Genomic DNA, 257,264 nt, shown 5'->3' on the forward strand with positions numbered 1-257,264 from the left:
GACAGACCAAGGCAAAAACAAGAATCTTTTTTATTTATGTCTTAATATAAAAAAACAGGGATATTGTCCGAACCATAAAGAGACCAAATGAGATGAGGACCATTGCCTTTTTAATAATTATACCTTTAGCTGTGTTCCACTCTCCCTAGTGACTAGAGAATCGTAATTAAGTTGCCCAGTCAAAGAATTATCCTCACTTTCTGACAGAAGCAGTCATCCAGAGCAAAAGCCCTGCTTCCTTGAACTTTCCCCCAAATTACCGAATATATGTCCAAGTCCTCTTAAGTCCTTTTTTGTACTCTCTTCTACTCTGATGCCCTGATGGGTTCCCACTGTAGATGGACTCCCTCATTGCGTGAGTCAGTAAAAGCAAGGGTGTTCTACTATGCGAGTATTCCTTGTTCCTGGAGATCTTTGGCTTGAGAGACTTCACAGTGTAGGGCATGAGCATTTGGGGAATCCAAGGGAAAGCATGAAAAGTGACCAGAAAAGACAGACATTGTGAAGGACAGATAGGTGAATTAGATTCCAGTAATTAAAAATCTCTCAAGCACACAAAGAAAGAGGGATATGAAAAGAGGATGAGAGAAACATTGTCAGAAACAATTTACAAAGAGAGGACTTAGAAAAAACAAGTCACCCGGGTCACAATGGGATGCTGGGGGCTAGTGGTGGTGGGAGCAGGGATAATCACCCATGTATGAGAATCACTCATTCTGAGTTTCAACAAGATTTTAGAGTGCCAACTTTATGCGGAGTCCTGGGTCCTAGGGATGCAATAATAAACAAAGGGAAAATACTGTTCCTTCTTTCATGGAGCTACAGTTTAATGGTAGCAGGTAGAGGGAACGAACCTTAATGAAATAATTGCAGAGTTAACAAACAAAGTAACTAAGAAAATGCCAGGAGGGCTATGTCAACTAATGTGATGAAAATGTGTCAAATGGTCTATGAACCAAGTGTATGGTGCCCCATGATCATATTGATGTACACAGCTATGATTTAATAAAAAAAAGAAATATATATATATATAAAGAATAAATATAAAGAATTTCCACTGTGACTGATGCTCTGCAGGAAATGTCCATGAGGGTATGCGGTAATGTACTAAGGAAGTAATGAGATGAAGGAGGAGCATTCCAGGTAGAGAGGATACTTGTGAGAGCGTATGAAGAGAAAGAATGAGTGGAAAAGCACGGAGTAGGAAGGAGTTACAGCAATGGCAGTGGAAGCAGCAGTGGGGATACTCTATATAAGAGCAGAGAGAGGTAAGTAAGCCTATGATGTGCAATAAGGTAGGACAGAGGTCAAGAAACTATAGCCCATAAGTCAAATATTTCCCATCACATGTATTTATATGTAAAATTTTATTTGAACAAGCCACCTGTTTAATATTCCCTCTGGCTGCCTTTTTATGGTCAGAGATCTGTTGAACATTTACAACAGAGACTATATGACTCTTAAAGCCTAATATATTTAGCATCTTCAGAGAATATGTGTGTTAACATAGGCTGTCTTAGGAAGTTTGTCTTTATTGGAATAGTTATGGCATGCCATCCATGGTGTGAAAAACAAACATGGTGAACTCATTGAACAGAGTCCAGAAAATATGTGAGTAGACTAATGAGTCAATAAAGCAGTAGTTCAGGTGAGAGATGAATACATTTCAGATGGGATCTCATTGTGGCTTTGATCAGCATTTGTATAATGATTAATGTCAAACATTTTTTCACATGCTTATTGGGCATTTATATATATCTATGTTTTCTTTTGTATTCTGAGATTTTGGGTCCCTACACAAGAAATCATTGCCAAACCTACTCTAATGAAGTTTTCTCCCTGTATTTCCTTCTAAGAATTATATTGTTTTAGTTCTTTGATCCATTCTGAGTGTTTTTCTTTTTTTTTTTTCATATGGTATAAGGTAGGAGCCAACTTAATTCTTTTGCATGTGGATCTCCAGTTTTCCCAGCATTGTTTGTTGAAAAGACTGTTCCTTCTCCATTGAATGGTCTTGTACTGGGAAGAATCTCATGCAAATTTTTGTTTTCTTTTGAGACAGTCTTACTTTGTTGCCCAAGTTAGATTGCCATGGCATCAGACTAATACACAGTAACCACAAATTTTTGGGTTCAATTGATCTTCCTGCTTCAGCCTCTTAAGTAGCTAGAACTACAGGGATCCAACACAATGCCTGGTTAATTTTTCTATTTCTAGTAGAGAAGGGGTCTTGCTCTTGGTCTGGCTGGTCCTGAACTCCTGATCTCAAGGGATCCTCCCACCTTGCCCTCCCAGAGTCCTAGGATTACAAGTGTGAGCCACTGAGTCTGGTCCTCATGAAAATTTTTTGTTTACTCCCCCCAAACAGGTCTATTCTTTGTTAGCCATTATTTGGTACAGAACTCCTCTTAGAACTGAATTTTGAGATTTTATTACTATGCTGGTTAATCATAGATTGACTGCATTTTCAGTGGAAAAATAATGGATGTCTTTGCTGTGAGAAAGTTCCATATACTTTCAGAAAAGTAATATTTCCCCCCATATTAGTGCTAATGGAGGATTTCCTTTTATCATTTTTTTCTTTCTTTCTTTTTTTTTTTTTATTAAATCACAGCTGTGTAGATTAATGCAATCATGGGGCACCATACACTGGTTTTATAGACCGTTTGACACATTTTCATCATACTGGTTAACATAGCCTTCCTGGAATTTTCTTAGTTATTGTGTTAAGACATTTATATTCTACATTTACTAAGTTTCACATGTACCCATGTAAGATGCACCGCAGGTGTGATCCCACCAATCACCCTCCCTCCGCCCATCGTCCCCACTTCTTCCCCTCCCTCTCCCCTTCCCCATATTCTTAGGTTATAACTGGGTTATAGCTTTCATGGAAAAGCCATAAATTAGTTTCATAGTAGGGCTGAGTACATTGGATACTTTTTCTTCCATTCTTGAGATACTTTACTAAGAAGAATATGTTACGTTGAGATATCATCTAACTCCAGTAAGACTAGCCCATATCACAAAATCCCAAGACTGGAGATGTTGGCGTGGAAGTGGAGAAAAGGGAACACTCCTTTTATAATTTTTTTTTTGCCTTTTCATTCTTCGTGTACTTAAAAGTTATGTATATTTGTTGTTTACACTCAAACATTACGGGAGTAGACAGAGCATGAGGTGAAACCACTTTACCTGGGTTCTCCCTCTCTCCCCAGAGTATTATGATTAACTATTCCCACCGAATATCTTTACAGAATTTTTCTATGCATTTTTACATATTACTTTTGTTTTACATAAAAGGAAATCATTCTAAATAGTATTAATATTGTTATTATTTTTCTGCTGCTATTTTTATTTATCTTGCTTTCCTCCCTTAAACTGGGACTCCAAACCAGTACAGATTGCTCTAACTGATTAACTACTGTAGGAAGATTTAGTACTATGTGTGGACATAAGATATTTTGTAATGTTCAGAACCTAATGCACCATTGTTGTATTAATCCTGGGCATAAGATTGGCAGATTTGTCAAAGAACTATTTTAGCGATAGTCTTAAACTACTGGCTACTTTTTATATTAAGATCATGTGAGAGACAATATAGCCTAATAGCAAGCCTTTGAGACTTTGAACTAACTCAGCTGGTCATTTGACCTCTCTGATTTAGTGTCTTGTAAACTGGAAGATACTGGTCCCAATTATTCTACAATCTTCCTAGTTCTCAAATTATATCTGCGCATAGCATTGGAGGTCCCGCTTTTGATTAAGAACATTTACTACTTGGCAAGTGCTGAATACCCCTGTGCACTTAACACTGAAGGACAAAAACATACATTACCTGCTGTGCCTGTCAGATACCATTGAAAAATCAACCTTTTGGTTTCCTTTTTAATTATTATTTTGAATAATAAGTATTTTTTAAAAAGTACTGGTGCCTCTTGAGATATCCACTTCAAAACAACAACAACAACAATAACAAAGGAGATTAAGAATCTGAGCAGAAATTAAACTTTCAGTGTAGAGGATGAAATCTACGATTTTATTTTTAAAGTAAAGAAGGAATGTACCTTTAGTTGTGGTACAGAAGAAAAGATAAAAATAGAAAAAAATCTTGGAAACAAATATGGGAGAGAACAGAACAATGGGATAGCAACTGTAGAAGAAAACTATGGAGTCAGTCTGGTTCGTGGAAAAGAGCTGCTGCTCCCCCTTGTGGCAAGTGTGGAAAGCTGACATTCTATTAAAGGAAAGCATGTTATCCTAACCCAAAATGATTCAAGACCTGTTCAGGTTATGGTGACACACTGTTTTCAAGGGGGAAATATAAGGCACATGGGGACAATTCCACTGATGGTCGGTGCTAGGCATAGGCTTAATGTTACCAAGAGAAAGGGCAGATGATGTTAGTTTGTGGCTAGTCAGAGCTGCAGAGGCTGACCGTGGTTAATCCCCGAAATTGCTCAATTATTTTGTCAGGTTGAGCAGAATGAGCACTGAGAACGATAACAAGTGATATAAGACAGACATCTCTCAAAAGCGTCCCATTCAGCTGGAAAGAAATGTACCTATGGGAGAGGGTTAATTGCAAGGTAGTTGGTTCTGTGCAGTCCTGGATGACCTAGAGCAGGGGAGTGTTGTGGTTAGAGGAGAAGCCCCAAAGGACAGGGGCTCTGGCACTGACACCTGAATGGTGGGGCTGTTTCAGATAAATGAAGAATCAATCACTCAAATAGAAAAGCATAAGAACAAGAAGACATTCAATATTGCTGGAGTTCTATGTTTATAAACTAAAGGCAAGGAAAGAATCCTTGGGGCCAGATTAAACAACCCTAAGCTGAATACTTTGGATTTTATTCCATTTATTTATAGGTGACTAAATTGTTGAATGTGTTTGCAGAAGTGGCATGCAGTCAAATATTTCAGGAAGTACAACCTGGGAAATGATATGCTTAAGTGCATGTAAATTTAGATGTTAAAAGAGGTACAATTATGTAAAAATAAAAAAACCCTATACCTCTCTAATCCATCCTTCCCTTTTCGGTTACTCTGCTTTTTAGATATAATTTATTATTACCTGACATTACATTATTATATATGTGTGTGCTCATTAGCTTGTGCCACACGTTTGCTATCAATTCCATGAGGGTAGGGATATTGTTGCTTTTGTTACTGCTGTATCCTTAACTCCTAAGATAGAATATTTGATAAATAAATGATGAACACTTTGTAAATATTTTTTTTTTTTTTTTTTTTGTAGAGACAGAGTCTCACTTTATGGCCCTCAGTAGAGTGCTGTGGCCTCACACAGCTCACAGCAACCTCCAACTCCTGGGCTTAAGCAATTCTCTTGCCTCAGCCTCCCGAGTAGCTGGGACTACAGGCGCCCGCCACAATGCCTGGCTATTTTTTGGTTGCAGTTTGGCCGGGGCCGGGTTTGAACCCACCACCCTCGGTATATGGGGTCAGCACCTTACCAACTGGGCCACAGGTGCCGCCCCAATATTTTTTAATGTTATAAACAAATCTATGCTGAAAGATACGGAAGTTGAGGCAAGGAGAGCGATTTAATGTTTATCAAAATGATAGAACTTGACCTTACACAGTGGAAGGAGAAGAGAATCCAAAAAAAGGCATTCACTATGTTGAAAAATGAACTAACTTTTGTAGACTTGATAACTCCCTGAATGTGCCTAGTGAAAGAGAAAGAGGAATATAAAATTGCTGAGGCTTCAAGATTATGTGCATGGGAGGATGGTGGCAGCATTAAAAAAAATTGGGCAGTCAGTTGGAAAGTATGTTTTGGTTAGATAACAGATTAGGCTTTTGAAACAAAGAGTCAGAGTTGAGAGACAGTTAGAGATATCTGATTAGAATCTACGACACAGGGCAGAGTTGGATATTTTGCTTTATGATAGAGAAAATAGCTAAAGCCATGAGCTTAGATAGGATTTCTGTGCAACAAATTCTAGCTGCACACAGGAAGAGGGCAGAGACCTGAACACTATAGCTATTCAAGCCGTCTTCAAAACTGCCCACAGGACTCTGGCCCATTCATAATTTCTTTATTCATCCCACACTATGCTGAGTCCTGAATATAAAGCATATGGATATGTGGATTCTGGGGGAACTTGCAACCTAATAGGGGCAACAAGTAAAAAGAGAAGATTTACTCATATGACCCATCTCAATAAATGAGCCACTCTACCTCCAGCCAACTGTGGATCTGGTATTGCCAGATTTTATGATCGTTCATGACTGTTTCTGAAAGATTTCTAAATATAACACATTGCCTAAAATGTGTAGGCTGAACAAAACATATTTTCTAGGCAGATTTAATGGACAGCCAGGCCTATTATTTCAGTCAAGAAAAGATTCTTCTATCCCTCTTAACCCTTAAATTGTTACATCTCGGGGTGGGGGTGGGACACGCTTTTAGTTCTATAAAAATCATATTAAACCATGTGTTAGCAAGGGATGTTTTGGGAAAGTCATGGATACTGATAGATAGGATCACTCTTGGTAGTGGGTCCTCCTTACTTGCTTATTTATTTAACTAATAATTATAGAGGTTATGTGTACACACTATGGGGTGGGAACTCTGTATATAATGGTGAGCGAATTAGCAACATTTTGTTTTGGGAAATTTCACCAGGTAAGAAAGACTTAGGATCATTATCAATGGAAGGAAGAATTCTAAGAGCTAAAATAAATCACTAGCATATATTATTTTCTTTAGAAAACATAACTTTAAGTGCTATAGAATAAAATTGATATTTTCATGTTACATGGCGTATTTTTAGGGCAAAATAGAAGACAGAAGAGATAGAAGCAGGTAAAGTGAGGAAGTGAAGAAGCAGCAATTGAGAATTCAAAATACACAAAATAGATTGTCATAGAGTTTCTCCTTAATCCAAAAATTTTAATTTCATTTCCCGCATATAGACAATCTGTGTGCACTTTCTATAACGTACATATGGAAGAATGGCATTTTGAGCCAATGGATTTTTGAGCTCTCACATTCTATTATGTAGTAGAGGTTAGAAAGAATCTTCAGTGATATAGAAATTATCAACCTTTGTGAAGGATAATTTAGGAGAGATTTGTAATTGTTCTTGATGTTATAAATGGAGGTTGAAAATGTAGTCTTTGACTTTGTTAGGGTTACGTCACACTAACTTTGGACTTCCTTGACAAAATTGCATAACCTGATCCTAATCATAAAGAAACATCAGTCCAACCCACATTTCATGGCCGTCTAACAAAGAACTGGCCCCTACACACCTGAAGTGTGAAAGTTTTGAAAGACAAGGGTAAACTGCAGAACCCTTCCTGGGTGAAGGAACTTCCAGAACGTGCACCAAGTGCAAAGTGCTTTTCTCCTGGTGCAAGGATGTGATCAGGGAATCTGAAGAAAACAGCATTGTCTTGCTGAAGTTACTTTTCTGATTTAATGACTATATTATAATTTTATAAGAGAGTGTATTTTTTTTAGGAGATATACTCTGACATATTTAGAGGTAACAGAGTGACATGTCTGCAGCTTACTCAGAAAAGCTTAGAAAAGAGAATGATAAAGGTGAAGAGAATGAATTGTTACCTTTTAGAGAAACTGAAGAGTATTGGGGAGTTCTTTGTACTACTCTTATAAAATTACCCTCAGACCACAGTCAACTCTTCTAAAAATTGGGCATAATCATACTGAACTCAAAAATCTTTAACTAGGGATGAAAAGAAATAATTTTTGTAAGGCTGAGAATCCTCTCCAAAAACTCGTAGATGCTAGATGTTTCTACTATAACACAATATATCTGTTCTGTAAATACCTAAATTTCTGCCCAAAGACGTGCCAACAGGGCTTATTGGGGAGAAAAAACAGGACTAGAGGCAGACCACTAAAAACATACTCTTTTGTAAGCAGATCACTGATAAATATTAAAATAACAATAAAAAGTTCGGGCGGCGCCTGTGGCTCAGTCAGTAAGGCGCCGGCCCCATATACCGAGGGTGGCGGGTTCAAACCCGGCCCCGGCCAAACTGCAACCAAAAAATAGCCGGGCGTTGTGGCGGGTGCCTGTAGTCCCAGCTGCTTGGGAGGCTGAGGCAAGAGAATCGCTTAAGCCCAGGAGTTGGAGGTTGCTGTGAGCTGTGTGAGGCCACGGCACTCTACCAAGGGCCAGAAAGTGAGACTCTGTCTCTACAAAAAAAAAAAATAAAAAAATAAATAAATAACAATAAAAAGTTCAACTCAGTGAGCTCTCCAGTGGCAGTTCCACCTTGGCAGCCTTGTACCCTGGGTTCATGATTTCTCCTCCAAAGAGGCCCTTCATTTTTAATACAGACGATTTCACCAAAATAAGAACTGATGAAGGGCATAGTTATTGCCACATTTAATTTTTTTCACATTAAAAATTTGTAAACCACAAGAATAAATGTTTGGGAATATTCTCATGTGCCCTCTTGAAGCACAGCCACTCAGCCAGCCCCCAAGGATGTCTCTCAGGATTTAAGCTTTTCTTTCCCTTAAGTTTGCAAATATTGGCAATGAGTCTCTTTGAGAAAAAGTTTACTTCTGTTTACTTCAAAAATTTAATATATTAGTGGAAAACACAAATAGAAAGAAACTGACTTCTTCCTTTAAAATAGATGATTCTCCTCACATATATGTGAGCAAATATCTTGTATGAAAAAATGCTTTATAGGAACAAAACTATATTATTTCCCAAGTAGGAAGGATAGAGGACATAGATTTTATAAGAGCAAATGGGTAAGCAGGGGCAATTTGAGCCAGGAATAGTATTATTAAAATACAGAACAGACTCTTTCTAAAGAGAGTCTTAGTAAGGTGAATAAAATCATAAAGAGCCTCTCCTTGGAATAAGTGAGTCCTTCTTAGAACAGATGAATTAGCTATCTCTCTGAGTTTGTTTCTAGTCTTCTACACAGATTCACGGTATTTTCAGATCAAATCGAGACCAATTAGTACCGTCACAGTAGTTACCCCTGAGGTCAGGTATTCTTTAAAACTATTTTTACATCAGAGTGGTTTTCAAATATTCCATCAGTGGAACTTTAAATAAAGGTTACAAAAGAGTCCCAGTTTAATCAGGTCTAAAATTTTTAGCAGAAATACATGAATAAAGAATTAAACTAAATAGAAAATTTTTTTTTGCAATAAACAAGAGGAAAAAGATGCGTGGAAGATGCAACTTTGACCAAATGTTCATTTTTTCTAGCTACTCCATAGCATCACCTCCATGAGGAATATATAATAAGTAAATTGAAACTGTATTATGATGTTATGAATCAAAAACAAGCTCAGTATATTAAGAATTATAGTATTTTTAGTTGATAATTTCAGCCATGTTTTTATTGAGATTATGTACACGTAACATAAGATGCACCATTTTAACCATTTTTAAGTTACAGGTTAAATTCATAGTGTGTAACTATCATTACCAGCTATTTCCACAACTATTTTCATCTTCTCAAACTGAAACTGTGCATCCATTAAACAATAACTTCCCATTCTGCCTGGCAACCATCATTTTCACTTTTGTCTCTATCAATTTAACTACTCTAGGTACCTCATATAACAATCATACAATTGTCCTTTTGTAATAGGATTTTCACTTAGCTTAATGTTTACAATGTTCGTTCAGCTTATAGTGTACATCAGAATTTCCTTCCTTTGAAAGCTGAATGCTATGTTACTATATGTAAATGCCATGTGTGGCTTATGCTTCATCCTTCAGGAGATATTCTGGTTGCTTTCACTTTTTGGCTGTTGTGGCTAATGCTTCTATGCACATCAGTGTCTTTGTCTCTGTTTAAGGCACAACTGCAGTTCTTTGGGCTGATATCTAGAGGTTGAATCACTGAATCATTTCAAAGAAAAAAATACTCTGACACTTGTTGAAATGGTAAGGGAGAGTTTATTCAAGGTTTAAAGATTACAGAGAGAGAAAAGAAAGAATACACCAAATAAAGCTGGGGATTTATAGCCCCGACTGAATCAGCAGCTGTAACATCCAACATAACTAAAACCAGACACCAAGGCCACGGGGGTTCTTGCAAAACTGACTTCAGGATTCTTGCTCAAGGCAGACCAGGGTGATCAGGTATCAAGGGTGGAGGATGAAGAGCTTGATCAGATACCAAAAGTGATCAGATATAGGGTAAGAGATTCTCTCTCATCTACTTAGCAAGATTCGTGCTGCAACTGGGGCAGGCCAGCTTAAACAGGGCCACGGATGAGGTTTCATTATAAAGAGAGTAGAGTGACTAAAATTTGCTCAGAGGGAAAGTCCATCAATTATATGGTAGTTCAAGGTTTAATATTTTGAGAAATCACTATTGTTTTCCACGGCACTTGTACCATTTCACAAGCATCATAGTAATGCTTGCAGGTTCCAATTTCTCCATATCCATGCCGACATCTTTTACTTCAGTTTTTCTTTTTGGTTTGGCTTTGATTTCTTATAGTCATCCTAATAGGTATAAAGTAGTATTCATTGTTTCAATTTTGACTTGCGTTTCCCTGATGATTAATGATGCTGGGCATCTTTTCATGTGTTTATTGGCCATTTTGTGTATCTATTTTGGAGAAATGTCAATTCATGTACTTTGTCCATTTTTATGACCAAGTTTTTGCTGTTGTTGTTGTGTTATAAGAGTTATTTATGTGTAAATTCTAGGTATTCATTTCTTACAAGATAAGTAGTTTTCAAATATTTTCTCCTGTTATGTGAATTGCCTTTCACTCTGTAAAGAATGTCCTTTAACATACATTTTTAAAAAAAAATGTTGATGGAGTCCAGTTGGTCTATTTTGTTCTTTTCTTCCCTGTCCTTGGTGTAATATTCAAAATTCATTATGAAACCCAATGTTATGAAGGTTTTCCCTTATGTATCTTATGAAAGTTTTATACTTTTACCTATTACTTTTAAGTCTTTGATCCATTTTCAGTTTATTTTCGTATATGGTATAAGGTAAGGATGTGAAATAATTCTTTCGCCTATGGATATCTAGATTTCCCAGCACCATTTATTAAATAGATTCTCCTTTCTCCATTGAATGGTCTTGGCATCTTATTAAAAAAATCACTTGACCATATAAGTGAAGGTTTACTTCTGGACTCTATTCTGTTGGTTTTGATTAGTGTAAATTTGGGTAAGCTTTTTCAGCAGAAGGTATGAGACTTCCAACTTTGTCCTTCAGTTTCTAGATTGTTTGGCTCTTTGGGGACCCTTGGGATTCCATATCTTTGTGCACCTATTTTAATTCCCATTTTAATGAACAGAATAAGGTTCTCCTCAGGCTTTGTGGTCTTTTTTTGTTGTTGACATGCTATTGTTCAACACAGGTACCAACTATAACTGCCATAATTACAGAACAATTGTTGTTCTCAGAGTTTCCCGATAGGAATCATAGTAATGGACCAACACACTATAAATACCATACGTGCTCAATTCAGACATTTCAGATACTAATAGAATGCCAGGGCAAAAACATGATTCACAGACTCAGTTCCTGATCCCAGAGGTAGACAGCCAGATGAAAAGGCCTTCCAAAAAAGGTCTGCATTGATTGATGACTTTGGCACATCCCTCCAAGAAGACATCATCCCAAGGGGTCTGACCTGAGCATCAAAAGAGTAGCATAAAACTCATATTTTACTAATTTTCTTTTTCATGAATCTTGAAAGTATGATGTTTTATTAAAAAAGAATGCTCCTTTTGTATGGAACCAGGAAAAAATCCATATACCCAGGCAATTCTTAGTAATAGAAACAAAGCTAGGCGCATCAGCCTACCAGACTTTAGGCTATACTACAAGTCCATTATGATCAAAACAGCATAGTACTGGCACAAAAACAGAGACATAGACACTTGGAATCAAATAGAAAACTATAATGTGAAAGTAACATCCTATAGCCACCTGATCTTGGATAAACCAGATAAGAACATACACTGGGGAAAAGAATCTCCATTCAATAAATGGTGCTGGGAGAACTGGATATCCACGTTTAAAAGACTGAAACTGGATCCACCCCTTCCACTGCTCACAAAAATTGACTCAAGATGGATAAAAGATTTAAATCTAAGGCATGAAACAACAAAAATCCAAAAAGAAAGTGTTGGAAAAACACTTCAAGATATCAGCCTGGGGAAAGATTTGATGAAGACTTCCGTGGCAGTTGCAACAACAACAAAAATAAATAAACAAATGAGACTTAATTAAACTGAAATGCTTCTGTACAGCTATGGAGACAACAACCAAAGCAAATAGACAACCTTCAGAATGGGAAAAGACATTTACATATTACGAATTGGACTAAGGCTGGCTTAATAACGAGAATCTACAGAGAACTCAAGTTTCTCTTTCCACCCCTCTGGAAGCTCCTTTCTTAGTGTCCCTTCTTGAAAAATAGAGAAAAATATAGCAATCCCTTCAAAGTTTGGCTATGAGAAATAACTGAAATATAGTGTAAACCTTTTTCTCTGAATTGGTAATCACAAGATTGAATAAAGTAAAAATATATGTGTCCATTCATATTAGAGATCAAATATAAATTTTCTTAGACCTGATGATAGCAAGAGTAGTATAAGATTTATATAAAAGGTAATTTACAAACTCTAAAGGAAGTACATAAATAACCTTAATGATAAGAACAATTAATAGAAATGTTAGCACTTCCAAAATTAATACATAAATGTTATGCAACTCAAATTATAATCGTAATGTATTTAACTATGTAAAATGATTTTAGAATGTATATGGGAGACTAAATCTGTAAGTGAACTCAAGAAACTTATCAATACTGAATAACAGAGCAAGGTGGAAGACTCCCAGATACTAAGATACTCATAAAGTCACTGTAATAAAAGGTTTATGATATTAGCACAGGAATATATGTTAGCTATATTTGGTTGAACATCAAGGAAAGAACCAATATTTATTGGATTTTTATCTAATTCAGTAAGAGTAGATAATTTAACAGATAGTGCTTATATCACTGATTATCCAAGTAGAAGAAAAAGGAATTGGATCCTCACTTTTTTAAAAAGAACATTATTGGAAGAAAATCTAGGATTTTTTTTTATAAATTTGAGAAGATTTTCCTAAGTATGACAAAAATCATGGAAACCATAAAGAAGAAGTTACATATATTTTGCTATTTAAAAATTACATAGCATGCATTGCATGGCAGAGGATACCATAAACAAAATTAAGTGAATCGAAAGCTATATCTATAAATTAAGTGTCAAGGTTTCATTTTTCTTAGATACTAATTATCGAAGGATCATTACATGCAAAATTCAAAGGATACACTAACTGTATAACAAAAGAAAGAGAAATTTCAGACTATATTGATCAAACTATTAGAGGCATTTCAAAATTAAAATTTAAGCTTATATTACCCAGAAATATCTTTCTAAAATGATACTTTTAGAAAAACCCAAGAAATAACTCTGATTCTTTATTTTAAAAATAAGTGAATAGAAGCAGAATGGTATTAGTTGAAAAGGTAAAGAGTTTAATAAAGCAAAGAAAACACAAAGGTAATACAAAATAATGAAATCTCAAAGTGTCCCTTTCTGGAATTATTTTCTTGTTACAAAGACAAAAATTTGTAAGGATCAACAGAGTAGCACTATTGACCAAGAAGGAATTTTTAAAATGTGACTCAATAGAGAAAGCATCCTGGTTTTCAGTTTCAGCCATAGCAACAAAAAATAAAATTCTGAAAAATGTGATACAGGCATGCCACAAGATAAACACATATAAATAGACAAACAGACTCTTTTAGATTACTCCTACGTTATAAACAAAATGTAGACATGGTAATAACTGAAATGTATTTTAAAAGTAGAGTTTGTTCTGATTAATGGGGAAAATACTGTAGCATCACGACCAAAGAAAATGAAAGAAAGGAAGTCTTGGCAAATGGCTTTCTCCTGAGGCCTTGGTAACTGTGAGCTGAGATCATTTGTATTCAATCGGAGGTGGAGGAGAATAGTAGATCATTCACATTTGAAGGAATTAAGTGGATGAATGAATGCCCTCCATCTGTCCCAGATGCACTTCATTAAGAGAGAATGAACTAGCTAACATCGCCCCCAATCAAGTTCACCTAAGGTAACAGTTTCTCATGCTCTGTCTTACCCTTATAATAAGGGTATGTTTGCCACTAAAGTAGCTAAAATGTAAACAGACAGAAAATGCCAAATGTTAAGGAAGATGTGAAACCACCAGAGATCCCTTTTCTGTTGCTGATGCTGGTGGGAGTATAAATTAGTCCAACCATGCTGAAAATCTAGCTAGCAGCTCAGAAGTTGGACAAATAAATGTTTGCAATTCAGCAATTCCACCCCTAGGTTTATGTGGTCAACAGAAATGTGTACATATGTTCCCCAAAGAATGCACACAGGAATGCTCACAGCAGCACTATTCACAATAGATGCAAACTAGAACCCGCTCAAGTGGCTTCAAGTGCAGAATAAGTTCATAAAATGTGGGGCATTCACCACACGGGACACTCTAAGGCAATGAGAATGAAATACAACTACATACAACATGGGAAGAATCTCAGAGACACAACAACATGGATAAATTTTGCAAACATGGCATGGTACAGAAGAGGTCAGGCGCTAAAAGCATGTGCTGTTCGATTGCTTTTTTGTACAATTGAAAAACAGACAAACTGAGATGTGGCATTGGAGGTCAGGTGAATGATTATCTTTCGGGCACAAAAAGCAGAGCCTGGAAGGGGCGTGAGATGGCAGAGGATTCTGGGATGCTGGTGGTTCTCAGCTTGTAAAAATTCATCGAGCTTTAAATTCACATTTTGTTCATTTTTTTTTCTATTGAATGTTATATTTTAATAAGAAGATCCCCACCAAAGTTGTGTTTGTCATACAGAGCAGGGAGCAAGGGGGGAGGAGAAGCAAGTTAACTTTCTTTAAGTGAAGGGGATCATTTATTAAAAATTTCTACCTAAAAAGCAACTTTTCATTTATGGGATAATGGGATTTGTATCTCGTCCAATGGCCTGGGAAAACAACATCTATGATTCTTATCTCAAAACTAAAGCCTTATATCCCCCCTGCTCCAGAGAACAGTTTTCATACATTTGACTCCATTTTCCAACTTTCTGAAATAGGTAGAGTAAGAACATTGTTAAATCACGAGACGTCATCTTGCAAATCACTTCATTGCCCACAGCAATTTTAACTTTGTAAAACCTTTCCATATCATATGATTCTATATACCACAATGGCCACTAATTGTGAAGTAGACTGCTAATACTTACTTTAAGTGGGAATTAATTATCTGAGTTCATGCTGAATAAACTTTAACTTTAGCTTACACTTAGCTAAGCACTGTTGAAGCAATAGGTGACATTTTGCCTTTAACATCTAGGTGTTAAACCTCCCGGATGTCTAAGCTACTCTGTTGGATTTCTGAATGATCCTGTTCTCATCTACTCTGAGAAAGCAAAAACCCTTGACCATGCTAAACAGATGAAGGTCAAAATGGCAGGCAGACCCGTGAGAGGGACACTCAGGCCAGGGAGGACCACCACTATCATAGAACGCTAGGAAACACTCTAAAACAAAGTTAGTGCAGTGGCTAAGTTGGCACAGTGGAATCAAAGAATAAAGACTCTTTAGAAGAATGACAAGCTGTGTAAAGAGGTAAGTTGGTAAAATTAAATAAAAATGGTTGACCAACACAGGCCATTCACCTTGTCAAGATCCTTTTTTTTAACAAAAAGAAAACATTGCCAAGGAATTTTCTGTGCATATCTACTCACATGTGTGAAGAGGGTAGGAGGAAGCTTGAATTTTTATGACCAGTCTCAGAAAGAACACTTAAAATATTCCATAACCATATACATACATGTTGTGTATATGTATATATCTGTATATGCATACACATGTACATGGTATATATGTTTATAGAGAATTATCATTATTTGCCTGTATCTTTTTTTTTTTTTTTTTTTTGAGACAAGAGTCTCACTTTGTCACCCTTGGTAGAGTGCTGAGGTGTCATATCTCACAGCAACCTCAAACTCCTGAGTTCAAGTGATTCTCCTCAAGTGATCCTGCCTCAGTCTCTCAAGTAACTGGGACTACAGGTGCCTACCACAATGCCTGGCTATTTTTTAGAAATGGGGTCTTGCTCTTGCTCAGGCTGGACTCTGAACTCTGAGCTCAAGCGATCCTCTCCTGTGGGCCTTGCAGAGTGCTAGGATTACAGGTGTGAGCCACTGCACCCAGCCTATTTGCCTGTATCTTATACAGCGTCTGAAGTTAAGCATCATACTTTTTTTATGTTGGCATCTAAAGTGCCTAAAAATACTTATTAATACTAGATAAAGTGTTTTGTAGTGATACAGAGTTTCTCTGCCGATCAATGAGTAATCCCACACAGCTAAGGTTTTATATTCACTTTTCCCTTTTTTTGGTCTTGCTTTATTTTCAGTTGCCAGATTTTGTTTTAATTAATGCAAAACTTCTATAACCTGGAGTTTAAATTCACGATTCAGTTGTTTAGTCTGAGAGTCTGAGGATTCATCTTTTCTCTGGGCCAAACGTATACATTTTATGACAGTTACTTGCCATCCTTAAACTTCTCTTCACCCTTTATGTGCGGTCACAGATGTGAAAGGAATTTATAAACTCAAAACACAATACTATATTTAGAGTGTAAATTTAAACTGAATTAGAAAAATTCATAGTTTTGCCAGCATTCTATTTACAATACATTACCACATTTTACTCTTTCTTTTAAACAAAATCAATATATGTACGTGCCATATTTCACACTTGCTATTTTGAATATAGCTTCCCTTCTTGCCAATAAATGTATTATCTGCAAAACAAATAAACAGAAACATTAACTAGTTGCCTGCATGTATCACACTTCAATTTTTCATCTTAGTTTGAAGTATTTCAAACATACAGAAAACTAGAGTGAATGACATGATAAACACCCTTCAACTCATCAGGTTCTGTGAAATAAAATAGTATACTATTGAACCCCCATGATATTTTTCCCTTTTCGAATCCTTACAGTATAAACACTTACATATATCCAAACACAATTTACCACATAATTTTTCAGGTATTAAAAATATTTATGTCATGTTGTGTACTTCTCCAATTTGCTATTTTTCTGAGTGTTTTAGAGATGTATCAATGTTGATTATGTAACACTAGTACCTTTTTTCCACCACTGCATTCTACTACGTATTAGATGACTAATATAACGTAATGATGTATATCTAGTACCTAATTTATGAGCCTCAGGTTGTTCTCAGTTTTCCACCATTACAAGAAAAAAAAAAGCTTTAATGGGTAATGCATGCCTTCTTTTGAATGTGTGAGAGACTTTCTTTAATGGCATTGCTACGTCACAAGCAAGGGCATCTTCAAGTTTATTAAAATTTCCAAATTGCCCTTCCTATTGGCTGTACCATTTACACCCCCCAGCAAAAGCGAATGCAAGTTCTCATTCTTACCAATACTCACCGCTTTTTGTATTGCCCTACTTATATATTGTTGCTACCGTGCTAAGTATAAAATGGTATTTTTAGGTTGTTTTAATATGTATGTGATTATTATCGAGTTGGGTACCTTTTCATTTGTGTTAGCCCTTGATATCTCTGCCTATTCATACATTTTCTCCATTTATTGCTAGAAGAGTGCTTGGAAACTTACCCTGTGTTATTAATGTGAATCCATTCTTTTTAATTCTGGATGGTACTCTTGCGCTATGAGAGTTGCAAATACCTTTTCTCACTCTGTGGCTTGTTTTTGCTTTTGTTTATGTCTTTTCTTGAGCAGCAATTTAAAATTTCAATGTAGCAATTTATCATTTCATTATGGGTTGTATTTTCTGTATCTAGAGGAATTTTTCTTTGCTCCTTTAAACATAGACTCTTCTAAACATTTAAAGTTTGCCTTTTCTTCTTAAGGTTTGTAAACTACCTGAAATTGACTGAATGGCATAACTTTGGTACATATTGCAATTATAGGCTCTTCATTTTTATGTCAACTAGAAAAGCAATTATATATATATATATAAAGATGCTGCCAAATCTTCTTTTGAATTAAGACGTAGAGTCTTGAAACCATTGCTGTTATGGAAACTATGTAAGAATAGAATTTGATAACATTAATTTTGTGTTAATCCTTTATCAGAAGAATGATTTTGAATATTACTTAATCTTTGTGAGTCTGTTCTTCTGTAAAAGTTACTATTAATAACTATTCCATGACTTGTATCAAAATTAAAATTTAGAAACATCTTCTGTGTTGCTTGACATACAGAGTATGCTCAAAAACTGTTACAGACGCTATCTTTGGTAATGAAAGCAAATAGCAATAGCTTGAGAGAATGAGAACAAATCAAGATGAATACTTATTTTTCTAATTTTAGTACAGGAAGGTAATGACAAATCAGAATAAATTAAGATTTGTTTAGATTTAGTAGGGTTTGCTTTATAAATTTGGGTGCATAAATGTTTAGAATTTTTATGTCATCTTGATGAACTGTTCCCTTTACCATTATACAATGGCTATCTTTGTCTTTGTTTACTTATTTTTGTTGTTTTGAACTCTGTAATTATTTGCTGTGAGAATGGCTACTCCAGTTTTGTTTTTTTTTTTCTTTGTAGCTTGCGTTTGGATGAAATATTGTTTTCCACTCCTATACCTTGAATCTGAAGGAATCGTTATGGGTTGGTGTATTTCCTTGGGACATCAGATTCTCCCCTTGTATTTTTCATCCATTCAGCCAGCCTGTGTCTTCTGAGAGGGAAGGTCAACCCACTCACATCTGTTGAAATAATTGATGAGTGGTGTGCATTTCTTTTCACTGTTGAGTAGAACTTCGCTGCTCTATTTTACCTCTGCAGCAATTGTGGTATCTGGGCTCTAAATTGATAAACCAGTGTTTTCATTGTCTTTTTTAAGTTCATTTATGTGCCTTCGTTCATTCACAAATTCAATTAAAGAAGCACATACTTAGTGCTGGGTACTACATTTAAAAATAGTTTTAAATAATCAGAACCTATTTTTTGTTTTCCTCAGAACATGTTCTATGGACTGAATTTTTTCTTCCTTCATCTCAAATTTATATGGTGACACCCCAGCTGCTGGTATTTCAGAATGTGACTTACTTGGGGACAGACCTTTTAAGAGATGATCAAGTTCATATGAAGTCCTCGGGGGGGGGGACCTTAATGCAATGTCACTGGTGTCCTTATAAGAAGAGGGAGGGACAGGGATGTGTGTGAACAGAGAAAAGGCCACCTGCAAGCCAAGGACAGAGGCTTCGGGAGAAACCCAGCTTACTAGCGCCCGATCTTGGAATTCCAGCCTCCAGAACTGCAAGGAAATAAATGTCTGTTGTTTAAGCCACCTCGCCTCTGCTACTTTGTTACTACGGCAGTCCTAAAAAATAATACACATGCCAAAGCAAAGAGACAACCTACACAATGGGAAAGGATATTTGCATATTTTCAATCAGACAAAAGCTTGATAACTAGGATCTATAGAGAACTCAAATTAATCCACATGAAAAAAGCCAACAATCCCTTATATCAATGGGCAAGAGACATGAATAGAACTTTCTCTAAAGACGACAGACGAATGGCTAACAAACACATGAAAAAATGTTCATCATCTCTATATATTAGAGAAATGCAAATCAAAACAACCCTGAGATATCATCTAACCCCAGTGAGAATGGCCCACATCACAAAATCTCAAAACTGCAGATGCTGGCGTGGATGTGGAGAGAAGGGAACACTTTTACACTGCTGGTGGGACTGCAAACTAGTACAACCTTTCTGGAAGGAAGTATGGAGAATCCTCAAAGCACTCAATCTAGACCTCCCATTTGATCCTGCAATCCCATTACTGGGCATCTACCCAGAAGGAAAGAAATCCTTTTATCATAAGGACACTTGTACTAGACTGTCTATTGCAGCTCAATTTACAGTCGCCAAAATGTGGAAACAGCCTAAATGCCCACCAACCCAGGAATGGATTAACAAGCTGTGGTATATGTATACCATGGAATACTATTCAGCCATTAAAAAAAATGGAGACTTTACATCCTTCGTATTAACCTGGATGGACGTGGAAGATATTATTCTTAGTAAAGCATCACAAGAATGGAGAAGCATGAATCCTATGTACTCAATTTTGATATGAGGACAATTAATGACAATTATGGTTATGGGGGGGGAAACAGAAAGAGGGAAGGAGGGAGGTGGGTGGGGCCTTGGTGTATGTCACACTTTATGGGGGCAAGACATGATTGCAAGAGGGACTTTACCTAACAATTGCAATCAGTGTAACCTGGCTTATTGTACCCTCAATGAATCCCCAACAATAAAAAAAATAAATAAAAAAAAAAAAAAATAATACACATGCATTTAGTTAGTATCAAAGGAAATTGGCAATATTGTAAACATGCTAATTTGACCTGAATTAAATTATTAACACAGAAAATTTCAGAGCCTATACCCAAAGGGACTTTGAAGAAATGCCCCCTCGTGGCCTCTTTTCCCCTTAATTTAGCTCAGCACGTCCATTGCCACCATGTGATGCCTCTGCTACTCTAGTCACTCTGACCCCCTTCTCTGGCCTTCTATATGGCTGAAAATAATATATTTAACATCAGAATCTCATTCTTATGCTGAGCCCTATATTTAAAACAAAAAATGGATACACCTACCTATTTGAAGCTGCTACAAGGGAAGGCAGACTCACCTCGCTGGCTCACTCAATCCACCTCTCCTTTGGCCTTTCCACTCACACCCACATTGACACCACTTCTCGAGTTTCTTTTTAATACACTAAAAACCATTCAGCTTTATTTATTAAAACAAATTAATTTCACACACAGTCTGAATAAAGATTTTCAAAACCCACCATATGTACACTGGTGAAAATACAGATTATAAACACTCAACTCTGATTAGTCTGATACCGTGGTCTATTGAGAGATTAGGATTTAACCCCAATTTACATCACACTTAATTATCATCATAAGATATTTCCATGAGACAGTCTCATAGCAGAATTGAGTTTGAATGAAATAAGAAACCTCCCCTCTCACTATTATCTAACTAGACAGACTACCTATGGAGTGAAGTTCTGCCTGGAGTTGGTATGGTTTGGGCTTCATAGTTAACCCATACATAGGTGTCAGGTCAAGCTCAGCTCCGGGGCACTTTTTCAGCTTGAGCTGTTGCAGGACAGTGGTGATAAAAATGAATATCTCGTTTCGTGCAACATCTTCTCCCAGACACTTCCGGATTCCCATTCCAAATATCAAAACTTTCTCAACAAGATTTTTATTCAGTTCTCTCTTTTCATTTAGAAATCTCTCAGGTCGAAATAAGCTTGGAGTATCCCAAATTGTTCTGCATAAAATAAACAAAAGTAACATTTTAAAAAGGAATTAATTTTTATCATTTTTACTCTTGTTGCCAACTTTTTGATAATAATTTGGACTTGCATAAAATATTTCAAGTTTGAAATAGCCTTTATAAAGGCTTTTTTATATATACTTTATATATACATGGTAGATGTATATATAATTGTGGTGACATATGATTTTGTATATATAATTATTATGGATATATACATGTCACTTTTCCTTTAACATTTGGCAAACTTACCTATCGTAACAATCTAATACAATTATACTTAATTTTCACTAGAATGGGTTGGGATTCATTAAATAGTAAAACACTTGCAAATTTATCTATTTTTAATTATTTTAAATGAAGAGCTTCACAGCATTCTCATAAGAATATTCTGAAGTTGTGAGATAAATAAAAACTAATAAATATTTGACCTGTCTTTCTTTAAAGCAAAATAAACTGGGAATGATGAGACGAGCCCCATCTCTCACTCTGGTACAAATATGTACAGGAGATGGTCTGTGTACGGCATCACAGGCAGGAGTCAGGTCTCCGAGAGCTGCTGTGATGGAGGGGCTGCCCACAGTTCCCGAATCATGGAGCTTCTGCTTCTCTCTTCTAGCTTCATCTTTTTTTGACAGCCACCATATTTGTTTTGTCTGTGACTACTAATGCCAGCACGTTTCCTTATACACCTTAAACCACACATGAGGGACCCACTTACCTTCACCATAACTGGGTCACTTTATGTGTAGACATCGCCCTCTTTAGACAGGTGAAACTTTGGTTTTTGTCTCCACCAGAAGTCACAGACCTCAAGGGCTATGTCCTCTACACAGTCCTCCAATACATTTTGCTTGGCTCCTATCATCTTTTAAATATCAGTCATTGTTGTAACCTCTAAAAATCAGATGTCATGTGAAAATATGAATTTCCAAGTTCTGTTTTATAACTGTAAGGGCCAACAACCTTGGGATAATGTCCGGGTTGCCAACACTTCACGGGGCTGTTAGACGTTTAGATGTAGTATATGACCCCCTGATAAATGCTTCAGAGTGCGATTCACTCCTTTTTAATATTCTTCTTCACTTAGTAGGTGCTTGAGTTTGTGACCTCTGCTTTAGATTAACCATGAATAATTCCTTATAATATAAAGTCTCGAGTTACATACTCATTTAGTTTAAACACGTATCTCCATATCAATAGTATTTGTTTAGCAGCACCTGTGTTAACTTAGTTTGTTTGAACATTACCCAATATTCCATATGATCACAGGGTCTTAGGAGACCAGAATACTTAAGACTATATTAAATGAGAATAATTGCCATTGAATTTACACTGATTGTATTTCTTTATATAGTGGCTTTAAAGATGCTTAGTTTTAGTCAGTACAATCAGTAGGTGTTGGACCTAGGTGAGACTTTCCCTTCACCATCACCACTATCAATATCTTCACTTTCTTTGCACAAGCTACCTTCTTCTCAGCACTTCCTTTTGTAGCTGATCTGGGTGAGCTTATAACTTCATTTTATGCAACAAATATTTGTTGAGGGCCAATTATGTGCCTGGCCACGATTTAGGTGCTGGAGTAGAGGAAAAAAACAAACAGACAAAAAGAACAATGAGAGGAGAGAGAGGGGAGGGGAAAAGGGATATGGGAGGCGGGAGTGTATTTGGGTGACCTCACCTCAAAACTATTAAGAAATGAGTATAATTGTGATGGGTGTGTTATTTAGCTCAATGTAACATTTCACGTCATATATCGAAGCAGTACCCTGCACCCCATAAATGCATCAATGTACAAAGTTATGATTTAATAAAAAATAAAGAAAACAACAACAATAATAAATCTTTGCTTGGTGGCTTACATTTCAGTGGGGACTTCCAGACTGCATTTCAAATATCAACCGCTCATCGCCATGCAAAGGATAAGCCCACAAAGTCTTGAGACACATCTCCCCTAATGAGCCATTTATGACATTGGATTTGCTTTGAATTAGATTTTTCCCGAATTTGTATTAAGATATCACCCTTCCCAATATAGACAAGGAACAAAAATGGAATTTCTATCTAACTTTTTTCAAGAGAAAGAGGAGTGAGTTTGGTTAAGAAGAATATAAATCTTTCCCAGATTAATAAATAAACAACTGAGCAAGCAAATTTTATCTCAAGATGAATTTTAGTGACTTACTCATCATGGTTTACTTGATACATGTTGATAAAGATGCAGGTTTTCCTGGGAATGAAATAGCCATTTAGAGTGGTGTCTGCTGTAGTGCTGGGAAAGCAAAATATAGCATAAAATACAGCATTACAGGACATCTGTGTTTGTGAGTTCAAATAACCCATCCCTAAACTGCCTCCCACACTTCACAGACTACATTTATTTAGGTCCTTTTTACTATATCTTTGTAAATCCTTATTCTTTCAATAATTAGAACAGTTTTCACTTCTTGTCAAATTAATAATTTAAAGTATGTGTTAAACAGATTGTACAATTAATACATTCAAGGCCTTTCTATGAACTAAAACTCTTACTAGAAAATTATCTCGATATCTTTAGGACAGAGTGAATAGGCAGACCAGATTACATCGGAAAACTATTCAAGGAATTCTGAAGTATTTTCTGCAGACTCAACAAGTCTATGTCTATTTTCAATAGATTAGGAAAACAAATGTCATGTCTTTTAGTAATTGATAAAAAGAAAATGAAATTGAAACAAGAAAATCTGAACTCTGAAGGCTGTTTTTAGTGAGACATTAGGCAAATCTTTTATCTCCTCTCTGACTGTTTTCTTTTTTTTTTTAGAGACAGAGTCTCACTTTGTCACCCTCGGTACAGTGCTGTGGCATCACAGCTCACAGCAACCTCCAGCTCCTGGGCTTAGGCGATTCTCTTGCCTCAGCCTGCCGAGTAGCTGGGACTACTGGTGCCCGTCACAACACCCGGCTATTTTTTTGTTGCAGTTTGGCCGGGGCTGGGTTTGAACCCGCCACCTTCGATATATGGAGCCAGAGCCCTACTCACTGAGCCACAGGCACTGCCCTCTATGACTGTTTTCTCGCTGTGAAATGATGGTGTTGGTCATGTTGGGTGAACTCTAACTTAGCTCTAGAGCTAATGTTTTATCTTTCTAGTTTCATATTCAAACTCCTTTCTGAAAACTGTTTGCCTTTCCCCTTTCTATCTCTCTTATTGTGCGTGGGTTAGAATAAATCACATTATGTTTCCATGTAACACTGCCTTTCTCACTAGAGTGCCCTCCCACACTTCTGAATCACAGGAGAAGCGGAGCATTTCCATTTGATAAGTTTGAGACAAGGCCCTGGACACATTTGTCTTAGCTACTTCAGGTTGCTCTCTTCACGTTAGCCAGTCTGTAATAAAGATATATCCCGTCTGTAATCAGGAGCAGATTTTATCCTTCAAGGAGAGTCTGAAAATGTTCAACCTATCCAGAAACTAGGTGGAGAAGTATGGTTAATTCAAGTGAGAATTATTATTAACGCAACTCAATCTAGATCTAAACCATATCATGTAAACTAGCTTTGATCATTTATAAAACAAATATTCCAATCTCTATCTGATCTACGTCAGTTTTGTAGATGTCAATTTGGATGAATATTCCAATCTCTATCTGATCTACATCCATTTTGGCAATTAATATCCATTGTACCTTTGGCAAATAATATCAATATTATTCATGGGTATCCTCAAAACTCCTGGGTACTGACCTTTGGCAAATAATATGGATATTATTATTCGAGTGTCCTCAAAACCCAACAAGGGGGAAGGCCACAAAAGCAATAGGCCTATTTTCTGGAAGGATTGTGTCCTGTCATGCAGAGCCACTTGCCTTCTCAACACATTCCTGTCCACACCCTTCTGTACATTTGGCTGCTCAGATTCTACTCAGATAGGAAGTGACATGCTGCTATTTCATAGAAGCATCGAATGGAGAACTTTATTTTTCAGGTATTGAAATAAAAACATAAATAGGAAGGATTCTTTACCTATTTATATGTTCCTAAAACTTTGTGTAGAAAAGTGGATTTCTACACAATTATTAAGCAACCTGTATGCAATAAATATTTATTAGGATATAATTTGGTCTTTCCTCTGTGTGTGTGTACACATGTCATATGAAATATCAAACTTTTGCTGCTTTTATCTAAGATTATTTCATTTATTTTATTTTATTTTAACATATTTTATGCATTTTGATCTATTTTCTTTTTAAATGGTGAATAATAAACTTGTAGGTATAGTAGAAAAGATCAGTGCCAAACAATGCAAAAAAGCTTTCTTGTGTGCACAAAATTTCTTGGCTTATATCACACTTATATCACACTGCTCTCATTGGTCGCTGCATTTGCTCTTTTAGTTTGACATATTAATTTATTTTTTTACCTTTAATAATGTAACAAATATCTCTGTCCTAATAGAATATATATTTCTCACTATCAATTGGACCCTCAGATGATTGTCCCGGGCCATAATTTCCATATGTGCTTTTATTCCAAATGAAGACCATAAACTTGGCAGAGCTCCCCTGTGTCTGAGTACTTGGCAGAGGTGTAGAAAATATTCTTTTATGAAGCACCTAAAGCCACCTTATAAAAGTCATTAGGACAGAAGAGTTGCTGCTTTAAATGTAGGACTTCTTTTAAAAAACTTAAGTTGAAGATGAAATTTGCTTTAACTGAAGGAAGATCTGACACAGCAGGGAGAAAGAGGATCACGAGGAAAAGACAGGCATCCTGTGTTAAAAAAGAGAACTAGCTAATGGGAAGGAAATACAGAGAACTGCGTCACTGGCTGTCTGGCCTTTCTCTGCTCAGTCAGTGACCTGGTTTGGGGAAACACTCCAGCTGAGGGCACAGCGCTGTTGCCTTAATTACTAGATGATAATGTCAATTTCCCCAAGGCTGGCGGGAAGAGACATTTCCACTCCTCCGTCATTTAAAGGGAGGAGAGAGAAAAAAACACTTGAGAATTCATTTTTTAAAAAGTTTTAATTGTAGGAAATAAAAACAGATCAAAGCACCAGAACTTTGGTTCTCCTTATGCATGTTAATAAAGCCTACTTCTTAATCTCTCTGCTGGCATGCACCTGTGTGCTGGAGATTATGACATAAACTTCAGTAAACTTTCAAAGGTCTATAATGAATGTTCTGTTTCATCTATGTGTAACAAAACTATCTTCCTTAGTTTATTTCCCAGCAAAATTCTAGGCTACTGAAAATGAAGCCACAACATCAGGAAGCTAAGTTGCTCATCAGATGATGCTAAGTGAGTTTTTACAACATGTTAACTCCTGAAAGATTACAAAATCCCAAAACTACAGATGTTGACATGAATACAGAGAGAAGGGAACACTTCTACACTGTTGGTGTGAATGCAAGCTTATACGGCCTTTTTGAAATGAAGTTTGGAGAATGCTCAAGGAACTGAAAGTAGACCTCTGTTCAATCCTACAATTCCTCTATTAGGTATATACCTCGATCATCAAAAATCATTCTGTAACAAAGACATTCACACCAGAATGTTTATTGCAGTCCAATTCATTATTGCCAAGTTATGGAAGCAGCCCAAGTGATCATCGACCCATGAATGGATTAATAAGTCATGGTATATGTATACTATGGAATACTAGGCAGCCATAAAAAGATGGAGACGTCTCATCTTTTATGTTTACCTGGATGGAGCTGGAACTTATTCTTCTTAGTAAAGTATCTCAAAAATGGAAAAAAAGTATCCAATGTACTCAATACTACTGTGAAATCAATATATAATCATCTACACATTCATACAAATGGTAAAACCTAACTATAGTCCAGAAACAAGAAAGGAAGAGGAGGGAGAGGCGAGGGGAAGGGGGGAGGAGAGAGGGCATTTGGTGGGACCTCACCTAAGGTGCATAATGCAAAAGAACATTTCAGAACTATTAAGAATAGAGTATTAATGTCTTACCACAACAAATAAGTAAGTGAGGAGATGGTTATGTTAATCAGTTTAGATGTAAGCATTCCACATTGTATATCAAATCAACACACTGTACCCCATAAACGCATTAATGTACACAATTATGATTTAATAAAGGAAAAAAAATGTCAGCGAAATTACACTACATTGGGTTATCTATTTTTTTGGAATGTCCATAGCTTCCACTCTCTTGATTAGTACACATGGGGTAAAAGTCACTGGTATCATAGTTTAGCAATGAAAAAGACTCACAAAATATGCTTTCTCCAGGCACAAAAATTTATTAGATGGTTTTGAAATAAAAAATAACATTAAAAAATCAGTGCATAATAGATTTTAAAGCACTTTAAGTATTCCAATGTCTAAGATACTTCCCTGCCCCCAAACCCCCCTGGGTTGCCTTTTCAAAAGAGAATCATATGCTTACCAATGTGGAATAGTAAAAGGCATGAAGGAGGCGTGTCTGAATATTTCATTTATGAAAGCTTCTGTGTATGGTAAAATTTTCCTGTCTTCAAATCTGGGGGATTTCAGCCCAATGTTTCTGCCTTAAGGAAAAGTATTTTTTAATTAATAAGAATAATGATAGTTATACAAAATTACATTTTTCATTTGAAAGCATGTTACCAATTTCTTCCTGAATCTTGGCTTGAATATCTGGGTAGCGTATCAAATACAGAAAGCTCCAATACAGACATGTTGATACCGTTTCAAACCCTGAAAAGAAACAAGAGAGCAAATGCCATAGGAAAAATGTATAAGCAATATTGGTATGCTCAATTTATTTCATATCTGAGTGCTAAGATTCAGGAAAAGCCATCTAAATATGTAGTAAAACCAAAAATTAATAGAATCACAATTGAAATCATAATTATTTATTAGGGTTGATTTCAAAATATAGTTGCAACCTCTCACTCTTTAGGAGATCACTATTCAAAGAATGAAAAACTAGAAATGTTGATAAGGTTGAGAAATTGGAAGTGTTGGTGGAAATGTAAGATGGTGGTGCTACTATACAAAACAGTATGGAGCTTCCTCAAAACTTAAAAATAGCATGTTTATATTATACAGCAATCTTATACCTGGGTATATTTCAAAAAAGATTCAAAACATGATCTTGAAAAGGTATTTGCATATCTATGGTCATTGCAACTTTATTTATGATCGCCAAGAGGTAAAAGCAACCCAACCCAAATATTAATTGATGGATGCATGGATAAAGAAATTGTGATACATATATATTATTGAATATTAAAATAGAAAAATAGATCCTGTCATGTGGTACAACATGGATAAGCCTTGAGGATATTAGGCTAAGTGAAATAAGGTAGTCACTAAAGGACAAATACTATATGATTCCACTCATGGGAGGTTTCTAAAGTAGTCAGACTCATAGAAACAGAAAGTATAGGATATCCCAAAAGTTGCCCCTAAAGTCACCATACATAGGGAAAATGGGAAATTACAGTTAAATGTACCTTTATTTACAAAATATCCATTATACGATTTTACAAAAAGGGGGATAACACATAGAGAATATTTTGCAAATATTTTGTAAAATTGGGGCAACTTTTGGGACACGATGTATTAGAGAAAGGAGGTTTCCAAAGGCTGAGAGGGATGGGGGAAATCAATGTTGAAGGGACATATCATTTTAGTTTTGCAAGATGAAAAACCATCTAGAGATGTTTTCCAAACAAGGTGAATATACTCAATAGTACTGAACAGTATACTTAAACATGCTTTAAACTGTAAATTTAATGTTACAAATTTGTAAACACAATTGAAAATAAAATTTAAAAAATACATAGGTGCACTTTTTAAGACAAATGAAAACATTGTAAACATTGCACTGCATCATAAACAGTATTATGAGATAATAATACTAGCTATGATTTGTAATAATGATTTTAATAAGCTATTGAGAACTTACTCTGTTCCTGGTGTTCTCTCTCTCTGTGTATATAACACACATACACACATATACATAAATGTTTTATAAATCATAATATAGATATGCAATGCATAAATGTGTAAATACACTCTTTTTACTGAGCTTCAAGCACATTATGGGCCTTGCTCAAGATGAATGAACTTCATAAAGGCAGAGCCAAGACTTAAATTGAACATCTGACCTTGAGTTTGTGTGAGCACATGTTAGAGGGCTGATCACATCCCATTTTTTCTACATTATAAGTTTTGATGTACATCTTATGGTTTAAAATGCACTTTTTAAACAGGATATCTTCCTTTTTTAGATTATCTATACATTGGATAGTGGTTCCCCATTATTGAAAATAAAAGCAAGGGGTCTACTTTTAAAACAAAACCTCTGAGGCCGGGCAAGGAGGCTCACTCCCATAATCCCAGCAGTTGGGAGGCCAAGGGGGCGGAGCAAGATGGGAGCCGAGTAACAGCTTCCTTGCATCTGGGCACCATGAGTCTGGGGATATAGGACTCCAGGCATCTCTGGCTGGTGGGATCTGCCTATCATCACCCCTGAGAGGATACAGGGAGTCAGTGAGAGACTTCTGGACCCCAAGAGGAGGACTAAAACAGTGGAAAACCGGCAAGTGGTCGCATGTGTTCAATCCGTCTAAACCCGCCCACAACTTCCACAGGCACGAGAACTTAAAGAGCAAGAGGAAGTGAAAGGAAAATTAGGGCAAGGAAACAGATAAAAGAAATCACCCATAAGGAAGAATCAGCAGAAAACTCCAGGCAACATGAAGAACCGGTCCACAACAACCCCGCCAAGGGACCATGAGGTAGCTACTGCAGAGGATTCCACCTATACAGAAATGTTAGGAATGACAGAAAGGGAATTTAGAATACACATGTTGAAAACAATGAAAGAAATGATGGAAACAATGAAGGAAACTGCTCATAAAGTGGAAAATAACCAAAAGGAAATCCAAAAACAGAATCAAATCAGAGATGAACGATATGAAGAATATAAAAAGGATATAGCAGAGCTGAAGGAAATGAAACAGTCAATCAGGGAACTTAAAGATGCAATGGAAAGTATCAGCAACAGGTTAGACCACGCAGAAGAAAGAATTTCAGAGGTAGAAGACAAAGTTTTTGAGATAACTCAGATAGTAAAAGAGGCAGAAAAGAAGAGAGAGAAAGCAGAACGTTCACTGTCAGAATTATTGGACTTTATGAAGCATTCCAACATACGAGTTATAGGAATTCCAGAAGGGGAAGAAGAATGCCCCAGAGGAATGGAAGTCATACTAGAGAATATCATAAAAGAAAATTTCCCAAATATCACCAAAGATTCTGACACACTGCTTTCAGAGGGCTATCGGACCCCAGGTAGCCTCAACTCTAACCGAGCTTCTCCAAGACACATTGTGATGAACCTGTCCAAAGTCAAGACAAAAGAAAAGATTCTGCAAGCTGCCAGGAGTAAGCGCCAGTTGACCTACAGGGGCAAATCCATCAGAGTGACCGCAGACTTCTCTAATGAAACTTTCCAAGCAAGAAGACAATGGTCATCTACCTTTAATCTACTTAAACAGAACAATTTCCAACCCAGAATTCTGTACCCTGCTAAGCTAAGCTTCAAAATTGACGGAGAAATCAAATCATTTACGGATATACAAACATTGAGGAAATTCGCCACAACAAGACCAGCTCTACAGGAAATACTTCAACCTGTTCTGCACACTGACCACCACAATGAATCAGCAGCAAAGTAAGAACTCAGAAATTAAAGGACAGAACCAAACCTTCACACTGATGCAAAAGATAAAACTAAGCAATGGACTCTCACAAAATAAGACGAATAGAATACTACCACACATATCAATTATCTCAATAAATGTTAATGGCTTGAATTCCCCACTGAAGAGACATAGATTGGCTGACTGGATTAAAAAACACAAGCCATCCATTTGCTATCTGCAAGAAACACACCTGGCTTCAAAAGACAAATTAAAGCTCCAAGTCAAGGGTTGGAAGACAATTTTTCAGGCAAATGGAATTCAGAAGAAAAGAGGAGTTGCAATCTTATTGTCAGATACATGTGGATTTAAAGCAACTAAAGTCAAAAAAGACAAAGATGGTCACTTTATATTGGTCAAGGGAAAAATACAACAAGAAGACATTTCAATTCTAAATATCTATGCACCCAATTTAAATGCTCCCAGATTCTTGAAACAGACCTTACTCAGTCTGAGCAATATGATATCTGATAATACCATAACAACAGGGGACCTTAACACTGCTCTTACAGAGCTGGACAGATCCTCTAAACAGAAATTAAACAAGGATATAAGAGACTTAAATGAGACCCTAAAACAACTGTGCTTGATAGACGCATATAGAACACTCCATCCCAAAGATAAAGAATATACATTCTTCTCATCACCCCATGGAACATTCTCCAAAATTGATCATATCCTGGGACACAAAACAAATATCAACAGAATCAAAAGAATTGAAATTTTACCTTGTATCTCTTCAGACCATAAGGCACTAAAGGTGGAACTCAACTCTAACAAAAATGCTCGACCCCACCCAAAGGCATGGAAACTAAACAATCTTCTGTTGAATAACAGATGGGTGAAGGAAGAAATAAAACAGGAAATCATTAACTTCCTTGAGCATAACAACAATGAAGACACAAGCTACCAAAACCTGTGGGATACTGCAAAAGCAGTTTTCAGAGGAAAATTCATCGCTTTAGATGCCTACATTCGAGAAACAGAAAGAGAGCACATCAACAATCTCACAAGAGATCTTATGGAATTGGAAAAAGAAGAACAATCTAAGCCTAAACTCAGTAGAAGAAAATAAATATCCAAAATCAAATCAGAGATCAATGAAATTGAAAACAAAAGAATCATTCAGAAAATTAATGAAACAAGGAGTTGGTTTTTTGAAAAAATAAATAAAATAGATAAACCATTGGCCAGACTAATGAGGAATAGAAAAGTAAAATCTCTAGTAACCTCAATCAGAAATGATAAAGGAGAAATAACAACTGATCCCACAGAGATACAAGAGATCATCTCTGACTACTACCAGAAACTCTATGCCCAGAAATTTGACAATGTGAAAGAAATGGATCAATATTTGGAATCACACCGTCTCCCTAGACTCAGCCAGGAGGAAATAGAGCTCCTGAACAGACCAATTTCAAGCACTGAGATCAAAGAAACAATAAAAAATCTTCCAACTAAAAAATGCCCTGGTCCAGATGGCTTCACACCAGAATTCTATCAAACCTTCAAGGAAGAGCTTATTCCTGTACTGCAGAAATTATTCCAAAAAATTGAGGAAGAAGGAATCTTCCCCAACACACTCTATGAAGCAAACATCACCCTGATACCAAAACCAGGAAAAGACCCAAACAAAAAGGAGAATTTCAGACCAATCTCACTCATGAACATAGACGCAAAAATTCTCAACAAAATCCTAGCCAATAGATTACAGCTTATCATCAAAAAAGTCATTCATCATGATCAAGTAGGCTTCATCCCAGGGATGCAAGGCTGGTTTAACATACGCAAATCTATAAACGTTATCCACCATATTAACAGAGGCAAAAATAAAGATCACATGATCCTCTCAATAGATGCAGAGAAAGCATTTGATAAAATCCAGCATCCTTTTCTAATTAGAACACTGAAGAGTATAGGCATAGGTGGCACATTTCTAAAACTGATCGAAGCTATCTATGACAAACCCACAGCCAATATTTTACTGAATGGAGTAAAACTGAAAGCTTTTCCTCTTAGAACTGGAACCAGACAAGGTTGTCCTCTGTCACCTTTACTATTCAACGTAGTGCTGGAAGTTCTAGCCAATACAATTAGGCAAGACAAGGAAATAAAGGGAATCCAAATGGGAGCAGAGGAGGTCAAACTCTCCCTCTTTGCTGACGACATGATCTTATACTTAGAGAACCCCAAAGACTCAACCACAAGACTCCTAGAAGTCATCAAAAAATACAGTAATGTTTCAGGATACAAAGTCAATGTCCACAAGTCAGTAGTCTTTGTGTACACCAATAACAGTCAAGATGAGAAGCTAATTAAGGACACAACTCCCTTCACCATAGTCTCAAAGAAAATGAAATACCTAGGAATATACCTAACGAAGGAAGTGAAGGACCTCTATAAAGAAAACTATGAAATCCTCAGAAAGGAAATAGCAGAGGATATTAACAAATGGAAGAACATACCATGCTCATGGATGGGAAGAATCAACATTGTTAAAATGTCTATACTTCCCAAAGCAATTTACCTATTCAATGCCATTCCTATCAAAATACCAACATCGTACTTTCAAGATTTGGAAAAAATGATTCTGCGTTTTGTGTGGAACCGGAAAAAAACCCGTATAGCTAAGGCAGTTCTCTGTAACAAAAATAAAGCTGGGGGCATCAGCATACCAGATTTTAGTCTGTACTACAAAGCCATAGTGCTCAAGACAGCATGGTACTGGCACAAAAACAGAGACATAGACACTTGGAATCGAATTGAAAACCAAGAAATGAAACTAACATTTTACAACCACCTAATCTTTGATAAACCAAACAAGAACATACCTTGGGGAAAAGACTCCCTATTCAATAAATGGTGTTGGGAGAGCTGGATGTCTACATGTAAAAGACTGAAACTGGACCCACACCTTTCCCCACTCACAAAAATTGATTCAAGATGGATAAAGGACTTAAACTTAAGGCATGAAACAATAAAAATCCTCCAAGAAAGCATAGGAAAAACACTGGAAGATATTGGCCTGGGGAAAGACTTCATGAAGAAGACTGCCATGGCAATTGCAACAACAACAAAAATAAACAAATGGGACTTCATTAAACTGAAAAGCTTCTGTACAGCTAAGGAGACAATAACCAAAGCAAAGAGACAACCTACACAATGGGAAAGGATATTTGCATATTTTCAATCAGACAAAAGCTTGATAACTAGGATCTATAGAGAACTCAAATTAATCCACATGAAAAAAACCAACAATCCCATATATCAATGGGCAAGAGACATGAATAGAACTTTCTCTAAAGACAACAGACGAATGGCTAACAAACACATGAAAAAATGTTCATCATCTCTATATATTAGAGAAATGCAAATCAAAACAACCCTGAGATATCATCTAACCCCAGTGAGAATGGCCCACATCACAAAATCTCAAAACTGCAGATGCCGGTGTGGATGTGGAGAGAAGGGAACACTTTTACACTGCTGGTGGGACTGCAAACTAGTACAACCTTTCTGGAAGGTAGTATGGAGAAACCTCAAAGCACTCAAGCTAGACCTCCCATTTGATCCTGCAATCCCATTACTGGGCATCTACCCAGAAGGAAAGAAATCCTTTTATCATAAGGACACTTGTACTAGACTGTTTATTGCAGCTCAATTTACAATCGCCAAAATGTGGAAACAGCCTAAATGCCCACCAACCCAGGAATGGATTAACAAGCTGTGGTATATGTATACCACGGAATACTATTCAGCCATAAAAAAAATGGAGACTTTACATCCTTCGTATTAACCTGGATGGACGTGGAAGACATTATTCTTAGTAAAGCATCACAAGAATGGAGAAGCATGAATCCTATGTACTCAATTTTGATATGAGGACAATTAATGACAATTATGATTATGGGGGGGAAACAGAAAGAGGGAAGGAGGGAGGTGGGTGGGGCCTTGGTGTGTGTCACACTTTATGGGGGCAAGACATGATTGCAAGAGGGACTTTACCTAACAATTGCAATCAGTGTTACCTGGCTTATTGTACCCTCAATGAATCCCCAACAATAAAAAAAAAAAAAAAGAAAAAAAAGAAAGGATCTTTGTATGTCAAACATAATCTTTTTTTCCAGGGCTACTTTAAGATTCCGAAATCAAAGAATTTGATCAATTCTTGAAAACCTAAAACTCAGAAATGCCCCACTAAACGCTCTTCTAGACTGTTTTAATTATAAATTCACTTTTATGGTGACCTATTGCCAAAATTGATGTTATCTGTGTTTTCTACTAAGTAAAAATTAGTTCTGAAAACAAGTATTTAATTTCCATATTTTCACGTGATGGTAGCATAGACAATGATGAATGTATTTACCACTTAATTGCATAGGCATCTGAAAGGGGGGCTGCAGTGAGACTAACTTTATAGATGAGAAACTTGCATCATGAAAATGCTAAACAATTTCACCAGGATCACATAGAGGACAAAAGTAGTACCTGAACTTGAGTTATGGTTCCACAGCAGAGAAACTTAACTACTTGTATTTATTCATCTCTAAAAAACTCATATCACAAAATGTGTAAGAGATACAACCTGGTATAATTGTAGAATAAACTCCTTTCCAAACATCTCTGCTCAAACCCAGTTTTCACATCTTTTGACGATGGCAATCTCTCATAGTGAGCCAGTGTGGCTTCAGTTTGTTCAAAACTCACAACATTTCCAATATGACTTGAGACCTCAAGAAATTATCCTGAAAGTAAGCCATCGTGATGAAGTTGCTGATTGGAGCGTCTACAGCAGAATGCTATGTGAAAATGTGGACTTGTATGCAGAACCTATCAACTGTATACACTCACAAAAGTACAAAGAACAGATTCTGAATATTGCATGCCAAACACTGATTTTACACATTGCAGAGCCATGGACCTTTTATCCAAGATCTATCTGGAGAAATATCAGGATTCATATTTCTTTCGATCATTATAAATTTTGTTTTTTATATTAATACATAAGTAACCTGCTGTTATACATCTTGGTGGGTTATTTAAACATTGAGTTTACACATAAAAGATTCTGAGACAAGTTGACCCTATCCAAAGGAAAAACTAAACTGTCTCTATAGCCAATAACAAAAGTCAAATATAAAAATACAAATCTTAATAGCATAGGAGAACTGATGAAACAGAGTGCTTTGCTTAAAGATTTTATCCACTAAAATATGTGGATTTTGCCTTCTGACTAGTGGTGAATGAAAAGAAAAATGTGGTTTGTAGCTTATGAATATATTCTATTACAGCTCGTTAATGTGATGGTAGGTACATGTAGAAATTTAGGGTTTTATTAATTTTCATTATTACCTCCATTAGATGAAAATACAAATTCTATCAGATACGTTGCTTAGTAAATAAATACATTATGCAGTAATGCATTTTATTGAATACAATTTGTTTTACACACCTTTCAAACAATGTCATACATGTCTGTATGGCTCTGTTCTGTATCTTAGTCATTTTTGCGTTCTGCCATAATTTTATAAGTGTTGATGACTTAAGTATTTTGGTAGTATTACATAGTTCTGAAATATACTTAGCTATTATCTCATGACAGTAAAGTATAGTCAGGAAGAATAATTTCATGGGTTATAAAAATTGCATAGCATGGCAACTGTAGTTAAAATGATCTACTGCATTCTTCAAAAATGCTAAGAGAGTAGATGTTAAATGTTCTAACCACAAAAATGATGATGACATGGTAATTAGCTAGATTTAGATTTCCCCGATTTATACACATTTCAGAACACTGTGTTGCATAACGTATTTGATAAATATATACAACTTCACGTCAATTAAAAAATAAATAAGAAAATAAAACTCACTTGATGTTTTAATCATTCCCTCACACACCCATCTTTAGTGTTCAATGATGTTTAGGCTTTTAAAAAGTGTCCTCACCAATTATAACATTAGTACTGAACATCACATAGCTGGCAACAAAAATGCTACGTACAGAAAGATCACATTTTGAGATAAATAACCTGATGAGATAATAATATTTCATGGTCAAAATCATACATATATTTATACACACAGCCTCATATCCATATACATGGGGGATATGTACGGGCACTTATAAAAGGCATGGGTGGGAATGCATTTACATTAGGAAAATTAACACCAATCAAAATGAATGCTTCTGTTTGCAAAGAAAATTTAGGAATACAAATGCATAGATCCTAGGAACACATGAACCCAATTACTAATAAAGAGAGCTTAAAGGAGAAAGAGAAAAAAATGAACTTGAAGAATATTTTACCTAAAATGAAACTGCTGAAAACAAGTTTGCTATTTGATTGCATGTTACAGTAAGAGAATTTGTTTCCTGCAGTCTAGCATCTTATTGGACCACTAAGACACTTGATGGGTAAAAAGAATTTTAAAAAACACCCCTCAAAATTGAGGAATTAAAGTAATATGGTAGCAGTATACAGTGCTCCAGTCTTTCTGAAAGTGAATTCAGCAATGCATATCAAAACTCCAGAATACTTTTATTAGTTGACCCAGAAATTCTGCTTCTTAGCAAAAAGTTGTAATTCAAAAGGAGGCAAAACTCTTGTGCAAAGATGGTCATCTTAGCATTAGCACAATATTCAATATCTGCATTTTCTGTACAAGGTTGGAGTTGCAAACAATCATTTACATTTAGATGTTTATATAAACTTAGGCCCTTGATGATACAAAAATATATGGTACTATATGACTATAAAAATCCACTATATAAGAATACACAAAAACAACATTTTTAACAGATTAAGGATAGTGGCAATGGGTTGGGTGAAGGGCCTGCGAGTGGGGATAAAATGTAATAAACACACCAGGCCAGTTGTGTTGGTGATGATGGTGATGCATCCTGAATTGGGGGTACTCTTAAGTCTCTGCTCCTGAGGTCAAAATAAAGTTTTCCAAATATCATGGGAAGATGGCAAAATAGCAAATTATTTGTGTTCAGTGTGAGATCAACTACACAATGTGGCTGTGAAGGAAAGAGGGAAATACTCTGAACTGTAAATAGTGCGTAACAACAACAACAAAAAAATCCCAACTGATCTTTGTTAGCTTTACATGTTGACAAACACACTCACATACCAGCTCCAAAGAGGTCACTCACAGTGCTTATAATTTCATTGTCATTTAAGGTGGCAGTTTTGGTAGCAGCATATTTGTTGTGGCACGTATTAATCAGAGCATCGGTAATGTCTCGGATATGGTCCTGAGGAAACAAACCTTAGCGTGATTATTTATTCCTGCGTAAATCCTGCATCACATATAAATCCTGTGCAGGCAGAGCCATAGCCCTGTGTAACTTGAAATGAGCCCCATGAATTTAGCAATATAAAGAATATAAATAGATCACTTTAAGCCTCGCAGCCATTTCTGCTTGACAATGGTAAATTTAATCATAAGAGTGTAGCATAAAAAAACCAAGTTAGCAAACTCAATTTTTTCCTTAGAACTTGTTTCGATCAATCAGTAAAGAGTACCTATGTCTATAAGCACACTTTGAAAACATCAGAACTAAAGATTAACTTATTATAAAGAGATTATCAGGTGAATATATAATTTTCCAAAGCTATTGGAAAAATTTACTTTTACTGCGATCACCATGGGAAAAGAGATAGGCTGTTGTGTTTCAGGGAGTGGGAAGAAAAGCTTACGAACTTTCATAACGAATTCTAATACTTACTGTGCCTGATCTAGAGTCCCGTCTGGTACCATTCAACAGCTTATCTTCTATTTCTTATTTATCACTGGAGGGACTTAACTCCTCACACTTCTTCATTGCTCAATTATCCACCTTTTCGTGTTTTATTTATTTTTTTCCTGTTGCTCTTATCTCAGCAAATGCCCCCCACTCCATGAACTAAGATTCTTAATAGTGCACATATATCTCAAGAGAGACGTTTACTACCCTTTGTAGACCATCAAAGGGAGCCCAAAACAATTCAATGGATGGACAAGAAAGGTGGAAAAACTTAATGCATGTTATGATCTCAAAGTTCACTTCTATATAGCAAAGGGATTAAAGTAGGAAATGAGGAAACATTGGACACTTCCTATTGACTATTCTTTATAATTAATCAAAACACTTTCTGATAAAAGTATGCTGATATTTTTGATACATTAAGTCTGAGACTTTGGAGTATCGGATGTATAATGGAAAAGACAAAATAATTTGTTCATTTCTTCAAGTAACTCACATATGTATTGATCATTTTTTCACCAAGCAATTACAGTTCATCATTCAAGTCTGTGCCTATCCACACACTGAGGAAGTTTGTTCGTCTGGGGGAATGTTTGGAGACTCAAAGATCTTTGTAGGGTTTTTACATGAGAACTGAGTATTCAATGCATCTCATCATTATTTTTTGCTTCTCTCCAAAACCCTCGTCCTGGTATAAATTCTTACCTTATCATACGTAGTAAGATGATCTTGTACCTGCAGGGCAATAAACCGATTCAGGGCTTGATAAAACTCCCGGGGAGCATTTATAATTGACAGAGGCAGGTAGCGGAAGCATGGAATGAAATCAGCAGGGTTAGCAGCACTGGACGCCTTGAGCAAGTCATCATTTGTTTTAACTATCCTAAGAAACTCCTCATCACCATGGTCATATCGCTTGCCAAAGCAAAGGGCACAGACCACGTTGGCCACCGCACAGGTAATAGCACTTCTGGGGTTAAAGCTGCCATCCTTGGAAGTCAACTCCACAAATACTTTCACCAGCTCAGACGCTTCCTCTGTGACATGTTCCTCAAGTAAGCAAGAGCAAGCGGAGGATTTTGCTTCTGCTTTACAAAAAGTTCGTAAAGCATTCGAGGCGATTTTTTTATGCAGCTTCCAACCCTCTCCATAGTTCACTGAAAATGTTAGACTCTTTCCTTCTGCCAGGAAAGAAAATGTGTGCATGTTAGGTCTGCCTGCAAAACATTCTCCATCCTTGAGTAGCACTTGCTTGACCATTTCCACTCCATTCACCACCACAACAGGCACTGTGTGCCAAGTCTGAGGAGAAAGACGTCGCCGTATTTCCTCCTCATCTCCATGAATGTCAGGTAAGGCCGTTCTCCAAGCTGGAGAAGATTTCCTATGATGGGGAAGGACAGCGGGCCAGGAGGAGACACCTGCTTTCTACCCTTATTCCCCAGCACTCTTAAGAACACAAAAACTATCACCAAAATTACAAGAGAAATGGTCACCTCTCTGGGAGTAATTGCCAGGTTGGATATCATTTTCAGGAATAAAGTACCTAAAACAGAAAAATTAAATGTAAACTTTATGTTTGTAGTTCCCAGCATCAACTAGATGCTCTTTCTCCCTGTAAACATTTAGAAGAAAAATAGAGACTATAGTTAGTTGAAAGCTATTCTTAACTGATGCATTAAGAGGGGGGGAAAAATCAAATTTTTATAAAATGAATGGCATCTTTTTCCTAATTCTGTTCTTTTTATCGTTCTCATCACTAGGCCTAAACCCTGCTATCTAAGTCACTGACCATGGGGAGAGGGCGAGGACGCCTGGACGTAGACAGCAGTGATTTTGAAGGGGGGTGAGGCCGCGAGGGCTGACCTCACACTCACCAGCCAGATGACCTCAGCACTTCTCCTTCAACTCAGTGCACCCTCGTTTTCTCATCTAAGTATGGACCTCACAGAATTAGTCACACTCTCTTCCAACAAAAATTTATTGACCCCTCAAAGCTAACCACTAAAAATACAAAACAAAAATTCATAGACTAAGGAAGAAACTAGGTACCCGGAAATAAGATAACAAAGTGGAATGTGCCACAAGAGAATTGGGCGCAGAGCTGTCTGCCATTGCGTGAGGACCCAATTAGACCATTATTTAAAAAGAGTACTTGGTGAATGACAAGCCTACTCTCTCTGTCTTGCACTTCCTGGGCTGTTTATTAGGGTGACTTGCTAAGCTATCTTTCCTTTTTCTTTTTTTGAGACAGAGTCTCACTATGTCACCCTCTATAGAGTGCAGTGGCATCACAGTTCACAGCAACCTCCAACTGTTGGGCTTAAGCGATCTCTTGCCTCAGCCTCCCAAGTAGCTGGAACTACAGGCGCCTGCCACAACACCTGGCTATTTTCTTGTTGCAGTTGTCATTGTTGTTTAGCTGGCCCTGACTGGGTTCGAACCCTCCAGCCTCAGTGTATATGGCTGGTGCCGTAACCACTGTGTTATGGGTGCCGAGCCTAAGCTATCTTTCTGCTTAGCTTAGAAAGTCACTCAAGAACGAGCAACTAGACAAAGATGAATCCGTCTTAGAAGTAGGAAATGAAATTGTGAAAGGTCATCCTCTCTTTGGTTCGCTAGATCCATAAAACTGAATTTCTAAAGATATGATTTAGAGGAATGTCACTTATCAGGTGGACCCGAGGAAGTCTTCAAGATATATGAAGTAGAAAGGAAAAAGAAAAAAAACGACACAGGGAAACTTTATGCTCTTATATTCCCTACCTTAGTACCTTCAGGAGAACCAGGTACACTAGTGTTCTGAGGCTGAATTCTTTTTTGCTTAAACTCGCTAAAATTTCTGTTACTTACAACCAAGAGGGTTCTAAGTAAAAAAAAAAAAAAAAAAAAAAATTAAAAATAAGAAATGCTTATATATAAACAATATTTTGTTAGCTTTTGCACATAATGGCAACTATTAAGGGAAACTAAAAATTCCTCTTTTAAAAGAAAACACAGTTAAACTATTCACCTTTCTCAAATTATAGAGACAAGTAACACTGATGACAATATACTCAGTATACTACTGGCTAGAATAAATTTTCCTTTTTGAAAAGACAACACACAATTTCTTCTAAGCTTTAAAAATAATGTATCTTAATAAACTGTAAATCATTCTCACAAAAGGCAGTGAGTTAGTTTTCCAGTTCAAAGGAGACTGACAGAGTGGTAAAAGCCATTACACTTTGTTTTCACATAAAAACACCCAAAGTGAAAGGACTGTTTCTCTTAAATCTCTTACTCAGCATAACAGTTTTCACTGTGAGTAGCAAACACCTTGGCACCAGCCTTATCTGACTGTTTCTAAAGTTCACAGATAACTACACTAACTTGGTTGGCACTGTGTTCTAAGGAATAAACTTTGGAGTTGAAATGAGAGATAACTTTGGGGAGATGGGAGAACCCTAATAAACATTTAAACTAAAAAGAAAAAAAATGAACACCACATTAATGCAGAAACTACAATTTGCAAAACTTTCCATTTCTCTCTGTTGAGTAAAGAAACACAGTGAGGACTTCCATGGGTTTCATATTTTGCAGAGTGCTGAGTTTATAAAATCCCTCTAAAATAATAATTACTACCGCGTGCCAGATACAGCACTAAGCAAAATCTGCTCTGTCTTGGAAAACTCACATCATTCTGCTATGGAGAGGCTTAGAGAGCTAAAGTCATTTTTTTGCCCCTCTTGTTTCCCATATAGTTTAACTTTATAAATGAATCATCAGTTAGTTACCTCTAGTGCTTTGGTTTTTTATTTTTATGAAATGCACTGTCTCTCAGGTAAACACTAAAAATTGCCAGCTTGCACACTGACAATCATCAGTTGCATTTCCAAAGCAAAGTGGTGAGTAGGTAAGAGGTGCAGGTGGCTAAAACGAAGACTCGGGAAGGTGACTCCTTCTTCCCTCCTCCACTGAGCAGTGAGACGTCTGTTAACGTACACTCTCCCTAGTCCTCAGTTTCCTCATCTGTAAAATGGTCATGTCAGAGTGATTTCTAAGGCCAGCTCTAGCCTTCAATAATCAAAGCTGGAAGAAAATAACAGAGCAGAGGCCCCGTGTGAGGTACGTGCCGAATTGCCCAAAAGTACCATTTTGCCAGTCGCCGGAAGAGTTAATACTTCATCAACAAATGTAAGTGTGTGATTCACCCTGGATTGTTTTTCAGCCTGGGCCCTTCTAGTTTCTGTTTATTAAATTCTCATTGGCAGTTTGCCAGGCTCAGATACATGGCCAACTTTCTCAGCAACTTTCTTGGAAAGCTCTGGAGGCACATTCTGTTCCTTGTGTTTTGGAGGTGAACTCAGGCTGAGGACAGAGGAGGTGATCTTTCCTAAGGGAGGGATGCTACACCACTAACCAACTGAGAAAAAGCTCCATCAGAAAAGTGGATATAGGTTGAAGGATTTGTACTGATTAGAAAAGCGTATATAGGTTGAAGGTTTTGTACTGATTCTAAAGCCTACACACATTGGACCTCCCTCAGGAACTGTAAGCAGGAGCAGTGTCCACATTGATCAATTAAATCTCTAAAGGTGGATGCATTTTTTTTTTTTTAAGCTTCTCAGTATGACAAAGGAGCATTTCAGTTTGAGGACCTTTTTTAGGGGAAAATAACTTGCCAGGGTGATCATACACCATAGTTCCAACAAATCCACTCTACCCAATTACAGTGAAACATGGAAGGCTTACCTGTGCCCAGAAATTTTACGGATCAGTGCGAGGAATCTGGCAGAGGAATCAGAAAACAGACAAGATCCTTGGCAAAGCTGGGTGTGTCTCAGAAACAGGCACAGTCTCTGCCACAGCAGCGGCAAGTCTGGGAACCTCACCTGCAGAAAAAGGCCTGGAGGGAACATCCTGCCCTGGAAAACAGGGGCGGGGTAGACCTTGAACCTTGTGGGGAGGAGTTTGGAGGGAGGGATGGAAAGGTTTCTGTGTCCGGGATTGGGTCTGGGAAGCTGGGAAATTCCACTGTGAGAGGAGCCAGAGGGATGACGTCTGAAGCAAGACGTTCTGGAAGTGGGACTTGGCTGGAAATTGATCCTTGAAGAAAGCGGGGCAGAAAGTAGGTGGAAAGACAGAGTTGTTTATACATCGTCTGCTATAGACAAAGGTAAGGTCAAAAAGTATATATCAAGGAGCAGGGAAAGAACACAGGGGAGAAGCCATTACAGAAATGCTGCCTTTCTGTGAGTTTCAAATTCCCTCTCACCCAAATGCTGTGGAACTTTGGCACCAGGAGCACATGCGCTGTTCCCGGGCTCTCAGCAAGTGCAGGGGTGGGAAGGTGGATGGAACAAAAAATAAAGGGCTCCACTTTCTCAGATGGGTTTGGTAAATTTTTCAGGGAGTCTTTATCAACCCGGCAGATTTTCACATCCAGAACAGCTGATTTCTGAGTCTAACATAGACACCTTTGGTTTGAGAAAATATTCCTATCTGCACCAAAGCCCTTTTGCCAATCTGAATGCCCATTTTGCTACCTAACACGAGTGTTTCTATGTAACTAGGTAAATGGCTTGTGGATTTTAGCCATCTTCCTGGCAGAGTGTCTGCAATTTGTTACATAATAGTTTTGTTTTTAAAAAGCTTTAAAGTTTTTGGCTCGGTAGATATTTAAGGTTTCAAAGTCAGATTTAGCAAGATTGCCCAAGAATGACCATTTGGAGCCAGTTCTTCTCACATAGGGAAGAAATGAAATTCCCAAAGTGTATGCTAAACCTAATATATCCCCTATATAGGCCATGAGCTATTATGTCGTGTTCAAAAATATCATAGATTTCTAAACATCTAAATTTTAGAAGGCATACATCTAAAATATTTAAGAAAGACTTTACATTGTAGGAATGGCTGGCCCACTGGTAGAAGTCTTGCTAATTGGCATTTAATCTTTTCATACCTATCTAATGAAAAAAATGTTTTATTCCTTAAGTTTTTCCATGAAGTATCATCTCCTCTAATATAACTAATCACATGTTGGATTAATATGTTGAGGTTAAGTAGCCATATCCAATTATTTTTGCAAGTATCTATATTACAAACAATTGACTGGAAATGTGTTATTTGAATGGTTTGTTAGGAGGGAGTAATAATAATTGTCTTGCATTCCCACTGGTTAAGAGGAAAATTAATTCCATAATCATAATTGTGATGGTGGCTAACATTGCGTATTTACTAGGACTAGGCATTTTAACATCCTTTATATTTCAGTTATTTCTTGAAGCCAAACTTTGAATTTCTATATGTTTCTTTGTTTTATGTATGATGAATTCTTAGGCCCATAGAAGTTATAAAATTTCCTCCAGCTGACAGCATGTCAATGGTAGAAAAATATTTAAAACCCAAGTAGTTTAGTGCCTGTGTTCTTAGACTCTGATTATACTACCTTCTAGCAGAAAATTCTTCAGCAGAGATCTGAAACTTCTACTAACAATGATCATCCTTCCTGATGAGACTTTGTGACATAAGACATGATCATATAAGATACGTGGGACCACTCCTCCAAATTAGGTTTCAGATCGTGGGCTCTAAATGACCACAGTTGTAGCTTTTTAGGGATTCTGTAACAATTACCACAAATCTGGTGACTTATAACAAAAAATGTATTAACTTATTCTATGGAGGCCAGAAGTCTGAAATCAAGGAGTTATTAACCAGGGCCCACTTCCTCCACAGACAGTGAGAATGCATTTTACCTTGCTTCTTTCAGCTTACAGTGGCTCCAGGTGATTTGGGCTTGCAGCTGCATCACTCCAGTATCTGTCTCAGTTTTCATGTGGCCTTTCTCTCTTCTCTCAGTCTCTCCTCTGTCTGTCTCTTATAAGTACTTTTCTCACTAGATTAGGGCCCACCCTGATAATCCAGTATGATCTCATTTCAAGATCCTTGACTTAACGACATCTGCAAAAACCCTTTTGTTTAAATAAGGCGGCATTCACTGGGACTAGGGTATGGTCCTATCTTTCTGGAGGCCACCATTCAACCCACTACAGGTGGGATCGCACAATTGCAACCATGGCCCTATAGCAGAGAGGAGCATTTGAAAATGTAGAGAGGTTTTAAAAATCTGAGAGTGAAGAAGTAAAGTGAGATAAAAGTTGGCAGGAGTGAGACTGAAAATTCATTCATGTTATTGCTTATTTTTCCTTTTGTTTCTCCTGTGGGAAGCAGTTTAGCAAATTTTCTGAAGCCATATTTTCTGTATTCAAGTGAGAGCTCTGTTATTTTGTGGGTTAGTACTCAAGGTAAATAAATATTTCTCTATCTCAGTACTCCTTATAAGTAACATGAGGACTTTTGGCAGTACCTACTTCAGAGATTGGTAAAATAATAAAAGTTACTTAATATTTGTAAAATACATAATATCTGGAACATTATAAATTAAAAACTAGTAGTTTTTGTCTATAGAAGAGGACTATTCTACTCTTAGGCATCAAGGAGGGTGCTAAGAATGTAATATTTGAAATAAATTTAAAGTATATGAGGTCAGACAAGTTCACAAACTCATCCTAGAAAAAGTGCTACATACTTCATTGCTGAATATCATTATGGCCACCTTTGAAGTACTCTCCTAGGGAAGCTCTGTACTGATGCCAGTGCCTAGTCCACTCTTCAAAGGATTTTTTCTAGGATGAGTTTGCAAACTTAATTGTTAGACCTTGTAGGTAAGTCAAGAGTTCTGATGGACATTCCAGAAAAAGAGTTCCAAGATTGCTTTGAAGTGTGAACTGGATGCTGGCCACCATGCATAACTTCCCGAGGGGAGTACTTTGAAGGTGACTGTAATGATATTCAACATTGTGGTACGTAGCACTTTTTCTAGGACAGGCTTATGAACTTAATGGCCAGACCTTGTAAATAGGAGCTTATTAGATGGAGTAGGAATGAACAGATGCTAAGCAGAGACAAGCATTTGAAAATGTAAAGAGGTTTTTAGTAAAGCATCACAAGAATGGAGAAGCATGAATCCTATGTACTCAGTTTTGATATGAGGACAATTAATGACAATTAAGGTTATTGGGGGGGGAAGCAGAAAGAGGGACGGAGGGAGGGGGGTGGGGCCTTGGTGTGTGTCACACTTTATGGGGGCAAGACATGATTGCAAGAGGGACTTTACCTAACAATTGCAATCAGTGTAACCTGGCTTATTATACCCTCAATGAATCCCCAACAATAAAAAAAAAAAAAAGAAAATGTAGAGGTTTTAAAGAGCTGGGACTGGTTAAAAAATAAAGATGCAAGTTGGCAGGAGTGAGCCCGAAAAAAATCTTTCTAAACCAGAACCTCTGGATGATTGCTGAATTGTCAACCTCCCTTATAACACACAGCTTAGAGGCATGGTCCTGCGTATTCACCCATTTACATATACGTGACTGTTCTGACCTCTCTATTCCCAATTGTCATTACTTAGATTAGTTCTCCATCAATTTTCTCCAGGACTTTTTTTTTTAATTAAATCATAGCTGTGTACATTAATGTGATCATGGGGCACCATACACTAGTTTCATAGACCGTTTGACACATTTTCATCACACTGGTTAACATAGCCTTCCTGGCATTTTCTTACTTATTGTGCTAAGATGTTTACATTCCAAATTTACTAAGTTTCATAGCTTTCTGTATGTAGTAAAGATTGTACCTAAGAGCTGGTATGAACAGCAAAATTAAAATGCCTTAAATAAATAAAATTTGCATTGCTTATGAAACAAAATGCCTAGATTAGGTGACTGCTTCCTTTGGTTCAGCAGCTTCATTATGACTATGGTGAGTCTGTGTTGGTCTTAGGCTTTTCCTTTGGGTTACTACATATGGCTGCTGCAGCTTCAGCTGTCAGATTCATGTCCCAAACAAAGAGGGGAAAGACCATACCTGTGCCATTCTATAATTTAAAAAATTTTAAATTTCCTAAAAGCCAACAATAGGCTTCTGATTAATGATAAAACATTTGACTCCCAATGCTGCCACTGTAAAGAAATGAAGGTGTGGTTAGTAAGAAAGGGAAAAAAACTGGATACAGGGAGTAATTAACTAGACTTCTATGCTCCAGATCTATCAGGCTTGTCTCTAGCCTATTGGTATTTGTGATAAAGTGAATATAATCTTTCTTCCAGTACTGGCCATTAGGGTTCACATCTTTATACACTGACTGCCTCCTGCTGTCAGCTCTGCTATGCGGGTCTAGACTTCCACAACACCAGGAGGATTTGATTCATCTTGTACACAAATTTTAAAATAAGAGAAAAATTTTAAAATAGAGAAAGTTTTAGTAGGAAACCTTACTTCTCTTCCCTTACCCCAAATAGAACCTGTATTTATGTTTCTCTTTGTGTCTTATCAAAGTGACAATCATAAAAGGCACAACTCTGCGATCACAAATGTCTACATCTAGAGAAGACTTACACTGCTTATTAACGTTGCCCCTCCCCCCGATCTCAGGCACACACATCCAAGCCCACCTCTCTGCCACCACGCACATAGCACATAATTACCTCCCATTGAGACACAAAGCAGTGTTCCTGACAATGAGTAAGCCACACTAATAACATCTCAATCATAGAACGCTCACAATCGCCCGTTAATAGAAAAGCAGCTCGAATCTCTTTTGCTAGGTATGCGCAAAGAGTAAAACCAATTTGCTGCCCATTTTGATAAATGAAATAAGAGTTTAGAGCTTCAAGGTAAAAATATACGAATAAAATATGACATATGTTGGCCTATACTAGAACCAACATATATTTCACTGATAAAAATTAGCACATGAAATAGGAAAGATTAATTAGATGGTAACTATCTGGGGGTTAGCAGTTATAAGAAAAGTCATAAAAGGTGAGTTTTATGCTACTCTTTTGATGCTCAGGCCAGATTTCTTGGGATGACATCTTCTTAGAGGGATGTGCCAAGGTCATCAGTCACTGCAGACCTCTTCTGGAAGGCGTTCCCATCTGGCTGTCTACCTCTGGGATCAGGAACTAATAAGTCTCTGAATCATGTTTTTGCCCTGCCATTCTGTTAGTGTCTAAGGTGTCTGAGTTGAACAAGTATGGAATTTACAGTATGTTGGTCCATTACTATGAATCTTATCAGGACACTCTGAGAACAGTTAGTAATTGTGGCAGTTATAGTTGGTGCCTGTGTTAGATAATAGCAACAAGAAGTGACCAAAAAGCCTTGGGAGAACCTTATTCTGTTCATCCAAACTCAACACTTATTTAATAACATGTGATAGAAAGTAAATATAGATTTGTAAATTCCATGCTAGAGGCATTTATGGATAAACTGCAAATATGGGCTAACAATCATGTGTTTCACTTTTATCACAGAGTAGCTTACGATTTTATACCGCAACATCATGCTTCTAACTTTGGAGCCAAACAGCCAGCATCTTGGAGTTGATCTTAAAGACATAATCAACCAAGGAAATTAAAATAGATGCACAAAGACACTAACCATAGCACTGTTAATGACAGTGAAATTTGAAACAACCTGATATTTTTTAGTATAGCATTTTATATAAGGAACACTTTGCATCCGTAAAAATGATAGCAGTAACTCAATATTTATAATCAGGATGATACCCCTGCCATATTGCTGAGTAAAAAGTAGACACCACATGCCACAGGAAAAAATCATCTATATAAAATTGTACATGTACCAAACACTTACACATACATAGATTCTTAAGGAGATAATATCTGGAAGCATGTTTTCATCTCTTTATGAAGGGATTTCTTCATACTTTTAACTTTTTTACAATGGGCATATATATGTTTCCATGAACAAAACAAGTTAATCTACTTTGCTTCTTATTTATTTTATTTTTTTTTATATTGTTGGGGATTCATTGAGGGTACAATAAGCCAGTTTACACTGATTGCAATTGTTAGGTAAAGTCCCTCTTGCAATCATGTCTTGCCCCCATAAAGTGTGACACACACCAAGGCCCCACCCACCTCCCTCCTTCCATCTTTCTGTTTCCCCCCCATAACCATAATTGTCATTAATTGTCCTCATATCAAAATTGAGTACATAGAATTCATGCTTCTCCATTCTTGTGATGCTTTACTAAGAATAATGTCTTCCACGTCCATCCAGGTTAATACGAAGGATGTAAAGTCTCCATTTTTTTTAATGGCTGAATAGTATTCCATGGTATACATATACCACAGCTTGTTAATCCATTCCTGGGTTGGTGGACATTTAGGCTGTTTCCACATTTTGGCGATTGTAAATTGAGCTGCAATAAACAGTCTAGTACAAGTGTCCTTATGATAAAAGGATTTCTTTCCTTCTGGGTAGATGCCCAGTAATGGGATTGCAGGATCAAATGGGGAGGTCTAGCTTGAGTGCTTTGAGGTTTCTCCATACTTCCTTCCAGAAAGGTTGTACTAGTTTGCAGTCCCACCAGCAGTGTAAAAGTGTTCCCTTCTCTCCACATCCACGCCAGCATCTGCAGTTTTGAGATTTTGTGATGTGGGCCATTCTCACTGGGGTTAGATGATATCTCAGGGTTGTTTTGATTTGCATTTCTCTAATATATAGAGATGATGAACATTTTTTCATGTGTTTGTTAGCCATTCGTCTGTCGTCTTTAGAGAAAGTTCTATTCATGTCTCTTGCCCATTGATATAAGGGATTGTTGGCTTTTTTCATGTGGATTAATTTGAGTTCTCTATAGATCCTAGTTATCAAGCTTTTGTCTGATTGAAAATATGCAAATATCCTTTCCCATTGTGTAGGTTGTCTCTTTGCTTTGGTTATTGTCTCCTTAGCTGTACAGAAGCTTTTCAGTTTAATGAAGTCCCATTTGTTTATTTTTGTTGTTGTTGCAATTGCCATGGCAGTCTTCTTCATGAAGTCTTTCCCCAAGCCAATATCTTCCAGTGTTTTTCCTATGCTTTCTTGGAGGATTTTTATTGTTTCATGCCTTAAGTTTAAGTCCTTTATCCATCTTGAATTAATTTTTGTGAGTGGAGAAAGGTGTGGGTCGAGTTTCAGTCTTTTACATGTAGACATCCAGTTCTCCCAACACCATTTATTGAATAGGGAGTCTTTCCCCCAAGGTATGTTCTTGTTTGGTTTATCAAAGATTAGGTGGTTGTAAGATGTTAGTTTCATTTCTTGGTTTTCAATTTGATTCCAAGTGTCTATGTCTCTGTTTTTGTGCCAGTACCATGCTGTCTTGAGCACTATGGCTTTGTAGTACAGACTAAAATCTGGTATGCTGATGCCCCCAGCTTTATTTTTGTTACAGAGAACTGCCTTAGCTATACGGGTTTTTTTCCGGTTCAATACAAAATGCAGAATCATTTTTTCCAAATCTTGAAAGTACGATGTTGGTATTTTGATAGGAATGGCATTGAATAGGTAGATTGCTTTGGGAAGTATAGACATTTTAACAATGTTGATTCTTCCCATCCATGAGCATGGTATGTTCTTCCATTTGTTAATATCCTCTGCTATTTCCTTTCTGAGGATTTCATAGTTTTCTTTATAGAGGTCCTTCACCTCCTTCGTTAGGTATATTCCTAGGTATTTCATTTTCTTTGAGACTATGGTGAAGGGAGTTGTGTCCTTAATTAGCTTCTCATCTTGACTGTTATTGGTGTACACAAAGGCTACTGACTTGTGGACATTGATTTTATATCCTGAAACATTACTGTATTTTTTGATGACGTCTAGGAGTCTTGTGGTTGAGTCTTTGGGGTTCTCTAAGTATAAGATCATGTCATCAGCAAAGAGGGAGAGTTTGACCTCCTCTGCTCCCATTTGGATTCCCTTTATTTCCTTGTCTTGCCTAATTGTATTGGCTAGAACTTCCAGCACTACGTTGAATAGTAAAGGTGACAGAGGACAACCTTGTCTGGTTCCAGTTCTAAGAGGAAAAGCTTTGAGTTTTACTCCATTCAGTAAAATGTTGGCTATGGGTTTGTCATAGATAGCTTCAATCAGTTTTAGAAATGTGCCACCTATGCCTATACTCTTCAGTGTTCTAATTAGAAAAGGATGCTGGATTTTATCAAATGCTTTTTCTGCATCTATTGAGAGGATCATGTGATCTTTATTTTTGCCTCTGTTAATATGGTGGATAATGTTTATAGACTTGCGTATGTTAAACCAGCCTTGCATCCCTGGGATGAAGCCTACTTGATCATGATGAATGACTTTTTTGATGCTAAGCTGTAATCTATTGGCTAGGATTTTGTTGAGAATTTTTGCGTCTATGTTCATGAGTGAGATTGGTCTGAAATTCTCCTTTTTGTTTGGGTCTTTTCCTGGTTTTGGTATCTGGGTGATGTTTGCTTCATAGAATGTGTTGGGGAAGATTCCTTCTTCCTCAATGTTTTGGAATAAATTCTGCAATACAGGAATAAGCTCTTCCTTGAAGGTTTGATAGAATTCTGGAGTGAAGCCATCTGGACCAGGGCATTTTTTGGTTGGAAGCTTTTTTATTGTTTCTTTGATCTCAGTGCTTGAAATTGGTCTGTTCAGGAGCTCTATTTCTTCCTGGCTGAGTCTAGGGAGAGGGTGTGATTCCAAATATTGATCCATTTCTTTCACATTGTCAAATTTCTGGGCATAGAGTTTCTGGTAGTATTCAGAGATGATCTCTTGTATCTCTGTGGGATCAGTTGTTATTTCCCCTTTATCATTTCTGATTGAGGTTACTAGAGATTTTACTTTTCTATTCCTCGTTAATCTGGCCAATGGTTTATCTATTTTATTTATTTTTTCAAAAAACCAACTCCTTGTTTCATTAACGTTCTGAATGATTCTTTTGTTTTCAATTTCATTGATCTCTGATTTGATTTTGGATATTTATTTTCTTCTACTGAGTTTAGGCTTAGATTGTTCTTCTTTTTCCAATTCCATAAGATCTCTTGTGAGATTGTTGATGTGCTCTTTTTCTGTTTTTCGAATGTAGGCATCTAAAGCGATGAATTTTCCTCTGAAAACTGCTTTTGCAGTATCCCACAGGTTTTGGTAGCTTGTGTCTTCATTGTTGTTATGCTCAAGGAAGTTAATGATTTCCTGTTTTATTTCTTCCTTCACCCATCTGTTATTCAACAGAAGATTGTTTAGTTTCCATGCCTTTGGGTGGGGTCGAGCATTTTTGTTAGAGTTGAGTTCCACCTTTAGTGCCTTATGGTCTGAGAAGATACAAGGTAAAATTTCAATTCTTTTGATTCTGTTGATAATTGTTTTGTGTCCCAGGATATGATCAATTTTGGAGAATGTTCCATGGGGTGATGAGAAGAATGTATATTCTTTATCTTTGGGATGGAGTGTTCTATATGCGTCTATCAAGCACAGTTGTTCTAGGGTCTCATTTAAGTCTCTTATATCCTTGTTTAATTTCTGTTTAGAGGATCTGTCCAGCTGTGTAAGAGGAGTGTTAAGGTCCCCTGTTATTATGGTATTATCAGATATCATATTGTTCAGACTGAGTAAGGTCTGTTTCAAGAATCTGGGAGCATTTAATTGGGTGCATAGATATTTAGAATTGAAATGTCTTCTTGTTGTATTTTTCCCTTGACCAATATAAAGTGACCATCTTTGTCTTTTTTGACTTTAGTTGCTTTAAATCCACATGTATCTGAAAATAAGATTGCAACTCCTCTTTTCTTTTGAATTCCATTTGCCTGAAAAATTGTCTTCCAACCCTTGACTCGGAGCTTTAATTTGTCTTTTGAAGCCAGGTGTGTTTCTTGCAGACAGCAAATGGATGGCTTGTGTTTTTTAATCCAGTCAACCAATCTATGTCTCTTCAGTGGGGAATTCAAGCCATTAACATTTATTGAGATAATTGGTAAGTGTGGTAGTATTCTATTCGTCTTATTTGGTGAGAGTCCATTGCTTAGTTTTATCTTTTACATCAGTGTGGAGGTTTGGTTCTGTCCTTTAATTTCTGAGTTCTTACTTTGCTGCTGAACCATTGTGGTGGTCAGTGTGCAGAACAGGTTGAAGTATTTCCTGTAGAGCTGGTCTTGTTGTGGCGAATTTCCTCAGTGTTTGTATATCCGTAAATGATTTGTTTTCTCCGTCAATTTTTAAGCTTAGCTTAGCAGGGTACAGAATTCTGGGCTGGAAATTGTTCTGTTTAAGTAGATTAAAGGTAGATGACCATTGTCTTCTTGCTTGAAAAGTTTCATTAGAGAAGTGTGTGGTCACTCTGATGGATTTGCCCCTGTAGATCAACTGGCACTTACTCCTGGCAGCTTGCAGAATCTTTTCTTTTGTCTTGACTTTGGACAGGTTCATCACAATGTGTCTTGGAGAAGCTTGGTTAGAGTTGAGGCGACCTGGGGTGATAGCCTTCTGAAAGCAGTGTGTCAGAATCTTTGGTGATATATGGGAAATTTTCCTTTATAATATTCTCTAGTATGGCTTCCATTCCTCTGGGGCATTCTTCTTCCCCTTCTGGAATTCCTATAACTCGTAGGTTGGAACGCTTCTTAAAGTCCCATAATTCTGACAGTGAACGTTCTGCTTTCTCTCTCTTCTTTTCTGCCTCTTTTACTATCTGAGTTATCTCAAGAACTTTGTCTTCTACCTCTGAAATTCTTTCTTCTGCATGGTCTAACATGTTGCTGATACTTTCCATTGCATCTTTAAGTTCCCTGATTGATTGTTTCAATTCCTTCAGGTCTGCTATATCCTTTTTATATTCTTCATATCGTTCATCTCTGATTTGATTCTGTTTTTGGATTTCCTTTTGGTTATTTTCCACTTTATTAGCAGTTTCCTTCATTGTTTCCATCATTTCTTTCATTGTTTTCAACATGTGTTATTCTAAATTCCCTTTCTGTCATTCCTAACATTTCTGTATAGGTGGAATCCTCTGCAGTAGCTACCTCATGGTCCCTTGGCGGGGTTGTTCTGGACTGGTTCTTCATGTTGCCTGGAGTTTTCTGCTGATTCTTCCTCATGGGTGATTTCTTTTGTCTGTTTCCTTGGCCTAATTTTCCTTTCACTTCCTCTTGCTCTTTAAGTTCTTGTGCATGTGGACTAAGGGTTACAGGACCAGAAGTGTGAGAAGGTTTAAGAGCAAAAAAGGGATGAAAGAAAGGAGGACCGAGTGATAAGGAAAAAAAAAAAGAAAAATAGAGAAAGGAGAGGGGGTGGGTAAAAGGAATATTGACAAAAAGAGGAGAGGCACAGAAAGAGGGAGACAGAGCAATATAGGTGTACAGTAGGGTACTTTGATACAACCTTAAAAAAAAAACCACCTTCTGGGAGTGCCCAGTTGGGTGGTTCCCTTGAGGTCAGCAGCTCTTTGCTAACCTGATCAGACACAGTACCCCACCTCCACCAAGTAGAGAGGAAAGACAAAAATGCTATAAATCAAACCAAAACGAGCAAACAGAAAACTTTATGGGATAAAATTGGCTGGAAAAACCAAATAATAGCGGTAGAAACACTAACAAAAATGAAGTTCTAATTATTGAAATAGGCAGCAATGGGAAATTATAATTAAACTAGAAAAATTGAGAAAGAAAAAGGATCTGTATGGAAAAGGTTGAACTTAAAAAACAAAACAACAATCCACAACATCAAAATAAACAAAAAAAACAACCAAACCAAAAAAAAAAAAAAAAACACAGCCAAAACAAAGCAGTATGTATATGTTATTGAATATTGTCTGGGCAACACGTGGTCTTCTGGGGTATGAGATGTTAATCACAGTTCTGATACGACTGGAGGCTGCTAGTTTCTCAAACCCCAGCAGGTAGACACCCTAAATCTCTCTTCAGCCCACTTAAAAGGCACTTTGAACTTGTTCACTTACTGAGCAGAATCTTTCTCAGGGATGTGCTTGTCGCTGGAATCACTGCTGAAGTGGCTATCCACTTACCCTGTGTGTCAAAACCGGTCTCACTCTGCTCCTGAGGGTTAGGGCTGCAAGGCGGCTCAGACCCCACCCTTAGGCTACTTAGTCGCTGGGTTACCAGCTCCCACCCAATTCCAGCTCTGCGACCCTGAGGGCGGAGCTTGCCGGGGCAGATCGCTCACAATGGCTGCCTGTGACCCAGAGCCTAACACTATTAGCTCCGTCTGGCTCAGCGGCTCAGACTGGGGCCCTAGACAAAGGCCAAAGTTCTCCGCACTCCCGCTCAGGCTCTCCCCAAGGCAGTTCAGCTGAGTGCCAAGTCCAAAGACACCAAAACAGTTCACAGGTAAGGCCTTTCTGGTTTGCAGTCTCGCTGCTACTGAACTTACAGTTGCGGGTGGGTTTAGACGGATTGAACACACGTGACCACTTGCCAGTTTTCCACTGTTTTAGTCCTCCTCTTGGGGTCCAGAAGTCTCTCGCTGACTCCCTGTATCCTCTCAGGGGTGATGATAGGCAGATCCCACCAGCCAGAGATGCCTGGAGTCCTATATCCCCAGACTCACGGTGCCCAGATGCAAGGAAGCTGTTACTCGGCTGCCATCTTGCTCCACCTCCCTACTTTGCTTTTTAAATCATGCTTTCATAAGTCAAAGTTTACTGGTATGTTCATTTATATACTTACTATATTTATTTAAGAATTTTCCTTATTATAATATTACTTGTGTTGTTCTGTTAGTTAATGATACGACTTTCAACATTATTTGAAAATACAAAGTTAGTGAGATGCAAGCCTCGTGAAATTGGACGAATGTACATATGATAGATGTTGACATGACCAGCCTCTACGGCAAGGACGAAAGTTGGGTCCCTGAACTCCAGCTTTCAAACAGAGAAAACACAAATGTGACCAGCAAAGCTGTCTGGTTGTGATTATGTGATAGACATCCTGGTAACCAGAGGAAGTATGGAATTTCTAAAGCCAAAGGATAAAGAAGAGAAATATAACATGGTCCTTTCTGAGTGGCTCAGGGAAATTACCTGTCCTTTTCTGAACTTCTGTTTGTTTTCTTATTTACAATATACTGTGATGACTAGAAGAATATATAGGAAATGCTGACCTAGAGTAGTTTCTTAATTACTGATAATTGTGATTGCAATTATCATTAATATTATTTTTCCATTGTCATATCAAGAAATATAATATTGAAAATCATATGGTAAATTTTATCAGTGTATTATTCAAAATATATTATTAATGTAAGGAAAAACTATTCTTTTTTTTTTTTTTTGGAAGTTTTTGGCTGGGTCTGGGTTTGAACCCACCAACTCCGGCATATGGGGCCGGCGCCCTACTTCTTTGAGCCACAGGTGCCACCCAGGAAAAAAGTATTCTTATTTCATATCACAAGATATTTCTTAATTTTCTTAAAAATATAAGGTATTACCAAAGCTTATATGTTTACTTACAAGGATTCAGATTGAAAGTAAAACATTTTCCTTTTATAAATCACATAAATTCAATGCAATATAAATTTTAATTTGTCACCATCAACTTACCTCATTCCTAGAGAATCCAGTTTTCTGTTGCAGAAATCACACAAATGATATTGTCTTCACATGAACAAAATTTGGTCTGTGGCATATTCTGCACTATGCTAAACTTTCTACTATGTCTACAAAGTACAAACATTTTCTTTCAAATATTTTATGGTATTCATTCTGATAAGCTTCAAATTAGTACTGTGAAAAATTTAAAACAGTGAGTTCAACTAAATGTACATTTACATTTTAAATAATGAACAACATACATGAGATGGGAGTAAGTGAAGCCAGGGTTAATGAATTTCTCTTTAATTTCTCATGGATATGTGTTCAGATTAGTCAAATAAGTTATAATATCATGTGTTGACCTGTGATACTATTTATTACAGTAACATGCCTTATATCTAATCCATGGATTCATAGCAAAGAAAGCAACAATTCTATTTACCGTAGTATTAAAAAGAATAAAATGCTTAGGGGGTGGCACCTGTGGCTCAGTGAGTAGGGCACCAGCCCCGGTGGCTCAGTGAGTAGGGCACCAGCCCCATACATGGAGAGTGGCAGGTTAAAACCCGGCCCTGGTCAAACTGCAATAAAAAACCAGCCAGGCATTGTGGTGGGTGCCTATAGTCCCAGCTACTCTGGAGGCTGAGACAAGAGAATCACCTAAGCCCAAGAGCTAGAGATTGCTGTGAGCTGTGACGCCACAGCACTCTACTGAGGGTGACAAAGTGAGACTCTGTCTCTTAAAAAAAAGAATAAAATGCTTAGGAATAAAGTTAAGCAAGGAGGTGAAATACTTGTACATTGACTATAAAACATAATTAAAAGAAATTAAATAAGAAACAAATAGATGGAAAGATATCTCATGTTCATGGAAGAAAATCCCAATGGTGTCTTAAAAGTCTGTCTTAAATGGACTTTGGAATTCTCAGATGGATTCACTGGGGACTCTGAAGACTCTGAATAATCTTGCAATAGAAGGGCAGGGTTGGAAGTCTCGTACTTGCTGTTTTCAAAACTTTCACAAAGTTATCCTTACCAAAATAGTGAATGCTGGCATTAAAACACTGAGGGTGCTGAGATTGTTCAATAGAGAAAGGAGAATCTGCTTAACAAATAGTAGTGGAAAAACTGGATGTTCACATGCAAAAGAATGAATTTGGACTCTTGCCTTACACCATATACAAAACCTAACTCAGAGTGGATCAAAGACTTAAACCATAACAGTTTAAAGTATAAAACTTTCTGAAGATGTATAGGGGAAAACCTTCATAAAGTGAGCTTGTATAGGGAATTTTTGGATATGACACCAAAACTGCAGAGAACAAAAGGAAGAAGAAAAGATCAATTGGACTTCATCAACATTCAAAAAAACCCTTTTGTACATCAAGGGACATTTTCTATAAAGTGAAAAGGCAATTCACGTAATAGTAGAAAATATTTGCAAATTACATATCTTACAAGAAATGAATATTCAGAATATATAAATAACTTCTACAAGTCAACAACAAAAACTTGGTTAAAGGGCACACTTTTACACTGCTGGTGGGAATACACACTAATACGTTCCTTCTGCAAGGATGTTTGGAGAATACTTAGAGACCTAAAAATAGACCTGCCATTTGATCCTATAATTCCTTTATTAGATATATACCCAGAAGAACAAAAATCACAATATAACAAAGACATCTGCACCAGAATGTTTATTGCAGCCCAATTCATAATTGCCAAGTCATGGAGGAAACCCAAGTGCCCATCGACCCATGAATGGACTAGCAAATTGTGGTACATGTATACCATGGAATATTATGCAGCCTTAAATAAAGATGAAGACTTTACCTCTTTCATGTTTACGTGGACGGAGCTGGAACATATTCTTCTTAGCAAAGTATCTCAGGAATGGAAGAAAAAGTATCCAATGTACGCAGCCCAACTATGAAGCTAAATTACAGCTTTCACATGAAGGCTATAACCCAACTATAGAACAAGACTATGAGGAAAGGGCCAAGGAAGGGGAAGGGAGGGGGGAGGTTAGGGTGGAGGGAGGGTAGTGGGTGGGGCCACACCTACGGTGCATCTTAGAATGGATACAGGCTAAACTTACTAAATGCAGAATACAAATGTCTACATACGATAACTAAGAAAATGCCATGAAGTCTATGTTGAACAGTTTGATGAGAATATTTCAGATTGTAAATGAAACCAGCACATTGTACTCCTTGATTGCACTAATGTTCACAGCTATGATTTAACAATAAAAAAAAAAGAAAATCCAATAGCAATGCTCTGTTATAATCAAAAAAAAAAAAAAATACGGACAAAGTGGTGGCACCTGTGGCTCAACAGAGTAGGGTGCCAGCCCCATATGCCAGAGGTGGCAGGTTCAAACCCAGCCCCAGCCAAAATGTGCAAAAAAAAAAAAAAAATGTGGATAAAGGACATGAATTGACATTTTTCCAAAGAAGATACACTAATGGCCAATACAAATAGCAATAAGCAATGAAAAGATACTCGACATCACTAATCTCAGAGAAATGCAAATCAAAACAACAACAGGCATTTATAGTTATATCCATTAGGATGACTGTAAATCAAAACAAAAACAAAAAACTGAAATAAAAGATGTTGGCAAGGATATGGAGAAACTGGGACCTGTAGGCTTAGTAGTGGGGATGTAACATGGCCCAGCTGTGGAAAACTGTGTTGTGGTGTCTCAAAAAATTTCATCTGGGATTACCATATGACTGACAGACCAAATTTATGTCACTCTACTCTCAGTCCTCTTTATAACTGGACATCATCTGTGGGCCCTGTCTTAGGCTTGCCTGTCCCAGTTGTGGCAAGAATCCTGCTAAATAGCTTAGAGGGAATCCCTCACCCTAGATATCTGATCCCTTTTGATATCTGATCAAGTTCCTCATCTTCTGCCCTTGGTACCTGATCACCCTGGTCTGCCTTCATCATGAATCCTGTCGGTCAGTTTAGCAAGAAGCTTCCAGCCTTGAAGTCCCCTCTTAGTCATGTTACATCTATTATTAACTCAGTCACTGGGCAGATGAGCTATAAATACCCACCTTTTTTTGGTGTATTCTCTCTCTTCTACTATGATCATTTTGATGCCCTGAATAAACTTTCCCTAACCATTTTAACAAATGTCAGAATATTTTTTTCTTTGAAATGGTTCAGCAATTTCTCTTCTGGGTATCAGTTCAAGGAACGCAAGGTGCAACTTAAACAGAGATGAGCACACGGATATGCATAGAAGAATTAGCCACAATTGTCAAAAAGTAGAAACAACCAGAATGTCCCCGGAAGGATGAACCACAAGCAAAACATCGTATTTATGTATAATAACACAGCATTCAGCTTTCCAAAGGAAGGAAATTATGACACATACTCCAGGCTGAATGAACCTGGAAAACATTACAAGCCAGTCACAAAAGGACAAATACTTTAGGATTCTGCTTATATGAGGTACCTAGATTAGGTAAATTGATAAAGACAAGGATGGAGCTGATAGTTGCCAGGGTCTGGGCGCAGAGGAAGATGGGAAGCTATTTTTTAAGGGGTTTAAAGTTTCAGTTTGAAATGAAAGATGAAAATGGTTCTGGAAATGGGTGGTGGTGATAGTTGTGCAATATAGAAAAATGGTTACAATGGAGACCTTCTATTTGATCCTGCAATCCCATTATTACATATCTATCCAGAAGATTTATTTTATTTTTCACTAGAATGTTTGCTGCAGCTCAATTCACAATTGCCAAGATGTGGAAGCAGCCCAAGTGCCCATCAACATGTGAACGGGTTAATAAACTGTGGTATATTTACACCATGGAATACTATTTGGCCATTAAAAAGATGGAGACTTTACTTCTTTTGTATTTTCCTGGATGGAGTTGAAGCACATTCTTCTCAGTAAAGTATCACAAGAATGGAAAAGCAAGTATCCAGTGTACTTAATACTAATATGAAACCAATAGAAAAACAACTATATACCCATAAAAGGGAAAAACACAAGCATTAAGAGGTGGGAGAAAAGGGGAAGAGTGGGAGGATGGGATGATCTCTCACTTAACGTGCACAATGTAAGGGTGTGAGGAAATCCCTGGATGAAGGGCTCGACTACAACTTGAACTTTGCCTAAGGAATGCAAACAATGTATCTTAACCATTTGCACCCTCACATTAATATGAAATAAAAAAAAATACAAACTGAAAAGAAATATGGTTAAAATGGTAAATTTTTTCTCTTTTTGAGACAGAGTCTTCCTCTGTCATCCTGAGCAGAGTGCCATAGAGTCGGCCTAGTTCACAGCAACTTCACTCTCTTGGGCTCAAGCAGTTCTTTTGCCTCAGTCTCCTGAGTAGCTGGAACTACAATGCCTGGATAAATTAGTTAATTTTATGTTATATAAACATTACCACAATAAAAACGTGGCTGAAATGGTCAACTAGAAAACATAATTCTCAACACATTGAGCATCTTTTTCAATTCATGACATCATAATACTGTTCCAACTTATTTATGATGTGTTCCTCATTCAGGTGATGCTGGGGGGTAACTAGAAAAAATGAACATTTGGTCAAAGTTCTCTTCCAGGCATCTCTTGCCTTTCATTGACCACAAAAAGATTTCTTTTAAGTTTAATCCTTTATTCATGTATTACTGATAAACATTGTAGAGCTCAATGGAACTCCAACTGGAACTCTTTTGTATTGCAATGTTTGAATCTTTGAAATTTTCTTAAAAGAGTATAAAAGCCACTCTGTAAAAACAATTTTAAAGAACATTTGAATTGCAGTGTTTGAATATTTGAAATTTTCTTAAAAGAGTATAAAAGCCACTCTGTTTGTAAAAACAATTTTAAAGAACATTTGACTCCAGGAATAATTACTGTGACTGTACAAAAAAGGCTGTATTTGACCTGAACATACAGTGAATCTGTTTAGAGAAACAAATTCAAGAAGATAGCTAATTCATCTGTTCTAAGAAGGACTCACTTATTCTAGGGAGAGGCTCTTTAAGATTTTATTCACTTTACTAAGACTCTCATTAGAAAGAATCTGTTCTGTATCTTAATAATACTATTCCTGGCTGAAAGTGCCCCTGCTTAACCATTTGCTTTTTATAAAATCTATGCCTTCTTATCTTTCCTACTTGCAAAATAATACAGTCTGTTCCTATAAAGCATGTTTTTGTAAAAGACATTTGCTCGTATCCGTCAGAGGAATCGTGCTTTTTAAAAGAAGTCAAGTTCTTTCTATTTGTGATTTCCACTAACATATTACATTTTTGAAGTAAGCAGAGGTAAACTTTCTCTCAAAGAGAATCGTTGCCAAAATTTGAAAAGTTAGAGGCAAAGAAAAGCTTGAATCCTAAAAGAGCCTTGGTGGGGGATGGCCGGGTGGCTGTGCTTCCCACATAGTAGTTCCTTGGTCAACGAAGACAGCACATAGAGAATGTTCCCAAACATTTATTCTTGTGGTTTAAAATTTAAAACATGGCAATAAAGACATCTATACCCTGTATCAGATTCTTATTTTGGTGAAATCCTTATGTGTTAAAAATGAAAGCCCTCTTTGGAGAAATCATGAACCTAAGGTAAAAGGCTTGCAAGGTGGGACTGCCACTGGAGAGTTCACTGTGTTGAAATTTTTATTGTGATTTTAATGGTTGTTAGTGCTCTGCTTACAAAGAAGAATATGAGTTTTTCGTGGTCTGCCTTTAGCCCAGTCTTTTTTTCTTTTTCAATAAGCCCTGTTGGTACCTCTTTTTGCAGAAATTTAGGGCGTTCTGGAACAGATACATTGTGTTATGGCAAAAATATCCAGCACCTACCAGTTTTTGGAGAGAATTCTCAACATTACATAAATTATCTATTTTCATCTCTGGTTAAAGCTTTTTAAGTTCAGTATGATTATGTTCATTTTTTAGAACAGTTGTAAGAAGAGTACAAAGAACTCCCAGATATTCTTCAATCTCCCCCAAAGGTAACAATTCATTCTCTTCACCTTTATCATTCTCTCTAAGTTTTTCTGAGTAAGTTGCAGACATACCACTCTGTTACCTCTCAATATGTCACAGTATATCTCCTAAAAACAAGGACACTCTCTTATAAAATTACAGCATAGTTATTAAATCAGAAAATTAACTTCAGCAAGATAATACTGTTTCCTTCAGAGTCCCTGAAAATATTCTATGCATCAGGAGAATAGCACTTAGAAAAGCACTTAGTGATCATGTTTCTGTAACTTCCTTCACCCAGAAAGGGTTGAGCTCAAGCAATCCTCTTCCACCTCAGCCTTCCAGAGAGCTAGGGTTATAGCTGTGAATCACTGTGCTCGGCCAAGTCCACTATTTTGAAGATAAAGTTTTGGCTCATTTGTGAACTGATTCATTTACAAGATGAGAAAAATCGAATACAGTAGTGAATAATAATAATAATAAAGAAATCCCTAAGTTTATATTTTATTTGGGAGATACTGGCAACCAATAAATAAACAATTATACAATTAAAAAAATAAAATAAAAAAGTAAAAGGAAACATAATGAACAATGTCTCCAGGTGCATATGTAATAAATGTAAATATCAGTGAGAAACGTGGGTGTGTGCACGTGTATGTACACATAAATGAATGTCTATGTTTATAGCATACCGTATAATAAGGAAACATAGTTTATTTACTATCAAATAATTAAGAAAGCTTGAAAGCCACCGGTTCAACCAGTTTTATTTTTAATCTTATTCTTCGCTGTTATTTCCTACAGGAAACGGACATGAAATATTTCATTCATTCTTTGTTTTTTTTCCTGCCCAGACATACTACATACTTCTAGGATTATTTTCATCACCTCTATTCCCTCTTCCCCACGGATAAATGCTTCATTCAAGATAGTCTCCCCTACTTCCAAGATTTTTTTTTTTTTTATTGTTGGGGATTCATTGAGGGTACAATAAGCCAGTTACACTGATTGCAATTGTTAGGTAAAGTCCCTCTTGCAATCATGTCTTGCCCCCATAAAGTGTGACACACACCAAGGCCCCGCCCACCTCCCTCCTTCCCTCTTTCTGTTTCCCCCCCATAACCATAATTGTCATTAATTGTCCTCATATCAAAATTGAGTACATAGGATTCATGCTTCTTCATTCTTGTGATGCTTTACTAAGAATAATGTCTTCCACGTCCATCCAGGTTAATACGAAGGATGTAAAGTCTCCATTTTTTTTAATGGCTGAATAGTATTCCATGGTATACATATACCACAGCTTGTTAATCCATTCCTGGGTTGGTGGGCATTTAGGCTATTTCCACATTTTGGCGATTGTAAACTGAGCTGCAATAAACAGTCTAGTACAAGTGTCCTTATGATAAAAGGATTTCTTTCCTTCTGGATAGATGCCCAGTAATGGGATTGCAGGATCGAATGGGAGGTCTAGCTTGAGCGCTTTGAGGTTTCTCCATACTTCCTTCCAGAAAGGCTGTACAAGTTTGCAGTCCCACCAGCAGTGTAAAGGTGTTCCCTTCTCTCCACATCCACGCCAGCATCTGCAGTTTTGAGATTTTGTGATGTGGGCCATTCTCACTGGGGGTAGATGATATCTCAGGGTTGTTTTGATTTGCATTTCTCTAATATATAGAGATGATGAACATTTTTTCATGTGTTTGTTAGCCATTCATCTATCGTCTTTAGAGAAAGTTCTATTCATGTCTCTTGCCCATTGATATAAGGGATTGTTGGCTTTTTTCATGTGGATTAATTTGAGTTCTCTATAGATCCTAGTTATCAAGCTTTTGTCTGATTGAAAATATGCAAATATCCTTTCCCTTTGTGTAGGTTGTCTCTTTGCTTTGGTTATTGTCTCCTTAGCTGTACAGAAGCTTTTCAGTTTAATGAAGTCCCATTTGTTTATTTTTGTTGTTGTTGCAATTGCCATGGCAGTCTTCTTCATGAAGACTTTCCCCAGGCCAATATCTTCCAGTGTTTTTCCTATGCTTTCTTGGAGGATTTTTATTGTTTCATGCCTTAAGTTTAAGTCCTTTATCCACCTTGAATCAATTTTTGTGAGTGGGGAAAGGTGTGGGTCCAGTTTCAGTCTTTTACATGTAGACATCCAGTTCTCCCAACACCATTTATTGAATAGGGAGTCTTTCCCCCAAGGTATGTTCTTGTTTGGTTTATCAAAGATTAGGTGGTTGTAAAATGTTAGTTTCATTTCTTGGTTTTCAATTCGTTTCCAAGTGTCTATGTCTCTGTTTTTGTGCCAGTACCATGCTGTCTTGAGCACTATGGCTTTGTAGTACAGACTAAAATCTGGTATGCTGATGCCCCCAGCTTTATTTTTGTTACAGAGAACTGCCTTAGCTATATGGGGTTTTTTCCGGTTCCATACAAAACACAGAATCATTTTTTCCAAATCTTGAAAGTACGATGTTGGTATTTTGATAGGAATGGCATTGAATAGGTAGATTGCTTTGGGAAGTATAGACATTTTAACAATGTTGATTCTTCCCATCCATGAGCATGGTATGTTCTTCCATTTGTTAATATCCTCTGCTATTTCCTTTCTGAAGATTTCATAGTTTTCTTTATAGAGGTCCTTCACCTCCTTCGTTAGGTATATTCCTAGGTATTTCATTTTCTTTGAGACTATGGTGAGGGAGTTGTGTCCTTAATTAGCTTCTCATCTTGACTGTTATTGGTGTATACAAAGGCTACTGACTTGTGGACATTGATTTTATATCCTGAAACATTACTGTATTTTTTGATGACTTCTAGGAGTCTTGTGGTTGAGTCTTTGGGGTTCTCTAAGTATAAGATCATGTCGTCAGCAAAGAGGGAGAGTTTGACCTCCTCTGCTCCCATTTGGAGTCCCTTTATTTCCTTGTCTTGCCTAATTGTATTGGCTAGAACTTCCAGCACTACGTTGAATAGTAAAGGTGACAGAGGACAACCTTGTCTGGTTCCAGTTCTAAGAGGAAAAGCTTTCAGTTTTACTCCATTCAGTAAAATATTGGCTGTGGATTTGTCATAGATAGCTTCAATCAGTTTTAGAAATGTGCCACCTATGCCTATACTCTTCAGTGTTCTAATTAGAAAAGGATGCTGGATTTTATCAAATGCTTTTTCTGCATCTATTGAGAGGATCATGTGATCTTTATTTTTGCCTCTGTTAATATGGTGGATAATGTTTATAGGCTTGCGTATGTTAAACCAGACTTGCATGTCTGGGATGAAGCCTACTTGATCATGATGAATGACTTTTTTGATGATAAGCTGTAATCTATTGGCTAGGATTTTGTTGAGAATTTTTCCATCTATATTCATGAGTGAGATTGGTCTGAAATTCTCCTTTTAGTTTGGGTCTTTTCCTGGTTTTGGTATCAGGGTGATGTTTGCTTCATAGAATGTGTTGGGGAAGATTCCTTCTTCCTCAATTTTTTGGAATAATTTCTGCTGTACAGGAATAAGCTCTTCCTTGAAGGTTTGATAGAATTCTGGAGTGAAGCCATCTGGACCAGGGCATTTTTTGGTTGGAAGCTTTTTTATTGTTTCTTTGATCTCAGTGCTTGAAATTGGTCTGTTCAGGAGCTCTATTTCCTCCTGGCTGAGTCTAGGGAGAGGGTATGATTCCAAATATTGATCCATTTCTTTCACATTGTCAAATTTCTGGGCATAGAGTTTCTGGTAGTATTCCGAGATGATCTCTTGTATCTCTGTGGGATCAGTTGTTATTTCCCCTTTATCGTTTCTGATTGACGTTACTAGAGATTTTACTTTTCTATTCCTCATTAGTCTGGCCAATGGTTTATCTATTTTATTTATTTTTTCAAAAAACCAACTTCTTGTTTCATTAATTTTCTGAATGATTCTTTTCTTTTCAATTTCATTGATCTCTGATTTGATTTTGGATATTTCTTTTCTTCTACTGAGTTTAGGCTTAGATTGTTCTTCTTTTTCCAATTCCATAAGATCTCTTGTGAGATTGTTGATGTGCTCTCTTTCTATTTTTCGAATGTAGGCATCTAAAGTGATGAATTTTCCTCTCAAAACTGCTTTTGCAGTATCCCACAGGTTTTGGTAGCTTGTGTCTTCATTGTTGTTATGCTCAAGGAAGTTAATGATTTCCTGTTTTATTTCTTCCTTCACCCATCTGTTATTCAACAGAAGATTGTTTAGTTTCCATGCCTTTTGGTGGGGTCGAGCATTTTTGTTAGAGTTGAGTTCCACCTTTAGTGCCTTATGGTCTGAGAAGATACAAGGTAAAATTTCAATTCTTTTGATTCTGTTGATAATTGTTTTGTGTCCCAGGATATGATCAATTTTGGAGAATGTTCCATGGGGTGATGAGAAGAATGTATATTCTTTATCTTTGGGATGGAGTGTTCTATATGCGTCTATCAAGCACAGTTGTTCTAGGGTCTCATTTAAGTCTCTTATATCCTTGTTTAATTTCTGTTTAGAGGATCTGTCCAGTTCTGTAAGAGGAGTGTTAAGGTCCCCTGTTAGTATGGTATTATCAGATATCATATTGCTCAGACTGAGTAAGGTCTGTTTCAAGAATCTGGGAGCATTTAAATTGGGTGCATAAATATTTAGAATTGAAATGTCTTCTTGTTGTATTTTTCCCTTGACCAATATAAAGCGACCATCTTTGTCTTTTTTGACTTTAGTTGCTTTAAATCCACATGTATCTGAAAATAAGATTGCAACTCCTCTTTTCTTCTGAATTCCATTTGCCTGAAAAATTGTCTTCCAACCCTTGACTCGGAGCTTTAATTTGTCTTTTGAAGCCAGGTGTGTTTCTTGCAGACAGCAAATGGATGGCTTGTGTTTTTTAATCCAGTCAACCAATCTATGTCTCTTCAGTGGGGAATTCAAGCCATTAACATTTATTGAGATAATTGAGAAGTGTGGTAGTATTCTATTCGTCTTATTTTGTGAGAGTCCATTACTTAGTTTTATCTTTTGCATCAGTGTGGAGGTTTGGTTCTGTCCTTTAATTTCTGAGTTCTTACTTTGCTGCTGATCCATTGTGGTGGTCAGTGTGCAGAACAGGTTGAAGTATTTCCTGTAGAGCTGGTCTTGTTGTGGCGAATTTCCTCAATGTTTTTATATCCGTAAATGATTTGATTTCTCCATCAATTTTGAAGCTTAGCTTAGCAGGGTACAGAATTCTGGCCTGGAAATTGTTCTGTTTAAGTAGATTAAAGGTAGATGACCATTGTCTTCTTGCTTGAAAAGTTTCATTAGAGAAGTGTGTGGTCACTCTGATGGATTTGCCCCTGTAGGTCAACTGGCGCTTACTCCTGGCAGCTTGCAGAATCTTTTCTTTTGTCTTGACTTTGGACAGGTTCATCACAATGTGTCTTGGAGAAGCTCGGTTAGAGTTGAGGTGACCTGGGGTCCGATAGCCCTCTGAAAGCAGTGTGTCAGAATCTTTGGTGATATTTGGGAAATTTTCTGTTATAATATTCTCTAGTATGGCTTCCATTCCTCTGGGCCATTCTTCTTCCCCTTCTGGAATTCCTATAACTCGTATGTTGGAACGCTTCATAAAGTCCCATAATTCTGACAGTGAACGTTCTGCTTTCTCTCTCTTCTTTTCTGCCTCTTTTACTATCTGAGTTATCTCAAGAACTTTGTCTTCTACCTCTGAAATTCTTTCTTCTGCATGGTCTAAGCTGTTGCTGATACTTTCCATTGCATCTTTAAGTTTCCTGATTGACTGTTTCATTTCCTTCAGCTCTGCTATATCCTTTTTATATTCTTCATATCGTTCATCTCTGATTTGATTCTGTTTTTGGATTTCCTTTTGGTTATTTTCCACTTTATTAGCAGTTTCCTTCATTGTTTCCATCATTTCTTTCATTGTTTTCAACATGTGTATTCTAAATTCCCTTTCTGTCATTCCTAACATTTCTGTATAGGTGGAATCCTCTGCAGTAGCTACCTCATGGTCCCTTGGTGGGGTTGTTCTGGACTGGTTCTTCATGTTGCCTGGAGTTTTCTGCTGATTCTTCCTCATGGGTGATTTCTTTTATCTGTTTCCTTGCCCTAATTTTCCTTTCACTTCCTCTTGCTCTTTAAGTTCTCGTGCCTGTGGACTAAGGGTTACAGTACCAGAAGGGTGAGAGGGTTTAAGAGCAAAAAAGTGATGAAAGAAAGGAGGACCGAGTGATAAGGAAAAAAAAAGAAAAATAGAGAAAGGAGAGGGGGTGGGTAAAAGGAATATTGACAAAAAGAAGAGAGGCACAGAAAGAGGGAGACAGAGCAATATAGGTGTACAGTAGGGTAGTTTGATACAACCTTAAAAAAAAAACCACCTTCTGGGCGTGCCCAGTTGGGTGGTTCCCTTGAGGTCAGCAGCTCTTTGCTAACCTGATCAGACACAGTACCCCACCTCCACCAAGTAGAGAGGAAAGACAAAAATGCTATAAATCAAACCAAAACAAGCAAACAGAAAACTTTACGGGATAAAATTGGCTGGAAAAACCAAATAATAGCGGTAGAAACACTAACAGAAATGAAGTTCTAATTATTGAAATAGGCAGCAATGGGAAACTATAATTAAACTAGTAAAATTGAGAAAGAAAAAGGATCTGTATGGAAAAGGTTGAACTTAAAAAACAAAACAACAATTCACAACATCAAAATAAACAAAAAAAAACAACCAAACCAAAAAAAAAAAAAAAAAAACCAACCGAAAACAAAGCAGTATGTATATGTTATTGAATATTGTCTGGGCAACACGTGGTCTTCTGGGGTATGAGATGTTAATCACAGTTCTGATACGACTGGAGGCTGCTAGTTTCTCAAACCCCAGCAGGTAGACACCCTAAATCTCTCTTCAGCCCACTTAAAAGGCACTTTGAACTTGTAAACTTGCTGAGCAGAAGCTTTCTCAGGGAAGTGCTTGTCACTGGAATCACTGCTGAAGTGGCTATCCACTTACCCTGTGTGCCAAAACCGGTCTCACTCTGCCCCTGAGGGTTAGGGCTGCAAGGCGGCTCAGACCCCACCCTTAGGCTACTTGGTCGCTGGGTTACCAGCTCCCACCCAATTCCAGCTCTGCGACCCTGAGGGCGGAGCTTGCCGGGGCAGATCGCTCACAGTGTCTGCCTGTGACCCAGAGCCAAACACTATTAGCTCTGTCTGGCTCAGCGGCTCAGACTGGGGCCCTAGACAAAGGCCAAAGTTCTCCGCACTCCCGCTCAGGCTCTCCCCAAGGCAGTTCAGCTGAGTGCCAAGTCCAAAGACACCAAAACAGTTCACAGGTAAGGCCTTTCTGGTTTGCAGTCTCGCTGCTACTGAACTTACAGTTGCGGGCGGGTTTAAACGGATTGAACACACGCGACCACTTGCTGGTTTTCCACTGTTTTAGTCCTCCTCTTGGGGTCCAGAAGTCTCTCGCTGACTCCCTGTATCCTCTCAGGTGTGATGATAGGCAGATCCCACCAGCCAGAGATGCCTGGAGTCCTATCTCCCCAGACTCACGGTGCCCAGATGCAAGGAAGCTGTTACTCGGCTGCCATCTTGCTCCCTACTTCCAAGATTTTTAATATTGAAACAATTTCAGCCAATATGCCAGTTGTTTATTTTTGCTGTTGGAATTCTTCCTTCCATTGATAATGATCCTAAGTCCTTTCTTACCTGATAAAAATTCCTAGTTTTTGTTGATGAATTAATAAATGTGAAACAAAATCTCAGCTTGTCTTAGTTGCTCACCATTATATTCTGGGTTCCTACCCTATAGAACCTCTCTATTATTATTTGTTGAATAAAAGAACAATAAGGAGGACTTACTACTAAGACTGATCCTATCTACCAGTATAAAATGAATTCCCTAAAACATCCCTTGCCAACACATTGATTAATATGATTCTCACAAGACTAAAAGCATCCACCCTACCTCTGAGATGGTACAATTTAAGGGATAAGAGGATAGAAGAATCTCTTCTTGATTGAACTTACAATAGGCTTGGCTGCCCATTAAATCTACCCAGCAAATATGTTTTGTTTGGCCCACACATTTTTGTCAGTGTGTTGTGTTTATAAATCTTATCATAAACACTCAGTCATGAGTAAGCAAAAGCAATACCAAGTCCTAACTTGGCTGGAGGTAGAATGGCTCATTTATTGAAATGGGTCATGTGCGTAAATCTTCTCTTTTTATTTGTCTCCCCTGTTAGGTTGTGAATTACTCATAATCTGCCTTTCTATTAAGGACTCAACATATATTGTGGGATGAATACAGAAATTATAAAGGGACCAGAGGGCCTGTGGTCAGTTTTGAAGGTTTAAGTAACTATAGTGTTCTAGTTTCTGTCTTCTTCCTGTGTGTAGCTAGATTTTGTCACACAGAAATCTCATCTAAGCTCACCTTCTCTATCATAAAGCAAAATATCCAAACTTGCCATGTATCTTAGATTCTAATCAGGTATCTCCAACTGTCCCTCCCCTGTTGGTGCCAAAAGCCTAATCTCTTGTCTAGCAAAACATACTTTCCAACTCACTGCCCAATTTTTTTTAATGCTGCCACCATCCTCCCATGCATATAATTTTGAAGCCTCAGCAATTTTATATTCCTCTTTCTCTTTCACTAGACATGTTCAGTGAGTTTTCAAGTTTAGTTTATTCTTTTTTTAACTATTGAAAGTCTATTTTCTTACCCTCTTATTCCTCTGCAAAAGGTCAATTGCTATCATTTTGATAAACACTAAATTGCTTTTCTTGCCCCAAGTTCCTTGTCTGTCAATATAGTTTTACTTATAACATCAAAAAATACTTACAAAATATCCATCATTTATTTATCAAATATCCTATCTTAGGAGTAGGGATCCAGCAGTAACTGCAGTGGATTGAGTACTGTACTCAATCTTTCAAAATGATTGACACACAAACATGGATGTTAAGTTGGGTTGATTGACCCATTTTGAGGGTTACCACAGTCAGCTTTTGTGGCTCTGACTAGCCACAAACCAACATCTTCTGCCCTTTTCTCCTCCTGACGTTTAGTCCATGCCTGGCACAGAATCATCACTAGAATAGTCCACATATGACTTTTCTTTCCCCCTGGAAAGTAATGTGCCTCCATAATCCAAAGAAGTCTTGTGTCATTTTGGGTTAGGATGAAATGCTTTTCTTTAACAGGATGTCAGCTTTCCACACTTGCCACAAGGGGGAGCAGCAGCTCTATTCCAGGAACCAGACTGACGCCATAGTTTTCTTCTACAACTGCTACCCCGATTGTTCTGTTCTCGCCCATATTTGTTTCCAAGATGTTTTCTGTTTTTATCTTTTCCTCTGAATGTATTCACACAACTAAAGAAACATTCCTTCTTCACTTTAAAAATAAAATTATATTTTAGTTTGCTTGCTTTCATCTTCTGACTACCAAGAGTTCAGTTTCTACTCAGATTCTTGATTTACTATTTTTTTAAAAATTAAATATATAGAATAGCACTTGTATTTTTTGGAAAATATTTATTATTAGAAATAGTAATTAAAAGGTAAAAATGACTATTCAATGAATAGCTGACAGGCATAGGAGGTAACTATGATTTTGTCCTTCAGTTTATCTATAGTGTGAGTACACATAAATATGCAGTACTTGCCAGATAGGAAACATTCTTATAAAAAATAGGAGTTCCAATGCTGTGTGTGGATCAAATCCTAGAGTTAGCAGGAATATAGAAAGAATCTAAGCCAATATCTTCCATTTACAAATAACGACACTCAATCAGAGAGGTCATATGACCAGCTGAGTTAGTTCAGGGCTCAATCTGGCCCAGTGGTCTTTGTATTAGGCTGTATTGTCTCTCTTAATATTTTAATATAAAAACTAGCTCGTAGTTCAAGTATGCAGCTAAAAATAGTTCTTTCACAAGTCTGCGTACATTATGCTAAAGATTAATACAAAAATGGTGCTTTGGGCTCTGTATACTACAAGATACCTTATGTGAACAAATAGTACTAAATGTTACGGTGCAGTTGTTCATCAAGCAGATCTCCCTGTGCTGATTTAGAGCATCAGTTTGAGGGGGGAGAGCAAGTTATATAATAGTAGCAATAAAAATAATAACAATCATAACACTATATAGCATGACTTCCTTTTATGTAAGACAAAAGCTATATGCATAAATGCATGGAAAAAGTTCTGTAAGTTATTTGGTGGGAATTGTTAACAGGGATACTCTGCGAGGCTAAAAAGAACAACAAAAGAGTGCTTTCTAGAGGGCTTTTTCTTGATGCTACATGTACATCCATGTTTGAGTTTGGACAACAAAGATGCATAACTTTTAAGTTTATAATCAAGTAGTAGGCAAAAAATTAAAATTATAAAAAAGAAATTCTTCATTAACATTTATATGGGATTTGAACTTAGCAACCTCAAACTCCTGGATTCAAGCTATCTTCCTGCTTCAGACTCCTGAGTAGCTGGGACTAGAGCAGTGGTTCTCAATCTGTGGGTTGCGACCCCTTTTTAACAAGGAAAATACATTGCAGTATTAGGAAGATTGAGAACCACAGGACTAGAGGTACCCACCACAACTCCTGGCTAATTTTTCCATTTTTTTTCTATATGTAGTAAAGATGAGGTCTTGCTCTTGCTCTGGTTGGTTTCGAACTCCTGAGCTCAAGGGATCCTCCCACCCTTGCCTTTCAGAGTGCTAGGATTACAGATGTGAGACACCATGTCCAGCCAGGCTATTGAACTTTCTAACAAAAAAGACATCCATTATTTTTCCACCGAAAATCGGTCAGTGATTAACTGGCATAATAATAAAGGCTCAATTTTTTTCCTAATAGTAGTTTTGTGCCAAATAATGGCTAAAAGAAGATGATTTATTTTACAGGAATAAATAAAAAATTCCTATGACGTACTTCCGAGGACATCAATTACACTAAATCTTCTATTCACCACACTGAGTATCATGAAGAGATAAAGACATTCAGTTTTTACTGTTCTTCAGAAAGTTCAAGTTCAGAAGTTTTTCCATTTCCACTAACAGCAGGAATGAGAATGGCCACACCCTGGGAAGCTATTCTAGGCATCTTCTATAAACTTCTTTTATGTACACTAATTCCTCCTAAGCTTTGCTTATTCAAATGTAATTGCACTAATTTCTTTTATTTAAAGAATAAAATTGCTCTTTTCTAAAATTAGAATAGAACAAAATAATTTTGAACACAAATATCTGTTCTTTGTTCTTTACATGATTTTGGTGTATTTTATTAAAGGAGAACATTGATCCACTCTGCTCCACCTTACTCCCATGTTTCACATTGCCATGGGAAATTGTGTGTCAATGTCTACTCCCCAACACAGAGAATTACTAGAAAAACACCTCATTTCTCCCTTGGATGAGAAAATGGCTTACTGATTAGTAAGTTCTGTCATATTCTGGCATTCATCTGTGCTGTGTTTCTCTATTGAGTCAGAAAAATGGTATTGAAGTTCTTGTCCTGGAATGACCCAGCATTTCATCAATTTATTTTCCTCTTAGAGCGGTCTGTCCTCAAATGGAACACACGTTCCTCCTCCAGTTCTTCTGTGTCCATGTGGCATCTGCCTGTAGAGGACATTTGCCGTACCCCAGTCTGTCCATCTTGGGCTGGGACCGTCAAATCCTGGGGAGAGGAGGCAGTGCTAGAAACTCAAATCCAACATTTTCAGAACATTACTGATTATGGATTTTGATCTTTCTTTATTTTCTAGGATTGGTTCTATTTTTCATAACCCACAGAGGATGTATATATAATCGGAATTCTTCTTTAAGCTCCAGACCTGTACATCCAAGTGTCCAATTTCAGTCTTCACTTAGGCAATTTAAAGTGACCTCAAAACTGACACACCCAAACTTTATCTCATAATCTTCTCCCATGGGTAAAAATCAATTAGCAAAGTTTTAGTTGTCCTTCAAACATCCTCCACCTCAGGGAATGACACTACCTTCTTGATAGTTGTAAAAGCCAGAAACCACAAATTTTCTGACCTTTTTTTCTTGTTCATTTCACATACCCAATTCATCAATTAATAATGTTACTCCTAAACACACCTCATATTGCCACTTCTCTCCACCTCTACCACCAAAACACAATGTTCTAAAATATTTTTATGACAGTGGCCACAGTAGCTCCAATGGTGAGATTGTTGGTGTGGCTGCGGTAGATTCCGTGAGGCTAGGTATCATGGGCACTAGCCTGCCCATGATACACAATAAGAAACTGGACAAAAAACTTCAGAATTTCAAAAACAAAAGTCACAATTTGGAAGGAAAATTTTCTGCAAAAGAATATATTTGGTTTGTATGCCAAAAATTTATATAATCTACTTAAAATGGATAAATTCCCCAAAACATAAAACCTATGAAGACTGGATCATGAAGAAAGAGAAAATCTGAATAGGCCTATAACTATTAAGAGTAGGGAAAATCTCCGAACAAAGAAAAGCCCAGGAATAGATAGCTTAACAGGTGCATTCTACCAAAAAATTAGAGAAGAGTGAACACCAATCCTCTTCAAACTCTTCTAAAAACTTTGGAGGAGGAACCTCTTCTAACCCTTTGCTGAGACCAGCATTATTCTGATAACAAAGCCAGACAAAGACACTACAAGAAAACTACAGACCAATATTTTTAATGAAAACTGCTGCAGGAATCCTCAACAAAATTTTTAGCAAACTGAATTCAATGGCACATTAAAAGGATTATACACAATGGGCGGCACCTGTGGCTCAAAGGAGTAGGGCACGGGCCCCATATGCTTGGAGGTGGCAGGTTCAAACCCAGCCCCGGACAAAAACTGCAAAAAAAAAAAAAAAAAAAAGGATTATACATTATGATCAATTAGGTTTTATACTAGGAATGATTCAACACATAAAAAGATGAAAATTAATCAATGTGATCCACAATATTAATGGAATGAAGGACAAAAATCACATTATTATCTCAATTGATATAGACAGTGCATTTGACAAGTTTCAACACCCTTCATTTCTAACACACTCAAAAATCTAGAAGTAGAAGGAAATTTCCTCAAGTTAATTGTGTTCATCTATAAAAGCTCACGGCTGATATCATCCTCACTGTTAAAAGGACTGAAGGCTTTTCCTCCAAGATCAAGAACAAGGCAAGAATTCCCACATGTGACACTTCTACTTAGCACAGTACTGGGGAGTTCTAGCCAGAGCAATTAGGCAAGAAAAAGAAATAAAAGGAAAAAATACAAATGAGAAGGGGAGAAGTAAAATTATTTCTATTTACAAATGATGGGACATTGTATCAAACACTAGAGATTCCACACTTAAAAAAAAAAATCCATAGAAACAAACAAAAACTATTAGAACTTATAAATGAAATAAGCAAAATCAGTTGTATTCCTATACACTAACAAGGAACAACCTGACAAAAATTTTGTTTTAAATTCTATTTAAAATAGCACAAAAAATAATGTAATACTAAGGAAAAAACCTATCCAATGAAGTGAGTAACTTGTATGTTTTACCCATAAAAAAACTGCCAAGGGCAGTGCCTGTGGCTCAAGGGAGTAGGGTGCCAGCCCCATATGCTGGAGGTGGTAGGTTCAAACCCAGCTCTGGCCAAAAATATAAAACAAACAAACAAAATAAAAAAAACTGCTGAAAGAAATTAAAGAGGACACAAATAAATGGAAAGTCAGCCTATATTCATGAATTAGAAGATTTAATGCAATCTGTCAAAATCCAAAAGGTATTATCTACAGAAATAAAAAAAATCCATCCTGAAATTTATTTGAGATTTGAAGGGACCTAAACTGATAAAGCAATCTTGAAAAAAGGCAATAAAGTGCTTTCAAACTCTATTACAAAACTAATTGTAATCAATACAATGTAGTATTGGCATAAGACAGACTTATAGTTCAATGGAGTAGAATAGAGATTCCAGAAATAAATCCTTGCATATATATATATATATTTATAGATAAGTGTGCCAAGATTATTCAATGAGGAAGGGACAGTCATTTCAACAAATGGTGCTGGGAAAATTGGATATCCACATACAAAAGAATAAAGTTGGACCATTATCTAACACCACATAGAAAAAAATTACTCAAAATGGACCAATAAACATAAGAGCTAAAACTATAAAGTTTTTAGAAAAAAACATAGAGGGAAAACTTCCTGAGACTAGATTTGACAAAGATTGCTTGCATATGACACCAAAATCTCAGAATAATAAGGAAAACCACAGATAAATTGAACTACATCAATCTTTTTTTTTTTTTGCAGTTTTTGGCCGGGGCTGGGTTTGAACCCACCACCTCCGGCATATGGGGCCAGCACCCTACTCCTTTGAGCGACAGGTGCCGCCCGAACTATATCAATCTTAACAACTACTATGCATCCAAGGACATTATTAACAGAGTAAAATGCAACCTATGACATAGGAGAAAGTATTTGACAATCATATATTTGATAAAGGGTTAATATCCAGAATACATAAAAAGCTCCTACAAATAAAAAAAAGAGACCAAACAACCCAATTAAAAAATGAGCAGAAGACTTGAATATACATTTCTCCAAAGAAGATATACAAGTGGCCTACAAGCAAATGGAAAATGCTCAACATCACTAATCATTATGGAAATGCAGATCAAAAGCACAAGGAGATGCTCCCTAAAACATCTCTCAACTACCTTCCTGACTTAGCTTCTTGATTCTATTCACTGAGTTCATATTATAGCCAAAAGCATCTTTTCCACAGCATGGATGGCATTCCATTACTTTTGTCTTTCAATAAAGACAAAATTCCTAATATGGCCTAAAACAGATGTCAGCACACATATTTTCTGAAGATGGTAAATATATTGGGCTTTGTGAGCCACATGGTCTCTGATGCAACTGTTCAACAGAGCTATAGTATAGCCAGAGGCAATATGTAAACAAACAGGTGACTCCGTTCAAATAAAACATTATAAGTAAGTACATGTGATAGGCCAGCTTTGACTCAGGGGCTAACATTTAGTTTGCTGACCTCTATCCTGTATTTTTCTACATATCGTAGCCTTATTTACTTTTCATGCTCTTGTACAGAATATCCCCATTGCTACTGCCACTGTCATTCCTATGACTCCTACTTCATGCTTTTCTCGCCATAAGGTCTCACAAATGTCCTTCTCGCTACCTGGGATGCTCTTCCTTTGTCTCATTGCTTCCATAATACTTTCCCTCATAGCCTCATGAACATTTCCTTCACAGCATCAGTCACAGTAGAAATTCTTAACTCTGCAATTGTTTGATTAAAGTTCATTCCCTCCACCTGCTACCATGAATCTGTACCTCCATGAAGGAAGGAACAGTATTTGTCTTTTGTTTATCATTGTATCTGCAAGATCCAGGCCTCAGTACGTAACTGGCATTCCAAAGTCTTGCTGAAGGAAAAGTATGTATGCAATTTGGCTGGGTTTGGTGGTTCATGCCCATAATCTTAGCACTTAGGGAGGCTGAGGATTGCTTGAGCTCAGGAGTTGGAGACTAGCTTGAGCAAGAGCAAGACCCCATCTCTATGAAAAATAGAAAAATTGCCAGGGTTATGGTGGAGAACTGTAGTCCCAGCTACTGGGGAGGCTGAGGCAGGAGGATTGCTTGGGCCCAGGAGTTTGAGCTTGATGTGAGTAAGGCTGATGCCACGAACTCTAGCCTGGACAACAGAGTGAGATTCTGTCACAAAACAAACAAAAAAATAATGTGTAAATCTTACTGACATATTGAATAAGTGAATACATGAGTAATTATCCCTGCTCCCACCTCCACTAGCCTCCAATATCCCATTGTGACCTGTGTGACCAACAACTGTTTTCCCAAGTCCTCTCTTTATAAATTTTTTCTGACAATGTTTCTCTCTTCCTCTTTTCATATCCCTTTTTCTTTGTGTGCTTGAAAGAATTTTTATTACTGGTATCTAACTCACCTATCTGTCCTTCACAATGTCTGTCTTTTCTGGTGCGTTTTCATGCTTTCCCTTGGATTCCAAATGCTCATGCCCTACATTGTGAAGTCTCTCAAGCCAAAGATCTACAGGAACAAGGAATACTCACGTAGTAGAACACTGTTGCTTTTACTGACTCCCTGCAATGAGGGAGTCCATCTACAGTGGGAACCCATCAGGGCATCAGAGTAGAAGAGAGTACAAAAAAGGACTTAGAGGACTTGGACAAATATTTGGTAATTTATTTATTTATTTATTTTTTATCCTTTTGGTTTTTTTTTTTTTTTGGCCGGGGCTGGGTTTGAACCCGCCACCTCTGGCATATGGGACCGGAGCCCTACTCCTTGAGCCACAGGCGCCGCCCTATTTGGTAATTTTGAAGAAAGCTCAAGGAAGCACGGCTTTTGCTCTGGATGACTGCTTCTGTCAGAAAGTGAGGATAATTCTTTGGGCAACTTAATTATGATTCTCTAATCAGTAGGGAGAGTGGAACACAGCTGAAGGTGTAATTACTAAAAAGGCAATGGTCCTCATCTCATTTGATCTCTTCTGTGGTTTGGACAATATCCCTGTTTTTGTACATTAAGACATAAATTAAAAAGAGTATTGTTTTGCCTTGGTTATCAAAGTCTTTTGTTTCAGGACTCTCTGAACTTGGTTGTGCTCCCTGGGTGAATACCCTGGCCACACTGTGAATGCAGGCCAGCTTCTAGCAGTACCAAGGCTTTCCAGGGGCTAAATGCCTTCTGACTTTCAGAACCTGCTTTCCTGTTTCTCAGACTTAGTCTTAGTGAATGTAAAGGGGGTCCACACAAAGGATCTCTGCCTATTTCTGTGCCTAGTAGTCTCTGTCTGGGCTGGAAAATTTTGGCCAACATGTAATAGAATTCCAAGAATGATTGCTTTGTTCATCATTTTTTGTTGTTGTTGTTGTTCTAGTTAAAGTCACATTAAGTTACAAAGTCAGATAAATAAAATTCTTCACTTATTGAAAAGAATGCATGGCATCTTTGGACTGTGCTCACCATTATAATCGCAGATAAGAAATGAAAGCGTCTTTACCCTCAAAAATCTCCCTCAAATGCATAATATTTAAAAAAAAATCACTTAAATTGCTTCTTGGCCTTTTGGCTAACATCAAGTGTAGTAAAAAAAAAAAAAAAATCACTGAAGTAATTTTGCCAAGATTGCTTATATCTTAACCAGTAAGAGAATAAAACAACCGAATTTTAGAAAAGCCAATCCATAAGCATCAATTATCGGCTGTAGCCTCAGGTGAGAAATACTTATGAGAGTTAGGGAAGTACGAGCTGCAGCCTGAGGACTGTGATAAGGAAAAATCTGTATCAGATGCGTGGTTGGCGGTTTCATACTAACATTAGATGGGGTCAGTGATTCAAGAGTTGCAGAAGCTTGCATTTGCTATTAGAAGCGGAAAGCAACTGATTCACCAAAATCCTTCTGGGATCAGTGAGGCACAAATTATGAAGGTTTCTGGAAGACTCTGTTCAGTGCATATTTCTGGGAGAAGGGTTTTGATCCTATCGGAGGCTGTGCATGTGGAGTGATTGGTATCCAGGTCAGGGCTGAGCAGAGGCAAAACTCTGAGCCTTTTGGCTGCAGAAGGTGGCCTTGAATTTGAAGTAGCCTTAAATTTCAAGTACCACACACTTATAATGAGTTTGTATTAACAGAACAATTATTTATAGCTTATTTACAGGTGTGCAAATATTAGCACATGTGTCATTATTTGGAAGAGAGAACATCTGAAATGTAGATCCTACGGGAAAAGCATTCAGACATAAAAGCATCTCAGGAATAGGGGGGCTTTCTAACTTTCAGGACTGCTTTTAATCCTTTTCCTTGTCTCTGGCAAATTCTATATTCCATGCCCCTAAATATTTCTAGGGGGAATTGGAAAAGGCAATTGTAGCATTTATGCCTTTGCCTAAAAATTTTATACTGAATTTCTTGATTTACACCATAAATTTGCAGCTCTATTTACAGACTGGAGACATTTTGTTATTTTATGGGTGCATAGGGGGATTTTAAGAAATCAAATAATGCCTCCATATATCCTAAACAAAAAAGGGTCACTGGGCATGCAATGTAGCCTCTGATAAAAAGAAAATCTGGAAGAAGAAGAGGATTGAGAAGGAGGAAGCAAAGAACTTTCTAGATGCTTCCAGGGTCAGTCCACTACACAAGAAAAGGAAAATTATTGCAAGGATGATATTAAAGAGTATATACCACAGTCTCCCCTCTTTGACTGCAGATTCAGTTACCCATGGTCCACCACGGTCTGAAAATATTCTATAGAAAATTCCAGAAATAAAAAAATTTTCAAGTTTTCAATTGCATGCCATTTTGAGTATCTTGAAATTTTGTACCATCCCACTGTGCCCCACCCAGAATGTGAATCACCCCTTTGTCCAGGATGGACACACTATAGTGGATCCTGTAGATACAGCACTGTATCACAGCCATCCACTGGCTGCTCATCACTTAGTAGCCCTCTCTGTTACCAGACGGACTGTGGCAGTATCACAATTTTGGTGCTTAAGTCACTCTTATTTTATTTAACAATGGGCTCAAAGCGAAAGATTAGTGATTCTATCCATTTAGATATGGCAAAAGAGAAGACGTAAAGTATTTTTTTTAAGTGAAAATGCCAAAGTTCTTAATAAGGAAAAAATAAAAAAAAATTGTATAATGAGGTTGCTAAGTAAGAATGAATCTATCCATGTCATTGTGAAGAAGAAAAAGAAATGTGTGCACAAGACCATGTACCTATGGTAATATGGAAATGTTTATCCTTCCTTTCAGGCATCCACAAGAGGTGGGAACCCCTCTGCCTTGGGTAAGAGAGTGGGGCTACCACATAAAAAAAAATCACATTGGTACATTTAAACCCAATGATATGGACCAGAGGTTGTAGTAATTTTCATTAGGTCGAGAGTCTGTACAGAAGAGCATAAATGGAGAGACATATGACAAAGTTTCAAGATAATTTAAACAATTAAAATGAAGCAAATAAGGAAAAATTTATTAACTTTTAGAATATTGGTAGGTGACAATCCATAGCCCAAAAATATTTGGTTTTTCTCCTTTCCTTCCTCTCTCTACACTCCCATCCACCACACTCCTCGTGACTCCAAATTCAGCTGGATTGGAGACAGAGAAACACTGATTTACGTGGAGTCTAGAGAAGCACTTCAAACTTTCCGGGTTAGCCATAAACTTTTTTTTTTTTTTTTTTTTGCAGTTTTTGGCCAGGGCTGGGTTTGAACCCTCCGGCATATGGGGCCGGTGCCCTACTCCTTTGAGCCACAGGCGCCGCCCTAAACATTTGTAAATGGATGAATGAGCACTGAAGATTGGAGTGATTGTTCCCATGGAACAAGGATAAACAAGGAGCAAGGATAAAGGTCACAGTCATTTTGTGTTTCCTTTTAAGCATCCAAAGCTCACTCTGTCAGACCTAACTCCCTATCTAGAATGGATGGCCAGACTCTAGACATTTACCCTTACCTGTATCTGCAAGATAAAGAGCATTCATGAATATTGTAACTTAATATTTTCAACTTATTTCAGTATAAAAGTCAAAAGATTCTCTGAGTTTAGGAGGAAAAAGATAACTTTAATTTAGCATTTATATAATACGTTAGAAACGGCAACACCTGCAGTGAAATAGCTTGGTGGTAGAGGGCAGGAGTTCCAGCTTCTCAGCTGTGCTTGCCACAAAATAGTCAGTGTGAATGTTAAATCATTCAGCTTAGCGATACTTTGCTTTCTTAAATGATATAAATATTTCCAAGTAAAAACACAAAACAAAACATGAGTTTATTGGGCTAAAGACATGATGCGCTGAAATCTAAGAAGTCAGTTGATTAACACAGTGCCTGGGTGACTTGAAATTTAAGATGGTTAAAAAAATTAGAGCATGTTTTCTAGTTATACTAGTTCTTCCAGAGATAAGACCTATTGCCGTGTTTAATTATGGAGAATTATTGAGTAGTTAAAATGTTATCTTACTAGACATGACAGATACATATGTCAACAACTTAGATAAGGCCTGATTTCTTTTAAAGATGAGGAATTCTAAAAACAGAACACAGGATGGAAGATTAATCGACCATGTGCATGAAGCTAACATTTTCATTCTGGGTTTTCTTGGCAAAGAACAATTTTATAATTCAAGGAAATAGTGTTGACATATTTAATTAAAAAAAAACAGACTGCCTTAAATATCAAAAATCTCTTACAAAACATTTTAGATACTAAAGTCTAAATTGACCAGACACCCTAATACAGGATTTCTGTTTTGAAAATATATAAACTGTGTGAAAAATGAAGACCTGAACTCAACAGGTAAAAGATAAAAGATGCGCTGCAGAAGGGCGCAGGGTTGCATTGTCGTTTATTCTGCCCAGTGCTTTCCAGCCTCCTCTGTTCCTCTGAAGAACACTGTCACCAGGTTCCACCAGGACACTGGCTTGAGGGGTCTCCTCTCAGGCTCCCTGCGCTGCTTGTGGGGGCAGCTGGATCTCCCTTGAGCCTCCCTTCAGTCTGGCCTGTGCACGCACAGCCAGGGATCAGGGACCGGCCGGGGACCGCTGCTGAGTTTATTCAGAATTTGGGGCTCTCCTCCTCCGGCCCTTTCTCTCTCTGGCAGCCCTGGTTAACCTGGTCCCCTTGTTGCTCTGGGAGGGAAATGGCAGCTTCTTACGGGTGTGGGAGCTGTTCCCGCACCCACTGCTGCAACGGAAGCCGTATAAAACTTGGGGAGCTGCCCAAGCCGACTGCACCTCCACATTTCAACTCCCCTGCAAAGCCTTCTGGGCTCTGTTCATTCCCTAGCGCCCGCTGTCTGGGAGCTGTGTTTGTACGTGGTCCACGTTTGCAGCTGTGGTGTGACAGAGGTTACTCACCTGGCTGGAAGCAGCACGCCACTCTCCTTTGCTCCCTTTGTGTGTGGAGAGAGGAGAGAGGAGCCGGGACGTGAGGTGACATCGCTTGTACATTTCTGCTGTCCTATCTCAGGTAGACTCATGTGAGGAAATCCCTGAACCTGTCTGAGGCTGCAGGCGTAGGGCACATAATTTCCTTTTCAGCTCCAAAGTCCGAAATCCATTCCTGAGTCTGCAATGACAAAGCCTCTGGTCTCTTCTTTCCTAAAACATGATGAGAAGTCCGGGCAGGGCTGGGAAGGGCTCCAGTGGGGCAGAGCCAACTGGCCCAGCTGTGTGAACATTTCCTCCCAGTGAAAGTACATTAGAGGTTCTGGAATCTTTTTATTCTTTTGTTTTCTTTCCTGATTTCTGTATACTTAAACATTTAAAGTAAATTGGATAACATAAAATACCAAGCATAGTATTTCAGTATTCACTTTAAGTAATCAATTCCTACACACATTTTTGTCCCCAACTAAGCAAGTTAATAACAAACACATCCTTAATATTATCTAATGCCAAGGGCATACTCACATTTCCTCGATCATCTTTAAAAGCCCTTTACCATTTTATTGCTCACACCAGGATCCTAGCGAGGGCCACACATCGCTTTTCTTGGAATCTAAATAATTTCCTTTGGGACAGATGCCTGTGGAGGGAACCAGGGGACCTTTCCTGTAAGAAGTCCCAATTCCAGATTAGTCTGTCACTTCCTGTGACTCTGTTTAACTTGTTGCTTTTTATCCCTCTATTTCTGGTGTATTTGCCCACTCAGGCCACCATGACACAATGCCACAGACCAAGCAGCTTGAAGAACAGAAATTAGTTTCCTCTCCGTTCAGGAGGCTGCATGTCCAAGACCACAGCGCAGCAGGGCTGGTTTCTGGTCAGGCCTCTCTCCTGACACAGCCTTCTTGCTGTGTCCTTGCATTGCCTATTTTCCATGTGCGCTCACTCTTCGTGACTTTTCCTCATCTAGAAGGACACCAGTCTTTTTGAATTAGAATTTTCCACCCTTAGGACATCATTTAACCTTAATGAACTCCCCAAAGGCCCCATCTTTAAATGTGGTCACACTGGGGATTAAGCCTTCAACTTATGACTTTGGGGGGGCACAATTCAGTGCCTAACATCTTGTGAACAAGAAGCTAGAGCTAAGGGCTTGGTGGATCTCAAGTTAATCATTTGGATACAAAAAATAATATAGGCAATATTATCCTGACTTTGGTATGCTGTCTAACGCATATGTATGTGTAGGCATATTACTGAGGGTCTCTAATTAGTCAGGAAGGGGTGTTTAACTTTCTCCAATGCCCTTAGAGATGACTACATGATTACTCTCCTTAGATTTATTAATATTTATACTAATATTAAAGCACTCTTCCATTCCAATAATAAACCTCACCTGATGCATTATTATTTGTATAGAATTCTATTTGTTAGTATTGTATTTAAAGTGTATAGTGATATTTATGTGTTATTATCCTGTCATTTTCTTTTTTGGTCAATCATTAATTTTGGAAAATCATTGTTATTCTTATTGCATAACAAAATTGGTAATTTTTATTTTTTCTATTCTCTGAAGGTATTTAAATGCCATTGGTATTATCTTTTGTGGGGTTTTTTTGTTGTTGTTTGTTTGTTTGTTTGTTTTTGAGACGGAACCTCATTCTATCACCCTGTAGAGTACTGTGGCATCATAGCTCACAGCCATCTCAAACTCTTAGGCCGAAATGATCCTCTTGCCTCAGCCTTGAGAGTAGCTGGGACTACAGGCATCACCACAATGTACAGCTAGTTTTTCTATTTTTAGTAGAGATGGGGTTTTACTCTTGCTCAGGCTGGTCTCCAACTTCTGAGCTCAGGTAATCTACCAGCCTTGGCCTTCCAGAGAGCTAGGATTACAGGCCCGTGATTCTCTGCATCCAGCTGATATTATCTTTTCTTTAAAGTTAGTGAGATTTTCCTATAAGCACATTTTTCTCTGTATTACATAGATTCTAATATATAATGTCATAATTATTATTGTTTTTTCCAAAGCTGCAATTTTCCTTTAAATCAATAATTATTTAATGGATAGTCATATTTCAAATTGTATTCAGGAAATACTGCTTCTATATACATCTACTTTTTGGAATGTAATCAGGTTTCTCTACATGTCCTATTAGAAAGACCAATTTATGCTATTATTTTCATAAACACTTGAAAATCAAACATATTCCTTATTATTACCCCCTTCATCTCCAGGGTGAATTACAGCCTTGTACATGCCAATGTTTGCTTCTTAATCCTGTTGAATGCTTTTTGGACTGAATATACCTTGTGTATATCAGTATTACATATTAACAATATGACTTTTTCCTATATTTTCTAATAATATATTGTCATTCTTTCATTGAAGCATTTTTCAATTACCTTTTTAAAAAGCTACATCTCACATGTACAATGTGGATTTTATTTTTTGCTTTGTGGAATAATATAAACATTTGCCTTTAGTGGCTTAAAAAAGCTCAGTTATATATTGTTATAATTGATATGGGTTATATCATTTTATATTATGGGTTATATCATTTTATATTATGTTGAGTGTATACATATATGTGATCTGTTTATTTTGCTCATCTTTGGTGGTTCCTCTGATAGTTTGAAAGCTTTTTATTTTCTTTAGTCTTCAAGTCTGAATTCATATGTTATCTCCTCAGAAGTGACTTGTCCAACCTAGCTAGGGCCTTCTCTGCCTTTGCTCTCAATCGTTTATTTCTTTTATGTTTCTCTATATCACAATAAACTTCTGAATTTACCTTATTTGCTGTCAGTTTAATAATTTGTTGCTTTTTCTCCACTAGAACATATTTTCTTTATACCAGAACCTCCTGCCTGCTTTCTCCTCAGTCTATCCATGATATGATTAGAGCCTGCAACAGTGACATTAAGCCATTCAAGGTGCTTAATAAATATCATAACTGTTGTTTGAAGCTGCTTTTCTTTTTCATTGTAACTTATACTTTTCCTCGAAGGGTCTCACTTATTTTAAGTACTCAGAAAGTACTCGTTTCCACTGACTTGAAACTGTGAATATTATAACATTATATAAAAGTAAAACATAGTTGATGATGATAATGATAGCTAATACTCATGGAGAATTGACTGTATGCCAGTAAATTTACTATATGCTCCAAGCTCTACATATTTATTAACTCATGTAATCTTCACAATAATCTTATACTAAGTACTATTAATATTTGTCCTATTTTACAGTCACAGAGAAGTTATGCAACTTTGCCAAAGCCATGAAGGTAGCAAATATTAATAATAGAGGTAGTAATATTAAATTAGTAGCTACTGAGGCTATAATCATATTTAAGGTGGGAAATATATAAAATGAAATCATCTTAAAAGTAGAAGATTAATGCTACCGTAATGCCTTGTTATTTTATCACTATCATTTCTAGTTTGTAATTCTTACCTTCTGTTTGATATTTTAAGCTCTTATGAAAGGAGGCATTTTCAAAGACCTCATAGTGCATGGAAAGGTGCTAAATTAATAGTAATCGGATGAGTAGCTTATGTTTAAAAAGCTCTTACTGAGTGCCACACACTGTTCTTAGTGCTTTCAATATGTTAATTAATTCAATTTTTTACAAGCTGTTATTATTCTCATTTTTTACATGGGAAATTAAAGCACAAAGAAATACAATAATTTCCCTAAAGTTATACAGCTTGTAAATGGCAAAAGCAGGATTTGAAGTGAATCAATCTGGTATGACGTGTTTTTAACCATGATGCTCTGCCACTTACTGAGCACTTGTGATTGAATAGACTCACATTTATACATATACTACAGACGCATACACATGCATACAAATTTCATTCTAGTATAATATTATTTTTGCTATGACTTCAAGTCTAGGTATTAGTGAATTGTACTTAATGCATCAGGAAATTCATTTCTGAAAACAATTCTCAGAGATATAATTTGTCCATGGATAACATGGATCATTTAACTAAGGTCCAATTTTAAGTGATTTTTTAGAATCACAGCAATGTTTTATACTTATTCAATACTGTTCTTTAGCTATTCCCCTCTAAATGGATATTAGATATTAGTAAACATATCAATGAATTTAGAAGCATTCATATCTTTAAAGCATACCAGCCAAAAATAAATGTCCCAAATAATGAATGCAAATTTTATCAAAACCTATGATTCTTCAGATGTTATTTTTAAATACATTTCAAAATTTTTATTTCCTATGGAATATCAGTTCTGTATTTTAATAGCATAGAAAATAGGAGATGCTTAAGTGCAAATTTCATAAAGAAAAACCTTGGGATTTTACCCTCATTCTTGGCTGCAACTACATAATGAAACAGACATATTTTTCAATGAAAAAGAAACCAGAGTTTTAGAGCAATAACTACACTCATAAGCTACTGTTGAACTAAGTGTGTGTGCTCATCCCCAGAGGATGTCATTAGATCCCTTTTTAGATGAACCCATTCATAAAGAGGCAAAAATACATAATTACCATCAAAACACATATGTCACTGTTTGGGATTAAGTGTATCGTTACAAACAGTTCTATTAATAAGGCATTGGAATCACATGAACAGATGAAACACTACCTTTTTAAATTAAGTTAAAATATTAATTTTATCCATATGCAATATCATAGTATTATATATAGTATTTATATACATATATAATAAATGTATTTTATATATAGTTACTGCATAGAAATATACAATAATCATAGACTAGGAGAAAATAAAAATAATATTGTTAGTAGACTAAAAAGGAGACTATTTTGTAATGATAAAAAAGTAAAAGAGTTAAAATCTGGAAGAAAATTAACCATTTGTATCTGTAACTGCAAGAACGCAGAAGGGCTTTATTTTTCTCTTGAGTATTTCTGATGTTTCCCTATTTTCTAGAATCAGTTAACATTACTGTTAAATCATGAAAAGTGTTAAATATTTGGGTGATGGGTACACTTAAAGCCCTGACTTTATCACTATACAACTCATCCATGTATCACAAAACCACTTGTACCTCCTAACTCTACTTTAAAAAGTACTACTATTAATAAAATATGGGGAATAATTATTTATTTGAGAAGATTAGCAATTTGAAATAGTAAACAAATCTTCTAAATAATCTGAAAATCATAACCATATAATTTCAAGTTTAGTATCCAGTTTAGCATTAAATAATTTTCAGTTCCTTAGTAACATAAATAATAAATTCATAATATCTCTGCTGAGACAGTTGTATAAAATTTAGAAAACTGTATCAAATATTCTCCAATAGTACACTAAAGAATTACTAAAGTATTGAATCATTTCTCTATCAACATAATAAAAACTAAGAGTAACAAATTAACAAAATTGCCCTAACACACATATTTATAACAACACACCTAAGTGACATAACTTATCTACCTTGAAAACAATTAAAAATGTCCTAACAGGAGAAGGAAAATAATAATTAGAGGATCTTACCTTTTTAAAGCCTCAAATCCTAAAGTATTTTTCACATTTAATTTAATTTTCCCTACTTGGTCTATATCGAATCACAACTTTCCAGGCCAACAATTAAGGGGTTCTGTAACTTCGTTCAAAAACAGGTAGAAAAAGTTTATGCATTCCAAAAAATAAAACAGAGGTATGACTCAATATGTAGATATAAATTTCAGTATTCATTCTTGTCGTGTCCTACGTCAGAGAAAAGAGGGACATTTTCCTGAGTCATTTGTTTCTACCAAAGCTTAAAAGTTGGCTTTTACATAAACACGTCTTCACATGTAAGGAAGGGGGCCAACTAACAATTTAGAGTCATTTTCTTAAACTTCCCAGAAGTTTTACTTTGTTTCAACTAATTAAATATAATGATACCGTCTCATATGCTATACATTTCAAAGGAATTATTCGAGGAGAGAGGGGGAAGAAAAATAAAAATAAAAAAGACTATCAGTGGAATGAACATTTAGATAAGAAGGAAAAGAGATATTTGGATTTAAATGGAACATTTCCAGGAACAGGAGCACAGACACACTTTCTCATCCTCTTCTCGCTCTTCGGCCTGGCCTGGTGATCCAGATGGGACACCTGCTTCCCAGTTAGTGGCCTCCAGCCATGGGCTCCTGTCCTCTGAATAAGGGCGTGGCCTCCTGGTCTCTGCATATGGAGGTGATCTTCTCATTTCACTGTGAGAACCTTCATAGGATGGAGCTGGATGCATTTTATCTACTTGACTTTCCGATTTGGTGACCAGTGAGTTGAGGTGCCAGAGTTTGTACTGCAAAAGAAAGGCAAAATAAACTGCAGATAAGTCCATCTCACTGGGGACTTTTTTGGGCTTCCTACAAACTCTTCCCAAAATAAATAGCTGATGCTGACTACTTACTTGCTCTGGGGACATATTTACTCTGGTCAATTCTCTTTTATGGCACTTCATTGTGAGATCTGAGATTAGCAATGTTGCCTGGCAACACAGCAGCATCCCTAGACTTTTTTATTCTGACTTACTAAATTCAAATAAAACTCTCAGAAAGAGCACAGATGGTTTCAAGGTTTAGTATTTTGTATTTGTAAGAAAAAATATTTTTGATTCAAATATATTCTCCTAGCACAAGAAATTCTAAGTTTTTGTGCTAAGTAAATTCCACTTATATCTATGTTAAATGTCCTTGCCATTTCCTTCAGTCTCCATCCCAGCTGTTCTGATCACTACCCACATTCAAAGACTCTTTTCCCATATGCACTTTTAGTCTTAATTTCTGTTCCAGAAAGAAATGTGCGATAATCTAAGTAATGCCTGAGCTTACCACCATAACCTGATGAATAAAAGAAAGAAAAATAAAAAAAGAAGAGGGAAGAAAAACAAAAAAGAAAGGAAGGGGGAGGGAAAGAGGAAGCGAGGAAGGGAAAAGAGAAAGAAAGAGAGAGAAAGAAAAAAAGAAAATGAGGGAAGAAGCTTGCATCTAAACTGCAATTCCAGGAGTCGCTTTCCTTTATGTGGCAAATAATATTTCCTAAAGGATTTATATAAAAATTCCAATACAATGTAATAAGAGTAGAGTGAAAATAGGCTTCCCATGGGAAGCTATGCACAGAGGCCAGTTCCTAGTCATGCTTTCAAAGCAATTTTGGAGCTCTTTTTTTGGAATTGTCATCGTATAAGCTATCATCCCCACAGTCACCAGTTGGCCAAGGGAAATACTTTGAAGGTGATCAGAGTGATGTTCAGCAATGAAGTATATAGCACTTTTTAAAGAATGAGTTCACACACTTAATTGTCAGACCTTTGTACAATGACAGCTGCAACAGCCATTTCAGAAAGAGTTCTGAAATTGCTTTAAAGAGTGAACTAGGCATTGGCCTTGCTGCATAGCTTTTCAAAGGGAATACTTTGAAGGTGACCATAGTGATACTCAGCAATGAGGTATGTAGGCCTTTTTCTAGGATAAGTTCATTAACTTAATTGTCTGATCTCATATGATGCAAATCCTGACAGAATTCATTGAGAAATAGATGGATCCATTAATATAATTGGACACTGTGACACCTCTCTGTCAGAAATGGACAGATTCAGCAGGCAGAAAATCAGTAAGGACATAGCTGAACTTAATGGGGCTGTCAGCCAACTGGGTTTAATTGACAGCTAAAGACTACTTCATCCAACAACAACCACAGAATACATGTTCTTCTGAAGCTAACATGTAACATTCACCAAAATAGATCACATTTTGACCACAAAACACACCTAAGCAAAGTTAAAAGAATAGAAGTCATACAATGTCTGTTCTCAGATCAAAAGAAAATTAAACCAGAAATCAATAACAGAAAAAAAACCAGCTAGAAAATCTTAAAATGCTTAAAGATTATACAACATATTTCTGTATAATACATGGGTTCCCAAAAAAATCTCAATGTAAGTTTTAAAATACTTTGACTTCCGTGGCTCAGTGCCTGTAGCACAGTGGTGATAGTGCTGGTCACCTGCATCGAGGCTGGCGAGTTCAAACCCAGCCTGGGCCTGATAAACAACAATGACAACTGCAAAAACACCACCAACAACAAAATAGTTGGGTGTTGTGGTGGGTTCCTGTAGTCCCAGCTAATTGGGAGGCTGGGGCAAGAGAATCGCTTAAGCCCAAGAGTTGGAGGTTTCGGGCGGCACCTGTGGCTCAGTCGGTAGGGCGCCGGCCCCATATACTGAGGGTGGCAGGTTCAAACCCGGCCCCGGCCAAACTGCAACAACAACAACAACAAAATAGCCAGGCGTTGTGGCGGGCGCCTGTAGTCCCAGCTACTTGGGAGGCTGAGGCAAGAGAATCACTTAAGCCCAGGAGTTGGAGGTTGCTGTGAGCTGTGTGAGACCACGGCACTCTACTGAGGGCCATAAAGTGAGACTCTGTCTCTACGAAAAAAAAAAAAAAAAAAAGAGTTGGAGGTTTCTGTGATCTGTGATGCCATGGCACTGTACCGAGGGTGATATATAGTGAGACTGTCTCAAAAAAAAAATTTGACCTATATTGAAAATTTAACTTATCAAATTGTATGAAATGTATTAAAATTAGTGCTTAGAGGGAGATATATAAAATGAATGTATAAAAAAAAATCGAAAATAAATAATCCAAGCTTTTACCCTAGAAAACTAGAAATAAAAGAGGAAATTATGTCCAAAATAGATGAAGAAAATAAATGGTACAGTTAGAGCAGAAATCAATACTGAAAACAAGACATCAATAAAGAAAATCAACAAAACCAAAAACTGTTTCTTTGAAAAGATAAAGAAAAGTAATATGCCTCTCTCATTAGGATAACTGAGGAAAAAAAAGAAAAAAGATACAAATTTTTAACATAAAAAAGTAAAGATGAGCCATCACTATAGATCACATGAACATTAGAAGGATAATAAGGGAATATTAAGAACTGCTCTATACCTACATTTTACCAATTCCTTGCAAGAAACAATCTGGTAAAACTTACACAAGACAGACAGACAACAGGAATAGGCTTATAACTATTAATGAAATTGAATCAACAATTAATAACCTTCCAAAATACAAAACACCAGACCTAGGTGGGTTCATTGGTGATTTCTACCAAACACTTAAGAAAGAAATTATACCATTTCTCCTAGAAGACAGAAGCAAAGGGAATACTTTATAACTCACTTTATGAGGCCAACATATGCCAAAACCAAAACCAAGCAAAAACATCATAAAAGCTGATAATCAAAACCCTTGGAACTAATAAGTAATCATAGACAGCAAGGTGGCAGGGCCCAAGGTTAATATAGAAAAATGAATTGCTTTCTTATATGCTAGCAATGAGCAAGTGGAATCTGAGATTAAAAACATATTAGTATTTATATTAGCACCCAAAAATACTTAGGTATCTCATAAAAAGGTACAAGGTCTGTATGAAGAAAACTACAAAACTCTTTTAAAAGGTATCAAAGATGAACTAAACCAATAGATACCCCATGGTCATAGATAGGAAGATTAAATATTGTCAATATGTAAGATCTTCCTTAATAGATTTATCTATTGAATGTAATCCCAATCAAAATTATAGCAAGTTTGTGGATATTCAAACACTGAATTCAAAAATTAATATGTAAAGGCAAAAGACCCCAAAGAGCTCCTTATTGAAGGAGAGGAACGAAAGAGGAGGACTGATACTACCAACTTCCAGACTCACTAAAACGCTGCAGTAATCCAGACAGGGTGGTACTGGCCAAAGAATAGGCAAATACATTAATGGAACAGAATAGAGAGCCAAGGCCTAGGCCCACATAAATAGAGCGAACCAATCTTTACCAAAAGAGCAAAGATAGTGTTTTTAAGCACTAGACGGAACAACTAGACGTCCACATGCAAACACATGAATCTAGATGTAGAAATTACAGCCATCATAAAAAGTAACTTGACATGAGTCATCAATCTAAATATACAAATGTAAAACTATGAAACTCCTGGAATGTAGCAGAGGAGAAAATCTAGATCAGGGGTTCTCAAACTGTGGCCCGCGGGCCACCTGAGGCGGTGTGATTGTATTTGTTCCTATTTTGCTTTTTTTACTTCAAAATAAGATACGTGCAGTGTGCATAGAAATTTTTTCATAGTTTTTTTTTTTTTTTTAACTATAGTCCGGCCCTCCAACGGTCTGAGGGACAGTGAACTGGCCCCCTGTTTAAAAAGTTTGAGGATGCCTGGTCTAGATCATCCTGGGTATAGCAAGGACTTTTAGATACAACACCAAAGGCAGAATGTTTGAATAAATTATTAATAAGCTGAACTACATTAAAAAATGGAAAATTTCTGTTCTGTGAAAGAGACATGTCACAGGAATAAAAAGATTAGCTATAAATTGGGAAAAAATATTTGCAAAAGAGACATCTGATAAAGGATTATTAATAAAAATATACAAAGAACTCCTAAACCTCAACAATAAGACAATCAGCAAATTAGATAAAATATGGGAAGAAAAAATAGAACAGACATCAAAGAAAATACACAGTTGATAATTAGCATGGGAAACTATGTTCAACATCCTATGTCGGTAGAGAATCGTGAATGAAAACAATAAAATACTATTGCGTACACACCAAAACCACTACATACAGATGAGAGTAACAGGGATTCTCATTCATCGGTAGTGGGACTGCAAAACAGTACATCCTCTTTGCAAGATAATAGGGCAGTATGTCGAAAAACTAAACATACTTTTACCACACAATTTTAAGTACCAATAGCTGTATAGTACCCAAATAAATTGAAAATATGTCCTTGTAAAAACCTGCATCATGATGTTTATAGCCATTTACTCATGTTTGCCAACACTCGGAACACCCAAGATGTCTTTCAGTGGATGAATAGATAAAGGTGGTACATTCAGACAACGGAACACTATTCAGAGCTAAAGAGGAATGAGTTAGAAAGCCATAAAAAGACATGGAGGAAGCTGAAATGCATACATATTACGAGGTGAAACAAGTCAAAACAAAAAGGCTACATTCTGTATGATGCCAACTAAGGGGTATTCTGGGAAAGGCAAAATCATGAAGATAATAAAATGATGCTTGGTTTCCAGGGACTAGGGTGAAGGAAGAGAAGTATAATCAGAACATAGATATTTAGGATTTTTTTAGGGCAGTGAAACTACTCTATATGATACAACATGTCTTTATACATTAGTCCAAACCCACAGACTGTCCTAAACTGAGAGCTAACCCTGATGTGGAGTACAGACTTTGTGTGATCATGATGATCGGGGCAAGTTCATTGACGGTTTCACATGTACCACTCTGGTGTGAGACCTTAGGAACTCATGCCTTTGTGGAGAAACAGGGTACAAGTGAATTCTCTGCACTTTCCACTTGATTTTGCTATAACTCTATAATTGATTTTTGAAAATAAAGTTTATTTCTTCTTAAACAACATTCTTTTCATGTATTTTATACTCCTGTCAGAAGTTTCAGTGTGTGAAAAATGTGAGGTGTGTAGTGTATTAAAAACTAATTACTATTCTCCTGAAAGTAAACTACTTAAGTGATATAAGTATATTGTTAAGCAGTGTGGCATATAGGGTTTTCATTTTATTAACTTATAAAATTCTTTATACATCGTTAATCAGGAACCTATTATTCCCCAAACATTTTGCTAGGTGTGAGAATCCAAGGGTGAACAGCATAGCAGGCCTATTTGCCTAGATCTTGGATTCAGTTGGAACAAGGGTTCTATGCACTGAGAACTGTGATAAAATGTGATGAGATGGCCACATCAAAGGCATTCACACCTCTCCATTTCTTCAATCCTCCTTAACATAATCAGCTACAGTGAAGTATTTAAGTGTTTATATGCATTCAGTCACCAAAAAATGGAATTTAATGTTCTACTAATATTGTTTTTTATTTTAAGAAATGGGAGGTTAGGGCGGCGCCTGTGGCTCAGTCGGTAAGGCGCCGGCCCCATATACCGAGGGTGGCGGGTTCAAACCCGGCCCCAACCAAACTGCAACCAAAAAATAGCTGGGCGTTGTGGCGGGCGCCTGTAGTCCCAGCTACTCGGGAGGCTGAGGCAAGAGAATTGCTTAGGCCAGGGAGTTGGAGGTTGCTGTGAGCTGGATGAGGCCACGGCACTCTACCGAGGGCCATAAAGTGAGACTCTGTCTCTACTAAAAAAAAAAGAAATGGGAGGTTATAATAATGATATAAATTAAATATGAATTTCTGGTTCATTCCTAAATGTTGATATTTTAAAATGAAGAATAATATGTAGAATATTTCCATTATGTGTAATTGTATAATTAAAAATTACCTAAATATTACATTATACTTAATATACTCAATATATTATATTATACTTATTATATTAAACTTAAAATATTGAAGAGTATAATTATAAATGTTTAATTACACATTTTTATATTAGAAAATATTTTTAAACCTGCCCTGTGGAATTTTCTTCTCTCATCATTCTTCTTTTATTTCTCCCTCTCCTCAGTGCCAAAGCGTCAAAGCAAGTGAGGTATTCAAAAAGGTTTTAAAAGAAATAATAACAATAACAAAAAAGGAAAGGAAGTCAGAAACACATTAGCAAACTGCGTGTTTAACCAAGTCTGGGAGATCAAGCCGACGGCCCTGGGTAAACAGTCTTTGGAGACTGTAATGCTCACAGGCTGTGTTTGCTGTTGTGCTTGACGTTTGCTTTGCGTGTGATCTAAGACACCAGATGACCAGTAATCTCACTTGCCCTTTCTTCTTCTACTCTCGTGGGCTTCGCATACACCTCCTTCCCCTGCAACCTTGCCTGCCCCTGGCCATCATCGCCCAGCTCCCTGTGCCTCCAAAGATGTCCAGGACTGTTAGGATTCAGCAGGTCACACCTTAGCCTGTCAGGACCTGGCGCCTCCTGTGCCCAGTTCAGTCCATCGCTTCATTTCACCTCCAAAGAGCCCAGCGACAAGTCTGCCTTATTAGACCCAGATCTCAGGGAGCCCAAGGCAGCCAGCAGCTTCCCGTTTGGTTTCCTGTCATATCTCCTTAGGTTTTGGCAGCCTGAGACATCCCCGTTCTTATTAACCTCAGCAAGGGCCCCGCCAGGAGGACTCAGTGCTGGGGTAGATGACTCACTCAGGGGCCGTTAGATTTAGTCTGCTCAAACTCGGAATTTACAAACTACATGTGGTTGAGCCCAATTTTGCCATAATATTTGAAGTTTTGGTTTAATTCAAATCCCCAAGGTTTTACCAAAACTTGGCAAGTGGAGGGAAACCCCACACGGCCCTTAAGTTTAAAAATTTCAAGTGAACTTACCATGTAACACTAGTTTTGATCTCTACAACGTATTTGCAAGATAGGCAGGTAAATATTTCTCCCACTAACTTGAATTCCATTCATTGGTTTAACAAACTTTTTTAGAAACTATTCTGTATCTTGCACTGCACTTGGAGTGGAGCCACAAAGGCTAATAATATGCATTATTCTCACTCTTGGCGGACTTCCAGTCTAATGGGAGAAGCACAGACTTGGGCTAATACAGAAATGCAATGACAGAGATATGCAAAGAACAGAGAAGAGTGTACCCAGGAAGGTGCGACAAGAGGGTGCTTGGACGGGACGGGTGCTCAGGGAGGTGATGCCTCAGTTGGAACCTGAAGAATCAAAACTTGGCTGCAAAAACAAAAGACAAAAGACCCTTACCATTTTGCCCCCCGTTAGTACTGCCCTATACCCCGGGAAATTCTCATGCACATTATTGCCCCTTTTTAGATGTTGCAATCCAAGTATAATGCACTTATAAGAATGAGGCAGTCAGTTCAGAAATAACTGGCAGAATAGAAAAAAGCAAACTCATTCTATTTGACTCTTAGGTTGTGTTGTTTCATTAGTCAATATTATTTCCTAGGGAGGAACTAATTACGCTTTAAAGAAAGACATGGAAGATGGAGAAGAAGTGAAGTATAAATCAAGATAAATTTAACTATCCTTCAGATAAAAGAAATAGACAAGATTTTCCTTCTGTATTTTGAATTAGGCCTGTGATGTCATGAAAGTTTTGCAACTTTTGTGAAGCACAGGCTACCACTTGAATTTACTAACAATGCTTAATTTACAGTTGAGTTCCATACAGAAGAACATTTTCTCATGATTTATTAGAGAACACTTAAAGCATCCTCCTATCCAGCCAAAGAACATGTTTTAAAATAAATCTATTAAATAATTATAGTAATTAACCAAGTGAAATAATTTGAATGCATTCCTCTTGTAGATTTTCCTGCAAAAACTGTAGAAGGATCACTAACAAGGATTACTGATTCCTCATTAGAAAATCAGGAGATCAAGATGCCAGCTCTTACAAGATTTGCTATGTGACTCTGGACACACATTTCACTTTAGCAGAGTGAATCCTTCTGTCTTCCTTTGTGCTATGCAACAGAGGTCACTACTGTATCTAATTTGCAAGGTCATAGTGGATACATTAAATTATGTATAAGTAATTTGAAATATAAAATACTATGTATAAAATGTGTAATAATATTATTATATTAAACTACACATTATTCTTAGTAAAGCATCACAAGCATGGAGAAGCATGAATCCTATGTATTCAATCTTGATTTGAGGACAATTAATGACACAGTGGGGGTGGGGAAAGGGGAGAGCAGAGAGAGTAAGGAGAGAGGGAGTGGGGTCTCAGTGTGTGACACATCTTGTGCCCTCAATGAATCCTCAATTAAAAAATTGCTATATTATTATATATTAATATAATACTATACATAATAATATTCTAAGAAAGAGGCTCAGCACCTGTGGCTCAAGCAGCTGGGTTCAGCCACATACACTGGAGCTGGCGAGTTTGAATCCAGCCCAGGCCCGCCAAACAACAATGGCAACTATAACCAAAAAATAGCCGGGCATTGTGGCGGGCGCCTGTAGTCCCAGCTACTTGGGAGTCTGAAGTAAGAGAATCGCTTAAGCCTAAGAGTTGGAGGTTGCTGTGAGCTGTGACACCATAGCACTCTACTCAGGACAACAGCTTGAGACTCTGTCTCAAGAAAAAAAAAAAGGGGCGGCACCTGTGGCTCAGTCGGTAAGGTGCTGGCCCCATATACCGAGGGTGGCGGGTTCAAACCCGGCCCTGGCCAAACTGCAACCAAAAAATAGCCGGGCGTTGTGGCGGGCGCCTGTAGTCCCAGCTACTCGGGAGTCTGAGGCAAGAGAATCGCTTAAGCCCAGGAGTTGGAGGTTGCTGTGAGCTGTGTGAGGCCACGGCACTCTACTGAGGGCCATAAAGTGAGACTCTGTCTCTACAAAAAAAAAAAAAAAACTAAGAAAGAATGCTGCATTCATTATTGTAGATTAAATTATTTTAGATTAAATTAATAAAGAACAGTTTTATTGGCAGATATTTGAGGGAACCAAACGATGTAGACATCTCAGGAAAATCTCAAGTTTTCTTTCAGATAGATTATCTTTTAATAGCTATGTTAAGTTTTTTGCAATGTATCTTAAATACTTCAGTAAAGATGGTATGATATAGGGACACAGGCATACCTCTCAGCGATATTCCAAGTTTGGTTCCTGACCACTGCAAGAAAGTGGATATTGCAATAAAATGAATTAAATTTTGTGTAGCTTCTCAATGCACATAAAATTATTTTTATAACATATTGTAGTCTATTAAATGTGAAATAGCATTTCAATATACCTTTAAAATACTTGATTGCTAATAAATGTTAAGTATAATCTGAACGTTCAGTGGGTCATAAACATTTTGCTGGTGGAGGGTCTTGCCTAGATGTTGATGGATAATAACTGATCGGGGTGGTGGTTGATGGAGGTTGAGAGGGGGCTATGGCAATTTCTCTAAATAAGACAGTAATGCACTTTGCCACATTGATTGACTCTCCTTTTAACAACAGATTTTTCAGTAGTGTGCTACGCTGTTTGATAGCATTTCACCCACAGAAGAACTGCCTTCAAAATGAAAGTCAATCTTCTTAAGCCCTGCTGCTGCTATATCATCTAAGTTTCTGTAACATTCTAAGTCCTTTGTTGCATCTGAACAATGTTCACAGCATCTTCACCAGGAATAGATTCCACCTCATGAAACCATTTTCTTTAATCACATATAGGAAATAACACCTAACATGAGTTTGAAGTTCACTCACATCTGCGGGCTTCACTTTTAATTCTGATTTTCTTGCTATTTCCATGGCATTTGCTATTAATTCCTCCCCTGAAGGTTTGGACCCCCTAAAGTCATCCAGGAGTGTGGACTTCTTTCAAACTCTTGTTACTGTTGCTATTTTGATCTCCTCCCACAAATCACAAATGTTCTTAACGACATCCAGAATGGTGAATCCTTTGTAGAGGATTTTCAATTTCCTTCCCAAATCCATCAGAGGAATCTATTGCAGCTACAATTTTTCAAAATGTATTCTTAAATAATAAGACATGGGTGGCACCTGTGGCTCAGTCGGTAAGGTGCTGGCCCCATATACCAAGGGTGGCGGGTTCAAACCTGGCCCCGGCCAAAGTGCAACCAAAACAAAAGAAAATAGCTGGGGGTTGTGGCGGGCGCCTGTAGTCCCAGCTACTCCTACTCCGAGGCTGAGGCGGGGAGAATCGCTTGGGCCCAGGAGTTGGAGGTTGCTGTGAGCTGTGCGAGGCCACGGCACTCTACCGAGGGCCATAAAGTGAGACTCTGTCTCTACAAAATAATAATAATAATAAGAATAAGAAGAAGAAGAAGAAGAAGAAGAAGACATGAAAGCTGAAATTACTCCTTGATGTATGGCCTACAGAGCTGATGTATTTGGGGCAGAAAGGCAACACCAAGCTCTTTGCACATCTCCATCACAGCTCGTGGGTCACAGCTGGTGACTAGGAGTGTTGCCAGTGAGCACTAGTATTTTGAAAGGAATCTTTTTTTTTTCTTCTGAGTATAGTTTTCAACAGCGGGTGTAGGTATAAATATTCAGTAAGCCTTCCTGTAAACAAACGTGCTGTGATCCAGACTGTTGTTCCGTTTCCACAGCACAGGCAGAATCTATTTAGCATCATTCTTAAGTGCCCTATGATTTTTAGAATGCCAAATGAACAAATCAACTTAAAGTCACCAGCTACATTGGCCCGTGACAAAAAAAGTCGGCCTTTACTTTGAAAATTTGAAGACAGGCATTGACTTCTCCATAGCTTTGGAAGTCCTAGATGGCATCCTTTCCCAATAAAGAGCAGTTTTATCTGCAGCAAAAATATGCTGTTTAGAGTAGTAACATTCACTTTGATCTTAGCTTGCTGTTTTACAAACCAGCCTCCCTTAGGTTCCAAATTTCCTCTTGCACTTTCTTACTTCTCTCAGCCTTCATAGGAGAATTGAAGAGAAGTAGGGCTTTGCTCTGGATTAGCTTTTGGTGTAAGGGAATTTTGTGGCTGGTTTGATCTATCCAGACCAATAAAAGTTTCTCCACATCAGCAAAAAGGCTATTTTTCTTCTTATACTTCATGTGCTCCCTGGAGTAGAACTTTGAATTTTCTGAAGTTTTTCCTTTGCATTAACAACTTGGAAAACACACATGAGGCCTAGCTTTCTGCCCACCTTGGCTTTTGAAGGGCCTTTCTCACTAACTTTAGTTATTTCCAGCTTATGATTTGAAATGAGAAATGTATGATTCTTCCTTTCCCTCAACATTCGCTGGCCGTTGCAGGGTTATTAATTGGTCTAATTTCAGTATTTCTGTGTCTTATGGAATAGGGAGGCCCGGGGAGAAGCAGGGAGATGTAGGAAAAGCTGGTCAGTGGAGCAGTCAGAGCGCACATGTTTATTACATTTGCCATCATCTGTAGTCTTTATTGGCACAGTTTGATATCTACCAAAACAGTTACACCGTACCACTGAAGATCACTGATTATAGCCCACTATAACACATACAATAATAATAAAAATTTGAAACAGTTTGAGAATTACCAAAATGTGGCACAGAGACACAAAGGGAGAACGTGCTGGTGGAAACGCCGCATCTACACCCTTCCTCAGTGCAGGATCGCCACAGCCCTTCAATTTGTAAAAAATGCTCGGAAGCACAATAAGGAGCAGTGTGAGAAACAGCAGATTATTAGCAGTTAATATATTTCACTTGGGAATTCACTCCAATTGGGGAATGCAGATTATTAGCAGTTAATATATTTCACTTGGGAATTCACTCCCAATAATTAGGGAATGCATCACTTCAAGCACTTATCATTTCTTTGTGATGGGAATATTCCAATTCCATTCTTTTAGTTATTTTAAAATATACAATAGAGTATTATCAACAATAGTAGGAGGGAAGGATAAGGTGGAGATGCTTAGTAAGGTGGATACAAAAATAGAGTTAGACAGAGTAAGGTCTAGTACAAGTATTCTGTAACACAATAGGGTCACAACTTTTAATGACTTATAAATTACAGGAAAATGGAAAGTGTAACATTTTTAGTAAGGAATTTTATTAATGCATATTTATAAAGGGGTGGTTAGAGCATGTGCAAGATCTAATTAGTATTGCATAAGTTAAAATAGTAATTCCAAGTTAAACAACCCCACATAATGACGACTTCTAATATCACTACCACCGCCAGCTATAGAACACAGAAGATGTCTGGCACGCATTTTTCCCATCATAAAGGTATTAGGAGAACCTGATGAGCCAGTGCCCTAATCCTCCTAAGGCTCTGCCAAATCCTAGGACTTCTCTTCCTGCACATAGCTCAAGGGCATAATAAAGGACTCTCTTTATTATGAGAAGATAACCTGACCTTGCTCAAGGCTACTGTCAAGGCTATTCCACCTCCAGAGAACATTTTGTGCACGTCCTGGTCAGTTTCTGAAGGATCGAGAGCTACAATCTCGCCTAGTTGAAAGAACAGTTGTTATATTTTTGTATCTACTTGGTAATAAATCTATGTACACTGGATTGTATTTGAGACTTGCTCTCACATTACATCCCACTTGCTGTGTTGAAGAGGGAACCTAGAATTTCCCGGAGACAGTGAGAGAAGTGTGCGTACTAGAAATCAACCAGAAAAGCCTAGTTATTGTGGTGGACATATTGCCTAAAGTCACTTCGCTAAAATTCTTTTTATTATTTTTTGAAATATCAGTCCAATTTTTCCTTGTCAATGTACCAAATACCTACTATGAACTGCAGACATTGGAGAGATTATTACTTAGTATGCCACACATGAGTTGCTATTCGAAAGACTTCAAAGAGTGCATTTCTTGAAAACACTGCCTTCTTTGAGGAACTAATGGAATTATAAATTTTTTAATCATAAGGATGATGAAGTCTACTTTATCTTCCTTTTTGCTTTGACTTTCAGAAAACCTGGAATTAAGTATTATGTTCAATTGTATTTTCCTGGGATGATCCAAACAGCTTTCTGTTTTCTTCCTTCGTATGGTTTTGATATTTTTAATTTTAGTGACATCACTCTATATTTTATGAGAGTCATAAATTTATATTTTGTAACCACAAGGATTAGAAACACAAACACATACTCACAGATCAACTTTCCGTGTAATGTGGAGCCAAACAAGGAGAATTTTACAGCAATAAAGAAGTTTGCTCTTTCTCTACCAGCTTATTTTCATAGTAAATAATTGAGAGATGAGACAAATCAGTGAACATTAGAAACAGCAGTTAAAAGTTGAAGTTCATTTTCGCAGGAAGAACTTAAAAATTTTTTTATTTTTAAATATTATGGGTACATAATAATTGCATGTATTTGTGGGGTACATGTGATATTTTGATACAGCTATCCAGTGTGTAAGTATCAAATCAGGGTAATTAGGGAATGCATCACTTCAAGCACTTATCATTTCTTTGTGATAGGAATATTCCAATTCCATTCTTTTAGTTATTTTAAAATATACAATAGAGTATTATCAACAATAGTAGGAGGGAAGGATAAGGTAGAGATGCTTAGTGCATACAAAAATAGAGTTAGACAGAGTAAGGTCTAGTACAAGTATTCTGTAACACAATAGGGTCACAACTTTTAATGACTTATAAATTACAGGAAAGTGGAAAGTGTAACATTTTTAGTAAGGAATTTTATTAATGCATATTTCTAAAGTGTCCTTAAACAATAAAATCAAAATAAAATTTCTCATTATAAAACTTTTATATATAAAATCTTTAATAATATGTTTAGTAATATGTTACAATAATTTAGCTTTTCTAAATTTTCTATAGTTTAGAAAAAACTTGCAGAGCATTGATCTTTAATTCAATAAACATTGGTAGGTGATGCTCTCAAATATACATGATGATAATTGGCCAAGGATTTTAATTTTTTTATGCCACTCCTACTCTTCCTATTGCAAAGGTAATGATAAATACAGATTCAAGTGCAAGAAAAGGCTTAATGCTATTATGAAACTTGAACTGTTCTCTTTTAGGTACTAAAATTCTTCCTTGCGGGAAGTCGGGAACATTCTTTTAAATGAGCTGAAGCCATTGATTGATTAGCCTTGCTGTCATCATGAAACAATGGCCCAGTGTCTCCTTTTAAATGTATTTCCCTGCTATCCAGTATCTTAGAGGTCTAAACTTAGTTGTAGTACTTCTCATCGCTCTGATTAGTCTAATTTGAAGTAATTAGTTTCTGCAGTTAGTTCTGAACCTGAGTTATAATAGAACAATTCAAAGAGAGGCATGGGGGCGGTGCCTGTGGCTCAAAGGGGTAGGGCGTCGGCCCCATATGCTGGAGGTGGCAGGTTCAAACCAAGCCCCAGCCAAAAACTGCAAAAAAAAAAAAAAAAAAAAGATAAAGAAAGAGAGGCACGGACACAATTATGCCATTTCATTGTCTGGAGGAGACAGAAAGGCAGTGAGCCTTCTCTTACTAGGTTAACATCTACCAGACTTCAACATGCTCCAGTAAAACAAATAGCAGTGGGAGCCAATGGGAATCTCAAGTTCTATCTTTCCCTTAGCTCTCTTAACAATCTGATTAATTGAAAGGTGGTGGAAGAAGAAAAATGTTCTATATGTCAAAATGAAAATATGCATTATATGAATCTTATATTCCGTCTTTTTTGTCACTTAGAGAATAAAGCTTCTTATTGTGGAAAAAAGGCAGGCTCTTGCCGGGGCCAGGGCTTGAAGATATGGTACAAGCTGGGTCTTTTAGTGAGGAGCCATTGTGCGATAAAACAACCTTTACCATTGTACACAGTAGTCCTGCAAAGATGCTGGATATTATAAAGGCAGGTTCGCTAAAAATATTAACTGAATATGAGCTCTGATCACTTTACTAACAATTGAAATGGTCTCATAAGTAAAGAGAAACTTATGCCCTATGTAGTGAGATTAGTTATGGCTGTAACAGTCTTGCTTTTTGGTAAGTTTTAATGAATATGCTGAAAAATACATATCATGATAATTGGTCAAGGATTTTATAAATTGCCAAGATTGATGAGTGTTAATTGCTATTTACTATGTAGAGTAGTATCATCCAATTGAAAACATAATGCAAGGCCGGGCAAGACAGCTCACACCTGCTTAACACCTGTGATCTTAGCACCTTGGGAGGCCAAGGTCAGAAGGTCAATACCAACCTGAGTGACATAGCAAGACCTTCATCTCCATAAAAAATAGAAAAGTTAGCCGGGTGTTGTAACATGTGCCTGCAGTTTGGGAACCTGGGGCAGGAAGATTGCTTGAGCCAAGGAGTTTGAAATTGCAGTGAGCTACAATTAAGCCACTGCACTCTAACCTGGGCAACAGAGGGAGACGCTACCTCAAAAAAAGAAAAGAAAAAGAAAGGAAGGAAGAAAGAAAGGAAGGAAAGAAAGAAGGAAAGGAGGAAGGGAGGAAGGGAGGAGAAAATGCAATGCCATGTATATAATTTTGAATTTTCTAGCAGCCATTAAAAAAATTAAAACTGGCAAATATTTAAAATTTCAGTAACATATTTTATTTAGTCCCACATATCCAAAATATTATTATTTTTTTAATTTTAATTTTTTTTTTTTTGTAGAGACAGAGTCTCACTGTACCACCCTCAGGTAGAGTGCCATGACGTCACACGGCTCACAGCAACCTCCAACTCTTGGGCTTATGTGATTCTCCTGTCTCAGCCTCCCAAGCAGCTGGGACTACAGGCGCCCGCCACAACCCCCGGCTATTTTTTTGTTGCAGTTTGGCCGAGGCTGGGTTTGAAGCCACCACCCTCGGTATATGGGGCCGGCACCCTACTCACTGAGCCACAGGCGCCACCCCCAAAATATTATTGATCTAATATGTAAAGCCAATATTTTTCCCTTTGCTTTTCATAACTAAGTTTTTAAATGCAGTATATAACTTACACACAAAACAAATCTCAATCCAAGGACTAAATTTTATCAGAAATATTTTATCTGTGTTTAATCTTAGAAAATTCACAGTTCTAAAAGTTGTTCCAAGTATATTTAATATTTTTTAAAGTAAAATTTAAAAATCAAGTATTCAGTCACATTTTCTATATTTCACGTGCCCAGTAGCCACTCCATGGGACAGCATGGTTAGACAACAGAGCTACCATAAAAAATGATCAGTATTTATTTATTCATCATCAGAGGTGCTTTTGGATTTTTTAAAGGTTTGGTACCCCACACTATAATAAATATTTAGAAATGATATTCAGATAAAGAAGTTATTAACACAATACAAAAAGTAATATCTCAACAAAATATATATGGGTTTATATAAAAGATTGTGTAGAATACTGAATGACCACTTCGTTATATTACCTTTCTATATTTATTAACTTACTCTACCAATTGTCATCTTTTTGTTATAAAATGACTTTGATAGCTATCATAGTCAAATTAAAAATTTTCTGTTTAAAACATTAATATCTCAAATGTTGCCTCCGTAAAATAAGCAAGTACCTCCTACACATATCTAACTTGAACTTTGTATACTTATACTTTCAAAGAAGGAAGAGGAATACTTAGTTTATTTCCGTAATGATAAGAGTGGCTTTTTTATGTAGAGGAAATATTTGGAGAAGACAAGTTTTATCCTTTATGTATGTAGACTTTTTACTTGTAGGTTGTGAAGTAAAGTGATGGATACACTTCTAAATATTTATACCACCACCCACTCTCCTAGCCCCAGAATAATAGAAAAGTCACAAAGATATACTAAGCATTAAAAAAAAAAAAAATCAATGTTTATTACAAGTTATATTGCACTATTTTCTCTACTTTTATATCTTGCTCATATGTTCTGAAGAAAGTTCTCCCTTTTTAGAGACAAGCTGTTATTTTGATGGAAGAAAAAGCATTGGAGATTTATTCTGTTATGATTTTATACAACTTTAGTCACATTAAGTAACAGAAAAATGGAATATAATAAACTTTCCTCTCCAAGTGGATACATATCATTCAAATTCTTGAAGTGCTTTTGCTTAGCTGAACTTAAAAGTTTGCAGTAATTTTGCATGTCAAATATATGTTAAATCTGTGCACCTATTTCAGAAATTGAATATTTTCATCATTCATGATTTTATTCATTGAAATGATTCACACTTAAAACATTTTCTAAAAATATATCAAAGTTTGACACTCTGAAGAGATTAAAAACACTAAATTTTTTTAGCAGAAAATCATGTAAAATTGTTTTCCTTAAAAATTATATTGTTTTGAATGTGTGTACTTAAAAATTCAGATTACAAACCATTGTTGTCTGGATGCTTTACATACATTTTCGCACCCAGTAGCAGTCAGTGATAAAGTGTCTAACATACGAAGAGCCAATTAATCATTAACATTGAATGTCTTTCTTTACCATATCTTTTCAGTTTGCAAAATCTGTACAGGAGCCTATACACATGCAACATAACCTGTTGGACTTGACTTAGTATGAACTTGATGATTTTTATGGGTAAATGACACAAACTGATTCTAGGTTAACAAATTATTCTCTTTCCCATTGACAATTCCCACAGAGTGCTCCTGCACGTTCCCTCAGAGAAAGCAGGTGTCTTGTTATATTTCTCTACTTGATGTCCACTGAATAGGGAGGTGCTTTAACATTGATTACAGCAATATAATTTATTAAATGTCATTCACTATAAATACGCTGAATTGTCTGGTAACTCCATGAAGAGGCAGTGAATTGCAGTAACAAAGGAGTCTCCTTCACAGAAGATGATGTGCAAATAGAAAAAACATGCAACCTAAAAAATTTAAAAGAAAATCACTTTCACAAGACAAATCCCATTGTAGCAAGTCCGTTAAAGCTGACAAGTTTTATAAGGGCTGCTTGTAATAAGCGATACCTCAGTTAAGTTGTAGAAAAAAATTCTTTTTACATAATTTTATGTAATGGCAATAGTTACAGTGGAATTTGGACTCCGGAAAATAAAAAGGGAGTTCATCATGATATTTCTTACAAGTTTATGAGCTTATGAATGAATATTTTTCAGTTTGGTGTCCCTACAAGAAAATTTATTTTTCATAAATGTTTCATGTCACATATAACTATATACATGCGAATATTTCTTTATATGTACCTGAAAGTTTATGCTTAATTTCTGTTAAAATTTAAATACACACAACAATTCTTCACCCTTCATTTAAAAAACACATTCAACCTTGTTGTTTTTCTTTGAACACAAAACTAATGAGAATTGTCACTTTCTTTGGAAGGAAAGACCCTCCCATTTCTACCAGCAGGATAACTGTCAGTCACTTTTGCTCCTTTACATTCATGCGTACTTTTAGATTTTTGAGCTTCAGGATATAGTAAGGGCAAAGACAAGAGTCTCGAATTTTCTGGCAAGTTCTTCACTTTTCTCTGGAGTTACTTTGCTGTTACCTAGGTTGCGATTCATTTCTCATCTTTACTGTGACTGAAATAACCTGAGAATATCAGGAGTGAGATCCAAATAGGTGCTTCTCTCCAGACTTCATTCCCGTAAAAGCACACTGCTCCCCAATTATCATCTAAAGACCATGACACATTCTGGCATCCTAGTACATCCCACTATAACCTTTCTGTTTGCCCCGTCAGGTAGGAGGTCAGTTTGGGAAATGTGTGATTACCTTGTTCTCAAAATACGTCCCATAGCATCGCACTATTTGGAGACTCCATTAGGAAATCTGAATTTGGTGACCCTGCTCCAAATCTACTAACTTAGAAACTCTGAGGATGAGAGGCAGCAATTTGTATTTTCACAAGTTTTCGGGTGATTCTGAGTTTAAAAATCCTTAGCACAGTGGAAGACGATGTAGAGCTGCTTAAAGTCACATGGAGGTGGAAGCAGCCGGGAACATGTGCACCCAACTCTCAGCTCAGAGTCAATTGCCCAAGACCCAACATTTGTGTGAACTTCAGGCTCCTCTCACACCTGTATTGCAGGCATATTTGGGTAATACTTGACTTTTCCTTCACTTGAAGAAATAAATGACAGCATAGATAGAGTTTAATAATGCAAACAACTAAGGAGAAGATAAGTAATAAATAACTTTCATTAAGTAAATCTTGGCTTTGAAGATCATATTGGAGTCAATGAGTTATGCTTAGTGACATTAAGTAATACTTAGGGAGCTTTTTAAAGGATAACTTTTATCTTATCTTTCTATGAACTTTAGCATAAAACTTAACTCCAGCAGTGTAACCATGACTTAGCATTTGGGGCATGGCCTTTTTCAGTGATATACAGGAGAATTATTTGTTATTTGGGCTAATGGGTTAAACATAGTAATTTCAATTTCCAGAAATGGGCTTCTAAGAAGGGGAACATCTAAATGTCTAAAAGCATACAACAAAATCTTTGTAAAATCAGTTTCAGCACTTCTGTTTAAGAAGTAAAAAGTCTCGGGCGGCGCCTGTGGCTCAGTGAGTAGGGTGCCGGCCCCATATGCCGAGGGTGGCGGGTTCAAACCCAGCCCCGGCCAAACTGCAACAAAAAAATAGCCAGGCGTTGTGGCGGGCGCCTGTAGTCCCAGCTACTAGGGAGGCTGAGGCAGGAGAATCGCGTAAGCCCAAGAGAGGTTGCTGTGAGCCGTGTAACGGCACGGCACTCTACTGAGGGCGGTACAGTGAAACTCTGTCTCTACAAAAAAAAAAAAGAAGTGAAAAGTCTCTTTTGAGATAACATCGAAAGAGACTTTTCTTTTTTGTCATCCTGGTATCGAAAATTCATCTAAAGCACACCAGTACCATGATAGTCGCTTCTCTGGGCTCTTTCAGACGTTTTACTGTACTCCGTTTTTTATTAGCCTATAATTTTGTGCAAATACAAATTTACACTGTATCTCTCTACTGAGCGCAGTAACTTCTTTCTCGATGTAATTTCCAAGTATTTTCATTTTATACATTTTTAAAAAGTCAACATGGTGGCCTATCTGATCCTTAAAAATCTTAGAGAACAGGGCGGTGCCTTGGCTCAAGGAGTAGGGCACTGGCTCCATATACTGGGGGTGGTGGATTCAAGCCCGGCCCTGGCCAAAACTGCGAAAAAGAAAAAAAAAATCTTAGCAAACAAACAAGCTCTATAATTTTGATTAAAAAAAAAAAGAATCATCTTTTAAAGTAAATATTTCACAAGGGATCACAGGGATAGTTTGGCAAGATTTCAAATGGGGCCGCCACTGGAACTACAGTATTACAGTAGGTGAGTGTTAAATATATGAGAATAAGTTGCTGAAAGAAGATAAGATATCAAGAGTGATTATGCTTAACAGGTTGGATGCCCCCACAGTTTAGGTCTATCCTTCCACCCTCCCACTAGCTCTAAGGAAATTTTGTGTTACAATGAAATCATCAATTTGGGGCTCACACTGCCAGACATAATCCAGGTGATACCTATTTGTGTGATGCAGCCAAGTAGATGACTTAGTGTACTCATGATGGGATTCCTTTTGGTCTGTGAATTGATAGGCAGGGATTATGTAAATAACCAGGGGAATGTTATGCAAGGCAGAGGGTGTAACTCTATCCCAGGCTGCAAAGCAACCATGTACCTGGCCCCAGGCCGGAGTGAAGTGAGGTGCCTAAAAATAGAAACACAGTAGTTTCTTTATGTCTTTTTTCTGCTCCTGGGGACTTACTTTACATAGTTACATTAAACAATCTCCTCACAATTCCAATGCTTGAGAGTTTTTAAATCATTCTATGTTTCATCGCTCATAGCCCCGGAACAAACTTTAGGTTTCTGAATCATGGCGACTGACCACCTACGATGCTCTGTTTTCATAACTTTTAAATGGAAAGATGCTTTCTCCCTCTTTTTAGCCCTACAGAGTAAAAAATAAACAAATAAATAAAAGAAGCAGCTGTGGTGAATCTAATACATCAAGGATTTGTTGTGGTTGTTGTTGTTGCATAACTTCCTAGGACCATGATATGTGTTATATATAATTAATAATTCTCTATTGAATACACCCACTTTAAGCCATGTGCTACATTAATTTCTGAGGATAGCTAGCAAGGCACCACCTTGTGACAGCTGAGCAGATATGACCGATTCACGAGCGCCTTAGTGGGGGAACTTCCACGGCCGGAAGTCTTGAGACGCTGTAAGAGGCTGAAGGAAGCAGGCTGAACCCAGCTGTAAGGGGTCTGGGAAGGTTTCCTATAATAAAATTGTATCGAGGTTAAAACCTGAAGTAGCAATTAACCAAGTGAGAAGAGAGAAAGAAGATGGACACAGAGAGATAGACAAGAGAAATGAAAAGCTTTACAGATAGGGAAAATGGTATATGCTGATTTCCAGGAGCAAGAGGAGTTCTGTTCAGGGTGGTAAAGTAACATGATGGAACTCAACATTTGTGGGCAGGGAAGTAAAGAGGCGAGGCAGGGAAGTTAGCAAGGCCTACAGCATGAAGCAGATTGAGGCACAGAGGAGCTGATGTTTTCTCATCCAAACAACAATAGGGAGCCACTGACCAGGCTTCAGCAGGAGCAGCGAGGAGACAGCTAGATTTGTGTTCCATGAGGATTGGTCTGACTCTGGAGAAACGAGCAGGAGGGCCAAGACTGGCAGGACACTGAGTGATCTAGCCCAGCATTCTTTTGCCCTTCTAAGTAATTCTAAAGCACACTGCCTACAACATGTAGATGCTTAAGAAATACCTGATGGGCCAGGCACAGTGGCTCTCCCCTGTAATCCTAGCACTCTGGGAAGCTGAGGCAGGAGGATCCCTTGAGCTCAGGAGTTTGACACCAGTCTGAGCAAGAGCGAGACCCAGTTTCTACAAAATATAGAAAAATTAGCCGTGTGTTGTGGAGGGCACCTGTAGTCCCAGTTACTTTGGGGGCTGAGAGAGAAGGATCCCTTGAGCCCAGGAGTTTGAGGTTGCTGTGAGCTATGACAACCATGGTACTCTACCCAGGGCACAGAGTGAGACACTGTCTCAAAACAAAACAAAACAAAACCTGATGAGGTATTATTTAAAATGATTTCTTCTTATACCATATGGTTTAGTATGAATATAAAAAATAATTGAATCCTCCTGGTAAAAAAAAAATTCTATACATATTAATTTTCTCTTAAAGCTAAAAGGCTTAAGTTAGGTACCTTAATCATATCAATGATGTTCTATCAAGAAGCAGTCAGGTAAGGTGAACAGGGAGTGTTTTAAAGAATAACCTTTAATCAGCAAACCTTAGCATAAAACTATTTTAACCCCAATGATCAAACAATGACTTAGCACTCTTGGCATGGCGTTTCTCATTGATATATAGGAGAAAGTTTTTCCCATTCAGCAGTTATTTCTTATCTCACCTCACTACATTTATGGAACCAGTCCTCCTCACCTCTCGCAAAGTGCAGTGTCCTCAATGTGATGTCAAATTGCAAAAAGATGTATCTACAGATACACTGACCATGTAGCCAACAGGTAAAAACCAAAGGACTATTTGATCTTGACTTTGAAAAGGATTAGTGCCAGGGAAGCTGAAAGCTGCTTAATCCTGATTGCTTTTACAATGCAAACAGCTGATTAGTGACTTTATCTGCAACTGGTGTGGGGATAAGGGTCTGTTTGTCTGTTTCTATTATATTCAATAAAGAAAACTGAAGTCATTTACTCTTTAAAGATTCACATGCAAAATAATTTAATTTTTATGGTAGGAAAACCATATGTTAATGTTTAATCTGCTCTCTCTGCATAATTTGGGTCAGATTATTATCACCCATGGCCTGAGAGTATAAAGTGCACACTGCAGGGGAAAGCTTGAAAGGCAGCCCATCTAAAGCACTGTTTCCAAGTCGGGAACACAGAGGACTTGAGAGTCAGTCACAGTCGCTGGCTTTTGTGGGGCTGAAACTGATACCCTGACTCCTGTCTCAAATCAGGTCAAGCTCCACTTGATCCAACACCTTAACTTTATGTTAATGTTTTCCAAACTGGAGCTGTAAATAGACATAACATACCACTTGTAAGGATGTCTTTACAGTCTGCACTGACATGCATACCTCTTGTAGTCATTGATCTCTGTGAAGGGTAATTCAGTTTATCATCCCCCTCTTTGCTTCTCACTGCCAGTATTTAGCTTGAATTTCACCAATGCTTATGAATTGTATACATAATTTTTCTTCCTTACAAGGAACATGAACTTATATTAACTCTTTTGGAACAGTTTTGAGGGTAATTCTTAGTCCTTGACTACCTTTCAAAGTCTCATGATTATTTGATTAGTTAGTAATTCCTGTGATATATTAACCAACGTTTTCAATTAAGCAATTTCCTAACCCACAGAGATATCTAAATTATGCATGGCATTTTTTTTTCTCTCAAAGCCTTTTTTTAAATGGAATGATTTATGCATGAAAGGCTCAGGAATAGTTTGTTTTAGTCTACTAAAATGTAGAGCCAAATGTAGATTATTTGACCTCATGGAAGCATCTGGAAGAAAGGTACTTAAAGGTGTCGCTAGGACATCATGATGGAGGTTTTTGTGCAACATCATGTAGCAGGTGGAGTGAAGACTTGAAAAGGGTTTGTGGTTCTGAACTTAGGACTCTTCCTAAGTAATCCCCGTACTGACAAGAATTCTCATCGGGTGCTTTCACTGACTGGATTCTTACCCAACCATGGCCTTGACAGCAAGATTTGAGACGATACTTGTGTTGGGTGTCTGGCTGTCATAGAGGCCTGTCCTTTCTCCTCAGGAGTCTGTTCTTTTGAATGGGTCATCCTGCTTCTGTTTTAGAAATGTGCTTATGATGATTGTCTGCATCGCAGTTGTTTCTAGGGATAATAATTTCCCACGACTTTCATAATTTCCAACAAATGCTTATTGAGCTAATGTATGCTATGCTATAATATTTACGATAGCATATACTTACAATGTTATATATCTTATCATAGTGTAAGCATAATTGAAGGAAAGTCCAAGACATGGTACTGACGTTTACTACATGCATTCTATGCTGAATATATTATATTCTGCAGCATTTTGGTGTTTAGAAAGCTGGTCTCAACCCACTAAACTGATTTTACACTTTAGTTTGACAGTTATACTGATTACTGTTTGTTAATTAAAAAATATTGTGCTAAGCCCTATTAAAAGTACTTTTTTTAAAAAAGCTGCCATTAAAAAATGTGTAAGCAAGGCCTAGTGCAGTGGCTCACACCTATAATCCTAGCACTCTGGAGGGCTGAGGAAGGTGAATTACCTGAGCTCAGGAGTTTGAGACCAGCTGGAGCAAGAGAGAGACCCTGTCTCTAAAATAGCTAAAAATAGCCAGGTGTTATGGTGGGTACCTGTAGTCCCAGCTACTTGGGAGGCTGAAGCAAGAGGATCACTTCAACTCATGATTCATGTTGCTGTGAGCTAGGACACCAGGGCACTCTACCAAGGGGATAAAGTAAGACTATGTCTCAAAAAAAAAAAAAATTGAAAGAAAATTATTGTTAAGGATTTGGATCTTTTTCCTATAAGTACCGTGAAGTTATTGAAGAGTTGTAAACAAAATTTGGAGAGATCCTTTTGATATTTTGAAAGATTGTTCTGTCTGGCCCCAGAGCATGGCTTGGAAGACGGGGAGGCGTCCTAAGAGGCAACCACTGTCCCAGACCTTGGGATCTCCAGAGCAGCCGGGTGGGATCTGTCTCTCTTTATCATGACTTGCCTGCATGTCCAGGAGACAATTGAAGCCTGAGGGTTTTAAGATGACGATCTCCACTTCAGCAGAGGTCAGACCTAGGAAACAAGAAAGTAAAGCAAGGAGGTAATGAGATTAGTCCTGTCTTTTGGGGGCTGCAGTTTAGAAAATTAAAAATAAAGAGCCTGCTGTCACCGTGTCCAATGACTTAGGTATTTTAGTCAATTGAATATTTATTTCTTCAAGATATGTAAAACAATTACTATGTGTGAAAATTGTGCTAAGTGTCTGGGATTTAAAGAAATAAGGCTAATTCGTGTTCATGTCTTTGAAGAAAATCCACATATCTTTCCTGGAAAGAAAACACATGATGTGTTTCCCTTTTGCCTTTCACAGTGAAAGTCTCCAAAAGTCAAGCCTGCTGTGGTAGTACTAGATGTGTGTGTTGGCGGGTGGGGGAAGAGTCTCTCTTACCACCAGCACCCTGGGAAAAGGGTAAACCTGGGGAACAAGCCTGGAGTCACTCTGTTCAACATAGATTTCTCCGTTGAGGCTCTGCTTCCAATAATAAATCATTTAAGGATCTAGGTTTTGTTTAGATAGTTGGCATTTTCTAATTCTTCATTACATTTTTTAACACATCTTTTCAAAACATGTCAGGTTAACTATTAAGAAAATCGGTTATTTATTAAAATGAAGACCCTAAAGATGAATGAAAGACACTCTTCATTATTCATAAACACATCGCCTTAATGTATTTAAGCTTCAGTGAGCAAGGCTGGCACCAGCTGAAACAGGTTTACAAAATACTAAGGGACATAAGATCAAGATCTAAGCAGTAACATAGAACAGAAGTAGGGTTATTCAAAGCACACTTTCCCCCAAACCCAGCATACACAATAACTCCCTCTGTGAATAGCAGGCTTCGGTAGAAGATCAAAGAACTAACACTTGAGACTGTATCAAGGAATCTAGTCGTTAAAGAGCCAAAAATGTAGATTAGAATCTTCTATCAGATTAACTCAGGATATGAAGCAGAAAGAAATGGACAAAACATCTTTCCAGTGAAATGAAGAAGAAAAAATAAGAAGAAAGCGGTAATCTATAGTTCAAAGTGGAACCCTGAAAGGTGGGGCCCTAAAATATTGTGTCTGTTTGGACACCCATAGACTTTTTCATCACTCCCCCTTCTATTAAATTACTAATTATTTCCCCACATTTCTGAAAATTATAAAACTACTATTGAAGAGTTTTAAATGAGAAACAAAGAATTTCTGGTGAATGTCCAATAATTCTGATAAATTCTCCTTACCGGGGGACTGAGTTAAATGACTAAAGACTAATGGGTTCCCAATTGGCCCAAATAATTGGTGTGCAGCACTTTTCTAGGTAGCTTGTAATAACTAATGAATGTTTTACTAGTCTTTTAACTTGCAAAGTGGAACAACAAAATTAAAATCATCTGTAAGGTACTTCTCAGCTTCTTGACAACTATATGCCCATTGTTTAGAAGAGATAATTAAGAAAATTGCAGTTTTCCCTGGGTTGAACTTACATGTGAGGATTAGACCTTCAGTTTCTTGGACAGTCAGCCTTATTTGCTGATAAAGAATATACACTAATTTCCATACTCACTTTTATATAATCCATAAAAATAAAATCTACAGCTTTATCTTTTCCTATGACATTCTCATACCTTTGTACTTTATTACAACACAAAAAAGCCCTTATGTGTGGTCTTCTGCAAGAGGGCCCACACTGTGTAGAGATGCCTAAACTCTTGTTTACATTTGGTGTTACCCACCAAGAGGATTTTTGTAGTAGGTGTTGCTGTTTACACCAAAACTCTAATTCAGTCTTCCCTTGTAGACACAGAACCTGGAAAACACAAGTGAACTCCATGTGATGACACTATGTTGTATGTGACTAGTGTCTCCTAGAATTCTGTGTCTCTTGTGCCCTGGTCTTGGTGAAAATAATCCTCACTTTAGTAATGACTTGGGGGGCTTGCTCTGAGAAAGAGACCACATACTAATATGTAAAAAATTTCTGGATGTGTTTGACCATAACTGATGAAGTCTTACTAAAATAGTTGTCTTATGTTCTCTAATAACCATTCTGTGGTTATTTGTAAGTGAGAAACATCATGAAAGAGATTAGCGTGTTATTTCAAGCATATTATTTCATCAGTATATAATGTACCTTAGTTAATCTAAAATATGTGAGTCTTAAAGGAACTATTCACCTATAAGTAGGTACAAACGTAGAATACCGCATAGGAGTCAGGGATCCAAGTCCCAGAAGGAAATACTTTTAATATATTGCATTATTCAGGTCTCTAATTCTTTGGATTGTTATATAACTTTCACTCCACTATGTGGAAATGCTTTCAAACCACAGAATGTCTTCAGCATTGCAAATAAATTACTGTGCCAACATGTTTCTGCCACCCTGTCGAGCTACATTATTAAATGAGGTCCCTCAGCACAATATTTTTTTTTTTGAGAAACTAGATTCATTTGGTTGGAAACATCATACTTCCAATAACTTCTTAATACAAAAATATGAGGCCTTACTTCATTCCTGCATTCAGTCAGTCCACACGTATTTATCAGGCATTAGCTAGGAGCTTCAGCACAGGGTGTTGTGGAGAAAGGAAAGACAATTAAATGATTTCTGTCCTCAAGTTTCTCAATGTCTGGGATGAAAACTGATACAAAATCACAATTGTAAAATAGTATGATTAAGATTATAAGCAAGATTGCCAGGCCCATGCTGAAGAAAGCAGAGCTACGGGTGAAGATAGAGACAGAACCTTGATGGTATAATTTGAACCCCTGTTTCCAGGTGTGTTCAAAGCCAACTCTCTTATTACAACTTTTTGATTAGTAAATTCTCTCTGCTTAACTTGATTTGCTAACATATTTTAAGTTGAGTTTCTGTAATTGCAATGGAAAATGTTCTCACTAATATGGAGAATCGAAGTGAGATAAGAATGGAAGAAAAGAGCTGTGCTAAGAGGAATGAAATTACTCTGAATGAGTGACAGTCATGGTGCTAAAGAAGAGGACACGTCCAAATGTATGAACGTATGCATGCTCACTGAGCAGGGCTCTTAGATGTGTGAGGTAGGGGAAGAGGGAGAATGGAGAGATACAAATATCACCTATAAAATATTCCCCACCGTAACACCTGGACAAGTGGAAGAGTCACGTTCCTAACTAACATCAGGGAATGGAGAAGCAGGACACTCTTTAGTTCTCCTTGGGGTACAGGACAAGGAATACTTCATGCACCCTAGTGAATAGGCAATGGGAAGAAGCAGAGGCTGTGTGCGCATTGCCTCCCGAGTATTACAGAGTCGGTTCCAAGCTTGCTGTGATTAACTAAGGTAGCACTTGATGTCCCTTCATCTCAGAGCTGAGCACTGTCAGATGTGCAGTGCCAGCTACGCTGGGTGCCCACAAAAGGATGAGGATGACTCACCGTCCTCTGCATCCTTGCCTGCCACTGCTGTGAATGGGATAAACCCTAAACCCTCATCTTTGAAGCCAGCCTTTGTGGGTAACTCCAAGCAGAGCAGTAATTCAAGCTCCAAGTCCCCGAGGTGTAAGTGATAGTAGTTTCAGAGAGATGATGCCACATCTGTGCCAAAATGCAGCTAGAAAACAGCTCCATCATCTGTATGCAAAAGCTCAGGATTAATCTTGAGTGATTTGTCCCTTATGATCAAATGAAAGACATAGCGTAGACAGAGTCTTAAAATAAATATTAGTGCTTAAAAAATGAAATTATATATTATCTTGTATAAATTTGCAACCTACAGGGAGCTCATTCAAATCTGCACATAAACAACAAGACCTTAATATAAAGGCAAAGTAGAGGAAGTCCTCTCACGAAGATGCATGAATTCTAAACAGACTCAAGGAAACTTGTTTAGCCACACAGGCAATCAAAGAAATTTAAATTAAAACTAAGCTAACGTATCATTTCATTACTAACCTAGAGGCAGGAAATTATAATGTTAAAGTAAATTTGCCATTTGGGAATGAAGTATAGCAATTTTAAATTTATGATATTTTAAGCCACAAAGTATCCTTATTCTTATTCAATATTTCAATTCCTAAGATTATATCCTGAATATTACTCAGCAGAAAAGTATGCATACAAAATAATCATTTGTAGCATTCTCCTTAACATCAAATATGTTAGTAAAAATTAGCTGACCAAAAATAGACTGTTGGAGAACAAAAAATTTGTAAAAATGTTTATATGCATAAATATCATAGTTATAAAGCAATGTGGAAATATGGGGGTAGTTATAAGCTTTTAAATAAAAACAACTGTGTGTACACGATGTGAATACATACATATTTGGACAAAAACTAACATGAACCAAATAAAACAGATACAAAGTAATGCATGTATTGAAAATTAATTTATCACCGAGAACAAAAGAGGGACAGAGAAGGAACTAGTAAATAAACAGTGTTAGGGCAACAAAAATAAAAATCAATTACAGGTAAATAAAATCTTACACGTGAAAGGTAAAACTGTTAATTATTTCGAATAACCTCTGAGTAAGTTTTTCTAGTTTCAGGGCAAGAAACAACTCTTTAAGAGTATATGAAAAGCATTTATCATAAAAGACCAGTGATATAATAGACATCATAAAAAATGAGAAACTGCTGTTCATCAAAATATACCCTAAGAAGACAAAAAACACAAGCTACAAATTTAAAGTAGACATTTGTGACATATAAAACTGACAAAAGATTAGTCTGAAAACTATACAAAGATTTAAAAATTGGGAAAAAGTCATGAACATATACATTATAATTTAAGAAATACAAATAGCCATCAGTAATTGAAAAGATTCTTAAACTCATTAATCAAGCAGTTTTAAATTACACTGAACTACACTGAGAAATATTTTACAATAGGGGGCTCTCCTAGCTGCGTTGGCTCTACACTGCTCAACTCCAGGGAGCAGCATTCGTGCGCATTTAGTGTACTGGCAGCTTCCTGAATGCAACGTGCAATGCATTGGCCCTGTTTCACCACCACAAAACTGGCAGACATTCAAAAAGTCTGCAACATGGGGGCGGTGCCTGTGGCTCAGTGAGTGGGGCGCCGGCCCCATATGCCGAGGGTGGCGGGTTCAAACCCAGCCCCGGCCAAACTGCAACAACAACAAAAAAATAGCCGGGCGTTGTGGCGGGCGCCTGTAGTCCCAGCTGCTCGGGAGGCTGAGGCAAGAGAATCGCGTAAGCTCAAGAGCTGGAGGTTGCTGTGAGCCGTGTGACGTCATGGCACTCTACCTGAGGGCGGTACAGTGAGACTCTGTCTCTACAAAAAAAAAAAAAAAAGTCTGCAACATGGATTATGGGCAAGGATTAGGAACAATGAGAATCTCAGACACCACGTACCGAACTATATATTGGATCAGCCACTTTGGAGTACATTTTGCCATTTTCTATTATGATTAAATAGCAGGCTTAGAAAAGGAAGGTGAAAGTATGTTGACTGCTGATGAATATACAAAATGACCTGTGTTATTAAAAATAAAAATGTGAAATAGTACCCACCATGATTTTCTCCAGATGTACTTCAAAAGCTGGCAATAGAAATGAACTAAGCAAATTAATACAGGATTAAAAAAAAAAAAAACTTGTCCAGGTGGATAGGGTTAAAGTTCAGGAGGGCTAGAATATTGAGGGTACAAGTAGAAGTGAGGTTGAAATAATTATCCGTAGTATCTGGGTAGTTCATTGACTAAGGCATGGGTCAGCAAACTACAAACTATGACTGTGGACCAAATCTAGCTTACTATCTGCTTTTTTTTTTTTTTTTCAATCAAACAGTACAGAGAGTACAAATGGTTAGATTACATTGTTTGCATTTGCCAGGCAAAGTCCAAGTTGTAGTTAAGCTAGCTCTTCAACCAGGGTGTGCACTATATACTTACACTGTGCCCATTAGATGAGAACACACCAGTTAAGTTTGACTGGAACACAACCACCTCTATTCATCTGCCTATGACCCCTATGGCTGCTTTTGCTCTAAACAACAAAGTCAAACTATTATAACAGAAACTGTATGGCCCACAAACTCTAAAATATTTACATTACCCTTATGGAAACAGTTTGTCAAAAGACTAGGACAGTAGAAAAATCAGAAGTCTTGGTGATGTTAAAAAATATAGAGAGAGTGCCAAAAAAACATATATACATTTAAAGAATGAAAAAAACCTATTAAAATTGCAATACTCAACATATACTAATAGCAAAAGATGAATACAAATCCTGTTGAGCACCTCTTGTAATTTTAGAAGTCAAATGTGACATGAGTATTACAAATTTAATACTGTTTTTTGCTTTCTTAAAAGGTGTACATATTTTTGGGGGGTACCCTCTGCATATTTTAATGAAACAATGAGAAGATTCTTATCACTATCATGAAAAGGAATTACAGAATTCATTTATGCTTAATCAGAGCTAAACTGGAAAATAATATGGTACAGAGTGTGATGATGTGAGTGGAATGCCAAACAAATAACAAAATGCGACTAAACATATTAGACTTTTTGATACCTAGTAAATATGGTAGAAAAGTTAGAAGGAAAAGGAGAAGAGAGGAGAGGAGAGGAGGAAGGAAGGGAGGGAGGGAGGGACTGAGGGAGGGAGAGAGAAAGAGAGAAAGAAAGACAAAATAGAATTTCTTATGAATTGACAAAACCCTACATTATGTAGACATAGATATAATTGGCTCAATTAAAAAGAATAAAACATAAACTATAGGAGGTTGAGTATTGATACTAGATTCCCTGGGTCACTTTAGTCTACAACAGGGATATTAACTCACAGACCAGGTACATTTTTCAGGATAAGGTTAAGCTACTGTGGATGATGCCCTCAAATCTAGCAGCCTAATGAGAACAGCAATTCATGCCTTTGTCCTATAAAGGTCCTCATGAGTTCAGTTCAGATTTGCAGGGAATCCCCATTCATTGAGATATTCCTAGACCAGACTCTTGCATCCTTGAACTGCCATCCCTTAGTCACTGTCTCCATGTGTATATTCAGAATTGAATTTCCACCTCCTCTAGCTTACTGCTGGTGGGAAAAAGAAGGAGAATAGAGAGGAAGTGTACTTAATGTCTGGAGTCCTGGAGCAAAAAGTGGCAGACTAAACTTGTAGAAACACGCCCTGAGTAGTCACATGCAGCCTTAATATTATTGCTGTGGGAAAGTAGCAGTCTCTCCCTCACGGTGAGGGACAGTTTTCTATCTAGCAGAGGCAAGCCAACCCACTCCACACAAAACAGACGTGTAAAGAACACGACTCCCAATGACAAACATGATAAAGTCACATTTTAATGATATTTGCTTGAGAGAAAAGTTCGTAAAAATTCTTCAGGGATTTCTACTCTTAGACTGAATTATAAAAACTATTTTTATGATTTCTCTGCTTTTTTGCTAGGGTATGATAGGAGAAAACTTAGTGGTTTTCTAGTCACTGAAACAACCTCTTTCTGGTTAGTCGCTTGAAATATGTAGTATGGAGAACCAAGTTGGCAGAATGAAAATGTGGTCACAAAATAAATTCAACCTAAGAAACAAACCCACAAACAAAACAACTAGTGGTGCAAAACTGTCTCAAATTATGAATATGGCAAGGTGATACAGACAGGGCAAATAAACATAAAGTTTCTTTTCTTTCTTTCTTTCTTTATTTTATTTTTCGAGACAGAGTCTCACTGTTACCCTTGGTAGAGTGCTGTGGCATCACAGCTCACAGCAACCTCAAAATCTTGGACTTAAGCGATTCTCTAGCCTCAGCCTCCCAACTAGCTAAGACTACAGGTCCCTGCCACAACACCTGCCTATTTTTCTGTTGCAGTTGTCATTGTTGCTTAGCTGGCCCAGGCTGTGTTCGAACCCACCAGCCTTGGTATATGTGACTGGTGTCATAACTACGATGCTACAGGTGCTGAACCTAAACATAAAATTCATGGGAAATGCTCTTGCACAAAGTTGTTTATGAAGCAGTTTAAGCAGTTTCATGAATGGGAATCTATGGTGCTAATGACTTTCTTAAAAATTCTTTGGACCAGGTGTGCTGGCTGGGGTCCTGGTTCTTAATAGTAAGTGACTATTCTATCAGTGCCAACTCAGGTTGAACCATTGTTCAGGTACCTGTAAATGATAAACCATTAGCTATTCATTGAATAGATACTGGGTGGTCTATACCCAAATCTAGGTACCTCTTTCATGTGAATATCAATAATTTTCAAAGTTTAAAACATCTCTGGAGATATCTATTGTATGGAAATCATTTCCTTCCACAATTTGGCGATTTTAAATTGAGCTTCAATGAACAGTCTAGTGGAAATATCTTTATGATAAAATGATTTTTTTTTTCCTTCTGGATAGAGGCCCAGTAATGGGATTGTAGGATCAAATGAGAGGTCTAGTTTGAGCTCTTTGGGGATTCTCCATACTTCCTTCCAAAAAGGTTCGCACCAGCAGTGTAAAAGTGTTCCCTTCTCTCCACATCCACGCCAGCATCTGCAGCTTTGAGACCTTGTGATGTGGGCCATTCTCACTGGGGTTAGGAGGTATTTCAAGGTAGTTTTGATTTGCATTTCTCTGAAAATTAGGGATGATGAGTATTTTTTCATATGTTTGTTAGCCATTTGTCTGTCTTCCTTAGAGAAGGTTCTATTCATCTCATTTGCCCATTGATATAAGAGATGGTTGGTTCTTTTTTTGTTGCTTAATTTGAGTTCTCTATAGATTCTAGTTATCAAGCTTTTGTCTGATTCATAATATGCAAATATCTTTTTCCATTCTTATGGTGGTCTGTTTGCTTTGGTTTCTGTCTCCTTAGCTGTACAAAAGCCGTTCAGTTTAATTGAGTCCCATTTGTTTATTTTTGTTGCTGTTGTAATTGCCACTGAAGTCTTCTTCATAAAGTCTTTCCCTAGGCTGATACCTTCAAGTGTTTTCCCCTCACTTTCTTCGCGGATTTTTATTGATTTGTGCCTTAGATTTAGATCTTTTATCTATCTTGAATCAATTTTAGTGAGTGAAGAAAGATGCGGATCCAGTTTCAGTCTTTTACACGTGGTTATCCAGTTCTCCAAGCACCATTTATTGAATATGAATTCTTTTCCCCAGTGTATATTCTTGTATGGTTTATCAAAGATCAGGTGGCTATAAAATGTTAGTCTCATCTCATGGTTTTCTATTCGGTTTCAGATGCCTATGTCTCTATTTTTGTGCCAATACCATGCTGTTTTGGTCACTATGGCCTTGTCGTACAGCCTAAAGACTGATAGGCTGATGCCCCTGTTTGTTTTTATTACTAAGAATTGCTTTAGCGATATGGGTTCTTTTCTGGTTCCATATAAAATGAAGAATTATTTCTTCTGAATCTTAAAAGTATGATGTTGGTATTTTTATGAGGATTGCATTTAATCTGTAGATTGCTCTGGGAAGTATAGACATTTTAATGATGTTGATTCTTCCCAGCCATGAGAATGGTATGTTCTTCCATTTATTAATATCCTCTGCTATTTCTTTTCTTAGGGTTTCATAATTTTCTTTGTAGAGGTCCTTCACCTCTTTTGTTAGGTATATTCCTAGGTATTTATTTTCTCTGAAGCTGCTGTGAAGGGGATTGTGTCCTTAATTAGCTTCTCATCTTGGCTGTTATTGGTGTATACAAAAGCTACTGATTTGTGGACATTGATTTTATATCCTGAGACATTAATGTATTTTTTTTATCAATTCCAGGAGTCTTGTGATGAGTCTTTGGGGTTCTATAAGTATAAGAGCATATCATTAGCAAAGATGGAGAGTTTAACTTCCTCTTCCCCCATTTGGATGCCCTTTATTAGCTTCTCTTGCCTGATTATATTGGCAAGAACTTCCAGCACTATATGAAAAGTAGTGCAATAGAGGACAACCTTGTCTGGTTCCAGTTCTAAGTGGAAAAGCTTTCAGTTTTACTCCATTCAGTATAATATTAGCTGTGGGTTTGTCATAGATGGCTTAGATCAGTTTGAGAAATGTGCCACTTATGCCTATACTCTTCACTGTTCTAATTAGAAAAAGACTCTGAATTTTATCAAATACTTTTTCTGCATCTATTGAGAGGATCATATAGTCTTTGTTTTTGCTTCTGTTGATATGGTGAATTATGTTTAAGGACTTGTGTATGTTAAACCAGCCTTGCATCCCTGGGATGAAACCTACTTGATCATGATATATGACTTTTTTGATGATAAGCTGTAGTCTATTTGCATCTATATTAATTAATGAAATTGGTCTAAGGTTCTTCTTTTTAGCTGGGTCTTTTCCCGGCTTTTGTATCAGGGTGATTTTTGCTTCATAGAATATGTTGGGGAAGATTCCTTCCTCCTTAATATTTTGGAATAATTTCTGCAGAATGGAAATAAGCTCTTCTTCAAAGGTTTGATAGAATTCTGGTGTTAAGCCATCTGGGCCTGGGCATTTGTTGTTGTTGTTGTTGTTGGGAGGTTTTTTTTTTTTTTATTGTTTCTTTGATCTCAGTACTTGAAATTGGTCTGATCAGGAGATCTGTTTCTTTTTGATTAAGTCTAGGAAGAGGGTGTGATTCCAAGTATTGATCCATTTTCTCTACATTGCCCAATTTCTTGTAGTACTCAGAGATAATCTCTTGAATCTCTGTGGCATTTGTTGTTATTTCCCCTTTATCATTTTTGATTGAGGTTACTACAGACTTTATTTTTCTGTTTCTCATTAGTCTGGCCAAAGGTTTATCTATTTTATTTACTGTTTCAAAAAACTAACTTTTTGATTTGTTAATTTTCTGAATGATTTTTTTTTGTTTGCTTTCAATTTTATTAATCTCTGTCTTAATTTTGGTTATTTCTTTTCTTCTGCTAGGTTTAGGATTAAATTGTTCTTCTTTTTCTAGTTCTGTAAGATGGTTTGTGAATATGTTGATGTGCTCACTTTCTGATTTTCAATTTTAGGCATCTAGTGCAATAAATTTTCCTCTCAGAACTGCTTTTGCTGTATCCCACACATTTTGGTAACTTGTGTCTTCATTGTTGTTATGTTTGAGGAACTTAAAAGTTTCTCTTTTATCTCTTCCTGAACCCAACTATCATTCAGCATAAGGTTCTTTAATTTCTATGCCTTTGTGTGGAGATGAACATTTTTGTTGGAGTGGAGTACCACCTTTATAGCCTTGTGATCTGAGAAGATACAGAGTATAATTACTATTCCTTTACTTTTGCTAAAGTTTGATTTGTATACTAATATTTTATCTATTTTTGGAGTATGTGCCATGGGCTGATAAGAAAAAAGTATATTCTTTTGCTTTGAGATGGTGTATTCTGTACATGTCTATTAATCCCATTTGTTCTAGGGACACATTAAAGTCCATTGTTTCCTTGCTTAGTTTCTGTTTAGAGAATCTGTCCAATTCTGTCAGAGGGGTATTAAAGTCCCTGGCTATTATGGTCTTATGGGATATCATGTTGCTCATACCCCTCAAGATCTGTTTCATAAATCTGGGAGCCTTTTAGTTAGGTGCATAAATATTTAAAATTGAGATGTCTTCTCAATTTTGAAGTATCCATCTTTGTCTTTCTTATCTATAGTTGCTTTGAATCTGCTTGTATCTGAGAATAAGATTGCAACCCCTCCTTTCTTCTGATTTCCATTTGCTTAAAATACTGTTTTCCATCCTTTAACCCTGAGTCTTGATTTGTCATTCAGGGCTAGATGTTTCTGCTAGAGACAGCATACAGATGGCTTGTGCTTTCTTTATCCAATCAGCCACCCTCTACCTCTTCAGTGGAGAATTCAATCCATTGACATTTACTGAGAGTATCGATAAGTGTGATAGAATTTTATTCATTGTGTTATGTGAAAGTCTGTCATGTAGTTTTCTTTTGCACCAGTTGTGGAATCTAAGTTTTGGCCTTTGACTTCTAGGTGTTTACTTTGGTGGTGGTCCACTGTGGTGTTCAGTGTTGAGTATAGGTCTAAGTATTTCCTCTAGAGCTGATCTTGTGGCAAATTTCCTCAGTGCTTGTATATCCGCAAAAGATTTGATTTCTCCATCAATTTTGAAGGTTAGTTTAGCAGGATACAGAATTCTGGGATGAAAATTATTTTGTTTAAAGATATTGAATGTGGATGACCATGCTCTCTGACTTGGAAAGTTTCAGTTGAAAAGTCTGCTGTCATCCTAATGGCTCTGCCCCAGTAGGTCAGTTGGCACTTACTCCTGGCTGCCTGCAGAATTTCCTCCTTCATCTTGACTTTGGACATTTTCATTATAATGTGTCTTGGAAAGAAGCTCTGTTAGAGTTGAGATGACCCAGGGTTTGATAACCATGTGAAAGCAGTGTGTTGGGCTCTTTAGTAAAACTTGGGAAGTTTTTATTTATGATAGTCTCTAGTAGGGCTTCCATACGTTTAGGATAATCTTCTTCCCCTTCAGGGATTCCCATTATTCAAAAGTTTGAATACTTCATGGAGTCTCGTAGTTTTCTAAATGCCTGGTCTGCTTTCTCTCTCCTCTTTTCTGCCTCTGTAACTACCTGGGTTAATTCAAACACTTTATTCTCTATCTCAGATGTTCTTTCTTCTCCATGGTCTAATCTATTTTTGATACTTTCTACTCTATCTTTATATTCCCTGGGTCTCCTTCATTTCCTTAAGCTCCGCCATATCCCTTCTATATTCTACATATCTCTTATCTGACTTTTGGTTCTGTCTTTCCTATTTTTTCATCCACTCCCTTTATTGTCTTAATCATTCATATTTTAAATTCCCTTTCTGTCAAATCCATTAATTATTTATAGGAGGAGTCTTTTTGTAAAAGCTGCCTCATGGTCCCTTGGAGGAGTTGCTCTATTTGGTTTTTCATGTTGTGTAAATTTTTCTGTTGGTTCCTCCTCATATGTGCTTTCTTCTTGTTCACCTCCTTGTGCCCCCTTTTCCTTCTCACTTCCTCCTTTGTCTCAAATTACCTTGTCTCAGAGTTTAAATGATGAAGAGCCTGCTTGGTATGAGGCCAAAAGGAGGAGAAAAGTATACAGTGAGCAGGGACAAACAAGAAAAAAATAAAGATTAGAAAAGAAGGAAAGAGTAAAAGAAAAGAAAGAAAAAAGGGAAAGGAGAATAATAGAAAAAAATAACTTGAAGGATAGAGAGAAGGAGGTCAGGAAGAGAGGATGAGAAGGATGGAAGACAGAATGAGAATGATGGAAGAAATGGTATTGATTAGCATCTTGCTAAGGCCATGCCTGTAACTCAAGGATTTTTAGGGGCTGGGCTGGGTGGGTTCCTTGAAATCAGGCACTCCTTACCAGCCTGAACAGAGCCAGAATTTTCCCCTGTCAAAAATGGGAAGAGAAGAAAAAGAGCAAAAACAAAAAACAAGAAGGAAAAATTAGGCATGAAAATGAAATAGAAAAATTCTTCAGTATGAAATTGCCACTACTTTCTTCCTAGAGCCAAAGGTAGAAAGGTCTCTTAGCCTCCTTGAGCAGTAGTCTGATCCAGACAATGGCTGTGTCACCCCAGCTCTCAGCAAAAAAAGCAAAAAAGAAAGAATAATAAGATAAGAATAGATAAAGGAAATTAAAAAGATGGCTGTATCAAATAAAGGAGAGAAAAGGAAGTGGAATAAAGAAAGAAAGGAGAAAGACAAAAAAGGGAGGCGATATCTTAGCTGTTGCAGAAGCAATGTATGTGGGAGAGATGAGAAGGGTAGAAGAGTCTCTATCCAAAGAGAGAATGTAGAGGAGTCAAACAAGGAGAGAGAATAAATGAGGCTAAAATACTGTAACCAAAATATGAAAGTAAAAATGGAGTTAAGTAAAGAAACAACCAAATTAGTGAGAAAAAAAACACATCAATACAAAACAACAAAAAGCTCTAATAACCAAAAATAAGCAACCTCAGCAACAAAAGAACAAAGAAGAAAGAAGAAAAATATACTAACTAACAATAATAACAAGAAAAAAAGAAAAAGGAGTAAAAGAAAAAATAAATACAAAAATATTATATATACATATCTAAAGGCATATATATATATGAAGGGCCTGATTTTAGTAGTAATATATTAGTGTTGCAATATATTGCCAAGACACCAGGTAGTACTGTAGTTTTAGGGGATGGACAACACCCCTTAGTAACCTTTCTCTTTTTCCCAGGCATAGACCTGTTTCCTAACTTGATTCTTTTCATAGAATTCAAGCCATGGGGGTTGGGATCTCAAAGCTCTCCAGAATCCTTCAGAGGCAGGTCTCACTTAGCCTCCAGACAATAGTTCCCATGGGGTGCAGGAGTCCCTGAGCCTGTCACGATTGGAGGTCTGATCCCAGCAGGTGGAATTAAGGAAGCTGTGTCCTTGTAGGAGGTCTGCCCTCACGACCTTCTCCCAATCTTCCCACAATAGTCGCCCTTTGGCTGCCAAGACCTTCGCAGTATGGCATGGCCATCTCTGCCACCTCCAAACTGGTGGTTAATCCACTCAACCAGCCCTCAAATCTGGTTATTGTACATTGTTTGGGTGTGCCCACTCTTCCAGGCTTTCCACAAAATGCTCAGCTTCCCCCCAGTGAAAAACTGCAAAAAGGCTTCCTCCTATCCCAGACCTCTGTGGAGGAGTAGGTAACTCCCTCCACTCATGCAAACTTGTATAGTGTCCAATTCCACTGTTCTACTTTATGCATGGTATACAGCACCTTGCCACCTCACTGCACACCCAAACCACAAGTCCAGGCAAGGTCTCCATGCCAAGCACTGCCTGGCTATCTCCTGTTCCTCAGTTGTACTAGGAGAGTTCAGCTGAACAATCTCTCTGGTCCACTATCTTGCTCTATCGCCCCTCCCCCATCTTTGGATCTTCTGATGGTGCTTGAGTAGATAACTGTTGAATTTGGTGTTCATGTGGAAGGATGATCACTGGAGGCTTCTATTTGTTCCATCCAGCTTGTTCCATCCCTTCCTCCAGACACAACTCAGTTTTCTTTGCTGATTTCTCCTTTCTCCTTAGCCTCTTAATCTTGGCCAGCCTTCAGGCTCTGTCCTGAAACTTCTTGCCTTCTCTGTCCATACTTGTTCCCTTGCTGGTTTAGTGATGTAACCCTGCCTTAAAGGTCTTAGAGTCACTCCACCCAAAAAAGTCCTGTGACTCAGCAGAAAAGTCCAAGCCTGGAGGTTATATGAGACTGGACCACTGGTTCTATATCCAAGGAGGAACACAGGAATGAAAAAAACAAAAAACCTATTTTTGGCATTAGCTGGGTGCTCCTTAGAATTTTGCGGTTTGAAGGGATTAAATTGGAGACCTAATTTTGTATTTGAAAAAAGTACTCACGGAAAATCAACTAGTTAATGCTAAATGAAATTTCTCAGAACCCTTCCAGGACTTTGAACTATTGAAGTCCATTTCTTGGACAAATAGTTTAGATTGCCTGTACATAGTTTTAGGAGATTATATGTGTTTATGGAGTTTATGACCCATCTATTTAAGAAATCAGGCTCACTATAAGAATATAAGGGAAAGAACCAGGCCATTTATCTTTTGGCTAGGAAATTTATATCCTACGAGAATTATCTCCCAATGGTGTCAGGGTTGTCCACCCCATGGGCCGTGGGCCACATGTAGATTATCTGAGAACAGTTTTGCTTACTCATGATGACAGATATCATGAAAATTATGCATGGACATTTCCCCCCCCATCTCCTTTTGTTGGTGTTCGTGCATTAAATGTGTGGCCCAAGACAGCTCTTCTTCCAATGTCATATAGTGAGTCTAAAAAGTTGGACACCCTTGGATGGAGGCTTTGACCTATGTGTCCAGGACAAACCATGATATGATTGTCTGAGGGAAGTAATTTGTTTTAAAAATGTTTAAACTCCACATTGTAAATTGTTGTTCTTTCTTCTAAAGCTATAGTAACTTAATGTTAGAGAGAAATGAATTCCTAATTCTTAGGATTCTGTTCAGACCCTTTCCCAAACCAATCAGGATTACTAACAAAGATTAGATATTAAAATCTGTATTTGTTAGTTTTTGAAGAAGGCAGAACATGAGAGAAATCTTTCATCATTCAGAAAATAATCAGTAATAAAAAGGAAAATATTCAAAAGTTATGCTTTTAGACTATTCTAGAAATGCTATCCAACACATGCTAATCATTGTGTTGTCACATTATGTTTATGTTGTCACAATATCTAAGAATTGCAGTTGAAACAATAGGACATGGGAGAAAACTATTTAAAATGGTGTGATATTTCCCCAGCGCATCTGTTCCTGGGTCAGTTTAAAAGTAATGGAAACTGTTTCTCAGGCTGCAAATATCTATGGTATTATAAGGTCTGGTCTCGGGCCCTTATCAACAAATCATCCATTATTTGGGGTAGAGTTATATGTGGTTATGAGTGAGCATCTCTCAGCTTCCCTTTTATAGTTTTAAAATAATTTATTGAGATGAAATTCACGAGACATAAAATTAACCATTTTGAAGTAAGCTGTTCAGTGGCATTTACAACATTCACAATATGGTGTAATCACCACTCTCACCCGGTTTCAAAATGTAATAGTAAAGACAGTATATAATGTTCAAGCTAATGGAATAATGAATTAACATCAGAATGATGTGACATAATGCATGTGTTATTATAATTAGTTTGATTGTACTAGTAATCATTTTATAATATATAAACATATCAACATATAAGGTTGTACATCTTAAATATATAATTTTGTTTATGTATACAGTTTTGGTTTGTCACGTATAGCCCAGTAAGTCTGGAAAACAAGAAAATTCCAAATCCAGTGTATTACTTATACTAAATATGAAAAATATAAATAATTTTATTGAGAAAAATTAAAGAAATTTGATCTATATATGCTACATTAATGTATATACATTAAGTCTAAATTTGCAAGCTCACTAAAAGAGCCTTACTACTCTAAGCTACAAATATTTTGAAGCTGTTTATTGCTGATTAATACAGAAATTTAAATTTAACCAAAATAACCCATGAATCAGAAAAGAAATCAAATCAAAATCAGAAAGTATTTTGAATTGAGTGAAAAAAAATACCATATCCAGACTTGTAGATTCTGTTGAATACATGCTTAGAAAGAAATTTAGAGATGTGTATGAAAAAAAGTTGAAAATCAAATGATTTAAGTATAGAAAAATAGAGAAAGAACAGCAAAACAATGCATAGAAAATAGAATAAAGGAAATAATAAGAATAGAAATTAATGGAAAACAAAGGAACATGTAGTACACAGGATCAATAAAGCTTAAAGTTCTTCAAAAAATTAACAAAATTAACAATCTCTTGATAGGAGTGGTAAAGAATGTGAACCACTCAAAGAAGGAAATTAAGCCCAGAAGGAATGATTGGCATTAAACAACAAATAATAGGCAAAGAATTTTTTTTTTTTTTTTGAGTTAGACTCTCTCTTTGTTGCCCAGGCTAGAGTGCTATGGCAGAATAGCTCACAGCAACCTCAAATTCCTGGGTTCAAGCAATCCTCCTGCCTCAGCCTGTTGCGTAACTGGGACTACAGGCACTGTCTACGATGGCCAACTAGTTTTTCTACTTTTAGTAGAGACTAGGTCAACTAGTTTTTTTACTTTTAGTAGAGACTGGGTCTTGGTCAGGCTGGTTTTAAACTCCTGAGTTCAAGGCATCCTACCTCCTCAGACTGTCAGAATACTAAGATTATAGGCATGAGCCACTGAGACTGGCCAGAATTTTTTTAAAATAAATAAAGTAAAATAGGAAATGATTGAATAAAATATTAATGATACAATCATAATGAATTTGAGAGATATAAATCAAAGTAGAACAAAAATTTATAACAGACAACTATATATATAAACTCTGAAGTTTTCTATAAACAGTTCTAATTTGTATAACATTGCACAGTCCTGGGATCAGGACTAGAAAATTGATGGCAAAGAGTTCAAGAAGTTCTTAAATTCTTTGTAAGAAAGAGAGATGGTGATTAAATTTACACATATTCACAGGTATGTTAAAAAGTTTAGGTTAATAAGTAAGAATATAAAGTATTTCTCCCAAGTAAGAACAGAAATGAAAAGGAAGAATTTAAAAAATGACAATGGACACAACAGAAGATAGACAAGAAGAAGTATGTGGGGAGAACTTCTTGCCACCTGTGCCACAGTCATTCTTCCCACCCTCGTTAATAGCACAACCAGTTATTTTTCATTATGAGCCTGGCTGCCTACAAATAACTTACAAGCTACATATTCCTTTAGTTAGGTGTAAACATGTGACTAAGCTCTAATAAATGAGTAAACTTCCCCAAACCCTCCTGAACAATCCTAGACCTTTGTCCCATTTCTTCCTCTTTCCCCATTCTGAATCCTGAAATTTGAATGTAATGGTTGGAGCTCTAGCAGCCTTTTCTTGTCAGGAGGCTGAGAGTCGTGTTTTAGGGATGCTGGAGCAGTGAGCTGGATGGCATTCTGTGTCTTTCCACTCTGACACCAAGGCTGCCTTGGACGACCTACTTACACTCTATATTTAAAATCTAGATACAAAATGTCAGCACACTGAAAGACAAAAAGTATTGTTTCATTAAAAAAATTAATGATTTGATAGGAAAGAGGCAAGGAATCACCAATGCCTAAAGTTTGGTTGGTTTTGTTTTGCCATCATCAGAAACAAGAAATTCACAAAGTAAATGAGATTTGGGGAAATGTTGATGAATGGGTTTAGGAGTCTTAAAAAAGAAAACCAAAGGACCAGGTGGGTAACTTCAGTGGAAGCAGGCTAGAATAAATAACAGTCATGGGTGCAGATCTATGATGTATGTAGCCCCGTAGTTCTCAAACTTGGACATGAATCAGAATACCTGGTGGGGGGAAAGGGTTGCTACACCACAGGTTGCTGTGCCCCACCCCAGAATTTCTGAATCTCTAAGTCTAAGGTAGGGCCTGAAACTCTGTTGTTCTAAAAGCTTTCCAGGTCCTGGGGATGTTGCTCAAACTTTGAGAACCTCTGCTTTCCAGAGGGAGCACCAGAAGGAAATGGAGCCCAGAGCTGCTTCAGTGGTTTTGACAGCTGACTACACATTGGAATTGTCTGTGGCACTTTAAAAGCACCTGGTCTCAAGCCACTCCTAATGAATCAGAATGTCAGATTCGGTTTGGTTTTAATTCCCCAGGTGATTTCAATGGGTAGCCGATAGCCTCAGGTTGCCTAATGCTTAAGAAGTTAAAATCTGAAGTTTTCTATATATGGCTCTAATTTGTATAACATTGCACAGTCCACATACGACACATATGCAGGCTCTAAAATTTGCAAAACCAGCTACATGACTAGGTGTGACATGTAGCTTCCTGTCGAACAAACAGATGAAATGTAAAGCCTGGAAGACAAATATGAATTATGGTTATTGATCTGGATGTGTCTGTGTAACATAAAAATGTGAGAACAAATGCAAGCAAGTAAATGTAAACCAGTTTGGTATTGTTCAAATAAATGATTACGTTAGAAAATTACTAGCTTTCACAAACATTATTTATCACATTTTACTTCTGTAATATACTAAATACTACTTACCTTTACTTGATAATAACAATAAGCCTGAATGACAGGCAAAATGACGGGCACGATCAAAGACAGCATGTACTTTTTGGCATCTCTGAACACCTCTTTTAATTGATCTCTTTTAATTGATTCGTTTGCCACAGCTGCTGTAACAACTGCTAATAAACCTGGCAGTTTAAAACAACACACCTTTATTCTCTGATAATTTTAAAGACCAAAGATCTAAAATCAGTTGTACTGGTCACCAGTAAGAGGGCAACAAGCCTGAGCCCTAAAGAGGTTATCAGGGAGAAGAGCCTGGCTTTTCCAGTTTCCAGAGCTTCACTCCTTGGTTTCCTTGGCTTCTGGTCCCTTCTACCAGCTTTAAAGGCAGCCGCACAGTACTCACATTGCCTTATACAAATCTCCTTTTCCTTCCTCTTAGAAAAGCACTGTGAATGTGTACATAGACCAGCCTGATAATACAGGCTACTCTCAAGGTTCTCAATCACATCTACAAATTTTCTTTTGCCATCTATTGATAAACAAACATTCAGATGTTCCTACAATATCTTTTATGGCCATTATTCATCCATGAACATTTGTATAGTGTAGAATAAAAACAATCACACAGTTTTTGATTATGCATGAATTTAGGATGCCAGAAATGACAATGAAGTAGAAATTCAGCCATTTAGCTTTCCAAATGCTGAGCTGGTGTGAGAGGCAAGTTGCAGATTTTGGCCAAATGCAGAGGAACACAATTTCTTGGCATCCCCTATACCCAATTAAGTAACTATATATGACCAAAGTTTATCAGGGCCTTTCTTCAGTATTTTTCTACTTTGTTGTTGTTATTGCTAAACCATGATTTATCTAATCATTTGGTATTTTTCTATTTTATAAACTAAATCCACAATACTTGTTTATAATTTACACACATTGGATTGCTCCCTAAAGTAAATTTCTAGGTGTAGAATAACTGTATCAAGGGCTTGGATATTTTTAATATTTTGGAACAATCTTCCAAGTGCTATTTATTACCATACAAACAACGGTGCAAGAAAATGGCCACTTCTCTGCACTGCTACCTGAACTGTAATGGGGATAAAAAGATGACTCTCCTTGATAAAAAATGCTAACTTATTAAATACTAACTTATTATATTATGACTTCTTATTTTGTATTTATTATTTTATGTTTATTGGGGAGATATAAATGATCCATCTGGTACATCATGGTAAGAAATCCTCCCTGAGAAACTTTCTTTCCTACAAAAATTGTTCAATGAACTTGATGAATTAACTTATACCTTTGAATTTCCTTTGCAAAAAATATTCTACCTGTAAGATTTTTTTTGTATCAAGTTCAAAATCAGGAAAAAAAGAATATGAGTCATTAGGAGTTAGAACACCGGTAGTCTAAGAGAGATGGAGAAAGATAGGGATTAGAAGTGCAGAAAGTAGGCTGTGCAGTGCTGAGATGGTGCTCTATCTCTTGATACAAGTGATGGGTCTATTGTTTTCTTCAGTTTATGACTATTTTTTGAGAAGTACACTTAGGATTTTTGCAGATTTTTAATACATGATGTATTTGCCTTTTTAAAAGTTTGAAAAAACAAAAACTAAAAGAGCAAAAATAAAAAAGTTACTGTTGAAACTCATGTCTGTGAATACTCAGATTAGGGGGGAATTGACTCTACTTACCAACAGTCGGATTTCTTTGCTCCAAAGTCTGAAAATTCACTTGATCCTATTATTTCAATGACAAATTTGAATTAAATACTATTTAAATTATTGGAGGGAAGGAGAGTGATTTGTATGAAAAATAAACTGAATTTCTTGTAAACACTCAAGGTATCAAGCTGGTAAACACATTGTTGGATAATTTTCCCATAAAAAAGTTGTTTAAAAAGAAGAAAATAATTGTAGCGATCTCAAAGTAGTCTATATTTGGATTGCCTCCTTGATGTCTTTAATTTCTCTCTTTATCCAAAGGAAACAGACTGAAAAGTGTAGACAACACAAAATGAGTGATACTTATGCAAGATAATTTCACATTCTAAGCAGCAGACCTAGTTCGAAGAAATGGCCTTGGGCCACAAGATTTAGCAAAAATATATTTAAACTAAAATAATTATCTTACACAGGCTTTAATCCGCAGTTCCCTTTAGTGACCCTACTGGTCAGTGGTCCTGATTGTATCAGATAAGAGGGGCATCTACCATATCTCAATGACACAGTTAGAGAAAAATAAAGGAATTATGAGGAGCAGGAAAAGTCAGAGGGGAGGAAATGTGCAAAGGGGGGAACTATGGCAGGTAAACAGAAGTTAGCACACAAAGACGTATGTTCATGTATTTGGATTCTGCCTTCCATTTCTGTTTTGAACACCAATGCACCAACCAAACACAGATTCTCTCACCATATACAAGATCCACTTTTCCAAATTGTGAAAACCTAAACAGGAATAAGAATGATATACCATCTGCTAAAACTGAAGCAAAGCATAGAGGTGTATCCAGGGCTGTGCTGACCTCCAGGCAGACTCACCCAGCCAGGCTCAAGGGAATGAGGGGTACTCGGGGAGCCTCTCGGGACTACAGCAGGACAGGTTCAGCTTCAATAAATGGACATAGGATTCTGAAATCATGAAATGTACAAAGAAGCTGCCTTAGTTCCTTCAAGCTGCTGTGACAAAAATGACATAGACTGGGTGGTACATGAGCAACAGCCATTTATTTCCCACAGTTCTAGAGGCTGGGAGTCTGGGATCAGGGTTCCAGCATGGTCAGGTTCTGGCGAGAACCCTCTCGGGGCTGCAGATTGCTGGCTTCTTTCCTCCTCACATGGATGAACAGCAAAACACCTCCTTGGGGTCCTTTTCCCAAGGGCACTAATTCTATTCATGAGGGCTCCACCCTTCTGACCAAATTACCTCCCCAAACCCAACCCCTAACAGCATCACACTGGGGAGTGAGGTTTTGAACATATGCATCCTGAGGGGTCATAAACATTCAGTCCATGCAAAAGCTGTTTTTATTGCAACATACAATAAACTTTGTTAACAAATTTGATTGTTTTCCATTGTGATTATTTATGTGGGTGGAAGGTGAGGCACTTTTCATCTTTTCAGTGACTGAGACTTGAATGGATCTGGAGAGGTTTGTTGTAAAATGAGAGAGTAATTTCAATAATGTTGAATGTAATTATATAATTGTGTAATAATTAGAACATAATTCTTAGTATATTGACAGCATTCACAAAGGCCTGGAAGAAGTCATCTTCAAGAAGTGAATGAACTGTTCTCTTATATTTCTTATTTCTGTATCTCTCTGTGTGTGTGTGTGTGTGTAATTTAACTTGTCCCTAAGAAGTGAAAAATTAAACATCACTCATCTATTATCTTCAAGTTAAAGTACCTGCCTCTCTTCTGCTACATGATCCTCACAAATAATAAAATACATGACCGTGGGTCCAGGCCTGAAATGTGCCTCTTTGGCCCCATGTTCTCAGCAAAGCCATGTTTCCCTCTGTAAAGGAGGGAAGTGGTTTGATAAAGCCTTATACCCATGGAACCATTCCCAAGAATATCCTATTCTAGCAGGTAAGTTCTCAGGGTAGGGTGATACGTCCTCAAATATGTAAATTTCAGGTCCTGTGGTTTCTGGGCAGAAAAGATCTGCTCTTCAAGCGAGATTAGGTTGGGGAATTATAGATGCGTAAATATTTGTTGAAATTAAATAAGCAGGTGTGGAAACCTTTCTCTAAAGCTGCTCCTTGCACCAACTTTCAATAATGACTAAAATAAAAGGGCCGTTTTTACATAATTATCTGATAAAATACAGTCAATCTGATCATATAAGGAGTGAGATGACATGGCAAGTGTGTAATAAAGGCTTGAAATTTCACTGTCTGGACATTAAAAAAAGAAAAAGTGAAGTTTGGATCCACAAACAACTATGAAACTGGAAGCCTGAGAAAGCAGCAAGACACAGCTGTCTGGGCACGGCCAGAGCACCAGACTGGGAGTTATGCAACAGCTGTTGTGTAATTATGCATTTAACGCAAAACACATTTTTGAAAGCACAAAGAGTGATTTTCCGAAAAGAAAGAAATTGAAAGAGAAAGAGAAATGGAGAAGGAACACAGAGTTTTCTATCATTCCTTAAGCATGAGGCCAGTGGAGCAGAGGACCATGGGGATGGTACTGCCTTTGCATCTAGGGGAGTGGCCCATGCTCCAAATCTGGCTTTCCTCTTGTTTCTATAAATGAAATATCATTGTGAAAAGCCTATGCATGTTAATTTACCTGGTGTCTATACCTTCTTTTAAGCAGAGTCGAGTTAAGTTACAACAGAGACCGTCTGGCTCAGAAGGCTGAAAATATTAGTCTGTTCCTTTACAGAAGAATTTTTCAACCCCCGTCTTAGGTGAATAGAAAGTTATACTTAAATGCCAGTGAGGGTGACTTTTCACATGGAGAAGGAGTTGATTCTTGAACGCATCTTGGAATCGTCTTGTGGAGAAGAGGGCAGAGAAGTAAACAGGTGTAAGGGCCCAGGTTCGAGAGTCTGACTGGCCTAAAATGAATTTCTGGTGTGCACTTGTTAGATCTGTACCCTAAGCAAGCTAATCACCCTCTCGGTGTCTGAAAAATGGAGATATCAAGTAAAGATAAACTAAGGCTCTTGCACCCGATCTGGGCAAACTATACAATAATTCTTAGATTCTCTATATAAATCCTATATTCAGGGGAGCTGGACATTTTCACTGGAACAAAACTGTTAATTCTTAATAATCAGAGCATCCAAAGTATTCTATCTCATTCCTACTATAACTTTTGCTAGAGCTACATTACAGTGAAGTATTGTGCTTAAAACAAGAGCAGTACTATTAAAAATTGGCTATCTTGAATGCTCCCAGCTTGAAACATTAATCTATGAATTTGATATTTGAGAGTCCTCCTTAGATTTATTCCTTGCACAACAAACAGCTTATATTGATAAATACAAATAACTTCCAAAACCAAAGGTTATTTTTATATTAAAAGAGTTTTAATAGATGGTACTGCCCTGGTATTGCCTGATTGTCATGTCTGTGTATTATAGTAAACCTTGAGTTCCCTAAAAGTTCTGTTGACTTTTTTGTTTGCATTTAGAAAATAAAATAATTTGGAGCTTTTGAAATCACACAAATAGTACTTTGATTTTCTGGGAAGATGGACTGTTTTCCTTGTCCTGAAGACACCTGGCCAGGGTTCTCTACTCAAATCTTTTACTGAGAACATGTGCCCTGCCCTTTAGATTCGTTTTCAATCCACAGATTCTCTGATTTTTAAGTCAGTCAGAGAACAGAAAGTTACATAGTGGCATACCAAGCATCGAAAGTGGAAATAAAAACCAAAAAAACCCCTCCAAAATACTGGACTTAGTGGCCGGAGCAGCTGTGCTGCACACTTTTATCCCAGGTTTCGGCTTAGTAAATTAATTCATCTGCAAATAGTGCCTTGTCTCCAAATGCAACTTCAGTGCTGGAGCGCTGGTTTCCTAAGGATTTAAGTTTAAAGTCAAAGGCTTCCTGCACTAGGTGTAACAAATAAGTAGGGTCATTTTTCTTTTTCTTTTTTTTTTTTTTTTTGTTTGCTCTGAGTTTGTCCATCCAATCATAGCCCAGTATGCAAATAAACTTTAGCTGGTGCAGATAAAAAGCAACAAATAAAGCCAAGTGCTCTATCAGAACCAAATTGCCTGTCACCTGTGTTTCAGGAGCTGAACCAGAAATGTCGTCCCCAGGCATGCCAGACTTACCTGTTCCACTCGCCAATTTGAAGATTCAGTATACTAAGGTTAGTATTTGCGGCTGTGACTTGGGTTTGTAAAAACTACGTTCATTTAAAACATGAAAGGTCAATTTAAGTAAACTTGTTTAAAGAGCACTTTGCAAATATAAAAATGAAAGGCTTTCAAGATGCAAGTCTGGGTTTAGTGTCCTAATCAAATAGTGACTGTAAATCATATCAGATACTCTTTCATGAATTTATTTCTGAAAGCAGTTGCAAGTGAAAGCAATTCTTTTCTGTGTGAAAGATTCTTATCCCAGAAATCAGTGGACTTTGTTAAGCAGTTTGTTAACGTCAGTGCAGCCAGCCGGCACAAATGATAAGAGAAACAGATACTCACCAGAAAAACTCACTGCAGAGAGCCAAACAAGAGGCAAATAATAGAAAACAAAAAAGGAGGCCCTGAGCATGCTGAAACAGCATCCTCTTTCCATATGCTTAATAAAATTGATGTTTACAAAGCTTAATTTAAATCTGGTGAGAAGGTTCCTGTTTCAAAAACTTCAAGAGGACTTACATTGGTTTGCACATTTGGGGGTAGAATGCATTCTTATTTATTTCTTCAGCTGAGTTTGTTGCCATTGGGGCAGATGTGTAATTGTTAACTGATAAATATTTAGAAAAACAAGAACAGCAGCCAGATCCAGACTTAAAAGCTGCAGCTGGGGAGAACCAGGAAATGGATCCTGCTTGAGTTGTTCTGAAAGTGTCTCTGGACTTGGCTGTTTCCCACTGTCCTCAGGTCTCAGTGCCTTTCCCTGTCAGAGCCGAGGTTCCCAAACAGGCAAAGTGCACTCTAACCAGTCTATGACTGAAATTATCTTTACAGTGTGATGCAGAAAGTAAAGTAAGAAATGAACTATTGCAACCCTGTGCAGAGCCATTCTGCTTCTGAATTAACCAGTGAAAACTAAACAGCATTATAACTGAAAAAGTGAAAGTTCCTGCTCCTTTGTATTTACTTCTTTACTTGAACCCATGAATGGTTTTGAAATCCTAGGTCTGTTACATTTTCATACACACAACGAATTGAGGAAGTTGTTCAGCCCATTGGCTCTTTTCCTTGGGAAAGTGTCAGCAAGATCAGACTGCCTTTAACATGGTTGACCAGCAGCTCTGAGTGTATTAAGGTATTATTTCCACAAGGTTTTATTAAAAGGGGAAAATGTTTTCCATTTAATTATGTTACAAATGGGAACATGAAAACCATGGTGAATCCAGCCCCTCAAGCCATTTACACTGAGCAAAGTTATGCCCAAAATATCACAGTCTCCCTCCAATCTCCCTCAATTTCTTATTCCAAGTTTATCATTCACAAGAGAAATTTCAGTTCAAAGTAGGTACATTTGAAAATACATGTCCTGAAGCTCAGATTGCTGGCAATGCTTAGAATATTTCATTACTATCATTTAAAGAAATGTATTTTTTATGATACTACCTGGAAAAAATATTTTGGGAGTCTTAATACTCCTTCCACATCACCTCCAGCTTTGCAGAAGTTTTCAGTCTTCCTACTATTACAAGGCAGCTAAAATGTGAAATAATCCTTCTGCTTAATTAATTTGTATTTAGTAGTTCCTTTTTTTTTTTTTCTTTTGGAGACAGCATCTCAAGCTGTCGCCCCGGGTAAAGTGCTGTGGTGTCACAGCTTACAGTAACCTCCAACGCTTGGGCTCAAGCAATCCTCTGGCCTCAGTTTTTCTATTTTTAGTAGAGATGGGGTTCTCTCTTTTTGTTCACGCTGGTCTCGAACCCGTGAGCTCAGGCAATCCACCCTCCTCGGCCTCCCAGAATGCTGGGATTACAGGCGTGAGACACCACACCCGAACTCATTTAGTAATTTTTAAGCATGTAAGAAACAGTAATAGATCAATGAGATGGTCCTCAAAATCTAACATATAAGCACAGATCAGGAGTCCCTTAACACAGATGATTCTCAGATTGAAGTCTCCTTTTCCCTTGGAAGTCCTTGCACAAGAACAACCTCAGGGAAAAAACTGACCTAAATTCAAAAGGAGACAAGATTCAAAGAGCACACATTACCTCTGAGTTAAAAAAGTCGCTGGGTAAAAATACCAAGCAAGTCAGTGAATTTTAGATTTCTCACGCAACTTCTGTGTAATCCAGTTTGCTAAAATATAGCATTTTATTGATTTGTTAGTTACAACATTTTCACACTTGGTAGGACACCAGTTATGTCTTCAGTAAAGTACATGGGTGAGCTTTTTCAAATGTCTTCGCTCTGTGCGTGTATGTCCCACTGAAGAATTGCATTGAAATTTCGCTTGCAAGAGAAGTTAATGTTGGTTATTAAGTAAGTTTCCTAGTGGCAAAAGAAAGAGGCAAGAATTTGATAGAGTCTGAGAAATTACCTACTGTGATAAACTTCTAAACTTCTGTATGATTTTTCTCTGTTTAACCTTTCTTCTTCATTATAGCTAGCAATCTGTTGGTTACTGGGGAAGAAAGGCACCAGCAGAGCTGAGTAACAGAAAATTATCACTACTGTGGTAGAAAAGCTACAGACTCTAAGCCTGAGGCTACTTTTCACTCAAACAAAAGAATTCACTGATGCTTATCTTTATGATGTATTTTCTAGTACAATCTGATTATATCCTTGTTGGAGTAAACAGATGAGAATTCAAGGGATACTTTCTAAAATGATACCAAGGCTTCAGACTTTAAAACCTCAGAAACATTTTTATAAATTCACATGAACTTTAGTCCCTTCCCTTTCCTTGTTATCGTCCTTTCCAAGTCTAAGGGAATCCCACATCTGCCCACTATCCATTTTATTGAGACTTTAAATGAAGAGATTCTTTGATCCCTGGGACAACTGCATTGCCTCACCCTCCCTCAGTTTCCCTGTGTACATCATGGGGATTATAAAACCACCTATTTCCTGAGGTGGATGAAAATATTAAATGAATTTAATGTATATAAATCACTTGAACTAGTATCTGGTACAAAGGATGTGATTAATTAATGCTAATAATCCTAGTCCTACTTACCTTTCTGAAATCTTTCCTCTTTCCCTGAATTGTCTCTTTCCTAGACCCATTTCCCACAAGCGTTGCTCTCATCTCATTTTGATCTTTTTCTGTCACTCTGTTTTTCACCATTCTGTCCCACCTGACACAGATTGCACTGAAGTTTCTTAGTAAAGCATCACAAGAATGGAGAAGCATGAATCCTAGGTACTCAATTTTGATATGAGGACAATTAATGACAATTAAGGTCATGGTGGGGTTGGGGAAGGGGAGAGCAGAGAGAGAAAGAAGGAGGGAGGGGTGGGGAAAAGAAGAGCAGAGAGAGGGAAGGAGGGAGGGGGCGGGGCCTTGGTGTGTGCCACACCTTCTGGGGGCAAGACATGATTGCAAGAGGGACTTTACCTAACAAATGCAATCAGTGTAACTTGGCTTGTTGTACCCTCAATGAATCCCCAACAATAAAAAATAAATAAATAAAAATAAAGAATTTTCTCTTACAGTATTTCATAACTTTATTTTGCTTCCTCCCTTTACAATATTGTTGCTTTACCTTTAAAAAATAAAAAAGACAGGGCGGCGCCTGTGGCTCAAGGAGTAGGGTGCCAGTCCCATATGCCGGAGGTGGTGGGTTCAAACCCAGCCCCGGCCAAAAAAACCCCAAAAAATAAAATAAAAAAGACAAATAAGAAATTTGAGGAAGACAAGCTATCTGAAAGGATTCAAACCCCACACATGTATCTTAATTAAACATAACTTATAGCACAATAGTTTGCTGAGCTAGACAGGATCGTCATCAGCGAATGACATTTAATACACACATGGGAAATAGTTACACCTGAAGTTCATTGTGTTAATTCTGCCAGTGTTAAGTTCTTTACAATGACTTCATTTAACCTTCACAATAACCCTAGGAGGAGGTTACTATCCCTGTTTTATAGAAGAGGAAACTGAGGAACAGAGTGGCTGAGTAACTTACCTAAAGTTACACAGCGTGTCAGTGACAAAGCTAAACTTTGCTGGCGGCCTGAGCCATCAGACTAACAAGTGATGCGTCTGAGGTCAATACCAGACGTTGGGACCTCTAGTTGCTGGAATCCTGTTTTGTCCTTCTTTATTCTGACTTTCATGTGCCCATTCCTGATCACCCAAGGGTGCTTTTCCATGGACTCTTCCAGTGCTGCTCAGCTGTTCTGAGGCCAACAGGAGAAAGTTTGCAGCCAACTTAGAAAAAGAGGAGAACAATAGTTAAGACGGGAAGGAAATAAGCTTTCTGCTGTGATTGAAAATGTGGGCCTGGGAGAGGCTGTGAGGCAGAGAGGACTTTGACACATCGGTGAAATGGCTATATGAACTGCGTTTCTTCAACTCCTATAGAGCAAATTTTGGTTAAAATAGATTATTTTCTTGGATTTCAGGCTTGTTTAACCTTCTTAAAGATATATTCTAAATTTTTTTTTATTTTTATGTATATGTAATAACTGTATATCTTTATAGGGTATATGTGATGTTTTAACACAGGTATATAATGTAATTTATCAAATCGAGATAATTGGGGTATCAAAAGGTATGTTCTGATACAGAAGAGTTATGAATCATTAGATATTATATGCTGGGGATGATTTGAATATATTTTTATCTCTTTTTCCACCATTGTCTTTATTTAAATTCCTATAACAAACCAATTCAGGCCACATGTATTTCCAAATACTCCACCCTTCCTTTATTCATTTATTCACTATTCCATTTTTCTTCCCCTTCCTGCAATTTGTCCCTTCCTTTACATAACAAGTGATTAAACGACGGTTCTGTCCTAGGTCTTATGGTGTAAGAAGGGTAGTGGGATTTCTGTCTCATGGAGCTTATTTTCCTGGAAGGTGTGAGCAGTACTGTGGGGCAGAGAACAAGCAAGTAAGAGAGTAGTCTCATTAGAAAGCAGGGAAAATGCTCAAAGGAAGAAAACTGAAAACTAAGGGAATATGAGGGGAAGAGGTTTGCATGAGGTTGTTAGGAAGGGCCCCTTTAAAGAAGGGAGTTAAAAGTAAGTGTGAGTGATCCAGAGAATTAGGTGTCCAGGTAGGGCGGGAAAGAGTCGAGGTCTAGAGGTACAAAGACCTTGTGGACAAGAGCTTATTATGTTCAAAGACATATCCAGAGGCGAGTCAGGCTGGAGTCAAGTGAGTAAGGAGAGAATGGATGAGACTGGAACACAGGGTGGGGCCGTTTGGCTGATGGATTTTATTTGAGGGAAAGCACTGGGGAGTGCCTGGAACAGAACAGGGCTTAGGTTCAAGGCAAAGTGGATGGTGATGGTGCAGCAGCTGCTTTCATTTGGGAAATCTTTTAACTCCCTTCTCACTGAAACAATATTTTGTTTGCTCTGGCCTTGGAAGTAGTTAAACAAATAGCTGAGAGGCTTGAAGGAGCAGTGAGTTAACAAGATAAACCTGACTTCAGTTTTAGCCTTGGTACATAGTAAAAGACATAACCTTGACCATGCTACTAATCTCCTTGAGCTTCAGTTCCTCCATCTGTGAATTGGGAACAATAATGGCTGCTTTGGAAAGTGGCTGGGAAATTAAGTGAGGCAGTTGTGGAAAGTGCCTGGCACTTTTTAACGACTTGGTCCCTTTTCTCTTTAACTCTCCTTCCCAATGTGAGTCAGAATCCTAAAATTATTTAGTTCCCAATGTAAGTGGCATCTATACTTGTATGGCTTGTCACAGTTCAAAATGGATTTTATTATTTTTTCTCATTTGAGGCTCCTAATCAGTGGGAAGGAGCTAGAAAGGATGTTGCCAGTGTCCCATTTTAAAGCTGATAAACATGAGCTGAGCTGGAAGATTATAACTGACTTGCTCAAGGTCACATAGCTCTTACTGTGCAGAAACAGAAGGAACCGGCTTCCAAAGTTTTTCATTTCAGATCTGACACTTTTCCACATAGTATCATTTTTATCCTAAATACTAAAAACTATAGCACTCAAATCTCACTCAAGAAAACCTAATCAGCCAAAAACCCAAAAGTAAATAACACGTATTCTGAGAAAAGGTCAGAACCACTCACTTTCCCCTTCCAGAAGGTTCCAGAGCCCAGCAGGAACCAGATGACAGCCACAAGCCAGTCCAGCAACAGAAACAACCTTTAAGTTTTACTCCTGTGAGAGAATCATTAATTCAGAACACAATACCTTAGCTCATCTGTGAAAATTGCTGCCTTGTTGTTTTATTGTTTTATTGTTGGCAAATTGTTTTATTTTCTGGCACCTGCTTGACTAAGAAAACAAAATCAATAAATTTAAAGTAAGGTAAGGAAAACATGTTCTCAGAGAAAGCATTATGCCCATTTCATAAGGACTCCCAGTACTACAAGTATTCGCGTTGATTTTTTAAACTTGGACTTTACCCAATTGAATTTTTCACCATGTTCCCGTCAGAATAAAAGAGGTAGATAAGAAATATTCTTGAAGAGTATGCAAAATAGGTTATTGAAGAGCAACCCAAAGTTAACATAATGCCTCTGAAATGGCATGGATAATCTGTGGGATAATATACGATTCAGCATGAACGAAACCTCGTGGAAATATAGACATTGATAAATGGAGATATACTCGTCTCAAAACAGTAATTATCTAGTTTGGGATGGTGGTGGTGGTGGTGGGCTGTGTTAGGTTACCACGATGCTATTGTGATTATATAATTACCAGATGTAAATAGCAACGCAGAGCCATGTTCAAGAGAATTTGATCAAGGATTTCTTCTTAATTATACAGTTAAAATCTAATAAATCAAAAAAATAAATACTACATAAGCCCGGTTTTCATGACACTGATAACATTTTGAGTGTATGTGTATCAAAATGTTCCACAAACTTAGAAGCATTGCTTGTATGGAATATGAAGTATTGTGAGTATTTGGTTTTCTGATACGATCATGTCTCTACTTGATTTATTATAATGTTGGGATTGTTAATAGAAATTTGTTCATTGGGAATTTGCACAAATATCACATCTCTCAGAACTTTGCCTAACTTGCTCTTCCCCTGATCCCATCCTCTGTTTCCACTGCTTTTCCCAATACTTCTTTAGAAGTCAAAGGGTTATAAAGAACAACATGAATTATGTTCTATGTTTGGCACTTTCTTTGTATGTAAGAGAGCTTTAATGGGAGCAAATGCATTGTCACTTTTTGATATTGTTGAATATGTCCACAGCTATCTAGTTTAGTGCTTCTACATCTTAACGCTTTGGAACAGGATATACATGATATACAGAAGTTGTTGAGAAATATTTTTGTCATCTGTAGTACAGCGTAATGGTGTGATTCAAGACAAATGCTGCGGCATCCTTTTTTCCTCTCTTGCTGAACTGAAAAGGCCAATCAAACAAGAAAGAGGATCACACACTCATGTTACTGAAGTATGATGATAATATAAGCAGAAATTCGAGGCAAATTTTACTTCTATTTTTGTTTTGCTCACCCTCTCATTTTGCTTTCATTCCTTTCACTGCAGTTAAAAATTTTTCCTCCCTTCTATTATTCCCTCTTTCATTTCCCTTCACATTTTTTCACTTTCAGTCTCAATGTTTTGCTTTGCTGCTTTGGGGTTTGTGTTGAAAATAGTCGCTGCAGATCCAGCCTTGATTCTTCTAATATTTGACGCCTCCCTGACTTTTGTTCAGTCTCCCTCCATCGTCATTCATCTCAGCTGCCTTTGGTACATTTTTTAATGTCCTAAGGCTGAGGAAAAAGTTCACACATAAGACACATCACTCCCTACACATTTACACCACAGCCCTCACTCCTAGTGCTGTGACCCAGGATCTCAGGTTTGGAAATCCACATAAGCGATCACTCATCACCCTTCCCCTCCCTTGGAATGTTCTGAAATCCTTTGTGCATTGAACATGTGATCTGTCAAAATCTCTGTGCCATCAAGGAAGTATCCACTTCCCTCACTGTATCTAGATCTGCTAGCCCATTGCTGCCCTGTGAAGATAACACTGGGTTTAGGGAACCCTGAGTGTCTTTTAGGAGTCAGTGTTTTTTCCACTTTAGCTAACAGACTTCAAAATCTCCTATCAACAGATAAGGCTAATAGCACTTAATTTTGCTCATTAGTCAGCTTAATCTAAGCCAGAAAGAGTAAAGAGTTATTTTTAAGTCTCAACGTTCCCACTGCTGGATTCCCCATATAAAAAGCACTTGATGTCTAAGAATAGGCACAGACATCTATAATTTCCAATCAATAGTGTGAACCTAAAGTTGAAATCTATGGCTATATTATCTAAAAGTATCCTCAGTCCAAAATTAGAATATGGTTAAAATAGTAATTAAATAGTACCTACCCAAGAATATTTTAGTTTCATAATATCAATCGTTTCTCCTTAAATGTGGCTTACAACAAATACAAAATGAGGTTGTTGCCATGATACCTATAGAATATTTCTACAGACCTGAAATAAATTTTATAATTATTGTAATAAACATTTATTAGCCTAGACTTTTTCCACATAACCATTACATATAACAGCAGGACTGATAAGAATACAAAAACATTTTATCATGCAGAAGGCAAATGCCAAGTGAACTCTAATAAATTTAAGATGGAAAAAAGAGACAAGATAGTTCCTACAAGCAAATTTTCCATTCCTAAGGGAAAAAATATAGTGTAATACCTGGCCTTTCGAGGTAGGGGTGGGGAACTTATGGCTTTGGGGCCCTATGTGGCTTTCTGGATCCTTTTGACTGAACCCAAATTTACAGAACAAATCTTTTTAATAAAGGGATTTGTTCTGTGAAGTTTGGATTTGGTTGAGGTGCCCGACTTGGATATCTAAGGGTTACATGTGGCCTTGTGACTGCAGCCTCCCCCTACCCTCCTGCAAGTGCTGAAAAGCCTCTGTTTGCAGGAAAATGTAGATTTATTCATAATTTGCAAACTGCAGAGTTATGTCACTCTACTCTGAAACCTTACAACTCCATGACTAGATCATTTAGTCTCTGTGCTGATCTCCCAGACTCTGTTTGCCTTAGTTCAAATCAATTTTGAGTACTGTATAATCGGTATTCCTAAGACATCCTTGTAATGCAGTCATTCCTTTAAATCCAGAACAGAATACAAACTTCTCACTCTGCGGAATAAAGACATACCATAAACACGCTTTATTTTTATTGAAAGACTTTATGATTTGTGTTTGCTGGAATACTCTGTCCCATTTGGGGCTGATCTCTACAGTGTTACAAAACTTGGAGACTTATTGTTCTCTTTGCTCATAGTTTATCTTCTTTTCACCAATCCAGTCCCATCGTTCAAGGATGACACTCCCCTCTTTATGCTGTTCATTGATCACACCACTGCTTTGGCCACTGCTTTGGCCTTTTAACACACAACTTTTCCCTCTTTACTGGCTGATTTTGATGTAAATATGCTCTCCTCTGAGATTTCAGAGCCCTCCAGAACAGAGGTCACAGCTGACGTGTCTTCATTATCTCCCAGTACTGTCCACTTGACGAATACTTTTCTGATAAAACAAACATGATTATCCAGGGTTATGCAACTGTAAGAACAATTTCAAACAGCTGTTGGGTCCACACTGTTCTCTCATAATAATTGTTGAAACTGAATAATACAGAGGGGCCTCTGGTAATTGTGGATCTGCTACAGCTGATCTCTTCAATTGCCTGCAGGTGACAAACTTGTGTTACTACTTTAGGTCAATGCTCACTTACAGAACAATCACTGACTTCAACCTGAAGGGGGATTTTTAGGTACAGTTTAGATACAAGATTCTGATAATGAAACTGGACGGGTACGTACATGTCGTAATGAGTCTTTCACCAACAGAGATTACATAACTAGAATAAAATAATTCTAATTCTTCTAATAGTTCTCATAGATTGAGAACATGTTCCTGAGAACTCAAAACCACAAATTACCACAGACCTAAAGATAAGAGGACTCAGGCACAGCTGGAAGGTTTTACCACAGGCCTAAAAATGTAATCAATCTTATTTTTTTTTAGTGAAATTATACTGTAGAGAAGAGGAATTCTGGTATACCTCTGACAGAATGACATTGTGTTCTCTTTTTTTCGAGACACAAAGTCTGAGGAGGTGATACAACCTTCAGGGCAGAGAGAAGGTAGGATTAGCAGGTGAGAGTGAATCTGACGCAAGTTTTCAAAGGCTGGTTAAAAATCTAGGACAAGTACGGCAGAGTCTCTAGTTTTTTTGTTTAGAATTTGATGCTCTGAGATGGAGATAATCTAACATTCACACAAAGCCAAAGATGATGTGGGATTTAACAGTAGGATGCTACACTAACTTGCTGTGCTGGATAAGAAAATAAAGGGGTTAAATCTGGGAGCAGCTGTGAAATCTTCACAAGGAGATGGCATGTTAAGCTGGCGTTTGAAGTCTAAGTGGAAGGGAAGAGTGAAACTCCAGCGAGAGGAACGGCATGGTGTCCGAGGCTGTGGGAGGAGTCTGAAGTAAAGGGTAAACTGAGGGAATGGTAGGACAGCGGGTGGGAAAGCGTCCTGGGGCAAAGTCACTAACCCCCTCGAGCGCCGTGCTAAGGAGGGTGTAGACAATTTAAACCAGGTTGGCTGAGGACGATTATGATGACAAGGTGAAATTTAAATCCTAATTAGGCAGAGGTAGGCAGCAGGGAGAACAGGGAAAGGTTATTTTAGTAATATAGAATAAACTGATACAAAGGGGACTGTGTGCGTTGTGTGTGTGAAAGAGAATGAGACTTGCACGACCGAACTTCAGAATTTCAGTTAGGGATGGGGGCAGCGTGAAGCTGGAGGTGACAGTGAGTTGAGTTTGGGACAAGTTGATCAAGGGCTTTCCCAGTCATCCCTTGGGAAGAAAAGTACTAAGCGGTAAGGGGGAAGAATGGATAATGGAAAATACACTTCGGAGTAACCATGGGAGTCTGTCAAAGGTGCTTTTGATCACTGAGTTCTGGTTCATTCTAAGAGACCTTGGGAAAATCAGCACTTACATCTGAATTTATGTTTCTTCAAATTTTGAACGAAGAAGCCAATGTTTTTCTCGTAGGGGTAATAACAATGAATTTAATGGTCTCTGTCTGTGTTTCATCACCCTCTCTGAGAAACAAGGGTTTTCTTGATACCTCCCTCTTCTCACACCCCCTGTCCACGCCTCTGCTCCTCTGGTGGCTCCACCTGAACTGCTTCCCTCCTTCCCCTCCCTTCATGCCCACGGCTCTCTCTGTCAATTCCTGGCTGGCACCGCAGTGCCTGTGAACACCTCCCAGTATACAGGATGAGGCCATCTTGTTCTGTGGGTAATTGTTTTTGTCTGAACAGGCAACAAGGAGGCTTTTTCTCCTCCCCATTTCTATAGCAAATTACAAATATCATCATGTACTTTTTGCAGAATGTTACGGGTCGTAGCTATGGGGAGCTCATGGATTGTTGGTTGGCTGATTCAATTTTAAGAACTGTTTTCTGAGGCTAAGATCACTTCAGGGCTGGAATTGGGTTGGACATTAAGAAATGAATTTGAAAATCAAACAGACACAATTCTTGATCTTGTAGAGCCCACAGCCTAGGAGGGAAAGCAGACATTTAAAAATTACTCTTTCAAAAGTGACAAATTTCACAATGGATGTATAGGAGGCTAGAGAAATATTTTGGCCTAAATGATCTTATAAGTCACAGAAAATAGAATTAATTATACTCAAGCATTTACGGCTAGACAGTAATACATGTTTTATTAATTTGACAGAATTTTAAGCTATGTTATTAGCATGATATTGTAAACCACATTGGTGAACACTCGGGTCAATTTAAAAGATTATATTTATTGTCAAATATCTATTGTACAATATAAGAAACGGATCTAGCAATGTATAATCTTGATAACAGTCTCTGGAAATTTTTTAATAACAAAGTAATTTGCATTTACCATAGCAACTTATTAAAAACCAGAGGGGGTGTTTCAATATACTTTCCCACAGGGTTGAGCTATCAATAGCTTATCTTTAAATATCACATGAGAAGATGTATCAGAATTAAGATACATATTATAAACCCAGTGCATATGTTATTTTTTTAATTACATGTATCAGCTACCTGCAATTCCAAATTAAAGTAGTTCATCTTGTCATAAGTCCAACAGAAAGTTGTAAAATGTAACATCCAATACTGTACTTCTGGTTTGTATATTGTATATTGTATGCTTATTTAGTTATTTTTATATTTCCTATAATAAAAAATGGCATCAACAAGAAATAGAGATGGAAAGAGAAGAAACAGAATATAGCATTTATTCATCACAAAAGGAATGTTTCTTACTTTGAGTTTGTCAAATATTTTTCCCTATTGAAAAGTGAATGGGCTATCAAAGCTGGTTCCTTAAGGAAATGTAAATGCAGTGATATAGAAGTTAAAACTGAGGCTTTTAAAATGACATACTGATGCTTTTAAATATTTCTATTTATACTGCACAGAGAACAAAATCCCATGTTTCTTAGATACCTCTCTCTCTTCAGGTACCCGTCTTAGGTATCACTAAATCCAGTATCTGATTTCACTTGATGACAAATTATCAGGTAATCTTTTGAAAAGGAGAATCAAACTCCTATGCTATTAAAAAGCCAGTGAAAATGTCACTTTTTTTTCTGAGCAAACTTTTTTAATTTATTTATTTTTTATTATTTTGAGACAGAGTCTCATTTTGTCACCCTGGGTTTGAGTGCCATGGCAGCATCATAGCTCACAGCAACCTCAAATTCTTGGGGTTGAGAGAGCCTCATGCCTCAGTTTCCCAAGTGGCTAGGACTACAAGCTATTTTTTTTTTTTTCTATTTTAAGTAGAGACAAGGTCTCGCCCTTGCTCAGGCTGATCTTGACCTTCTGAGCTCAAGTGATCCACCTGCCTCAGCCTTCCAGATTGCTAGGATTATAGGCATGAGCCACCGACCCTGGCCTAGCAAACTTTTTAAAAATCATTTCCTTTAGCAAAATATTTTACTACTTTTAGAACAGTAAAATAAAGGAATAGAACATATCACTCATGATACCAAATTAGGCCTCTACTGTTTCCTCAAATGCGTGGCAATTTCAGGTAGGTAAAAGGATTCTATTCTACATCATCTTCCCCAGGCTTTATTTTCTGAAGTTGAAATAAGTTCATGTCTAAGTGAAACTTTAAATCACTAAGTACTTTAAGTGTATGTGTGCATGTTCAAAATATCTTTAATAGGCAATAAATTTTGAAGGGCGAAGGGATATGCATCAATTAGGCATTGCGTAATGGTTTAGTGTAAGCTTATAAAAATTTGCAAACTTGGCTGCATATTTAAATACCTTTTTGCAAACTTCCTTTCTAACCCTACAGATATTCATAAACAACGAATGGCATGATTCAGTGAGTGGCAAGAAATTTCCTGTCCTTAATCCTGCAACGGAGGAAATAATCTGCCGTGTAGAAGAGGGAGATAAGGTGAGTTTTTAAATACGTCTTCTATTTTTATGCCAAATTTCTTGGTTTCTTGCCATTCTGAGCTTGTGAACCCCATTGCAATTTCAAGGTGTATCATAAAGATATGGCTTCTGGGGCAGTCTGGGGAAATTTTCTAAGTTGTTCTTGGTACATAAAGACACTCACGAGTTACATAATTGTGACAATGAGCCTTCTGAGTATTGTTGGGGGGGTGGATCATATTTTTTCTTGTTTGATTTTCAGTTGAAATGGTAGCTAGATTTATTATATAGATTACCTAAAAGGGATTAATCATCTAAAAATGAGAAAAATTTTTTTTCATACCATTGTTTAAGTTGCTATATGAAACTTAAAGTTAACATAGGACTTATAGAACAATATGTTGCCAAGTTATTTCATTAAAAATCACTGAATTTCTGAGGGTGACATAGTGAGACTATATCTCAAAAAAAAAAATCACTGAATTAATATTTAACAATACCACTAAATTTGAATTTTAAATTGACTTAAATAAAAAATTAAAGTTTTTTTAACTTTAATTTATTTTTTTATTAAATCATAGCTGTGTACATTAGTGTAATCAAGGGGTACAATGTGCTGGTTTCATATACAATCTGAAATATTTTCATCAAACTGTTCAACATAGCCTTCATGGCATTTTCTTAGTTATTGTATGTAGACATTTGTATTCTGCATTTAGTAAGTTTTCACCTATACCCTTCTAAGATGCACCATAGGTATGACCCCACCAATTACCCTCTCTCCACCCCAACCTCCCCCCTCCCTTTCCCTCCCTTGGCCCTTTCCCCATATTCTTGTGCTATAGTTGGGTTATAGCCTTCATGTGAAAGCTACAAATTAGCTTCATAGTAGGGCTGAGTATATTGGATTCTTTTTTTCCCATTCTTGAGATACTTTGCTAAGAAGAATATGTTCCAGCTCCATCCATTTAACATGAAAGAGGTAAAATCTCCATCTTTCTTTAAGGCTGCATAATATTCCATGGTATACATGTACCACAATTTGTTAATCCATTTGTAGGTCAATGGGCACTTGGGCTTCTTCCATGACTTATCAATTATGAATTGGGTTGCAATAAACATTCTGGTACAGATGTCTTTGTTATATTGTGATTTTTGGTTTTCTGGGTATATACCTAGTAAAGGAATTATAGGATCGAATGGAAGGTCTATTTTTAGATCTCTAAGTATTCTCCAAACATACTTCCAAAAGGAGTGAATTAGTGTGCATTCCCACCAGCAGTGTAGAAGTGTTCCCTTTTCTCCACATCCATGCCAACATCTCTGGTTTTGGGATTTTGTTATGTGGGCTAATCTTACTGGAGTTAGGTATTATGTCAAAGTAGTTTTGATTTGCATTTCTTTGATGATTAAGGATGATGATTATTTTTTCATGTGTCTGTAGGCTGTGCGCCTATCTTCTTTAGAGAAGTTTCTCTTCAAGTCTTTTGCCCACCCTGAGATGGCATCACTTGTTCTTTTCTTGCTAATACGTTTGAGTTCTCTGTGGATTCTGGTTGTTAAACCTTTGTCAGAGGTATAACCCATTTTTACCCATTTATAAACCTTTGTCAGAGGTATAACCCATTTATACCCATATATACCCATTTGGGTATAACCCAAATATTTTCTCCCATTCTGAGGGCTGTCTGCTTGCTATACTTACTGTGTTCTTGGCTGTGCAGAAGCTTTTTAGTTTGATCAGGTCCCAGTAGTGTATTTTTGATACTGCTTCAATTGCCCTGGGGGTCCTCCTCATAAAATATTCACACAAACGGATTCCTGCAAGAGGTTTCCCTGCACTTTCTTCTAGTATTTTTATAGCTTAATGTCTTCAGTTTAAATCTTTTATCCAGTGAGAGTCTGTCTCAGTTAATGGTGAAAGGTATGGGTCCAGTTTCAGTCTTCTATAGGTTGCCAGCCAGTTCACCTAATACCATTTGTTAAATACGGAATCTTTTCCCCACTGAATGTTTTTAATTGACTTGTCAAAGATCAAATAATGGTAAGTAGCTGGATTCATCTCTTGGTTCTCTATTCTGTTCCAGATATCTACCTCTCTGTTTTTCTGCCAGTTTTGATCACTCTCAATTTATAGTACAGTCTCAGATCTGGTAGAGTGATTGCTCCTGCTTTGTTTTTATTTCTGAATAATGTCCTGGCTATTTGAGGTTTTTTCTGATTCCATATAAAACGAAGTATTTTTTTTTTCAATCTTTAAAATATGACAATGGAACTTTAATAGCAATTGCATTAAAATTATATATTGCTTTGGGTAGTATAAATATTTTAATAATGTTGATTCTTCCTAGCCATGAGCATGGTATGTTTTTCCATTTGTTAACATCTTCAGCTATTTATTTTCTTAAAATTCCATAGTTCTCTTTGTAGAGATCTTTCACATCCTTTATTAGATAAACTCCCAAATATTTCATCTTCTTTGGCACTACTGTGAAAGGAGTAGAGTCCTTGACTGTTTTTCCCGCTTGGCTATGTTGGTATATATAAAAGCTACAGATTTAGGGGTGTTGATTTTGTAGCCTGAGACATTGCTCTATTCCTTGATCACTTCTAAAAGTTTTGTAGTAGAATCGCTAGTGTTTTCCGATATATGATCATATCATCTGTGAAGAGTGAAAGTTTGATCTCTTCTGACCCCATGTGGATACCCTGGATCGCCTTTTGTTCCCTAATTGCAATGGCTAAAACTTCCATTACAATGTTAAAGAGCAATGGACACAATGGGCAACCTTGCCTGGTTCCTAATCTAAGTGGAAATGATTTCAATTTAACTCCATTCAATACGATATTGGCTGTGGGTTTGCCGTAGATGGCCTCTATTAGTTTAAGAAATGTCCCTTCTATACCAATTTTCTTAAGTGTTCTGATCATGAAGGCATGCTGGATATTATCAAAACCTTTTTCTGCATCAATTGAGAGAATCATATGGTCTTTATTTATGAGTATGTGCTGAATTACATTTATAGATTTATGTATATTGAACCAGCCTTGAGACCCTGGGATAAATCCCACTTGGTCATGGTGTATAATTTTTTTTGATGTTTTGTTGGATTCTGTTTGTCAGGATCTTATTGAATATTTTTGCATCACTATTCATTAGTGATATTGGTCTATAATTTTCTTTTCTTGTTGGGCCTTTCCCTGGTTTAGGGATCAAGGTGATGTTTGCTTCATAGAATATGTTGGGTAGTATTCCTTCTTTTTCTATATTTTGGAAGAGGTTTAGTAATATAGGCACTAGTTCTTCTTTAAAGGTTTGGTAGAATTCTGATGTGAAGCCATCTGGTCCTGGGCTTTTCTTTTTAGGAAGATTTTGTATAGTTGGTGCTATTTTGGAATTTGATACAGCCCTGTTTCACATTTCCACTTCATTCTGGGTAAGTCTTGGTAGGTGGCATGCTTCCAAGTATTGGTCAATTTCCTTCAGATTTTCGTATTTCTGAGAATAAAGTTTCTTGTAATATTCATTAAGGATTTTTTGAATTTCTGAGAGTTCTGTTGTTATTTTGTCTTTATCATTTCTGATTGAATGAAATTAGAGATTTTACTCTTTCTATTTTTCTGATTAAGTTAGCCAAAGTTTTATCTATTTTATTGATCTTTTCAGAAAACGAACTTTTTGATTTATTGATCTGTTGTATAATTCTTTTGTTTTCAATTTCATTTAATTCTGCTCTAATTTTGGTTATTTCTTTTCTTCTGCTGTGTTTGGGTTGGAATGCTATTCCTTCTCCAGTTGCTTGAGATGTCCCATGAAGTTGTTAACTTCCTCTCTTTCTATTTTCTTGAGGAAGGCTTGCAGTGACATAAATTTCCCTCTTAGGACTGCCTTTGCGGTATCCCAGAGGTTCTGATAATTTGTGTCTTCATTGTCATTTTGTTTTAAAAATTTGGCAATTTCCTTCTTAATCTCATCTATGACCCAGATATCATTCAGCATAAGGTTATTTAACTTCCATGTTTTTGTGTGAGTATGCAGATTCCTGTTATTGAGTTCAACTTTTATTCCATTATGGTCTGAGAAGATGCGAGGAACAATTTCTATTTTTTTAAATTTGCTGAGGTTAGAGTTTTGACCTAGGATCTGATCGATTTTGGAGTATGTTCCATGGGCTGATGGAAAGAATGTATATTCAGTTTTGTTGGGATGAAATGTTTTGTAGATGTCTGCTAAATCCAGATGTTGAATGGTTAAAATTAAATCTAAAATTTCTTTGCTCAGCTTCTTTTTGGAAGGTCTATCCAACACTGCTAAAGGGGTGTTAAAATCTCCAACTACTATGGAACTGGAAGAAATCAAGTTGCTAATGTCTGTTAGAGTTTCTCTTATAAATTGAGGCTCATTCTGGTTGAGTGCATAAATATTAATAATTGCAATCTTATCATATTGAGTGTTACCTTTAACCAATATGAAATATCCATCCTTATTCTTCCTTATTTTGATTGGTTTAAAGCCTAGTGTATCTGTGAATAGGATTGCAATGCCTACTATTTTCTGCTTTCCATTTGCTTGGAATATAGATAACCATCCTTTCACCTTGAGTCTATATTTATCTTTTAAGGTAAGATGAGATTCTTGTATGCAGCAGATATCTGGCGTAAGTTTTTGTATCCAGTCATCCAGCCTGTGCCTCTTTAGAGGACAATTTAAACCATTCACATTAATTGAGAGTATTGATAAGCCTTTTGAAAGTCCGGTGGACATTTGTAATCCTTTTGCAACTGTGAAAATTGGAATTTGATCAAAAGTTTCTGGTGAGTTTACTTTTGTGGTGGAGGATTTTGCTGGTCTTTATGGGGGATAGGTCTGAGAATATCCTGGACAGCTGGTTTACTTATGGCGAATTTCTTCAACATGTGAATGTCGTTAAAGTATTTAATTTCTCCATCATAAATGAAACTCAGTTTAGCTGGTTACAGGATCCTTGTTTGAAAGTTATTTTGTTTTAGGAGTTTAAAAGTCGATGACCATACTCTTCTAGCTTGAAAGGTTTCAGCAGAGAGATCTGCAGTTATTCTAATATTCCCCTTGTAGGTTATGGTTTTCTTACATCTGGCTGCTTTGAGAATTTTCTCCTTTATATTAACTTCAGTGAAATTGATTATGATGTGTCTAGGGGATGTCATATTTAGGTTGAGTTGTGCTGGAGTTCTGAAACTGTCTGCTATCTGAATTTCAGAATCTCTTGGTATGTCTGGAAAGTTCTCTTTCATAATCTCATGAAGAATAGACTCTGTGCCTTGTGAAGCCACTTCATTGCTTTCGGGGGTCCCTATAAGGCGGATATTGGTTTTCTTCGAATTATCCCAAAGCTCCGAGAGAGTGATCTGTATTTGCCCTCCATTTCTCTTCCTTGTGAGAGTTTGGGAGCGTTCGAAAGCTTTGTCTTCAGTGTCAGAAATCCTTTCTTCTGCTTGCTCCATTCTATTACTGAGGGATTCTACTATATTTTTCAGATCTCTGAGGGCTGCAACTTCTTGTCTCAATGTGTCAAAATCTTTGGTCATTTGGTCTTTGAATTCGTCATATTCTTGAGACATCTTTTGGATTACTGCTTGGAATTCTAATTCGATCTTATTTGCTGTCCAGATACTGAATTCAATTTCTGACATCACAGTCATTTGTTTATGCATGGGATCTTGGGCTGTTTCTGCCTTGTTTTTCCTTGGGGGAGTTGATCTACTCTGATTATTCATATTGCCAGAGTTTTTCCATTGATTTCATCTCATGATTATTTTTCACCGTTGCCTCTGGCCATCTTCAGAATTGGGGAGGTGTCTCTCCAAGGTTAGACCCTGGTAGGATCCACTCTATTGTTGCTGGATCTTTGTAGGGAGTGACCCTGTGTAGCTCCTCTTGGAGCCCTAGCCAGGGAGTTCTGGCTGTGGGAGCAGCTCTGGAGTGTGGCACACCCAGATCCAGCAACAGGGCGGGGTGTGGTGCACATGGCTCTGGCAGTGCATGGCGCCTGGAGACTTTGGCACAGAGAGCCCAAGGCTTCAGTCCTCTCTGGCCAGGAGGAAGGTTCCACACAGAGGTGGGAAGGGCTCCAGAGGGAAGGTGCAGGTCGTGCAGCTACCAGATTCCCTGGCCAGGTGGGTGGGCCAGTATGGGGGCAGTGAGGGTACAGGAGGGAGGACGTGGGTTGTGTGGCTCCTGGAGTTCCTGGCCGGGGTGGGTGGAGGCCCGGTGGGCATAGGGCATGGGGTACGGGGCCGTGCAGTTGTCCCTGGCCCAGGCTGGTGTGCAGAGGTCCAGTGGGCGTGGGGCACGGGGCTGCTGGTTGGCATCAGTCTCCCTGGCCAGGGCAGGTATTTCGAGGCCCAAGGAAAAAATTAAAGTATTTTTATTCCCCAGCTAATAATAGTAACAACAGCAACACCAAACTTTTATTGAATAATAAATGTTTTGAAATTTTAAATGCTGTTCTAATACTTGAAACAGCCCTATGGGGAAGGTACTTTTTTTAGTCATTTTTAGAAATAATGATGCAATGGCAGAATTGAAAGGCTGGGTAATTTGTTCAGGGTCACATCATTAGTAAGTAATAAAAATGTTAAGTCAAATGTTCACCTTATAACCCATAGCCTGTGCCTGGCAAGGTTACTACTTTACATCCCGATTATAAAAATGAGAGAGGGTAATATTAAATAGTCTCTGGGGTAAGGGAAGTGAAAGCCTTCAGAATTTATACCTGAGCATATACCTAAAAATCTATATAAGTTACTAAGAGTAATCTGAAATATTTTTTCTTCTCCTTAGTTGTCTAGATATCACCAATTTTTAAATTTCTGTAACATGAGATAGAGAGGTAAAATATTGCTGTGGGAAAAGACCTTGGGAGATGAAGTTAGCAAAACCCAAGGATAATGTCATTCATGATGCTGCATTTCAATTTATTGTAGCAGCAGAGATTTCCTGTCCATTCTCCATCCAGTCATTGCCTGAGCCCCAGCAAATGAGATCACAAATCTCAGGGTACCAGGCCACTCAGACAGACCTATTGAAACATAGCAATAGACCTGAGTGGGTCCTTTTGGATTTGGGGAGGCCCTAGATTCAGGTTGCAATACTATCAGAACAAGTAAGACCCCTTCTTCAAGGTGTAGGAAAGTAGAGTTTAGTCACAGAGGTCAACAATTTGAGCAGTGGAAGCAGAAGAGGATGGTGATACATGTCACCCGCTTCTGGATCTAGCTAACAGTTCCCCAGTGCACAAATTTTTCTTCCTGCTTCTCACTGCCTCTGGGCAAAAGTGCAAGAACCAAGGTCCTTCAAAATATCACTCAATCCTTGCTCATGGCTCCTGCCCCAGGCCACCCTATCACTCTAAGAACTCTACCTTCACCATGAAGTGTTCCCCTCCAAACACAGCTTTCTAGTTACTGCCTCTGTGTATGACTGTGGCACAGTCCTCAGGACCTAGTTCAAAGCACCATCGACAGTAACTTCGTAGAGATTCCACATTTGAATTTACCGTGTTGGTGCTCTTGTTCCCTTTTGTGTAAGATGTGAAGATTAGAAGTACTTATGGAATTAAATAGATAAAGCTCCTCCACTGTGCCAGGGATGTAGTAAAGCCTTAGCCTTTACAGAGTTTTATACTTTTTAAAGCTTTTTCTGGCCTTCCAGGTACACATAGAATTGCCCTCATCTGTGCTATTATACAACACTGTATTTGCCTGTGTTATAACCTTGCATACCATACAGGTATTGGTTAATTTGTCTGAGAGAGTATTCTTCTTCTAGAGATCAGCAGGACATCTCACATTTATGTCCTTGTTTTGGTATATTATAGGTGATAACATCGCTGAAAACATACTTCCTTTCTGTCAAGTTTCAAATTGTGATATACCTCACATACCTCATCTTAGGAATTCAGAACTAATCTGATTATTGACAAAGTCATTGATTCTCAAAATTAAGCCTGCATCAGAAAGTCCTGGAAGACTTGTTAAAATGCAGACTGCTGAGTTCTACCCACTCCTAGAGTTTATCTCAGTAATCTTGAGGCCTCTGGAATTTTCATTTCAGACGAATGGATGCTGATATTGTTGTTTGGGGTGGAGGTGAGGGGACATTTTTGAGAACCACTAAATTGAAGTCTTGAACTGTAAGTTGTATCTTGTCTCAAGCATTACCATTTAAAAGGGGGCATAGGGCGGCGCCTGTGGCTCAAGGAGTAGGGCGCCAGTCCCATATGCCGGAGGTGGCAGGTTCAAACCCAGTCCCGGCCAATAACCACAAAAAATAAATAAATAAATAAATAAAATGGGGCATGGGTTTTGGCAAGTAAGAAAGTTAATGATTGGAGGCTGTGGTGTGGCAATTACTGTGGACCTCTCTGAAATGTTACAAGACTAAACTTGGGTAGAGAACCATTGTCCATCCCTTGCAAGGTCTATGGGAAACCCAGAAGCATGTGTCCTATGAGCCAGTCTCAGAAATAAAGGAAAAACAAATCCCAAATCCCAAAGCTACAGTTGCTGGTACAGCTGTAGAGGGAAGGGAGCACTTTTACCTTGTTGGTGGAATTGCAAACTAGTACAGTCCCTTTGGAAATAAGTGTGGAGAATCCTCAAAGAACTCAAAATAGACTTTCCATTTGATTCCACAATCCAATTACTAGGTATCTACCTAGCAGAAAAACAATCATTATATCATAAGGACATTTGCAGTAAAAGATTATTTATCATAGCTCAATTTACACCTCCAAGATGCAGAATCAACCCAAGTGCTCATCAACCCATGAATGGATTAATAAACCGATATATGTATCCCATGGAATACTATTCAGCCATAAAAAGATGGAGGATTTATATCTTTTGTATTAACCTGGATGGAGTTCGAGAACACTCTCCTTAATAAAGTTTCGTAAGATTGGAAAAGCAAGTATCCAATGTATTCAATACTATTATAAAGTCATTAGAGAAATAAATGCACACTCATACAAGGGAAAAACTCAGTTAAATTGACGTTGGGAGAGGGAAGAAGGGGAAAAGTGGGGAGAGGGCAGGAAAGAGAAGAGGAGGATTGGTGTGCTCCCACCTGACGGGTACAATGACAGGGTACCTGCTGGGGAGGGGCACAACTACAACAGGAACTTTACCTAACAAACCCAAACAATGTAACCTAATGTTTGTAATGTTAATCTGAAATTATAAAAAAAAAAAAAGAAATAAGGGAAAAATTCTTCAAATTTCAAAGGAATGAACACCTCTTGTCAGAGACTTCTAGAAGTCGACACACGCACTCCTTGACCTCAGATGTCCCTCCGCTGACTTGAGTGGCTCCAGCAACCCCAAGTAGGTGAGAAAGCAGTGAAGGACAGGACGAGGGCAGAGCAAGCCCTTTGCAGCTGCCTCCCCCGCCTCTGTAGTATAAATGCCGCTCAGGAGGGCCACAGCAGATCTGTTTGCAGTTTGCAATTAGCAAATGGAAAAATATTTTTGATGTTTGCCTCTGGAGCTTTCAATGTTTAGCTGTGCCACTGGGATTAGTTTTATCAGTAAAACAAATCTCTGCTCCCAAAGCTCCTGCTGAAATCTTGTCAGGTAGTTTGAGGACTTTTCTTGGCACGGTTTGTGGATTTACCTTCTCCCTAAAGTGTAGTAAGGAAAGCTGATGATCCCCCTAGAAGCCTTAGAAATCTTTGACATTGATTGGCTCCATACTTATTGACAATTACTACCGCTCATGCAAGCAGGAACGCTAACACCAGCAACGCTTCCATCAGGTCACAATGCTGAATGAGTTAGCTGGACAGTTGAGCATGGAAACGAAGTTGTTTATGACAAATACTCTTCATGGTAGGATGCTGTCTGCTTGACATCCAACACTCTCATTTCCATTTTGGAATTATTAAAGAATTTTTGTTTTTAAATAATTATTGCTGTTCTCACAATTAGCTGGCAAAGGTAAAGTAAACTCCAACAACATTGCTTAATGAGAGGTGCACATCAGGTAAATTACATAGCCGCAGTAAACCTGATATTCTGGAACTGACTCTTTACATAATGAGCCAGGAGGTTTTAGGGATTTAGTTTAGAAGTAGAATGGCACTAACAATGGGCTATATACCCCCTTTCAATGGTATTATAAAGAGAGGAGGAGGGGCCAGAACAAATGGAGGTTACAAAGCAAAGCGCAGATGTGGGTGGGAACTGTTTTCTTTTCACTTCAGTGGCTCTTTTAGGGTATATTGACTAATCCTGAAAACTGCTTTTAATACTGAAGCATGACCTAACAAACAAATGGTGGGGATGAAGGTAAATGTCCATTAATGTAAGTGCCTGTGACAGGGGTAAAAGTAAAACTGGTCCGATGACTGTTTTCTCCAGCTCTGAATGAGTTCAGTGTGGAGATGTACAGTCTGGGAGTGATTGAAGCATTCAGTCCTTCCCTAGCTATGCTGAAGAGCCATTTGCTATCTCAGCAGCATTTGAACAGTCTTCATACATTCAACTGGTGGCCCTTTCTTCAGAAAAGGAACATTTCAAATGCTTATAGCAAAAGTATTAATAATTATGGCCAATCTGAGTTTATGTAGTTTTCTGGTTAATTAAAAAAAAAATTTAATTTTTTTTTTTTTTTTTTTTTTTGAGACAGAGTCTCACTTTATTGCCCTCGGTAGAGTGCTGTGGCGTCACAACTCATGGCAACCTCCAACTCCTGGGCTTAGGCAATTTTCTTGCCTCAACCTCCCGAGCAACTGGGACCACAGGCGCCCGCCACAAAGCCCAGCTATTTTTTTTGTTGCAGTTTGGCCAGGGCCAGGTTTGAACCTGCTACCCTCGGTATGTGGGTCCGGCACTCTACCCACTGAGCCATAGGCACCACTCTGGTTAATTCAAAAATTATATCTCTAAAGTCCTTCATGAAGTAAAAATTCAAGAAGTGCTATTGTTGGAATTAAATAAGAAAAAACCCTGGTGCCTAGTAGTTTTGAATAGTGTAAAGATTTTGCTATTTAATGAAATCTATTAAAATGTGATTTTTATATAAATGTCATTATAAGTAAATGAACCATAAACAGGCACCCTTATACTATAAAATGAATGTCACACAAAGAGTTTGTAACGTAATTTATCAAATAAATAAATATTGACCAGGTGTGGTGACTCACACTTGTAATCCTAGCACTCTGTTGGAAGGATCACTTGAGCTCAGGAGTTTGAGACCATGGCAAGAGTGAGACCCCATCTCTACCAAAAATAGAAAAATTAGCCAGGTGTCATAGCAAGTGCCTGTAGTCATAGCTACTTGGAAGGCTGAGGCAGGAGAATTGCCTGAACCCAGGAGTTTGAGGTTGCTGTGAACTAGGCTGATGCCATGGTACTCTAATCTGGGCAACAGAGAGAGACTCAGTCTCAGTCTCAGAAAAAAAAAAAAAATCTATATCATTAAATATTTATTGATTGCTTATTTTAGGCCCTGAATAGTAAGAAATATTATAGGTTATATTTATAAGGTACATTTATAACTAGCCATAAATACCTGTTGCAAAGGAGGTCATTATTAGGGCAGTCTTACGGAGCTATAACAACTGGATTTTGGAGTAAGGTACAGGATCAAATTTTGGTTCTACTACCAGCTGGATTTCATGTCCATGACCCATAGCCTACTCATCTAAAACCAAGGTCTATAATGCTTAACTACAGCCCTCTGGGGCTGTGAGGACTTATTTTAGTGCCTGGAGTTTAGCAGGGTCTTAATCAGTAGCTACCATCAGCTAGATCAGTCTGATGAGAGTTTAGGTAGATGGATATTTCAAATGTGTCTTAAAGAATGTGTAGAATTTTGAAAGCAAAGTGATGTACTGGTGGTAGAACATTCTAGGCAAGGAGAGTAACTGGATCAAAGATGAGAAGGAGTTGGGTCAGAAAGGGCAGATAAAATGTAAATACTAAGTGTGAGTTGGGGAGATAAAGCCCAAAAATGTTGAAAAACATGCAGAGCAGTTTAGCCTTAGAACTGTAGATTAAGGAAACAATTAGGCAAGAGAGTTCAGGGAAAAAATAGGATGAACTTGGGAAGGCTACTGAGAGTATGCAGGGGTCCTCAAACTGCGGCCCGCGGGCCACATGAGGCGGTGTGATGGTATTGGTTCTGTTTTGTCTTTTTACTTCAAAATAAGATATACGCAGTGTTCATAGGAATTTGTTCATATGTTTTTTTTAAACTATAGTCCGATCCTCCAACAGTCTGATGGACAGTAAACGGGCCCCTGTTTAAAAAGTTTGAGGACCCCTGGAAAGCATTAAGGGCCTTTATAGTGCAGGATAGTGAAAACTGAAAGGAAAGATTAACACACGCTTGAACTATTACGAGTTACTGTTAAAGGTTGTTTTGATTGCCCAGGCTCATAACAATTGCCACCATTTATTCAACAACACTTGACATAATGTCTATCACATAGAGATGAGTTTCAATTGTTGCCTTATTGAATCCTTAAAACAACTGTGTGAGGTAATATGCCCTTACGGTGATGATAAGAAAACTGAACCTTAGAGAACTCATGGCCATAATATATTTCACAGCTTATTTATGGGGGGAATGATTTTATTATGTCTCTCCTATTTTGTTGAATATTCTAAAAAAGATATCTGCATACTTCATTTTTCTATCCTTAGCAGTCTGATGGGGAGAATAGCACAGACTGGGATGTTTATCAAGTCTTTCGATGAATGGATGTGTAGGCAAAGTGGCTCAGAGCTTACATAGCTAATAAGGAGGAATCAGAATTCAAATCTGGATTGTTTATTTTAACACTATATATTAACTCTCATTACTCAATTTCTACATAAACATAAGGTATAAGAAAAAGAGGGCATGATCCAAAAGACAAAAGTACAAGAATGTCTTTATTTATAGCAGCCTTCTCCAGGGCTGTGTCTTCCATATGGCAGAGTTACTTGTCTTGAAACCAGTTTCTCCGTATCTCTCTGGGAGGCCAGGATGCCTACCATACCCCATTTGGCTAAAGCCGATGGCAGGACACTGAAGATCCAAATGAAAGCTGTGTCACACAGATCTGTTTAAACACAGAGCAGCACATATTTTATAGGCCACGGTATCCACAGATCATACTGGCAATCTCAGATTCCTGTGGCTTGCTTTCCCCCAACATCCACACATCACTCTCTGAATTTAACTTGGAAAAGTTAGAACTGCTGGCATAAGACAATATCCATATATAAGCAATCAATGTGATTAACTGAATGCCAAAAATACACCCTGTATATATTTCTCAGGAAAGGCAAGCAAATAAAGTGTATATTTTATTGTATATACTTACCATTCTATGAAAAGTTAAACAGTGAAATATACCAATGTATGATGTATTATACTGAGTCTTTGCTTGTAGTCAGTAAATATCACTTAATCAAACCAGATTATACTTCTAAAATATCCCTCTTACTCCAAATCATCTAATTTGGTGACAAATGCTATACACATTCTATTTGATTTGTAGACTTGTAAATTTGAGACACCTTGAACACAGCCTGAGGAGAGGGATATTAAGTCAAGGTCCATGCCTGTCCAAGGGGGAGGTGTCAATCTTGGGTGGGGTTTAGCTTAATTTTGTGCAACTCAAAAAAGTTAGGTTAATTATTCCTCCCCCTTCCCCCAGTTCTCAAAGGGAATTCTGTCTCCTGCAAACATTTGCAACGTTTTGGCCTATGATGTAGTCCTGAGTTATGGAACATACAGTCTCATGTAGTGGCCAGTCCTTTGTACAAAATCACAGTGAAGTGATCTGTGCCTTTAAGGCACTTATAACTAATTTGATGGAAAATAAATGGACATATGAAAAAGTAATAAAAGAGGGAGGTGGTGATCCTTACAATATGTACAATGTGTTGGAGCTCAGATCTGCAGGGAAATGGAGTGTCCAGGGCAAAGTCTGTGACGAAGGTGGGCAAGGAAACAATAGAAGGAGCCCCGCTGGAGTAGAAAACACAGCTGGGGAGAAGAAAGGGCTGGCATGGAGGCCGAGCAGAGTGATCAAGGAGGCAGACTGGATGTGGAGTAACTTTACTATTTGACTTCTGCCAGGATAAATGTAGTTTTTAGTAATGCATGATTAAAAATAAGAAAATGACTTCTTTGCTTATTTAGTGATTAAAAAGATCTTTTGGTACCCAGATGGGGGAGGAGGGGCTGTCACACGCAGAGCCTTCTGTATACCAGGTTCACGCCCTCCTTCACTCTGCACAGAAGGAATGGGCATGTGTTTTTAACGTGTACTCTTCCGAGAGCAAAGGAAGGTTCTGATTCGCCCTTTAACAGGCCCTTCATGAGAATGCACAGTCTGTTGAGTCAATAGACATCAAAAAAGATGTTCACTACTTTGGGTCTTGAGCTTAGCCTGGAAGTGCTGAAAGCCAGTCACCAGGGGGTGTGATGTGCGGTGAAGAGCAGCGGCTTTGCCTGAGACGAACGTTTAGTTATTAACCTTGGGCAAAGCTCCTCCCTCTTTGCTTTAGTTTCTCATCTGTAAAATGGGAAACATGCTTGTCCCATGAAACAACTGAGAATTAAGTGAGCTAAATGAGAACATTGCTTGAAATAACATGAAATAACTGAGAATTAAGTGAGCTAAATGAGAACATTGCTTGAAACAGGGCAAGCGTGTAAACGATAGTAGCTGTTACTACAGTATCTATATTCTAGAAAACCAAGCTTACGATGGATGCGCGGAGCTCGTCCTTCCAACGCTACTCAGCCCGCGGGCTCCAGCGCGGCGAGGGTGCACAGCGCGCTGGACTTCAGGCCGCGGAGACACAGGCCCGCTTCCAGGGAGCGTGACTGCTGCCCTGGGTTATTGCCCGTGGATTTGCTCATCTTGTGTGTTCAGCCCACTGAATTAAATTCCCTTTGGTTACAGGAGGATGTTGACAAAGCAGTGAAGGCCGCGAGGCAGGCTTTCCAGATGGGCTCTCCATGGCGCACTATGGACGCTTCCGAGAGGGGCCGACTGCTGTACAAATTGGCTGATTTAATGGAAAGAGATCACCTGCTGCTGGCGGTGAGTGTTAACCGAACGGGACAGGCAGATACAGCTCTTGAAAGCAGTCATTATTTTTTATTGGCAGGCCGTTTTAGTTTTAGTGACCACTATGTGCTCTTTACAAAGAGAAAGACTTTATCTCAGGTCTTGTGTGTGACTCTTAACCTGTGAGTCTATTGTCAAATAGTAATCTGTACTCCAGTTCTAGGTGATGTTAATGTCTGCTCCCCTAATAGGTTCTACCGTCTAAACTTTGGCAAACTCCAAGCTAAACTAAAGCAAAGAAATATCTTTCCTTTACCTTAGAACTTCTTCTCAAAGCCCTTACCACAGCTACGTGCAGTTTGAATCTCCTAGAATGGTGGAGTGGGTTTCTTAAAGTCCTTGACTACTGACTTAATCCTTTTAGTCGAAAAACTCATCATGTGTTCAAGGTGCCCAAAATATTTCTCTAAAATAAATCATATTCCTCTTTAGTCTAGCCTACCAAGGTGTTTAATAAATGGCTACTTTTCCCGTTCCTGAAATGTCTGTTCACAATATTCATAATTAAATTATGTTCTTTTTATAGGTGAAAAAGACAAAGACCAAAAATCTAATGATGGACGTGTTTATAAAAATTGTTTCTTTTTATTTATATTTTAGCAGATAGATGAGTCAGTGTATAATATCCTTGGTAAAGGTGTATTTTTATTTTTGTTATCTAAGTTGGGCAATATATTGAAGCTAATTTAAACACAAACCAATACCAAGATCAGGTTCCACCGTAAATCTGTATTACCTTTAGAATCTGAAAGTGGCAGTAACGAAGCAGCCTACTTTAAAAAAAATATTAACATCAGCAACAATTGTTGAAGGACCATTTATTACTCATTGATAATTTAGCATAATTCAAAATATGCAGAACTATGGCACAGAAACTGTGTGCAATAAAGCTGTATTAACCAAAATGTCCTGTAGGAAAACAGCAGGGTTTGCTTAAACTTGGTTCCTTGCATTTATCTGATCCGCTTATTGCCTGTTAGCATAGGAGCCTATGGGGGGTTCAGTACAGTCCTACAAAACTTAGGTTTGACTAAATTTAGAGATAGTGGACAGTATAATACAGAGGCAGGACAGCTCAGCGCAGATCTGACTAAGACTGGGTGGCCTCCTTCCTGGATGTGCATATATTAAATAGTGATCGATTCCTAGAAAGTTTGTTAGATGGGAGACATTCAAAATGAGATCAAAAGAGCACTAGTCTTTAGAAACCAGAATATTACCACCTTTTGTACCCAAATCTTACTATTGGACCTCGAGCAAGTCACTTTTACCTTTTTATGACTTAAGATTTCTTCCATTTGCAAAATTCTCTAGCGCTTGTTTATTCAAAATATTGGCTCTACATATATTTTTAATGTAAAACTTTGATGGAATTTTAGATTTGGAATTTGCTCTCTTTTTCAGACAATGGAGGCACTAAATGGTGGAAAACTATTTGCCAGTGCATATCTCATGGATATAGAAATCTGTGTGAAAGCTTTACGCTACTGCGCAGGCTGGGCTGACAAGATACAGGGCCGGACTATACCAGCCGGTAGGTGCCTCTGCACAACCCCTGGGGGTGGGAGTACCAGTGAGGAGATTACTAAAGAGCTGAGTATTTTCAACTCTCCCTTTTAAAAATGTCAATCAAATGAGACAATGTTATTTTCTCCTAGACTTTGAGGAAACACAGTTCTAAACCTGGAAGTTCTGTTAGGATTCATCAGGTGGCTTTTTTTATATATATATATTTGCTGCCAGAAATACTCAGACCAATTAACCTTGAATATGAGGTCCATCGAATAAATGGCTTTTAAAGTTATTTTAGCATAATCATGCAGAATATAACACTATTGCTATCTTAGAAAATATTAAAGTAACAAAATTGTTACAACCACAATCACTGATTGGAGGCAATTATCTCTGTAAGAACCTAAAATTTTAAAAGCTGGTTTCTGGAATAATTTATTTGGGTTATATTCTAATAGTGACATTTTTAGTCTTTCTATAATGTAATTATTTATGCCTCTTTTCAGGTTCCTGTATGTGTCAGTTATGGTCATCTCTGCCTGGTCAAGCTCAGTAGAGTGAGGCCACACAAATTAAACAAACTAATTCACTTTGATTTGTTTCAAATAGCTTCAGAGCAAAATGGAACTGTGTTTTCAGCCCAAGTTAGGGACTCGTGTGTGTGAACATGTATGTATGTAGTAGAGGATGTACCTAATGGAATAGAAATATGAAAAACACTTCATACGAAATGTGAAAAAGTATCACTTTGGGAAACACTCCTGGCGGAATTTAATTCATGTAAACTTATGACTTTAGGAATATGGCACCCTCTAACCTGACCCTGATGTGCATTTCCTAAATACTCGCAACATCCGACAGGTGTGAAGTGACAGCCAGGAAATTAAAAGAGGACAGTGAAACTATGGTGGTACCAAGAAACGTGACTGTTTTAATAATTGTCTTACTTTATGCTGGGACAAAATGGTAGCAGTCATGTAAAGTATTAATAAATCTCAATAGAGAAATTCTGGCTGAAACCAGGAGGCTTCTGTGGGAACTAAAACAGAACTGAACACAAGCACCATGTAACTCTTGGGACGACCACATCAAACTTTGATGCACACGAATCAGTCAAAAAGAAATCTAGATCAAAAACAAATGTCTTTTATTTTGGTCATGTTTTTTCATGGATGAAGGGAATTTACTTTTATCGTTTGATAGACAAATAGAAAATACATTAGAACAAGCGAGTAGAAAAGGATTATTAATCATTGGGAGATTTTTTAAATTACATTTTAAAATTTTATTATTTTTTAAATTTGTGTATGGTACTTTGAAACTCTAGAACTTTGAGCTGACAGAAACATAATTGAATGTAATTTCTCTATAAACTAGAGACCTCCTATTTCTTTTCTCATTCCTTTGTTAAAAATTGTTGAGAACAAGATGATTGAGAAATCAGCCCTCCAAGATGATGAGGGATAAAATTAATTGTCTTTCATATCTTTTCCAATTTTTCATTTTGCTTTCATCTAATTCAAGTTTATGGTCCTTATCATTCCGAATTATGATTTGAGGGCTCCATTTTCATTTTGCAAACAGTTGGAGATATGTTTTACTTTTTAATTATTGTCTACACTGTTCTCTCCATCAGCCCCAAACCACCACTCTGTGAATGTCAAATACATTCATTTATATATAATTGTGTGTATATCTGTTTCACTTCCTAGATGGAAACGTTTTTACTTACACAAGGCATGAACCCATTGGTGTATGTGGCCAAATCAATCCTGTAAGTTGTTCTTCTATATAATTCTAGTTTTTTAAAAAAAATTCTAATTCTGTAGATTTAGTAATGAAGCTTTCTAATACCAATAGATTCTAATACATTCGTTCAATGTGAAGTACACGTAGGATTTGTTGAACCCAGTCTCCTGGTGACTAAGCATCTTAGATATGAATTAGGTACTCCAAAACCCTGCCTATACCCTGCAATGTCTCTTGAGGGCATGTCAGTACTACAGAATCAACAGATCTTAACCTTTTACCATATAGTTTGTTTTTTAAAAATATTATGTCCTCTTTTTAAGAGCCATACTTTACACATATAAGGCAAAGTGCTCACCACTGGCACATGTGCTGTGGGTCACCATTTCCCATCTGAGTGAAATGTAGTAGGGCCCACTAGTCTCCAACACTATCTCGTCATTGGGGGCTTTTTATCATGAACAACAGAAACAAGCACAGTGTTCTAATGCTGAAAAATATTTTTAAATTAAAATGGAAGAAACAACACCATTGTTGGAAGAGGCCTTTAGAGCATAGCATTGTATGGAATACATTGTGCCTTAAAGTAAGCGGTTCTGAGCCTCCAAATTATTCTTAGAAAAGATCATATTTTTACGTGGAATTGTGAAGAATTCCTTTTAAGCTTAACAAACAGGAAACTATCTCAATGATGTCACTTCAGCTGACTTTTAAAAGCCAAATAAAAAGATGACAAAGTATCTTGAAGTTCTTAGATGAAGAATTGGCTACAATTTCTCTTTTATTTCAATGAGATTGAAATGTATCATATCAACATTTTTTTTTTTAACTTTTTTTTTTTTTATTGTTGGGGATTCATTGAGGGTACAATAAGCCAGGTTACACTGATTGCAATTGTTAGGTAAAGTCCCTCTTGCAATCATGTCTTGCCCCCATAAAGTGTGACACACACCAAGGCCCCACCCCCCCCTCCTTCCCTCTTTCTGTTTCCCCCCCATAACCATAATTGTCATTAATTGTCCTCATATCAAAATTGAGTACATAGGATTCATGCTTCTCCATTCTTGTGATGCTTTACTAAGAATAATGTCTTCCACGTCCATCCAGGTTAATACGAAGGATGTAAAGTCTCCATTTTTTTTAATGGCTGAATAGTATTCCATGGTATACATATACCACAGCTTGTTAATCCATTCCTGGGTTGGTGGGCATTTAGGCTGTTTCCACATTTTGGCGATTGTAAATTGAGCTGCAATAAACAGTCTAGTACAAGTGTCCTTATGATAAAAGGATTTCTTTCCTTCTGGGTAGATGCCCAGTAATGGGATTGCAGGATCAAATGGGAGGTCTAGGTTGAGTGCTTTGAGGTTTCTCCATACTTCCTTCCAGAAAGGTTGTACTAGTTTGCAGTCCCACCAGCAGTGTAAAAGTGTTCCCTTCTCTCCACATCCACGCCAGCATCTGCAGTTTTGAGATTTTGTGATGTGGGCCATTCTCACTGGGGTTAGATGATATCTCAGGGATGTTTTCATTTGCATTTCTCTAATATATAGAGATGATGAACATTTTTTCATGTGTTTGTTAGCCATTCATCTGTCGTCTTTAGAGAAAGTTCTATTCATGTCTCTTGCCCATTGATATAAGGGATTGTTGGCTTTTTTCATGTGGATTAATTTGAGTTCTCTATAGATCCTAGTTATCAAGCTTTTGTCTGATTGAAAATATGCAAATATCCTTTCCCATTGTGTAGGTTGTCTCTTTGCTTTGGTTATTGTCTCCTTAGCTGTACAGAAGCTTTTCAGTTTAATGAAGTCCCATCTGTTTATTTTTGTTGTTGTTGCAATTGCCATGGCAGTCTTCTTCATGAAGTCTTTCCCCAGGCCAATATCTTCCAGTGTTTTTCCTATGCTTTCTTGGAGGATTTTTATTGTTTCATGCCTTAAGTTTAAGTCCTCTATCCATCTTGAATCAATTTTTGTGAGTGGGGAAAGGTGTGGGTCCAGTTTCAGTCTTTTACATGTAGACATCCAGTTCTCCCAACACCATTTATTGAATAGGGAGTCTTTCCCCCAAGGTATGTTCTTGTTTGGTTTATCAAAGATTAGGTGGTTGTAAGATGTTAGTTTCATTTCTTGGTTTTCAATTTGATTCCAAGTGTCTATGTCTCTGTTTTTGTGCCAGTACCATGCTGTCTTGAGCACTATGGCTTTATAGTACAGACTAAAATCTGGTATGCTGATGCCCCCAGCTTTATTTTTGTTACAGAGAACTGCTTTAGCTATACGGGGTTTTTTCCGGTTCCATACAAAACGCAGAATCATTTTTTCCAAATCTTGAAAGTACGATGTTGGTATTTTGATAGGAATGGCATTGAATAGGTAGATTGCTTTGGGAAGTATAGACATTTTAACAATGTTGATTCTTCCCATCCATGAGCATGGTATGTTCTTCCATTTGTTAATATCCTCTGCTATTTCCTTTCTGAGGATTTCATAGTTTTCTTTATAGAGGTCCTTCACCTCCTTCGTTAGGTATATTCCTAGGTATTTCATTTTCTTTGAAACTATGATGAAGGGAGTTGTGTCCTTAATTAGCTTCTCATCTTGACTGTTATTGGTGTACACAAAGGCTACTGACTTGTGGACATTGATTTTATATCCTGAAACATTACTGTATTTTTTGATGACTTCTAGGAGTCTTGTGGTTGAGTCTTTGGGGTTCTCTAAGTATAAGATCATGTCGTCAGCAAAGAAGGAGAGTTTGACCTCCTCTGCTCCCATTTGGATTCCCTTTATTTCCTTGTCTTGCCGAATTGTATTGGCTAGAACTTCCAGCACTATGTTGAATAGTAAAGGTGATAGAGGACAACCTTGTCTGGTTCCAGTTCTAAGAGGAAAAGCTTTCAGTTTTACTCCATTCAGTAAAATGTTGGCTATGGGTTTGTCATAGATAGCTTCAATCAGTTTTAGAAATGTGCCACCTATACCTATACTCTTCAGTGTTCTAATTAGAAAAGGATGCTGGATTTTATCAAATGCTTTTTCTGCATCTATTGAGAGGATCATGTGATCTTTATTTTTGCCTCTGTTAATATGGTGGATAACGTTTATGGACTTGCGTATGTTAAACCAGCCTTGCATCCCTGGGATGAAGCCTACTTGATCATGATGAATGACTTTTTTGATGATAAGCTGTAATCTATTGGCTAGGATTTTGTTGAGAATTTTTGCATCTATATTCATGAGTGAGATTGGTCTGAAATTCTCCTTTTTGTTTGGGTCTTTTCCTGGTTTTGGTATCAGGGTGATGTTTGCTTCATAGAATGTGTTGGGGAAGATTCCTTCTTCCTCAATTTTTTGGAATAATTTCTGCAGTACAGGAATAAGCTCTTCCTTGAAGGTTTGACAGAATTCTGGAGTGAAGCCATCTGGCCCAGGGCATTTTTTGGTTAGAAGATTTTTTATTGTTTCTTTGATCTCAGTGCTTGAAATTGGTCTGTCCAGGAGCTCTGTTTCTTCCTGGCTGAGTCTAGGGAGAGGGTGTGATTCCAAATATTGATCCATTTCTTTCCCATTGTCAAATTTCTGGGCATAGAGTTTCTGGTAGTATTCAGAGATGATCTCTTGTATCTCTGTGGGATCAGTTGTTATTTCCCCTTTATCATTTCTGATTGAGGTTACTAGAGATTTTACTTTTCTATTCCTCGTTAGTCTGGCCAATGGTGTATCTATTTTATTTATTTTTTCAAAAAACCAACTCCTTGTTTCATTAATTTTCTGAATGATTCTTTTGTTTTCAATTTCATTGATCTCTGATTTGATTTTGGATATTTCTTTTCTTCTACTGAGTTTAGGCTTAGATTGTTCTTCTTTTTCCAATTCCATAAGATCTCTTGTGAGATTGTTGATGTGCTCTCTTTCTGTTTCTCGAATGTAGGCATCTACAGCAATGAATTTTCCTCTCAAAACTGCTTTTGCAGTATCCCACAGGTTTTGGTAGCTTGTGTCTTCATTGTTGTTATGCTCAAGGAAGTTAATGATTTCCTGTTTTATTTCTTCCTGCACCCATCTGTTATTCAACAGAAGATTGTTTAATTTCCATGCCTTTGGGTGGGGTCGAGCATTTTTGTTAGAGTTGAGTTCCACCTTTAGTGCCTTATGGTCTGAGAAGATACAAGGTAAAATTTCAATTCTTTTGATTCTGTTGATATTTGTTTTGTGTCCCAGGATATGATCAATTTTGGAGAATGTTCCATGGGGTGATGAGAAGAATGTATACTCTTTAACTTTGGGGTGGAGTGTTCTATATGCGTCTATCAATCACAGTTGTTCTAGGGTCTCATTTAAATCTCTTTTGTCTTTGTTTAATTTCTGTTTAGAGGATCTGTCCAGTTCTGTAAGAGGAGTGTTAAGGTCCCCTGTTATTATGGTATTATCAGATATCGTTCAGACTGAGTAAGGTCTGTTTCAAGAATCTGGGAGCATTTAAATTGGGTGCATAAATATTTAGAATTGAAATGTCTTCTTGTATTTTTCCCTTGACCAATATAAAGTGACCATCTTTGTCTTTTTTGACTTTAGTTGCTTTAAATCCACATGTATCTGAAAATAAGATTGCAACTCCTCTTTTCTTCTGAATTCCATTTGCCTGAAAAATTGTCTTCCAACCCTTGACTTGGAGCTTTAATTTGTCTTTTGAAGCCAGGTGTGTTTCTTGCAGACAGCAAATGGATGGCTTGTGTTTTTTTTTTTTTTTTTTTGTAGAGACAGAGTCTCACTTTACCGCCCTCGGTAGAGTGCCGTGGCCTCACACGGCTCACAGCAACCTCCAGCTCTTGGGCTTATGTGATTCTCCTGCCTCAGCCTCCCGAGCAGCTGGGACTACAGGCGCCCACCACAACGCCCGGCTATTTTTTTGTTGCAGTTTGGCCGGGGCTGGGTTTGAACCCACCACCCTTGGCATATGGGGCCGGCGCCCTACTCACTGAGCCACAGGTGCCGCCCGGATGGCTTGTGTTTTTTAATCCAGTCAACCAATCTATGTCTCTTCAGTGGGGAATTCAAGCCATTAACATTTATTGAGATAATTGATAAGTGTGGTAGTATTCTATTCGTCTTATTTGGTGAGAGTCCATTGCTTAGTTTTATCTTTTGCATCAGTGTGGAGGTTAGGTTCTGTCCTTTAATTTCTGAGTTCTTACTTTGCTGCTGATCCATTGTGGTGCTCAGTGTGCAGAACAGGTTGAAGTATTTCCTGTAGGACTGGTCTTGTTGTGGCAAATTTCCTCAATGTTTGTATATCCATAAATGATTTGATTTCTCCATCAATTTTGAAGCTTAACTTAGCACGGTACAGAATTCTGGGCTGGAAATTGTTCTGTTTAAGTAGATTAAAGGTAGATGACCATTGTCTTCTTGCTTGGAAAGTTTCATTAGAGAAGTCTGCGGTCACTCTGATGGATTTGCCCCTGTAGGTCAACTGGCGCTTACTCTTGGCAGCTTGCAGAATCTTTTCTTTTGTCTTGACTTTGGACAGGTTCATCACAATGTGTCTTGGAGAAGCTCGGTTAGAGCTGAGGCGACCTGGGGTCCGATAGCCCTCTGAAAGCAGTGTGTCAGAATCTTTGGTGATATTTGGGAAATTTTCTTTTATAATATTCTCTAGTATGACTTCCATTCCTCTGGGGCATTGCTCTTCCCCTTCTGGAATTCCTCTAACTCGTATGTTGGAACGCTTCATAAAGTCCCATAATTCTGACAGTGAACGTTCTGCTTTCTCTCTCTTCTTTTCTGCCTCTTTTACTATCTGAGTTATCTCAAAAACTTTGTCTTCTACCTCTGAAATTCTTTCTTCTGCATGGTCTAACCTGTTGCTGATACTTTCCATTGCATCTTTAAGTTCCCTGATTGACTGTTTCATTTCCTTCAGCTCTGCTATATCTTTTTTATATTCTTCATATCGTTCATCTCTGATTTGATTCTGTTTTTGGATTTCCTTTTGGTTATTTTCCACTTTATTAGCAGTTTCCTTCATTGTTTCCATCATTTCTTTCATTGTTTTCAACATGTGTATTCTAAATTCCCTTTCTGTCATTCCTAACATTTCTGTATAGGTGGAATCCTCTGCAGTAGCTACCTCATGGTCCCTTGGCGGGGTTGTTCTGGACTGGTTCTTCATGTTGCCTGGAGTTTTCTGCTGATTCTTCCTCATGAGTGATTTCTTTTATCTATTTCCTTGCCCTAATTTTCCTTTCACTTCCTCTTGCTCTTTAAGTTCTCATGCCTGTGGACTAAGGGTTACAGGACCAGAAGGGTGAGAAGGTTGAAGAGCAATAAAGGGATGAAAGAATGGAGGACCGAGTGATAAGAAAAAAAAAGAAAAATAGAGAAAGGAGAGGGGGTGGGTAAAAGGAATATTGACAAAAAGAAGAGAGGCACAGAAAGAGGGAGACGGAGCAATATAGGTGTACAGTAGGGTACTTTGATACAACCTTAAAAAAAAACAAACACCTTCTGGGGGTGCCCAGTTGTGTGGTTCCCTTGAGGTCAGCAGCTCTTTGCTAACCTGATCAGACACAGTACCCCACCTCCACCAAGTAGAGAGGAAAGACAAAAATCCTGTAAATCAAACCACAACAAGCAAACAGAAAACTTACGGGATAAAATTGGTTGGAAAACCAAATAATAGCAGTAGAAACCCTAACAAAAATGAAGTTCTAATTATTGAAATAGGCAGCAATGGGAAATTATAATTAAACTAGAAAAATTGAGAAAGAAAAAGGATCTGTATGGAAAAGGTTGAACTTAAAAACAAAACAACAATCTACAACATCAAAATAAAAAAAACAACCAACCAAAAAAAAAAAAAAAAACACAACCAAAAACAAAGCAGTATGTATATGTTATTGAATATTATCTGGGCAACACGTGGTCTTCTGGGGTATGAGATGTTAATCACAGTTCTGATACAACTGGAGGCTGCTAGTTTCTCAAATCCCAGCAGGTAGACACCCTAAATCTCTCTTCAGCCCACTTAAAAGGCTCTTTGAACTTGTTCACTTGCTGAGCAGAAGCTTTCCCAGGGAAGTGCTTGTCACTGGAATCACTGCTGAAGTGGCTATCCACTTACCCTGTGTGCCAAAACTGGTCTCCCTGTGCCCCCGAGGGTTAGGGCTGCAAGGTGGCTCAGACCTCGCCCTTAGGCTACTTGGTCACTGGGTTACCAGCTCCCACCCAATTCTAGGTCTGCGACCCTGAGGGAGGAGCTTGCCGGGGCAGATTGCTCACAATGGCTGCCCCCTGTGACCCAGAGCCAAACACTATTAGCTCCGTCTGGCTCAGCGGCTCAGACTGGGGCCCTAGACAAAGGCCAAAGTTCTCCGCACTCCCGCTCAGGCTCTCCCCAAGGCAGTTCAGCTGAGTGCCAAGTCCAAAGACACCAAAATAGTTCACAGGTAAGGCCTTTCTGGTTTGCAGTCTCGCTGCTACTGAACTTACAGTTGCGGGCGGGTTTAGACGGATTGAACACACGCGACCGCTTGCTGGTTTTCCACTGTTTTAGTCCTCCTCTTGGGGTGCAGAAGTCTCTTGCTGACTCCCTGTATCCTCTCAGGGGTGATGATAGGCAGATCCCAGCAGCCAGAGATGCCTGGAGTCCTATCTCCCCAGACTCATGGTGCCCAGATTCAAGGAAGCTGTTACTCGGCTGCCATCTTGCTCCGCCCCTCTCCCATATCAACATTTTAATGAAATTCCTCATTAATTAAAAAGGCCAATAATACCTATAAAATTATATAATTGTAAATACTGATAATGGATAATATATAGTGTGTGCCTATTGTGAACCAATCATTGTGTTAAGCTCTTGGCCCACTTTCTTGATTAATCCTCAGAACAACCATCTGCAGTAGAGTGGACCATTGGCAGCACTTAAAGATGATGAAATCACACACACAGAGCAAGTAACTTACATTACTGCCAATCCTGTGGCTACTAGTGATTAAGTTGTGGTTTGAACCCAAATAGTTGGCCTCTGGACCCAGTGTATCTTTGTCTTTAACAAGGTTATTTGTCCTAGAAAGAAATGCTACAAAATGATGCTACTATGTAAATAAAAGCAATAAATGAGGAATAGTCGCATATTTTAAACACTTACAGATAACTTACAATATGCTTAATGGGAAGCCAAGCTATGTAGTGATTTTTACTTTCCTGGTAGAAGAAGAACTCAAATGGGAGTGTGTGATTGAATTTTGGAGCTATTTCCTACTCTCTTCCCACTGGTTTATTTAGAGCATTTTAGCATTTCTAATTGCCTTTTTTTTTTTTTTTTGAGACAGAGTTTCACTCTGTTGCCCTTGGTAGAGTGCAGTGGTGTCATAGTTCACAGCAACCTCAGACTCTTGGGCTCAAGCTATTCTCTTGCCTCAGCCTCCAAAGTAGCTGGGACCACAGGCCCCCACCACACGCCCAGCTACTTTTAGAGACAAGGTTTCTCTCTGACTCAGGCTGGTCTTGAACCTGGGAATTCAGGCAATCCACCCAGGTTAGCCTCCCAGCGTGCTAGGATTACAGTCATGAGCCACATGCCTGGCATTTCTAATTGCTTTTGAAAATGAAGCTAATAGAATATACCAGCCAGTTATATAAAACTACTGCAATACTTATTTTAATATCTGCAGAAGTTAGAATGTAGAAGTTAGATAAGAAAATATGCTTTTCAGCAACATAAAGATTCTATTATGTGATGTTTTTTAGTGGAATTTCCCATTGATCACGCTTATTATGAAGATAGCACCTGCCCTGAGCTGTGGAAACACTGTGATTGTCAAACCAGCAGAGCAAACTCCTCTCACGGCTCTTCAGGTGGCATCCTTGGTAAAAGAGGTAAGTCTCCTAAGTGCACATATTCACAAAAACTTGAGTTCATTTAGTGCTACTGCAAATTGTATTGTTGACAACAGACTCCTGTCGAGTGTGGGGATGTACGTAGCAGGGCTGGGATTCAACCTGAGTGAGTCTCTGCCCAAATGCAGACAGTATGTCTGATGCCAGGGGTTGACATCAGTCACCTGGAGATCACCTTTTTATTTCTTCTGTCCAACTCTCATGAACATAAATTTATATTGAAATTGGTATAGTATTCTTTCAAATTTGAAATGTTAAGTTGGTTTGTAACTGCCATTAATGTCCTGGTGGTTTCTGCAAATTTGTTCAATTTAGTATAGGATGATTAGAGACCTCTGTGCAAAGATGCTTGTTTGTACCATAAGGCCACATTCTATCTAAATCCATCTCCCATAAGTAGATGTGTTCATATTCTCTTCTAATGTGGGTTCCTCTGCCTTTATCCTTCTGTTTAAAACTAGTAAAAGAGCCCATGAAACTTATCTTAAACTATCTATATTGTGTTAATATACTTACAAACCTTTGTTCTTTTTTCTTCATATCTTCCAAAACTTAAAACAACAAATATGCAGTTACCAGAAAATTCAATTCAGGAAATCTGAGCTCATGTCTTAAAAATGTTCTTTATTTCACATTAAAAACAGGCAAAAGAGATGTCAAGATAAAATGTTTTCATGTGATGAACGTGAAATGTTAAGGTGCTCTACTCAGTTCCCCCACTTTCTACCTGAAATCTTTAACCGGCGCTGAAACCGATCGTGAAATGTAACCATAAACAGGATGACCATACTTATTTAACATTTTACTGATTAAATAACAACAATGGAGTCTTCCACTTCGACTGTTATGCCCTGAACAATTGACTGTAAACTAAAACATGTGATGTCCCTTTAGCTTCTTAGTTTTGCTGGTGGGGAAGATAAACATAGTGCTTTCCTTCTGTGTAAGTAATTTACCAAACACTTATTCATGTTTTCCCTGTGAGTTTCTATGATGGTGCATGAGGGAGTAATCTTAGAGCAATAATCTATAGAGTATGGACTTAACCCTGAGGAGAAACAATGTGACCCTGAGTTGTTTTATGTGGGCTAATATTAACTGTAATATATTATTAGTAATATCTTATAACTATAATAATAATAATGAATATATCCATAAAGCCATTTAGCTGAATTTTCCTGTTTTCCCTTTCAGGCAGGGTTTCCTCCTGGAGTAGTGAATATTGTCCCTGGTTACGGGCCGACTGCAGGAGCAGCCATTTCCTCTCACATGGACATAGACAAAGTGGCCTTCACAGGATCAACAGAGGTAATATCCCTTACTCAGGTTGGAGGTTAGAATGTCTGCACGTCTCAGATGCTTGTTTTATGTAACTAATTTTGAGCCAACACTTCCCTAAAGCAAAAGTTTTTTTTAATGTTTTGCTTCATATTCTAGCTTTCAAATATGTGCATAGAACATAAGCAGATATAGTTTGGATGAAATGAAGTAGCCATTACAAACTCAGAGGATGAAGTGAGCTATTTTTAACATGTTCCCATTATTATATTTTTGTTGAGAAATATGGCCACTGAGACCTTGTCATGTAATTTTAAGGTTTATAATGAAAATATAAATGAATGAATATAATATTATCTTGTAGATTATGAAAATTAAATAGGAGAGCCTTACCCTCAGCTTCTTATTGGAGGCTCTCCTATTTTCTCTCTTCCTTAGACATTCAGAAAGGGAACCAGAAACTCAGCTTCCTTTTAATATTACTGTTGGCCTAGACCAGTAGTTCTCAACCTTCCTAATGCCTCCTCATGACCCTTTAATACAGTTCCTCATGTTGCGGTGACCCCTAAACATAAAATTATTTTCGTTGCTACTTCATAACTGTAATTTTGCTACTGTTATGAATTGTAATGTAAATATCTGATATGCAGGATGTATTTTCACTGTTACAAAGGGGTCGCGACCCACAGGTTGAGCACCTCTGGCCTAGACTAACTTTTCTCCTTGTCTGGCTCAAGCTTGGGCATCCCAAAGGTAAAAGAACTATGATCACTGGGAGGAGCAACAAGACGGAGAGAAAGAAGGAAGGAGAGACACAGCCTGGGAGACTTTTGGAAAAGGATGCCCGTTTATTAAGATGATCTTCTATCTTAAGCAAAAGAAAGTAGTGAGATCATATTGTACCCAGAAAAATAAATTGTTGAATCGTTCTGTTAAAAAATGTGACATTGTTAGATGCTCAACAAAAAGTAATGTATGCCATTCTTTGGTGTACAGTATAAAGGATGAACAATGAGCATCACCCCTCCTAGAGAGTTGCCGGTGCAAGTCAGAAGTGAGGCAGGATGTGATAAGTGAGGCCGGATGTCTGACAAGTACTCAGACACATACAAAGTGCCAGAAGGGGCTCATGGGAAGGGATCAGGATGTCCGAAAGTTGCTAGAACTCGTGTTTGGAGGATTTGTTCCTTTTCTTAACTTCCTGGAGATTAAGAGGTGGAAAGAATGTTCCAGATAGGGAGGTGAGGCTAATTTTCTTATTTTATAATCCTACTTAGCTACTCTAATATGAAGAAATATTTATATAGAGAAAAGAAATGGTGGAAAATCAAAGATTTTTTATCTTTTAAAAATGAGGTAAATATATATTTATATATTTTATTAAAAAAAACATGTATTTCTTTCTCCTAGACATGGTATAGAAAAATGTTGCATTCTACAGAGTGGACATAAAGTTCGTGTGCGATTTAAAGTAGTTTAACATAGTAAATTGTACACAAACTTCATGTCCACCCTGTATCAATTCTCAGTCGAGGTAGGGAAAGCCAACCTCATATTTAGGATTTACTGTGAACAAAGTGAACGGGAATGTTCAAGACATGGCAATACATTTTAACTTTTTTTTTTTTTTTTTTAAGAGACAGTCTCACTTTGTCGCCCTTGGTAGAGTTCCATGGCGTCGCAGCTCACAGCAACCTCTGGCTCTTGGGCTTAGGCGATTCTCTTGCCTTAGCCTCCCGAGTAGCTGGGACCACAGGTGCCTACCATAATGCCCGGCTGTCTTTTGTTGCAGTTTGGCTGGGGCTGGGTTTGAACCCCTCACCCTCAGTATATGGGGCTGGCGCCCTACCCGCTGAGCCACAGGCACCACCCGGCAATACATTTTAAAATGGTGAAATCACAGGTTGAAATTATAGCAAAGAAGGTAAAGAAACAAAGGCCAAGGTCTGAGCCTGGACTTTTAGACCTTCCCCAGGGGGGAAGGTGTAACTATCCAGGCCTGGATGCTACACCGGCTCACTTCTCCAGTTCATCTGGACCACAGCTTCTGTTCCCTGATCCCATTTGTAGTATTGCAGCCTGTTTCTGTCGGCTCATCTAGGAGCCTCTATTGTATTGGGGGGGGGGGATTTCACATACCAAGAAACACCTCAAAACCTTGAAGATTAAAAAAAGTAGGACATTTCTGGGTTCATATTCTGACTTTATCCCTCCTAGCAGTGTATCTTCAAAAATTAAATATCCTGGGTGGTGCCTGAGGCTCAAAGGAGTAGGGCACAGGGGTGCCCTACATTTTTCTATACCATGTCTAGGAGAAAGAAATACATATGTTTTTTATAAAATATATAAATATATATTTACCTCATAGGGCACCCCATATGCCAGAGGTGGTAGGTTCAAACCCAGCCCCAGCCAAAAAAAAAAAAAAAATCCTTGCTAAATGAGTTTCTTCATTTGTAAAATGGAGACAATAACATCAACCTTACTGAGTCATACAGAACACAATGAAGTGAGCTGATGAGTTGTGGAACATTTAACACCCAACCGAGCAATTAATAAACCACAAGGTTATTATATGTGTTCTGTGCTCATGTCCATTTTTCTCTTTCCTAGCCTACTCTTTAACTTCTCACACTAGTTTAGAAGGTATGAGGGAAGACTTTCCTCTTGCTATAATTTTTGTCCATCTCCGCCACTCTGCCTCATCACTTCCTGACTATTCCAGGTACTTTTCATTCCCATGTGCTTTCTGTTCCTGTGTGGCCATAGGCGCCTCGAAAATGGCTCCCACCACATGCCGCCTCACTGGCTTTCTCCTCACCCTGCCGTCCCAGAGCCTTCTGAATTCAAGTGTTAATAATGTGTTTTTAGAAACTCACACAGAAAAACCATCACCGTTCCAACTCATGGAACTTAGGTCCCTGCTCCCTAGAACCTCTCTCTGGGTTCCTTTTTAGCTTCTGATTTGTTGCTGGGAAGAAATTAGGGAACTTGGCAAATGCCATGAAAGAGGCGCTTACTTCCCCCATCGTGGTCATTGTAGCAATGATTCCCATTCTAACAACACTTTTGGCAAGGTAAGAATTTTAAGGTCCCATTAGATTAATATAAAATAGCACCCTACCCACACTGTGTAAGACACAAGAAGTTATACCATTTTTAGGAGCATCTGCTACCTCTGCCCTGTACACGTGGCAATACCACAATACCATAGAATATATTGTTTACCTATACTTTTAATAGTTCTTATCTTTTGCGTAAATCTCTTTGATAAAAATGATGAATCTTTACTCTCTTCCAAGAGACCAAAATCATGAAACAAATTTATGGATTTTTTCCTTGTTTCGCCTGTAGCTAGACTTGGGAAAATTCAAACTAGCTTTTTATTTGCCATTTAAACTTGAACTAAGCAAAAGTATGACCTGTCTTCCTTGTCCATTCTTTTAACACAGTGGTTCTCAACTTTCCTAATGCCGTGACCCTTTAATACAGTTAAGTTGCTAAGTAGCAACTGTAACTACTAATACAGTTTTGTTGCTAAGTAGCAATGAAAATAATTTTATGGTTGCGGGTCAACGTGAGGAACTGTATTAAAGGGTTGTGGCATTAGGAAGGTTGAGAACCACTGTTCTAACAATACTTTCATGCGAGTCTTTTGACATCTGTAGCATTTAGAAATTCTGATTTTATTCTCTTCTCCAAGATAAAAGTTTTCTATTTCAATAGTTTCTCCAGTAAACCTAAATTTTATAAAAAGGAAAAAGAGGGGAAAAAAGATGCAGAAGGAAATTGGAGAACTCAGAGGAAAAGGCAAAGAATTTTATCTAGAACAGAGAAAATTCTTAACCACCTGAAGTGAAAATTTAACTTTTGAGAGTGCTCCTAAATGCTTGGCACCGATAGCTCAGTGGTTAGGGTGCTGGCCAATATACACAGGGGCTGGCGGGTTTGAGCCTATTAAACTATTAAAATGGCAACAATAATAAAAAAAATAGCTGGGCATTGTGGCGGGCGGCTATAGTCCCAGCTACTTGGGGGGCTGAGTCAAGAGAATCGCTTAAGCCCAAGAGTTTGAGGTTGCTGTGAGCTGTGATGCTACAGCACTCTACCAAGGGTGAATAGTGAGACTCTGTCTCAAAAAAAAAAAAAAAAAAAAAAAAAGTGGTCCAAAGGAATATATTGTAGAAGGAAAATGAGAAAGAAACCCTTCAGACAGGGTTCCCGAATGCAAGTGCAGTCTTACCTTATTTTGATTTATCTACCCTTAGGGGTTTGATTTAGAACCACAACATCTTTAAGATGAAAACTTTTGCAGGTTTATACTTTATTCTATAATGCACACTAGCAGTTCAGTAACCATATAATGTTTAAACAAACGCTTAGCAAGCATTTACTTGCCTTTTCTGTTAGGATGGAAATTTTTTATTAAAATCTGACATAAGGAGTAGGAAAAGAAACATGGAGAATAAAAGAGGCAAAATACAAGGAATTATATTTAAAAAAAAAAAAAAGAAAAGACCATGTTAGTGGATTAGGCTTTAATAAAAACGATAGAAGAAATTATTAAAACAGGCCAGGTTTTACTGATTGCTTTCTATAGTTATTTTTATTTTTTAATCTTGAAGGGAGGAAGATCTACAAAGAAAAAAAATTAAAAACAGTAGAGGCAACTATCATTAAAGAAGAAACCAGAACAGTAGAATTCCAAGTAACAGAATAGCAACATGGAGCACAGATCCAATTTCTTTTGCTAACTCCACTGATCAAAGTGTATGTGTTACAGGGGAGGGAAGAGAGAGAAGGCTGTGGGTCAGTCAACAATTCACTGAGCCCACTGTGAGGGGCACTACAGAGGGGAGGGATGCAGTGTCAGGACATTGTCGCTGCAAGGTGGTAACGATCTGAGAGACCTGTGTGTGTACAAATAAAACCACCCGAGGCAGTCTCTGAAAGAGCCTTCTGGAGATTCTTTGGAGGCCAGGAGAAGAGCATCATTTCTACCTAGAGTCATCAGAAGGTTTCAAGGAGAAGTAGAAATCTGAGCTGGATTCCGAAGATTAGAAAGGGGTAGCTTGGATTGGAGCAGGTATATAGTGAGAAGAGCGATGAGATTCAGGAGGTGCTGACTCTGTCAGTTTGGCTGGATAGAGTTCTCTGGATGCCAGTAGAAGGATGAAAAGTCCTAATAAATACATTGTGATTGGGTCGTGACATGTCCACATAACCTGTAAAGGGATGAAGTTCCCCTGCCTGGCCAGACACATCCAGATCAGCTCTCAGGTTTTACGTCTCCATTCTTTTGCTCATAAACATTTTCCTCTTGCCTCTTATGTCTGTAGCTTGGAGAAGGGAGCCTTTTATATCTACAGTGGCCAAATCTTGGAAAATTTCATTTAGGGTTTCACCCAAATGTAATTTAACTCTGAAGTTTGACTATGGCACAAACGTCATATAGATTTAAAATACTAAATAAACATGTCTTTGTGAGAGCAGATTAAGCCTTCTCCTTTGTAATGTTCTATTTCAGGTTGGTAAATTGATCAAACAAGCTGCTGGGAGAAGCAATCTGAAGAGGGTGACCCTGGAGCTTGGGGGAAAGAGCCCTTGCATTGTGTTTGCTGATGCTGACCGTGAGTCTAAGCCGCTTTAACTCTTCTCCTTCCATCCTTCTTGGTGTCTCATAATGCCACAGAGTGAAGTTACCATTTTATAAGAAGGTTTTCTTCCCATATCAAAGTGTGAGGAATTAATCAAAGCCCAGAGTTACTCTTGAAAATCTGTTAAATTATCATAAACTTGTAACACGTGGGTAAGTTTAACACAGGCACAATTTCTTCCTGGTTTGGAATAAATGGCTAAATACTCAACCAAACTCTAGATAACACAAACATTTGCATTTCGGAGCCATAATGTAGTTTTTCAAATTCCATACCTTTAATTATTAGAGTCATATTAAGTGTAATGAGATAACCCAGGGACCTGCTAGACTGAGACCAAATGGGAACATAGCAATTTCACTTTTGCTATCTCCCTTCTCATATGGGTCATATGCTAATTAAATAAAACAGCCAGAAGAAAACCACACCTTCTATTTAAATAATTTCTCTTTTTTAATCCCCTCGCAAATATAGTTGCGTTTATGTATATTTAACCTGCAATTAGGGTGAGAGTCCACTTGTAATATTCTGGGTTCATTGTCATTATATTACCAAGTAGAATCCCAAAATTATTTGCTAAATAGACGTTAATTAGCAGACATAGATAGTCAGATATTCCTGTAACAGTCTTTCTTTCACAGCTACATTATTTGTGGCTGTAAACACAGATGCTTCATGAATTTGGCCTATGTTTTTATGATGGTCTTAATTAAATATTTTTAGAATATACTACCTTATTAAACATTCTATAAACATGAGAAGATTCCTAATTTTTCTAAGCTTTTCCGCAAACCGCTCTCACTAAAACTTAAGCAGGTGTTATTAGTTTACAAATAAATAAAACAACACCCAGTTGCTAAAATGTTTTTTTTTTTTTTTTTTTTCAGTTTTTTTTGGCCGGGGCTAGGTTTGAACCCGCCACCTCTGGCATATGGGACCGGCGCCCTACTCCTTGAGCCACAGGCGCCGCCCTAGTTGCTAAAATGTTGAGTTGAATCTTCAGTATGTAGAAAGTTAAAAAGGAAAAGAAAACTTTATTTTTGTTTAGGATCAACTTATAAAGCAGCCTATTTCTGCCTTTTCAAGTACATTCTACTACCTAAAACAAATGGATAAAAAGAATTTAAAGGCATATATGAAATAATATACCTTACATAGATTTTGAAAATGTCTTTGCTAGAATAAAGTCATAAGGTGGATGGGTGACTCTGAGTATTAGAATTCCTATGCCTCTTTTTAGTTTTATTTTGTTTTATCCCACAGATATCCCTTTAAGAAACTTTGAGATTCTTTAATGCAATAGACATTTCAGATTTTCTTTGTTATCCACTGAAAACATGAGGCCTGAAAGAAATAGTCACAGTCACCCAACTAATAACAAATGGAGATATTTATAAAAATCATTTGCAATAAGCTTTAATCTTATGATCAAATCCACTTTCTCAATCATGTTTATATTAAGGTTGTAATAATAACCACTATTTTTTTCAGATTCTGCTATTCATTGCTATAATTTTCGTGGTAAATAAAGGATCAGAAAGACTAATTTGTCACTTGACTATTAAGAAGTTGAATGTATTGTGCTCATGTCTGAAAATACAACTCATAACTTTTCTTTTTTTTTTTTTTTTTTTTTTGTAGAGACAGAGTCTCACTGTACCGCCCTTGGTAGAGTGCCGTGGCGTCACACTGCTCACAGCAACCTCTAACTCTTGGGCTTGCACGATTCTCTTGCCTCAGCCTCCCGAGTAGCTGGGACTACAGGCGCCCGCCACAACGCCCGGCTATTTTTTTGTTGCAGTTTTGGCCGGGGCTGGGCTTGAACCCGCCACCCTCGGCATATGGGGCCGGCGCCCTACCCGCTGAGCCACAGGCGCCGCCCAACTCATAACTTTTCTTTATCACTATCTTGCCTCTAAGAAATAAAGTAGAACCTCTGTAAGTTGACCACCACTCAACCTACGTACCTTTGGTACATTCTGGTCTATGAAAATTAGATCGACCTAACGAGGTGGTCAATGTAGTAAGGTGGACCAGCTCCTTACGTTGACCTAATTTTCATAAAGTGGACATGCAGCACATGTGCTCAATGGAAGTTTCTATGTTGACCAGTTTGTTACAGTCCCTTGTATAGCCAGCTCACGGAGGTTCTCCTGTATATAAAAACATACAATTTTTAGAAAATATCTCTTCTTCAATGTGAATGTCTTCCTTGCTTTGAATATCTTTCTTTCAGTGGACAATGCCATTGAATTTGCACACAGAGGAGTGTTCTTCCACCAGGGCCAATGTTGTGTCGCTGCATCCAGGCTGTTTGTGGAAGAGTCAATTTATGATGAGTTTGTGAAAAGGAGTGTGGAGCTGGCAAAGAAGTACGTTCTTGGAAATCCTCTGACTCCAGGAGTGAGTCAAGGCCCTCAGGTGAGTACACAGCAGAAGGGATAGCATTTTCAGGGGACAAAAATAAAGTCTCCTCTTTAGGCCTAGATTTTATTGAGTGAGGTTATTTCCCATCCACGTGTCTTCCTAAGTAATGGTACTGTGCCAGTTTGGTGATTAAAAAAAAAAATCAATTCCCAGTGATAAAGAAATCATCGTGTTTTTGTCTTGCCCATTTTTCATGCCTAGAAACAATGTAAGAATCATACTGGAAATGAAAGACACAAGGGAAATCAACAAACGCTATAAAGTTCTTGCTTTCCTCAGTTTTGAAATACTTGTCATGCTTGTATTTAGATGTGGCCCAGTTAATGGAACAGGATAGTGACAATTAAGAGAGGCCAGAAATTGGAATTTCAAACAAAGAAACCTTCAGTGGGAGGATGTCCAAACCACAGTCAGAATGTAACATCTAAGCACATAGAGCAGACCAGAGGGGATGGTTCAACAATGGGGGATCAAAACATAGGCACAGGCGTCTTCTAAGAGAAATCTGAAAGTGTCTGCTCTCCTACTGCCCTGTTCAATTAACCCGGGTATCAAAGTTCTCTTTTTCTGTATTCACTCTCTTTATTTCAATAAGCACTCCAATTTCCAGGTAAATGTGTTAGATTATTTATAGACATTCCTTCCAGAGTGAAGAAATGGCAAACGAATAAAGGTTTGCGGTACTGACATGCTTCTTTTCCATAACTATAATACAGATGTCTATCTTCAGGGGTTCTTCTGTGAAAAGTCATGAGAATCAAATTCACCTAAGGAATGAATCAGAGCCTCTCAATGTTTGATTCAATAGCCATAACCGTAGCATTTTGAAACCTCATTAACAGGCCCACCGATGTGTTATCTTTATAAACCTGTAACTTTGTTTTCCCATGTGATATTTTTCAACTAGATTGACAAGGAACAATATGACAAAATTCTTGATCTCATTGAGAGTGGGAAGAAAGAAGGGGCCAAACTGGAATGTGGCGGAGGCCCCTCCGGGAGTAAAGGCTACTTTATCCAGCCCACGGTTTTCTCTAATGTTACAGATGAGATGCGCATCGCCAAAGAGGAGGTAAATGGATTCGTTCTGTTCTGTTCATGTTCTGTGATGTTGTCATGCCTTGTCTGCACATGTGCGTACTAAGTGTCCCTTTAAGATTCTCAGCTCTTTGAACGTCTTTTTCAATAAATAGTACCCTTTCTGTTACTGATAAAGGCTTATTTGTGATCAAGACTAACAATAGTAAAGAATCCTTTGGGCCAGCCAAAAGTTTTAGCCAAACATAGACCAGGCTGCTTAGCAATTTTTAGGTGCTTCTTTCATAGCTTAAAAGATTAAAAAAAACAAAAACAAAAAAACAAACTTATCATTGACCTCAATGAGGATGAACCTGGAAGACACTGTGTTAGGTGTTGCCTGCCAGACCCCAAAAGACAAATGTGATCTCACTTATACGTAGAATCTAAAAAAGTAAAATTTGGAGAAATAGAGAGTGGAATGATGGTCACCAGGTCGGGGAATGGGATTTGAGGTTTGGGGAGATGTTGGTCAAGTATAGAAAAGTTCAGTAGGTAGAAGGAATAAAGTCAATAGATCTATTATAACATGGCAACTACAATTCATAAAAACATACTAATTCATAGTAGAATAGTTAGCTTAAACTTCAAAGTGGGCGCCTGGAGCCATATACTATGTTCAATTAAAATTATGTAAAATATGAGTACACTTACTACAGCAGCTGCTATATGTCTGTTTCCCTAGGTTACAATCTCATGATTACATTTACAACCTTGGAATTTATACTCAGCTTCTATTTGCTTAGCAGCTCCTATCTCCCTAACACTTGCCGCAGGGGTGAACACCAGGAAACCATTTATCATTTCTGATTTTTGCCTCTAGTCATTCCTGTTTCCCAGAAAATTCAGAAAACACTCAGAAGAACCTCCTCCTTTTATTTAATTTTAGTAAATATCTTACTAAAATATAATTTAGGAGCTTAATTTTTAAAAGATAATCCAGTTGTCTTTCTCCTACCTGGGGCTGAAATACAGAATGACTTGGGTTTAAGCTGTGTTAACTAGAGTGTTTAGCAAGGGTGAGAGTGGTGTAGGCTGAGAAAAGTGTGATTTTTGGTTTTTGTTTGAAACCGTAGCCATTCCCCATGAACTCATGCTCTGATTGGTGCAGGATAGCTAAGGGTTTAAGGTGTAGCAGTAACGAACCATTCTTTATTAATGTATGTAAATTGTATAAGGTTTGGCTATAAAGTAGAATCTAAACAAAAATTCATGTTTATATAACTTGACTAATTATTAAAATATTTAAATGTAGTAAAATGGTTAATATTTCAACCAATGGTATTCTGGTTTTTAAAAGTAATTTACTATAATTATTTCCTAGTCATTTATCCAAAAGGATAGCATTGCTTTCTAGAGCTTCCTATTATATGTAGTAAGTTGGAAGATGAGAAAACTGGGGAGAGAATTTTACATGCCCTAAAAATGAAAAAGAAATTCTGAAGTTAATAATTTGATACACAATTGTAAGTTCACAGAAGCTCAATTTCAACATCTAAAAAATGAATATTGCCTTAATCATTTGTAACCTATCTTGTTCCAAAAATAACTGAACACATGATCATCATCCGTTCCCACCTACCATTGCTGAAGCTACTTAATTGGATTTTTACACTTAAATTTGATGTTAGAGCAGAGTCTTAATCAATGTAGGATAGTTTATTTTTTTAAAAAATTGCAGTATCATTTGAAACGTCTAGTCTTAACCTATCATTTTGATTTTTTTAATCCATTTCTTGCGGTATAGATATTTGGACCAGTGCAGCAAATCATGAAGTTTAAATCTTTAGATGATGTGATCAAGAGAGCAAACAATACTCACTATGGGCTTGCGGCAGGAGTCTTTACCAAAGACCTTGACAAAGCCATAACAGTCTCCTCTGCTCTGCAAGCGGGGGCAGTGTGGTAAGTCAAACCTAAATAATGCAGCTTTTTCAGTGTTAACGATAGTAACAGGTTACTTAGCTTTAACCTTTTTAGACGTGGATTTTTCATTTGGAAATGCACACTCTGCTAAAGAAGCATTCGTTGCCTTTAAGAACAAAAACAGAAAACCCTGCTACAATGGAAGAACTCACATGGAAGGGCGTTTTCTTTAACTCTATCCAGCCTCCTACAATTGCTTACCTGAAATATTTTACTGATACTTGATTAACACATGGGTGGGAAACTTTTTCGTGTTGGAAAGACACATTCATTTAGCCGTAATCAAAGTTGTATTTAAGAATCTTCCATTAAATATACTTCAGAATGTACGTTATTTTGTAGAAATCTAACTACTATGTACTTAATGTTTTCAAAAAATGAAAATTGTTTGTAAATTTTAAAGTTATTCAAACTTTTAATGACTTTGTGTCTGCTTCTTCTTGGAAAGCATTTGAATATTTGATTGTGGCAGGGAGGTCTGCCATCTTCTAAATGGGTATCAGTCATTTCTGACATTAAGGGGATCCTTTTTTAAATTTCTGACAAGAGTCTCACTCTGTCACCCTGGGTAGAGTGCTATGGCATCATAGCTCAAAGCAACCTTAAACACTGGGGCTCAAGTAAGCCTCCCCAGAAGCTAGGACTATAAATACGTGTCAGAATACCCAGCTAGTTTTTCTGATGTTTTTGGAGTGATGGGGTCTCACTCTTGTGCAGGCTGTACTAGATCTCCAGAGCTCAAGCAATCCACTCAACTCAGCCTCCTAGCGTGTTAGGATTATTGGTGTTAGCCACCACTCCTCCCCTGGTTATTAAGGGTATCTTGATTTGGGTTAGGAGACTATATTCATAGCAATGAGTGGTTAAAAAGTAAGAAAACATTTTGGGGGGCATATTGCTGAAGGTATGGGTATTCTACTATGTTCCCCCATTTCAGTTGGCTCTTTCTTAGCAACAATGACTTTAATAATCAACTGAGGGGTCAATCAATTCTATCTCTAGTTCTTTAGATGTCTTAGTGATATCAACTAGGTGAGGCTGAAATGCTATTTTCAGTGTGATGTCATGATTCTCCAAGTCAGTTAACTTTTCATTGAATCCTCAAATAGGTCTGTAACAGCTGTGCAATCTTCAAATGATTCATATATATTCATCCTGCTCTTTAATGACCTTTCCTAACTGGGGAAAATGTTCATCCGAAGTTTCCTTTTGAAGAGTGTTTTGAAAAAAGACAGCTTTCTTTGAAATTCTTGGATTTTTTGCCGTATCTTATATATAGACTTCATTTTACCTTTCACAGAAATATTTAAGTCATTGTGATTTGACATGATTACACACAGAAATGCTTCATTCCTATAGAAATCTTCTTTCCATAATTCGTGTTGCTGATGCTGTTTTTCATAAGATTTAACTCTCTGTTCTTACAGAGATAAAATTTTGGTTAACACCTGTCCTTGCCCACATACTTTAGAATGACATGGCAAATCTACACTGAATAATACCTCATCCTTCAACTTTGGCATGTTACAAAACTGGCAATGCTGTGTTGCATTTATAGGAATATGAGTAACAATACTTATAACTTGTCACAAAGTGTCATTTAACGTAGTAGCTTTAGCACAGATTTCATTGTTACAAGATACAATGAAAAGAAATTAGAGCATCTGGATCTGTTAATACTTTAAAAAATCTATTTAATAAACCCTTTGTGTTTTCCTGTCATGGAAGGTGGACCATGGGTAGATCTATTCACTAAATTTACTGAATTCAGTCCAACTTCACATCATTTATCTTGAAAGTTATCGAAGATGTCTATTCCCTGTGTTCTGTTCACAAGCGTACCCAAAGTGAACAATTCTTCATAGAAAGAAAATCTTCTGTTAGGACCATTCAGTAGTATCATTACATCATCAGAGGTGATAAATATTAGGTATTTTCCTCTTTAAGTAGTACATGAAGTTGTTCTGTTAAGTTGAAGACTAATTCATGCTGCCAAGTTATGGTTCTCCTTGAAAGAAGCAGATGTTTATACCTTGAAATGTTATCAGGATCTAAGCATCCTACAACTTCAATAATGTATTCCTTCACAATTTCTACATCATAAAATGGCTTCCCTTTTTTCCTAAGCACATAAGCTACTTGTCAATTGCTTCAGTGGCATTATTTCTAGATCTTATTGCTGCTTGAACGAATTGTCTTGGCTTTTGATTTTCATTTTTTAATTTTTTGCAATATAACCGTTCACACCGCTCCCTCTAATTCAAAGTATTTGTGGTATTTATGAATGTTGTAGTGTTGATGTGCACTGATTCCTTTTATGCTAGCTGATACTGCAGTATCACAAAGCAAATTATCTCATCTTTAGCAGAAACAAGATAATATGGCAATTCCCGATCCTCATTAAAAATCTTTTGTCTTCCTTTAGCATTCTCTTGGTCTTTAACATGACAGGCTGTTAAGCAGACAGAATTTAAAAAATACTATCAATTATATAACTATTCACAGATTCCACTTCGAACAGAAATACAGTACACCATTAGCAAAAGCTGATAACAGACGGGCATATTCTCCCCCAGACATAAGCCCTTGCCAACCAGCCTCATGCAGTAAAGGCATCAGTCAGGCCGGGGGAAGTTAGAACGACATCTTGAGTGTAGCAGCCCTTAATGTAGCCCTTTATGGCTTACTAATTATGCTAACTGTGCTGGTCAGTCTGAGAGGATTATTTCATTGAAATTTATTTTATTCTTTGGTATTTTACTTATATTCATTTTGAAAGTAAAATAAAAATATAAAAACAAAAATGTATTAATAAAAATGAAAGGATTTATTCTGTAAAAATTAGATTCAGTCAAAAGGACCCACAAAGCCACATGTGGCCATTAGGCTGCAGTTTCCCTACTCCTGTTCTGTGGCACATAAGCTATTCTACAGTAGCTTTTATAATTGTAACTATAGCTTCTCAGGAACATGATATACTACAAAAATGAATGTCCACATGTACATACCTAGATATACCATTTTCTTTGTTTCCAGGTGGTATGTATCTATATACTTCTGCATTCTAACTGATGCTGCTTTTTTGTTGCGATAAGTATGTTATGTTGAAAGCAATGGCATTCTTAAGGCGCTTTTTAAATTTGTAAAATTGCCAAATTAGAGTTATCTCACATGGTAAGTATTGTCTATGATGTACTTCTTTTCTTTCTTTTCAGGGTGAATTGCTATATGATGATTTCTTCCCAGTGCCCCTTTGGTGGATACAAGATGTCTGGAAATGGACGAGAAATGTAAGAATAATTTTCTATTAATACACTTACCTTCGTGAAAATAGTTTTTACTCCTAGAGGTTTAACTTACAGTTGCTTTCTTAAATGAAACCTTTTTCTGTTGTTTCCTGGAGAATTTATACCACCAAATAGCTTCTTAGAGGTTGGCTATCCCCCATACATGCATAAAGGTGATGGCAGATGGGAAATATAATTTATTTATAAGGGTCTATATTAAGCACTTTCCATTGGTGATGGAAATGTTGCTACTCGTAGAGTTGTTTGCTGTGCATAGGAATGCAATCTATGCAAGAAACATTTCCAGAAAGGATATGAAAAGCATAAATTGATGATTATTGGAAGTATGCACATATAGGAAGACTCCAGTTATTTGAATATATCTCCTAAATAAGTATTAAGTCATTAAGTCTGAAATATTTGTTTTGAATCAGAAGTTTAGTTTATTATATCCCAAACAAAAAGCAGTACAATTAATCAAAGTATGCACTTAAACTGTCAACGTAGTTTTGCCACATTTACAGTAGCTTGTGCATGTTCCCAGCGAAGAAGCCAAGAAATTGCCAGTGGCATCTTCCGCAGCTTGTTGAAAATTAAATATTTTTCTGTGAAAGTGGTCCAAAGCCTAGAAGAAGTGATAGTCAGTTCGGTGCAAGGTCTGGTGAACAGATGGATGACAGAGTTGTAGTCCAGCTTCTGTTCTTTGAGCAGCATTTTTTGTGACAGTCTTGTCTTGCAAGAGGATTAGCCTGCCTGGATTGACTGATTTCAGCTGCTTAATCTCAAGCCTCCTCATCATATCATCCACTGTCACCTGTTGACCAGCTTTTCATGAAGCTGTAGTAGATAATACCAGTGCTGGACTACCAATCAGATACCATTAGCTTTTTTTGAGGAGTATTTGGCATTAGACCGTGTTTTGGCACTTCATCTTTATCTAGGCATTGTTCCAAATATTTGCAATTGTCAAAAGAATCCACTTTTCATCACAAGTAACAATACAGTATAGAAATGGTTCATCATTATGTCATGACTGCAAAGAAAGGCAACTGAAATATAAATCTAAAGGGAAATTTGACCAAGGAAATCATATTTTATAGTAGTAAATAGATTGAGAAAATTTATGTTTAAAAGGACTTATGAGTATTCAGTGCTTTTAAAACTAGGATATATAGACATTTTGTAAAAATATTCACACATGTAAACAAGTGCAGGCAAGATTTTTGGTTATTTATTCAAGAAATTTTACCTATTTTATTTTTTTAATTTTTTACATTTACTAATAAATTTAAAAAGAAAAAAGATAAATCATATATAAATCCGTGAAATCAAACATAGTATTGCTGTCCATTTTGTAAAGAGCAAGTAAAAATAGTTTTTCTCAGTTTCTAAGGGTTGCAAAGGCACGAAAAAGCCAGATACTTTGTCATTTGTCTTAATGAATGGGCTGAATTACAAGGAAATACTTCTGGGAAGCCATAAATATGGAGGGGTGATAGAATGACCCATCAGCTTTCTCAACATGCATTGGTTCGTAGATGTACTTTCTATGTATGAGATCCTAGGCACATGACACTGTGTTCTACTCTATATAACTGTGGTGGCAGGAGGAATATGTAAAATGATGTGCAAGACAATCCATACACACTAGATGGAGACTCAGACCTCAGGGAAGCAAGACAGCACTTAAAGTGCAGAGAAAAATATTGAAGGCCAGAACATGGGGAAACCATGAGAATGTAGCATTTAGGACAGCATCTCGCAAACTGTCACTCTTTTCATCTGTCACACAAGATCAAGAATAGTGGGTGGAGACAGGAGTGAGTAGAGGAAGTAGAAGGTCTTTTAAGCTCCTTTCCATGATTAAGAATCTATGGTTATAAGTCTTCAGTGGAAATTCAGTGGATAAAAACTTAATGGCAGTTAAGAAAGTAAGAAAAGACCTTCCAGAAGAGGTGGGACTTCATCGAGGGCGTTCTTGAACAGAACATTGCATGTGGCATGGTGAAGGGCTAGTGAATTTGGTTGCTGTGGATTCTTAGGGTGAGAAGTGTGATTTCAGAGTTAAATATGATAGAGACTAAAAAGTCCTAAAGTCAAGACAATTGACTGAGATCTTACTTGTAGAATAGTGAGGGGCTGTGCATATGTCTGGAATGTTTTGAAAATGGCAAAAGACCAATCCATAGAAAGTGCAAGGCTTATCTGAGAAGACATCTTTAGAGTCTGACCGGCCTGCCCTTACATCCTGACTCCCTGCTTGCTGGCCGTACTGCCTGCTTCAAGTTGCTCATCTGCTGAGCCCCTGCTCCTTATATTTCAAACGGAGATGTTAACTTTCTTTTTAATATGGTTATGACATAATGAATGTCCAATCCTTAGCCTTATAAATGTCACAAAGCAGAAACTGACTAAGTGGTTTCTTCCTTCCCTAGTTTCTTCTCTTTATAATAGCTGTTCCTGGAGAATCCCTTGGCAGAACTAATTACTTTGTACAAAAAGCTGGAACAAAGGTTAGATTACTCTGAAAGTGGGTTAGTTCATTGCTAGCCCAGCTATCTAACACATTTTCCTGGGAATCATGAAGATAAAATAATCAAAAGGGATGATTAAATGATAAAATGATCAAAAGGGACCAAATATCAATTTTGTTGAATATAGACTTTAAGATTGAGACATAAGGACATCAGATAAGAGAAGGACTGAAAATGGGAATAAACCATCAATAACCTCCTAAACCTGACATAGGTGTATAGAATTTTATTTTCCAAAATATAGGGGGCAAAGTTAATGCTGTACTTTTTTACTTTGAAAATTCTAGCTAAGGATCCTACTATTCAAGTCAAAATTTCAGGAACTTAGTAAATGAGTCATTCAATGCAAAGTGTTTCAAGAGAAGTACTTAAGGGATCACCGAGAGTTAAATTACAATTTGTGCTCCAAGGTAGAAAGAATTGATCAGTGGGGAATAGAGTCCTCAAAGACCCAAAATTGGTGGTCTGCAGACCCCCATGTATTTGATGGTGATACAGAATGTGCAAACCTTGATTTTGCATCTCTGGTCATGGGTTGGCACTGGAATGGGTTTCATGGCAGAACTTCCTCCTTTGCGGGATTGAACTCATTTTCATTTAGGTTAACAGAGGTCCCTGGAGACATTGCTGGTATGCCTGTTTAAACTTAACTGGCTCTCAACACTTCACAAGATATTTCTTTCTTCCCATCCCATAGAAAATGAACAAGGAAGTGTTGCAAACTACTGGGCTTACAGAGAGAACTCAAAGGAATATTTTTTTTGCTCGATAATATTTGCCAAGTCAGTTCAGCAAATATTTCCTCTGTGCCTGCTTAATTAGTGCCAGTCTCAGTCCTGGGGACAGAGGAAAAAACAAACCTAACTTGTTAGTGGTCCCTATTTTCTTACAGCGTCAACCCTGGATGAGAAGCATGGTTATCACTGGAAATTTACTAGAAATGCATTGTCAGGCCTCACCCCAGATCTACTGAATCAGAATGAGACTTTGAATAAGGTCACAGGTGATTTGTACAGTGAAGATTTTAGAAACACAGAACTAGTAGCTTACAGAACTGTTAAGATAAAGAGAAATGTGAACAAATCTATGTTATATCACAGATATAGTAGATGTGTAAGAATCCTAACAGGCAGGGCCTGTTCAGCCAGAATAGGACAATAATCACACTTATTACTGTCTTAAGAGTTTCAGGTGCCCATGTGACCAAATATACAATGGAAAGCCTATAGGTTAAAGTCACGGGTTGATTTATCTAACTCTGTGAGATAAAAACTTATTAAAACACTGTCCTATAATGGGTTTCAGATAACTGAGGCTAAACCCTTTAATTACTTTGAAGAGCATGCTCATTGAAGCTTTTAAAAGGTATTTTCAGAAGCTTAACTGCCCAAGAAAATAATCAGTGCAAGACTGTTAGGTTACCTAGGAGAAAATGATGTCCTCTGTATACCCATTTATATCACAAGAAAAAAGGGGTAGAAAGGATCAGATTTTATTCTTCTGTAAGGCTACATGTGTATGAGTGTTGTGATTTTGAGACTATTCTTTTATACATGTAATGTGATCCTCTTTTCAAAACAACACAGAGTATAACTGAGCCCAATCTTTTTAGTTATCCCTTCAAAAAAGGGGACGCCGGTCAGTTTTTAGGAGGTCCCTGTAAACTTGATAACAAGATAGTAGGCTTGAGTTAATTCTTGAACATTTGGGTTGGACTTAAGAGTTATATAAGCAAAGGGTATGGGATCGAGGAGGTTATATGAAGGGAGAAAACCAGCAACTGCGAAACCCCCAAGAGCCTGAATTTAGGTCAATCTGCCCTTTTGCTCCTCCTAAAAAGAAAACTATAATAATTAAAAATAATAATAATAAAAGAAAACTTCAACAATATAGATCAAACTTTTGTTTTGCCAAGAATCTAGTTTTAGCAAGAAGCTATTGCTAAAACTCTAGCTATAAGTTGTTTTGTTTCAAGCCATATTAGAACTCCTTAAAATGAAAATCTCGGCCCCTCATCACTTCTGGGCCAGTTCTGTGCAGTTGGTCAGTGCAGCTCTGTTCTCGTTTACGGTTTTATTGTGCTGCTCTTCAGTGGTTGTATGTTACTACCTGTCCTGTCTTACTGTATTCTGTGAATCTCAACTAGAAAAGCCAAAATTATCTTTAGGTTGAATTACCTTTTGAGTAGTTAGAGCTTTTAAAATCATGTAGACTAATGAAAAAATGGACAATTGCTGTGAAAATCAATGAGAATACATACTTATTTAAAATAAAAATTTTTTTTCCACAGATTTATGTAAGACCAGATAGTTTGTTTGGCTAGCTACTATATAAAATGCTCTGTACACAGAAAATATTTTCCATTTTGCTAGCCAGATAAGCAAGAACAAATGTGTATCCATCGTGGACTCCAGAACATTTGCACTACTGGGCAAACTGATGTTTGTGGGTATTTTTTTTCTTTTTCTAGGGGAGAATATGGTCTCTATGAATATACAGAGGTCAAGACAGTTACAATGAAAATCTCTCAGAAGAACTCATAAGGAAGCGCCAGGAATAGAGGGAAATTCTTCAAAAGTATCTCTTACAGTCCCTCGATACAGTGGCTTTTCAATACAAAATTGTTCTTTTCTTAATTTCTTTAAAAGCAAGTTAATCATATTAGTGTTAATCCTATCCACAGAAAACATGACATGAAGCTTATTCTGAATCGTTTGCTTTCTAATATGTGACCCCAAGTCCTATCCTAAATAAGAAAGAGGGATTGAGATGCAAGATCTCAAGCTGTGCGACGGTCATGTGCTTTTCTTTGTTGTAGCTATTTGTCCAAGATAGTCACCTCACAGAAGTGACCAGTTGTCATTTAGCTTCTTTCCCTTAATGACTACTTGAAGTCCTTAACATCCATGTTAACTGCAGAGTAAGCTGCTCTGTTTCCCATAGTTAGGAAGTCCCTGGAAGGTCTTGAAGTGTCTCCTAGAATACTGTTTCTGCTTGTCAAATGAAGTAATGCCTGAAATACTTAGCTGTAAGCTGAATATGAAGCTTAATAAAAACAACTGTGTATGCTGCTTGTCATGTTGGAAGTTTCTTAGTAGAAATTTTGGTTATGGTGATTTACTTTCCTTGCCACTCAAAACCAGTATTAAATTGAGCACAAAGATACATTTAAAAATAAAAGTCTCATCTATTCATTGTCCAATGGGTAATGAAACATTTTACTTTTCAGAGGAATTCTTGAAATCATGCGGACAGATTTGAGATAGATGGCATCACTCCTCCAGGAAGCATTTATTGAGTCCCTGCTAAGTCCTGGACTAGGCACTCTGTTAGGTATTGTGCACCAGGCTCATCATGAATGGTCCCTCATCCCAAGATGCTGTAAATTAATGGAGAACAAAATTAATTTCCCCTCTGGAATAAGGAAGAATGCCCAAACCACAAGGGAGGATTCTCAAAACCATGATAGAATGTGCCCAGTGGGGAGTGATAAAGTCTGAAAATCAGGGGTGGCCTCATGAGGAGTATTTGGATGTGAACAGTAATGTTCAGCAGATTTGCAGTGAATAAAAGGGGAAGCAGTTCTATGTCATCTTTCAGGGCATGTTCCATTGAAAAGCAATTGGAAGAAATTCTATACAGTATGTTTTCCTCTCATGTAGTTTTAAATTATACGTTGCCTACTTATTCTAGGTTCTGAGAAGTCCTGCAACCTGTGTAGTTTTAATAGTTTTTTCCCTGAATGTATTTTAGCAGAGATCTTGCCTTCTCCCAACCCTCATTTAACACTGGTTAACATTAAGAGATCCATGTTGGAAGAAGCTGTCCTGTGTGGTGAAAGGAGCACTTTGTCTTCTAAGAAGAGACTTGAGATTAAGAGAGAGCTGCTAGGAAAACGCCTCTGTAAAAACTGACCACACCACCCTTACTCACTGCCACTCTTGGGACAGAGGGGCTGTGTTCTCTTTCTTCCTCTGTGCTCCCAAGTGGTAACTGCCTTTGGCTCAAGTTAAATCAAGAGAATTATTTGCATATGACTGTACATAGTCTAAAGTTTCTTGGTTCACCAACTTAGGAAAACACTTTTTTTTCAGATTCAGATTTCATATAAATATTTGTTTGATATTTCACATTAACAGATACTTCAGTGACAGTTTGGACATGCTACTAGCAGCTATGGTCAAGTTTAACAATATAAGAATAAATAGAATTCATTAGATTCTTAGACTTGTCATCATTTCAACTCAAATCTCAAAAATCTCTCTAATCTGTGTGGAAATACAAGATTTCCAATTTGAGCTCTCTTGTACAATTTGGGACATAATTACCATTTGAAAACTGAGGGACCCAAAATCTTGGGGAGCACTGAAAAGCTTTGGGACATTGAAATGGGAACATATCCAAATACAGAGGAGAGTTGTGTTTTCCTAAAACCAGACAGTGTCTACATTTTTAAAAGATGTGGTTAAAGCCATGGGCAAATAAATTAGTAGATAGACAAGTTAATATTATAACAGCATCCCACCAGAATATTTCATAAATATATAGCATTGAGGGCTGAACACAAGACAAAGGCCAGAAGCAAGTTTAAATATTTGAAAATTAAATCTTCATTGTATAAATAAGACATTACAGGATTAAACAAAAGTTATCTGTTTATATTGGCTCATCCTGAGCCTCTAGAAGACATTATTTGTATTCCATTCTTCATATTAAGGCCATGCTGGAAATAATTCTTAAAATCTTGAACAGTTAAAGGATATCTTACCAGTTAGCTCATGTGCTGCAGGAAATACAGGTCAAGAATTTTATCATGAAGAATTCAATTTTGCAGTTACAAGTATCTTTCTGTCCCCATGTCCACGGAAGTATTTTAGCTACAGGAAAATCAAACTATGTGACAGAAGTTGAAATTCACTGTTTAAGCACAGATAATGTCACATTTTTAGATATGCACTAAATGCTACTGGGGGTTTTCTTCTATTGTTTCTCTTTTTCCTTTTTTTTTTTTTTTTTCTTGTTTTGTTTTTTGGTTCTATTATTAGGATACATACTTCTGGTTTTATTTTGAAGCAGCCAGAGGAAATGGTGGGAGAGAAGAGTGTTTTTCTAATTCTTGTAGCCAACTCAAGGTGAAGAATTTTAGCCATTTCTTCACATAATTTGGGAGGAAGTGATAAACTTGAAAGACCTTTTCCCTTAGTGATGCCTGTAATTTTTTGAATATGTAATTTCACTTGGACCTTAGAGGTGCAATTGTACATGTGCCTCAGGAACTAAACACTTATGTTTACGTGGCTCTCTTAGTCTATGCTAAATAACCAGATTACATTTGCCCATAAAACACCAGTTCCCCATTATAGTTTCATTTGTGAACTTACCCTGGGATTTCTTTTTATGTTCCCTGGAGGTGTGTATGAACCTTCCTATTCTGATGGTGAAAGGATATATAGGAAAAAGAATTAGAAATGATAGGTAAATTTTCTGGATACCAATATTCAGTGACTGCCAGGAGGGTGTGAACCTTCCTATTACAGCAGAGGAGGACGGTGGCATCCTGGAGGGTGATATCCTGAGTCAAAGCACAAATGAGGGAGAACAGCTCAATTATCACTCTGACATGTTGTGGAAGAGGAGAGATGGCCTCTCTCAGAAGCTAGACCACAGACTTCCCTGAAGGGGCTTAGGACAAATGTAGATCATGTCTTTTAACTGGCCTTCAATTCTGGGTGGTGGGTTTATCCCAGAGAAAAATAGTCACTTCCATGAACATGTGGGATGGCTCCCAATTCCCTAGAAGGTCAGCTTTATCACCTCATGAAATATCTATGTGGAAGGCATAACTATGCTTTTTGAACATTTGCTTTAATGCCATATTCCCACTAATTTCACAAGAATTTAGTTTTTTAAAAAAAGACATCCTGAGTTTTATAAAAATGTGCTTAGGTTGTCATCTTGCTGCCTTGAAGTGATTTCACCAAAGTGCTAGGATGTTTGGTTGATTTTTGTCAAATTATTATTCCTTTAAAAATTCATCAGGCCTATAAAAATATACTAAATATGAAAACACAAAACTTATTTAGTCTGGCAATTGATTTTCTTTTAATTTTAAATATTCAAATAGTTTCATACTTTTAGAAGAGCAGCTAAACAGTGCAAAGACCTCCCACATATCCTCGATTAGCTGGTTTTCAAATATTTTCCTTTATCAACTTTATCACTCCCATTCTATAAATAGATACTTTTTTAAAGTCAGAAGTTAAAAATAATTTTAGGGCATAATGTCATTTTACCCCAAAATACTTCAATATGGTTTTCTAGGAATAAGGTCTTTTCTTTCACAAAACCACAGAACTCAGGAAATTTAATGTTGGTAAAGTATTAGTATACATACATGATCTATTTATAATTTGTTCTAACTGTCCCAACAATGTCCTTTATGACAGTTTCCATTATAATCCAAAACTAACCAAGGATCACATATGATATTTAGTTATCATGGTTTCCTTAATAATGGGGTTATAACTTGTAAGCATACCTAATAGTCAGTCACCCTGCTTAGTACTGTCTTGGCTTGAAACCTAGGGACATACCAAACTCAGAGTGTTACTGAGTTAATAAGAACTAGCCAAAAAGGGGTTGATGGTTGTAAAGAATAAAGACTTCATTTCAATATATGACTATTAATTACCATCATCTATGATAACCCAAACTAGACTCTGTAGGTTGAAAAAAATGTGCCTTCTCCCTTGGGTATTTGTGAGAAAAAGTTATTATGTTCTGTCGAGGATACTCGTGTCTGCTCTTCGTGTGTATGATTACATTATTGCCCTCTGTCATTTCATTTCTTATCTTTCTTATTTGAATATTTTCCCTTAATAAGTTTACCTACATTTTGATGATATCTGGGGAGAAAACTTCACATCAATTACTTATAAATCAGCCACATAGAAACATTTTAAATGATTTTCCTTTCAAAGTATGATCATCCTAGATAAAGCTTGCATTTCAAGTCAAATAAAGGCTAAGTTCTTATTCCACCATGAACTATCAGTATGGTCACAGGACAATTATTAAACCTTTTTCATATAGCCCTATAAAATAATGGCTCAGCAGATAATAGTGACTATTGATATCTGGGAAGAAATATAATATTTCTTTTTTTTTTAGAGACAGAGTCTCACTTTATCACCCTAGGTACAGTTGCTGCTCTCACAGCAACCTCCAACTCCTGGGCTTAGGCGACTCTTCTTGCCTCAGCCTCCCGAGTAGCTGGGACTACAGGCATCCACCACAACACCTGGCTATTTTCTTGTTGCAGTTTGGCCATGGTCAGGTTTGAACCCGCCACCCTCGGTATATGGGGCCAGCGCCCTACCCACTGAGCCACAGCCACTTGAAATGCAAGATCTCTTGGATAACCTCTGTTAATAACCTCTGTCTTCACTCCCTGACTGCTGAACTTGGCGTCCAAATTAGTGCAATATTATATCACCCAGAGATATAATATTTCACATAATTAGAAGTTTCCCAGGAGCCCAGAAATCTGGTATCAAATGCATGTTCTCATTGACCTTGAAATTTGTGAGGAAGTAACTAATCTTCCTAAATTTCAATTCGTTTATCTGTAAAAAGGACCTAGTAATAAAACCTAACAGGGTTATTCTATTAAATGAAACAAAGTTTGTAAAATGCTTGATAGTGTTCCTAAGACCTAACAAGTGTCCAATAAATATTACTGATTGACTTAACAAATGTCTTGCCACTAATAGTTATTTCAACAAAAATAATGAAGTGTCTCACAGGCACCAAAGTCTTCCTGTTGACCTTGACTTTGTATCTTTTTGCTACATGCTGCTTCCCTCAGTGTTCCTTTGTCCCAGCTATAAGGCTAATCTCTGTTAGGCCCCCATGTACCGCATAATTGTGATGATTTTCCCCTCCCTTGTATCTCTTTCTTTCTTTTTAAATCATTTCCCTTCAGATAAAAGTTAAAATTCACCATTGAAGAAAGAACAAAGTGGAGAAAAATGTAAGCCAAAAACTTGGCTTAGAGTTGAGGTTAGAAATGTGTAATAAGTGCCAAAGCAGGTAAATGAACTAATTACCTAAGTAAATGAACTCAATTGCCTTTGACCCTTGAGTTACCAATCATCACGATTAATCTTTATGCTAATAGTCAGGGACAGTGGGACTAAAGGAACACAGACAGAAGTTGGTGTCAAATGCAGGAGCCCACAATGATGTAAGTCAGCAGATGATTGATTCAGAGACTCGGCCCACATGAATTCATGGGGAGGATCAGTGGACAGAAAAACACATGGCAGGTTCTGTGACCAATGCTCAGTCACCAACATTCATGTAACCACAAGGTGTCGGAACTAGAAGAGAACTGAGTGTTCTTCTAGCCCAATAACTTCATTTCAAAGAGGCATAAGGAAGTCAAGTGACACTTGAAAGGCTACTAAATTACCAGTGACAAACATTAGTTAATACCCTTGACATTCTAACTCCTAGATCTGCACTCTGGCCTTGTCCCATGTGGCAATACAAACATTTACCTGACATTTGATTAAATATATAATATCCATTGTAACATTTTATTTGTATGCAGTTTATTATATTTTATTTCTTTTGACTAAAAAAAGGAGCAAAATCTATTGTTACATTTAATTTGTATGTATTTTATTTATTGGAATTTGGTCCTTTGTCCCAAAGAAGAAAATCTCTCAGTCATAGCTTTCATAAAGACTCAGTGTAAATTAGGTCACAAAACAGATTCTTGATAATTTAGTTACAAAAGTAAAATTGATAATGTAGTTACAGAAATAAAAATCTACATATATTTATTTAGCAGCTATTCAAGAGTCAAAATACTATGGACTAAATACTGATCCCTGCAAAAGAAACAATGGGCAGTAAGTCCTTGTTTTGTGCAAACACAGGTCTGGGTTCCACACTCATATCCCTCCCACTCTTGTCCCTTACTTAACCCCAGGTAATCTGTTCTCTATTTCTAGAATTTTGTCATTTTAAGAACTATATAATATGTAACTGTTCAAGATTAGCATTTTCTTTTTCTTGTAGCATACCTCCCTGGAGATGCATCCAAATTATTGCATATATTGAATAATAATAAAGACCCACACATGATTGATTGATTTTGTCACTTCCAATGAGAATTGTTTTGACAGATGCTAGGACAGATATCTTAGAGAGAGGTTTATTTTTTCCTTTTTTTTTTTTTTTTTTTTTTTTGGTTTTTGGCCGGGGCTGGGTTTGAACCCGCCACCTCCGGCATATGGGACCGGCGCCCTACCCCTTGAGCCACAGGCACCACCTATTTTTTCCTTTAATAACTCTGAATAGAGTTGAAATGTCTTACCGTATCCCAGCCAAATGTGAGCATAGAACATCCATGCAAGGGAGGGCTCTGCTGACAGAAATGTGGAATGCTCCATTTCTCTGCTTCTGGAGACGTGACTGAGTCTCCTCTGAAGTTGTGAGTTACACAGAAGGAACAGTTCTTGTAGCATTCTCGTGAGCAATGAAACAAAGCCTTTGAAGGGCCCTCATGTGAGAGAGATGCACCTTCTCCTTAGACAAGCACAAATGGGCTGGGAGGTTTTCAACCCCACGTGTCTCCACTCATAAGCTGTCCTCAGAGCCCAAGGCAGAAAGCGTGTGCATTCTCCCTGGGACCTTAAGACATAATGGTCCTCATCCTGCCGAACAGACTGGTCTCTTCCAACAACTCCCTCATCTAGAAGAAGTTAGGCTGTCCCCACATGAACCTGGCTCTGTCTTCACTCCCTCACTGCTGAACTTGGCTAAGATTAGCCTAGCATTCATCAGCACTCCAGGAACCCCCTGAAGAGTGAAAGGTGCAGCCTCCATGGAGCAATGCAGAACAGCAGCACCCCTCACCACACACTAGTTTAGGTCAGGCATGCTTGAAAGAACACCCCACATGTTCTCACATTTCCTTCTTTCAAGGGCTGTATGAGATCTCTATTACCTTCTCCACTATGTGGTTGAAGAAATGGAAGCCCATCAAATTTAACTTGGCAAAGTTACGCAGCTGGTAATGAGCAGCTCAGGGATTCAAATCCAGGCAGTCTAACTACATACCTCCCCCCCACCCTTCTTAGACATTAAACTATAATCACTGGGCATCAGGCCTAGTCAAGCAGCTGCAGACTACAGAATATCACCAGCACCTTGATTGTCTTCTGTTGCATTATTGTTTCTTGAAAGTCTTTATTTTCAGGTTTCAAATATAATTTTTATTCTGTTTAATATTTAAGTCTAGATCTCTCGGATAACCTCTGTTAACAAAAAGGTCCATAGTTCATGACCTTCCTGGATGATAAACTCCACGAAACATAAATGTAGAGGACATGTTATCATGTTTCTTTGTTGCCCTTTTTTTTTTTTTACAAAGGAGCGCATGAAGGAAGCCGTTGTCTCTCTTGCACCTTGGCCCTGCAACTCAGGATTGGACCCGAGTATTTCCCCAGCAATGAAAATAAGGATTTATTAGCTCAAGTGAAGTGATTATGGAGCCTCTGTAGTATTTTGAGATGTATAAACTACTTGTAGCTGATTTTCAAAGAGATTGGATTGGGGAGGGGGCAGGAACTGGAGCTAACCAGCCCTTTACTAATAAGCTGGGACTTGTGATTGTGGCTTTTCTCCTCAACCTTGCTTGCAAAGGTCCCTTTCAGAGCTGCTGCCAGAGACTCTGAGGACCTGCTTGGTGGGATAACACAAGCTGGCTCAGTTTGAAGTCACCCAGCCTCTACCCAATTCCAATGAGTCAAGGTATTAGGCTGGAATCTCAGCTGGGGAAAGGTACAGACACTTGTGTCACCCTGTTCCCCACCAGAGACAGTTGGAGGAGGAGAATCTGTACCTATCCACTAGAAAACAAGTGCCACTCAACCTCAGAGGGTCCCCAGGTGGACAGCCTAGGTCAAAAGTTCTAATCAGATGGTCCCAGGCAGCACAATCACTGCTCATGAGGAAGAATTCAAAGGGTCTTAAGCAACCAGATTGTAGAAATTCACAGGCAGTTCCATCCAGCAAACCCAAGGGTCTGGTCCTGTTTGGTGAGTAAGGGAGTCAGGAAAGTTTCCCCACCAAAGTCAGAACAGCGGTGTCAGTGCCTCTGCCCCCACAGCACACTGTCACCCTGAGTCCCTTTCTCCCCACTCTCCCTGCACTCCCCTGATTCCATAAGAGTCACTGTTTCCACATTGCTATCCAGTGGCCCACACAAGGATTGGGGCTCTAAGGGAATTGCCAAAAACTCCAGGCTCTGCAGGGGGCAGACCTTCAGACTGCCAGGCAGGTGGGGAAGGGTGGACTGTGTGTTCAGAATTGTGGGGTAAATATTTGTTCACTGTGTGCCTAGGCTCACATGTAGGACCTCCCTGGAGGAGGAGGACCAGGGTTTAGTGGCTCTTTCCCGTGGGTTAAAGTGAGAGGTCCTTTGTTCCCTGATCACTTGCAGAGAGCAAGTGAACTTTGCTAGTGAACTTTGGTCGTGAACTTTGTACTTGAAATTTGATTCCTTGGATTCTCTTTCTTGGAGTCACAGCTTACCTCAGCAGAGAGGATTGCACTTGTCTATCTTCTACCTATGTTCAGCTCCCCACCCTCAGCTTACTGAGTCCTCTGTCCAGGATCTATCCCCCTGGACATGAGCTTCTGGTGAAACTGCTTCTAGTCGGCCATTCCTTCCTCCCCTGACTTTCTAAGATTTTTATTCCTAGTTACACTTCCAAAAAAATATTTTCCATGTAAAGTAGGCTGTAATGCTAATGTCTGCCATTTGCTCTTACCAATCCTCTGAATCTGGAGATAGTGAAAAGGTGAGGATACCAATAAGCAGGGAGTGGAGGCTAAAGGACAGCCAGACCCACTGGGCATCTTGGCATCATTTTCCCATCATTGTACAGACATAGGTGGGTGAGGATAATCTAAGCAGATCATTCACACCAGTACGCGCACTGACCACTAAAAACTACAGCACGTGCTCAGAGACCGTACACAGAAGAGCTGACTTCAGTGTCACACAAACTCGCTTCAAAGAGCCACTGGTGTGAGTAACTGTGCTGCTTCAGGTGCAGCAACGATGCTAGGTTTCACTTTCCTTGTGAACATGAACTAGGATATGACAGTGAAAACCTTCAGAGGGTGTTGATAATTAATCGATGTACATATTTAATCAATGTAACTAACTAGGTTAGCATGTAATTAACGGGGCTCCCCCTAGTACGTGACTGAGAAATGTTAGCTGCTCAGTCATTAGCTGCCCGATCAGTCCTCACCTCTCACCTCACTGCTGAGTTGTATAAGCAGGTTCACGCATTACCGTACCTCATTCTTGCAGCATCTGATGAGCTGAGCTGGAAAGGTTTTGTTACTCTAATGGACATATAAGAAATCTTAGCTTCTGAGAGACTGACTGACTCTCCTCGTTCACAGAGGAATACATCATGGTGAAAAGACTATGTCGAACTCTTCTGACTTTAATCCCCCAGGCCTCCAGCCAGTGCCCTCGCCTCTCTCACTGGGCCGGTAAAGGTGGGTGCCCCAGAGAAGCAGGGATGGCAAAGACAGTGGTTCAGGGTTGTGGAAGGGAAGGGAGGGAGGCTGCAGGAAAGGAAGAAGGTAGGGGGCGCTCAAGACAGAGGAAGAATGACTTCCTTAAAGGAAGTTTCTCTTTAATATTGTGCCTGGATTTCAAAGGAGGGCTGCATGTGGACCAGACATGCAGGTAAGGATGCCACACCACTGCTGTTGGCACAAAGACCAGGAATCATCACTCCCAAGGGGTGCTCTGTTTTGTGTGTTCTGTTTCCCATCCAAAACTCCGTGTTTGACCTGCTAATGCTTATTTGTTCTTTTATGACTTTTAACACTAAGCAGAGTGTAGAACAAGGACAGTTAGAGACAAGGAAAGAATGGCCGGAGCAGGTTGGAGAATCCAGCTTGCATGTCACTCAGAGTACTCTTTGCCTGGGGCCTGGGAATCTGATTTCAAATTCCTTTTTGCCTAATAAGTGGACCAATGTTTCACAAGATCTGAATGGTGATGGAGGAGAGACACTACAGAAATTTCTGAACCTTTCACCCAAATAAATATTGAAAGTAAAATGACTATAATGAAAAGACCAAAATCTCCCCAGAACAAGATTTGCAGCACTGAGTATTCTGAAAAGTGCAAGCTCTAAAATTTGCAAATTGGGGACCTCTGCGTATAAATGAAATCAAGAGGTCTGGCAGATCTTCCCTCCAGGCAGAAAGCGGTGGGGTGGATAAAAATGTTTAGCTATAACCTGTCCTTGAGATAACTGCATGTTCCAAACAACATCAAACAAAAAGGCAGTCCTGACTTTATGGGCATGACGTGCTATTAGGTTGTCAAGAGTCCTGTGATCTTCAACTGCAAGAATAAGCAGAAAATGACTACTCTGGGGATATAAAGGGGTTGCGGGATAGTCTCTCCAGAGTTGCATTATCACTTTTTTCCCTCTAATCAATTTGAATCACATTCTGGAGGAAAATAAACGAAGTATGATTTTCCCACAAGGCAGATCTTACATTTTAAAGGAAAGGACTGATTTTGCAGGGGTTGTGAAAGTCTCATTTGACCTTCCCCTGATCTCTGTGACTTTTAAGAAAGAAAAAATGTAGGCAGTTATGACATGATTATTATACCCAAAAGGTACAAGAGGAAGCAATGAGGTCACATTTCTATAAGTCACTTACATGTCTATTAACATTCCAAGATTTTTAGTTGTGACAGTTGTGATTTTTAGTTTGCCGTAGATTGAAGGAAGGAATCAAAATAAAATGAGTGCGAAGTCAAACTCTTTTCTATGAACACAAAGCCTCTCTATGGCCACAATAGGTTGTAAATAGGAGGAAATCTAGTATACACTGTGGCCCAGACCCATCGCTGCATGGATATTAAGGTTCGGAGCTACTTGGTGGCAGTGTCATGACTAGAATCCGGGATAATTGATTTGCAGACTGAGACTTTTCCTGGCATCACACTACCTGTCACTTTTCTAAACATCCAGTGATTTGCAGTTTTAGGTCGGAAGTGACCTGAGAGTATCTAGGACACATGCTGCTGGCAGTTGTTTGATTTTGTCAGCTTAGCATGTGTTCAGAGAACCCTCTTTTCTCCATTCTCGCTCCATATGATTTGGGAAAGTGAGAGCTCCTCTCTAACTTAAGGGAAGCATGTGTATTCCAGGTCTGGCCAATCTGAGGGCTTATGTCCCTGGGCTGGAGTCTTGGTGTAGGGTCAGGCCCATGAGCCCCATGACCACTTAGAACACTGTCCAGGTCTATTGGCAGGATTTACAGAACAATCACTAACACACCTGGCCTATCGAACAAATGAGACTTAAGGCATCTAATTAGTATGCAGCTTTATTTTTATTTCCTGCTGTCTCCTGGATTTTAAGTTTAGCAGGAGAAGTTCTTCTACCGACCCTGCATGAAAACTCCCTCAGGGGCGGCGCCTGTGGCTCAGAGGAGTAGGGTGCCAGCCCCGTATATTGGAGGTGGCGGGTTCAAACCCAGCCAAAAACTGCAGGAAAAAAAAAAAAAAAGAAAAAGAAACAAAAACCTCCGTCAGACCTGCACGTTTCTTTTCACTCTCAGGGAATAAAATGCTCTTTATTCCTTTAAGATGTAATTCAGTATTTGGAACATCAAGTTCCATTTATTAGTGAAAGTAGACCTTTCCTCAAAGCTACAACTATTTGTCCTCCCCCTAACTGAAGCTTGTGGCAGGCAAAAACTTATAGACTGGCCAAGACTGGCTAGAAAAAACTAGTTTTTTCTCCATAGTTCTCTCTTTTCCACCTTACTCCTCCACTTCCTTCTTTCCCTACTAGCTAAGCAGATTCCCCCCTTTGGGATCATATCTGGGGTGTGGGTAGCGCTGAGTGGGAGGGAGTAGGGAGACGGGGGGAACGTTTTTACTTGACTGGGACTGGCCTTGCACACTCTGTCTGCCTTTCTCGTGAGCATTGTCCTGGGTTCTTTGGAGACCACTAATGTTGGGATTTCATACCATCTGTGCCCTCAGCTCAACCTGATGAATATGTTGTCATTAAGCCCAGAAGCTCGTTCCGAGCACAGCCATAAAACATCCGCAGTTCATTCCTCCTATTGGGCAGGTTCTCAGACAGCGGCCCTGATGCCTCTCTCCTGTAATTTCCCACACACAGGCTGTCATGGGCTGAATTGTGCCCCCTCCCAGATTCATGTGGTGGAGCACCAACCCCCAATACCTCAGAATGTGACTGTATTTATTAAAGATAAGGTCTTTAAAGAGGTAACTATAAGATGATAGGATGAGGTCACATGGGTGGCCCTGATCCAGTGACCTCACAGGAAGAGGAGATTAGGACACAGATCTGTGTGTGCACTCAGAAGAGAGAAGAGAGAACTTGTGAGGACACAGCAAGAGGGTGGCCATCTCTAAACCAAGGAGAGAGGCTTCCAAAGAAACCAGACCTCCGGATACCTTCATCATGGACTTCCAGCCTGCAGAGCTGTGAGAAAAAGACATAGGTTAAGCCACCCAGTCTGTGATATTTTGTCATGACATTGCTAGCCAAGTAACTCATGTTCCAAGGGAAGCACACATTTATCACCGTTAAACTTTGCCAGTACAAGCCTAACAGGAATAATTCCCATTCATTCTACTTCTAGGGTAGCTGGTCAACCTTTTCCTCATCCTCTTGGATTCTCAGGAGAAGTTAGATACCAATTAACTGCAGAGGAAGGGATTCCAGGGGACACATATCAAGTTCCCAGAGTGCAGTGGTTCTCAACCTTCCTAACGCCATGACACTTTAATACAGTTCCTCCTGCTGTGGTGACGCCCAACCATAAAATTATTTTTGTTGCTACTTCATAACTGTAATTTTGATACTGTTATGAATCGTACTATAAATATATGATATGCAGGATGTATTTTTATTGTTACAAAGGGGTTGCGACCCACAGGTTGAGAACCACTGCCAAAGTGTTTTTGTTGTTGTTGTTGTTGTTGTTGTTGAGACAGGGTCCCACCCTATGCCCCTGAGCAGAGTGCAGTGGGCATGGTAGCTCACCGCAACCTCAGACTCTGGCTGCGGGCACCCTGTTGCCTCAGCCTCCGGAAGCCGCTGGGATTACAGGTGCTCGCCGCGGCACCCAGCTGGGTTTTTCCATTTTTTTCATGAGTCAGGGTCTCACTGTCGCTCAGGTGAGTCTCAAACTCCTGAGCTCAAGCGATTCTCCCTCCTCAGCCTCCCACAGTGCTGGTATTACAGGTGTGAGCCACCGTGCCCGGCCAGAGTGGTTCTGTTAAAACTCCCCACCCCTCTTCTCCAGAATAGCTCTCTCCAAGAAATCCTTCTAAATTCTTGTTAACATTACCCAAGATAATCTTTCTGAAAAGATGAGAGATTTCTGGCATTGCACAATTTGGTTTTGGTTACCTGTGAATTCCACATATGGTTTATGGTTCCACAAAGGTTTTGCATCCTTTGTGATGCAATCGGTATAAACCTCAGTGACTCAGCTGAGACTTTTATTTTTTGGCCATATCTGAACTGGTTCTCCCTTTGCACATTTTACTTAAATGAATTAATGTCACACTCAGCATTCTCATTGTTTGTCTTCTCGTTTCCAAAGTTTCAATTAAAATAAAACAAATCCTTTGGCAACAGCCTTCTTTTCAAGGGATGTATTATTGATTGGTATTTATTATTTCCTGGCCAGAAACTGGCAGCAGCAGTTACATTAGATGGGGATTGGAGTGTGGAGTCAGAGTCCTCACTCTTGCCTAGAGTTCTCATTATTTAGAGAGCCAAGCAGAAATATGCCATAGAGCTCTCAGGAGTACCTCTGGATGTGGAGCTTTGAATGAAGACAATGGTACTCTTGAAAGGAGAGTATGGCAAGTGACGACAGCTACAAGTTTTTGAGCTTTGAAATTGTGCATATCCCATTTGAGTTATTCAAATATTTAACGCTTCACGGTAATCTAATCAATTTCATTTTCTGCCTCTTTCACTGCAACTGTTCTGAAAGATAGGGAAGTCTATTAATCAGAGACAAGTCAGCGGAGGTCCACTGAGACTCCTGAGGTCTGTTGGGTAAATTGAGGCCCTGCAGGTGTGGTTGGAGCTTTGTCTTGCACAGCCTTAGTTCTGTTCATGCATTACAAAAGATTTCTCCAAGAAGAGACGGGGACATAACGAGCCATGTCTGACATCCCTTTTCCTGGCCAGCAACTCAGCTTTTAGGGGATTTCAGGGTCTCTTGGAAGAGAGGGAGTCCATTCCATTTAACTGGAGGTGAGGGGGTACATAAGATTTTCTTTTAGTTCACCATTCCCCCCTTTTGACCAAGACCTGCCAAAGGCACCATCTATAGCCAAACTTTTATTTTGTCCCATCATTGCTGGGATGGTGTGGTTACTTGCCTGGGTCCATTAGGGGCCTCAGTGAGACCCTTGTCACCAACAAGACTTAGGAGCCAAAATGGACCTACAGCCAATTAAATGTTCTAAGCCAGATGGGAATGGAGTTGGACAGACACTCAGTAACTCTTCTATGAAACCTTCTATGAAACATAAGAGTACGGCTGGGCACAGTGGCTCACGCCTGTAATCCTATCAGTTTTAGAGGCCAAGGCAGGTAGATTTCCTGAGCTCAGGAGTTCAAGACCAGCCTGAGCAAGAGTGAGACCCTGTCTCTACTAAAAACAGAAAAAATTAGCCAAGCATGGTAGCCTACACCTGTAGTCTCAGCTACTTGGAAGGCTGAGGCAAGAGGATGGCTTGAGCCCAGGAGTTTGAGGTTGCTGTGAGGTATCATACCCCAGCACCCTCTCCTGGGCAACACAGTGATATCCAGTCTCAAAAAAAAAAAAGAAAGAAAGAAAAGAAAAAAAGGAAAAGAAAGAAAATTACATGGAACACACCCAGAGTGAAATAAGATATTACTGCTTGCCTTCCTCTGGATAAGGGTAGCCTTTTAGAAGTAGGCTTAAATTCAAACCCTAAGAAATAGTTTATAAGAGACCATTCCTAGCACCCTAAGAAAAATACTACAATTGCCCCTCCCCATAAGTATGGAAGGGTAAAATTGACAATGGGGAATATGTTGCAGAGGGAATGGCCTGAAAAAAAAAAGAAGGCAAAATTATTTTCTGTCTTCCCAAGTTTTGGGGAATTGAAACCAGCATCCTGTCTTAGGCCGGTGGTTGGGAGGGCAGGGAATGTCTCTTGTCCTTTGTTTCACAGGAGATAGCTCAAGGGAATCATTTGGGAGGAGCTCACAAGATCCTTTTAGCTGAAGTTGTGATTAATCTATGGAGGCCATAGAACCATTTTCACCAAAGATGGGCTGAATCCAAGAAGATTCCACAGGATTGTCTTGGCTCAAGATAGGATTATGGAATCAGAACCTCTAAAGGTTCTGTGCTTCTACTCAGAATCAGGAATTCGATTTTGAGATTATTGTCTACCATTTTCCTCCTTTGCTGTCAAAATAATAAATTTCTCTTTCCTTCTCCTCAAACCACCTGCCCCTCTTTTTTGGATATGGCTTCAGGGGACGAGTGCCAAACTTTTGGTAATAGTTTTGGTTGACTTTAGCTCCAGGGATGATGATTTCATGACTTCTATTCAGAATTTTGTGGCGAAATCTCCTGTGATTTAAGATAAGAGAAAAAAAAAAAAAAGTCAGCAAAGACATTTTTCTGTCCCTTTGATTACTGGCCTTGGAAAGGAATGCAGGCTTTAATTCCCCAAAGAGGTGGGAGGTTTTAAAGAGACAAGTTGTGAAACATTTTATTGCTCTTTCTCTCAGACTATTACCTCTGTTAACACAATATCTCTTATTTCTAAATTGATTCTCCATTCCTAAAGGTCCATTACCTCAAGTAAGTTTCAATAACTGTTACCTGAAATTCAAGTGCACATTTGTTTTTTTTTTTTTATTTTAAATTTTTTTGTAGAGACGGAGTCTCACTTTATGGCCCTTGGTAGAGTGCCGTGGCCTCACACAGCTCACAGCAACCTCCAACTCCTGGGCTTAAGGGATTCTCTTGCCTCAGCCTCCCGAGTAGCTGGGACTACAGGCGCCCGCCATAACGCCCGGCTATTTTTTGGTTGCAGTTTGGCCGGGGCCGGGTTTGAACCTGCCACCCTCGGTATATGGGGCCGGCGCCTTACTGACTGAGCCACAGGCACCGCCCTTCAAGTGCACATTTGTTTATGCCCATAATTTCATATACGTTCTGCGGAGTTACTCACCTCTGAATTCCATCTGTAGGTCTTTGTAGTGTGGCCTCAACTGGCTTTGACTGTCATCCTGAGCAGGGCAAGATGAGTGTTGGTGGTATTTTATATATTTTTTTTTTTTGTAGAGACAGAGTGTCACTTTATGCCCTTCGGGTAGAGTGCCATGGCATCACACAGCTCACAGCAACTTCCAACACCTAGGCTTAAGCGATTCTCTTGCCTCAGCCTCCCGAGTAGCTGGGATGACAGGAGCCCGCCACCCTGCCCAGCTATTTTTGGTTGCAGTTCAGCCGAGGCCGGGTTTGAACCCGCCACCCTCGGTATGTGGGGCCGGTGCCTTACCGACTGAGCCACAGGCGCCGCCCGGTATTTTATATTTTTAAACCTAAGTTATTATCAAACATTGTATTAAGGGCCAGGAACTGTGAAAAACACTTTGACTTTGTATGAATGGTTTCATTTGTTCTTACCACAGTCTTCTGAAGTGCACACTATTTTTATTCCTACTTTGCAGATAGATGAGAAAACAGATTTAGCGGTGTAATGTAAAGTCACGGTCTATGGCAGACCCTGGACTCAAACTTGAGTCAATCGCTTATTAAAGATGACATTATGTTGCCTTTCTCTTTGCAGCCTCTTTTCTCCTGTGGCCTTTGTCTCATGCATATGTTCCTGAGTCTGTCCTGAGTTAGTCAGGACAGACCGTATTGTGGTACAGTAACATATAAACCTTCAATTTCACTGGCTTTGCCCAGTAAACGCATCTCTCTCAGCTAAAGTCTCACGTGGAGACTGCAGACTTCCTGCATGTTATAGATAAGCCATTTGGAACGTGTGGCCTTCCAGGCAGGCATTTCAAGGGGAGAGAGATGGAAGACGCACACTTGCTTTTAACTGCCTCAGCTCAGAAGAAATACATCATGCACTCTATCTGCCTTATAGAACATTAAGAAATTTTATCAACGTCATAACCCTAGCCACCAGCACAGGAAAATGCTTTCTATTTCATAGCCAGCCCAAAGAAATACATTTTCCTAAATACTGTGTAAGCTCAGCCATTTTCTTTGTATGAGATTTTTCAATCCTCTCATCATTATACCAACTCAAATCCCACAACATACAGATAAAATTGTTTTCAAGAATGTTAGAAAAGGAAAGTTTTGGGGGAGTCTAACTTGGGGTTCATTGTGTGTTCATTTCTTCTTATTGAGAGCCCGTGGCTTTGTGGGGTGTATAAACTCTGCAATTAACCAAAGAGAGATCTGTGTGTTTCTGCCACCTCCCGGCCAGATATGACATCTAAGTCTCTGAATGACCAACATCTGCATATCAAAATGACAAGATTCTATAAGTTCCCCAAAGCAATTTTGGAAAAAGTTAAAAATCTATAACAACATCACTAGAGAGTGATCACAAAAAGAGAATACACAAAGCCCAAAGCATGTAAATAAAAGAGGAAGACAAGCTGCCACTCTGAAAATTGTCTGCCTACTTTAATCACGGAAATTCTATTGCCATATGCATCCTCCTGCCTTTTTTCCCCCTCTTCTCAACAATGAAAAATGACAGCTATGTATATTAAGGAATAGGCATGGTAGTAGTGTGTGTGTGTGTGTGTGTGTGTGTATTCTATGTAATTTCTTATCTGATAACATAACAAGGGAAGAATCTACATTACATAGTGAAGAAAACAAGTTCAAGAAGGTAAGTTGTTTCCTCAAAAGCCTAGTAAGTTGTGAAGTTGATGTAAAAACCCTGGTTGGGATGACCTCAGAGGAACCCCTATCATGACATTTGAAAGGGGGTACACAAGACCTCCTGAAACACCTGCTAAAACATTCCAAATGGATATCACCGATTCTGCTCCAACTAGAACAGCCAGCATGTGGTAGGAACAGTAAAGAGTCTGGGAGGACAGGAGCCTGGGGGCTTGTCTGTCTTCATCAGAGCCCTGGATGAGAACCCCGCCAGGTTACTGAGGATGCCCTCCCTGTGCCCTTGCACGCTCCCACTCCACCAACTAGTTCGTTTGTTTACTTTTTCATGGGATGGTTTATCTGTTCACTTATTAACTCAACTTTTTCTTTCTGTTAGTGTTTACCCTACTTCTGAATGCTTTTCTGTTTGCACCCTCCTTAGCCAAACCTCCACACCCAAAGGGACTACATTGAAAGGAATATTCCTGCCCAGCCCTCTGAGTACTGAGGACTCCAGACCCACGCCGCCACACCCAGCTCTCCAGCATCAGTGACCACTGCTGGTTTTGTGAAAGGACAGTCAAACAAAACCAACTGGCAATACACACTTGAAAAAAAATCTCATCCTTAACAGACTGGCTTTATTCCAATTGAAACTTTGCAGATGGGGAAGTAGGCTTGAATTCTAAAGGCTCTAAAGCCAGGCAGCCCCAAGTTCAAATCCTGTTCCACCAGTTCTCACTGTGGGATCTTAATCGAGTTGTCACCTGTGATGTACAGATAAGGATGTCCCAACCCTCAGGATGAAAGGGTCGCACAGGATCATATAAAGCACTTAGAACACTTGTCAAGACACATGCCAGTTGTGGTGCTAGGTGCTGGGGATGCAGCTAAGGAGGAACTTGAGAAACTTCACGCCCTTAATAATCGTGCACTCTAATGGGGGATGGGGAATGGAGATAAGAAACAGACAAATAATGGTAAAATATTTTGTTGGTGTTAAGTGCTAAGAAGAAACATTAGTAGAATATTGAAGACTGTCTCGGGAGCAACTGGGTTATTCTCCAGGGATGTAGAGGAGAAAACACCAACCAGAACGTTCCTTCCTCATCTATTTACATACTGTGCTTTGACAGCAGGTTTTTAGTTGAAAGGGGATTATAAAAAATTGAATACTCCTGGGCTGGATGGACCCCCTCGTTAAATAGTTGTGAAAGTTTCAGAGTGTCGGGCTCAGAGCTCTACAGCGTCCTTCCACACCAGCCCTGTTTCCCAAATTAGAAACCATAAATTTGGCTTCTTCCTTTATCTAACAGAGGATTATTTTTTTTTTTTTTTTTTTTTGTAGAGACAGAGTCTCACTGTACCGCCCTCGGGTAGAGTGCCGTGGCGTCACACGGCTCACAGCAACCTCTAACTCTTGGGCTTACGCGATTCTCCTGCCTCAGCCTCCCGAGCAGCTGGGACTACAGGTGCCCGCCACAACACCCGGCTATTTTTCTGTTGCAGTTTGGCCTGGGCTGGGTCCGAACCCGCCACCCTCGGCATATGGGGCCGGCGCCCTACTCACTGAGCCACAGGCGCCGCCCCTAACAGAGGATTATTTAAGAAATACTCTATGGAGGTGAATCAAAGCATGAAACCTCTCCAAAGAAGACTAAATGATATAAGTCTGCCCTCTTTTGAGTGAAAGTCTTTAATCCTGGTTTCCAGAGGCCATAATTAGGTCTCTAAGACCTTCCAAAGGCATCTTGCAGGAGGCTTGATAGGGCTGTGTCTGCCTGGGCATCCCAGAGATCCCAGGGGCATGCTGTACAATTCGACTCTGGAAAACTCTTCAGGGTTACTGATAGCAACTGAGTAACGCCATTTTAATAACTGTAACCCTTAGAGGATGTGTCACACACCCACCAATAGATTATGATGTTTTAAAATTTTTCAAATCTCTTAAAAAAGGATAGGCCCCCTGGAAGAGGTAATGAGGTCTGTCTGATGTGCCATCAAAATGAAAGAGAGAGAGACGGCGCTCACAAGCGAGCTCATAGAGCAGCAGCCTAAGAGAGCTGACAAGACCCTGAAAGGCTGTGCCCACCCCCGGTTCTGCCCATTCCCTCAACACAGGTAAGTGCCAGGGACGTGAAGGAGCCTTCAGCACACCACCGGGAGTCTCCTCTACTCTCAGATCACCATAGCAACGCAATGGTTCTTAATCGTCCTGTCCAGGGGCAATTGGCAATGTGTGCAGGCATTTTTGGTTGCACCAACTGGTTGTTCACTGTTACTAGGGTCCAGTGAGTCAAGGCCAAGTATGTTGCAAAACATCCTTTAATTCACAGGCCAGTTCCCAGCAATAAGAAATTATCTGGCCCGAAATTTAAATAGTACCAAAGTTGAAAAACATTGCTTTAAAGAGGGAAGTTGCAAAAGATGGCTTTGATAAATATATACCATCCATTTTTACTTTAATTATCAAACTTTTCACCCTCTACTTAAGTTTGGCCTTCCTCATGAAGCCTTTCACAATGCATCTCAGCCAGATGAGTCCATTGTTCCTTTCATCAGACTTCATGGGAGCTGTACTATTAATAATGTTACTATTATTATCATTATCATCTTCACTGAATGCTAAATATTTTGCACACTCATTTACTCTAAAATGCTTTATTAAGTATCTAAACGTGTAGGGAAAAGTACTTGGGATGGGAATTTGAGTTTCCTGTTCTTAAAGAGTCCACAGCCCAGGGTAGGCTGGGTATTAGTTTGCTAGGCCTGCAGTGACAAAGTGGCACAAACTGGGTGGCCTAAGCTGCAGAAATTACAGTCTTACAGTTCTGGGTGCTGGAGGTCCAAGATCAAGGTGTGGCAAGGGTGATTCCCTCATACAGCTATGAGGGAAAATGTGCCTTGGGCCCCACTCCTAGCTCCTGGTGGTCTCCTGGCCATCTTTTGCAGTCCTTGGCTTATAGAAGCATCTCCCTAATCTTTGCCTTTATTTCGAAGTAGGGCCCACTCTAATACCTTCTCTAAACTAAACTAATTACATTTCTATCTATGTAGGGGAAACTGAGCCCTGATCTTTGGCATAAAACTCACTTCCTGCTTGAGAGACCTGGAGAGTCACAAGAATTGCATGTGAGTTGTGTGAGTGCAGGGAATCACAAAACTGGCCTCCGAGAGAAAATGTACATGTGAGGTGTGGCCATAGTAGTTATGATAGAGATTCTCTAGATTCTAAAGTCTCTTGATGCTGGAGCAGAGGTTGTGCTCAAGGCTCACACAGGAAAAAGACCCCTAAGGCCCCTAACTGTCTCAGCCTGAGTCCCCGCACGTCTCAAACCCCACCCCCCAGCCCCACCGGGTTAATTCTGAGAACAGGTTTCAGAATAGAACAAGGCAGTTCTCTGAGTTCCCAGAGACACCTAGCCACAGGTAAAACAATGGTAGAACTTACTCCAACCCCCTAGCAACAGCTAAACAATGGTGGAAAGCTCACTGAAGCAAAACTTTTCAAGCCAAGTTTGTCCCCATGCCAGCTGCCACGATGTAACCCCCTGACTCGCTGTAACCCCGCCCTCGTGCCAATGGCCACGCTGTAGCCCTCCTGAGCCAATTCTGTAACCCCACCCCTGGGCTAACTGGCCACCTTCTGCTTCTGTGTTTGTTCCCTTACTTGCCACATAGCAACCAAAAAAGGTATAAAAGGCAGCCTGCTTTTCTCTTCAGGGCCATTTGCCTTTGGGCAGCGACCGGCCTGCACAGGTGCAATAAATCACTGCAGTCCCCTGCGCAGGTGTAATAAATCACTATCTGATTTCTGCCTGAAGTGGGGGCCGAGTCTTTCTTCCAGGTGGCACATGAGTACAACAAGGTCTACGGTTTTGCAAAAACAAAAGTGGAGACCTTCTTTCTGGCCTTCTCCATGTCCTGCCTGATCAGTGCTAATGTCCGACAGGCAGCTTTTGTCTACTTCTCATTTTATAATAAATACGGACCCAAGGTTTACTCTGGAGGGTTCCTCCCAGAATTTCTCAGTCCATCGATACAGACTTTGTGTCAAACCTCTTCATTCTTTGTGTCAAGACCCCCTCATCTGGTGACCCCAAACCCCTTCATTTCTGTAATGGGCCTACTTCCACATAAAGTCACATTCTGAGGTACTGGGGATTAGCACTTCAATGTACGAATTTTGGAGGGGGGCACAATTCTACCCACAACAGGCGGGTCATCTGATGATTTCAGTTCTGTAATGACAGCGTGAAGCAGTAAGTCCTGTGAAGGAGGGCAGGGCAGGCCCAGGGAGGCTCCCGGCGTACCCCTGGGGAAGGCAGCAGAGTAAAGGTGACACCAGAGCTGAGCCTGAGAGGTCAGTCTGTGGGTCAAGTAGACCCCTTAAATCAGAGTCTCCCTGTGCCACTGCCGTCCTCCAGACTCCTTCCTCTGCGTCTCTGCAGGTTTCATCCCTGCCTCCAACAGACACCAAAACTGAATCCACCCAAACTGAGCTCCTCATTTCCATCCTCGCCACCAAACATACTCCATCTTTAGTATTCCTCTCCTCCCCTTCTCTTATTGTGATATTTCTATCAGAAAGCCTGATTTCATCTACCTCCCAATCACTTTCAGAATCCAACCACTTCTTAGCAACTCCATGGATACCACGTTAATGGAAATTACTGTCATCTCTGGCTGGGATAACTGAGAATCCCTGCCCCGGGCCAGTCTCAATTCAGCAACCACAGTCAGTAGTTAAGAAGCGGATTTGATCTTGTTGCTCTTCCCCTGGACACCCTGTGAGATGTCTCATCCCACTCAGAGTGAAAGCCAAGGTTGTCTCTGAACTGCTTTTCCTGCAGCTTTTCTGTGCTCAAACTCTGCTCCAGACACAACAGCCTCCTTGCTGTTCCTCAAACAGTCGGGTACAAACTCACCCCCCACCCCTGGGCCTTTGTCCAGCTGTGCTCTTTTCCTGGGTCACTCCCCCTCAGTCTAAATGGCTCACTTTCTTCCTCTCCTTCTAATCTTTGCTCAGTACAATCTGTTTGACAATCCAAATAAAATTGTAATATTCCCCCAGGTCCTCCTTATACCCCTAGTCAGGTTTTTCCTTTTTTATGAGGTTGATCAAATTTTACCATATGCTATAAGTTATTTATTTTTTAATGTGTATTTGGATTTATACTTATTGTTTATTCCATGTAAGTTCTAGAAAAGCAAGCATTTCTTTTAGAGATAGAATCTCACTGAGTTGCCTGGGCTGACCTCAAATTCCCAGGCTCAAGTGATCCTCCTGCCTCAGCCTCCTGAACAGCTGGGACTATGGGTGCATATCAACCAGGCCTGGTTGGAATGGAGATTTTTATCAGGTTTGTTCAATACTGTCTTTCCAACATCTACAGCACTACCTGCAGATGCTTAATAATATTGGTTAATGTGTACAAGTACAAAAGAAGGAGGAAGCGAGGGAAGGTAGGTAGGAAGGGAGAGAGGGAGGAAAGAAGATTTGGGGAGACCAAAGTAGATGCTCCTTCATCAAGTAAGATGAACACAAAGGTTAAGGACACCAGTTACCTAGGAGTGGAGGGTTCAGGGCTTAGCTGGATTAGCAAATTTCTAAATTCCTAGGGCCACAAGAAAATTACACTTTTGTTAAAGTCCCTAACGTAGGAGACATCAGGCAAATCCTTCTCCCTGATTTACAACCCAGGCCACTATCACTCTGAATGGACAGAGGACTGGTCTCTCAATCATTCTTTTCTAATAAGCAATTGCAGAACTTCAGCCAGATTCAGCCAGCTTACAGAGGATGTGTACAAATTGTCTTTGTGTCCTGTAGTTTATTTTTTGCCTTAAAGAACAAAATTCTACCTCTTATTTGATTAGGGATGGAAGAGAGGGGCTCCAGGGAGGTGGAGAAAATTATAGCCTTCTGGTTTAAAAGCTGGAAAGGGCCCTAAATCAAAAAAAAAAAAAAAAGAATTTTGAGTGCGTGTGGCCTAGTTAACCAAGTATGTGCTGTAAAATATAACTTATCGCCTGTGACCATGAAATGTAGCCCATGGTTACCCCATAAAACAAAGATAAGAATCCCTGGCACAAAACAATATATACCATATTTGCCACAAACATCATGAGAGTAACAGACGCTGCCATGCCATCACTAGTGAAATAACAATTAATAATTATTGATACAGAATAAAGAAAGTTGCATTTACGTGACAACTGAGGTAATCTGTAACCATGGAACCAGGACAGCCTCCCTGACGGCCTCAGGGGAACCAGTGAGAATTCTTACAGATGAATGGAGGAGGGATAGGATGAAATTACTTATGTTGGGGGACTGTCTTTGTGTGGTATCTCCTCTCACTCAGGAGCCGGACCCTCTTCCACACTCCTGGAAATGTCTATGCTTATCTTTGCTTTCCTTTAAATAAAAATTACACTTCTTTTTCTGCTATATTGGATTCCCAGTGAGAACTGGGACTTCAAGAAGGGTGGGAGGGAAATCTGCCTGCTGATCCAGGAAGTCTGGAGATCCCATAGAAAGAGGGTTTGAAGTCACCTAGGAAACCAATGACCCAGAGAAAGAGACCATCAATTACCAATAGAAAAGGGCAGCCCTGCCCGGAGGCTCAGAGGGGCCAATGAAAGACTTGCAGCCAATTTCAAACGGAGTATCTGATACCCCTGCAGGCCTTTGCATCTTTTTTTTTTTTTATTAAATCATAACTGTATACATTGATATGATTATGGGGCATCATACACTCGCTTCATAGACCATTTGACACATTTTTATCACAGTGGTTAACATAGCCTTTCCGGCGTTATCTCAGTTACTGTGCCAAAACATTTACATTCTCCATTTACCAAGTTTCGCAAATACCCCTGTAAGATGCACCACAGGCCTTTGCATTTTTTCTCATTCTCTCCTTCAAGAGAGGGACCCACTTCCAACTTCCTTTGGAAGTGCTCTAAACTTTCTGTTTGTTCTTCCTAAATGAAATCTCTCTGTTACCCTGAAACTTGTGCAGGTCACTTTTGCTCTCTATCCACACTGCAGCTCCAGTTTTACCAAGAGCTGTTGCATTTACGTGACAACTGAGGTAATCTGCCATGGAACCAGGACAGCCTCCCTGACGGCCTCAGGGGAACCAGTGGGAATTCTTACAGATGAATGGAGGAGGAATAGGATGAAATTACTTATGTTGGGGGACTGTCTTTGTGTGGTATCTCACACAAAGTTTCTACTCACTTCTGCTTTTAGTTGCTGCCTTGAACTCTCTAGCTCAGGGAATAATTGAGCCAGGTCAACTGGGTTCTGGGAACAGAGACCCCCATCCCCCAACCCCCAGCTGCCCCATTTTCCACGATCCCAGTTTCTTGTTCTCCCTCTGACTCAGCCATACTTGCTGGTACTGCTGAATGAACCAAACCAGATCCACCGCGCTCAGAGGTGAATTCTCACCTCTGACATTACTAATGCTAAAACCTCCTGCCCCAAAGTGAACATAGGCAGTAAGTGGAATAAATATTTACTCATTGTGTGTGTACTTGGCTCTCTTCATAAATATGGACAGCTTTTTCACAAACCTGATGAATATGTATGATCCTATTGTGTCATAGGGACCCAACCTAGCCCTTCTCTCCTTAAAGAGAGAGCCCTTTCTGTCATACCAGAGACTATCTCTTTCCATGTTTGGAAACCACTGTCCCCAGTAAAGCTCTTCTTTCTGCTATTTATCCATCATGATGGTCTTTTGGATGACAGAAGGAAAGAGAGAGATACAAGGAAAACAGAGGAAAATTAAGAAGGAAATGATTTGGAAGTCCTCTTTCAGTGGGGCCTGTAATCATAATTATCTAACCCTCTGGATGCAGTAGTGAACTCCAGTTTCCTGCTGGGAGAAAAACGATCTTCCATCTTTTTTCTTGAGAGTTTTCCACAGATATGGGCACAGAACTTAATCCAGCTGAGTCCATCCTAAGGCAAGGATCAATGAACCAAAGAAGTTTCCTTTTAAGTAGTATCTCTGATTCCTACAATGAAAACCAACAAACTAACAAAGAAAAAACTAATATCCCCCTCACATAGACATATGCTCACACACTCCCACCCACACCCACACGCTGTCAGGTAGGAAATATTCCCATATTATATATGGAAGTCACCTCCAGACCTTGTGTAGTGTTTCCTCTCCCTGCACTGCCATGGGTTTGATATACAGTCACCACTTTTTAACGTTTGGGCAGCTTCATCTATGAATAAAAGAAAGGGATGGGGCAGGAGGCAACTGTAATCATCACAATTTATTTTTTCTTGCCACATGGAAAGGAACAAATCCTTTGGGGATAATTCAGTACTTTGAAGAATGGCCCAGACACACAAGTAAAAGCTATCGATGCCCGTTCCAGCCAGTGAGGATACAAGAACAGGGTGTCCAACTCTTCTTTTGAAGAAAGCTTTAAATTCATCTCACTGTTTGGGAATACGAGAACAATATTTTAAAACGCCTCTCTGTGCCTCCCTTTTGTTTTGTTTTGCTTTATTTCCCTCCCGCTGCTGTCTGGGGGTAGGAATGCAGGAGAAGGAAGAAATGGACAGGGCGAGACAGAGAACCATTTCCACTTTTTGAGATCTTTACCAATAAAATGAAATGATTATGATAGTCACTATTTATAGATTCTTCTAGGCACATCATGGTTTCATTTAATCCTTTCAGCATCATACAAGGAAGTTATTTTCTCCACATCACGGAGAAGCCTGTGGCTGGGGAGGGGGGCTGGGAACTCACCCTAGGCTGCTAGGGACCATTTTCCAAGCCAGGCATTTAGCACAGTGCATCTCATGAAGTCTTCACCATATCCCTAGAATAGACTCAGTATTGTCAACATTATTATAACTTGTGAGTAGCTAAGAGGTAAATTCAGGGCAGAATTCAAACCAAGTCTTTCCAAATCATGTGCACAAATTTCTTCAACTTTTGCAGAAGAAAGGTTCTGAGTATTAGTTCAGAGTATATGGTTACCATGCACGGGTCCCGATGATGGACTTAGCCTTTTATTCTGGAGTTTCTAAAAAGTTGTTTCAAAACATCTTTCAAGAAGTATCGACTAAGGCCTCCTCTGGGCCCGGCCTTGGCCTGGACACTGCAGGCATGGCCACAATACCAGAACTTGCCCCCAGGGAGCTCACAGTCTAGGCAAGATGGGGGAGGGGCAGACGACATTAGAGAGCATACCACAAGTCACAGCTATACAACACACACTCAGTAATGAGGGGACCCCTAACCCTAGAGCACCGTTGTGACACAGTTTTCTGTATTTATGGTCTATTAGCACACTATCCCCAGTCAAGTGCAGGAACATCAACACAGGAACCAGAGTTGTCACTGAAGCTTTACTAAATCAGTGTATTTAATTGTGGATTATTGTCTGTGAAATCAGGAACGGGAGAAAAAAAAAGCCACCAGCAACATTCAGACTTAAACGGCCAACACAGTAATTCACAATTAGCTCAGTATAAATGAAGGGTCAGAGAGAATACGCCTGTATGTCCAAAATCTCTGACAGTCAGGCACAAATCACTGTAGAGAGATGGGCCAAATGCTTGTCTGGTGGTGTGTTCTGGTCTCAATGACTTGATTTAAAGGAAGAATAACTTGTAGGTAGGACATCATTTATATGCCTAATTCAAGTTTGCCCTTATGCCATGCAAGTGGAGACAAAGAAAGCCTGGTCTGCTAGTTAATATAATAAACCTCCCACTAGAAACAGGAAGATTGGCTAACTTAAAATGCAAAGCTAATTGTTTCATGTACTTGTAAATTACATTCAAAGTAAGTGTTGGAAAATACTGGCCTGTTAACAAATTTAAATTGCTACCTTCAATTACTACAAGAAGCAAATACAAAATAAAAGACAATCTCAATATAATCAAACTATATATATATAATATTCCACAGATTCCCACAGGCAAGAGTTTATACTAATTTGGATAATATTTCCCCAATATATTTACTCCATAGTAAAACGATAAGCTGTCTACATAATAAATCTTGGGGTCTTGGCAGGTGCCTGTAGTCCCAGCTACTCGGGAGGCTGAGGCAAGAGAATCGCTTAAGCCCAGGAGTTGGAGGTTGCTGTGAGCTGTATGATGCCATGGCACTCTACCAAGGGTCATAAAGTGAAACTCTGTCTCTACAAAAAAAAAATAAATAAAAAAAATAAATCTTGGGCTCATGAATACATAGGAAGCAGTTACATTCCTTCTGGTTCAAACACTTTATAACTGATGAAAAGTCCTGCCCCACTGTTCATCTAGTCAACTCCGACTCATCTTTTTAGGTGTGTTCTTAAATGTCACTTAAAAAACTTAATTACAATTATGAGGTTAAGAAATAAACCTCATATGATTTTCTGTATGTGTGCTGACTTGTTCCCTGCCTATTCTCCCATTGAATGCTTTATCTGCTTGTGTAAATCCAAGCTCCAGCACCACAGTGGAAACTTACTGAATCTATTTAGTGAATAAATGGGAAACAAATATAGAGGGGACCATGTGTTCCTGACGAGAAGTATAGCACAGCACCTGTTCCAGGTAAGCCCTGGCTTTACTTTGTTTCTTAGCTAGAAATGTCTGTGATTTTACTTGTATATTTATGATAAAATCCTTTATTCTTGAGTCAGCTGGAAAGAGTCTGTGTTCCTTGCACCAGAAGCGTCTTAAGCCCTAGTCAGAGAAGGGGGGCACAGTGACACACCAGCCAGAGTGAATATGGTAATAACAAGGTAACGTTCCAGCAAGAACCTCTGAGGACAGCAGTCCCGGGCATATTACTTACCTTTCTGTCATCTCTTCAGAAACTAAAACCCTTAACCAATTGACTTCCAAAGTTTAACCCCTTAATAACCTGGGCTCTGACTCCCCCTGGTGGAAATAGGTAAACTTGTGGAAAAAAAATCAACCCACATGAAGATTTACTAGATCAGACCCCTCATGTCTCAGAAAGAAAAGACGTGGCCCCAAATTCAAATAGATGACCTTCCGGGATGTGCCTCATCGAGTCAGAGGCGCTGAAGAAGGAATAGTCTGGGACGATCACTTGACTGTTGCTCTCATGCCCCATTTTTGCCCTTCCATGCTCTGCTCTGCATTCTAAGAGTTCAGGGGCCTGGTATAGTCCATTTTCCTTATTACCTGCTGCTATGGTTTCCCTCATATTAACTCATGTTAAAATGTGGGGATAGTGGCTCAGCACCAGTACCAAGAGAATTGCTTCAGCCCAAGGCAAGAGAATTGCTTCAGGCCAAGAGTTGGAGGTTGCTGTGAGCTGTGACACCATAGCACTCTATCCAGAGTGACTTAGTGAGACTCTGTCTGGAAAGAAAAAATGTGGGGATGTTGACATGTGGGCTTTTCAAAGGGGACTGGGTCATGAGTGCTCTGCCCTCAGGAATTGAGTTATCCATTCATGGATTAGTGGATTAACTGGTTAATGGATGAATAGGTTCTCATGAGAATGAGACTGGTAGTTTTAGAAGAGGAAGAGGAACCTGAGCTAGCATGCTCACCCCCCTCGTCATGTGATACCCTGTGCTGCCTCGGGACACTGCAGAGAGTCCAGCAGCAAGAAGGCCCTCACTGGATATGACTCTTCTAAAAAAGGAATAAAGTAATGACATTTGCAGCAACTTGGGTGGAACTGGAGACCATTATCCTAAGTGAAGTTTCCTAGGAGGGGAAAAACACGCACCTGGTGTTGTCACTAATAAGTGGGAGTGAAATGATGGGTACACACAGCACAAAGAAATATGTGGCTCAAGGAGTAGGGCGCCGGTCCCATATGCTGGAGGTGGTGGGTTCAAACCCAGCCCCAGCCAAAAACCACAAAAAAAAAAAAAAAGAAATATAAAGGACTTTGGAAATGAATAAAGGGAGAGGCTGGGAGGAGTGAGGAATGAAACTTACCTACAGGTACAATGAACACTATTCTGGTGATGGGCACACAAACGTCCAGACTTAAGCATTATACAAATATTCATATAACAAAAAGATTTGTATCTTTTTATTATTTTGAAATAAATAAATAAATAAACTTTTATTATGATAAAGTTGGTTTTATCAATATGCTTTTTGATTTTGTTTCTTCCTCAAAAAATATTTCCTTGCTCATCATGAGGATATTCTCCTTTATTCATTTATTTTTAACAGCTTTTCTTTCCTTTTCTTTCACATTCTTGCCCTTGTTAGAGGGCCATGGCCTCACATCTCACAGCAACCTCAAACTCTTAAGCTCAAGTGATTCTCTTGCCTCAGCCTCCCAAGTAGCTGGGACCACAGGAGTCCACCACAACGCACAATGCCAAGCTAGTTTTAGAGACTGGGTCTCACTCTGGCTCAGGCTGGTCTTGAACTCCTGAGCTCAGGCAAACCACCTGCCTCGGCTTCCCAGAGTGCTAGGATTACAGGCGTGAGCCATGGTGGGTGCCTGACTGTGTTTCTCATGGAGGTTTTACTCATCAGGAATGTTGTGAGGTAAAGAACCTAAGTGGAGATGTTTTCCTTATTGCTTCATGAAGCATTTATTGTCATAAACCAATGTCTTTTACATGTTAAATTGTTTTTAGGCTTTTGGTGTTTTTTCACTGGAATATTTTGATCATATAATAGAAAGTCCATATGGTCAGTTAAATGCCATATTGTAAGAAAAGTGGGGTAGAGCAACATATTTAGTGAATTTGGAAACATCAATACCAATGTATGACCTTAAAAAATATGACTCTTTTAATCCTTTAGCCAAAATTGATCCCTATCCACTATAACCACTCATATTTATCCAGCCAGTAATAAAACTATTATGGACTAAAAAGGTGGAGGGTCCATTAGAAGGTACTTCTTTCCAAGCCATTTGGAAACAGGGAAAGTTTTTATGGATGTGCATTATACTGCTTTTGTCAGAAATCTTACAATGAATTTGAATTCTTATTTTTTATTTATTTTGTTTTATTTATTTATTTTTTGAGAAAGAATCTCACTCTGTCACTCTGAGTAGAGTGCTGTGATGTCACAGCTCACAGCAACCTCAAGCTCTTGGGCTCAAGTGATCCTCTTACTGCAACCACCCAAGTAGCTGAGACTACGTGTGTCCACCACAATGCCAGCTTTTTTTTTTTTTTTAGGATAGACAGGGTTCTCCCTCTTGCTCAGTCTGGTCTTGAACTCCTGAGCTCAGGCAACTCACCTGCCTTGTCCTCCCAGAATGCTAACATTATAGCCGTGAGGCACCGCACCCAGCTGGAATTTGAATTTTTTAAAAGTATTTGTCACAATTTCTAAATCCCAAACAAATGTTTGTTCCTTCTATATTGCTCCATGTTTGCTCTAAAAGACGATATCTCTGATGACCCTACTAGTAATATTAAAAACACTTATAATAAAAGGAAATTCTATATATTTACAGCCTTGGGCCATTTGGTTATTTCTTTTCTTGAAATATAGACAATACTGTACTTGTGTATGTAACAGAAGCTTGTGAAATGTGTTACACTGTTGAGTGTTTAAGGAAAGTTCTACTCTCAGAAAGATAAAATACTATAAAAATCTTCAGTAGATGAATTTAACATTTTGGCCTATTACACGTTTGTGACATATTGATACAAAGACATCTATAGTCCCCCATACTCCTTTGTGTAATCTTCGCCACTCCTTAAGAAGTGGCCACTACCCTCCCCTTCCCTTGGAATTTGGTTTGGCTTTGTGATGTGCTTTGATGGGTTTAGGCCTGAGTTTTAACAAGTTGTTCGGTTTCTCTTGAAACCCTGAGATCACTATGCTGTGAAAATGTCTGGTCTCTGTTATGGGAGGATGAAGGATTGCCACGGACCGCCCTGTCGGTGGGCTCCAGTCCGAGGGAAAGTAGGGAGAAGGAACGAGGAAGGTTGAGAGGTCGGCGCAGGAATGACAGTCTGGCACACTACGGGTGAAGTATGCAGCTGTAAATTTACTGGGTACACATGTTGGTATTTATACATTTTTATAGAGCTTACATAATGCAATCTTTTTGCTTACGTGCACGGGTTATCTTTGTGTTTGTAAGTGTGATTTATCATGCATTGTTATGTCTTAAGGTTCCGCTTCCCGGAGGGTAGCGGTTATTAGTCAACTCTGCCTGCTTCCTCCTATCTCAGGAATGTTACTGCCTCCAACTCTTTTCTTAGTTTCTTATTATCTTTTTAGAACAGCTTGATATTTTCTTTATGTTAATGTTTGACTAATTCTACATTTACTATTTGATCTTATTGTTATTGATAATTATAATTTTGATTTAGAGTAAATTTTTTGACAAGTATTAGTTTTTTTATTGATTTTTATTATGCGTGACAGTTGGTGAAGTAAGATGTTCTGAACAGGACTTCATGGTGGGTGGATGTGTTTCAGTGACTTTGTAACTTATGTAGATAATTTGTATTTTGTGTTCTTAGGCTTATCGTCTTAGCTCACTGGTATTTATGGTGGGAAAACATCTTTATGTGCTCATTGTTGGTGCCACTGAGTCTAATAGCTCATGAGGTGGCGTTATATCTGGATCAACAGTGTATTGTGTTCATTCTTAAGAAAGTACATATTGATAGTTTATCAGAACAAACAGACTTCTGGTACAGGATGACAAACACATGAGTAGACGCCACAATCTTTAAACTTAAGCGGGTAACTGAGCATGTTAGGCAACATTTCTGATGCTGTGCATACTGGGGGCGCTGGGGGCAAAGCTCCGGGGAGCACAAACCACCTTCCCGTCGTTCTATAACGCGGACAGCACTGCCTCACTACGGCTATATGCCGTGGACGCGGCAAAGGATCACATAGAGAAGCAGCCAGGCCCCAGCCAACCAACAGGTCCAACTGCCCAAGAGAGACTGATTCTATCTAGGACGGTCTGGCCCAGCTCCCAGCTGAATGCAGCAGGCTGAGGAGATGTAGGCAGCAGCAGCAGAACAATCCACACAATTCTCTGAATTAATAAGTCAGTACAATTTTAAGCCACTACATTTCAGGGTGAGTTTTTTACACAGTAATAGGTAACTCAAATAACAACACATAGGGAAATACAAACAATAACAGTTTAAAAACCTACTCTCACATGAGCTCAAATTTCTCAGCTTACTAAAGGACAATGTAAATTTCTAAGAAAATGAGCAGATTTTTACATCAATTTTGATGGAGGCCTCTAATGTTTCTCAAAAAATGAGCAAGAAGAATGTGGAACACTGGATTTTTCCCTACTTTGGTAAATGAATGTACTGTGAAATGTTTCCCTCCCAGCACACCTGTGGAGTTTTCTCTGCGTTTGGGTCACTGATGTGCCTTTGCTGGTGTTTAGTTTTACATTGCTTAATATCCCTCAATACTGAACCTCAATCCACACAAATATTTCTCCTTTTGTTTCTACTTCTAAACTTTGGCTTTTACACATAATCAGTCAGAGTTCTCAATCATAGGCAAAAACAAACTCTGATTCTTTTGAAAAAAATAGAAAATTATTGCAAGAAAGTTGGTGTGGAAGATAGATCAGACCTAAGGAATTGAGGACTTCAACACCTCTGAAGAGTTCTGCAGGAGAAGCCAGGGAAAACCCGTGAGCTCAGGCAATCCACCTGCTTCAGCCTCCCAGAGTGCTGGGATTACAGGCATGAGCCACTGCACCCGGCCTGGGTACCTCTTCATTAGAAGAGTCCAGGTTATAAGGAAGACAGGTGTGAGCAGTTAACAGATTTGAAGTAAATTTTCTCATTATAGGAAAGTGGTTTCTGGTCACACCCTGTTGTTTTGAAAGCAGAGTATAAATGAAACGTGGCATTGAATCAGAAAGATATTAAAAGAATTAGTGCAACAGGAATGGTTCATTGTTACACACATTTTAAAAATTAAAAATCAAACCATTGTTTGATCAAATTGCTTACCTCCTGGTTGGTGACTAAAGGAACAGCTCAATATAACACCATTCATCACTACAGCAGGTGAGAATCTTGCCTCCTCTTCATCCCCCAAACTGTATTTCTAGAGGGCCTCCACTTCTCTCTTTGCTACAGTAATGAAGTTCCAAAATGGAAAAATTAAACTTTTTTTTCATTTCTTTCTTTTTTTCTTTTTTTTTTTTTTTAGACAGAGTCTCAAGCTGTCACCCTGGGTAGAGTGCCCTGGCATCCTAACTCACAGTAACCTTCAATTTGGGCTCAAGTGATCCTCTTGCCTCATATTTTCTATTTTTAGTAGAGATGGGGGTCTCACTTTTTTACTCAGGCTGGTTTTGAACTCGTGAGTTTAAGCAATCCACCTGCCTTGGCCTCCCAGAGTGCTAGGATTACAGATGTGAGTCACTGTGCCTGGCCGGAAAAGCTAAACTTTCATTCAAGATAGTAGAAAGGACATCATCTTTCTGAAAAATAAAGAGGAGAACTGAGATAAGAAATTGTAAGACATCCTGGGAACACAAAGGGCCGGCAGACTGGATTTGTGAAGAAGCTCTCAGCACAAGGTAAGTGTGAGAAAGTTTTGGCACAGAACGTGGGAGAAGCTCCAGGGTATTCTACACTGGTATCAAATGTGGACATTCATTTCCAATATTTTTTGGAAAATTTATGTTTTCCAAAATCTTAAAAAAAATTAGTTGAGAAATCAAGGAAAAATTAAAGACTAACAATCAATATGGAGGCATTACTTGTTAGAAAGAATTACTGATGTCTAGTTGAAAACAAGACATTTGGCAGCTGAAGTTTAAGGCCGGCAGGAATCTGCACAGGGCATTCTTGCGGTGACTGTTGTCAGTTACGAATGGGTGCCCATGACCTTGTCTGCTGTTAATGGTGAGTTATTCTCGCAAATAAAATAAATATCAATAAGTTTATCTGTATGGTATACTTTAAAAAGCACTATGAAGGTGTGACAAAAAATTAACGAGTTTGAAAAGTGAACCCTCAAATTAGCAACTTTAACTCATAGTCTGTGCAATACTATTACTTTGCTAGCAGATTCTAATGTTATGTCATTCAACTGCTGCCCCAACAATATTTTCTGTCATTTTTCAGTTATGAATATTTGCGGTAGATGACAATTCTTTGTGAATTGTGAAGAGAGGAAATGGAAGAAGATGTCTTACTGTGTCATATCCAGCAAAAGGACCCCTAAAGACCCCTAACTGTCTCAGCCTGAGTTCCCGCATGTCTCAATCCCCCCCTTGGGTTAATTCCTCAAATAGTTTTCAAAATAGAACAAGAAAGTTCCCAGAGTTCCCCAAAACTCCTAGCAACAGGTAAAACAATGGTAGAACTTACCCCCACCCCCTAGCAATGGCTAAACAATAGTGAAAAACTTACTCAAGCTTAGTTTCCCAGGCCAAGTTTGTCCCCATGCCAGCTGCCATGATGTAACCCCCTGACTCACTGTAACCCTGCCCTCATGCCAACCGCCACGCTGTAATCCCCCTGAGCCAACTCTATAACCCTGCCTCTGGGCTAACCAGCCATGTTCTGCTTCTGTTTTCTTCTTAGCTTGCCACATAGCACAAAAAGGGTATGAAAGACAACTTACTTTACTCTTCAGGGCTGTTTGCCCTTCGGGGCGGCAGCCCAACTGTGCAGGTGTAATGAATCAGCATCTGATTTGTACCTGAAGTGGGGTCCGAGTTTTTCTTCCAGGTGGCAAATGAGCTACAACAACTGAAGGATACTCCCTTGGGAAATCATAATCTGATCTAAAATCTGAATCTTGTCAAAGCAATATTGATTTTCATAGAAAAACAAAAACTAATAAAAAGGCAAATACGCTTATATGGAGCTATATGTATATGTATCCTAATGCCCAGCTTTAAGATGATTTTGGATGCATTCTTAATAAGTGAACAATTGTCAATGCAAAATAAAACTCTATCGCGTAGGAAAATTAATGTTTTGTGTGTTGAAATTCAAGAATGTTAACTTTTAAACATTAAATATATGGAATTTAATGTTTACATTTCTAAATGATTTCTGTTCAACACTTGTTTTATTTTAATATTCCCTTCTTTCAATAATGTTTTCTAGCGTAAAATGTCACTGTCAGCTAAAGACCATTTTAATAAGTCATTGAAACATACAATTTTGTATCAATATATCAGTTTATTATAATAATAAAGAAAATCTATGAACTTTTAGTAAAATCCTATGGGAGAAAAATGATTCATAGCTCATTATGGTCACTAGTTACTATTTAAAATATGTTTTAAAAAGTCTCTTTAAAATACAGAATTATATCATTTTAGGAATTCTCAAGAATTATTGGGAATGTTGAGCTATGTCAGTTTGAATCCCAGAATTCTCAATTCAGTACAGTTCATCCATATCTAGTTTCTGCTATAATAGTTCATAGCACCTAGGGAATTCCATAGGCTAGACCCACATCCAGCACTTCATTGACTTAACCCAGCCATCTCCCACGAAACCCTCTTGTGGAAGTACTATTTTACTACTTTTCTCCATGCTTTGCAGGGGGGACACTAAGGCTAAGAGACGGTGCATCTTTCCCAGACCCCATGGCTAATTAGTGGGAGAGCTGGGATTCCACTTGGACTTTGGCCTCCAGAAACTATTTTCTTCACCACTGAACTACAACCCCCCCACACCCCCACACACACACCCTGTGTGGACAGCCTCAGAGTGGGCAGTCCTGAGCTTACACAGTGAAAAGACTTAGCTTCTGGGTTTCAAGAATTCAGACTCTAACAGAGTCAATGAATACATAAGTAGCCGTGAAGAGTGGACGATGCCCCTTGGGACATCACGGGACTGAGTAGTCGATGCCCCTTTGGGATATCACGTTGGGATGATGACAATGATGAGGATGATGAAGATGATACCTAGAAGATAAGACTCTGTATGCAGATGACCCCAGCTCCAGCACAGCTCCCGAGGCTCATCTGCCTCAGCCTCCCTACCTGTCAGCGGGCTTATCTGTAAAGCAAGGATATCCCTCAGGCGAACTCAGAGAAGGGACGTGGGGTTGAATGAGTGGGACTATGCCAGATGCTCAGAGCGGCCCCTGGGCCCAGAAAGCCCAAGTTAGCACCATTATGATCACAGAGGAGGAGATGACTGAAAGTGACTGAGAAGATCTTCTTGAAGGGCTTTAGATTTCAAAAAAAAACCCTATAATCAGGTGTAGAAGGTGCTAAGTTGCAACTAACAAGGCACCTTCTACACAGCAAGAGCAACCAAGAAACGAAAGAACAAACTAACCACCTCTCAGTCCAGGGAACAGGGAGTGGACTGCTGTATTTGTAGAATGAGGTTTAAGGAAATCCCAAGGGAGTGGGAGGAAGAAGAGCTGGAAGCCTGAAGAAGGACTGGACTCTACGCTGGACAGGCTTCCTCAGGGGCCTCAGCCTACAGGGGCTAATCCTTGGTCTTTACCTAAATAAAACCTATTTCTTCTCTCAGAGAATCCTATCTTGGTTTTGGTTTATTTTCTATTTTAAATTTAAAATTCAACTTGCAAGCCTATAGGATCCCAGTGGCTCCAAACTCTATATTATTATTGTTCCTTTACCCTGGCCTGTAGCATATGTTGTGGCACAAAGCAACGCAACTATATAAAGTAAAAATAATAAGAAGTAAAATAAAAATTGGATCGATAAGCTATTATACTGGGTTTTGGGGGTATTTGTTGTGTGTTTGCTGTTTGTTTTCACAGCAATTCTGGAAAACAAAACAAAACAAAACATGACCACATAGGCAATCTCAGCAGGAGAAAGCTAACCTACCATAGGATAATAGTTTTAATTATTGTACAGGTATTAATTAGTGTTAACTTCATGGACAACTGGAAAAAAAGAAAAAAGAAAACTTTGAGCTCCACCTTGTGGCAGCTCATTTTGAGAGTCAAACTCAAGTCCCAGATTCCCTTACGTCTTAGTGAGGCAGCAAAAAAAAAAAAAATCACATTTTTATTAAAGAAAAAAAAGACTAGGAAAGCCTTGAAAACCAGTTTCAGAATGTACAAAAGGGAGCTGTTTATTTGAACGGCTTCTTAGCAGAAATATAAGGTGCACACTGATGGCCTTCGGGCAGCATCAGACCAACAGACGAGAATGTGTGTATATTAATTGGTGCTAATTAATAACATTTTAATATTTTGGCATGTGACATAATCCAGGTTCCAGCTTCTATTTTAAAAGAAGAATAAGTAGGAGCCCTTGTTCTGCATAATGAGCTGGGCCTGAGTAGTCGATGCCCCTTTGGGACAGAACATGTGTTCATTATAGTCCCCACTAGGCCACACATGTGTTACTCCCTGGGCCATTGTTGATACCTTGGGTTGTGACCCCTTGTTAAAGCAGGAGGTGCACAGTAAAAAGGCTCCAACGTCATTGAAAGAGCACAAAATGGGGAATAAAATATTCTTCTGGATCCTACTTCACCACTTCCTGGCTGGGTCTCCATTCTCATTCGATTCTGCTGGACTTAGTTTACTAAACTGGGTGGTCAATATGCAGAGTAGGTATGGATTTTACTCTATGATTTTCTTTCTTTCCTTCTTTCTTATGTATTTTTTGAAACAAAGTCCCACTTTGTCCTCTTTGGTATAGCGCTGTGGCTTCATAGCTCATAGCAACCTCAAACTCTTGGGCTCAAGCCAACCTCTTGCCTCAGGCTCCCGAGGAGGTAGGACTACAGGCACTCACCACAATGCATGGCTATTTTTAGATATGGGATCTCACTATTGCTCAGGCTCACTCTGTTAGCCCCACTTATTTCAAACTCCTGGCCTGAAGCCATGCTCCCACCTGGGCCTCCCAGAGTGCTGGGACAAAGTCAAAACATAAACATAACAATACTAAAATATTTATAAATTAAGTGAAATAGGAGAGAAGTGAATTTCCTAGGTATCACTTTGGATTGGTTTTCAAATATGGATGGTACTTGATTTGATGCAGCATGTGAGATTTGGTTTCCAAGAAAATCAATTTTAAATATTTTCCTTCAACTTAAAACTTCTTAAAAAATGAGATAGTTCCTGAAAAGAGATTTTTTGTAACTACAAATAAAACAGCATCAAAAGGAAAATTTATGGGCGACGCCTATGGTTCAAAGGGGTAGGGGGTAGGGCACCGGCCCCATATGCAGGAGGTGGCGGTTTCAAACCAGCCGCCACCAAAAACTGCAAAAACAACAATGAAAAAAAAAAGAAAAGAAAAGAAAAATTTAGTGACTTCCAAGGCTTATTGCTATGAAAAAACAAACATGTTCTTAAGTAATAAAAAGTAATATAATTATATATATAAGTTGAACAAAACTGCCTTGAAATCTGTATCCATTGATTTAAAAGTATTTATGTTCCTTCAGTCTTTACGAGATTTTTGTTTCTAATACTTATCTTAAACATTGTTATTGTTATTAATTTTTAAGCCTCTTTAATTTTGTGAAGGCAAAAATGGAAACCTAATAAACACATGTATATGTAAAAATAAAAAAATTTTAAAAAAGAAAAAAATAAAAGTCTACATTGACAATTACTGCATTTACATAAAAATGTTTGCCAAAAGGTCTCAAATTTTAAAGTTAATATTTCATATTTAAATAAGCAAATCAAATTTACAACAATAGAATAAATTATTTACGTTATATTAATATTAAAGAATATTTTAAAGTTATAACAGATATCCTAAAGTAATTTTTTATGATATAGAGAGATGTTTAATAAAAAAATAGAATAAAACTAGATATATTTTAGATCAAAACTACTTTATTGAGTCAGTGTATGATTGTGATTTTGAAAAAAAGAATTTAGAAGTGATTCTGAATGGTGACATTGTGGTAAATAGCATTTTTATTCTATTAAAAATTTTCAAATGTGTTATAATGAACATGTACCATTAGTATACATTTTTATAATGAAAAAGATTTATATGAAAACTTTTTGTTGGAATATATGGCTAAGATGTGTGTTATATAATATTTAAGCTTTTAGAAGAGTCCAAATATTCATGTACACATTTTTGCATTATTGATAGCTACTGTATCATTCAAACTAGTCCTGGAAAAGGCACATGGACGATCTAAGGCCAAGTAGCCAAGGTGACCCATTACAAAAGAACTTTAAGAAAAAGAAATTCCATATAGTGGCTTAAGAAATCCCGACACCTTCAAATAATGGCATTTCCTTTTTATAAAAAGTATGTAGGCATGAAGTCTAGATACTAGTTTACTTTAAAAATAAAAAGTTATAGTCTCAAGATCTCTTTCAAAAAATTCAACTGAATAGAAAAAGTGATACCAATCAGATCCTCCTAGTACGAGGCTATTTTTTGAATAGCTGTAAGACAGCTTGAGAAGTGACATCTGCTTCTCATTTAGCAATATGAAAATATTTTCAACAACTCTTTGCAGACTGAAGGGTTACAATTTCAAAAAAAATCCTTAAGTCTACCCGAGCTGCACCAGGACATGCGATTAGCGCCTGTGCGGACCTGTGCTCTGTCACCTGCTACCCACGACCCACGATCGACACCTGCCCAGACCCCGGTAAGAGCTGAGTTGTGACCTGCGCCTGCCCAGACTTCCATTCCAGCGGTGCCGTGACCCACGATGAGTGTCCGCTTGGACACTGGTAAGAGATGCACTGCGACCATGACGTGTGCCTGTCCGGACTTCTGTACCAGTGGTGCTGCAACCTGCAACCCATGACCCGACCTGCAGGGCCTCCACATGCCCTGACCAGAAACTCAGGGAGCCACTCTACCCGGCATCCTCCCTCCTGTACCCTCTCTGCCTCCACACTGGCCAGCTCATCTGGAGGGACTCTGGTAGTCGCGTGCCCTCTGGAGACCTCCCTGCCTCTGCGCAGAGCCCTTCTCCTAGCCAGAGACTGCTGGAGCCTTGGGCCCTCTGTGCCAAAGTCACTGGGTGCCAAGCACTCCCAGAACTGTGTGCACCACCCCCCACCCTGTTACTGGATCCAGGTATGTCACCCTCTTGAGCTTCTCCCACAAGCAGAACTCCCTGGCTTGGGCAGCCCCAGGGGACCTACACAGTGTCACTACCTACAAAGATCCAGCAACAATAGAATGATCCTGCTGGGATCTAATTTTGGAGAGACACCTCCCCAACAATAAGAAGGACAGCCAGAGGCAACAGTGAAAAACAATCATGAGGTGAAATCAATGGAAATACTCTGGCAATATGAATAATCAGAGTAGATCAACTCCCCCAAGGAACAATGGGGCAGACACAGAACAAGATCCCATGCACAAAAAAAAAATAGCTGAGATGTCAGAAATCGAATTCAGAATGTGGATAGCAAATAAGATCGAATTAGAATTCCAAGCAGTAACCCAAAAGATGTCTCAAGAATTCAACGAATTCAAAGACATAATGACCAAAGATTTTGACACATTGAGATAAGAAGTTGGAGCCCTCGAAGATCTGAGAAACACAGTAGAACCCCTCAGTAACAGAATGGAGCAAGCAGAAGAAAGGATTTCTGACATTGAAGACAAAGCTTTCGAACACTCCCAAACTCTCAAAGAGGAAGAGAAATGGAGGGCAAAAACAGATCACTCTCTCAGAGCACTCTGGGATAATTTGAAGAAAATCAATATTCATCTTATAGGGATCCCTGAAAGTGATGAAGTGGCTTCACAAGGCATAGAGTCTCTTCTCCATGAGATTATGAAAGAGAACTTTCCAGAAAAGCCAAGAGATTCTGAAATTCAGATAGCAGACAGTTTCAGAACTCCAGCACAACTCAACCCAAATAAGACATCCCCCAGACACATCATAATCAATTTCACTAAAGTTAATATGAAGGAGAAAATTCTAAAAGCAGCCAGATGAAAGCAAACCATTACCTACAAGGGGAAGAACATTAGAATAACTGCAGATCTCTCTGCTGAAAACTTTCAAGACAGAAGAGGATGGTCATCGACTTTTAATCTCCTAAAACAAAATAACTTTCAACCCAGGATCCTGTACCCAGCTAAAGTGAGTTTCACTTATGACAGAGAAATTAAATACTTTAATGACATTCACATGCTGAAGAAATTTGCCATAACTAAACCAGCTGTCCAGGATATTATCAGACCTATCCTCCATAAAGACCAGCATTATCCTCCACCACAAAGGTAAACCCACCCAGAAAATTTTTTATTTATTTATTTATTTATTTTTTATTTTTTTTTATGTTTCTTTCTTTTTTTTTTTTATTAAATCATAACTGTATACAATGATATGATTATGGAGCATCATACACTCACTTCATAAACCATTTGACACATTTTTATCACAGTGGATAACATAGCCTTTCCGGCGTTATCTCAGTTACTGTGCCAAAACATTTACATTCTACATTTACCAAGTTTCGCAAATACCCCTGTAATATGCACCACAGGTGTGATCCCACCGATCCCCCTCCCTCTACCCACCCACCCCCTTTCCCACTTCCCCCCTATTGTTAAGTTGTAGCTGGGTTATAGCTTTCATGTGAGAGTCCCAAATTAGTTTCATAGTAGGGCTGTGTACATTGGGTATTTTTTCTTCCATTCTTGGGATACTTTACTAAGAAGAATATGTTCCAGCTCCATCCATGTAAACATGAAAGAGGTAAAGTCTCCATCTTTCTTTAAGGCTGCATAGTATTCCATGGTATACATATACCACAATTTATTAATCCATTCGTGGATCGATGGGCACTTGGGCTTTTTCCATGACTTAGCTATTATGAATTGGGCTGCAATAAACATTCTGGTACAAATATCTTTGTTATGTTGTGATTTTTGGTCTTCTGGGTTACGCCCAGCAGAGGAATTACAGGATTGAATGGCAGATCTATTTTTAGATCTCTGAGTGTTCTCCATATATCTTTCCAAAAGGAATGTATTAATTTGCATTCCCACCAGCAGTGCAGAAGTGTTCCCTTTTCTCCGCATCCACGCCAACATCTCTGGTCTTGAGATTTTGTGATATAGGCTAGTCTCGTTGGAGTTAGATGATATCTCAAAGTAGTTTTGATTTGCATTTCTCTGATGATTAAAGATGATGAGCATTTTTTCGTATGTCTGAAGGCCGTGCGCCTGTCTTCTTCAGAGAAGTTTCTCTTCAAATCCCTTGCCCAGCCTGCGATGGGATCCCTTGTTTTTTTCTTGCTGATGCGTTTGAGTTCTCTGTGGATTCTGGTTATTAAACCTTTGTCAGAGATATACCCTGCAAATATCTTCTCCCATTCTGAGGGCTGTCTGCTTGCTCTGCTTACTGTGTTCTTAGCTGTGCAGAAGCTTTTTAGTTTGATCAAGTCCCAGTAGTGTATTTTTGAAGCTGCTTCAATTGCCCGGGGGGTTCTCCTCATGAAATACTCACCCAGACCAATTTCTTCAAGGGTTTTCCCTGCATTCTCCTCTAGTATTTTTATAGTTTCATGTCTTAAGTTTAAATCTTTAATCCAATGAGAGTCTATCTTAGTTAATGGTGAAAGGTGTGGGTCCAATTTCAGTCTTCTGCAAGTTGCCAGCCAGTTCACCCAGCACCATTTGTTAAATAGGGAATCTTTTCTCCACTGAATGTTTTTAATTGGCTTGTCAAAAATCAAATAGTGGTAAGTAGCTGGATTCATCTCTTGGTTCTCTATTCTGTTCCAGATATCTACTTCTCTGTTTTTGTGCCAATACCATGCTGTTTTGATCACTATCGATTTGTAGTAAAGTCTGAGGTCTGGTAGTGTGATTCCTCCTGTTTTGTTTTTGTTTCTGAGTAATGTCTTGGCTATTCGAGGTTTTTTCTGATTCCATATAAAACGAAGTAATGTTTTTTCAAGATCTTTAAAATATGACAGTGGAGCTTTAATAGGGAGTGCGTTGAAATTATATATTGCTTTGGGTAGTATGGACATTTTGATAATGTTGATTCTTCCTAGCCATGAGCATGGTATGTTTTTCCATTTGTTAACATTTTCAGCTATTTCTTTTCTTAGAGTTTCATAGTTCTCTTTATAGAGATCTTTCACGTCTTTTGTTAGGTAAATTCCCAAATATTTCATCTTCTTTGGCACTACTGTGAATGGGATAGAGTCCTTAACTGCTTTTTCAATTTGACTGTTGTTGGTGTATATAAAGGCTACCGATTTATGAATGTTGATTTTGTAACCTGAGACGCTGCTGTATTCCTTGATCACTTCTAGGAGTTTTGTAGTAGAGTCCCTAGTGTTTTCCAGATACACAATCATATCATCTGCGAAGAGCGAGAGTTTGATCTCTTCTGACCCTATATGGATACCCTTGATCGCCTTTTCTTCCCTAATTGCGGTGGCTAAAACTTCCATTACAATGTTGAAAAGCAATGGAGACAATGGGCAGCCTTGTCTGGTTCCTGATCTGAGTGGAAATGATTCCAATTTAACTCCATTCAATATGATATTGGCTGTGGGTTTGCTGTAGATAGCCTCTATCAGTTTAAGAAAAGTCCCTTCTAGACCAATTTTCTTGAGTGTCCTGATCATGAAGGGATGCTGGATATTATCAAAAGCTTTTTCTGCATCAATTGAGAGAATCATATGGTCTTTGTTTTTTAATTTGTTTATGTGCTGAATTACATTTATAGATTTACGTATATTGAACCAGCCTTGACACCCTGGGATAAAACCAACTTGGTCATGATGTATAATTTGTTTGATGTGTTGCTGGATTCTGTTTGTTAGGATCTTTTTGAATATTTTTGCATCTATATTCATTAGTGATATTGGTCTATAATTTTCTTTTCTTGTTGGGTCTTTTCCTGGTTTGGGGATCAGGGTGATGTTTGCTTCATAGAACGTGTTGGGTAGTCTTCCTTCTTTTTCTACCTTTTGGAACAGGTTGAGTAATATAGGTACTAATTCCTCTTTAAAGGTTTGGTAGAATTCTGACGTGAAACCATCTGGTCCCGGGCTTTTCTTTTTAGGGAGGTTTTGTATAGTTGATGCTATTCTGAACTTGATATGGGTCTGTTCAACATTTCCACTTGATTCTGGTTAAGTCTTGGAAGGTGGCGTGCTTCCAAGTATCGGTCTATTTCCTTCAGATTTTCATATTTCTGAGAATAAAGTTTCTTGTAATATTCATTAAGGATTTTTTGGATTTCTGATGAGTCTGTGGTTATTTCGTCTTTGTTGTTTCTGATTGATGATATTAGAGATTTTACTCTTTTTTTCCTGATTAGGTTGGCCAGAGGTTTATCTATTTTATTGACCTTTTCAAAAAACCAGCTTTTTGATTTATTGATCTGTTGTATTATTCTTTTGTTTTCAATTTCATTTAATTCTGCTCTAATTTTGGTTATTTCTTTTCTTCTACTGGGTTTGGGGTTGGAATGTTCTCCCTTTTCCAGTTGCGTGAGATGTCCCATTAAGTTGTTAACTTCCTCTCTTTCCGTTCTCTTGAGGAAGGCTTGCAGTGCTATAAGTTTCCCTCTTAGAACTGCCTTTGCAGTGTCCCAGAGGTTCTGATAGTTTGTGTCTTCATTGTCATTTTGTTCCAAAAAATTGGTGATTTCTTTCTTAATCTCATCTCTGACCCAGCTATCATTCAGCATAAGGTTATTTAACTTCCATGTTTTTGTATGGGTATGCAGATTCCTGTTGTTACTCAATTCAAGTTTTATTCCATGATGGTCCGAGAAGATGCATGGAATAATTTCTTTTTTTTTTTTTTTTTTTTTTTGTTTTCTTTTTTTTTTTATTGTTGGGGATTCATTGAGGGTACAATAAGTCAGTTACACTGATTGCAATTGTTAGGTAAAGTCCCTCTTGCAATCATGTCTTGCCCCCATAAAGTGTGACACACACCAAGGCCCCACCCTCCTCCCTCCATCCCTCTTTCTGCTTCCCCCCCCATAAACTTAATTGTCATTAATTGTCCTCATATCAAGATTGAGTACATAGGATTCATGCTTCTCCATTCTTGTGATGCTTTACTAAGAATAATGTCTTCCACTTCCATCCAGGTTAATACGAAGGATGTAAAGTCTCCATTTTTTTTAATAGCTGAATAGTATTCCATGGTATACATATACCACAGCTTGTTAATCCATTCCTGGGTTGGTGGGCATTTAGGCTGTTTCCACATTTTGGCAATGGTAAATTGAGCTGCCATAAACAGTCTAGTACAAGTGTCCTTATGATAAAAGGATTTTTTTCCTTCTGGGTAGATGCCCAGTAATGGGATTGCAGGATCGAATGGGAGGTCTAGGTTGAGTGCTTTGAGGTTTCTCCATACTTCCTTCCAGAAAGGTTGTACTAGTTTGCAGTCCCACCAGCAGTGTAAAAGTGTTCCCTTCTCTCCACATCCACGCCAGCATCTGCAGTTTTGAGATTTTGTGATGTGGGCCATTCTCACTGGGGTTAGATGATATCTGAGGGTTGTTTTGATTTGCATTTCTCTAATATATAGAGATGATGAACATTTTTTCATATGTTTGTTAGCCATTCGTCTGTCATCTTTAGAGAAAGTTCTATTCATGTCTCTTGCCCATTGATATAAGGGATTGTTGGCTTTTTTCATGTGGATTAATTTGAGTTCTCTATAGATCCTGGTTATCAAGCTTTTGTCTGATTGAAAATATGCAAATATCCTTTCCCATTGTGTAGGTTGTCTCTTTGCTTTGGTTATTGTGTCCTTAGCTGTACAGAAGCTTTTCAGTTTAATGAAGTCCCATTTGTTTATTTTTGATGTTGTTGCAATTGCCATGGCAGTCTTCTTCATGAAGTCTTCCCCCAGGCCAATATCTTCCAGTGTTTTTCCTATGCTTTCTTTGAGGATTTTTATTATTTCATGCCTTAAATTTAAGTCCTTTATCCATCTTGAATCAATTTTTGTGAGTGGGGAAAGGTGGGAATAATTTCTATTCCTTTAAATTTACTGAGGTTAGACTTGTGACCTAAAATGTGGTCAATTTTGGAGTAAGTTCCGTGGGCTGATGAGAAGTATGTGTATTCAGTTTTGTTGGGATGAAATGTTCTGTAGATGTCTGCTAAATCTAAATATTGGATGGTTAGGTTTAAATCTAAGATTTCTTTGCTCAGCTTCTTTCTGGAGGATCGATCCAACACTGCCAAGGGAGTGTTGAAATCTCCAACGATTATGGAGCTGGAGGAAATCAAGTTACTCATGTCTGTTAGAGTTTCTCTTATAAATTGAGGTGCATTCTGGTTGGGTGCATAGATATTAATAATTGAGATCTCATCATATTGAGTATTACCCTTAACAAATATGAAGTGACCATTCTTGTCCTTCCTTACTTTTGATGGTTTAAAGCCTACTGTATCTGCAAATAAAATTGCAACACCTGCTTTTTTCTGATTACCATTTGCCTGAAATATGGATGACCATCCTTTCACCCTGAGTCTGTATTTGTCTTTTAAGTTGAGATGTGACTCTTGTATGCAACAAATATCTGGCTTAAGTTTTTGTATCCAGTCAGCTAACCTATGCCTCTTTAGAGGACAGTTTAAGCCATTCACATTGATGGAGAGTAAGGATAAGTCTGGTGGAATTTTGGGTATCGAGTTTTTTAAAGGTCCAGTGGACATTTTTAATCCTTTCGCCAGTGTGGAAGTTGGAGTTTGATCCGAAGTTTCTGAGTGAGTTTACTTTTGTGGTATAGGATTGGGTTGGTCATTGTGGAGGATAGGTCTGAGAACATCCTGAAGAGCTGGTTTACTTATGGCAAATTTTTTCAACATATGAATGTCATTGAAGTATTTAATTTCTCCATCATAGATGAAACTCAGTTTAGCTGGATACAAGATCCTGGGTTGAAAGTTTTTTTGCTTTAGGAGATTAAAAGTTGATGACCAGCCTCTTCTTGCTTGAAAAGTTTCAGCAGAGAGATCTGCAGTTATTCTAATATTCTTACCTTTGTACGTTATAGTTTTCTTTCGCCGGGCTGCTTTGAGAATCTTCTCTTTCATGTTAACTTTAGTGAAGCTAATTATGATATGTCTGGGAGATGGCTTATTGGGGTTGAATCGTGCTGGGGTTCTGAAGCTGTCTGCTATCTGAATTTCAGATTCCCTAGGCATGTCTGGAAAATTTTCTTTCATAATTTCATGTAGAAGGGCCTCTGTGCCCTTGGCAGCCACTTCATCGTTCTCCGAAATTCCTATAACCCTTATGCTGTTTTTTTTAGAATTATCTGAGAGTTCTCTGAGTGAGTGATCCGTTTTTGCTCTCCATTTCTCTTCCTCTTTGAGAGATTGGGAGCGTTCGAAGACTTTATCTTCAATGTCAGAAATCCTTTCTTCTGCTTGCTCCATTCTGTTACTGAGGGATTCTACTGTATTTTTCATATCTTTGAGGGCTGTAAGTTCTTGTTTCAGTGTGTCTAAGTCTTTGGTGGTTTTGTCTTTAAATTCGTTAAATTCTTGAGACAGTTTTTGAATTTCTCCTCGAATTCCTAATTCCATTTTATTAATCTTGTCTGCAAACCAAATTCTGAATTCGACTTCTGACATCTCAGCCAGTTGTTTATGAATGGGATCTTCAATCACATCTGCGTATCTTTTCTTGGGGGGGTTGATCTATTCTGGTTATTCATGTTACCAGAGTTTTTCTGCTGATTCCGCCCCATGGTTTACTCCCTTTGGTGTTTCCCCTGGGGTTTTATCGAGGGCCCGTACAGTGTTGTGGCCTGAGAAACTGGGGCCCTGTCTGGTGTGGTGAAGTAAAGTGGTTCTGTCTTGTTTTCAGCTGGTTTCTGTTTGATCCTATTGCAACTTCTACTCTGGCTTGACGTCTCAGCTGTGTGGAAAAATCAGCAATTAAGTCACCCCGCCTGCCCACCTCTGGCCCCAGTTGGAAAAGGAGAATCAAACCTTCCTACAATCGCACACCCAGGGCACTGTCTGAAAAGTCCTCAGTCTATTAGCCCAGTTCAAAAGGTCCGAATCAACTGTCTCAATCGGCACTTGTCTCGGGTGGAAGGGTTCAAGAGGTCTCTGGGAACTGGATCACAGGTGACCAGCTCACCCCAGTGCAGCGTGGAGTCAGGAGGAGCCACCCAGCAAACAGAGCAGTCTGGGAAGGTTGATGTCTCCTTCCTCACTTTGCCCCTCCGTCGGACCCAGTCACTGGTATCTCTGCAGATGGCTAACCCAGTTGCCTGCAGTGAACAGACACTCCAGGGGTTTGCACCTGCCTGAATCGCGAGGAAGTCTGCCAGGCCCCCGCAGACTGCCGCTATCTAGCAGGAGGAGATGGGGCCTGACATCTTTGAGTGTTTGATGCAGGTGATGGGAAGGAGGTGTTCACTCAGGCTTAGCCCCGTCCCTGATGGATGCTGCTAACAGAACAGAACAGAACAGACAACTTTGTGAGGTTCTGTCTCTGTTCCTGTCGTCGCCTACACAAGACAGGCTGTTTTGAGTTCAAACGTCTTTGCTGTTGGAGAATTGCGTCTGAACACCTCTCTGGGTCGGCCCCGCCCTGAAAGCTTCCCGGGTTTGTGAGCCGTGTAGCCGGTGGCCTCCTCTGGTTGCCCAGGGAGACAGGGGGTGTGGCCTCAGAATATCCAGAAGTGAGCGTTCTGCCGTTAAAGAAAAAACGGCTGTTGATCTACCTCCAGGGAACTGCTGCTCTGGTGTGTGCACTCAGGCGACCCTTTTCTCCTCTGTCCCGCGCCCCAGAGTCAGCACTGAGCGGCCGGCCGCAGTTTGTGCTGGGTCCACAGCCCTTAAGAGATCCCCCAATAATCAGAACTCTTGGGGGATGGGCCCCCAGACCCCAATTGGGAGTGGGGGGGGAAGCTAGAGTTTCATTCAGTTTTATGCAATAGTACGGTCCGGGGAGGGCTCCTGCACTGCACCGCAGGGAAGTGCCGCCAAGGCTTGATTTCCCCTCAGCAGAGTGCCCTCTCCTCGCTCACGTATCCCAGAGTCAGCGCTGACCTGACCCAGCTCAGGCACTGTGCACTCCCCTCAAGAAATCACCCAAGGAGCCGAACTCCTGGGGGATAGGCCCTCAGACCCCGAGTGAGAGTAGGGGTTCTCAGCTCTCAGCGGGGAGGCCAGAGTCTTATTCAGTCTTGGGCCCCGTATGCCCGGGGAGGGTTGGTGCACTGCACCGCAGGGAAGTGCCGCGAGGCATGACTCCCCCTCAGCCCGGTGCCCTCTCCTCACTCGGCGTGCCTCAGAGTCAATGCTGACCAGTCGCAACTCGGGGACTGTCCACTCCCCTTGAGAAATCACCCAAGGATCCGAAGTCCTGGGGGACAGGCCTCCAGACCTCAGTGGGCGGGAGAGGAGCGCCGGGGATTCAGGGTTGCCGGCAAAGGATTCCCAAAGTTTTATTCAGCCCTATGTCATGCAGGAGAATGCCACGGCACCCCAGTAGGGGAGGTAGGTCCAGTTTTTAGAAGGTCTCTCCCGTGGAGTGTAGTGGGTGGGCCTTTAATTTCTGCCCGCTTGTTCAATTGTGGGGCTCTTGAGCCGGTCTCATGGGGGAGGGGGACTCCCGTCCGCTTGGTGGTGGATTTTGTACCTTTTGTTTGCGTCCTTGTGATCACAACTTGCCTCAGCAGTGTTGATGTGCGTTCTTCAGCCTTCTCTCTTGGTGAGGCTCAAGTCCACCAGGATACTTACTAAATTCCTGTCCCTTAACTCTCCTTCTGGATGGGAGCCTTTGTTGAAAGCTGGCTTCAGTCTGCCATCTTGTCTCCAATCCACCACCCAGAAAATTTTGATCAAGTTCCAACTTCCACAGTAGCAAAAAAATGGAAAATGTCCACCGGACTCTCGAATGGCTTATCCTTATTCTCAATTAATGTGAATGGTTTAAATTGTCCTCTAAAGAGGCACAGGGTGGCTGACTGGATATAAAAACTCAATCCAGATATCTGCTGCATACAAGAATCTCACCTTACATTAAAAGACAAATATAGACTCAAGGTGAAGGGATGGTCATCTATACTCCAGGCAAATGGAAAGCAGAAAAAAGCAGGTGTTACAATCCTATTCACAGATGCAATAGGCATTAAACCAACCAAAATAAGGAAGGATAAGGATGGACACTTCATATTTGTTAAAGGTAATACTCAATATGATGAGATTTCAATTATTAATATGTATGCACCCAACCAGAATGCACCTCAATTTATAAGAGAAATTCTAACAGACACGAGCAACTTTATTTCCTCCAGTTCCATAGTAGTTGGAGATTTTAACACCACTTTAGCAGTGCTGGATAGAGCCTCCAAAAAGAAGCTAAGCAAAGAAATTTTAGATTTAAACTTAACCATTCAACATCTGGACTTAATAGACATCTACAGAACATTTCATCCCAACAAAACTGAATACACCTTCTTCTCATCAGCCCACAGAACATACTCCAAAATTGACCACATCCTAGGCCACAAATTTAACCTCAGCAAATTTAAAAAATATAAATTATCCCTTGCATCTTCTCACACCATCATGGAATAAAAGTTGAACTCAATAACAACAGGAATCTGCATACCCATACAAAAACATGGAAGCTATATAACCTCATGCTGAAGGATAGAAGGGTTATAGATGAGATTAAGAAGGAACTCACCAAATTTTTGGAACAAAACAACCATGAAGACATGAACTATCAGAACCTCTGGATACTGCAAAGGCAGTCCTAAGAGGGAAATTTATAGCACTGCAAGCCTTCCTCAAAAAAATGAAAAAAGAGGAAGTTAATAACTTAATGGGACATCTCAAGCAACTGCAGAAGGAAGAACATTCCAACCCCAAACCCAGCAGAAGAAAAGAAATATCCAAATCAGAGCAGAATTAAAAGAAATTGAAAACAAAAGAATTATACAACAGATTAATAAATTCAAAAGTTGGTTTTCTGAAAAGATCAATAGATAAACCTTTGGCCAACCTAACCAGGAAAAAAGAGTAAAATCTCTAATTTCATCAGTCAGAAATGGTATAGATGAAATAACAACAGACCCCTCAGAAATTCAAAAAATCCTTAACAAATATTACAAGAAACTCTACTCTCGGAAATGTGAAAATCTGAAAGAAATCGACCAATACCTGGAAGTACGCCACCTACCAAGACTTAGCCAGAATGAATTGGAAATGTTGAACAGGACTATATCAAGTTCTGAAATAGCATCAACTATACAAAATCTCCCTAAAAAGAAAAGCCCTGGACCAGATGGCTTTACATCAGAATTCTACCAAATCTTTAAAGAACTAGTACCTATACTACTAAACCTCTTCCAAAATATAGAAAAAGAAGGAATACTACTGAACACATTCTACGAAGCAAACATCACCTTGATCCCTAAACCAGGGAAAGACCCAACAAGAAAAGAGAATTATAGACCAATATCACTAATGAATATTGATGCAAAAATACTCAATAAGATCCTAACAAACAGAATCCAACAACACATCAAAAAAATTATAACCATGACCAAGTGGGATTTATCTCAGGGTCTCAAGGCTGGTCTCAAGATACGTAAATCTATAAATGTAATTCAACACATAAACAAACTAAAAAATAAAGACCATATGATTCTCTCAATTGATGCAGAAAAAGCTTTTGACAATATCCAGCATCCCTCCATGATCAGAACACTTAAGAAAATTGGTATAGAAGGGACATTTCTTAAACTAACAGAGGCCATCTACGGCAAACCCACAGCCAATATCGTACTGAATGGAGTTAAATTGAAATCATTTCCACTTAGATTAGGAACCAGGCAAGGTTGCCCATTGTCTTCATTGCTCTTTAACATTGTAATGGAAGTTTTAGCCATTGCAATTGGGGAAGAAAAGGTGATCAAGGGTATCCACAGAAGGTCAGAAGAGATCAAACTTTCACTCTTCGCAGATGACATGATTGTATATCTGGAAAACAACAGGCATTCTACTACAAAAATCTTAGAAGTGATCAAGGAATACGGAAACGTCTCAGGCTACAAAATCAACACCATAAATCTGTAGCCTTTATATATACCAACAATAGCCAAGCTGGAAAAAAAGTCAAGGACTCTATTCCATTTACAGTAGTGCCAAGGAAGTTGAAATATTTGGGAGTTTATCTAACAAAGGATGTGAAAGAGCTCTATAAAGAGAACCATGAAACTTTAAGAAAAGAAATAGCTGAAGATGTTAACAAATGGAAAAACATACTATGCTCATGGCTGGGAAGAATCAACATTGCTAAAATGTCGATACAACCCAAAGCAATATATAATTTTAATGCAATTCCTATCAAAGCTCCATTGTCATATTTTAAAGATCTTGAAAAAATAATACTTCATTTTATATGGAATCAGAAAAAACCTTGAATAGACAAAACATTACTCAGAAATAAAAACAAAGCAGGAGGAATCACGCTACCAGACCTGAGACTGTACTATAAATTGATAGTGATCAAAACAGCATGGTATTGGCACAAAAACAGAGAAGTAGATTTCTGGAACAGAATAGAGAACCAAGAGATGAATCCAGCTACTTACCATTATTTAATCTTTGACAAGCCAATTAAAAACATTCAGTGGGGAAAAGATTTCCTATTTAACAAATGATGCTGGGTGAACTAGCTGGCAATTTGTAAAAGACTAAAACTGAACCCACACCTTTCACCATTAACTAAGATAGACTCTCACTGGTAAAAGATTTAAACGTAAGACATGAAACCATGAAAATACTTGAAGAAAGTGTAGGGAAAACTCTTGAAGAATCAGCCTGGGTGAATATTTTATGAGGAGAACTCCCCAGGCAATTGAAGCAGTATCAAAAATACATTACTGGTACCTGATCAAACTAAAAAGCTTCTGCACAGCCAAGAACATTGTAAGTAAAGCAAGCAGATAGCCCTCAGAATGGGAGAAAGCATTTGCAGGTTATACCTCCAATAAAGGTTTAATAACCAGAATCCACAGACAACTCAAAGATATTAGCAAGAAAAGAACAAGTGATCCCATCTCAGGGTGGGCAAGGGACTTGAAGAGAAACTTCTCTAAAGAAGACAGAAGTACGACCTCCAGACACATGATAAAAAGCTCATCATCCTTAATCATCAGAGAAATGCAAATCAAAACTACTTTGAGATATCACCTAACCCCAGCAAGAGTAGCTCACATAACAAAGTCCCAAAACCAGAGATGTTGGTGTGGATGTGGATAAAAGGGCACACTTCTACACTGCCGGTGGGAATGCACACTAATACGTTCCTTTTGGAAGGAGGTTTGGAGAATACTTAGAGATCTAAAAATAGACATGCCATTCGATCCTATAATTCCTTTACTAGGTTTATACCCAGAAGACCAAAAATCACAATATAACAAAGACATCTGTACCAGAATGTTTGTTGCAGCCCAATTCATAATTGCTAAGTCATGGAAGAAGCCCAAGTGCCCATCGACCCACAAATAGACTAGCAAATTGTGGTACATGTATACCATGGAATATTATGCAGCCTTAAAGAAAGATGGAGACTTTACCTCTTTCATGTTTACATGAATGGAACTG

At 38.3% G+C, this 257,264-nt stretch overlaps 2 protein-coding genes across 6 annotated transcripts; one reads left to right on the forward strand and one right to left on the reverse strand.

The window, feature by feature from the left end:
- Positions 1-20,883: 20,883 nt before the first annotated feature.
- On the reverse strand, positions 20,884-43,804 carry LOC128574501 (cytochrome P450 1A4-like). 4 transcript variants are annotated; one of them, XM_053575132.1, is made up of 8 exons: positions 43,656-43,804; positions 40,418-40,467; positions 39,627-39,656; positions 38,306-38,429; positions 28,065-28,154; positions 27,865-27,985; positions 23,643-23,729; positions 20,884-21,448 (listed from the first exon to the last, which is right to left on the reverse strand). In XM_053575132.1, exons 2-8 carry the CDS (start codon positions 40,448-40,450, stop codon positions 21,148-21,150), a joined length of 786 nt encoding a protein of 261 aa, XP_053431107.1. In that variant the 5' UTR covers positions 40,451-40,467; positions 43,656-43,804; the 3' UTR covers positions 20,884-21,147. The 4 variants fall into 4 exon arrangements, with proteins under 4 accessions (XP_053431107.1, XP_053431087.1, XP_053431077.1 ...); XM_053575112.1 differs by having other exon boundaries at positions 23,643-23,687; positions 39,627-40,467; XM_053575102.1 differs by having other exon boundaries at positions 39,627-40,467.
- A 136-nt stretch (positions 43,805-43,940) lies between these two features.
- LOC128574486 (aldehyde dehydrogenase 1A1-like) lies at positions 43,941-202,805 on the forward strand. 2 transcript variants are annotated; one of them, XM_053575090.1, is made up of 14 exons: positions 43,941-44,079; positions 140,735-140,814; positions 154,172-154,276; positions 169,209-169,349; positions 170,781-170,910; positions 172,601-172,662; positions 181,394-181,522; positions 182,738-182,851; positions 188,349-188,451; positions 190,715-190,899; positions 191,813-191,977; positions 193,730-193,887; positions 197,124-197,198; positions 202,200-202,805. In XM_053575090.1, exons 2-14 carry the CDS (start codon positions 140,749-140,751, stop codon positions 202,270-202,272), a joined length of 1,506 nt encoding a protein of 501 aa, XP_053431065.1. In that variant the 5' UTR covers positions 43,941-44,079; positions 140,735-140,748; the 3' UTR covers positions 202,273-202,805. The 2 variants fall into 2 exon arrangements, with proteins under 2 accessions (XP_053431065.1, XP_053431059.1); XM_053575084.1 differs by lacking the exon at positions 43,941-44,079 and having other exon boundaries at positions 140,680-140,814.
- Positions 202,806-257,264: the final 54,459 nt, after the last annotated feature.

This window comes from Nycticebus coucang, chromosome 2 (assembly GCF_027406575.1).
Source record: "Nycticebus coucang isolate mNycCou1 chromosome 2, mNycCou1.pri, whole genome shotgun sequence".
In the NCBI taxonomy this organism is placed as follows: domain Eukaryota; kingdom Metazoa; phylum Chordata; class Mammalia; order Primates; family Lorisidae; genus Nycticebus; species Nycticebus coucang.

Coding starts and splice junctions, on each gene's coding strand:
- LOC128574501 (XM_053575102.1), bottom strand. CDS start 40,181: ATGGTCAAGCAAGTGCTACTCAAGGATGGAGAATGTTTTGCAGGCAGA. Junction 27,986..28,064: donor CAAGATTCAGGAAGAAATTG/GTAACATGCTTT, acceptor CTTTTCCTTAAG/GCAGAAACATTGGGCTGAAA. Junction 21,449..23,642: donor TATCAAGTAAACCATGATGA/GTAAGTCACTAA, acceptor TATTTTATGCAG/AACAATTTGGGATACTCCAA.
- LOC128574486 (XM_053575090.1), top strand. CDS start 140,749: ATGTCGTCCCCAGGCATGCCAGACTTACCTGTTCCACTCGCCAATTTG. Junction 170,911..172,600: donor GGGCCGGACTATACCAGCCG/GTAGGTGCCTCT, acceptor TTCACTTCCTAG/ATGGAAACGTTTTTACTTAC. Junction 193,888..197,123: donor CTGCAAGCGGGGGCAGTGTG/GTAAGTCAAACC, acceptor CTTTCTTTTCAG/GGTGAATTGCTATATGATGA.